This window comes from Carya illinoinensis, chromosome 2 (assembly GCF_018687715.1).
Source record: "Carya illinoinensis cultivar Pawnee chromosome 2, C.illinoinensisPawnee_v1, whole genome shotgun sequence".
In the NCBI taxonomy this organism is placed as follows: Eukaryota; Viridiplantae; Streptophyta; class Magnoliopsida; order Fagales; family Juglandaceae; genus Carya; species Carya illinoinensis.
In genome coordinates this window covers 29,951,690-30,195,091 of record NC_056753.1, presented here as the reverse complement: position 1 = coordinate 30,195,091, position 243,402 = coordinate 29,951,690, and the positions used below count along the sequence as shown (strand labels likewise).

At 35.0% G+C, this 243,402-nt stretch overlaps 25 protein-coding genes and 1 non-coding gene across 43 annotated transcripts; 18 read left to right on the top strand and 8 right to left on the bottom strand.

Moving 5' to 3' along the window:
* Window positions 1-11,538: 11,538 nt before the first annotated feature.
* Window positions 11,539-12,500, bottom strand: LOC122300807. Its single transcript, XM_043111704.1, has one exon. It carries the CDS (start codon window positions 12,403-12,405, stop codon window positions 12,070-12,072), a length of 336 nt encoding a protein of 111 aa, XP_042967638.1. The 5' UTR covers window positions 12,406-12,500; the 3' UTR covers window positions 11,539-12,069.
* A 3,027-nt stretch (window positions 12,501-15,527) lies between these two features.
* Window positions 15,528-17,534, bottom strand: LOC122301880. The gene has a single exon (XM_043113242.1). The coding sequence runs from the start codon at window positions 17,532-17,534 to the stop codon at window positions 15,528-15,530; it is 2,007 nt and encodes a 668-aa protein (XP_042969176.1).
* A 1,574-nt stretch (window positions 17,535-19,108) lies between these two features.
* On the top strand, window positions 19,109-24,865 carry LOC122300806 (probable uridine nucleosidase 2). 2 transcript variants are annotated; one of them, XM_043111703.1, is made up of 9 exons: window positions 19,128-19,287; window positions 20,485-20,600; window positions 20,773-20,832; window positions 21,406-21,591; window positions 21,670-21,774; window positions 22,278-22,374; window positions 23,702-23,809; window positions 23,904-24,039; window positions 24,533-24,865. In XM_043111703.1, exons 1-9 carry the CDS (start codon window positions 19,239-19,241, stop codon window positions 24,639-24,641), a joined length of 966 nt encoding a protein of 321 aa, XP_042967637.1. In that variant the 5' UTR covers window positions 19,128-19,238; the 3' UTR covers window positions 24,642-24,865. The 2 variants fall into 2 exon arrangements, with proteins under 2 accessions (XP_042967635.1, XP_042967637.1); XM_043111701.1 differs by lacking the exons at window positions 23,904-24,039; window positions 24,533-24,865 and having other exon boundaries at window positions 19,109-19,287; window positions 22,957-23,748.
* Window positions 24,866-25,860: 995 nt separating this feature from the next.
* LOC122300802 (inositol 1,3,4-trisphosphate 5/6-kinase 4) lies at window positions 25,861-37,870 on the top strand. Of its 5 annotated transcripts, XM_043111695.1 has the most exons (14): window positions 25,865-26,183; window positions 26,358-26,433; window positions 26,777-26,812; window positions 27,265-27,463; window positions 28,072-28,098; window positions 28,347-28,441; window positions 29,069-29,137; window positions 29,583-29,785; window positions 30,391-30,544; window positions 31,726-31,839; window positions 34,580-34,642; window positions 35,322-35,467; window positions 35,700-35,856; window positions 37,409-37,870. In XM_043111695.1, exons 1-14 carry the CDS (start codon window positions 26,113-26,115, stop codon window positions 37,544-37,546), a joined length of 1,548 nt encoding a protein of 515 aa, XP_042967629.1. In that variant the 5' UTR covers window positions 25,865-26,112; the 3' UTR covers window positions 37,547-37,870. The 5 variants fall into 5 exon arrangements, with proteins under 5 accessions (XP_042967633.1, XP_042967629.1, XP_042967632.1 ...); XM_043111699.1 differs by lacking the exon at window positions 37,409-37,870 and having other exon boundaries at window positions 25,861-26,183; window positions 35,322-35,596; window positions 35,700-35,831; XM_043111698.1 differs by lacking the exon at window positions 26,358-26,433 and having other exon boundaries at window positions 25,865-26,178.
* A 571-nt stretch (window positions 37,871-38,441) lies between these two features.
* Window positions 38,442-48,667, top strand: LOC122300805 (la-related protein 6B-like). The gene is made up of 10 exons (XM_043111700.1): window positions 38,442-39,090; window positions 44,179-44,260; window positions 44,518-44,612; window positions 44,711-44,782; window positions 45,036-45,115; window positions 45,227-45,326; window positions 46,144-46,191; window positions 46,267-46,335; window positions 47,316-47,465; window positions 48,150-48,667. Exons 1-10 carry the CDS (start codon window positions 38,626-38,628, stop codon window positions 48,405-48,407), a joined length of 1,419 nt encoding a protein of 472 aa, XP_042967634.1. The 5' UTR covers window positions 38,442-38,625; the 3' UTR covers window positions 48,408-48,667.
* A 921-nt stretch (window positions 48,668-49,588) lies between these two features.
* TRNAI-AAU lies at window positions 49,589-49,662 on the top strand. Its single transcript has one exon. It is a non-coding gene; the product is annotated as a tRNA-Ile (tRNA).
* Window positions 49,663-49,729: 67 nt separating this feature from the next.
* LOC122300800 (outer envelope pore protein 37, chloroplastic-like) lies at window positions 49,730-53,803 on the top strand. The gene is made up of 6 exons (XM_043111692.1): window positions 49,730-50,287; window positions 50,871-50,960; window positions 51,059-51,229; window positions 51,420-51,514; window positions 52,053-52,173; window positions 53,487-53,803. Exons 1-6 carry the CDS (start codon window positions 49,919-49,921, stop codon window positions 53,616-53,618), a joined length of 978 nt encoding a protein of 325 aa, XP_042967626.1. The 5' UTR covers window positions 49,730-49,918; the 3' UTR covers window positions 53,619-53,803.
* Window positions 53,804-55,180: 1,377 nt separating this feature from the next.
* Window positions 55,181-59,680, top strand: LOC122300801. Of its 2 annotated transcripts, none has more exons than XM_043111693.1 (6): window positions 55,181-55,562; window positions 56,798-56,992; window positions 57,876-57,992; window positions 58,134-58,283; window positions 58,892-58,950; window positions 59,266-59,680. In XM_043111693.1, the coding sequence occupies exons 1-6, from the start codon at window positions 55,338-55,340 to the stop codon at window positions 59,399-59,401; spliced, it is 882 nt and encodes a 293-aa protein (XP_042967627.1). In that variant the 5' UTR covers window positions 55,181-55,337; the 3' UTR covers window positions 59,402-59,680. The 2 variants fall into 2 exon arrangements, with proteins under 2 accessions (XP_042967627.1, XP_042967628.1); XM_043111694.1 differs by having other exon boundaries at window positions 55,429-55,562; window positions 56,772-56,992.
* Window positions 59,681-60,510: 830 nt separating this feature from the next.
* On the top strand, window positions 60,511-67,292 carry LOC122300798 (type I inositol polyphosphate 5-phosphatase 12-like). The gene is made up of 11 exons (XM_043111687.1): window positions 60,511-61,672; window positions 62,208-62,460; window positions 62,745-63,558; window positions 63,652-63,776; window positions 63,957-64,041; window positions 64,362-64,527; window positions 64,629-64,666; window positions 64,761-65,028; window positions 65,270-65,393; window positions 65,462-65,822; window positions 66,639-67,292. The coding sequence occupies exons 1-11, from the start codon at window positions 60,844-60,846 to the stop codon at window positions 66,975-66,977; spliced, it is 3,402 nt and encodes a 1,133-aa protein (XP_042967621.1). The 5' UTR covers window positions 60,511-60,843; the 3' UTR covers window positions 66,978-67,292.
* A 212-nt stretch (window positions 67,293-67,504) lies between these two features.
* LOC122300799 (ankyrin repeat-containing protein At5g02620-like) lies at window positions 67,505-72,827 on the bottom strand. 3 transcript variants are annotated; one of them, XM_043111688.1, is made up of 4 exons: window positions 71,751-72,827; window positions 70,111-70,520; window positions 67,926-68,823; window positions 67,505-67,838 (listed from the first exon to the last, which is right to left on the bottom strand). In XM_043111688.1, the coding sequence occupies exons 1-3, from the start codon at window positions 72,268-72,270 to the stop codon at window positions 67,969-67,971; spliced, it is 1,785 nt and encodes a 594-aa protein (XP_042967622.1). In that variant the 5' UTR covers window positions 72,271-72,827; the 3' UTR covers window positions 67,505-67,838; window positions 67,926-67,968. The 3 variants fall into 3 exon arrangements, with proteins under 3 accessions (XP_042967622.1, XP_042967625.1, XP_042967624.1); XM_043111691.1 differs by having other exon boundaries at window positions 67,968-68,823; XM_043111690.1 differs by having other exon boundaries at window positions 67,505-68,823; window positions 71,751-72,518; window positions 72,598-72,827.
* A 27,097-nt stretch (window positions 72,828-99,924) lies between these two features.
* On the top strand, window positions 99,925-102,929 carry LOC122295179 (polygalacturonase-like). Its single transcript, XM_043104270.1, has 4 exons — window positions 99,925-100,512; window positions 101,715-102,004; window positions 102,135-102,363; window positions 102,494-102,929. The coding sequence occupies exons 1-4, from the start codon at window positions 100,057-100,059 to the stop codon at window positions 102,710-102,712; spliced, it is 1,194 nt and encodes a 397-aa protein (XP_042960204.1). The 5' UTR covers window positions 99,925-100,056; the 3' UTR covers window positions 102,713-102,929.
* A 1,244-nt stretch (window positions 102,930-104,173) lies between these two features.
* On the top strand, window positions 104,174-106,141 carry LOC122300797 (2-alkenal reductase (NADP(+)-dependent)-like). The gene is made up of 5 exons (XM_043111686.1): window positions 104,174-104,501; window positions 104,645-104,822; window positions 105,038-105,204; window positions 105,348-105,430; window positions 105,544-106,141. Exons 1-5 carry the CDS (start codon window positions 104,262-104,264, stop codon window positions 105,929-105,931), a joined length of 1,056 nt encoding a protein of 351 aa, XP_042967620.1. The 5' UTR covers window positions 104,174-104,261; the 3' UTR covers window positions 105,932-106,141.
* A 4,632-nt stretch (window positions 106,142-110,773) lies between these two features.
* On the top strand, window positions 110,774-113,679 carry LOC122300794 (2-alkenal reductase (NADP(+)-dependent)-like). 2 transcript variants are annotated; one of them, XM_043111684.1, is made up of 5 exons: window positions 110,774-111,096; window positions 111,219-111,422; window positions 111,582-111,748; window positions 111,886-111,968; window positions 112,082-113,365. In XM_043111684.1, the coding sequence occupies exons 1-5, from the start codon at window positions 110,862-110,864 to the stop codon at window positions 112,458-112,460; spliced, it is 1,068 nt and encodes a 355-aa protein (XP_042967618.1). In that variant the 5' UTR covers window positions 110,774-110,861; the 3' UTR covers window positions 112,461-113,365. The 2 variants fall into 2 exon arrangements, with proteins under 2 accessions (XP_042967618.1, XP_042967617.1); XM_043111683.1 differs by having other exon boundaries at window positions 110,777-111,101; window positions 111,245-111,422; window positions 112,082-113,679.
* On the top strand, window positions 113,649-115,800 carry LOC122300795 (chitinase-like protein 1). The gene is made up of 3 exons (XM_043111685.1): window positions 113,649-114,042; window positions 114,396-114,555; window positions 115,056-115,800. The coding sequence occupies exons 1-3, from the start codon at window positions 113,655-113,657 to the stop codon at window positions 115,471-115,473; spliced, it is 966 nt and encodes a 321-aa protein (XP_042967619.1). The 5' UTR covers window positions 113,649-113,654; the 3' UTR covers window positions 115,474-115,800.
* Window positions 115,801-123,061: 7,261 nt separating this feature from the next.
* On the top strand, window positions 123,062-126,503 carry LOC122300793 (2-alkenal reductase (NADP(+)-dependent)-like). The gene is made up of 5 exons (XM_043111682.1): window positions 123,062-123,450; window positions 123,989-124,166; window positions 124,970-125,136; window positions 125,573-125,655; window positions 125,897-126,503. Exons 1-5 carry the CDS (start codon window positions 123,202-123,204, stop codon window positions 126,273-126,275), a joined length of 1,056 nt encoding a protein of 351 aa, XP_042967616.1. The 5' UTR covers window positions 123,062-123,201; the 3' UTR covers window positions 126,276-126,503.
* Window positions 126,504-128,529: 2,026 nt separating this feature from the next.
* Window positions 128,530-144,638, top strand: LOC122295158 (2-alkenal reductase (NADP(+)-dependent)-like). Of its 4 annotated transcripts, XM_043104234.1 has the most exons (6): window positions 128,530-129,088; window positions 142,576-142,612; window positions 143,470-143,653; window positions 143,846-144,007; window positions 144,134-144,230; window positions 144,269-144,638. In XM_043104234.1, exons 1-6 carry the CDS (start codon window positions 128,847-128,849, stop codon window positions 144,636-144,638), a joined length of 1,092 nt encoding a protein of 363 aa, XP_042960168.1. In that variant the 5' UTR covers window positions 128,530-128,846. The 4 variants fall into 4 exon arrangements, with proteins under 4 accessions (XP_042960168.1, XP_042960192.1, XP_042960176.1 ...); XM_043104258.1 differs by lacking the exon at window positions 142,576-142,612 and having other exon boundaries at window positions 128,530-129,116; window positions 144,134-144,221; window positions 144,260-144,638; XM_043104242.1 differs by lacking the exon at window positions 142,576-142,612 and having other exon boundaries at window positions 128,530-129,116.
* Window positions 144,639-148,792: 4,154 nt separating this feature from the next.
* Window positions 148,793-155,032, top strand: LOC122300792 (integrin-linked protein kinase 1-like). Its single transcript, XM_043111681.1, has 12 exons — window positions 148,793-149,519; window positions 149,691-149,765; window positions 149,850-149,957; window positions 151,700-151,785; window positions 152,456-152,576; window positions 152,691-152,770; window positions 152,918-152,980; window positions 153,092-153,207; window positions 153,612-153,697; window positions 153,903-154,027; window positions 154,104-154,235; window positions 154,620-155,032. The coding sequence occupies exons 1-12, from the start codon at window positions 149,091-149,093 to the stop codon at window positions 154,624-154,626; spliced, it is 1,428 nt and encodes a 475-aa protein (XP_042967615.1). The 5' UTR covers window positions 148,793-149,090; the 3' UTR covers window positions 154,627-155,032.
* An 8,419-nt stretch (window positions 155,033-163,451) lies between these two features.
* LOC122300790 (BTB/POZ and TAZ domain-containing protein 3-like) lies at window positions 163,452-168,409 on the top strand. Of its 2 annotated transcripts, XM_043111675.1 has the most exons (7): window positions 163,452-163,666; window positions 164,004-164,079; window positions 164,881-165,267; window positions 165,563-165,693; window positions 165,802-166,108; window positions 167,118-167,431; window positions 168,084-168,409. In XM_043111675.1, the coding sequence occupies exons 3-7, from the start codon at window positions 164,926-164,928 to the stop codon at window positions 168,226-168,228; spliced, it is 1,239 nt and encodes a 412-aa protein (XP_042967609.1). In that variant the 5' UTR covers window positions 163,452-163,666; window positions 164,004-164,079; window positions 164,881-164,925; the 3' UTR covers window positions 168,229-168,409. The 2 variants fall into 2 exon arrangements, with proteins under 2 accessions (XP_042967609.1, XP_042967610.1); XM_043111676.1 differs by lacking the exons at window positions 163,452-163,666; window positions 164,004-164,079 and adding an exon at window positions 164,454-164,611.
* Window positions 168,410-169,036: 627 nt separating this feature from the next.
* On the bottom strand, window positions 169,037-171,576 carry LOC122300791 (sm-like protein LSM36B). Of its 3 annotated transcripts, XM_043111680.1 has the most exons (5): window positions 171,421-171,565; window positions 170,908-171,011; window positions 170,542-170,686; window positions 169,414-169,527; window positions 169,037-169,281 (listed from the first exon to the last, which is right to left on the bottom strand). In XM_043111680.1, exons 3-5 carry the CDS (start codon window positions 170,654-170,656, stop codon window positions 169,235-169,237), a joined length of 276 nt encoding a protein of 91 aa, XP_042967614.1. In that variant the 5' UTR covers window positions 170,657-170,686; window positions 170,908-171,011; window positions 171,421-171,565; the 3' UTR covers window positions 169,037-169,234. The 3 variants fall into 3 exon arrangements, with proteins under 3 accessions (XP_042967614.1, XP_042967612.1, XP_042967613.1); XM_043111678.1 differs by lacking the exon at window positions 170,908-171,011 and having other exon boundaries at window positions 171,421-171,576; XM_043111679.1 differs by having other exon boundaries at window positions 170,542-171,011.
* A 2,738-nt stretch (window positions 171,577-174,314) lies between these two features.
* Window positions 174,315-180,855, bottom strand: LOC122300789 (formin-like protein 2). Its single transcript, XM_043111674.1, has 4 exons — window positions 178,434-180,855; window positions 177,954-178,162; window positions 176,746-176,990; window positions 174,315-175,406 (listed from the first exon to the last, which is right to left on the bottom strand). The coding sequence occupies exons 1-4, from the start codon at window positions 179,945-179,947 to the stop codon at window positions 174,582-174,584; spliced, it is 2,793 nt and encodes a 930-aa protein (XP_042967608.1). The 5' UTR covers window positions 179,948-180,855; the 3' UTR covers window positions 174,315-174,581.
* Window positions 180,856-192,604: 11,749 nt separating this feature from the next.
* On the top strand, window positions 192,605-198,012 carry LOC122300787 (protein FAM133-like). 2 transcript variants are annotated; one of them, XM_043111672.1, is made up of 5 exons: window positions 192,605-193,019; window positions 193,886-193,987; window positions 196,524-196,665; window positions 196,744-196,790; window positions 197,549-198,012. In XM_043111672.1, exons 1-5 carry the CDS (start codon window positions 192,933-192,935, stop codon window positions 197,771-197,773), a joined length of 603 nt encoding a protein of 200 aa, XP_042967606.1. In that variant the 5' UTR covers window positions 192,605-192,932; the 3' UTR covers window positions 197,774-198,012. The 2 variants fall into 2 exon arrangements, with proteins under 2 accessions (XP_042967606.1, XP_042967607.1); XM_043111673.1 differs by having other exon boundaries at window positions 192,607-193,019; window positions 197,552-198,012.
* A 244-nt stretch (window positions 198,013-198,256) lies between these two features.
* Window positions 198,257-204,633, bottom strand: LOC122300786 (mitogen-activated protein kinase homolog MMK1-like). Its single transcript, XM_043111671.1, has 6 exons — window positions 204,134-204,633; window positions 203,859-203,988; window positions 202,430-202,567; window positions 201,203-201,535; window positions 200,678-200,858; window positions 198,257-198,803 (listed from the first exon to the last, which is right to left on the bottom strand). The coding sequence occupies exons 1-6, from the start codon at window positions 204,349-204,351 to the stop codon at window positions 198,628-198,630; spliced, it is 1,176 nt and encodes a 391-aa protein (XP_042967605.1). The 5' UTR covers window positions 204,352-204,633; the 3' UTR covers window positions 198,257-198,627.
* Window positions 204,634-221,826: 17,193 nt separating this feature from the next.
* On the top strand, window positions 221,827-227,160 carry LOC122300784 (stearoyl-[acyl-carrier-protein] 9-desaturase, chloroplastic). The gene is made up of 3 exons (XM_043111669.1): window positions 221,827-222,041; window positions 225,340-225,844; window positions 226,260-227,160. Exons 1-3 carry the CDS (start codon window positions 221,917-221,919, stop codon window positions 226,818-226,820), a joined length of 1,191 nt encoding a protein of 396 aa, XP_042967603.1. The 5' UTR covers window positions 221,827-221,916; the 3' UTR covers window positions 226,821-227,160.
* Window positions 227,161-227,312: 152 nt separating this feature from the next.
* LOC122300785 (non-specific lipid transfer protein GPI-anchored 20) lies at window positions 227,313-229,552 on the top strand. Its single transcript, XM_043111670.1, has 4 exons — window positions 227,313-228,693; window positions 228,804-228,830; window positions 228,991-229,050; window positions 229,155-229,552. The coding sequence occupies exons 1-4, from the start codon at window positions 228,357-228,359 to the stop codon at window positions 229,355-229,357; spliced, it is 627 nt and encodes a 208-aa protein (XP_042967604.1). The 5' UTR covers window positions 227,313-228,356; the 3' UTR covers window positions 229,358-229,552.
* Window positions 229,553-230,414: 862 nt separating this feature from the next.
* Window positions 230,415-232,923, bottom strand: LOC122300783 (proteasome subunit beta type-2-A). The gene is made up of 3 exons (XM_043111668.1): window positions 232,625-232,923; window positions 232,401-232,524; window positions 230,415-230,937 (listed from the first exon to the last, which is right to left on the bottom strand). The coding sequence occupies exons 1-3, from the start codon at window positions 232,780-232,782 to the stop codon at window positions 230,605-230,607; spliced, it is 615 nt and encodes a 204-aa protein (XP_042967602.1). The 5' UTR covers window positions 232,783-232,923; the 3' UTR covers window positions 230,415-230,604.
* Window positions 232,924-237,748: 4,825 nt separating this feature from the next.
* On the bottom strand, window positions 237,749-243,062 carry LOC122300782 (type IV inositol polyphosphate 5-phosphatase 7-like). Of its 2 annotated transcripts, none has more exons than XM_043111667.1 (13): window positions 242,468-243,062; window positions 242,253-242,340; window positions 241,663-241,731; window positions 241,474-241,558; window positions 241,274-241,378; window positions 240,469-241,174; window positions 240,167-240,360; window positions 239,786-239,894; window positions 239,513-239,661; window positions 239,004-239,268; window positions 238,405-238,482; window positions 238,138-238,311; window positions 237,749-238,047 (listed from the first exon to the last, which is right to left on the bottom strand). In XM_043111667.1, the coding sequence occupies exons 1-10, from the start codon at window positions 242,495-242,497 to the stop codon at window positions 239,046-239,048; spliced, it is 1,758 nt and encodes a 585-aa protein (XP_042967601.1). In that variant the 5' UTR covers window positions 242,498-243,062; the 3' UTR covers window positions 237,749-238,047; window positions 238,138-238,311; window positions 238,405-238,482; window positions 239,004-239,045. The 2 variants fall into 2 exon arrangements, with proteins under 2 accessions (XP_042967601.1, XP_042967600.1); XM_043111666.1 differs by having other exon boundaries at window positions 238,138-238,308.
* Between the last annotated feature and the right edge of the window lie 340 nt (window positions 243,063-243,402).

Below are 243,402 nucleotides of genomic sequence, written 5' to 3'. Positions count from 1 at the left end.
GTGGTAGAAAGTTTGATAGTGATGGTATGGGCAGCGGAGGCAGTGAGATTGGGATTGGGAGGAGGAAGTTTTGTCATGATGGATTGAAAAAGAAAGAAAGAAAGGGGACGGAGGTCCTAAGGGCTCTAATACCATGATGAAGTAATGAAAAACAGAGCTTTACACCTATTCGAAGAAATGCTTCAACGAAAGTAAAGTCTGTGTAAAACTCATCATTGTATTACTATTGCTTTTCCAAATACAACCACAACAGTACAGTATTTATAGGCATATTTATTATATATTTCAGACTCATTTACATAACCAAATATCATGTTAAGAATAGCTAGGATTTCGAAATATAGTTTTGAACCACTCTTTAACTTTAAGATAAAGAATGATATTAGTCCAAGAACTGTACCTACATCAATTCACATTTCTTAGGATTTAATTCAATTAAGAACTTTTCAGAAAAAGATTTTCCTGGTGGTTCAATAAGGTCATGAAAAAATTTCAATTTATTTGTGTCTTTACATATAATGGATTTGCCCTCATTTACATAAAGAAAATAATAATAAAAGTTCTGTATTTGATTACAAATATATTCAGGAATCTTCTACTTTACTCTAGCATGTCTATTGTGCAATTCTGTTGAGAGTTTGTTGCAGAAGCTTCTTTGGATGCTGAGTCACTATGTGCTCTATTAGATTTCATATTCTTAACATAACCCCATAAACGTATTTAACTACATAAAAGGATGTTAAAGAAGGCCTTAGGAAAGAAAAACATTGATAGGCTCTATATCCAAATGAACTTCATTGTCGATGACGGAGGTAGACACAGTAACTGAGAGGAATTGAACTTCTTGCAGCATGCAAAAACTTCAAAGATTTGATTTGGGTATGGAAAGCCGTTCAGAAATTGAGAAAAGCCCGGAGCATGAACTCTTACTTGATGGAGGAAAAAAAAAATTCTTTTTTGTGAGGTTGTCATTGTCAAATGGGTTGAGATTATGAAAGAATTATTTCGCTAGTTGAGTTCGATCACCAATTTTAACGGTATAAACTCCATCCACCTCCTCAGCCAGTGGCAAATCAGAAAAGAGTTTATTTCTCTTCCTGATCACTTCTCTTCTTACGGCTCCTTAGAGCTTGTTAGTTCCGCTATCTCGCCTACATGCCAACCGTTAGACAGACTCTTTGAAGGATTGATTTTTGAGTGTCACCCCCAAGCATCCCATCGCAGGAATGAAAGTTCTCTTGATTCCCTTATTACAACAAAGCCTAAGTTCCCGATGAATCCTTCATAGTGTTGGGTTTTGTGCTCTCCTTGTGCAATGCATATCGTTTGGACTAGATCGTGCACCCTTGATGCGGGGAGAGAGAGAGAGAGAGAGAGAGAGAGAGAGAGAGAGAGAGAGAGAGAGAGAGAGAGAGAGAGAGAGAGAGAGAGAGAGAGAGAGAGAGAGTGTGTGTGTGTGTGTGTGTAACAGCCCGCTAGAAATTTAATTGTGAAATTTCTATTAACTTTAGGAACCTCGTGAAAACCCTATAAGTTTTCACGAATCCATTAATCGTATAGGTTTTTGTCTAACTACATAGTTAGTGTTATTATTTACTATAGTATCAGAAGTGTGTTTTTGATTATTGGAGATAGTTAGAAGTGTCAAAATGTATTATGGTTTGTGCCATTAGACTCGGAGGGTTATTTAAAGTCTTATGGCGCAATAACATTTTTTCATATTTTCGGACAAAACGTCTGTTCAAAACTGTAGATATTATTGGATAAAAAGAAATATCTTGAGGTAATTTTCATGAATATTATTGGGTAAAAATATTTTGAATTGATTTTTATAGATATTATTAGATAAAAATATCTTAAGTTGATTTTTTGTAGATACTATTGGATAGAATATTATGAAATAATCTTTTATAGATATTTTGGGTAGGAGAAAACTACACTCAACTCTCAACTCCAGCCTCATCTCTTCCATATCTCATCCATAAGTATCTCCAGCCACCTCTCCCTACGAAATTATCTTCATTTACACTTTCCATTGAAAGAATATCAAACACTCTCTCTCGGACAGCTTTTAGGAGGTCTTTTGCACACCCATTTCGAAGCTTTTGTAAGTGTTTTATCATGAAGTCTCCTTCATATAAGTTGTTCATTTTTTAGTCTAGTTTACATGGATATCTTATTTGTCCCATTTTAAGATCATTTGGTCAGTCAAATATTGTGTAAACTATAGAAAGGTCATTCTGGGAGATAAACTGGAGAATATGTTATAGTTTGGAGTTTTTGACCAAGCTAATGGATAGATATTGGTCCGAAATTTTTATGGAGTATTGTTAACATGTATATATGATTATTGGTTGAGTATTTTTGCATGATTAAAGGTTTTGATGAAAGATTTTCTTAGATTTAGAAACTTAGAAACTGGAAGAGGAAAAACAGTTTCTGTTTTGAGAAAGTTTAACTCTTTGGTGATCTAAACCTATTCCAATGACTTTGATAATTTTATTGGAGGATCCTAAGCATCTTATATACATGTTATATTATTATTTTAAAAATATTTGATGTTAGTTTTAAAGATATGAAATTTTATGCAAAAAGATATTCAGATAAGCCAAAGTGTGGATATTCTTGGCTAAATTTATGTTTTGATTAATTTCTAACCATGTGATCTTGAATTAGAAGCTTATATATATTTTAGGACATCTTTTTAAACTATGTGATGGTTTGGTTTGAAGATCATATATTTATAAGTCATAGATCAAGAGATTTATCAAAACTAGTTGAGGAAAAAGTTTCTGTTTTTGGACTAAGTGTAAAACCAAAAACTCCAAATGTTATTATTTTATTTTGGTGACTTTAGTTTGATGATCTAAAGCATGGTTGATGTTAGGATGATATTATGAATATGTTAGAAGTAAGATTTGATTTTTTGAAATTCTTGGAGATGTTTTGATTTAAAGTCAAAACTTGTGATTCAAGTGCTTGGATCCTTTTACAAAAAAGTTTGGTGTTGATTATTAGCTTTTTCTAAATGGATGTTTTAAGTATGGTTTTGAACTTAGGATTGCAAGATGTTTGTTGCAAAATTTTGGTTTAAGCATGAGTTTTGAAGTTGGAAAGAATTGCAACAAAAATCAAGGAAATGGCCTATGGATGTTTTGGCTATAGTGTGTTTTCCATAGTTGTGTTTTGTTTTAAATTTTTCTGAGTTGATATTTAAGTTTAGGATAAAATTTACATGAGAAATGTAAATTTTGGAAACTTTTGGAGTTAGTATGGAAAATCCTTAAGTTATGGCTAAAACGGTTATTTTCCCACATGTAGAGAGTAAAATGAAAATTTTACTCTTTAAGTTAGTATTTTCCATATTTCAAATTATTAGTGATTTAGTTCTAACTTTTAGAATCACTAATTACAGTTCCTCGTGGTCGCACTTGAAGTTTTATAAGAAATGCGGAGATCGAGATAAGTTAGCTTTTAACTTACTAGCAGTCTATTGTGTATGTGTGCTAAGTAAAGGAACTACAGTGTATGTATGTATGTTATCATATATGTCATGCCATGCTAAGTTATCACGTAATTGTCTATTATACAGAATTTATTCTGTCATCAATTTTTATCGGTTACATAATATATTCTGTCATGTATTACTGTACATTACAAGTATGTCATGTTAAATATGTTGTCTATTATATGTTATGTCATGTTACGAAATGTTTCTATCTCAAGTTGGTCATGTATTTCAAGTTATGTTCAAGTCACATTATATTACGTCAGGGTTTCAGTCATTTCGTATTCCAGTCACGTTTCATCTTGATTACTTATGTATGAGGTCACAGCAATTATGGCGCATACACTACGTGAGACATAGCAATTGTGACACGTAGAATACATGGGGCCACAACAACTGTGGAGTATGTATTTAAGCAGTTAAAGAATAAGTTTCCGTAGAATACATGAGGCCACAACAACTGTGGAGTATGTATTTACACATAGAATACATGGGGCCACAACAACTGTGGAGTATGTATTTTTCATGTTAAGTCATGTTTGTGTAGAATACATGGAGCTACAACAACTGTGGAGTATGTATTTTTCATGTTAAGTCAAGTTTGTGTAAAATACATGGGGCCACAACAACTGTGGAGTATGTATTTACACGTAGAATACATGGAGCCACAACACCTGTGGAGTATATATTTTTCATGTTAAGTCAAGTTTCAGAACAAGTTCATGATAAGTTAAGTTTCAGATCAAGTTCATGTCAAGTCAAGTTCAGTTCATGTTTCAATTTAAATTATGTCAATTATGTTATGTTGTATGCCAAGTTATGCTTTAATTATTTATGAATTTGATTATGCATTTATGTTTTTACTGTCATCCATGCATCATTAGCTTGTGTGGAAGTTTTTTGTTAACTTATTGAGATTTGTAATCAAATCTCACTTTGGTAGTCTCAACTACCATTTCCCCCGAATGGTAGATCTTGTCACAAGACATGAAGGAGAATCAGAAACTGATCAACTAGACACAGTTGACTAAGCGACGGTGCGACATCAATGTTAATATAGTAATTAACATAAATTACTACTTGTACGATTGAGTTGCATCTCTAGTACTTTTTGGATCATAACCATTTTGGACTAGTGTTGTGATCTTAGTTGTTCAATGAGTTTTTATGTATGAAGTATGTTTTAAACATTTGGGATATTTTCAATTTGGTGCATAGTATTGCTAAAGAAAAAAAAATTTATCCGCCGTGAATATTGCATATTGTTAGATGCATGTTAGGAACATTGCATCTTATATGTCATGAACGGGGGCAGGTAACCTTGTGTTGCATGTCTCGATGCTTCAAATGTCCGTCCAATCCCAAACGGAATTTGGGGGCGTCACAGGGTTGTATCAGAGCAATACGTCTCTGGGCAGTAAATCCACATGTTCTTAGGAAATGCACCAAACATTAGGCTTGAAATTTTAGTCGTCAGTAGGCTTGAATTTCTTAAAGTATGAAAGGTAGTATGTGGTTTTAATACATATACTCGTGTGTTTCAATAAGGGACACATGACTCGTGATAGAATACCTCGGAATCCTAAGGGAGATAACAATCAAGAGGATCATAATTTTCCGATGGATGAAAGATTAGTTGAGGTAAACATAGTTAATGTTGATCTGATTGCAATTGATGGTAGTATTGCATTATTGTTATTTTGGAGTAGTTCAAGTCATTGGGGTTGGTAAATTGTACATTGTTTGATTCAAACGAGTCATTGTTTCTATTAATTGTGGTAGTGCTTGGGAATTTAGCTTGGAAGCTGAATTGTTACCCTAGTGGTAAGAGTAACAATTTTCATTAGAAGCGTTATTGTTCATACCAGTATAGATATAGAATACCTTTTAGTAATATGGGAAAAGATATGTAGAATTGATAAATGGTATTCCACATATTTGAAAAAAATTGTTTTGATTCTGAGAATACGATGGAAATTGTGTTTGGAAGAGTAATTTGATTAGGAGAAGCTTTAGCCTTAGTATGATTCATTTATGATAATAGTATTACCACGTTACCAGTAAATGATTTCTGGCAAAGCATTATCTTTATGGATACATAGATCGATTTTCTTTTGGAGACTATGATATAGGAAGTAAAATCTTGGTCTTGAGGATTTATGTGAACATTAGGAACAAATCATTTAGAGTTAGAATAAGTGATAGCTCATGATGGATAGAAGAGTTATGAGAATCATAAGAGAGAAAGTCTCAAGTTTAAGTTATTAACTGGTCAGTTATCGAAGTACCACCTAGGAAGAGGACTGATTATTGCGATTATAAAGGAGTGAGTTAGTCCTAGACCAGTAGAACTCCTTGAGATTTTTATTAACTTGAAGATTACTGAGAGTTTGGATATGCATGATTAAATGCATATTTATATGAGTCATTGGATCATGTCATATATATGAAAATCCCTGAAAGAAATAAAATGGAGCACATAAAACATCTACCAGAAGATAGAAACACAAATATGAATATTTGTGAAGTATTATTTTATTATCATAAAGCAAAATTACAGAAATTTGAGGCTCTTTACCTCAATATTTAAACGCTCTTGCTCTTCAAAAATCTGCATGCCTTTCCTATCTAAAGGAGTAGCCACTCGAAAAGAAGAGTTAAGCAAAGATTTTAAATCTCTGTTCTCTCGCTTTACTGCTTCTATCTTCATGTTGGATTCCATAAGAAGCCTCTGAAGGATAGAAATTTTCTCGTGGAGTTTGTCAACCCCATCAGTCCTGGATTGCAATCGCTGAGAATATGCGACGATGGCTGATGAGTATCGAGTACCGAGACTCACAAGCTCGTAGATAAGTTCATTATCTGACTTATTAGTCAGATTATTATTGGATTGCATTATAGCACCTACAGAAGAAGCATAAACAACTGGTGAACGAGGTGCAGAATACCTCATGTTTTGGTAATGAGAAGATTGCTGAGCCATTGCAAAGTGAGTAAGCAGAAAGAGATTGCAGAGTAAGAATGCAGACTAATTTCAGAAAAGTTAAGAAGATGAGATGAGAAAGAAGATGAATTGAATAATTTTTTTATAGAGAAAATTATGACGAATCATCTCTCGTGAATCATTTCTCTACAAGAGACAAGAGCAATGTAGTATCATAGCTGTGGTGCCCAACAATTACAGAAGAACAAAGTAGTGTCATAGCTATGCGGCGCCTGACAAATACAGAAGACCTATAAAAATCATGCGCATCAAAGTTGTCTGATCTAAAACAGAGGGCCACCGATTTAAAAAAAAAAACAGAGAGAGAGAGAGAGGATAACGGCTTAATTTTGATGAATTCTCTACTAACTTTGGTATTTACAAGAACACTTAAAGTATATCGCCTATGTTTTTCTAAAAAAGAGTTTCGGAAGATTATTTACTTGAAGTTTTAGGTTTGGAGAGTGTGTCGATACAACTTGGCCAACCTTGTAGAAAGAAGTATAACATAATTGTTGATTAGAATAAGAGAGTTAAGGAATGACATAATCTCAAAGGCAAATATATACGGGATAGACACCAAGTTGGTAAGCAACACATATTCCTTAACTTGTTATTTCTTACTTACTTCGATTTCGAGGACGAAATCTTTTTTTTAGGAGGGGAGATTGTAACAGCCCGCTAGAAATTCAATTGTGAAATTTCTATTAACTTTAGGAATCTCATGAAAACCCCATAAGTTTTCACGAATCCATTAATCGTATATGTTTTTGTCTAACTACATAGTTAGTGTTATTATTTACTATGGTATCAGAAGTGTGTTTTTGATTATTGGAGCTAGTTAGAAGTGTCAAAATGTATTATGGTTTGTGCCATTAGACTCGGAGGGTTATTTAAAGTCTTATGGCGCAATAACATTTTTTCATATTTTCGGACAAAACGTCTGTTCAAAACTGTAGATATTATTGGATAAAAAGAAATATCTTGAGGTAATTTTCATGAATATTATTGGGTAAAAATATTTTGAATTGATTTTTATAGATATTATTAGATAAAAATATCTTAAGTTGATTTTTTGTAGATACTATTGGATAGAATATTATGAGATAATCTTTTATAAATATTTTGGGTAGGAGAAAACTACACTCAACTCTCAACTCCAGCCTCATCTCTTCCATATCTCATCCATAAGTATCTCCAGCCACCTCTCCCCATGAAATTATCTTCATTTACACTTTCCATTGAAAGAATATCAAACACTCTCTCTCGGACAGCTTTTAGGAGGTCTTTTGCACACCCATTTCGAAGCTTTTGTAAGTGTTTTATCATGAAATCTCCTTCATATAAGTTGTTCCTTTTTGAGTCTAGTTTACATGGATATCTTATTTTCCCCATTTGAAGATCATTTGGTCAGTCAAATATTATGTAAACTATAGAAAAGTCATTCTGAGAGATAAACTGGAGAATATGTTATAGTTTGGAGTTTTTGACCAAACTAATAGATAGATATTGGTCCAAAATTTTTATGGAGTATTGTTAACATGTGTATATGATTATTGGTTGAGGAGTTTTGCATGATTAAAGGTTTTGATGAAATATTTTCTTAGATTTAGAAACTTAGAAACTGGAAGAGGAAAAACAGTTTCTGTTTTGAGAAAGTTTAACTCTTTGATGGTCTAAACCTATTCCAATGACTTTGATAATTTTATTGGAGGATCCTAAGCATCTTATATACATGTTATATTATTATTTTGAAGATATTTGATGTTAGTTTTAAAGATATGAAATTTTATGCAAAGAGATATTCAGATAAGCCAAAGTGTGGATATTATTGGCTAAATTTATGTTTTGATTAATTTCTAACCCTGTGATCTTGAATTAGAAGCTTATATATATTTTAGGACATCTTTTTAAACTATGTGATGGTTTGGTTTGAAGATCATATATTTATAAGTCATAGATCAAGAGATTTATCAAAACTAGTTGAGGAAAAAGTTTCTGTTTTTGGACTAAGTGTAAAACCAAAAACTCCAAATGTTATTTTGTGATTTTGGTGACTTTAGTTTGATGATCTAAAGCATGGTTGATGTTAGGATGATATTATGAATATGTTAGAAGTAAGATTTGATTTTTTGAAATTCTTGGAGATGTTTTGATTTAAAGTCAAAACTTGTGATTCAAGTGCTTGGCTCTTTTTACAAAAAAGTTTGGTGTTGATTATTAGCTTTTTCTAAATGGATGTTTTAAGTATGGTTTTGAACTTAGGATTGGAAGATGTTTGTTGCAAAATTTTGGTTTAAGCATGAGTTTTGAAGTCGGAAGGAATTGCAACAAAAATCAAGGGAAATGACCTATGGATGTTTTGGCCTTAGTGTGTTTTCCATAGTTGTGTTTTGTTTTAAATTTTTCTGAATTGATATTTAAGTTTAGGACAAAATTTACATGAGAAACGTAAATTTTGGAAACTTTTGGAGTTAGTATGGAAAATCCTTAAGTTATGGGTAAAACGGTCATTTTCCTACATGTAGAGAGTAAAATGAAAATTTTACTCTTTAAGTTAGTATTTTCCATATTTCAAATTATTAGTGATTTAGTTCTAACTTTTAGAATCACTAATTACAGTTCCTCGTGGTCGCACTTGAAGTTTTATAAGAAATGCGGACATCGAGATAAGTTAGCTTTTAACTTATTAGCAGTCTACTGTGTATGTGTGCTAAGTAAAGGAACTACAGTGTATGTATGTATGTTATCATATATGTCATGCCATGCCAAGTTATCACGTAATTGTCTATTATACAGAATTTATTCTGTCATCAATTTTTATCTGTTACATAATATATTCTGTCATGTATTACTGTACATTACAAGTATGTCATGTTAAATATGTTGTCTATTATATGTTATGTCATGTTACGAAATGTTTCTATCTCAAGTTGGTCATGTATTTCAAGTTATGTTTAAGTCACATTATATTACGTCAGGGGTTCAGTCATTTTGTATTCCATTTACGTTTCATCTTGATTACTTATGTATGGGGTCACAGCAATTGTGACGCATACACTACGTGAGACACAGCAATTGTGACACGTAGAATACATGGGGCCACAACAACTGTGGAGTATGTATTTTTCATGTTAAGTCAAGTTTGTGTAGAATACATGGGGCCACAACAACTGTGGAGTATGTATTTTTCATGTTAAGTCAAGTTTGTGTAAAATACATGGGGCCACAACAACTGTGGAGTATGTATTTACACGTAGAATACATGGGGCCACAACAACTGTGGAGTATATATTTTTCATGTTAAGTCAAGTTTCAGAACAAGTTCATGATAAGTCAAGTTTCAGATCAAGTTCATGTCAAGTTAAGTTCAGTTCATGTTTCAATTTTAGTTATGTCAATTATGCTATGTTGTATGCCAAGTTATGCTTTACTTATTTATGAATTTGATTATGCATTTATGCTTTTACTGTCATCCATGCATCATTAGCTTGTGTGGAAGTTTTTTGTTAACTTACTGAGATTTGTAATCAAATCTTACTTTGGTAGTCCCAACTACCATTCCCCCCGAATGGTAGATCTTGTCACAGGACATGAAAGAGAATCAGAAGCTGATCAACTAGACACAGTTGACTAAGCGACGGTGCGACATCAATGTTAATATAGTAATTAACGTAAATTACTATTTGTACGATTGAGTTGCATCTCTAGTACTTTTTGGATCATAACCATTTTGGGCTAGTGTTGTGATCTTAGTTGTTCAATGGGTTTTTATGTATGAAGTATGTTTTAAACATTTGTGATATTTTTAATTTGGTGCATAGTATTGCTAAAGAAAAAAAAATTTATCCGCTGCGAATATTGCATATTGTTAGATGCATGTTAGGAACATTGCATCTTATATGTCATGAACGGGGGCAGGTAATCTTGTGTTGCATGTCTCGACGCTTCAAATGTCTGTCCAATCTCAAACAGAATTTGAGGGCGTCACAGAAAGAGTTAAACGTGACACTTCCCATTCACTTGAGTCGATCTCAGGTTAGAAGTTGGAAGATCGAGTTGAATTTGACATGTCATAGCTTTTTAAGGTCATTGGCAATGACTTATGCATCTTCATATTCATCTTCATATTGCATAATATCCCTCTAAATTGATTTACATTGGATTATGCATATTCAAAATTTTGCATAGCTATGACTAGTGTTTCTTCAAGTTTGAAGAAGCATAATTCATTATTCAAATATTATTTTATTATTTTTTTTCTCTTCTACCCATTAAAATCAATTTTGTAAAATTTGTATTAAGATAATTTTGATATGTTAAATTTATATTAAGTTGATGATACAAAGTATTTTTTTAGTATATATCAATATTTATTGATAAAAGTGATCATTTTGATATATAAATTTGGTAATGTTTAGATATATAGAATTGGTATTTTTGAGCACATTGTACTAATTGTAAAATATATAAAAATAATAATTTTAAGAAAATAATAATAAAAATAATAATATTTTATTATTATTTGGTTCAAAAATATATAATCCAACGTAAGAGTTTTTCTTTATATGTAAAATTAATCTTTAAAAAATGTAATTTTAAAAATATATATAGAAAAATCAATACCAGTGCCATGTGGAACTTTGAAGAGGTCTTAGACCCATTTGGTAAAGGACGTTGCTACATATACAGAAGATTTCTACAGAAATCTTCTACCGATCAGTGCATTTTTCTTTCTTTTTTTTTTCAATTTTTCTTTTAACATTTTTGAAAACTATTTAAATATTTTTTAAAATAAAAAAAATCACATATTCATTTAAAAACACTTACTTAATCACTAAGTAAAAAAAAAAAAATTCAAAAAAAAATTCAAAACAGTTTTCGGTAAAAAATTTCGGTAATCCCTTTCTGTGGATTAGTGTTTTCCTTTGGTAAATTACGTGATGCAATATTTTTTTTACGTTTGTTTTATAGTGCTTGGCTGAGTAGTACAGAGGATTTGGGCCTGCAGATCTGGCATCGTTTTGCCGTTCAAACCAACAGCTTATGCATCGAAAACAATTGATTCATATTGTCAGATAATAAAACTTTTAAGACCTACACGCACGTGTAAAGCATATCATACAGACCACAGCCATCTGCAGCAATACACAACTGATCAATTTCCAAACTAAATTACACATCTAGATCTGCTTGTGCTTGGATCCCAAAGTTTTAAGTACGCGAATCCGAGTCCGAGAGAACCAAGGCTGGCCACTCGGCTTGAAAGACGACACCTTCACACGACTTATTTACATCGAATATAGCTCACAGACAACCTTGTTAGGCTCGGAACAGTACTTGGTTGGACTCAATATTGGCTCAGGTTGGCTGGACATTGAACCTTGAGCTGGACTCGGACATGATAAAGGTGCATATTATTATATGCACTACTTGCAGCAAGACTAACTTGTTCTAGCTGTCTCAACCTCCCCCTAATTGCAGGGAATTGAATCGAACAAATCTATATAACAGTAACCAAAAGGAAAAATGACAGATCAGTTCAACATGATTTGGTACAATGACTGAGGATGCCTTTCTAGATGCCACCAGTAACACATGAGAACAATCTATGGCTCCTAAACCGCACAAGTCCCTTTGGAGCAGGTGCAGATTCCATTCTCTTACCTTCAGGCGGCGAGAATCCAACTCCATAGTCTCCGACAGAACTGTGTCGCCGGTGACCATTTCTCTCAATATGCAAACCGCCACCAATCTTCTGGGTTGAAGGAAGCGTATATACATGACTCTGATCATTGATGTAGAAGTCGGCTATGTTGTAACTTTGAGCATCCCCAGAGGAGAGACAGCGGTATTTTCGGCGAACTCTGTTTCTCTTGATTGCCTTGTAAACCATAGGGATCAGACCCTCCATCTATGACCTGTTCTTTCTTTATTGGAATAAAATTAGAAGGAAGACAACGAAGGAGTTCATGAAATGTTAGAACTTTAGGCTTATTGGGTTAGCTGGTGCTTGATATATACCCCCACACGATTTCTTAATTCTAAGGAGCATCGAAGTCTTCCACGCATCATTTTGTTGTTTGACTTTGAAACGAAGAATATTAGGTACTATTTGGATATTGACTATTTGAGATGAGATGAGTTGAGATGAAAGTTAAAAATTAAATAAAATACTATTAATCATTATGTAATAATGAAATGAGATGATATAAAATACTTTTACTATCCAAACAGAGCCTTAGTTCTTGTATATATATCTATTTTTAAGTGGTGAACAAATATATAAAATTTTAAATTTAAATAAAAGAAATTTCCCAGTTAGCTGTAAAATGGATTATATATCGTTGTTGTAGTAATATCATTATTTCTAGTCATTTGCCCACCAAATTCTCTTCAAATTCTGGTGGCAATCAAATCTTGGAAAGTTGGTATACACTGTAACTGTTGGAGATGCCAATGTCATTAACTTCCAGTAATTCGTCAAGGAAAATGTGGCCTGACATAGGCATTTCTTCCATGAAAAAAAAAAGAAAAACGTTAGGCAATTTAGAAGGCTTTGTTTAAGATAAATCAAATTAATAATCATCATTGTTTCTGTCATCGCCATCCTAATCGTGAAGTCATAGTGACATATAGAAGTTGGACACGCCAAATAAAGTCTAAGAGTTTAAGTTAAATTACATCCGGAAGCTATATATATAAATATATATATATATATATATATTATATAAAGCAAGCTTATCTTCTTCGAAGTTGATTGGGTCTGGCTCCTTATGTCATCCATTTGCCAGGTCAGAGAAGAATCTACTTAGCCCTGTCCTTCAATGCTGTGTGCTAAAGGGGGTGGAGAGGACCGGAGCCAAGTGGGTACATTCGGCCAAACTAGGCATGCTGATTGGCATTGCTGACCCAGATCTTGAACCTGAAGTCTATCTTCTCCGAACTTTCACCTGCTCTGTATATGACCAATCATCACGTTTTTCTCCTTTATACAATATCTTTCTGAATGATAATATGAATATCAGACATATTATTACGTGTTTCTTTCATTTTTTGGTATTAATCCACAAGTTGACTGAACCTGACATACTTGTGGTTGTTGTACACTGTGGCCTGTACAGAATAGCGGCCATTCTTGTCCGCTGTTGGTCTGTACCAAACACAGTCGACCTAGTTTGCTAATTCTTCACCACTACATTTGTGTTGAAGGACAATATATTTCTCTATTTTAAGTGAAACGGTGTCTATTTACTGTAAAATATACGGTATTTTAACTATTTATGTTTAACGACAAGATATTTCTTTATTTCAGCTGAAACAGTTTTTACTGTAAAAATACAGGAATCATAAGAATAGATAGAAGTCCATATATACACGAGCATCACCTGTTCAATGATACAAGAAATTAATGGAATCTTATTCCATACAAATCAATTACAACCGACTAATAAAGTATTGAAAAGTAATTTTCTAAGCTCTTCCATTCATCACTTTCGATCTTTGAAGCTTTAGTCATTCTTTTTCTTCCAAATGTACCATCTTAAGTATATTGGAACCATCTTCCATATTGTTACAATATGTGTTATCTTGAAAACCTATTCAAGAAGCTAGAAGATCCATCACACTTCTAGGCATCATCCAAATTAGTCACACCCGAGTGAAGAAATCATTCCATGAGGTTGTGGTAATCTCGCAATGAAGTAATAAATAATCAATGAATTATTTATTCTTTTTGCATATGCAACAACGCTTTATGATAAATTGATAATGAATCGATTTTTTCTTAAATTGTCAGTGTGAGATTTTTTTTTTTTAAGGAAGTTGTCTATAAAATAAAGAGTATTTATTAAGAGTGCCTTTGTCTTCCAAATACAGGATATTTTAATCATTCCACTTGTTGAAATGATCAAAGCACCCCTATTCCACATGTTGAACGCGGATGCTGGCTAGCATGGGGTGGGTCGAATTTTTAATAGAAATCGTGTATTGCTAAGCTTTCTTGCTTACCTAATACATGCATATGTATTCAGGATGTGTGTGTATGTTAAATTTATGTTGATTAGTCTTCTTACTTTTAAAAAAATATTATGTTAATACGTATACTATATGGTTGATGTATGACCCACGAGAGGTTTATCGATTTAAAGATTCTCGATGACATGGCAAAAACTCTTTAAGACTCTAGATAAGCTTGAGACGTGAGCTCATAAATTTCTTCATTTGGAGACATACAAGGTTTGGAGAATCTCGAGTTTTAAGCACACAAAGTCATTCAGTGCTATCCAATCTTCTATATTTCTCGAAGAAAAACATACATCATACCACCCACCTCCCCTATAAGTCTTTTATCGGTAAATAAATTTTTATAGACCAAAAGAGTAGGTAAAAACCCAAGTTAACGGGACATATACAAAAGCAACACCTACGCGTGCACCTCTCCTATAAGTAAATGACTCATCCGGTTATAACACTCCTCCCTACCACGTCATCCAGCACTATCCTACTAGGGATCACTTCAGAATTTTCTCTTTCTGGACCACTTTTTACCAAATTCTGTCTTCATCAAATCTTCCTCAATTTCACTTTCTATCCCACAATACAATAATTTATCCCATCGAGAGGGAACTCAGACGAATAAATCGATGGTCTTGAACACGAATTTCGCCATCAGGGGAGGAGTGCCATTTTGAGTTGGAGCTCTGTGATTTCTGTCCCTTATTTGTCAAATTTTCCTCAAGATACCAGCAAATAGATAATGCAATTCCTAAAGCTTCCAGGGACCTTTTTATTCACTATGATCTGACAAATATACAATGCATTCCAATACTATATTGAAGAGTACAGATTTGACTGAAGAAAACTAAAGTAAAATGCAATAATCAGAACACTAAAGAATAGAATAATAAAGTGGTCCTTAAGTTTCCAAGTTACCAACAAGAAAGATGATCTTTGAACTCAGGTTAGTCAGACTTATAAAAGGATTAGAAGTATTTAAGAGAAGGTAATAGATTATTCTTCAAACAAGCGGTTCTTCTAGCATAGAGTCCAATCTGAATCCCTCGAAGCAACAAGGCCACCTCCATCAGTGCTTATGGATTCTGCACAAGAACATGATATCTGAGGACAAAACTGTCCTTTACATTTCCCGTAAGTTCTGGAATCGTTATCCACAAATTCAGCAGTCCTAGAGTTGTTAGTTAAGATCTGATCACTTGCTACATCAACACAGGCCACAGGATTATGATGGGGTTTTAACCTGTCATTACTGCAGTTATTGGCATCTGCCTCCTCATCTGACAAGCATCGGCAACAGTCGGAATCATCGATCTCATAAATCTGGCTAGCTAATCCTTCCCTCCACGATATTCTCATCTGGGATTGTGACACTTTATCCAAAGTAGAACTAGAAATCCAAGAAGCTTGATCGTCCAAATTTTTTGGAAATTGGGTAAAATTGATGGAGTTGGAAGAAGTAGTTAGATAATCAAACTTGAAACTTGAGTCAACAGGATCCCCAATAGATATTTGGCTCTTGGGAGACAATGTTGTAATTCGAAGAACTTCAGCTGCCGAATTGAGTTCAGATTCAAAGTGACGTTTCTTGTAACTCTCTTCATTCAACCATGATAGGCAAAGTCTACCTGAGCTTGAGTCTGATTGTGGGGTTTGCATAACATTTCCACTACACAAAGAGCTCATGGAGAATGGAGAATTCTCAGATTCAAGATCACAACGATTTTCTCTACCTTCTTTTAAGGTGATAGCCCCCAAACTAGCTGTTGCATGGGGAGAAGACATGACGGCTAATCCATCAAATTCAGGAAGTCGATTTGGAGAAATTAAAGTGCTTCTTCTTCTGTTACTATCAGTAGAAGTAGCAGTATTACGATCGCTACATAGATCTGAAGAAAACTCATGAACAGCGGCAGGTGAGAAAGGGGAATGGACTATGGCAGACCCTCCTAACCTCTGCAATCTACACGACCCATTTTCAGAATTCTCCTTTTGATCCTCGTCCTCCTCGTTACATGGAGATAAAACCCAATGCATTGAAGCCTCGGCTGGTTCAGGGATCACAGTTGAATCATTACCAATCCCAACAACGTCTTCCAAATCATCAAAACTATCAAAAGGCTTAACGCTACCAAACCCAGAATCATTTTCTCCTACAGTCAGAATCCCTCTGGGCCTACATTTCCTTTTGTCGGTGACCCCAGAAACAATGTGACCAGCACCATAACAACCGGGAGTTATCGTGGTCGAGACCACGGATGATCCGCACTGTATCTCAGGCGACACAGAGGCCAGAACAGGAGGTGTCTTGCTATTGCTCCTTTTTGAGTTCTCCTCCACCACCTTACCAATTTCACAATCCAAACCCGGCCCACTTGCTATCTTAGTCAAAGGAGTACAAGTTGCATGAGCACCCAATTGTTTGAGCTCAGTGACCTCACCTACGTCACCGACCACCCTCGCCAGTTCTTCTCCTTCAGACTTGTTCACAGGATCGCCACCATTGTTCAGAACCGAAGAAGCTTTTGACTTTTGGGCGGTTCTAGAACCGGCTTTTTTTCCAGATTGCTGCTGATACGGACAAGGAGGGTTATTATTCAATTTCTGCCCTCTTTTTGGTATGGGTCGTTCTGAATTTTCTTGGGTAAATGATTTTGACAGAGTGTTCTCTTTTGAGGGCTTGGATTTGGACAACTTTGAGACCCTTACATTTGGGGCTGATTTAGGAGTTTTAGAAAGAGTTTTGGGCCTTCGAAAAGGGGTTTTCGACTTTGAATTAGAAGAAGAACTTGAGGACGAAGGGTGGTGAGAGAGAGAGAACCTGAGACAGCATCTATGACCTTCCATAGACACGGAAGAAGCTTCACTGCAATTGCTACTGCTGCAGCTGGAAATGGCATTGAGATCCTGCAATGGATTTCGCGAGGGACTCCGCTTCTTCTTCCTTCGATTGCTCTCTTCGTTCTTCACCGCTGCCAGTGCCAGAGAGGGTTTCTTCGGGATCCTAGCCGAGAAAGTCCGGTTCATAGTGCAACGACACTGAGAGCGAGAGATCTAGCGCCAGATCTACAACTGTACTGCACTGGGTGCTGCCCCGGCCATGGTGAAACTATTTGAAAATGAATCGGAGGGGACGGCAAGCAAAGTTTCGGCTGGGCTAATTTACCCCCGCCTTTATACCACATTTGCTGCAAAACCTTCATGTATTGGGCTGATTAATGGGCGCAGAAGGGTAATTTAGCACGAGCACTCAGCTCACATTTAGCCCAACCCAAAGTACTTGTCCATTTGGCACAAGGTATTAATTAATCTATCCTTTTGACACGTTTTTAAAGTTGGAAAAATAATCCATCGCCAAAAGATATTTAAAATTTATTAAATTGATATATTATATCTTATAATTAACTTATAATTATTTATGAGAAGTGTTACGGTTATAAATTTTTTTTATAAAAATAATTTCATATGATATGATAGATATATTTTATAATAAAAATAATTTTATAATCTAATGTATTATATCAAATTAAGTCAGTTTATAAATTTATTTTTATAATATTTTTTTATGACTAAATTGCTGGTTGTAATGTACTTTTTATACTAAATTGTACTTAGGACAGATGAAATGGATCTAACTATGACTAGATGACTCTAAAATGGTCATGGATGTATCCTTTACTTATTTTTTAATAAAGGATAAAAGAGAATAATCGAAAGTTGTCTCTTTATTTTGACGTGATTATAGTAAAACTCTGCCGAGATGCGATAGTCATGAAGTCATGAATGTGTTGTAAATATTTATTTAAATAAATTATATATATACAATTATTTGTACAATTCTTTATATAATTATATTTTAGAAGAAGAGTATTTTTATGAAATAAATATATATAAAAACAACAATATATTACATAAATATTATCAATTTAAAATATAATTATATAAAAAACAAGTTTACATGTATCATTATTTATTTATTAAAAAATTGTTTAGATAGTAAAATGAGATGAGATAATTTTAGATAAAATTTGAATAAAATATTATTAAAATGTTATTTTTTAATATTATTATTATTTTAAAATTTAAAAAAATTATAATAATAACACGGTAAAAAGGAAGATAGGTTGAGAGTGTTCACAAATGGAGCACGTGTAACTTTACATGGCTGAAAATTCTCTTTCTTTCACGCTGGCTGTACTCAACTGGAGTAGTTTTTAGGTATTTTCTCTTTGTATTCAGCTATTAATTTAGTGAACTCGGCTAGCATGCGCATATATATAAGTATATATGTGTATATATTATATGCACGCGAGCACTGCTATACAGCAGCTCTATATCCAACACATCAGTATAAAATAATAGAGGATAAAATAATAAATTTATTTTTTTTATAATGTAAAAAAATGTGAAATTACTGTATAGATTTATTCATATGCACGCAGATACAGATTTATTGCGAAGGAAATGACTAAACTAATCCCTGGATGAGTATAACAGCACAAGGAGGGTGAGCCGATGTTTTGAGTGAGAATGGGTTCAGTAGTTCCTCGCTCCTGCCACTTAACATTTTATCGTTTATTGTGTATTTTATGTCAATTTATATTTTTTATAGGCTGTCACTCACTACCACTAGTCGTCCACCCACCTCACTTTTTCCCATGTATAATAACTCTCTGTCACCCATCATTCCTTTCAATCAATACAATTGCTTCCTAATTCATATCAGACGCCATGGCTGCCCAACCAAAGAAGATCATCATCGACACCGACCCTGGCATTGGTAAGCCACCTTTTCTTTTCCCATTGAAGCCCGTTTTATCGGAATATTTGCTGGACAGTAGAAACATTATCTGGGTGTCCAAGGTTTCTACTTGTCCTGGATTGTTCTGCATATTCAGACCATCTGTAATATCAAGATTGAGTTTAAGAAGGCGGTGAATGGGATAGAGAAGAGTTTTTACACTTTATAAAGATTTAAAAAAACTGTAATCATTTACTATTATTATTTTTTTTTAGTGTGACCCGTTTCTGGGAGTTGTTACAAGACAGTCAATAAATGTTACTTTCGTGAATAATTTGATATTATTTGTTGGGAGTTTGATATTCAAACTATTTTGAGTTAAGAGTAAGTACGTTATGAACCATTTTGATGTCTTGTGAATCAGTTTAAGAGATTAACAATGTATATTGAGAAGTATTAACACAAACATAAGCTTTGATTAGGTGGTCCAGGTTCCTCGTGCAGCCGTAGCATTCCTGGAGTTATCCTACCGTAATTTATTATTCTTCTTATTTGATTTCAACCTTATTACCATTAACAGACCAAAGAAGTCATGATGCGTGTTCTGTCTGGTTTCTTAGAGAACCCAGCAACAGGAAAAAGAATTTGAAATCTAAATAAATCTTGAACTTTTCATTGTATGGGGCCCCAGAGAATCTAATAGCTCCATTTAAGTTTATACGTTTTTAAATTAGTTTTGTCTTCTTGGTTACCCATTAGAGGGTTCTGCTTTCTTGTAACCGTACTATTCAGGCCAGTGTTATCTAGTATTCCAATAAATCTTGGAGTTCAATTGATGTAAAATGTATAGAAAATTGTATTGAAAACAGAGAAATCAAAGAAGAAAATGAGTACTTCTTATTATAGTATGATACTGAATTACATTGCTATACAATCAAAGTCATTTAAATAGACACAAGGACTATTTACAACTTGCCATCTGGACCACTAATATTCATGATTGAATAACTAACTTAACTACCAATTACATGCAAGCTTTTTGTTTCTGTTTAGCTTCTTGAGACTTTAATTCCAAAGCTTCTATATGATTCTGCAAGCTCCAACAATTGATAAGGTGCCTCATGAAACAAATCAGCTTCACCCAGATTTGCAATGGGCTCCATGCATTCAAAATTTTATATTTATCTTATATTTTCATCATCTTCCCAACATAATGGAAGTGCTTGATGCATGCAGATGATGCCATGGCGATTTTTCTGGCATTACGATCACCAGAGGTGGAGCTGATTGGACTCACAACTGTATTTGGGAATGTTTATACGACCCTGGCCACGAGAAATGCCCTGCATTTGGTATAGTCGATTAGGTTCTTTTCATTTGTGGCATTTTGACTCTGCACGTGTTAATTCTTGGTACCATTTCATTTGCTGAATTGGATTTGTTTCAAGTGTGCCCTTAGAATTAGCATTCTTTGTGTCTTTTAAGGTCAACTGTGTTAACTATTTTCTTGTGTTTATGATGTAGCTAGAAGTTGCAGGGAGAACTGATATCCCTGTTGCTGAGGGATCTCATGTCACTATTAATGTAAGTAGAGACTGAAAGGCACGATCTTATGGAAGGACCTGCAATTTTGTACTTGAATGAGAAAAACATATAGGGAAATCTGTTGGGAATGCATGTGTATCCTATCATATTTTCATTTGTAGGCGTTGTGATGAATGAAATCATCTATTTGTCTTGCTAATACTGCTTCAACATGTGATTAGTGTCTTGAGATTATTTTAGTTGACACTAAGAATGGAAGGACAACCTGAGATTTCCCTTTGTTATTTTAACATTGATAATATGAAAAGAAATTTAAAGGAAGCTTTGTTCTTTTTTTCTTTTTTCTTTTTTTTTTGTTCTGTTTTTGGAAGGATTTGTTTCAGCTTCATTTGTTGCAATAAAAATCATTTTCCACTGTAAACCTCATTTTGAGCTGGTTGCCTCATTGGAGAAATCCGACTTCAAGTTTACATGATATCAGCCAAATTTGATCCTGTGGAACTTCTACTGTGGATTATATATGTTCCCTTGCATAATTTCAACTTAGAATCGCACACACTCTGCCATACATTTTCTGGTTCACCAGTTCATTGAATCTTTGTTCATTTCCAGAAAGATACAAAACCTCGAGTTGCTGATTTTGTCCATGGTGCTGATGGACTTGGCAACCAAAATTTTCCTCCACCAAAAGGAAAGGCAATTGAGCAGTCAGCAGCAGCCTTTCTCATTGAGCAAGCAAACCTCTATCCTGGAAAAGTCACAGTGGTGGCACTAGGCGCACTTACAAATATTGCCCTGGTTAAATATCCTCATCAATAGTGTGGTTTTAGTGTAGAATATCATTTATATTTTGAAGTATATTATACATTGCTGTAGGCCATCCAACAAGATCCTGCATTTTCTAAGAACATTGGGCAGATTATTCTTCTTGGTGGTGCTTTTGCAATAAATGGGAATGTGAATCCAGCAGCAGAGGCCAATGTAAGTTCTATGCTTTCAGATTCCAATTACCAACTCATAAACCGATAATGTAATTATGTATGTTGCTCAGCGATTTATCCAACCTGCAAGCCTGTCAAATCCTCAAATGAGGTTATGGTCATGGTACTCTTACACAGCTCAAAGTTCATTCAATCAAATGTAGTAAGAGGCATGGAAGGAGAGTGGACTCTTTGTCAAAATCCTAGAAACTTTGTTCTGATAAGTTACTCTCTTTTTGAACTTATCATCTCAGAAGAAGCTTTGTAAGTGAAGTGTATGGAGCAAATTTTCACTATAGAACTTTCTAGTCCTCAGACTGTTGGAAATCCTGTTCTGATAACTTACTCTCTTCTTGAACATATTATCTAAGATGAAGTTTGGAAGTAATGTTTATGGAGCAATCTGTATAATTTTTAGCAGAGTAGATCTTTTACTGATCATCTTGACTGTCATCTCCTTCTTTCACTCACACTCATGCCCACCCACTTGGATTGGATGATCAGATTTTTGGTGATCCAGACGCTGCAGATATTGTCTTCACAAGTGGAGCAGATGTTTTGGCTGTGGGCTTAAATGTTACTCATCAAGTCATATTGACAGGTACACCTAGACAAATTTGTGGAACTCATTCTTGATGATTTTTTTATGAATTGTAATATTTATTAACCATTTTGTATGATTAGTATCATATCAGTGCCTTCTAAGTCATGTACATATAGTTCTGGTCAATGATAGGAATTCTGTTCTGCTTTACTTTAGAGTCATGTCTTCAATGACAATTGTCCCTCCAATCGTAACAGTTTTCTCCTTTTGCTCTTAAAGAAATTGCTTTTATTGAAAACAGCTTTCATTTTTTTCCAAAACCTACTTATTTTATTTTATTTGATTAATTATCATTCAGGGTTCCTTTTGTGGATCCACTAAATGCTTGTTATTCTAATTCATTATCCTTGAAGGTAAAGAATTTTTCATTAACCCTATCAAATAAATTATCTCAAATGAATTCACTTTCAGAAACCAAATACCCATCACTTGGTGCTGCTTTAGATTGTATAAAGACATTAAGAAATATGGCATATCCCTTGTGTAAGATACTACCTATTGCATTGCAAACCAATGATATAATCTTTTATCATCTTTCTGTTGGTAATATAACTTTTCCCTGGAAATGTATTTGGAAAGCTAAAGTGCCCAGTAAAGTTGCGTTTTTTGGCTGGTTGGTGTCGCTTGAGAAAGTTTTAACTACCGATAATTTGAGGAAAAGGGGCTTTTATGTGATGGACTGGTGCACCATGTGTAAAAATGATGGTGAATCTGTCAACCATTTGTTTCTTCATTGTGAAATGGCAACGGCTTTGTGGAATGAGTTATTCGTCAAACTAGGCATCGTTTGGGTCATGCCTTTTCAAGTGGTGGATTTTTTGGTTTGCTGGCAAGGAGCAGCTGGAAGTAGGCGAAATATAGAGGAGTGGAGAATGATCCCACTGTGCTTATTCTGGTGTCTATGGCTCGAGAGAAATGGGAGGTGTTTTGAAGATCGAGAACGCACAAGGATGGAACTTAGGGACTTTTTCTTCAACACTTTAAACTTTTGGGCGAATAATCTTTTAAGGGATATCAACTTTTGTAATGTTTTTCTTTAGTTCTGTTTCTGTTTTAGATTGTATTTAGGTTTATTCTCTTGTATACTACCCGTGTACTTGGGCATTGCCTATTTACTATGAATAAAATCCATATTATCTATCAAAAAAAAAAAAAATCATCTTTCTGTTCTCCAATGCCACAGTGAAGAATATTTAGATTCTCTCAGTAGAATTATCCACCAGAATTATTGAATCCCTTCAAAATTGTAATACTTGCATGATTCTATTTGTATATTTTTTTCTCTCACCGTAATCTTTCTTTCATCACTTTTGACACATCATAGATGATGATAGACAGAAGCTGGCAAGGTCAGATGGGAAATTTGCTCAGTACTTGTGCAAAATCTTAGGGGTGTACTTCTCTTATCATGATTATGCATACAACACAAAAGGTTTGTTCATTTTTTAATGAGTTGATGGAGCCTCAGGAGTTGGTAGTTAATCATTTAAGTCCCTTCCCTGATGCTAGCTTTCATCTTGGAGCAGGAGTTTTCCTTCATGATCCGACAACCCTTCTTGCAGCTGTTGATCCTTCACTTATGACATATGCTGAAGGTGTTGTTAGAGTCCAGACCAGTGGCATCACAAGGGGACTGACATTGCTACACAACACACAGAAAAGGTAGGTCTGTCTGTCCACTAAAAATCAGCAGCTTGATGGTCTGTGTCTTTTTGGACGAACTGTCTGAAATGATCTAGTCTCTTTTTTTAGAGAGGGGGGGTTGCATTCAATACCATTCTTGTTTCACACAATGGGGTTCTGACCATAATCATGAAATGAATGATCAAGTTCCATTTCCCATTATACAACCGTTTTGATGCTCTATCTCGTTTAACTATAGATCCAAAAGCTCTAGAACTGTTGAATACTACTAGCATGGTTAAATTTGTAACCATTAATTTGTAATGAACGACTCGATCCAAAAGTTCTAAGACTGTTGAATACTAGTTTTTATTAAATTTTTAATTATTAAGATCATAACAACTTTCTTTGCAATGAACGACTCGTTTGGTTAAATCTAGTTTGGTTAACAACTTTGGTTAAATACTAGTTTTGTCATATCTTTAACCACTGAGATGATAACAACTTCCTTTGCAATGAACCAACCAACCAGGTTTGGTGAAGTCACTGAATGGAGTGATAAACCCACCGTGAAGGTTGCTGTCACAGTTGATGCTCCTGCTATTCTCAACCTTGTCATGGAGAGGCTTATGGATTCCTGAAGAATTCAAGCTACTGAATGATAAATCAAATTCTAGGGAATTGAGCTCGTTCTCAACAGTCCTCTAGTCTTGGATGCAACTTCTTGTGGTTGATTTATTTAAGATATCCCACGTTACATTGGTTGAGTTCTTGATGATTTTTTTATCATCTTTTAATAAGGATGTCGTTAAACAGCAATTATATCTTAAGTCCAATGAAGATTTGCACCTAATTTTATCGGAAACCGAAATGATGTGTAGATAATTCGGGGTACGGAAATGCTTGGAGTTCAGTTTTATAGCTTAAATGCTTAAAATGAATGTGAGAGATAGTAAAATATATTTTACAATATTAAGACCTTGTTTGGATTAAGAAACACCCTCGATCCATCTTGTATTGTCTTATTTTATTATTATAATTTCTTAAATTTTTATATAAAATATAATAAACAATTCAATTTTTTTCAAATTCTAAAATAATAATAATATTAAAAAATAATATATTATTCAACTTTCATCTAAAATAATTTTGACTTTCATAAAATATCTCATATTATCTTACTTAATCATTACAACATTTTCAAATTCTCATGTAAAATAACATAAACAATTTAATTTTTTTAAATTTTAATACAAAAATAATATTAAAATAATATTTTATTATATTTTCAACTTTAATTTCAACTCATCTCATCTCATTTCTAAAAATAAATAAGGTTTAGTATTGTCTGTGTAAAATTTTTAGACAATACTAAATGTGAGATGAGAGTTGAATTTTCTAGAAAGTCAAAACAATTTTTAGATGGTAATTTGAGGTGATTAGTTTTTTTTTTTAAACAATTATAGGTGTAAAATAATTTTTATAATAAATAAATTTGACATATCATTTAACTTGCAATCAATTTATAAACTTAATTGGAAAATATTGAAAAATACCTAGAAATTATATAAAAATAAATTTATAAATTAATATAATATATTAGATTATAAAATTATTTTTATTATAAAAGAAAACTAATAAATTTTATAAAATTATCTCTATTTATAAATTTATTTTATATAATTTATTTACGTAGATGACAGTTCCCCATTTAGTTTTACTAAATTTATTGTACTTATAAAGCTAACGCTTTCTAATTAATTAAACAAAAATAATAACTGACTGTCACGTCAATCCGTAAGCAGTGATCATCCACTGTTCTCCGCATCCTATAATTACTGTCACACTGCTAGTGGACTGTGTTCATCTAGCGATAAGAACATTCGGAGTTGCAAACGAAACTTGCTGTCTGTCAAATAAAAAAAAAAAAGAAAAAAGAAAAGGAGAGGGAAGGGTAAAAGAAAGCAAAGAAACACAGTTTTGTGCAAAAGGTTTCAACCGACGCGACAGTGAGACACAGAGGAAGAGGAGAGGGAGAGATGGGTGTGGTGATTAAGGGAGTGATATTGGACGAGTCCGTACTATTAGCCCCTCAACGTGACGACGACCTTCATGCAAACGGATCGTTACAACCCGGTGCTGAGTCTCTCCTTCGTAAGCTCCGCCATTCTAAGTTCCGTACGGTACCTCTCTCTCTCTCTCTCTCTCTCTCTCTCTCCCCCCCCCCTAATTTCTTCGTTCTCTGCGCAATATATTGTTGATACCTTTTTGGCTTTTTGGGTGTTCTTTGATTTGTTTTCTTGTTCCTGTTTCTTCCTTTTTTCTACTTCTTGACAAGTGCGTGTTAATTAATATAGGATTTTGTACGTGCTCACGATTGCCTTCCTTTGTCGAATAATCTTATTATTTGGGATATTTCGACGATGCGATTCAGTTAGGTCGCCTCTTTTTTCTTTTTCTTTTTTTGTTTTCTCTCTTGTTTGCGCATTACGTGTAGAATTATTGTCAAGAAAATTTGATTCGTGTAGGTTGCAGATTAGTAAATCGGAAATTCCAAATCCAATAATTTTTTTTTTTTTTTTGGTTACTGCAACTTAAACTATGTTGTTTTCTACTAAGGTTTTGTCCTAAACCCTCTAGAAAATGTACTTTTAGATATGGATCTCTCATATGCTGTGCATCTCTACAACTGTCGTATTAAATCATTTTTTTATAGGCTAACTGATGTATTAAATCATATTGATCGGAGTGCTTTACCCTACCTTTTTATTTTCAGGGGATTACTTATGGAGTTGGTCTTTCAGATCATAAGGTGCTTCTTCTTGGGCTACCCATATACCAATCGAACCGTTTGAATAAATATCGATATTGCAAGATCACACAATTTTAGCATCATTCTCATTTTTTGATTGCATGCAAGAAGATCTGTAACATTCTCACATTTGAGTACCTCACTATCATTTTTCATCAACATGTTTCTTTTAAAAGTATTTGAACCACACATTTCACTTCTTTTTATTTATTTATTTATTTATTTTTATTATCAGAAAAAAGTAAAATATGTGACTTAAATTTTATTCTGTTCCAGATTTCATAACAATTGTTCTTTATTTTTGTGCAAAATTTAATTACTTTCTCTTATCATTCAGCATTAAACTGCTGTTTATGATTGGTTCAAGACACAACTGAAGTTCCTTGTGGTCCATATAGAATTTCTATACTTTTGATTACAAAGCTGTTAACTATTGTCTCTTCTTGTTGTAGGTGAGTCTTCTTAAAATGATGACAGCAACATACTCGTTCGATTCGTTTCTCTTGAATTCAGCTTCTATAGACGATGCTAAACATGAGATTATGCTTGCTTGGGGTGACATTGGAGGCATTATTTTGTACCTAGTTTCTAGTGAGAAAAAGGAAGTCTTCCCTAAACTAAGCAACTGTGGTTGGCTTATTGTTGCTCTAAGTGAGTATCACCCTATGCTTTCCCTCAGAGATGGAAGCCTTTTCTTTTGTTGTGGGATACATATACTGGGTCTTTTGGAGAGTATTAAGTGTCAACCACTTTAAGTTCTCATAAATGAATGTGGAGTTTAACACTTAGGCGCTGTTTGGATACAAGATACATTTCGTCTCATCTCATCATTACAACTTTTCCACATTCCCATATAAAATATAAAAAACAATGTAACTTTTTCAAATTTCAAAACAATAATAATATTAAAAAATAAGATTCTAATAATATTTTCTTCAACTTTTAACTTTTATGTCAACTCATCTCATCTCAACTCACTATCTAAATGGTACCTTAGTTTTTGTGTATCTCATTGGAACATAGTTATTTTGATTTAAAAGCAGCTTTTGGCTTTAAGTTAGGATGCATAAATTGGGCTGTAGCCTGCAATTGAACTAGTAAACTGCAAATGGCAGTTGTACAAGGAGTGCCCTACTCTGGGAATCAATTATCTGATTGGATGGCAGTGACTCTGTTTTTGGACCTTGTTAATCTGTTTCAATTGTTTGTTCAAGAAAGAAAACTGTAATAATCTAATTCTTTATTATTTTCTGTTACAGGATCACCTGGGCAAGAATCAGCTGACGGTGCGCATTTCCCCCTCCTGTATTGATTATGCATAGGATGCTTTTTTAAAGCACTATTATAAATTAATTCTTGCCAATATGCTACTTATTGAAAAAAAAAATTATTGCCAATATGCTCTCATTTTCTGTATTTCATATTTGGATATTTTCTTTTGTATTTGATTTTTATTTAGTGAAATTTGATGCTCTCTGTTGACGGGATAACCAATTAAAGAAATTAATTGCTAAATTTGCTGCCTTGCTTTCAGTTATTGAAGATGGTAGTGCATGTGAGGATTCAAGCATATTTTATATCAACCAGTTAGAAGAGTTGTCTTTGACTGTATGCCACTTAAATAGAAAGGTTGGAAGCTTATCCCTGATTCCCTGTATCGCTGCTTCAATTGTTGTGGGTGTGGGTGTGTGTGTGCATGAGAGAGAGAGAGAGAGAGAGAGAGAGAGAGAGAGAGAGAGAGAGAGAGAGAGAGAGAGAGAGAGAGAGAGAGAGAGAGAGAGAGAGAGAGAGAGAGAGAGAGAGAGATTATAGTTTTAATGTATGAAGACTTGGAGAGAAACAGTTTTGAAGAGTTAACTATCAGGTTTTATCTAGGATGCAAATATTTTAAGAATGGGTCTTACATTCAAATTCTATTAGAAAGATAGGAAACCCAAATCCTGCCATGGGATGGGCTTCTAAATCCATGATTATACATACTTGGTGAAAATTTGACTAAATGTTGTTGGTTGGTGGGTTCTCAAGAAAATAAATGTTCAGGTATGGGATTTGCTTTCAAGTGCATTTGGTTTGAACATTCTATAATTTTATCTCAAAAAGTAAACATTCATTAATCTATTGGGGATTATAGAGATGATAAGTGTACCAATAATTCATGTGCTGTATGCTACACAAGGCTGTCTGTTTTCTTGGTACATTCTTTTGATTGTGGTGCCGTTCATGACTTTTTTATTTTATTTTTTGCAATGGAAGCAGGCAATTGGCAGCAGTGTCGTGACTGTTGGATATATTATGAAACCTTCTCGTGAAGATGATTTTGCTAAGGTGAGCCCTCTAGGAAGAAACGAAGGTAAATATTGTTAGTAGGAAATTGAAATTAGAAAAAGAAGAAAGATCTATTGATGAGATGCTGACCACAAACATACATGAAGTCGACCCAAAAAGCAGGATGCTCCCAGGTTGATTTTCATGTTAAAGTGGTAATGGCAACTAACAGAATTATCTTATTCATTAAAGTGGTTACAACTTCTTTCCATTGATTTTTCCTGAAAGAATTGTAGCTGCAGTGGTTATAGGAAATTTGATGAATAATAATGCTGTAATTATCTGTTCAACTGGCGTTTGGCACAAGTGATGTTATTTGACTTAATTTGTGAATACTCTGCATGGTCTGTGTCTGCAGTTTTGATCACTATAAACTGTATTTATTTTATGTGTGCCTTTTGTAGTCATGCAATATAAGGCTCATAAGTTGTCCCGATTTTTGCAGAGGGGTGCATTCCCTATGTATCCTACTCAAAATGGATTGATGTTTTTTCCCCTCACGCTTGAGATGCCTTTATCACCTCAGTTACAAGAAGTTGACATTGTTCTCCATAAAGCAACTGATGAAATTATATCCATTGACTTGAGCAGTTCTACAACCTTCTCTAATAGAATTTCTTACACCAGAGGCATGCAGGAATTGCAAAGGTGACTTTTCAGGTCCATAGAACTATGTAATTGCACCATCTAGCATGTATAAGGCAATAGGGAGAAGAACCAATATGCCAATGCTAGTTATCAGTCCCAATGCACCTTCATTGAATTATAGTGTTTATAGCTGCCTTTTGTGATTATTTAACCACTAATGATTTATAAATGCATGGGTAACATTTTCGTATTTTTGGGAAGCTGCAATTTATATGTAGCCTAAACTCTTAGCTTCTTATCTTCCAATTAGACTTTAGCTTACTTGTTAAGTGATTGGAAAAAAAAAAGAGAAAAAAAGGGGATAAGCCTTGTTTGAGACTTCTGATACTAAATTCGTGAAATAGAGTTGAGAACTCCAATCTAATGCCATGTTTTTTTGTTGGGTAAGTAATGGTTTATTAGCTGAGGATTAGCCAAAACACATTGTCTTAAATTGTCTCATGACCTTGTAAAAACAGGAATCACAGAACAAGATATCTATGTACGTTTGAGGGTTTTTTGTGACTGTTTTCTATGTGTTCATCTTAGTACCAAACAGAAGGAGCATTGTATAATGCAGTTTGTATGTATTTTTTTTTTTTAACTAAACATTTGTTATTGCACAGATACATGGAGCATCATCCGGATTGCTGTGTGATTGACCCATTTAATAACATTTACCCTGTAGTGGATCGGCTGAAAATTCAAGAGATTCTACTTCAGTTGGAGGATCTCAATACTGAAGGCCGCTGTACAATCCGGGGCCCCCATTTTCTCAAGGTTTAACTTCTTGATGGTATTTTTGTTAATGCTTGTAACAACTGCTCTTGCAAATTAATAAAAATAACCTGGATGATGTGCTTGTTTGTACTTTATTAACTTTTTGTACTTTGCAACATATAGATATAGAGGTCTTCTATGGGTTTATTTGTTACCTATATAATTTCTGAAGCATATTCTTTATATCCCATTGAGCCACCTCAATAGAGGTTTCAATAGAGAGGAAAAAAAATCTTATAGCGGTTATTGATTTCTCAATACTTGTGTTTTTGGCTTTTCCACCCCTTAACTCAATCATTTTATTATTACTTTTTCGATAAAGAAAAAAGGACTATTCATCTTATTGTAGCCATTGAATTTTGTTATTTACCCCTTTTACTTCCTCACCTCTAAACTATTTTACTTCGAACTCTTTTTATTCTCACCAGTTAATTTTGATAATTTTTGAGATATAAAAATTGTCATTCCTTAACATTATAAGAATATTTTTGCATTTTAGATGCTTTGTAATAGGAATTTTAGACTATTAATGCATGATAGCCAAATAATCATTCCTGCACATCGCGTGGGTCGACGACTAATGTCTACTATTTTCAAACTATATATTTATTTGTTCGTTCTTAACCCGAAATCTCTCTGGACTCATACTTGCATCTTTGAATGGAGAATTATCACTAAACTACAATGCTTTTGGTTGCTGAAATCCCAATGGTTAAAAGTAGAATTATAACAGTTCTGCTTTGGTAATTATAAGGTACACAGACACAATACTCTCTTGGAATAGTTCTTTTGCAATTTTTATATTTTTGCTTACTCATAAGCACTGCATGCACCACCAAAGGCAACTACAAATTTCTCTGTGTTACTTATAAAAAAAAAAAAAATTCTCACTGTGGTGCATTAAAGTAGTAAGTGATGAGTTTTTTATTTTTTTTATTTTTTTATCAGTAAACAAAGTAGTTAGCGATGAGTTAAAAATAGTACATGGGATTTATCAAATGAAAAACGGAGGAAATCAGAAGAGGGCAACAGGGAAAAAAGCTGTGGGAATCATGCCATCAAAATGGTAATAATACCAACAACAACAATAATAGTGGTATTGCTGTTTCAATTAGTGCATCCTTTTAGATATTGATTGAATTTCCCCACAAATTTAGTGAGGCTGGATCTTTATTTTGCAGGTTAATAATTTTAATGAACTTGATCTAGTGCAAAGGCTTTCTGAAGCCAAATTATCTCTTCCGAGTATAGTGAAACCTCAAGTTGCCTGTGGTGTTGCAAGTGCTCACAATATGGTACGTAGTTTATCCAGTTTCATTCTGGATTCTGGTATTATAAATTCAAATTTCAAGTTCTTTGATGAAGCTTCCCTTTATTTATTCCAATTACCTCGGACTTCTATAGTGCTAGAACCTTTGGCTACTGACCAAAATAGATTCCATACTTTTGAATGAAGAGTAAAAGGCCTTTGATAATATTAGAAAACTTCTGCATTTACATATCATAAAACTAAAATCTCTTTGGAATTTTTTCTGGATTTGTTTAAACAAATTGGCATTTCTTAAAAACTTTATTTGGCTAGAGCCCAAATATGGTGGTTGTGTTTGATGCAGATATGGCATTATGATTTTTAACGTTTATTTTCCTTTCCAAGTTCGTTTTTGCCTTGGAATATGTGGCTGCAATGTGCATAGAAAATATTTGTAAAACGATGAGTTACAAGGATATCTATAATGACATCTATTTTGCCTTGAAGGAAAATTTATTATCAGGTCCTTTTGGTCCTTCATTCTTTAAGCAATAATTGGGATACTAGTTTAAATTAAAGACAACTACCAGCTTGCTGGTTATACTTGATTTCTTATCAACAGTATATTAGTTTGGGGGAGTTTTCGAAACATATTACCTTTAAGGTGGGGGAAGGGAAGAGGATTCTTTTTTGGCTTGATATTTGGTGTGGGGAATCAGCTCTCAAATCTGATTTTCCATCCCTTTTTAGGATTGCAAGGGATCAAAATGCTGCTGTGGCAGATTATTTCCAACATACGGATAATAATATTCTATGGAATGTTGACTTTATCAGAGAAGTTAATGACTGGGAAGTGAATGATGTTTCTGATTTTTTGGGAAGAATTTATAATTCAAGAGTGATGCAGGGAAGAGAGGTAAGTTTACTGTGGGACCATGCTGGAAAGTCTAGGTTTTCTGTTAGTTCTTTTTATCAGGTGCTGACTTGTCATTCTGGTTGTGCTTTCCCTTGGAAAACCATTTGGAGAGTGAAGGTTCCTACTAAGGTGGCGTTTTTCAGTTTGGTGGTTGCTTTAGGGAAAGTTTTGACCACTTATAAGCTTAGAAAACATTGTATGTGCATTGCTGATTGTTGTGTCATGTGCAAGAAGGATGGTGAATCTGAAAATCATCTCTTTCTTCATTGTGAGGTGGCAAAGTCTTCATGGTATGAGGTTTTGAGTCAGACAGGTTTATATTGGGTGATGCCAAAGGAAGTTGTAGATCTTCTTGCATGTTGGAGAGGTTTTGAGGGAAGGAAATGTGTAGCTGCCAGATGGAATATGATTCCTTTGTGTTTAATGTGGTGTATTTGGCTGGAGAGGAATGTGAGATGTTTTGAAGACAGAGCATTCTCTTGGAGATCTTTGGAACTTTTTCTTTTTTATGTTGTGTTTGTGGGCTAGGATTTTTGTATGAGATGATGATAATGTACTGGATCTGTTTTAGTCTTTTTCCTGCTTCTAGAGTGTAGTAGGTATTTCCTTTGTATACTTCTTGTGTACTTTGGCTGTGCCTATTCTTGGTAATAAATTCTCTTATTAATTATTAAAAAAAAATATGAAAAAAAGGTTTGTAGCCAAAAAAGATAAGAAGCTAATTCGCTGCTTAAACATAGTTTTATGAGTTTAAGTTTGTGATTGTCAATTTCAGCTTCAGGTTTTTCCCTTGTTATCCAAAACCTGGCTCCATTTGTTAAAAGATGTTTACACTTTTTACTTTGCTCGGATTGCATTTTGTATTCATTGCTTGCATAATCCTTCTGCAGTTTTAAACAGATGACAAACTTGTTGCCCTTATTTTTAATTTTGATTGCATACATCGTCTTTCAATTTTCAGGTTGTGTATGGTTCCTTTTTTATAATAAAAAAAGGTTCCTTTTTTATCCTGTAGCTGCATTCCTTTTTAGTGCCAGATCTTGCCTTAAACAATGATTCTCTATTTGTTTTGCTTGAATTCTAACTGACATGCATTATTGACACGTTATATCATATCATGCTTTTTGTTGGAGACTTAGGGGATGTTTGGTAATATATATATATATATATATATATATTTTTTGATAAGTAAGAGAAAAATATTATTGATATGAAAGAAATAGGCATAGCCCGCGTACACAAGAAGTATACATAGAACACACTAAATGTTTGGTAATAATTCTCATCCCATCTCATCTCATTTTCTTCCCAAACATCACTCAAACACAAACACAAACACTTTCAAACTAATCGTTACGAATTTCCCAAACTTTCAAATAAAAAATAAAAAACAATTGAGTTTTTTCAAATCCCTAAATAAAAATAAGATTAAAAAATTATATTCTAACTATATTTTAACTTTATAATATTTTTTATTCAACTTTTTCTCTCTCATTTTCTAAAATCCAAAAAATACGTAACTCAATCTATCTCACTACTATTCACAAACCATTTTACTATTCACAAAATTTTCGTCTTATCTCATTTCCCAAGCATCCCCTTAAGATGACTAATTTTCATTTCAAAAGAAATTAGCTTGCAGATTCTTGAATTCATGGTTTAAAATAGATAATTGGTTCTCATGATTTTCTTGCAAGCATCCATGCAACTAATTAGTTTATATTTGTTCTGCTTGCCAACTTGTAGACATTGATGTGACTATTCTATAGCATTTTTTTGGTATATAATCAGCAGGGTATAATGATCCATGCTCTCTCTCTCTCTCTCTAAATTTTATTTTAATTACCTCCTGTAATCTTTTATATAACAGGCAATTGTGTTCAAAATTGAAGATTTTAAGGACTTGAGTGTTCCTCTTCCAGCTGTTGTGCAGGTGAGCAAGAAACAACTTTCATAATGAAGACTTGAGGTTAATTCTTTTGCCGAATCATGTCTTGTCTTCTGAGCTATTTCAATATAGCAATGGGATAAACTCCAATAACATGTTGAACAGTTGTAGAAGAGGGTGTTAGGGCCAGGAACCTGTCAAAGTAGGGGGAGAGAGAGAGACTGAATTGGGGAAGAAGATATAATTTCGAAATGACGCCATTTGGTTTCAAATCAAATGGCATCGTTCCACCTTTTTTTTTTTTTCATATATTATGGATAAAATGACGCCGTTTGGTTTGGTGTTGTTTCAGTTGTGTTTAAAACGCGACTACAGGCATAAAATGATGCCGAGTTTAAGTGGAACGGCGTTGTTTTGAGTACAGTATATATAAAAAAATATACATTTTCTTTAATCAGCCAGTTCAGCGGTTTGAACCAGATTCAAACTGGAACAAATCGGCCAATATCGGTTTTCTCTATTTGCTACTGCACGCTGACTGGTTCTCCACTGGTTTTGGCTAGTTCCTGACTCCAGGGGCGGGTCTCTGTCGGTGTAGGTCGGTCCAGCTGGTTCCTGTACAGCCCTATGTCAAAGGCATCCTTGTTGTGGTTTCTATTTTGTAAAGCAGGTTCTGTTGACTGTTGATTATAATGGACTACTCCTTTTGAAATTGAAACTGCAGGAATATGTGGATCATTCATCCACTCTGTACAAATTTTATGTCATGGGTGAAAACGTTTTCCATGCAGTTAAAAAGTCTACACCAAATGCAAATATGTTAATGAAATTATCTGAAAGTAATGGACTCAAACCTCTAATCTTTGACAGGTATGTGTTTTTTCTTGCAACTGTTTTTTTTTTTTTCTTTCTTTTTTGCTTATGGTTTGATACCATATGGTTTCTCCTACTATAAATAAGGGTTGGTGTGCGAGGTGATGCATTCAATCCGATGTGCATGTGGGTTTTCATTTACGTATTAAATAAACTTCCCTCTTCTTTTGGTCTTTGCTTTGTTGATATATGTTCAAGAAAATAATATCGTACTGATTTCTCCCTGCAGCTTAAAATCTCTGCCCATTGCCAATGACGACAAACATGGTGGCTGTGGTAATTACTCCAAAGCCACTAATCATTCTATTGATCTTGAGCTGGTCACCGATGCTGCAAATTGGCTTATGAGAAAGCTTGATCTTACTATCTTTGGCTTTGATGTTGTTGTAAGTATCCAATTCAAAATTTCTTAGCTACATATTTTACAGGATTTTAAATCATTACTAAATTAACCTGTCAAAGGTCCATTTACCATTACGATGATTGTATAGCAGGGGGCCTTTGGACAAATATGTTACAATTGATTTTCTTTGTCACTGAACCATGTAGATTAGCAGACAAAAAATTGAAAAGAAATCTTTCAGAGTAATGAGGATCAATCCTCTACCATAAAACCCTGGAACAATCCTCTACCATAAAACCCTGGAATTTCTTTCTCCTCAAACTTGACTTTAGAAGCAGCTAATTTCATGGACGTTATTTCCATCATGACTTCCTGACCCTGGAATATTCAGGTATCCTATAGCCACCGTCCTATCCATTTTAAAATTTAGCATAGGGATTTGTCTTGTGTAACTTAAATGTTATCTATAACTAGTACATATACTTTCAGTAAAATTAAAGCCTCTTGAACTAGTTTTTGGACATCCTATTGGATCCCAAGCAGATCTGATAGAATTCTTGAAAATCTGTGCGGGAAACTCCTTGCCGAGTTTAGTCCGGACTTTGTTCCGGACACCGGTGGCAATAAAAAAATCTTTAAAATCAGGTCAAAGCAGCAGTGGTTGAAAAGGTAGTGACAGACTATGGAGAAGTCTGACATATGATTTTTAGGGATTTCTTGGCTCTTGAAGTTAGGGATTGACTTTCACGGTGTCATTAGAGTGTGGCAAACAAGAAAAGACCGCTACAAAATTGTTCCAGATATGTGAGATGGGCCCCTTGGGCTTAAGTGGTGTGTGCTTGGAAAAGGAGAGGGGGGAGGTGTCATGTAGTGTTGAAGTAGGCCTTAGGTTCAAATATTAGCCTTCAAAAGAAACAAGAGATGAAAGTAAGCCGGAGAATACTGCACCTAATTTCAACACAAAATTAGGTTCCTAACGAGGCTCATAAGAGGTGACATATAGCACAAAAACTCAAAATCACAGCTAAAGGGCTCAAAGTTTAACAGAAATATTTCTTTTGTTGTGAGCCTGAATCTGCTTTGGGTAGAGGATGATGGGGACATCTTTTAGGTTGGGGGAGGGGAACTCAAGGATGGTGTAGTCCATCTTTAGCTTTTGGCCACCATTGAAGAGTACATTGTTTCGGTGGAGTTGGTTTATGTTTGTAAACGTTTTTGTTAAAACACGTGGAATGGGCATTATTATTGATTATGTGAAAATCACTATTTCTTCACGTTCGGTGGGGCTGTGAGAGGTGCCCAGGGAGTAATGTTAATGGTGTTGGGTGAAAGAGATTTACTGGTGGGGTCTCTTTTTTTGTATTTCTGAATTAAACAAATTACAATTAAAAAAAATCTTCTTCTACCATATCAAGGAAGAGTGAATCTATGTTAAATAAAAGCATGCATGTGTTAGCCAATACTGTGTTATTTAGATATGCTCTAGGCATGTGGTTGATTTCATCCTGCTACTGGTGAAACAAACCGTGATTGATTGATATCTTGCTCAATTCCTCCCTTCTCTTCATAAACTGTCTGTTGTGCTGCAATTGCAGATTCAGGATGACACTGGTGATCATGTCATTGTGGATGTAAATTATCTCCCTTCATTTAAGGAAGTGCCTGATGATATTGCAATCCCTGCCTTTTGGAATGCCATTAAAAAGAAGTTCGAATCGAGAAAGTCAAATTAATGAAGCAAACAATAGCTCCTCTTTTTACCAAGATGAGCAGGTGTGAAGATCAACCATGATATTTTTATATCACTCTGGGAGGAAATGTGAGCAACCATGTGTTCATATCCAAATTATATACTGCTCTCTTATCTTTAAGCTCAATGTAATCTCTCTCTACAAGCAAGTTCTTTGGGCTGCACCCATGCCCAGAAATACTGCAAATTATCCACAGTTTATACTTCTGTTTCCTTACTTTGGTTTTATCCCTTTCTTTTGGGGGGTATTAAGTACTTGTGTCAAATGAGCAACTTGTTTGAAGTGAATATCTACCCTTCTTCAACCTGTCTCTTATGTTGAGACTCATAGGATGTGATTTTGTAGTTGGAACTTTGTGGCCAGAGATTGATGACATCGGTTGACAGAATTCAATCAATCCTGGGTTTACTTCCGGCCGAAATTGAATCGAATCCGGAATCTGTCTCGGGTTCTAAATGGAATTAGATTATTATATATATTTTTTTTCAATGATTTTAGGGTCAATTGATGTTGCACTATTTAATGTTGAGATTTGTACTTTTTTCACGGAAAAATATTTATATTTAGGATGATGAGATCTGCATATGTCTGGTGATTAAATCAGAAAATCATAAAATATTTTACCTTACATAAATTTCGGAAAAATTGAGGCCAAACAAATATTTTTTTTAAAAAAAAAAAAAGAAGAAGAAAAAGGAGAAGGAGAGAGATAAAAACGAGGTTTCAGTGGAGTTGGATCACCCGACAGAGAGAAAAATTGAGACGGAAGCAGAACTCAATGAGTAGGCGCGTACGTGATGATACAGAGAGTAACTGGGCCCCAGAGTAGGTCCCATCGGAAGTCAATCTGAATCCTCTATAAATTGTCGAGCATCGGGACTCCTTGGAGGCCTGAGAAAACCTCTCCACTGTCACTCCTCTCTACTCCTCGCCCTCTACGGGGGCTCTCCATTCTCGGTTCTCCACAGTTCCCACCCTCCCCCCAGATAAATTAAAAATAATAATAATAATAATAATAATAACAAAAACCCTAGATAGCAACGAGAAGAAGAACACGAAAAATGGCCCCAGAATCGGCGGCCTCAGAAGCCCTAGATTCTTTGGAGTCCTCTTCGTCTCACTCCTCCGATCCATCACTGTCTCGAAATGTTTCGTTCAGCCGGCTCAACGCCCAGGCCCCCGAGTTCGTCCCCACCGCCCGGCCTCCAGCCCAGCCCCCACGAATCCTCGTCCCTCCTCCACCTCCTCCCCCGCCGTTTCATGTCCCGATTCACGGTCACGTGCCTGTGTCGCCTGGTCACGTGATCCCTGTCCATCACCACCATTCCCCTCACCGCCTTCCGGTTCAGTACCATGCCCATCCCCACCCGCATCCGCATCATCAGTACTATGGCGGCGGCGGTTTCAGTGGAGAGCGTGAAGTGACGGTCCAACACCACCAAGCTCAGATTGAGTCCGATCAAGGTCCCACTTCTTCCTCAAAAAACAAGCTATCTGAGGAATCTACTCAGAAGATTTTGAATCAGGTGAATTCAAGATTTGGGATTTTAGTGACTGTTGCCTATATAAAGATTTCTGTTTTTGGGATGTAGTGACTGTAGCGTATATGAAGAGTTAAAGAGTGTGCTTCTTTAGCTAGTCAACACCGGTAAACATTGATCGTCTCTCAGGGTTAGATGGAATACACGACTTTAGGTACTTCAAACATATTTTCATAGGAAATGAACTTAGAATTACTCATGAATGTCATTTATAAAGTTCATGAACATAGTTAGTTATATGAAGTTCATGGTTAGGCAGAACAAAGGAATTCATGGATGAATTAATTATTTATGTTCTAAATGTATCTATTTTTTAGATACTCATGTATCTATTCATTTGAAGCAAATTTAGAATTATTGTACAAACTTATGTTTGTTTATGACTCAAGATTCCTTGAATTATCCTATTAAAGGTGGCCTCAGATTCCCCTAATTATCCTACCGCAATGTCATTTTTTGGACTCAGTACTCATTGCTAACAAATGTCAAGATAGTGGATTAAAATTTGGCAATTTGGGTCTTATGTGTAAGTTGGACATGGAGAAAGCTTATGATTATGTCAAGTGGGATTTCTTGTTGTACTTGTTTGGGGGATGTGGTTTTGGGGAGAGGTGGTGTACATGGATTAGGTGGTACATTTCGACGGAAGGGTCTCAGTTTTAGTGAATGGTTGCGTAGTTGGTTTTTTAGTAGCTCCCGAGGTCTAAGACAATGAGATCCATTGTCCACACTTCTCTTTGTCATAGTGATGGAGGCGTGTAGCAAAATGATTTCAACGCTGGTTAATAGGGGGTTCTTGGAGGGATTTTCAGTGGGTGATAGACATCGAGGTACTATTCACATCTCACACTTGTTGTTTGTAGATGACACTTTTATTTTTTGCGGGGTAGATCTAAATCAGATTAAGGTACTAAGGGCACTACTACTTTGCTTTGAGGCAGTATTGGGATTGAAAGGGAACTTATCCAAATCAGAGTTGGTTCCAGCTGGCAACGTTCGTAACATCTGAATGCTGGCTAATATCCTTTGTTGTAAGGTCTCCTCTCTCCCTATGAATTATCTTGGCCTTCCTTTAGGGGCCATTTCCAGGGCTAGATCTATTTGGGATACAGAAATTGAGAAGATAGAACAAAGATTGGTAGGTTGGAAGCGTTTGTACCTCTCGAAGGGTGAAATGATTACTTTAATCAAAAGTACTCTCTCTAATCTACCTACATATTTCTTATCATTGTTTCCTATTTCTGCAAGTGTGGCAACACATATTGAGAAACTGTAGCGTGATTTCTTGTGGAGTGGCCTTGGGGATGAATTCAAATTCCAGCTGGTCAAGTGAGATAAGGCATACTCCCCCATATCTTCTGGCGGTTTGGGAATTAGAAATTTGGGGGTTTTCAATAGGGCCCTACTCGGGAAATGGTTATGGCGTTATAACATGGAACATGAAGCTTTGTGTTTACTTATCAAAAAAAAAAAAAACATGGAACATTAAGCTTTTTGGAAGTTGGTAATCGACTATAAATATGGAGGATTTTTTTTTTTTTTTTGGGGGGTGGGGGGGTTTGGTGCTCTAGGGAGGTAAGTGGGGTCTATGGAGTGGGTATGTGGAAGCACAATAGTTAAATTGTGATGGGAGATGGCACAAGAATTAAATTCTGGCATGATATATGGTGTGGAGATAGTGCCCTCAAGCATTCATTCCTTATAGTGTTCCCACTCACGTGTGAGAAAGAAGCTTCAGTGTGTACCTCTTGGAGTTGGATAGTGACTTAATTCAGTGGAATGTGAATTTCACTTGGGGTGGCCCAAGATTGGGAAGTAAGTAATTTTGTAAGCTTATTCCAACTCCTATATTCCGTGAGACCGAGATTACAACGAGCTGATGCATTGTGGTGGTCACCTGCCAGAACAGGAATATTTTCAGTTTGTTTATTCTATAAGGCTCACACAACCACAAATATAATCATTTCCCATGGAGAAGAATTTGGAGAAACAAGGTCTGTCCTAAGGCGGCATTTTTTGCTTGGAAAACATTTTCAGGAAATATCTTGACGACGGATAATCTACGGAGATGTGGGGTGATAGTAGTGGAATGGTGCTGCATGTGCAAACAAAGTGGTGAGACAGTGGATCATCTTCCTCTACATTGTGAGATCGCTAGAGCGTTATGGATCGATGTATTTAAAAGGGTAGAATTAGCTTGGGTTATACCTATAAAAAAAAAAGGGTAGAATTAGCTTGGGTTATGCCTACAACAATGGTCGAACTTCTAGCATGTTGGCCTAGTATGGGCGGTGTTCCACAAATTTAAGCTGTGGAAGATGATTCCTTTATATATTCTTTGGTGCATTTGGTAGGAGCGCAATGATCGAGCCTTTGAAGACAGAGAGAGATCATTGGAGGAGATTAGATCATTGTTTGTTAATACTTTATTTCTTTGGGCCAAAGCCGTAGATTTTAATGGCCTAGACTTTCATGACTCTCTCTCTCTCTCTCTCTCTCTCTCTCTCTCTCTCTCTCCCTCGTAAATAGGGTTAACTCTTGTATACTCCCTATGTACTTGGGCTAAGCCTATTCTTATTAATAAAATATAAACGTTTACCTGAAAAAAAACTGTCCCTTGTAAAGAAGACATGTAACATTTGGCATAACCCTAGATCCTGCCATGAATAAACAGAGAGTTTCATGATTGGAAGGAAAGCTGGCTAGTTTTTCAAGTTTTGAGAGAAGCTAATTCTAAAATTTAGGATTTGAGGAAAATGGCTATGGTGGTATCATTAGGAAGGGGATGCCCTTTGGAGGAACATCATAGACATTAAATATGGGAGCTTGTGGGTGGCTGGTGCTCTAATGAGGTAAGAGGGGCTTATGGTGTGGGAGTTTGGAAATCCATTCGGAATGGATGGGAAGACTTACTTGGTAATTTCAGACTTGAGGTGGGAAGGGGCACACAAATAAGATTTTGGCATGATATTTGGTGTGGTGATGTTGCTTTGAATACCACTTTCCCCTCTCTTTTTAGAATTGTGGCAGATAAGAATGCCTTGGTGGCTGACAAAATGACCATTTCCACTAATTCTTTGCAATGGTCCTTGAGATTCACTAGAGTTGTACAGGATTGGGAAGTGGGTGACATTGCTGATTTTTATAGTGTACTTCATGCACTGAAAAACCAGGTAGGGGGGGAGGACAGACTACTTTGGACACCTGCAGGGAATAAGAAATTTTCAATCTGTTCTTATTACAAGGCATTAACGACTCACTCCTTCAATGCCTTCCCTTGGAAGTGCATTTGAAGTGCATTTGGAGGAGCAATGTTCCCCTCAAGGCTGCATTTTTCGGTTGGCTAGCTTCCCATAGGAAAATCCTGACTATTGACAAATTGAAAAAGCATGGCCTCTACATAACAGATTGGTGCTCTATGTGCAAACACGATAGCAAATTAGTAGATCACCTACTTCTTCATTGCAAAGTAGTCAAGGCTTTATGGAATGAAATCTTCACTAGGCTTGGTCTTGCATGGGTAATGCCTAGGAGGGTGATAGATTTATTGTCATGCTGGAAAAGGATACAGGGTAATCGTCACATTGCAACTGTTTGGAAGATGGTGCCTCTATGCTTAATGTGGTGGACATGGAATGAAAGAAATAGTCGCTGTTTCGACAACAGGGAACACTCCCCGGAGGGTTTTAGGAACTTTTTCTTTCATACATTGTTGCTTTGGGCTTCTTCCATTGTTTTGAATAGAACGAGTTTTAATGGCTTTTATGCTACTTTCCGTAGCACATAGTTTGTAATTAAGCTTTTTTTGTATACTCTCTGTGTACTCTGGCTTTGCCTAATTACGTGGATCAATAAAATCTTTCCTAGCTGTCAAAAAAAAAAAAGGATTTGAGGAATGCCTTTCAAGCAATGGCCACATGATTCAACCAAGTTATACCTTAGTATCAAGAGCCATCCGAGAGTTCGAACCAACGCAAAATAACAGGCACAATGACATCAGCAATGGGGAAGGCCATAGAACCAACACTGATGCAAACTTTGTAGTTGCAAAGATCGCAAAATTGCATTTCCCTTGTTACAGATGTAGAGAAACCGGTGAAAGAATTCCAAGATAATTGTTCTTATAGAAGCAATCATCATTTAAAAACAACATAAGGGCTTCCAATTGTACTGCATACCCACCTTGTGTCAATGTGGGGAAGCCAAAGAAATTTTAAACTAACTTGAAGGTTGTGTTATTCCCACAGCTAAGTTGAATTTGATGGCCTGCTAAATACCACATTAGGTGGGAGAATGATAAAGGTGGATTGAATGTCAAGCCTCACATCAGTTCCTTATTAGGTGGAGCTGGGCTTCAATAATTATTCCATGAAGCTCCATTTGAGTTACCGAAGGAAATCTCAAGCCACATATGAGTTTATACTTTAAAATAATTAGTCAAAGCTACAATTAGTGCTCTTTGGATCTGACATTTCAAGTAATCTAGCGGCCTTCTAGTGCAGAATTGAATCTATGATTTTTTTTGTAGCTCATCCGAAACCTGCCCTTGATCACTGGGTTGCACGATCACAGGTGTCTTTTAGTAACTGTTAATAGGGAACATTTCAATCTTAATGATAATGGTGATGCTCTTTTAATTTAAGGTTGTCTGAAGATGCCATATTGTTCTATCTGGAGACCAAATATTTTTTCTTCATAATTTTCCATTTTTGCTAAGTCTGTCTGGAGAGAAGACAGATGCAATAAATGGTATTCTTGGACTTTTGTTGGTGCCTTTAGAAAGTTAATGTAGACGGCCTTGTGTACAGCAGGTAACCTGTTTGGGATTTTTCTATAAGAGGGATTGAATGAGATGATTATTTTTTATAGATAATTTTAGTTGAAATCATAGTTTTGGACAATTAAATTGGCTTGATTTTATAAGATTCCTTATTGAGACAGTATTTCTGTTCTCTCAGTACTGTCCATTTGTTCTTTCAAATTACAAGTTTCATGCTATAAACGTCTAGAATCTAAACATTATTTTGACCCAGATCTTTCCTTTTGATCTCTGTATGACATCTCAATCTGCAGGTGGAGTATTATTTCAGTGATTTAAACCTGGCTACAACTGATCATTTGATGAGATTCATAAACAAAGATCCTGAAGGATTTGGTACCATTCTTGTTACTTTATACTTGATCTGCTTTCTACCGTAAGCTTTATTTCTACCATAATATTTGCTATGAAGTTTTGCATTTTCATGCACGGGCAAGCACACCAATACGCTCAAATGCTTACACACTTTTCTTCTATTTCTGGTGAAGCTGCTGTTACAGGGTGATAAATTATTTGAGTTTGCTTAGTGTGTTGTTTTGGAAGTTAATCAATCATTTTAAATTCCTTTTCTTTTTAATCTTGTCTTTATGTAGTGCCTATATCTGTTGTTGCATCTTTCAAGAAGATCAAGGCTCTCACTAGTAGTCATTCCCAGCTGGCAACTGTTTTGCGGAACTCTTCAAAACTTGTTAGTTCCTTCATACACTCACACCTCATAAACTAAACTTTTGTTTACACTATATATCAACTTATTTCTGTTTTTAATCTTTTCTTGATGCTCCGAAGGTAATTAGTGAGGATGGAAAGAAAGTTAGACGTCAGCATCCCTTGACTGAGTCAGATATGGAGGAGTTGCAAGTATGTTTTATTCACTGTGTTGTTTATTCTAATCTTACTTTTTGTCATCAGAGATGGTCGGCCTCCTTGTTCACAAAATTATTCTCTTCTTTTACTTTTTCAGTCGAGCAATTTTTGAATATGTATTTGCTGCAAAGTTTTCACTTTATCTTGCCAATTGCTTGCAAGTTTCATGCTTGATCATTGTTGATCAAAATGATGGTTCTTAAATTCCCAAAAAATGAGCTTTGTTGTTGTTTCTTTTGATCCTCAGTCTCGCATAGTTGTTGCTGAAAACTTGCCCGAGGATCATTGCCATCAAAACCTAATGAAGGTTTTCTCAACGGTGGGAAGGTACCAAGACCATCTACCAGAATTATTTTTAAACTCAGTACCTTGTTTGTTGAGAACTTTATTAGTAATAATCCTAGAATGTATATAGCATGTTGATTATTCCTTTGGCAGTGTGAAGACAATTCGTACCTGTCAACCACAAAACTCCAATGGCGGAGCTTCTTCAGCATCCAGATCAGGAAAATCTGATAGTATGCTTTTCACTAACAAGGTATGTGAGCAAGCATACTGCCTTGAAGCAAATTAGTTTTGGCAGTTCTTCTGTTAAGCTTCTAATATTTCTTCATTACCTTTTAGGTGGCGTCATTTTGTTATAAATGATATTGGTTTTTGACTTTGGCTATGCCATTTTTAATGAATAAAATATTACGAGGGTTATATCACAGTTCTCTAGTTATCATTATAACATGCCACATGGTGGACTGAAAGTAAATGGAACTACAATAATGTATGTCTCTATGTTCCTTTAAAAACGGGGTGACTTTAAGTGTATGTTACATCGGTTATGGTGACGTAACTATTAGTGATTCCATCCCATGGAAAGTTTTTTTCAGTGTTCTGCTCTGGTATCAGGAGGCCTGGTGAGGGGTGAGTGGTTGTGTTGTTTCTTATCACTTTATGGCTCCCATCTCATGGAGTTGGTTTCTGTTTTTGACTTAGCTGGTTTGAAGTATATTTTAATATTGAGGGACAAAACTTGTGGACTTTCCTTCATTAAAGATGTTCTTACAAATGATTCAGATTTTAGATTAGTTTTTTTATTTTCCAGTTCACTAGCAAATCTGGGCAGATGCTGCAATAATCTATTGGTTCACTGGGCTTTAAAAAAGCTTCTCCATGCACTATTCATTAGTTAGTACTTACTGTAGCACTACAGTATTTGTTGTGATGCCCCATTTATATGTCTGCTCTTGTCGTCCATGATTGACATTGCTGAATGGATCCAACTCTTCTTTTTATTTTTATTTTTAAATCAATATCATTTGGATGTAAAAGGCTAATATCCAAACTCTTTGTTTCTTATGTAGTGGCATGCGTTTGTGGAATATGAATCTGTTGAGCTGGCTGAGAAAGCAGTGAGTACTTTTATTTTTTGATACTGTAATTTTTCCCCCTGGCTCACTGTAGCTATATAAACTCTATTTTTGCAGGTTGTAGATCTGAATGATGAGGGAAACTGGAGGAGTGGCCTGAGGGTCCGCTTAATGCTTAGACGCACGGTATATGCCAAATACTGAATTATTTTCTTATTCATTCTCTATTTGCGGATCCAATTCAATGGTTTGCTTATTCAATTTTAATGATTGAATTTTGAAGTTCAACCAACCCATTTTCAAAGTCTCAAGCGGATGAATAAACATCCTCAGAAAGTCTTTCGTTTGGCTGTCATTGTAGACCAATTTCATCCATTTTGTCTATTGAATTTGAACCATAACTCTATTTACGACTTATTCTATCTTTTTGGCTTTTGTTTCTTTTTTCATATTTCAGTGTATCTAGCAATTTATGCATAGCCCGTAGAACAAAAATAATAATTAACAACTAAAAATAGCAGGCCAGTTCATTGACCAGAAATGATTTCCATATCAACCTAAATACTTTCTGGAATAAATTTATGATGTATGATGAAGTATTGCTGTAACGTCTCAATGGAAGGCCCAAACAACATGTTCTATACTCCAAAAGGATTAGTCAATGATACAATTGAAATCTTTTTGAAATATTATAAACAACAAGAATTTCTCATTCCTAAGCAATTTAGGATCTTATACATCACCTACCCTTATTACTTATTATATGGGGTATCACAATCTTTCTACCATAAATTCTTGACGTCGTCGTCGGGTCAATCCATTGTACGTGGCACGACTTTAGTTGGGATAGGCTCTTATACCATTTGTAACACCCCAATGGAAGGCCCAAACTACATGGGCTATACTCCAAAATGATTAGTCAATGATATAATTGGAGTCCTATTGAATCGCTATAAAGAGTAAGAACTTTTTATTCCCAAACAATGTGGGATCCTATATGCCACCTACCCTTATCACTTATCATGTGGGTATCACACTTGCACTTTTGCTCATTTTAATGAAATTTTATTCCTTATAGAAAAGGTATAATTTATTGCATTCAAAAGATGAATTACTTAATTCAGTTACTGGACTAGTCCATTGATTTTCAAACTTTATATTCCCAGTCAAAACCTTCTTCAGCGCGAGGAAAAAAGGGGCATGATGGGGAAGTAAACTTTGAGGAAGATGATACTTCCACGACTGATCAGCAACAAAATGATAGACAATTGGAGCCATCTTACCAACAATCTGATGCCCATCCGCATGAACATACAGTAAGTGTAAGGGTATTGGCTGAAATAGTTTTTAGTAATTATTTATCTATGAGAACTTTTTCAACAGAGATGTCTGGTTTCAAGCTTTTTAGGAATATATTTTTGAATGGAGCAGACTGTCTTTTATTTATTGCATTTTTGTATTTATTTAGTGCATTCATCACAAAGTTTTCTTTTCTCTTACTGAATTTCTTTCACAATAAAAAATGATGTGTTTTTTTAGTACCAAGTGCTTTAGATTGTAATTTGGTGACTAGTCACTAGAGAAGAACAGATACTGGGTTGTTTTTTATAAGTCTCAGCTGTACCTATAACAAAATGGGAGGGACTTGCTCTGTTTTTTCCCTATTCTGGCTGACTGTTGTTCATGACATGGCGTGCAATATTTGGATTATTAACATATACATACACCGACTTCATATGCATCATCTAACTTCTCTCTCACCTTCTTTCCGAGGCCTCTGAGATGCATTGTATAGAGTATTTCGAATAGTCAAGTGACATGTTTAAAATGTATTGGAACATATGGGGATGTACTTTTATATTCATGAACTGCTTCCCGACTCCCGAGGTTCCTTTTTCTTTTGCTGTCTATTTGTTGCCCAGCAAAAAGTACAATTGTTTTCCCGATAACGTTTTTTTTTTTTTTTTTTTTTTTTTTTTTTTTTAATTTCTTTGTTGAAGGGGGATGAGCATGTCAATGAGAAGGATGGTGGGCAGAGGAGAGGTCGTAGCCGGGGCAGGGGAAAGGGACGAGGGCGGGGTCAATACCACCACAATGTCAATAATCGTGCAAATCATGTTGGAACTCCCCCGTCAAATAATATAGTCAATATTGAGCCATCAACTGTAGCCAAGCAGCCTCCTGGACCTCGAATGCCAGACGGCACGAGAGGATTTGCTATGGGTCGGGGAAAGCCAGTCACTGTGAATATCGCTTGATTACGTGGCATTCTACATACTATAACAGGGTTTTCTTGTATCAGTGCCTGCAAGTGTATGCTGGGGGGGGAGGGAACGTCTTCTCGTGTGGTGTTGATGGCAGGGTTTTACAGGGGCTATCAATCCCATTGTAGAGGGTCGAGTTAGCAGCCTAAGTTGAATACTTCCTTTTATTCATGTAATCCGGTAAAGATGATGATTGATGAAGAGACCAAATAGTAAATCTGAGTGAAGAAGAGACAAAATGGTTTTTCTTCTCCTTTCTTGGTTTCTTTCTTTTCTTTTCTTTCCCTTTGTTTTTTTTTTTTTTTTTTAAAAAAACTTAGAAAAAGGGAAAACTAAAATAGTGGGGACTTACCAATACTTGTGGTTAAATGTGAGTGAAGAAATGACATTGCAAAATATAAGTACTGTTCATTACATATGTATGCCTTTTTATGCCTCTGACTACTCTCTCTTCCCTCACCTCTTGGAATCTGAAAACCAGTTCTCAAATCCCAAATGGTGTAAATCAACTGAACTAAGACTAATCAGAATAAGATTTTAGTTTGGTTGGGTATATCACAATCGTATCTCAATTTAAGAGAAATGATAGTTACGGTCGTGAGTATATAAGTGTTGTATAATCATTTTGAAAAAAAATGAATAAATGTAAGATTCATATGAAAATAAATTAATTTTTTAATAATAAATTTTAATCATTTTCTAAATAAATATACAGTATTTATGCACTTTATAATCATACGTAGCATCACTCTTCAATTTAATTATATTGGTGGGTGTCGTTAGGACTTGAGATGATAATTTGGGATAAAAAAGTGAAAAACAAAAACATGAGAAACAGGCAAATGAATATAACTCGTTTCTTTGCCTTGCTTAAACGTTCTCCCGTCTCTTCTGCATTGTTCACCACCTTTCTCTGTCGTTCTTAATTCCGATGCTTTTTAAGTAAAATTTGCTCTCTTACTTTGGGCGAAGAGCTCAAAGAGGTCTCCGTTAAAATAGGTGACGTGAGGGTAAGGTGGTCCAGAAGTAGAAGCCACCCCAATGGTGATTGTTAACGTTGATACAAACAAAGTTCAGTTTTTTCTTTTTCTTTCTTTTTTTTTATTGGGCTAGAATCTTAGGGAAATTAAAGTATATTTAATCTAAATATTTATTATCTATTTCTATGGATAAGTGGCCTATTAGCTCAGTTGGTTAGAGCGTCGTGCTAATAACGCGAAGGTCGCAGGTTCGAGACCTGCATGGGCCAGACCAAAATTGATATGTATTTTTTTTCCACTTTTTAATTTGTATTTTGCTGACCCCTTGAAATTTGAAAATGCGGTCTGAGCATTTGGTAATGAATCACAATAGAAACAATCAGCCATTCTCTATCTACTTTCTACTTTCCATTTCCGCCTCCAAAATCAGAACCCCACTAAATTTACATATTCTCTCTTCCCCACCGATTCGTTCAAATTCTAACGATTGGATTCATTCCAGAATTTCAAATTACAAACGAAGCAATGGCGGACTCAGCCACAGCCCCTCCCCCTCCGAGCCCCAACCACATCGTCCCACCAATTCTAGCACCACCATTACCCACCAAACCCGCATTCACCTTCCCTCGGAGGCCGCCCATAAGAGTAACCTCTGAGTTCGACAGTGACAGCTCTGTTTTCTTCCACAAAATCTCTTGCAAGTTCCACGAGAAGCTTGCTAAGCTCAAATTCTCCTTCCAGAACCACACCAATGGGGATATCGTCGAACCCCAAGTCAGCTTCATCTCCAAGCACCTCTCCATCCACTACGATGTGGAGGACCAGAATGCCCTTCTCAAGGCCTCCCTCGAGGTCGGCCCCAGGTTGCAGCTTAGAGCTGTCCACGATGTCAAGGTCCAAAACACTATCTTTTCTGTCTACAATTATGGTTTTTCGGTATATTAACTGATTTTGGGAGATGGGATTGTTTCTTTCTGAGCGCTTGATATGGAAGTCTTCTAGATTGATGCCTGGTTGGGTTTTATTTGACCCTGTTCATTCTTTAATGTGGTGGCAAAGTATTTAATGTGTGGTTTTGAGTTGTGGGATTTTTTTTTCAAGTATTTAAGATGCAATTCCTCACGGAATTGGAAATTGCAGTGAAGAAGGCATATGTTGGTTCATTTTTATTGTAAAATTGGAGATCTTTATTTCTTGCCCACGATTCTAACGTCCAAGGGATTAGGGATCGCCGATGTGGTTATGATTTGATTATCTTTATTGTTCATTTCAAGAGTTTCTTCGAATGTAAAACCAATGTGTTGTCCTTGGGCTTTAAAGTTTTAACCTTGATTTTTACCATATTGGAAACGTAGGTGATATATTTATTGCTGTTCCATGTAATGGCTGAATTTGTTTCATTTGGTAGGATACCCGTAATTTATCTAAACTATCTATGGTTTTTATACCATCTCTTGACGATGTCATTCACTTTTAGGCACAACAAGGAGAGCTTTCGATGGTTGCAAACCTTGCCGAACCTGGTTATGCATTAGAATTGTCATCTATGGTTCCATCTGTGGGCATGGTGAGTATTCCTTGGCAAAATTTGTGGCCTCTTCTCATTTGAGCCAAGTTTTGAAGTTTTGGCTTTAGGGGTGGTTGATGTCCTTCCTCATTCTGTAGCCAAGAGCAACCCTTAAATTCCCCCTCGGCGAAGTATCGGTTGAGGAAAGAGCAGAGGAGGAATTAAGGCCAATGTTGTCTATAAATGGGATTCTTAAAGGCCAAATTCTGAATGGAGTCTACACTGCTCAATTTATGGACGAAGATTTGAAATTAAGATACGCCTTCAAGGTATGCATTTCATTTGACTTCTTATTTCCTGATTCCATTTTATACAAGTGCCCAATGATTGGGAGTGTGATACTGTGCGGCTCCATTTTGACGCTGCAGTTGCTTGAATTTAACTCTTTGTTTATTTTTCCATCATTTTAATTGTTTCATTTTTTCAGAGTATGGTAATGAACTTTTGAACTTACTGCAGGATGATGAAATGTCATTCATCCCAAGCATTTCATTGCCTTCAAATGCATTGTCGTTTGCGTTCAAGCGTCGGTTTGGTCCTTCAGACAAATTGAGGTTAGACTCTCTGTCTCTCTCTCTCTCTCTCTGTCTTTCTGTCTGTCTATCTCTCTCTCTCTCTCTCTCTCTCTCTCTCTCCACATACCTATAAAAAAAAAAAATTCATTAGACTTTCCCAAACTACGAAGGATATCGGTGTAATTTATCCTATTTAGTATCTATATATCTGGCACAGAATTCATGGTCATAAATTAAATGGTGTTTTTTCCCCCTAAGTACGGGGTGGAGGGTGACATTATGAATTCTTATGGGCTTGATTTATATTTACTTATAAAATGAAATCATTTAAATAAACTAATGCTTAACAATTCATTTGTTTTGGTGGTTCTTACTTCTTAGGCTTTTGACCATAAAATTCATGTTAAAATTGCACCAGAAGTTAGGAATAGAAATTTTTAAATGGTATTGGGGAATGTTCTCAAATTCTTTATTGCACATTGTTCATTGAACATCAAGTTTTACTGGTTCTACTCCATCCAACGATTTCCATCTTGGTTACACAAATTTTGATCCACTCTGATAATTTAATGGCCAGCTACTTGTACAATTTTGATTCCAACTTCTGGAGTGCGGTGTACAAGCACACATATGGCAAGGACTTAAAGTTTAAGTCTGGTTATGATTCAGAGGTGCGCCTTGGTTGGGCTTCTCTTTGGGTAAGTGCTATTATTTGCTAGACTTCATTGCTTATCGTATTTGAAGATATCCTAATTCTTCTCTAATTTTGTTGGGTGGGATAAAGAACTCAAAGCTGATTATATTCTCACCATAGTCATGCTGGTTTTGAGCATCACTCAATTATTTGAGGTCACAAATAGTCTGTGCTGCTGCTCCAATGTCTTAATTATGTTTAGAATCACTTCTCAATGAGTTATGTTTAAAATAACTATGATGAGAATGCAGATATCAGGTCTTCACATCCTTCAGAAGAGCAATCTTACTTACTATGCTGTCTGATAATCAATGTCCATAGTGTTGCTACTAAGATGTGTAATAATGTGAGAAGGCTGTGCATTGCTGGTAGTTCACATGGCTTTTACTGAGTTCTGCCTTGCTTTTCTAATATTTTTTTCCTTTCTCCCCACACTCCGACAACAAAACAAAAAAAAAAAAAAACCTTGATTATGGTAGCGTTAATAGTTTTTTTTAAGTATTAATTAGTTCTGATTGTATGGATAGTTGATATATTTTGCACTTGGCACTCTTTGTTGATGGTTGAAGATGCTAGGTGGTATTGCGTATAATTTAAGAAGTACTCGCCTTTCTTTTTGATACATGGGGGAGGGGGGATTCGATCGTTGGTTCTCTTAGTGAGAAACGAAGGTGTTGCCAATTGATCCAAAGGACCTTGGTGCAAGTACTTGCCTTTCTTGATTGATTGATGCGTGTGTGCGTGTATATATATATATTTATATATATGATAGCCAGTTGATCATTACATTATAAATGTTAATAGCATATCTTAGTTGTTCTTATCTGAAGTAGATGGCCTAGTCTTGAATCATTTTAGATGGGATATGACCTTAGTGGTCACTTGTACACTATGTCAAGTATAAGGAATGGACAATATCCAGGATAGAGAAATGAGAGGATCCCTCCTTTTCTCTTTCCTTCCAAAATTGTGGATTTCACCGGTCCCTCAAGATAAACAGAGTTAGGAGTGTGGACTCTTCAATGGATAATTTTATGATATCTCTTGATCACTTGCTTATTTTTACGAGTACCCAAAGAAAAGAAAGCTTGATGGTTGGTGGAGATTGTTTTATTTAGATACTTCTTTTAAGGCACTAGCTTAAGCGGTAATTACAGCTCTGAACATTATTTTGCTGTACCCTTCTCTAATCTCCAAATGTTCTGAAAATTAAAGGGCTCATCAATTCTTCGGTTCAAGATTTTTTTTTTTTTTTTTCCCTTTTTTCTAGAACTTTTAGCTCAGTTTTTCTCTGGCCTCACAATGATCATGTTTCAGGTTGGGGATGAAGTTGGTAAAGCAAAGACAGCTCCAATGAAGATGAAAGTTCAATTAATGCTCCAAGTGCCGCAAGATGACATCAAGTCTTCGGCATTAATGTTCCGGGTCAAAAAGAGATGGGACATATGACTGTCTATTTCTGGATGGTCTCTTTTCCTTTCTTATACATTAGATGTTGGATCTATTTGGTAGAGGAGTTTTTGTTTCCTTTCTTATACAGAAGATGTTGGCTCTTTATGGTACTGCAGTTTTGGGAGATCTAGTCCTGTTGTAATGGTGCTTATTGCTATATAATGAACACAAATTGGTTCTCTTCCAAATTTATATTTTTAGCATCCATCATGAGACTGAAAGATCATAGATCTTCAAGTACAGAACACTTTCTCCTGCTGCAATCATCTTCATTGCCAATTTTGGCTACTCAATATGTTCTATTCGATCAATTCTCTCCAAAATATCTATTTGCAGCATATGTTATAACATGACGGTGTCCTTCAAATTCTCTATCATTTGAAAAGTGATAAAGAACATGTGGACACAACAATAACACTACTAACCGTTTAAAGGTTCAAGACAACATGATTCCGACTCGAACATTTAATGTTATATCTTTCTCTGTGGATCACCAATACAGGTAGAGAAATCTGAATTTCTACGGGTACACATGAGAGAGAAATCTCAATTTCCACAACCATCTAACGATGGTTATACTAGCAGTACCTAGAGGCTAGGATGACCTGGAAAAATGTCAGCCAACTGTAACGAATGAGAATCGGAGCTAAAACCTTGGACATTACAGCAAAGCAAATGGATACGAAATGCCCGAGCTGGTATCTCATCTATTTAAGAGCCTTTTGTTTTGAAGCTCTCAGGAGTTGGGTTCCTAATGATGTTTAAAAAAGAAAGAACTGCAACAATAAAATATCTTCTTGGTTTGAACCTCTTACTTTTTACTTTAGATTTGAACATGGAATTATCTCTCTAGAAAGAAAATTTCTAAACAGCACTTTGTCGGACTCGTTTACCCAAAGGAGGAGCAAAAAGCCAATAGCAAACGAAGACTTGACATCATTGCTGCAAAAAATCGTAAAGGGCATATGAACAGCAAATGAATGGTAAAAGGAGAGTTGGAGAACTGCCCTCTGGCATACGCTTTACATGCAACAAAAGGCTGCTTTTCATTCAACTATGATGAAATAATTGGCAACAATATTATAACTTTTTATAATTTTTTAAGCACAAACTTCATAAGTTGATTAAGTTTTGAAATATCCAGCTACTTTTGTTTTATTTTTACAAGTATTTTATTGATATGATTAATTAAAATATTTATTTTATGTTAAAAAAATGATACAGCCAATCATATTAATAAAATACATAAAAATAACTATACATAATATTTTTATTAATTTATTGTGCAGTAGCATCAACTCTGTTAAATATAATTTTGGGTTTCGGCTATAAATTATTAAATTGTAAGTTTGATGTTCAGTTATCATGTTGTGAGATTTCCTTTGTCCCTTTTCTTTTGGTATAAAATTTTGAAGGGTAATATTTACAAGTGAAACAATAAAGAACACAAAAAGCACATGTGAAAAGCGAAACTCATTTTTATCTTAAATTCCTCCGAAACCTTTCATATCTCGGACTATATATTATATCCAAATGTTCCAACACCAGGGACCAAAAAAAAAAAAAAAAAAAACGCCCTATTTTCTGTGTAGCTCTCTCGCTTTCTCTCTCTCTCTGCGACTATATTTTCCTTTGAGAAAAAGAAAAAGAAAAAGAAAAAGAAAAGGCTGACCAAAACAGTTTTGAGTTGGGAATAGAGAGCCTGAAACTGAAAGAATGACTCCACCTTCACCTTTGAGACTGTTGTCGCCTCTAACCACGACCGCCACTTCTTTATCTTCCCCTTCTTCACCGGATTTTTCGTGCAAACCCCTGAAAACCCTTTACTCTGCAAGCCCCAGTATCAGTCTCCACCCTCCCTCTTCTCCTTCATCCTTATCGTTTCTTGGTTCTCACCACAGATGTATTCGAAAACACGGACATTCTCTTTCCAGACCACCGGTATCTCTCTCTCAGAGTAGGCCAATTTAAGAGTTGGATATCGTAGTTATTTTGGACGCATAAGTTTGTAAATTTTGTAGCTTTGGCGAGTTTATTATCCTTAGCTATTGTCTTGATTGCATAGGCTGTAATGGGTCTATGTTCATTCATTGCATTCTGTTGTCTCTCTCTCTCTCTCTCTCTCTCTCTCTCTCTCTCTCTCTCTCTCTCTCTTCCATCTGAAATAAATTTTTTATCTGCTAATTTATAATGAGGATATGAAAAATTGGGTTTTGTTTTTCTGAGCGATTGAAGGTTCACGGTATTTAATGCGCACTGTCTTTAATATGTATGGAGTTACGATAATTAAACAGGTATTGGTTTTATATGTTCGACAGGCTGTTTATTGCGACTTGTTTAATCGTTCTTGGTTTGAAGTTAGGATATCCGTTGTTGTGTTCTTTTTGCATTTTACGTTCATATTGAGGAATTCCTATCTCGTAAAACTCAAATTGATAGTTTAAGTCATACACACGTTCTTGGACTTCTTCCCTTCAAAAAAAAATAAAAAATTAGCACTTATAGTTTTAGATGTGTTGTTGATTGTCCTAGAGTATGCCTCATTAAGAAAATTGAAATTTCGATACTTAGGTAGGAGAGAGAATCACAAAGATGAGAGTGGTGGGTTTGTTTACTCAAGGCATGATGGACTGAGTTATTAAAAAGATGATTTTTTGGGGGGTGGGGATGGGAGACGAGAAAAGCATTGTGCACTAAACTATTGTTCAGCAGATTATCATCATCATCATCATCATCATAATCATTATTATTGTCATCATGATCGTAACTTGTTCAATCAAGGACAACCCAAGATGGTAGATTTACTGTCCTGGTGAAGCTTACCAAGTCATGGGCCTTAATGTATCTGCATTTATGGCACAGTTGAGAATTCTCTACATCTGGAATGTTAATACCTATAAGTTTTCTTTCCATATATGAACTCTATCCAAACAGTTGGAGATGTAATTATGTCTTTATTACAATGCACAATAACTTACAGGGATGAATCAGGCTCCCCTTTAAACTTTCTTGGTCTGGAAATGATCAGTTTGATAAATGGCTGTAAGCCTATCACTCCACTATCAACGTGAATCAAAGCTCATGTTGGCTTTAACCTGTATGATTATCACTCTTATGGGCAGTAGGTTTTCACTAATCATTTACTATCAGGGACTCTGTTTTATGTACTGGTATAGTGGCTTTGTGGACAAGTGAGAAGAGATCAGGACATGGATAATTGGAAATGTGAAGATGAGAATGTGATCCGCATGTTTGGTTCAGATGAAGAGGCTGGCAATCAAATTCCAACACAAGCTCAATCTATTGTAGAAGGATCAGGGGCAGTTCTGCTATCAGAGTTTAAACCTGTTCCAGATGTAGACTATTTACAGGCATGTAATTATTGCGTTTGAAAATGTTTCTTCAGTTAACAAATTCTGTTATTTATTTTCAGTCAATGCCCCTGGGATTAGTTGGGATGCTGTTCCAGACACCCCATGCCAATCAAAAAGATAAATTCCAGTCAATTTTTTGGGGTAGGGGGTTATTCAAAATGATTAGATGACTTTGATGGTATGACTTTGAAATGATTACAAGTGGAGGCTTGCTTTTGCATGAATCTTTTTAAAAACTTTCAAATTGGCCTAGTTTATCACCCCATAATCTGGCACTGACATTTTCCTAGGTAAACAAGTATTTTGGCCGGTTTATGCACCATTTGAACAATTGATCATGATTCCCCCACCCCTACCCCCGTGGGGGTGCAATAAAGAAGGGGACACTTTAGATGGCGAATGAGATGGGTACAGGGGTAGGACCAGAATAGGTTCAGAATGAGTTAAAGGAAGTACCCAAGGCTTCCCTGCCCCAAATAGGGATGTAGATTGCCTCTTTTGTAGACACATGTGTGTTTGGTTTAGGGTTCCTTACCTGCTGGCTACTTCTCAACCTCATACACTATGCAGTTTATCCTCCAAACCAACTCTCTCTCTCTCTCTCTCTCTCTCTCTCTCTCTCTCTCTCTCTCTCTCTCTCTCTCTCACTCATGTGCATAATCAAATGGAAACTTTGAGTTTGACCTCATCTAGGTGACAGTGGTGAGAATGAGAATCCTAAAAATTCCAGCACTTATCCAACCATCCTGCCCCTACCCAATTATTTATTAAGTCACTAACCACACCTAGTTTTCTCCTTTGTGCTGATTTTACAGTACCTAGAATTTGTTCTCAAAATTTGAGTTCTTTGATCATTCTTTTTTTTCCCCAATTTGTGCAGGAGTTATTGGCCATTCAACAGCAAGGGCCAAGATTTATTGGCTTTTTTGGGACACGGAATATGGGGTTCATGCATCAAGAACTTATCGAGATTCTTAGCTATGCTATGGTTATAACTGTAAGATGCTGTAATTTAAAGCCAGTGTATCCTGTGTGTGGCTTTGTGGGTACCCACTGAGTACATCAGATATTTGTATACTGTATGTTACTTATTTGCTGCATCACTCATGCTATTTCTGATTTGCCGTATAACTTGCAGAAAAATCACATTTATACGTCTGGAGCATCTGGAACTAATTCAGCCGTCATCAGAGGTGCTTTAAGAGCCGAGAAACCAGAGCTACTTACGGTGATTTTGCCTCAAAGTTTGGAAAAGCAATCTCCTGAGAGCCAGGAATTATTGTCAAAAGTAAGGGTTTGGTTATATATATGCATCACGTTCATCCTTCATCTATTGCAAACAAATCGTTTAACCATTAGCTTTTTCATGGTTTCTAAACAAACCATCAGATAGACAAAATACAAATTGTCTCTTAATTACTTGGCATTGTTTCTTACCTGATGTGCTTGATCAATATTTTTCATAATTTCTTGAAGTAAATTTCTTCGATAATTTATATTTTTCCCGCAATACCTATGAAAAAATAATCAAATTCTAGATTTGTTGCATTATCAATACTAGCCTAAAAAATGTAGTACACCACAAAAACCTACACACTGAACATCCCTACTTGGACAATAAATACCGTAATATATAGTGACTGTTTGACTTGAAATTTTGTTAACAACTGCAGAAAAGTTTTGTCAATCAGGTACTATGGTCTTGACTTTTCTAAACAATTCTTAGATAGTTTAGTTAAACCTATCAAAAAAAAGATAGTTTAGTTAAAATTGAGAGGAAAAAATGGACACTGTTGGGATAACTTTTTGTGGCATTTGCTGTACTTGGGCTACGCCTATTTTCTTGTATCAATAAAATTTTGTTTTACCTATAAAAAAAAATGGTGATATTTGCAGGTGAAGAATGTGATAGAGAAGCCTCACAATGATCATCTACCTCTGATAGAAGCCAGCAGGTTTGTAATAGCTCTGTTCTTTCTTTCTTTTTTTGGCTCCCACTATTAATATTTCAATCAAGAAACAAATGAATGAATCTGAACTTATTGACGGCCTCTTATATTGGTTGGTGCTATTTTGCATTCTTCCCGTGTACTGTAACCTGCCAAAGTTGCATGTTGTAAGATATCAGTTGGGCAAAACCTGAGAGCTGGATTTCACATAAGTGGGCAAGCTCTGTGCAACATTGATCAAGCTCTGAGTTTCACAGGAATTTATAGCTTATATATATATATAAGTAGGAAATTATAGCTGTTTTTATGGTGAAACTGCAGGCTGTGCAATATGGATATCATTTCACGTGTACAACAAGTCATTTGCTTTGCATTCCATGATAGCAGGCTGCTTATGGAAACATGTCAAGAGGCTAAAAATATGCGGAAGATTGTGACTCTTTTCTACTTGGACTAAGAGCAAATTCATGCTCATTTTCTCTATTGTTTGTGCTAGAGAAGTAGGCTTCTTTATTATGGTTTGTAAAATTAGGAGATGGAATGAGACACAGATTTGTTTTCGTTGTAAATCACAACAATAAGGGGACAAAACCTCCCAGCTTTTCTTCTATGGAAAGAGGTTATTTCCTGTTGGTTCTATATATCATTAATAGGACACAAACTATTACAGATGTATCAATTCAAATGAATGCTAATAATGCATGCTGCGTACATGCAAATATATTTGATTTGTTCAGATTCTTGCATGGTCCGAATTGCCAATGCCATGCATACAGTTTGAATAAGCCTAGAACATTAAATTCTTATGGCAGCAAAAGAAAACACAAATATTATGGTATTGTACGTTGATCCATCCTTAGCATCATTATGAAATGATGAACATGTTTCTGGGTTGCAGTTGGGTAGTTGGACTTTGTACAAACAAGTTAGTTGATCACTTTAAGGGGACTTCATAGTTACTTCTCTTCATCTCTCTCTCTCTCTCTAGAATTATACATTTTTTTTCTAAAGAAAATAACTATTCATTAATACTCAAAAGTCATAGTACAAACAATCTAATATATTCATACAGATGAGATTGGTGGGTCCTTTTCACTGTGAAAATCTAATAAGCATGGTGGAATTTTGATTAAGGGTATGCTTTCAATTATATTGTTGGATGCTGCCGATTTCATAATTGCATGCGCACATCGATTTTGCGACCAATATATTTTTTCAACTTTTCAGGATTCAAAATTGTCCAACATTAGTCTTGTGTGTCTTTTAATGTCATTTGCTTTAAGAATTTAGAGGATATAAATTATTATAAGGTGGTATAATTTTTTTGTCCTTTATTAACTTTTATAAGAAAGGTAGAAGCTGAATTGGGAGTAGAAAGAAGATTAACTTGAATTGAATTGAATTGAGATTTATTTTATAATAAAAGAATTTTATAATTAATATATTATATTATATTAAGTTGGGTTAATTTAAAAATATATATAATCCTTTTTTATAAAATAATTATTTTTTCCTAAATTAAATATAAAGAAGTGTAGAGAAAAAAATGAGGGGGGTCTCGGGAGGCCAGGTACGTTCAAATAACGAACGGGGAAATGAAACGAAGTATGGACTGTGAGACGAAGCTGCCAACCGAAACATTCTGGAATGAAACGTTCCTGTCCGTAAAGCTCCCAGAACGCCTCGCCTTACTTCCCGCTCTTCTGTCCAACTCTCCCCTTCTCCCGGATCTCTCTTTAGACGCTTTCTCTCCCCATCTCTCTGTCTCCCTTTCTCTTCTGGTTTTGTTCCCACCTCTGCAACTCTCTCTCTCTCTCTCTCTCTCATTTTCTTTCTTTCTTTCTGGGTTATGGTGAAACCAATCTTCTTTTGATGATTGTGTTTTAAGATTGAGTAAATATGGATGATAAAGACAATAACAGACTTATTGAAGACGACGAGAGGGAGGCCTTGGCTGGGTTAAGCGCTGTCCCGCCGCCCCGAAAGATCCAGTCTCATAGCCAACAACTCCGTGCTACCTCTTCTCATAAACGTCACGCCCATGTCCGCAAGCACAGCCTCGAAGAAGTTCAAATCCCCAAAAGCGTAGAGCACCGCCAGGGCCCCAACTATGACTCTTCTGAAGAGGACTTCTTCATTTACTCCTCCTCATCCACCACCACCACCACTTCTCCTACTGGTGAGAGGCCAGACCAGAACCTCTGCATGGAGGCTGCTCCCGATGACTACCGGCAGTTGCAACCATTACCGGAGTTCATCGGGAGCGGCGGCGCAAGTGGAATATTTAAGGTCCCGACTCGTGCACCGGTCCATCCTGGCCGCCCGCCATGCCACGAGCCGAGGCCTCACCCGTTGAGAGAGACTCAGGTGGGCAAGTTCTTGAGAAACATCGCGTGCACGGAAACGCAGTTGTGGGCAGGGCAAGAGAGTGGAGTGAGAGTGTGGGAATTCGAGAACACGTATGATCCCGGGTGCGGGCTTGGTGGGTTTGGTGGGAGGGTGAGGAGGGGTGATGAGGATGCGGCACCGTTTCATGAGTCTGTGAACACGTCCCCTACGCTGTGTTTGATAGTTGATAGTGGGAATAGGTTGATTTGGAGTGGGCATAAGGACGGGAAGATTAGATCCTGGAAGATGGATCAGCCTTTGGACGATGCGCCATTCAAGGAAGGTCTTTCGTGGCAGGCGCATCGTGGTCCTGTTTTTTCAATGGTTTTGACATCTCACGGTGAGCTTCATTACCATCAGACGACATCTCTCTGTTTATTTATTTATTTTGTGTTGTGGTGTTTGGTGTTCCGGGGGGGGGGGGGGGGGGGGGGGGGGGGGGGGGGTGTTTGTGTGTGCAGTCAAAGTTTCCAGCCATGATATGAAGTGATGTACATTATGATTTGAACGAAGTGTTCTCTGTTTTTTCTATCTAGTAGAGACTAGAGAGGATCTATGAAGCATTGCCATTGGAGGCTATCTCCTCGCAAGACATTAATGTTTCTTACTATACTAGTAGGTTCACCTAGTTTTTTTGTTATTCACTTTGACCTGCTGTTTGCTGATAGTCTGCACCTTTCCTTTTTCGTGGACAATCATGATAAGTGATCTCTATATGACATTATCATGCTGATGCTCCATTGCTAGTAGAGATTATAATTTATTACTTGAGGTACCTTCATTAAAGAATGCTAAAATTCGAAGTGGTTATTGCGCTAATGCTTCTAATTATTCACCCTCGTTGTTTTTAATTATTTATGTTGCTTTTGATCCAGGTGATCTGTGGTCAGGTTCTGAAGGCGGTGTTATCAAGATCTGGCCATGGGAATCCCTTGAAAAATCTCTCTCTCTAAAACCAGAGGAAAAACATATGGCTGCTTTACTTACTGAGAGGTCATTTATTGACTTGAGAAGCCAAGTCACTGTTAATGGTGCCTGTAGTTTATCTTCTCAAGATGTAAAGTGTTTGGTATCCGATCATGTTAGAGCTAAAGTTTGGTGTGCTACTCTCCTATCCTTCTCGTTGTGGTATGTGCCTCTTTTACAGTAGCATGTTCATTGGATTCTTCATATCGCTATAATTTGGAAGTATAGAAATTTATACACGGTAATTTTGTGCTTCTTTAAACCCTGTAAAATTTTCAGTGGGGTGACTGCATGGGTAAAAAAATGAATGTGGAATTTCACTTTTTCAAAGTTTTGAATTCTTATGGGAAAAATATGTCAATTCAAATTTATTTATTACTTGTCAAGAAATTCTTATGATATCACAAATTACATCCCGAGCATATCAAGAGTTGGTGTTACCTCAGGGATGCTCGTACAAGGGAGCTTCTAAAAGTATTTAATGTGGATGGTCAGCTAGAGAATAGAGTTGACATGCCGTCAGTGCAGCAAGATCAAATAGTAGAAGATGAGATGAAAATCAAATTTGTTTCCCCGTCAAAAAAGGAGAAATCCCAGAGTAGTAGCTTTTTGCAACGGTCACGTAATGCTATAATGGGAGCTGCAGATGCTGTTCGTCGAGCTGCAAAGGGGACAGGGTCATTTGTAGAAGATGGTAAGAAAACGGAAGCACTAGTGCTAGCAGCTGATGGAATGATTTGGAGTGGGAGTACAAGTGGTTTACTTGTGCAGTGGGATGGGAATGGAAATCGACTGCAAGAATTTAATCACCTCCCTTGTTCTGTCCAATGTTTTTGTACTTCTGGGACACAAATTTATGTAGGCTATGTGACAGGTGTTGTCCAAGTATTGGATCTTGAGGGAAATCTAATTGCAGGATGGGTTGCTCACAATGGTCCTGTGATAGATTTGGCAGTTGGAACTGATTATGTTTTCAGCTTAGCTACTCATGGTGGTATACGTGGATGGAACGTGACATCTCCTGGGCCTCTTGACAACATAATACGAACAGAATTGGCAGCAAAGGAGCTGACATATACCAAACGAGATAATGTCAGAATCTTAGTTGGCACGTGGAATGTTGGTCAAGAGAGAGCCTCTCATGACTCACTTAAGTCATGGTTGGGTTCTGTTGTATCCGACGTAGGCATCGTAGTTATAGGGTTGCAAGAAGTAGAGATGGGTGCTGGTTTTCTTGCAATGTCTGCAGCAAAAGAAACCGTAAGATCCTCTTGACTTCATTGTGATTACTGTGTGTATAATGTATACCAGAGGTATATATTCATTTCCTTGCCGCTACTGTTTCAAATGTAGGTAGGACTGGAAGGGAGTTCTGTAGGGCAATGGTGGTTGGACACGATTGGTAAGGCCTTAGATGAAGCAACAACTTTTGAGCGAATGGGTTCTAGGCAGCTAGCAGGCTTGCTTATTTCTCTTTGGTAAGTAATTATGATGCGAACATTTTGGATATTTAGGATGTAATTTCATGAGATTAGATTTGTATTTTAACTTCCCTTTTCTTTGACGAGGCATCCTCCTACCCAGCCCCCTGAATGTCCTTGGGGTTCTGTCCTGTACTGATTCCTTTCCTATTTAATGACTTAATGCGGTTCACTTAGGGTGAAAAAGAATCTTAGACCATATGTCGGGGACGTTGATGTTGGAGCAGTTCCATGTGGCTTTGGTCGGGCAATTGGTAACAAGGTTTGTATGTATCTTTTTATAGTACTTATTTGCCATGCATAGAGCAAACAATCAGCAACTTCATGTGTACCATCCTATTCGGAATGAGGTCAAGGGTTTAGTTCGGAATGAGTTTGTGCGTTCTGTTTCAAAAAAGAAATGGTTGATTACATTTTTCTCCATGAATGACCATCCTATTCTTGCTTAGATTGATAAACTTTGACACGGTGCAACTTAGTTCCCATTTTTAAGTTTCAGTGTCAATTATCTCTTCTATAAAATAGCACTATTAATGTGCTTTCAATTTAATAACATTGGCTTGGCTGCTATTGTCCAAACAGGGAGGTGTTGGTGTGAGAATCAGAGTATATGACCGGATAATGTGCTTTGTAAACTGCCACTTGGCCGCACATCTGGAAGCCGTCAATCGTCGCAATGCTGATTTTGATCACATATATCGAAATATGGTCTTCAGCCGCTCATCTAATCTACTTAATAATGCATCCGGTATGCTTCCACACCTGTTTTTTAGTGCTCTCTTGTGTGCTCCATATATCTATTTTGGCAGCTTTATCCTTCTGGCTTACTGGTGGTTTTCACTGGTGCAGCTGGTGTTTCAACTGCTGCTCAGCCTCGGAATACAAATGTATGCCGGTCTTCTAATTGACATTCTCTTGCCTTTTTATCACTTTTATTTTTACCTTTATTGTCTAACAGTTAAAAGGCTTTTGCTTTCGTAGGCTGGGAGTGGCAACTCTGAAGAACCAAGGCCTGAGTTATCTCAAGCAGATATGGTTGTATTTCTAGGGGACTTCAATTACCGCCTTTTTGGTATATCTTATGATGAGGCAAGGGACTTTGTTTCGCAAAGATGCTTTGATTGGCTCAGAGAAAAGGATCAGCTGAGGGAAGAGATGAAAGCTGGGAGAGTTTTCCAGGGAATGCGAGAGGCACTCATAAGATTCCCTCCAACATACAAGTTTGAGAGGCACCAAGCAGGTTTAGCAGGTACGAAGTAGAATCAATTGTGTGAGTTTCTGCATCAACTATGCGTAGTACTTGGTTTGAGGATTGGATACATGAGCCTAGGCTTTTTTTTTTTTTTTCAGATACAAAATTTGAAATAGATCAGTTCTCTGTCTAGATATCATTGGAGTGGTGCTGATTGACATTGCTTTGAATGAGCTTTTCCGGTCTCCTTGGGTTTTCATGAAGTATTAATTTTTAACGGGTACTGTGTTCTTTACAGGATATGATTCTGGTGAGAAGAAACGCATTCCTGCCTGGTGTGACCGAGTAATATACCGTGACAATCGATCGGCTTCAGTGTCTGATTGCAGTTTAGAGTGCCCTGTGGTCTCATCAATTTTACAGTATGTTCTCTGGTTGGGTTGCTTGCTTTTGTCTTTTTGGTCTGTTTGTAAACTTGACTTTTTGGCAGGTATGAAGCATGCATGGATGTGACCGACAGTGATCACAAACCTGTCCGGTGTAAATTCAATGTTAGAATTGCTCATTCTGATAAATCTGTAAAGAGACAGGAGTTTGGGAGAATTTTCAGATCTAATGAGAAAATCAGGTCTATTCTTGAAGAATTAAGTTATGTTCCTGAAACCATTGTGAGCACCAACAGCATAGTCCTTCAACACCATGATTCCTCCATTTTGCGAATTACCAACAAATGTGTCAAGGATACGGCTACATACAAAATCATTTGTGAAGGCCAGACGAATTTCAAGGAGGATGGAAAAGAACCTGATTGTCACCCAAGAGGTGGCTTTGGCTTTCCCCGATGGCTTGAGGTATTGTGTTAATGCCTTTTGGCCGGATAGAAATTTCACTGCATTCCAGAAAATTTAGCTTCCGAGTTCAATAAAACCGCAGATTGTTAATCGTCAATGCCCTACAACAACTTAAGACCCCCCTCCCCCCAAACAACAACACACAAAACAAAACAAAAAAACAAACTTGTACTTTGCAGCTAAAAGTATGTTTTGGACTCCAGTCGTGATTGCATTCTTGATTTATAAATGGCATAGGAGACATTTATCAATGTATGACACGGCTGAAGAATTTCTACAAAGCCAAAATAACCCCATGCCAATAAGGTACTCTTATTCAGAAAGTTGTAAGATGACCAAAAGTGTCAAGGAGAATTAGGTGAAGGAGGCTTTGGTCCTGTATTTAAAGGAATGCTCCGAAGTGGCCAACTTGTAGCTGTAAAGATGTTAAAGTAAACCCAATGCTAATGGACAGGATTTTATCAACGATGTTGCAACAATTGAAAGGATTCACCATGTTAATGTAGTGTTTAGCTTCTATCTTCTTCCCAGATCCTGATGCTGTTATTGGATATTTATCTGCATGCATATACTCACTTGTGACACATTTTGTAAAATATGCATCAATGGAAGAATGATTACGATAAGATACATGTTTTCATATAATTACCCTTTAGATCATAAAAGGCTTGCATGTATTTTATATATCTGTTATTTCTTCTTGTACCCTCTTTAAGTAAATATGGCTTATACGATTTAACACCATTGATCATTGTCACAAGGTGGTTTTGTTCCTTCCCTCTGATTAGTGTTTGTTCTTGTATATGTTTGGAGTAGGTAACCTCAGCAGCTGGCGTAATTAGACCTGAAGAATTTGTGGAGGTCTCAGTAAATCACAGAGACGTCCTTACCCTAGAAGAGTTTGTTGATGGCATCCCACAAAACTGGTGGAGTGAAGACACCAGAGACAAGGAAGTGATCTTGGTCGTAAAAGTTCGTGGCGGTTGCTCAACCCAAACACATAGTCACCGAATCCTGGTTCGTCACTGCTACTCGGGTCAGACAATCCGTATTGACACGAAGTCCAACATTTCTAAAAAGAATCAAGTTCCAGTTCAACGGCCTGAATTCCGGCAACAATCAAGCACTTTCTCTAATGTGGTTGACGACTTTTAAAATTTTAAAAACCTATGAAGCAAAACAAAGAGAAATAGTATACTGCAGATACATATGCATCACCTGGGAGAGTGCTTGGACCAGAAAACTTGATGTAAATACTTCTTTGGGAGCCTGCTTGCCAGATACAATCATCTTAGAACAAGGTTCGATTGTTGACAATTATCCATTTTATTCAATTACTTGACCTCAAGCTTTTAAGCCAAAGCGCATGTAATTTTGGACAAATGATCCATTCGAAAATGTGTAAAGCAAAATGTACAAGCAACAATTCAGAGCTGTTTAGTTTCTTACAATTACTAATATGTTCTCCAAGCCTCCACTGGATGCCATGCCAATGCTCTTTGTAGAAACAGGTACAAAAAATACTTGGGAGCCATTGAGCCAAAGCCAATTAATTGTGTTACGTTTTCGCTAATGTACCGGATTAATAATCTTGCTATTTTCGTTCAGGAATAGTAGTCGATATTTTCCCAAGAAATCAGCCAAATTTGGAAGAGAGGAGCAAATAAACATCATAAGGCAGATGCACATAAATAGATTATGTATAAACTCAAAAGCAGATTGTTGAGTAGGCATTAGTTGTTTGCACCTCAGGCTGCTATTTAGCTTCTTACAAATTCTATCAGGATCTCTAAGATATACGTTGATTACATATCTAAAATCAAGGCACTGTCAATGCCGTAGAGGACCCATCAGGAGAGGAAATATGAAGTTTTCATGTGATCATGTGAAGATGCAAAGCAAGCACGAAATAACAAGTTGAACGGCCTCAATACCTTCTCCCCTGGGTTTGCTGATGCCAGGTACTTGTTTGGTTCCATATCTTCATATACGCTAAGGAACCCTCAGCTCGGGGTCCTACAATAATAAGATTCATATGATTGGTTACTATACCAGGAGGAACAATGATTGTGTTAAGATATAAATTGAGGAATATTAGCCCACCCAATCCTTCCAACTTCTGTGCTATATTTCTCCTCCACTGACCTCAGAGTGCGTACATCCTCTTATATTCACTGTTCAGAATCTCAGGTTCTGATGCCATAGAGAATGAACGAGATCGGCTCTCAGCTTTCCTTATGTTCCTCAATTTTTTCTCCTCCATTCTATGTAAGATAACACAATAGCACATTGAGCCAATGGTCGTGAGCATGATTGTACAACCTATTACTGTAGCACACACAGCAAGCCATCGGCCATCTGAGCCAACCACTACAAATGTCAGAGAAATGAAGGCAGCTGAAATGAAGAGACAAGCCAGCCACATTAGCTTGTTAATCACAAATACAAGCTGCCTCTTCGCCTTTGGTTCTATCACAACCACAGATGTCTGGACTACAACAACAGCCAGGGAGATAAATAATGCCAGGCTATCAAACACAAAGAAGACTAGGAAAGCCGCTTTTTTGGCTATATGGGCTTGTCCAAGTGAGGCATCCTTTGTTTTCTCCTCAATATACTGGCCAGGTACAGTAAAGATGGCTGCAAAAGCAACAGTAGCTATGAGAACAGCAACAATGGTTGCAGAGTTTATAGCATTGTTAAGACCGCTAATGTGAAGCTTTTTTAGCCTCTTTGCAATTTTTTGGACCCTGACGCCAGTTTGATGGGTCTGTTGAAGTTGTGACTGGACATCGTGCTTTATGTCACTGACAGTCTGCTTAAGTTGCTTTGCTGCACTTGGAGGTTTTCCTTGGTCCTTAGAATTGGTGGCTCCTGCTTCCCTTAAAATGGAGACAAGTTCTGCCGTTTTATATTTTTCAGCAATATCAAGTGGAGTCTCTCCAGCCTTGTTCATTGAATTGATATTAATACCCTCAACTGATAACAAACAACGTACATTCTGCAATGACATGAAGCCAAATTTCCGTACTGTGAAAAGCTGAATGAAGTTGGAACATAAAACTAAAAATTAAAAAGTTCAAGAAGAAGAAGAGGAGTGTAGGATATTCATCATCTGGTCAGACAGCTTTCCTTTAGTTAAAATCCTAGTCATAGGGGGGACCCCATATGTTTCTCCTTTGTCAATTTACTAGGATTTTGTAAGATTCTCCCATCCTCAATCATTTAAATTTTATGATCTGCTGATCAAAAAATTCTACTATTATAAAGCAACTCCCAAACATAGGAAATGCAATGTTCATGAACATGTTATGGACTTAACACATGCACACACCCGTGCAGTGGGTGTGAAGTACCAAAACACATATTGTCTTTGATTGAAAAAATTGCAGGTTTAATTACTTGTCATTACTAAAGACTCAACAAGTATCTCAATCAGAGTGATGATGAGTTTCAAATTGAACGACTTCATATTGTTGGCTGAAAAACCATATCAAAATATTGCTGGCTCAACTTGGAGCATTGGAACAGTCAACCAAAAATGTATATCCCAACTCCTGTGTCCTCCAGGAATTAGCTTTAAACCCCAATGCCAATCTAATTAATTTGACAACGAGCGTTCTAGATTTGAAAACAAAGTTTCCAATCCCTGAAATATGGATAATGCTACATTAAGCAATTGGTTTTAGCATCTAAGCCTGATATTGGTTGTTATATGCATAGCAAGTTGATAAATTTGCTTGAAACTATCAACTGGCTTGATGGTCTCCTTCTATAAATAGGGGATAGATCTGGTACTCCAATGCCAAAGAACCAGGAAAAAAGGTCTAGCATTTTACATAATTCTACTATCTTGCTTATGGATTGGAACATTTCCCAAAGCAATGGGACTCACTCACTCACATAGAAAGCCAAACCATAAATTATTTGCAAAAAGGAGAAAAATATAAAGGGAAAAGTATTAGCATGGATATTCAATGGAGACGGAAGCCAAATCTTATACTATTATCATCTACCTAAAATAACTTTTGGAAAAGAATTGAAGGACAAAGGCAAAGAAAATAAGGTTCCATCTTGTTCGCCAGAACATGTTTTGACTTCATTTGAGCTCAGATATCACAGGCACAAGAATTCTTCCCCTGGCAAGTGACACAAAACCAAGTTTTGCATTTGTGGAATTGTCAACCAATTGATATGATTATTTGTAAGTAACAGAGCATATTCACCATATGGAATTATATAAAATCAAAAAAGAAAACATTTGAAAGAGGGAGAAATGAAGAAGCACCTGAACACGGCCCTTATTTGTGGCAATATGCAACGCTGTGTTTCCCTTATTATCCTCCAAACTCAAAACTGATGGGTCAGGCTTTATCAATTCCAGCACAATCTCCTCATTTTGCCCTTTCACAGCCATGTGCAAGGCAGTTTGGCCTTTCTTATCAGTCCTAAAACCAGTACTTGGATCTTTGTTTAGTAGAGATTTCACAACCTCCAAGCGTCCCATCCTGGCTGCCGAATGAAGTACAGTCTTACCATTATTTTTAGCTATCTTAACAAGGTTGGCGTCAGTTTCCAAAAGAAGGTTGACTATCTCGATGTGCCCCTGAGTAGCAGCTGTGTGTAAGGCAGTTGAATTGGAGAGATCTGTAGTCATGGCCAAGTTGGGGAATATGTGCAGAAGTTCCTTCAACACATCTGAAAGATTTTATTTTTCCCTTGATCAGAATAGAGAGAGAAATTTTTCAAAGAAGTAATAGCCTATAACAATTGTCCATTTTCTAACGCAATATCCACTTATCTAGTTAAGTATTAAATATTGTAGTCTTATTGACTGCATGAATTATTAAATAAGGAAAGATGGCATTGCACATCCAAGCATGCAAACTTGCACACCATTATTCTACGAACACACACACACAGGCCTTTCACCAAGCTATATATCAATCCTAAGCCATATCAGATTCCAAAAATTCCAAAATGAGAAGGTACATAAATGAAGAATGTGTAGTTTAGTCCGTTTAGAACATGAGGATGATGAGACCTCAATTACTAGGTATGCCATATCATCCATTTTATATTTTCCAGCACCCTTTTTGCCTTAAGTGTACATGATAATGACTAAAGGAAGTCTCCGTGTTTTCATTGCATCAAAGATAAGCATACTAAAGACAATCAAGGGTATGTTTTTTCCCCTGAGAATGCAATCAATTAAGTGCTAAAAGAAATAAAAGGATTGACTACCCTTTAAAAGTCATGTAAATCAAGCAAATAAAGAAAACTTAAGAATGAGGAGGGAAGATCAACAAAGACTGTTTACTTTGGTGGAAAATGAATGTTCTGATGCTTTCGGTTCAGGCTAAGAAGAATTGGAATAACATGGAATTAATAAAATAAGAATAATCCATGGAAGATGGTCCCAACATGTCTATGGTGGTGCATTTGGAGGGAGAGGAATGCAAGAATTTTTGAAAATCAAGAACGATCAATGGATGAGCTTAGAAACTTGTTTTTTTCTACTTTACTACATTGGTCGATTGTAATTGATTTTCATGGCATGACCTTCCATGAATTCCTTGTATCACTAAACTAGCACACTTGGCACTGCTCTTGTACATGTCCCGTATAGTTTGGCTCGTGCCTACATTTTTTATCAATATATATTTGTTTACCAATCAAAAGCTAAATAAAATAAGAAGCATCAACAAAGTTCCAAAAAGATAATCGTGAGAAACCAGAAGAAAGCCAATTTCATTCACACATGAATGTAGAGTTGGAAAAGCATGTCAGTTGTACATGATTGATACCTCGCTGCCATAACGGTTAAGCCATTATGTAACAGCCATAACTTTATCTAAAGAGTTTTAGTCGCCAAATTCCTTACAACACTGAACGGATCAAAAACAGGCAATCGGATCATATTCTTACCAAGATGACCCAGCTTTGTGGCAACATGGAATGGATCATAGCCGTTCCTTGCAGTGATAGATGCAGTTTGCAGGTCCAAATGTGTCAACATCTCACCAGCAATTGAAGCATGCCCATTCTCTGCCGCAACATAAAGGGGAGTCTCCCCCTCCTGGTTCTGCTTTGCCAACAAATCCTTTGCCTCGTTACCATCACAATTCTGAAGAATCTCTCTCACTCTACCTAAGTTCCCCGCCCGAGCCGCCAAATGAAGGGGCGAATCGCCTCTTTTTCCCGGAGAGTCCCTGGTCTTCTTCCTCTCACCATTTATGAAACTCAGCTGCTTCTCCATCACTATCCGAAAGCTCTTCTGTTTCTCCATAAATCCCCGAAAGCTTTTCTGTTTCTCCATAACCCCTCTAAAACTCTGCTGTTTTTCCATTGCCCCCCGAGAATGAGCCTGCTTTTCATCTACCCCGCGAAAACTCAGTTGTTTCTCCATTTTAACGCCCTTAAAGCTGCTCTGCTTCTCCATGATCATCCGCAAATGTTCACTGAACTTACGGCAAATCCGACATAAATAAATATTCTTGTATGTGGCAACCTATTTCTCCAGGATCAGAAAAAAAGTACCACAGAAATCTCGATGTCTTAACACAACTTGACCAGATGCATCAACAAAAATGCTTCTTTTATAGTTGGAATTCCAGTTTTCATATTCAGGAAAGAAATACCTATCCAAACTGAACGTAGCCCGTGATAGAAATCAAAACCTATATTCTTCAGAAACTGAAAACAAAAGAAACAGAAACTCAGAAACTGGACTGCAGCTCCGACGGTCACAAAAACTAGAATCAATGTTCTGTACCTTGATTTTGAGCTCTACAACAAGATTTTTTATGTTCAAAAAAATCCCAGTTCACACTTCCACAGAATCTGCAAACCCAAGAACTGATTTCCACAAAGTGAGAACGCATTCAGCAGATCAGGAGCTCAGAACCTGAGATTTTCTGAGACAAAGTTAAACTGAGAGAACATCAGTATTAGACCAAGCCCATGTTAGATATCCGTGCTATTAGATACCTCGCCAACTTCGATCATTTGGCAATGGATTATTTATCTTTATTTTTATTTTTAAATTTAAAAAATATATTTTTAAAATAATTTATATTAATTTATTTATATTTATAATTATAAATAATTATATATAATTTTTATTTAAAAATAAAGACCTTATTTTCCTTCTTTAAATTATATTTTATTATTTTTTTCCTTCTAATTCTCTTTTTTTCTTTATTATTTTATTACTATTTAATAAAAAAATATATAATCTAATATAAAAAAAATTTTATATTTAAAATTAATTTTTAAAAGATATAATTTTATATATAAAGATAAAAAATCTATTATCAATACTCTTACAAATTTTCCGGCTAGTGCCTAGTGCTACAGCAGTGTGCCGAGAAAAAAAGAAAAAAGAAAAAATCCGCAAGAGTGTTGCATCTGTTTTAATAAAGCTACTTTATCAAAACTGGCTAAAGATTAAAAAAAAAAAAATTAATAAATAATAAAATAATAATAATTCATTTTCTTCATTTAATTTTATCGTACCATATCAACTTGAAATTTTAAAAGAGAATAAAACCAAAAACATTGAAATAAAAAAGGTGGTCTCCTATAAACTGTTAGGTTAAAACGTTGGGTTTCTCAAATGGGTTACCGCTATCACCACCGAGAACTGCGAGAAGTGTTTCGAGAGTTTGATATTTAAAATAAATTTATAAATTCATTAAAAATAAAATTATAAATTTATTAAAAAGTACTTATTTAACTATATTCAATAAGAGAAAAGATAATTAAATAAAAACAAATAAATCAATAAAAACTCTCAAAAAAAATTTTTTCTCAAATTTAACTCGTGTTTGTGAGTTCATTATAATTGAGAAACAATCTTATTTTATTTTATCTTATATTATCTCGTCATTATAATTTTTTAAATAATTTTAAGTCTTTAAATTTTAAAATAAAAATAAAATTAAAAAATAATATTTTAATAATATTTTATTTAACTTTTAACTTTTATCCTAAATTTATCTCATTTTAACTCACTTTCCAAATCACATTTAATTCTATAAAAGAAAATTATTAAATATACTTAAGAAAAATTTATAAAAATTTATTTCTCTACATGTTAATTATTGATATGTTAAAATTTATTAAATTAAAAATTAAAAAAAACTAATAAAATTAATCTTAAAAATAAAAATATAAATACACGTAAGATAACTATGCTATGAAAATATATTAGGTGAGATAAAATGGCAGGGCCTGGAGGAACGTATTAAAGTTTCTTTGCCGTATAAAAATAAAAGTTGTGGGTATGGGGTCAGGGTGGCATCTGAAATTATTCGGCCGCCATTGTCCTCTACTTCACAGCAGAGGCGAGTGGCTCCCACGCCACTCAAAGTGGGATGAGATATTATGGAATCACGATTCACGACAAATCTATCTCCACCGCCCATCCCCCGGCTTTCAGATGTCTTTTTTATTAATGATAATTAAATTAAAGATAAAAACAAAAACAAAATGTATTATACAATTAAAAATTCGCTATCTTATACCTAAAAAATAAATTATGTTTTTAATTTTTAATTTTTCAGTGATATAGGATTTATGTTATATTTTTTTTAATATTATTCTGATCATATGTAGATCAGACTCCCTTTTAATAAATAAATATAATACATAAAATATTTAATTAAATGATAAAATATAAAATGTTTTGTTATCATTTTACATGATTTATGTTGGAACTTATAAATATATAATCCACCAAGTTAACGAGAGAGTCAGAGATTATTGAGGCATAAATTCTTCTGCCTAAACAGAAGAAAAAATAAATAAAGATTTGAGACATTTTCCCATGTGAAAAGAATAAAAAAATAAGTAAAAAGATCAAGAATCAAAACCAATCATGAAATGGGAGTAAAATGGTCGATCTGGAGTTTGCTGAAGTACGTGATAAAGGTGCACGCTTATGAATAAGAAGAGAAGGCAAAATCTTCTCATCCACACATATGACGTGGCAATCGGATTTTATCAATTAAATATAAAAACATAAAAGTCGGCTCAAGATTCTCCGCTTTTGTTTCTTTGCGTGTAGTCTGTGTTGAAAATTTGATGATTGAAAAAGCAGTGGTTCTACACAACACTACACCTAGAGGGGGGTGAATAGGTGTAATCTAATTTTTATGGCCTTTTTGAAAATTAATCAAACAAGCAGATAATAAATGAAACAAATAACACAAATAATCAACACATGATTTTGTTCACGGAGTGGAAACTCATTTGAAGAACCTCTTCAAAATCTAAAACCACTCCGGGTGTAAGACACCACCTCAAATCCACTATAGAAACTTTAGTTTGTTACAACCAATTTAGAACACTCACAAAACCTTTGTAGTAGCTAAACTTGGCTTGCAACACCACGAGTGACCCACTCGATCTCTACACGCATGTAGTGTCGGAACTCCGACCTTCCTATAGCTTCCCACGAGAACCTCTCGATCTCTGCATCAACGGCAGCTCCGGACTCTTCCGGCCAACAGCAATGTCCACTTCAATGGACTCAAGTAAAAGCTGATTTTTGTGTATGTTGTGGTGGAGAAATGTTTTTCCAAGAAAGAATCAATCAAATGGGGGAGAGATTGCTTTAAGATGTTCTTGGAGGCCCTTAGGGTTTTTGCTCTGATTCTCCACACTTAGAACAGAAGCCATGCTGTTCTATTTATAGTTCCCATCAAATGAGGCGCTCAAAACCCTACATTGTGAGTGATCTGGAACATTGGCTCGAGCGAGGTGTCGAGCGAAGGTCGAGCGCCGAATTCTGCCTAAGTTCGCTCGAGCGCCATGTCGAGCGAGCATCGAGCGGTCGACTCTGCCTGAGTTCGCTCGAGCTCAGTGTCGAGCGATAGTCGAGCGAAACACTCTGCCTGGGTTCGCTCGAGCTGTATGTCGAGCGAGGGTCGAGCGGTTGAATCTGTCCGAGTTCGCTCGAGCTGCATGTCGAGCGAGGATCGAGCGGTGCAATCTGCCCAAGTTCGCTCGAGCGCTCTGTCGAGCGAGGGTCGAGCGAAGTTGCTTCTTTTGACCAATAATGAGCACACTTCAAGCTTTCCGCAACGACACTTATTACAACACTCTTTTACACAGGTTTTCACAAGAATATGCCAATACACTCATTTTTCCCTCAACAATCTCCCCCTTTGGCATTTCTGTGACAAAACCTCTAACCTATACATAGGACCTAATCCTAGCACACCCAACTAGATCCATATTCTTGAACATGTTGAAATATTTCTGCACACGCTTAGCAAACGGTTAAACATACCCATTCACATATGCACAAAAACGTATTTACAATTCTCAAATCATAATTCTCAAATCAAATCATAATTAGAAAAGAAATACTTCATTAAGCAACAAATCAGAAGTTCAAGAAACATTAGTCAAACAATCAGCAGCTAACAATAAATATAAACCAACAGAAATAACCAAAAGCTGCTGTTCCCCCAACACAAAAAGAGTTTGTACAAGTAACACTCCCCCTGAGTTAGTACTACCGTACTACTCCCCCTCAACAATCTCCCCAATATCTCCCCCTTTTTGTCACAAGAGGCCAAGGGTCTCAATCATCACCATCGACATCCTCATCATCCTCATTGAGCTGCCTCTCAATGTCGTTGAAGCGTTGAGTCACAAGTTGTTGCAGATTATCAACTTTCACCTCAAGGTTGTCGAACCGGGCGTCAAGGCGAGCCAGATACTCAAGTACCTGCTGAAGACTAGGCTCCGACGAACCGGGAGCCGAGGAAGATGGCTGAGAGCTGGATGGAGCCGAGGTCGACGGCTGAGAACTAGATGGTCGGGAGCTCGAAGGCTGAGAGGAGGGAGCGGGAGGGTGCTCAACACGGATAGGCTGTGGAGTTGTGTGAGCACGACTGAGCTGGACCGTCCTACGACCAATAGGAGCCTTAAGTGCAATTCTAGGCTCCTGAGGATGGAAAGCAACGGATTGGGAGAGAGCAATTCGGGTGATTAAACACGGTAAAGGCAAACCAGTCTGTGTTTTGGAGGACCGATACGCCTCAATAATAACCCGACATAAAAGACTTCCTAGATCAATGGAGGCACCATTGATCAAGGCATACAGCAGACGGGCACGGTCAAGACCCACATCACTATTATGACCAGTAGGATCTAAGTTCGTAAGAACAATCCTACTCAGAATGAGGTGATCGGGGGTAAAACGAGCAGTTGAAATAGGGGATGTCCCTTCCCAATTACTATCTCGACCACACAGACAACTGGCAATGACTTGTGGACTGGGAGAAGGTGTCCGTGAGTAAGGAAACTCAGGATAATGCTCACGAGGGACATTTAGCAGAGTCGCTATCATGCCCGGAGTGACTCTGAAAACGACATTCCGGAGACTGACTTCAAACGAGTCATCAACAGATATGTCATGAATATTGGAGTAAAACTCCCTAACCATCTCCACAGAAGGAGTGGGATGACCAGTGGTCAAAGCCTGCCACTGACGAGACTCGAAAATACGTGGAATGATAGTCTCGGTAAGCTCACCTAATGTCACTTCACGCTCGACTATCGGAGTACGATGCGAGAAGTTCTGAGAGTATAACTCTTGGGCTCGGGCACTATGGAATTGACCTTGAACGGGTGCAGGGGGGTTTTGGCGAGGACGAACACGTCGAGACATGGTGTCGGCTGTAGACAGAGTCAAAGACGTTAGACAAGGCTAAGGCAATGCAAAGACGTGATGAATGCATGCATGCTGACGCAACAATGCCAACTGACAATGCAAGACTCGGTGCATGCCCGATGTCACTCCTCATTTTTCAAAACAATATCAAATGCCTAAGTCAATGTGTCCCATATGCATGCTAATGCCTACTCATGTGAAAGACCAACATGCATGCTAATGCCAACCACATTCATGACACATATGCAATGACAACTCAAGCCATTTTCAAGCTAATGCCAACCCATTTTCAAGCGGAAGCCAAACCTCATGTATGACCCATGTGCATGCCAATCCTAAACCAAAATGCCTTCAAAACATAATGCAAACTTAGTGAAATGATGTCTCAAACCTAGGATAGACATGAAATAGGTATGGGAACAATGCTATGCCAATGCATGTTGAAAAACCAAAATCAAACTTCATTGAGGCATTTTGTCGAACACTTGGAGTGCATCCAAGTGTGAAACTCGGCCAAAACTCCATGGGAGTTTCAAAAAAACTCCTAAATACAACCAATCCCAACAATGGCTATACAATAGCCTCAATAAAACAAGATAAAAGACAAACAATCGAAGAAAGACTCTCAAACACCCAATCCGAAACCCAAATGCATAACAACACACGGAAAAACCCTAAAATAAAAGCAACAAATCACGAAAAACAAGAGAGAAAAGGATTTACCTTGGTTTGAGGATGATTTCGGGAGGAAAACACTTGTTTAAACGAAGAAATTTGAGAAAAGGAGGAGGAAAATCGCACGGGAGGGAGAAAGAGGCACTGTGCTCGAGCGGCTCGAGCGGCGCTGGGTTTTTATACCAGGCGTTCGCTCGAGCGAACTTAAAACCCTCGAGCGGTTGTCGAGCGGTTGTCGCTCGAGCGGGGTCGAGCGAGTGTCGAGCGAGACCTCCAGAAAAACACATTTTGCCCAGTTTTGAGGCACACAACACTCACATGACTTGGACAAATACTGGGAATGTCAATTTTCACACCAAGAGTACATATCAAATGTAGAGAAGCATCATATTCCCATACAACACGCAGTTTAAAACAAAGTATCACAAGTAATATAGACGTGCGTGTTTAAAACGGTCCTTGCTCAATCAAGAAATTTCAACCGTAAGGCGTGAGTGGGGTTGGGCTGAACATGAAACCATAGGTGCTTGGGAAGCTCATTCAATACACAGAAAGTCAAACCTAATGCTGCTAGGACCTGAATCTTTCTGTTTAAATACTGGTCTCAGTATGTTCAAGAAAACAGAAAACTTATTCTGTTTTTCACCCTTTTTTTTTTTTTTTTTTTTTAATTTCAACTTCACTTTTTCTTTTCCTTTTGAGATACATATTTTTGCACAAATGAACCATGATGAGGTCATCTAGCCCGTGGTCAATTCTGTATGAAGATAGAGCTTCCTACCACTTTTGATTGCCTCCCCAATAAACTCACAAGTGGTGAAATGTCAATTGACCGAGTTTGGAGTGAAGTGTGTGATGCCAGTCACAGATTACACGAGATACTCATGTTCCAAACCTTTGTAAAATATAGATATATGATACAAATCTCAAAAGACACATGCACTTAGATTTTAGAATTAACAACCCCACTATCATATAGCCCAATCATGAAGTGCATGTACGAACAGCAAACAACGACAAAGAAACTAGACAACAACAAACAAGAAAAATAAACAACAACAGAATAAAACAAAAATGCATGTAATGTATGTAATGCATGTAATGCATACCTGTCAGTCTACAGCACCAAAACCATGTGTGGCTCGCGTCTTTCCCTTTTGGATGATCCACCTTGGTATCCATTTCTTTGAGAAAGGCTTTTCAATTTTCTTGGTGTGCCTCTTAAGCTCAAAACAGTTTGGTCGGATGTGACCAATCTTACCACAATGATGACACACGGGGCTTGCTTTGTGAGCTCTTTGTCTCAAGAATGTTGAGACATTCTTAGAGTCATTCATGTAATTCTTACCCCTTCCAGAAGGATAAGCAGTTCTACTATTAACAAATGCAGGAGCATGCACAAAGTGACTCATTAATTTAAAACAGTTTGGTCTAATATGGCCTAGCTTCCCACAATGATGACATATGGGGCTCATGTTGCGAGCTCCTTGTCTTTTGGGAGGAGGAACAGACTTTTGCACTTGCACAGGCTCCTTACCCTTTTCAGATGGATGAGCCTTCCTTTTCTCAGTCATTTCAGGAACAAACACTGTGGTTCTCACATTTTTACCGAAGGCTTTTGAGCTTGAAGGAGCATCAGGATTTTCTTCAAAATAGCCTAAACCACTTTTATCACTAGAGGACTTTCCTAAACTTAGGAGTTTGTCAAGCTGGTTTGTCCCAATGGAGAATTTCTGCAACTTAGTATTTAACAAAGTTAGCTCATTTTCATGAGTTGTCACTTTATCTTCCAAAGTCACATTCCTCTTTTGCAACTCATCTGTTAGACCAATGGCTTCTCTCAGTTTGCCCTGAAGCCCTTCATTTTCTCTTTTGCATAAATCTATTTCCTCAGTATGTGCTTTATTGAGTTTCCTCAATTTCACACATTCCTTATACAGCTTCTCATAGATTTCCTGCAGGTCATCTTCATCCCCGGATTCATTTTCAGAGACACTCTCAATTTCAACCACAGATTCACTTCTATGACTTTTTCCTCCAACAGAGGAAGTGAAAGCCATGTAGTTGAAATTTTTCTTCCTGGGAGAACCCTCTTTTGAGTCACTTGACTCAGACTCACTGTCAGTCAAGGAAGCAACATTAGCTTTCTCTTTGGCCCTTTTGTAATTCGCACACTCAAGTCGAATGTGACCAAAACCATGACATTCATGGCACTGAATATTGTCATTGACAGCTCTAGTTTCTCGCTTATGCCTCCCTTCTCGATTTTCTGAACTAGAACCTTCATTGAAACCCTTGAACCTTCTTTTCTCCTGTCTTGGGTTTTTCTGGGCAAACAACTTCCTGAATTTTTTAGCATAAAATGCTATCTCCTTGTCACTCATGGCCAGTTCATCAGAAGATTCATCAGACTCTTCTCTAATAGCATTGAGGGCTATGGACTTGTTTTTCTTATCCATAGGAAGAGTATGTTCATAGGTTTGTAAGGAACCCACCAACTCTTCAATTCTCATGTTGTCCAAGTCTTTGCTTTCTTCTATTGCAGTGACTTTGGGACGAAACCTCTCAGGAAGAGATCTAAGGACTTTTCTCACAATTCTGTCCTCAGGAATTCTATCCCCTAAATTGAAACGAGAATTGACAATATCATTAAGTTTGCTATAGAAGCCATCAAACGTTTCATCATCCTTCATCCTAAGTTCTTCAAAGCTGGTGGTCAGCATTTGAAGTTTAGAATTCTTTACAGCCTTGGTACCTTCATGGGTAACCTCAAGAATGTCCCATGCCTCTTTGCAATTTTCACACATGGAGATTCTCTTGAACTCCTCCTGGGACACGGCCATGAACATTGCATTCAAGCCTTTGCTATTCCAACTACACTCATTGACTTCATCCCTAGAGTAATTTTCCACACTCTTGGGGGTTTGGACTCCTTCAATGACTACAACCGGTTGTTTCCAACCCTTTGCTACGGAAGCCCACACTCGTTCATCCACAGACTTAAGGAAAGCTCTCATTCGAACTTTCCAATACGCATAGTTACTTCCATCAAAAAATGGTGGAGATGTGAGTGATTGAGACCTATCCATTTAAACCACTAAAGCAGGATCACACTCAGGAACTAAATCCTAGCGGAGTGAACCCTCTCTGATACCAATTGAAAAAGCAGTGGTTCTACACAACACTACACCTAGAGGGGGGTGAATAGGTGTAATCTAATTTTTATGGCCTTTTTGAAAATTAATCAAACAAGCAGATAATAAATGAAACAAATAACACAAATAATCAACACATGATTTTGTTCACGGAGTGGAAACTCATTTGAAGAACCTCTTCAAAATCTAAAACCACTCCGGGTGTAAGACACCACCTCAAATCCACTATAGAAACTTTAGTTTGTTACAACCAATTTAGAACACTCACAAAACCTTTGTAGTAGCTAAACTTGGCTTGCAACACCACGAGTGACCCACTCGATCTCTACACGCATGTAGTGTCGGAACTCCGACCTTCCTATAGCTTCCCACGAGAACCTCTCGATCTCTGCATCAACGGCAGCTCCGGACTCTTCCGGCCAACAGCAATGTCCACTTCAATGGACTCAAGTAAAAGCTGATTTTTGTGTATGTTGTGGTGGAGAAATGTTTTTCCAAGAAAGAATCAATCAAATGGGGGAGAGATTGCTTTAAGATGTTCTTGGAGGCCCTTAGGGTTTTTGCTCTGATTCTCCACACTTAGAACAGAAGCCATGCTGTTCTATTTATAGTTCCCATCAAATGAGGCGCTCAAAACCCTACATTGTGAGTGATCTGGAACATTGGCTCGAGCGAGGTGTCGAGCGAAGGTCGAGCGCCGAATTCTGCCTAAGTTCGCTCGAGCGCCATGTCGAGCGAGCATCGAGCGGTCGACTCTGCCTGAGTTCGCTCGAGCTCAGTGTCGAGCGATAGTCGAGCGAAACACTCTGCCTGGGTTCGCTCGAGCTGTATGTCGAGCGAGGGTCGAGCGGTTGAATCTGTCCGAGTTCGCTCGAGCTGCATGTCGAGCGAGGATCGAGCGGTGCAATCTGCCCAAGTTCGCTCGAGCGCTCTGTCGAGCGAGGGTCGAGCGAAGTTGCTTCTTTTGACCAATAATGAGCACACTTCAAGCTTTCCGCAACGACACTTATTACAACACTCTTTTACACAGGTTTTCACAAGAATATGCCAATACACTCATTTTTCCCTCAACAATGATAAAACAAACTGAAAATCAAACCAATCAATTTTGAAGAGAAAGAGGGGCTGTGAGCATGTGAGAGAGAAAGCGAGGAGAGGGAGAGAATTCGTTGAGATAGAAGAAATTCGGTGAAAGAGAACTTGAGAGAGAGAGAGAGAGAGAGGTTGGTGAGAGAGATAAATAGAATTTGAGAAAGGACTGTGTGACAATATGTTATACGATTCGTTAATTTAATATGAACACGATACGATAATAGCGGGTTAGGATTTAGTCTTAATTGATTCGAGTCAAAACAGATTGACCCGTTAAAATACGATTGCTTAACGGATTGATAACGAGTTAACTCGTTATAACCCGCTATGACACGTTAAGAAAGTTAAAATTACAATTATGTCATTATATTTAAAAGTAAAATTGTTATAATTTTAATTTCAATATTTTTATTGTTTGGATTCTAATTTTAAATTTGTAGTTAATTTTATAATTTTTTTAAATATTATGATTTTAACATTTATATAAAATTATACTAAATTTAATCAGGTAAAATTGGTTAATTTCGAGCCTATTCAATCATTTTACATAAACATTTTGAAACAGATCATACGTGTCATGTTAACTTATTTCATTAATAGGTTAAAACGGGTTGACACAACATGACTTGTTATGTTAACGGGTCGTGTTAGAGTTTGAAATTTTGATACGATAAAGTTAATGGGTCGGATTATGATTGACCTACATAATATAATATGCATATTTTGACACGACATAAATACAATCTGTTAATATGATTTGACACTTCTATAAAAAGAGATTGAGGAGAAAGAGATTGAAATGAAATGAGAGACGTGGACGGTATTGTCCTTTGTTGCAAAACATTTTTAAATGGACGAATCATCTTGATTTTTAATACCAATAAAAGAATATAAACTTACAAAAATAAACAATTGCCAAAAGATCCCGAAATAATACTTCATGGGTAATGATTCCTTTAACACTCCATTACTACTTATCTAATATCCAGTTTTTTTTTTTTTTTTACCTTTCTTCTGCCTTATGCATTAGGAATGCTGTCTCAGACCCAAATTCCTCTCTTAAAGAACCCTTACATTTCTTCATTAGAAACCATTTCCCCAAGCAAAGGATCAACGGATCATTTTTCCAGCTAGCAAAACCATTTCTCCAACTACTCTCCCTCAAGCATTGAAGAAGAAAATGGATCAAAGGACCTCCTTATTGCTTCTTTATTGGAAATGTTAAAAAACCTGGGGGATGATTTTAAAAGCCTCCTCTCAACCCATACCTTTCTCTCACAACATACTCCCTAGAGTCCTCTCCTTCTATCACCATTGGAAAAATATCTATGTTTTTTTTTTTTTCCAATTAGTCACAAACCCCCTTCAGTTATGATGTTTCTTTAGCCAGTTTTACAATCAATTTTCTAGAATTTGTGACTTTTCAATAGCTTATTTTTTAGTTAGCGTATTTCTTTTCACAATTATTCAAGCTGTTTTTGAGCTTAGATGTTTGATGTTGAAGTTTAGATTTTGGACTGTTGTATTTTTTTCTTTCTTTTCTCTTTCCTTGACGCAAAGGAGGCTTTTGTGAAAAGAGATAGAGAGAGACAGAGAGAGTTATCGTTGATGAAAGTGACTGTCTCATTTCATTGCCGCTAACGGCAGCTTTCGAGTGCGGAGGAAATAGCTATGCAGAGGGCCAAATGGATCTTAGCGTTGTGAGTTTAATGTGTGATTTTGAATCTTGCTAGAAGTCAAAAGAACAAATAAAAGAAAGCCTCATGGGCTGAGTAGTAAATAAAACATAAACAAAATGTACGGATATCATTACCCATACTTTATGATATGTTTTTGCGGTTCCATGCAGCGCCGAACATCGCACATGGTATTGAAAAGGTCAATGAATTTGTCTTTGTGGGTAGCGCAATACTTTAACGTCTCGATTGTTTTTGCCACTAAAAGTTAAAATTTTGAAAAATTTTCAAAATTTTTGTATTGTTAGCAGTTTTATAAAAATAAATACATATTTGGATCTACCAGTTTTCATATCAAAATATCTCAAATTTCTTCTCAGATTTTCATCTCAAAAGATATCAAGTTTCTTTTCAAATTTTCATTTCAAAAGATCTCAAATTTTCATCTAAAAAAAATTACACTATTAGTAAATAAATAAATAAATAAAAGAAGTAGCCAAAAAAAAAGACAAAATGGTTAAAAAAAAAGAAGCAGAAAAAAAAATATCATTGGTAAATAAATAAACAAATGAAGCAGCAAAAAAAAAGACCAAATGGTTAAAAAAAAGGAAGCAGCAAAAAAAAAATCACCATTGGTAAATAAATAAACAAAATAAGCAAAAAAAAAAAACAAAAAAAATTGACCAAATGGTTAATAGAAAAGAAAGTAGCAAAAAAAAATGCATCATTGGTAAATAAATAAACAAATGAGTTTGGTTTCTCTCATTTAAAAATAAAAGGAATTAGTGGAAAAAATACACTATTGGTAAATAAATAAACAAATAAAGTAACCAAAAAAAAAAGACTAAATGGTTTCTCTCAGTTAAAAAAAAAAAAAAAAAGGAATCAGCGAAAAAAAATACACCATTGGTAAATAAATAAATAAAGGAAGCAGCAAAAAAAATAGAAAAATTAAAAAAAAAATTGCAGCATTGGTAAATAAATAAAATATTATAAAAAGTACTACAAATACTTGTGGGTCCTATCATATTACTAATTATAATAAAGTCAAACTAATCTCATCTCATCTCTAAAAACAAATACATATTTCATCTAATCTCATCTTATCTTATCTCATCTTAACATATCTCAAAAGATTTTATCTTATCTCATCTCATCTCTAAAAACAAAAGAGTCAAGATAAATATTTTAGGGGTGGCGCTAGAACTACGGTTGGTAGTTGTATTGTGTGCGTGTGTTTTTTTTAAATATTTTTTTACATGTATTTTTTAATACTTTTAAATATATATTTTTTTAAAATTTATAAAATTATTAAAAAAACACTTACTAAAAAAAAGGGCTAGCTTTAGCCCACAGCGGGCTCCCAAGTATTTTAGATATAAAATTATTTTATAATAATAAAATTTATAAATTGATATAATTTTACGTGTGATGTTATATTATAAAATAATTATTTTAATAAAAAAAATTAATATATTATATAAAATTATATTATTTTATGAATTTATTTCTATAAAATTATAAATTTTCTCAGTAATTGTTAAATTTATTTATTTTAAATATCTCATGCGGCATTCTGCATGTCTTTTCCCTTTTAAATGAAAAAAATAAATGTGTTATTAAAGAGAAAAAGAAATACATTACGAGGAAAAAAACAATTAATAATTGGCCTCGCTCTAAAGCAAGTTGTCATGGCGAAGTTGATTGATAAAGCAATTTATTAATCGGACTACTTTCTAATATTATAATGGAAGGATTTCGAAATGCATAAGAAAGTACGCGTTGAATTTGTTTGTGTCGAGTAATAGGAGAATTCAAAGTCATCAGAATTTAAAGCCACTAGCTTTTTAACTCTTAACACTTCACAATCATGTCAAAAATATGTATTAAAAACATAAAATACAAGTTAAAAAGTAAGGTTGTATATATATATATGATACGATCATAAACTTGACATAAATGTAATATAAAATAAATAAGTTTAAATTTGATATAAATGAATCATGGTCAGAACGGAATAACCCGATAAGATATTATTAATAAATGGATTAATTCTGATCAACCTGAACACGGATAATTATATTTAAAATTTTATAAATGTTTAGTTTTATATGTCATTTTTTGTTGTGGGGGTGGTACCATCGACCAAACCAAAAATGTATTGGCCACAAATATAGGGAATGACTCGAGCATTACAGAGAAGAAAGTTTCATGATTTAGCTTGTTGGTAAATAAGTGATGATATTAGTAAGAGTAGTGGAGAAGAGGAGTGTGGAGTGGTGGAGGTTTGTTGTTGAGTCTTAGTGGATAATGACGGAGGAAATGTGACTAGCCATAAGGAACAGAGGACGTGAGTCTATTGGCTTTGGATGCCAAGTTGGAATATAGAAATAAAAATGTACTGGACAATAACCCCTTGTATCTAGCTGGGTGTTTGCATCATATTGTATAGACAACAAAAACAGAGCTGTTATAGAGGATAAGAATGTGAAATTAATTATATCCAAGGATATGAGTAAGGCTATTTAAAATACAAGATTCTATTTAGGGGTGTACAAATAAGCCGGTTTTCTGACCCGGCCTATTCAACCGACCCGACCCGTACTAAAATGTCCGAACCATTTCAATATTTTTTTGGAAAGCATAAATGGCCGTACCCGTATTCGATTTAATCGGGAATTACCCGATATCCGTTTATCAAATGAATCCTTTATTTTGTGTACTTCTCCCATCTTCGATTTAATCGGCAAAATGAATCTCAAATGAAACTGAGCCGATCTTTGACCTCATCATGGCCGTGAAGTAATCGGGGAAGGTCATGTGACGCCCCCAAATTCCGTTTGGGATCGAATGAAAATTTGAAGCGTCGAGACATGCAACACAAGGTTACCTGCCCCCGTTCATGACCTATAAGATGCAATGTTCCTAACAGCATCTAATAATATGCAATATTCGCAGCAGATAATTTTTTTTTTCTTTAGCAATACTATGTACCAAATTGAAAATATCCCAAATGCTTAAAACATACTTCATACATAAAAACCTATTGAACAACTAAAATCACAACACTAGTCCAAAATAGTTATGATCCAAAAGTATTGGAGATGCAACTCCATCGTACAAGTAGTAATTTAACTACTATATTAACATTAACGACGCACCGTCGTTCAATCGACTGTGTCTAGTTGGTCAGCTTCTGATCTTCCTTCAGGTCCTGTAACAAGATCTACCATTCGGGAGGAATGGTAGTTGGGACTACCACAGTGAGATTTGATTTCAAATCTCAGCAAGTTAACAAAAAACTTCCACACATGCTAATGATGCATGGATGACAGTAAAAGCATAAATGTATAATCAAATTCATAAATAATTAAAGCATAACTTAGCGTACAACATAGCATAATTGACATAACTTAAATTGAAACATGAACTGAACTTGACTTGACATGAACTTGATCTGAAACTTGACTTAGTATTAACTTATTCTGAAACTTAAATTAACATGACAAATACATACTCCACAGTTATTGTGGCCCCGTGTATTCTACGTGTAAATACATACTCCACAGTTGTTGTGGCCCCATGCATTCTACACAAACTTGACTTAACATGAAAAATACATACTCCACAGTTGTTGTGGCCCAATGTATTCTACACATCACAATGCAGTTAAATACATACTCCACAGTTGTTGTGGCCCCATGTATTCTACACAAACTGAATGTACTCAAGATGAAACGTGACTGAAAAACGAAAGGACTGGAGCCCTGACGTAACATAACGTGATTTGAACATAACTTGAAATACATGACCAACTTAAGATAGAAATATTTCGTAACATGGCATAACATATAATAGACAACATATTTAACATGACATACTTGTAATGTACAGTAATACATGACAGAATATATTATGTAACAGATAAAAATTGATGATAGAATAAATTCTGTATAATAGATAATTACGTGATAACTTGGCATGGCATGACATATATGATAACATACATACATACACTGTAGTTCCTTTACTTAGCACACATACATAGTAGACTGCTAGTAAGTTAAAAGCTAACTTACTTCAGTCTCCGCGTTTCTTATAAAACTTCAAGTGCAATCACGAGGAACTGTAATTAGTGATTCTAAAAGTTAGAACTAAATCACTAATAATTTGAAATATGGAAAATACTAACTTAAAGAGTAAAATTTTCATTTTACTCTCTACATGTGGGGAAATGACCGTTTTACCCATAATTTAAGGATTTTGCATACTAACTCCAAAAGTTTCCAAAATTTACATTCCTCATGTAAATTTTGTCCTAAACTTAAATATCAACTCAAAAAAATTTAAAACAAAACACAACTATAGAAAACACACTATGGCCGAAACATCCATAGGCCATTTCCCTTGATTTTTTTGTTGCAATTCTTTTCAACTTCAAAACTCATGCTTAAATCAAAATTTTGCAACAAATATCTTCCAATCCTAAATTAAAAACCATACTTAAAACATCCATTTAGAAAAAGCTAATAATCAACACCAATCTTTTTTAAAAAAAAAAAGATCCAAGCACTTGAATCACAAGTTTTGACCTTAAATCAAAACATCTCCAAGAGTTTTAAAAATCAAATCTTACTTCTAACATATTCATAATATCATCCTAACATCAACCATGCTTTAAATCATCAAACCAAAGTCACCAAAATCACAAAATAACATTTGGAGTTTTTGGTTTTACACTTAGTCCAAAAACAGAAACTTTTTCCTCAACTAGTTTTGATAAATCGCTTGATCTATAACTTATAAATATATGATCTTCAAACCAAACCATGACATGGTTTAAAAAGATGTTCTAAAACATATATAAACTTCTAATTCAAGATCACATGGTTAGAAATTAACCAAAACATAAATTTAGCCAAGAATATCCACACTTTGGCTTATTTGAATATCTCTTTGCATAAAATTTCATATCTTTGAAACTAACATTAAATATCTTCAAAATAGTAATATAACATGTATATAAGATACTTAGGATCCTCCAATAAAATTATTAAAGTCATTAGAATAGGTTTAAACCACCAAAGAGTTAAACTTTCTCAAAACAGAAACTGTTTTTCTTCTTCCAGTTTCTAAGTTTCTAAATCTAAGAAAATCTTTCATCAAAATCTTTAATCATGCAAAAATCCTCAACCAATAGTCACATATACATGTTAACAATACTCCATAAAAATTTCGGACCAATATCTATCCATTAGCTTGGTCAAAAACTCCAAACTATAACATATTTTCCAGTTTATCTCCTAGAATGACCTTTCTATAGTTTACATAATATTTGATTGACCAAATGATCTTCAAATGGGACAAATAAGATATCCATGTAAACTAGACTAAAAAAGGAACAACTTATATGAAGGATATTTTATGATAAAACACTTACAACAGCTTCGAAATGGGCGTGCAAAAGAACTCCTAAAAACTGTCCGAGAGAGAGTGTTTGATAATCTTTTATTGGAAGGTGTAATTGAAGATAAGTTCATGGGTGCTGGCTGGACATATTTATGGACGAGATAAGGGAGGTGATAAGGCTGGAGTTGAGAGTTGAGTGTGGTTTTCTCCTATCCAAAATATCTATAAAAGATTATCTCATAATATTCTATCCAATAATATCTACAAAAAATCAACTTAAGATATTTTTATCTAATAATATCTATAAAAATCAACTCAAAATATTTTTACCCAATAATATTCACGAAAATTACCTCAAGATATTTCTTTTTATCCAATAATATCTACAGTTTTGAACAGACGTTTTGTCCGAAAATATGAAAAAAAATGTTATTACGCCATAAGACTTTAAATAACCCTCCGAGTCTAATGGCACAAATTATAATACATTTTGACACTTCTAACTATCTCCAATAATCAAAAACACACTTCTGATACCATAGTAAATAATAACGCTAACTATGTAGTTAGACAAAAACCTATACGATTAATGGATTCGTGAAAACTTATGGGGTTTTCACGAGATTCCTAAAGTTAATAGAAATTTCACAATTGAATTTCTAGCGGACTGTTACAGGTCAGCTCGAGGTCGACCTCGGGCATGTACAGCACGCCTCTGTCGTGCCGCATGAAGACGTAGTTGTGGCTGAGTGTGAAGAGGAATCCGGCGGCAGCAGCGTGGCTATTAATGGCGGCTATGGTGGGCATAGGGAGCGAGAGAAGCGCGGAGGCGACTGGTCTAAAGGACTCAACCATGTGGTGGAGCCGCTTACGGATGCCTGAGAAGGATCTGGTGGCTTAGGCCCAAGATAGGTCCAACCCATTGGAGAAGAACTTGTCGTGGGCGAAGAGGTTAGGTCGAACCCATTGGAGCCGCTGAAGCGGTGCTCGCTGTCGCCGATGAGTGTTAGGAAGAAGAGGTTGCCGCGTTAACCATACGTTAGCCTACTCTTCTTCTTCTTCTTCTTATATTTCTGAGTTTTTTTTTTTTTTTACCTCGTTGTCTTGCTTTCTCCTTCCTCAATCTCTGAGTTTTTTTTTTTTTTACCTCGTTGTGTTGCCTTCTTCTTCTATTTCTGAGTTGTTCCGATTAATCGGTTAACTTCCGAAAGTTTTCGATTCGGTTAATCGGTTAATCTCATCGGTTCGGAAGTCCCTCTCATCGGAAGGTTGCATTTTCAGGTCGGGTTGAAACAATGCATTTTCAGATCGGCCCGGGTCGGGTGAAGAGGCCTAGTTCTATTGAGTAACATCTCATCTATTTAAATTTTATTGCTAATGGATTGCGTTTGACTTGGATGAGAGTCCTTCTGCCATAGGACCTTTAACAACATATGTATTAAAAATATAAAATACAAGATAAAAAGAAGGGGTATATATATAGATGACCATCATGAACCTCACATGAATGCGCATTGAAATAAGTGAGTTTGAATTTGATATAAATGAATCTTAATCAAAATAGATTAGTTCAATAATATACAATTAATAAATGAATCAATTGCAGGTCAATCTGTATAACATAAATAAATTATTTTTTAAAATTTTATAAATGTTTGTCTTGTATGTCCTTTTTTGTTGTTAGGAATGTGTGATATTAATATTAATACATGGCTAAGTTATATCTCAAACTATTAAACTTTTTTTATGTTATTCATGTAATTTTGTTTTACGAAAATATTAGTTTTCTTATATATTATTATTTTGGATTTTGATAATAAAATATTTTATTATAAATCCAGTTATAATTGCAAATAATTTATATAGTAATTTTTGTATCATACATAAAATTATATTAACCGAATTAAAAAAAATAAATATATAAATAAACTTAACCCTTTATTTCAAACAAGTTGAAATAGATTAAACAAGTTATAAAATAGGTTGACTCTTATAATTTAAGGAAAAATTTAGTCGTAAATATAATTACGTATTAATAGGTATATCAATTTAATGTGATTAATTAAAAAGTAAATTTTATTAAAAAAGTACTAATTTATATATAAAAAATTTAATATTTATATTTAAATTAATATATAATTTTATTTATATATAGTAAAACTCATAATTTAATATCCGTGACTAGAATATCTGTGTTGATATCTACCAAAAATTTGTCCTAGGGGAGTACGTGTCATGTAACCATGCTAATCGGGGATAACATCTTTTATTTTTTGTAGGGAAGTGCATCCTTTGTTGACTGGCTGGCTGCAATTTCACAAATGCATTGAAGACAAAAGGGATAAGTGTCGCGTACGTACCACATCACAATATGCCCATGAAGCAGCCCCCCAACACCTTCCAAAAATTATAAAATAGAATAAAATAAATTTCTTCAAGTGCCTTTATAAGGTAAACTCAATAAAAATTAGTAAAGCTTTGTTAGAGAAGATATTAAAATCAAATCTGAACCATACAAAAATACTAAAAATCAAGACTATAATTTGTAAAATAAATCAGTATAGTACTTTAAATATTTAATTAATCAGATAAAGTTGTAGAGTCGGGATTTAAATAAAAGATATGATATTATATAAAATTAACATTTGTCTAAAAGAAAGATGTAAGCTTGTAGAAAGAGATTTAATTATTTTATCTCTCTCTTAACGTCGTTTAAAAGGCATGATTAATACGTGACGTCGTTGAAGAACTTAACAAGTCCTTGCAATAACATATTAGCATGTGGATGAAGTAAGAAAAGACGTTGAGGATCATAGCAACATCGTACTTTTAGTACACAAGTTGAATGTGTTATGTGTGGCGGTCAAAGGAAACTTCAGGTCTATACCGTTAGGGTCCATGCATCTGTACATGCAGTCAAAGTTGGACAGAGACCAAAGCCAGACTCATCATGATTTTGCTCTCTTAATTTATTAGTTCCAATGGGAACCCCAGATCCGTTTAATTGGTTTGTATATAGGGTCTGGTTTTTAAGTTCGGGGTTTATACGACTAAAGCTTGGTTTGCATATCAAGGATATTTTCGTAATATCCGTAAATATACAGTATAATAAAATAATTTATAAATAATGGGATATGGATGAAAATTACGGGAAATTGAAGTTTTTTTTTTTTTAAATTTGGAAAATACTAAATGTACTTAAGAAATACTTACAAAAAACTTATTTCTTCATACGTCACTAATTGATATGTTAAAAATCATAAAATTTAAATTTTAAAAGAAAACTAATAAAATGAGTATTATAAATAAAATTATAAGTACATGTACCATTACTATTTTTATTTTATTTAACGTTTAAGAGTGAGAATATGCTTTTTTTAAGAATCTATCGAAAAAGTTATTTTATTTTCAACCCGGTATGCAGAGTACAGTATATCATCCACAATAATATTTAAATTAGAATATTTTATTTGTAACATTTAATTTTAAATACTTTTTCAAATTAAATTAAATTATATAAGCATTTATTAAGTGGGTTATTCACACGAACTTATAAATAAAAATTTTCAAATAATAATGAACCGGGCACTCCCCGAAATGTTACGTAATGATTAAAAGATTACATGCTGTTAATTACTTAATATTATATTTAAAAAAATTAAAAATATTTTCCAAATGTAAAAACCTCCAACCTGGGCTTTTAAAAAAAAGAAAAAAGAAAAAAAAGAACTAAAACTATTCTACGTACGTACGCTAGCAACTTTAAAAGGCAATGAAGCTGAAGACCAGGTTTGATTTGAACCGGGCCGGCCCAGCTTTGATTTGAATCGCTAGCTAGAACTTAAAAGTTAATTTTAATATCGTAATTAACACATGACCTGTTCCAGGGCTGGGTACTGAACCCGGCCCAACCCGTTTATATGTTATAGGATATTAGGATCAGCTCCATTTTTTCCCAAAAATGCTATATTATGAGGCAACTGTTTCAGCATTGCTAGTCACTTGTGATCGGTTGCGTAACAACTTTAGGAAATAGTAGTAGTTGTGTTTAGAAAGTCAAATTAATTTTTTAAAGAAATGTTTTGACCATTAAAATTATAAAATTAAAATTTTAAATTAACGTGATTTGATTTTATATGTCAAATTATATATAAAATTAATTTAATTATAAAATAAATCTTCCGTATCATAATAAATCATATTAATTTATAAATTTATTTTTTTATAATTTTTTCATAACCATAACATTTCCCATCTATATATATACTAGGTGGGAGTAACGTGCAAAACACGTTTGTCTAATTTTATGAAATGATTATTTGTAAAAAATAATATATATTTTATAAAAATTATTTATGTCACTTAATAATTTAAGGCATATTAGAGAAAATAAAAAAATTAGTTCAAAATATCATATAATCCAATACATGTTTATAACATCTATAATTTTAGCAAAGATGTATGCGAAAAATTTAATAAAAGTCTAACACAAACGTTAGTTCAAAATATGTGTCGTTTGATGTTTGTATTATAATTTATCAATTTATATCATCCTGTAGACAATCAATAGAGATAACATTGAAATTCTTATTTTGCTGTTGGTTGGGTCGATCAGGGACAACATAAAGTTAAAACATAATCTTTTTATAAAATTTGTGGTATAATATTTTCTATATATAGCATATATATAAATCATAAAATATATTTTGAAATTGTTGGCCGAATTTACTCTTTCTTGATTAGCTCAAGGATCACGGCTTTTGTCACGTGCCTATCATAGCAAGCCCACGTATGAAATATGACTTACCGGAAGCTACGTCCTACTACTATGGGGAAAAAAAAATACTTTGATTAAACACACTTGTATTATATATTATATGAGATTTTTAAATTTAGAATACTCAATAATCTGAGTTAATGAAACGTATAATATACGTATATTATACTTAGGGATTCACGTCTTATGCACCTAATACACGTGTATATATTAAGGAGAAAGAGAAAAATATAATAACTAATTTTTAATTACTTATTATTATATAAACTATTAAGTATTATAATTATTGAGATTAATAAATCATATAACAACATTGAATGCTATCTTTCTCAACATTTATGTCTTTATTTTATGTCCCAAACCGTTAAAACAAACGGTGTTAATTTTAACAAAAAAATAAAAAAAAAATTATTAAAATAAATTTTTTTATTTTATACACACTTTTTATATATAGAATATTTATATATGACCTGTCCTTTAATTTCATGACGTGGCAATTTATCAAATACCACGGGCCAGTTCATGAAAAGCAAGTTTGGTCCCTAGTCAAGCGAAATTATTAGCACCAGCTTTTGTTGAATAAAAATTACTAGAGTTGACTTGTGTGTAATTGAGATAACCACGTACGTACGTCGTCGTCGACCTTTAATTTCCCCGGCCCAATTAAGTTATGTTCCTACGTACGTGTACCTAAGGAACAGTACTACGTACTTGACTAATGATCAAACATTAAAGTCAGAGCTAGCATGCATGCATGCATTTACAGTCATGTTTCAATGGCGGCACGCCACGCCGCACGTAGTTGTAACTCGACCTGCTTTTCCGGCCAAGTGCAGGGTATTAGGAAAACTTACGGGGCCGGGGGCTTAGGAAAGGATCAGGAGTCGTAGCTAGCTAATTCTGATATGTTTGTTCATGAAAGATCTCTACTTTGACAATCTGATCTATTCTCTAGATAATTAAGTAGATAGCTACCTAGCAAGACATGACAATTAATGTATCTTCTATGACAAATGAATCCAGGACCTCATGATCTTTTGGAAGATATTGTGTGCAATTTCATATATAAATATATATATATATATATTTGAAATAATCGAATTTCGAAGATCACGGCACCTGATTAATTAAATATCCCATGATCATATACGGTGTCAGTGCATGGGCGTAAATGTCAACACACCCCACATGGCTGGCTACCTCAGCAAACTAACAATTAAGATTGCATGCAACAGGCCGGAAACCGCGCAACAAGGCCAAAAACAGTGAGACTGGCTTGTGTTTTGTTGAACCATGCATGCACATGATCATTAGTGTGAAATGTCCTAAAAGCTTAAGATGATAGAGGCCAATATCGATCCTTATCTATTCATGAATGTAATCCGATTCATATCCTTGTGGACGTGCAAGTTTGTCCTTGGTTGAGCATGCATGCATGTGAACTAGCCAGCCAGGTAACGATCGTGATTGCAGTAGCTGCTGTGGAAAAAACCCAAAAAAAAAAAAAAAAAAATCCGTATCACCATTTCCACTCATCTTTCGAGGATTTCAATCATTGATATATATTAATTAATTTGAAAATATAACACCTGTGGGCAATCTAATCCAATTAATATCTGCCACGGGATACCGTAATCGAGGAGGAACCGTACATGCATGCATATACATCGTTGAAATTTTCCTAACAAATATATATAATTAATGAGATCGATCCCTAGCCTTGATCATCAAATTCCTCCTGATCACATGCAGTTCCGTACGTACCGTCATGATCAGCAAATCTTCACATGATGGGAATATTGTATATAATCAGGATTAGGATAAACTATTGGCTAATTATAACTAAAGGAGTTTAATTATCACATGATGCAGGTTATTAGCCAATTATTTCTTATTTGTTTCTATATAATATATATATATTCAATCTAGGCAAACTGTTGGCGAAATTAACGCTTATGCATGACCTATATATATAACATAGTATTAATATTAGAAAATGATCTTTTTCCAAGGGGTGCACGTCAATCTAATACGGCTGTGGAATTTATAAATTATAAAGATTATCATAATAGTTGATCAAGCCCCTAAACTGTACAACCTCTAATGATCGATCATCTTGTTCACGCAACACCTAGCTAGCTAGCTCGCTGCGCTTTGATCGCGTTGAATATCAGTACTATTATCCGGCTATATATTGGCGAACATAACTATTATTGTCCCTGTTATTATAGCTTCTGTACTTTAGAAATGCCAATGTGATAGAAGATGGTTTGGGAATTTCACTTGGCATTTCATATTAAATTTGTCTTATTACATATTATATCTATATATATATATTACTACAAAAAAAATAGGTATTTGTGATTAATTTTTTGTAACAAAAATGACTATTTACGATAAAAATAAACTCATTTTATCTAAAAATACTCATTTAATTGAAAAAAATTAGTTGCAAATAAACATTTTCCTTGTAATGCATGTGTATGTTTCATGCACTACACATTGATCACATGCATGCCTTTCTGATCTGATTGCTTAATTAGCGCGCATTCCATGCATATATGAAACCCACAAATGGAGTTATGCCACCTGCAGCTAGGAAGCTTAAAATGTCTCCCAAAATCTGCCCAGAAATCATGGAAACTAGCAAGCAAGCATATGACAAGGAAAATTATTCTCAATATATAAAGAATGTACATATGTATAATTTGTCATCTTGCTGAATTAGGTATATATATATATACCTAGCTAGCTATCTTGCTAGCTATATATATTAGCTAGCTATCTTGCTGAATTAGGTATATATATAGATATATACATATTTCCCCCCGGCCTTAATATTAGGAACAATACCTCTCATTCTGGAATCACAACGCATGGAGGGCCCAGATCTATGGTACGCTCTATATATAGTGCTAGCTTTTCAAATTATAGCTAGGCACATATATTTATGAAAGCCATACAATTAAATTATAAGATTGGAGAAAAAACCGAAAGACAAGTACTAGCTATCTATTTTAGGTGAGTTAATTAATTTAGGTACGTACGTACAATTAATTAAGATTATATATATAGTGCCTCGATTAGATATTAATTAATCTCGAGAATCTTTTGGAATTTGTACGAAACTCTAACTGAAATCTTCAATAGTAGACGTACATCCACGGGTTAATTAATAAACTCATGATCATCTACATGTAAAATCACGAGATGAATATATGAAGTGTTCATTTAGTGGGAAATTTAGAAAAACCCTACCTCATTTAGTGGGAAATTTAGAAAAACCCTACCTCTCTCCCCTTTCTCTACAATCTACTATTTTTGAAAACCCAACGACCACCACATTGCCTACCGTAGGATTCTCAGGCTGTCAATCCTTTAGACGATTAAAGATTTTCATAAAACGGAGTGGCGCATGAGTCACATATGAGGGTTAAAGCGGGGGTGAGATCCACATGCCACCGCATAGGGAAGCTCCTATTGCCGCCACGAGCAATGTTTCTAGGGTCAGGAACCTTGGTTTCTTCAAATTCGATTGTTCTCCACAATCTAGTAGATCTAAGTTCTAATTCTTCATTTTCACATGATCTATCTTTATGTTTATTGTTATCTTCTTTTGTTTAGGTAAAAATAAAAAAGAAATAGTTTCTCGAACTTTTTGTCCATAGAGTGAAAATCCTCTCCTAATACTCTGGAGGGTGGGGTATGAAATCTCTGTTTTAGGTAGAGCGTTATCTCTTATACGGTTTTTTTGTAGAGAGTTATAAAAATTAAGACTATACCAGTCACAAAAAAATTTGCGTACTAGTGGAGCTCCAAACGTGAATAGTTGGCTTATAATCTGAAGAATTTTCCTATATGTATTATGTCAAAACTGTAACTTCGCTTTAAAAAATGAATGAAATCTATTTACCATTAAAAAAATAATACTGAATGAAATCTATTTACCATTAAAAAAATAATACTCACGAGATGAAATGTATTTCGATATTTTTTTTTAGTTAAACTAACCAATAACATGAGCTAAACGAAAACATAACAGATTTCTTATAATTTTTTTATCCATCCAAATAAGTTTTATACTTCAAATATATATATATATAGGAAATTTAATGCCGTGTGCGATTATATATGCATGTCTCGTTCTAGATCTTTTCAAATTTTACGTAAAAAAAGTGATTACATTAGGAAATTAGTTAATTGTAAATTAATAATGTTAATCCAAGGAAAGCAACTACGTTTGGAAGACAGAAAAGAAGATATATATATATATATATATTGCTTGATATATGGGCAAGCATTTAAAGATGATCTTTGTGATAGTTAGAGTACTCTACGTAGGGGATCACTGAATTATCAAAAATTTTATCTGTAGTTACTTTTGCATATGATTTCACTAATGTGATTGGCTGCATCATTTTTTTTAATTAACATAACTGTTTTGACTAATCACATCAATAAAATATGTAAAAGTAGTTATATGCAGTAGAATTCTTGAATTATATATGGGGAGATGATCATGCATGCACGCACTTAATCGTGTGCTTTAAGCAAAGATAGGTGCAGAACATAGCACCCGGAAACAAGAATATTATTTGCGGGCGGTGCATGGTGATCACTTAATTCATGGGGGGCGGGCCAGTGGGGATGTATATATGTTTTGGCATCCATATTGTCACGTACGTACGTTGACGGTCGTCGCTGCTTTTCATTCCCTTCTTGCCTAAGTTAGTGCACCAGAAACCAGCTTTGAAATTCTCCTACATCTCACCCAACCCACGTCCTACGTGCATGCATTCCTCCTTAATCATTGCTTTGAGCTCGGGGGGCGCGTGATTTACTGAAAACCCTAGCTACCTATCAATTTTTCCCTTCCCGCCGTTCCCGGCCTTTACTCCAATCTGTAAGAATATTAACCATCTATATGCATGCTTCATTTGCTCCTGATCACACTGCAGTAAGAATTCTCTAGCTAGATTTTTGCACAATATATATAAAAACATACATACACACACACATATATATATATATAAATAATATATATAGATATATATGGGGCGGGCTATGAGTCATAGAATATAAAAGAAAAATTTTGTTATCAAGCCGGCATGTAAAACACACTTATTAAAATATTTACATAGTATAATCTGATTTGAAATATATATTTTAAAATTTAAATCTTTGGAATCAAATATTATTATTTAAATGATATAGATATGTACTCTAAACATGAACTTGATAATTGAATAATTCAATATAAAAACATATATAACATTTACATAGGCATTTGATGTATATAGGTAGAAATTCGTATGGTTTCTCCATTTATAACTCATTTGGATATATACACCCTATAATTAATTATATATTAAACTATTATATACAGTCCCAGCCAAAAACCATGAATATTGCAAGCTATGTCATCACGTACTCAAGAAGTGATTAAAGGAAAATAAATAAATAATAAAAGTCTAACGTAATTAACGTTTAATTAGATCCTTTCAAAGTTGAAAGTTCGGCGCAGCTTTGCGTGCCCTTTCTGATGTTTTACATGGAAACTAATTAACCTGCATTTCAAATCCTATAAATACACCTCAAACCGCTCAACTCCCCCACCACTATATACAATCCTTAACTCCTTATTCAACTCCCTAACTCTGTCTCTCTCTCTCTCTCTCTCTCTCTCTCTCTCTCTCTCTCTCTCTCTCTCTCTCAGATCAGACAGGAACACAAACAAGCACATTTTCATCCCAAAACCAAAATGGCAAAGTACCATATGAGAAGCTGCCCTCTCGTTCTTTCACTTCTCTCTATCTTATTCTATTCCTCCATCGTCTTGGCCGCTCCCGTGACTACTTACAATGTGGTCAGTTTGGGAGCCAAAGCAGATGGCGGGACGGACTCAACCCAGGCCTTCATTTCTGCATGGACAAAAACTTGTGCCTCGGCAAATCCGGCCATCATTTACGTGCCGGCCGGGAGATTTGATCTTGGCAAGGTGGTTTTCAACGGGCCATGCATGAACAGTGCCATCGGGATACACATCGATGGCACGCTCGTGGCGCCATCGGACTACAGCGTTCTGGGAAATGACGGAAACTGGCTGTTGTTCGAGCACGTTGACGGGGTTACGATATCTGGAGGGATTCTTGATGGGCAAGGCGCCGGCTTGTGGGACTGCAAGTCCTCAGGCAAGAGTTGCCCCAGCGGAGCAACGGTACGTCGTTGAATGTCAATGTTGCCCCAGTACCCTTTGTTTTATTTGCAGTTTAATTTTCGTGAGCTAGCTACAGGTAGCAGTGAATGCCATACTCATGATTTGAGTTGCAAACTTCGGGGTTAAAATTATGGTTGACAAAGCTAGGGCTATATATGTCTTTTCACTACAAAGACTGTGGCATCCTGCGTCAGTTTCCATTGATGCTGACAAGTGTCAAAGTGGCCATTAGATAATTATATAGGAGTTATGTTATATACAGTCATAAAATATGTAAATATCTCGTAATTATTTTGAAAGAATAGAATACACGATTAAAAAGTTAATTTTTTTATTTTATTTAAATCCCATATTAATTAATTTTTTTCAAATAGACTACACAATACTTACATAATTATGACTGTAAATATCATTTCTTATTATATATACATATTATATACGTACGTATACATGATTATCATGTATATATGCACCATGTGAAATAATTAATGTGGTTAATTAAAAAGAAAGAGCAAAAACAAAAGAGAATCTTCATTTTCCCTGCTGCTTTGCCAAAGCATATATTCTTTCTCCTCATTGTTAGTGGGTTGATGATTTTTTTTTAAGTTCTCACCTTAATTAATTAACACGGTTTATTTTCTAAGCATGCAGCAAATTGCATGGGTGGATTCACCAGTGAAAAGTACTGTTTTTTTAATATATATATTAAAAATTTTATATACAATCAATTTTACGAATTAAATATATTTTATTAACATAATTGATTATACATATTTTTAATATAAATAACAAATGAAATATTCCTTGATCGACTGATGCAATGCACGACAAGCCAAGGTCACGGACAAGGACATGATCGTAGAGACAGGCGATACTTGGGAATAATCTCATGTCCTCGAGTAATTATTTATTTTCTTGTATATATATATATATATATAATCTATTCCTCGATTTTTGCAACATCAGCAAAGCATGCGCATAGTGCTAATTACCGGAATGCCAACAGCTAGCACATGCTTAGGCCTTTTATTGCCTGCATCAACGGTCCACATTTTTAATATTTTAATTAACAGTCCTCCTGAGAACCTGAACGCCAACGGCCCATGTTTCTTTCGTGTTTTTTTTTAACGGATAATGCTTTTCCTCGATTTTCATAATCATGGATTAATAATTGCATCTTTTTGTTATGTGTATACAAGCAGACACTGGAATTTACGAACTCAAAAAACATCGTGGTCAGTAGTTTGACCTCTCTAAACAGCCAGATGTTCCACATCGTCGTCAATGGGTGCCAGAAAGTGAAAATGCAAGGTGTCACAGTCGCCGCCTCCGGTGACAGCCCAAACACTGACGGCATTCACGTTCAGTTATCATCAGACGTCACCATCCTCAGCTCCAAAATCCGGACCGGTGATGATTGCATCTCAATTGGCCCCGGTGCCACCAACTTGTGGATTGAGAATGTTGCATGTGGACCTGGCCATGGAATCAGGTATTTATTATTATTATTATTTTATCTAAGATTAGATATGGTATTCACATTCTCTTGGTATTTAATGCATTATTATATACGGGTATGATGCTAAAGTGGGCGTGGGATTTTTTTATTCAAACTGATGCAGCATTGGGAGTCTGGGCAAGGACCTGCAAGAGGTTGGTGTGGAGAACGTGACAGTTAAAACAGTTACTTTTACCGGCACTCAGAATGGGGTGAGGATTAAGACTTGGGGAAGGCCCAGCAATGGGTTTGCCAGGAACATCCTCTTCCAACATGCCATTATGGTGGATGTCCAGAATCCCATTCTAATCGATCAAAATTACTGCCCAGGCAACGAAGGTTGCCCTGGCCAGGTAACATATTGAAATCCTTGCTGCCTAACCTAATCAAGACAGGCCAATTAGTTCCTTTTGAAGATCCCAAAATCATCATGTTCAAAGTTTGGCTCCATTTCTGAACATCTTAGCTTGATTTTTTCAACAGGTTTCTGGTGTAAAAATTAGTGACGTGACATACCAGGACATCCATGGAACATCGGCCACAGAAGTTGCTGTGAAATTTGATTGTAGTTCAGAGAATCCATGCTCCGGAATAAGATTGGAGGATGTGAAGCTAACTTACAAGAATCAAGCTGCTCAGGCTTCATGCACCTATGCTGCAGGAACATCTTCTGGTGCAGTCCAGCCCTCAGGTTGCTTGTAGCCGGGGAAGACACAAACCCAGTTAGAATAAATATAGCATAGAAAAGATCGATTGATGTTTTGTCCTTGAATTTTACAGCGTGGTGTACGGTCAGGTCATTGAATAATGTAAGTTTGTCGTTGCTTGAGCCTGCGGCGTTGCTAGCCCATTGGGCTTCCTTGTAGCCTGGCCTTGCAGTACTTATCAGCAATTAATATAATTCTAAAAAAAATATAATTACAAGTATAATATTAATCTATACACTAATATAATATTGATCAAAAAATAAATTTTATTAAAAATAATATTAATTTAAATTTTAAATATAAATAAATCAAAATTAATATATAAATTAATACGCAATTAAATTTATATATAGTAAAACTCTAATCCAAAAAGTTCAAAACCCATTCTCTGGATGTTTGTATGATGATTGATTATGAATAGCTGTAACCTGTAAAGCTACCGCTATCGATCGAGTAGGCATCTAAATTTAAATCTCGATAAGTGTATTTAAATTTTTTTTTTATAGATATTTTTTTAACATTTTAAAATATTTTTTAAAAATAAAAATTCACAACATCACTAAAAAGAAAAAATTGCATCGAGACACACTATCAAGACTCAACTTCGGTCGATTTAACATTTATGTTTTGTTAAATAGATTGGTCTGAGATTTTGTGGGAATATGAAAGCAATTGAGATTAATGTAATACAGTCAAACTTTTATTGTAATATGGAGATAAAACGCAGCAACAGATCATTGAATTGGATGGCGGCAAATACTGTACTCTTTAACGAAATCTGGTCAATGGTCGCCACCGACTGTAGGTTTTTATTTTGATAAATAATATTTACAAATATGATTGTGCAAGCGACATATAATCGTTTTAAAAAAAATAAATTAATATGAGATTCACATAAAAAAAATTAACTTTTTAATCGTGGACTCTACTCTTTTTTAAAGCGATTACATAGTATTTGTAATTTTATAATTGTATGTAACATTACTCTTTTATTTTTTTATTTAATAATTAAGTAAATTTTTTTAATATATATTTATGATTTTTATTTTTTTAAAATATTTATTAAAAAAAGAATGAAAAAGATAGAAAAAAAAGTTGTCTATTCGCGGTGAGTGCCCTGTGGGAGAGTAAGCACCGTCCGAAGGCAAATAATAAGACAAGTACCAAATTCCATCGGTGACGTTACTATGACGTATACTATGACGCTAGTTTCATGTTAATACGTAAGCACTTACCCAAATCCTAGGCGATCTTATCTTGCATTTGTGCAACAACGTATCTGTAATCCACATTGTCAGCCTTACCAACACGACCCATGCATAGTTACCACGTTGCACGCTGAAATACAAGATCAGGAAAAATATGTTCTTTTAGGCGGCACGTAACGTTGTTGTTTATCAAAAATGAATTCGAAGAAACAAGTACTTTCAGGTATCTATAAATAGGACCTCGTGGTCCACTACAGGTATCAATTCCTACACACTGATCAAGCGAACAATTAAGGAGGCTAGAGAGATTTTAATTCATCAAAATATATAGCAATAATGGCGGCGAGAGTTGGAGATGAAGTGAGCAACAAGCAGGTTATATTCAGGGACTATGTCACTGGCCATCCCAAGGAATCGGACATGTATCTGACCACTGGTACCATAAAGTTGAAGGTTCCTCAAGGTTCAGACGCAGTTTTGGTGAAGAACATTTGCTTATCCTGCGATCCTCTCATGCAGTTCTTTATGAGGAAAGCCGTAGGTCTAACCGGATACGATAGATACACCCCTGGCCGTGTAAGACAATATTCATTTTACTTATTTTTGGGTTAAAATGCTCATTTATTTTGGTTCCTTTCATCTGATGTGTATTTGTACATTAAGGCTTGAGCGCCCTATATACCTGGCTACAAGTGTTTGTTTTCCATGAAAATTTGCAGCCAATCTTCGGGTATGGTGTGGCTAAAGTTCTGGATTCCGGGAATCCAAAATTCAAAGCAGGTGACCTGGTATGGGGGACTACCGGATGGGAAGAGTACAGCCTGATAACGAAAACTGAGAGCCTAATTAAAATCCAGCACACTGATTTACCTCTTTCCTACTACACTGGAATTCTTGGTGAGCCCCGTTAGGAATATTAAACAAAATGTTCACGAATGGACCATGCATTAGTTAATGTTGTTTAATTCCTTGGAACTCCTTTTCTTTTGTAATGTTTTGATGTTAGATTTTATGAGCCATGTTGCTTAACTAACTAAATAATAATTAAATTTAATGCTGATCCCTATCAACGCCCTGTGCATTTATATATTTCTTAAATTCACCCACAATAGGCATGCCTGGGATGACCGCGTACGCTGGGTTCTATGAGGTTGGTGCCCCAAAGAAAGGAGAATATGTGTTTGTTTCAGCAGCATCGGGCGCAGTGGGCCAGATTCTTGGACAATTTGCGAAACTGGAGGGTTGTTATGTTGTTGGAAGTGCTGGAAGTAGAGAAAAGGTATTCTCATATATATATATATAGATCAAGGTGCAATTATTTTGTTTCCTTTCTATTTAACTATTGTGAAATTTGAAGAGCCCTGCATCCTTAAAATTAATGAAGACTGAGATGATCTTCTGCATGCATTACTCATAAATCAGGTTGATCTCTTGAAGAATAAACTTGGGTTCGATGACGCTTTCAATTACAAGGAGGAGCATGACTTGAACGCAGCTTTGAAAAGGTCAGCAATATGTATCCAACATAGTTAATTTGTATATACATATAAAACATGATCAAGTTGAGGTTATAATTAATTAATTGTCACCGACTCACCGCAATACTGCATGCCTGCAGGTGTTTCCCTGAAGGCATTGACGTATACTTTGAGCATGTTGGGGGCGAAATGCTTGATGCAGTGCTGCTAAACATGAGGCACTTTGGTCGCATTGCAGTGTGCGGAATGATCTCACAATACAACCTTGATGAGCCTCAAGGCATTAAAAACTTAATGCACATTGGGTTCAAGTGGGTCCACATGCAAGGATACACTCACCGCAACTACTATCACCTATATCCCAAGTTCCTGGACACTGTACTGCCTTTCATCAGAGAAAAGAAGATCGTGTATGTGGAAGACGTAGTAGAAGGCCTTGAGAATGCTCCAGCTGCCCTTGTTGGCCTTTTCAGTGGTCGTAACTTTGGAAAACAAGTAGTTGCAGTTGCTCGAGAGAATGATATATAAATATAAATAAATATATATATATTTATTATATATGCATGCAGATATTGTCTGTGTCTTCTATATATGTGGCTTTCTCAGTCTAATTAGTTGTGGTTGGGTTCCCAGTTTGAGGGTCAAGATCATAAGGTCGACTGATATAAGTTTTGTTCTGATCAGTTGTATGATATTACCATTAATGACCATGTCATAATTCTCAATTAGCATACTTAATTATATATAGTCCAAATTTAAGCACCAAAACTCAAAATATAAGCAGTCGGCTCCAGTGGATATATATATAGTTATGCCCTCAGAAAAAGCTATATATAGAGCAACTGATCATCAATGTTAATAGAAAAATGACGTCTCTCAAGGCGCAATCGGCCGGGACAAGAATAATGTTGATGTCTCGATCAAGCCAAAGTTCCAGCCTTGCTTGCATGGTTTAGAGGCTTGACTGTCATGCATGATTGCATGCTGTAAAGAAATAATTAAAACAAGAAAAAAGATCTTTACTTTATCTTTTGGATTACATTTATTACTGAAAAAATTCACAATATTTAAATCCTCTTCATTCTGTTTCCTACAACTTTAATTCTGTTTCCCGATCTATGAGCTAAAACTAGTAGATGACCAATATGTATACTTATAAAGGAAACTATCATGTCAAGAAATCGCAAAAAACATATATAAATCAAGTCCGTAAATACCAACCATAACCATGTCAAATATATCATTGGAAAACATCTTACCTTATATCCAAACAATAAAACAATTCTTGTATTTATGAATAGTTGTAAGATGAGTTTAAGATTAGGCTGTAAGATGTTTGGTGAATAGTAAAAACAAACAATCTTTTTAATATAATAAATCATATTCAATTATTTAAAATATGTACATATATATGTTTAAAATATAAAAGAAAATTATATTACAAATTATTTTATATTTATGAAAATGTGAGTAAGATTTGTATGTTTGGATACGGCTAGCTAGTATCAATTTTGACTGAAAAATATTTTAAGAAATTTCTGTCGACAAATTCCAACAAGTGTAGTTAAAAATTGAAATTATTGTCAAGTTTACTGGTTGAGTTTTATTACATATAAATAAAATCGTGCACTAATCTATATATCAATACTAATTTATTCATATTTAAAATTTAAATTAATACTATTTTTAATCAAATTTACTTATTAATTAATTATATTAAATTAATACATAATTATACTTATAATTAAATTTTCTCTTCTTAATTTGGATTCACCTTTTACCACGAAAAAGAATCGGTGGCAAGAGGCCGAAAATGTTGTTGACGTGTAGTACCGACGTAAATCATGACGCGAGTCTCATGTTAATTGGTACCTTGCTACGTACGTAAGCACTAATTAGACATGCCACATTATTCGCACAGCACAGAAAGGTCAGTGAATCGGAAAAGTATGACATTCTTGTACGCGGCACCCGACTAATACAAACAAAAATGAATTTGAAGATTTCATGTATCTATTTAGACCATCAACATTACCCACTAGTCAAATACAAATTATGATAAATGTATCTAAAATATAGTTACATTGGATTAGTTAAATGTATCTATGAGAAGTTTTAAACTATAATAAATATTAGTCTTTTTTTTAAATTTGAAGAGTTACTATTTATCTATTAGCCGTGTATTTTATTCTAATTTAATATTCAACGGTTTTTTTTTTTTCTTTTTCTTTTCCTCTCCACATGTTTTCTTTTTCCATTTTCCTCTTTTTCGTTCTTTACAGTGTAATAAAACCTTTGATTCTGATTCTTTATACAAAAATCAGAATCAAAGTAGAATAATGGTTTCTCAAAATCAAAATTTTGTGCAAACTTCTTCTCCGAAAACATCCCACGTGTTTTCTCTCCTCATTTCTCTCTTTCTCACGTTTTCAAGCCTTAAAAGTCTTGTTATCAGTATTATTTATCAAAATTGAAGGGAAAAATAAATCCTTATTTGCTAAATTCAAACTTGAATCCTTACATTATAGATGGGCCTAACCAAACTAGCCCGGCCCAAGTTAAAACTTGAACTTGTTTTCTCTTTGAATTTTTGTCGGTGGAATATTGGTTTGTGGGTCCTAGAAGCTATTTGTCAGCCCGACAAATCCAGCTAGTTCTCTTACTTAAACTCCGAACACCTTCTTCCCAGATCTACCGTCCAACCCTCGGATTTGCTCGCTCTTTAATTACTATGCGGGTCCACTCTTCTTCCCTACCAAGAATCTGTTCTGCAGACGAGAAGAGAAAAAAACTGCCGATCCGACACCGCAAGACCTTCCCTCTTTTCTTCTCCTCCATTCTTTCTTTCAGTCTCTCCATTGCTTTGCAACCAAAGAATACAACCCGACTGATATTTCTATTCTGTAAGTTAATTTCTACGGATAATTTACAGAAAAGGGATGATGAGGGAATTGTCCAAAAAAGGGTAGACAAGGGAATTGCCTAAGACATGGAAAAAATTTTAAATAATATGGATTAATAGTAAAATTTAAAAATTATTTTAGGAAACTCACAAGCCAGATCTAAATATTTGTGAAATTTAAAATAATAATTTTAAAAAAAATCTAAATTATTATATAAGAAATTAATACATAAATAAATATAAATCCTATAAACAATTTGATCAAAATTAAAATTAAAATCACTTCCAAACTTAAAATTAAATATTTACTAATAAGATAAAAATGAACATAAATGTATGATTTGGAAAAAAAATAATTGATATCGTAAATATATGATTTGGAAGAAAATAATTGATATTATTTTGAATGATTTGAGAGAAAATAACTGATATTATTTAGAATGATTTTGGAAAAAATAACTGATATTACATATCAATTTGGATCTATATAATTCTCACCAAGTTGGAGAGAATTCGCCATTGAATTTTAAACTTTCTTTCCTCAATCTTTTGGATGTCCAATCTCTCTTTCCTTTTGTTGTATCACTCCGATAATTATGGAAAAATTAAAATTGACTTTACTGGCCCAAAATAAAATGATATTGAACATCTTATATTTCAAAATTAAGTTTTTTTCCCATATCTCAAATTCAAAAAATATATATATATATTTTGCATAGGAAAATTTGAAAAAAAAAATCATCAACTCCAAGAAAATCAACATAATTAATTGTCTCAAAAGTTTGTTCATAATCTTCAAACTTCCAAAGTTCACCATCATTTTCTTTTTTCAAAATTTTTTATGATTTCAATAAAAATAGTTACCTAATCTACTAGGTTATCTTCATCGAGATAAGTATCATAGATTGGTATGGAGTTCCATCCCATGGAAAAATGTCTATCCTCAAACTCTTATTCCTCGGATTAGTAAATTCACTCAATCTTGTGCAAAAAATCAACGAAACCTTTAGCATGAAGAGTACTAAGAAATTATGGTAAATCAACTCTAAAACTGAGGTTCCCATGACGCTCCTCCCAACTACGGTGCTCTTATAATATAACACAATTGTGATACGAGTTCTCATAATTGGAATCGGAATCGTGATCTTCCATTTCATGATCACCAATATCCTGGGCTATTAGACGCCGGGTTAACTCTACAACTTGCCTTTGCAAATTCTCAATCATCACATTCTAAAAGCTACGATCATGATGCGGGAATTCCTCATTCGGAACTTGACCACCACCACCACTAGTCATGGAAACTGATGAGATATCACCTTAAGAAAGATATTGAAGCTCTTATGCCAATTCATGTGGGGTAGAATTTAGATTAATTCTTAAGGTTAGTTTTAATAGATACTTCACAAGGAATGAAGATAAGAAAATCGCCCAAAATACAGAGAAACTTTTGAATAATATTGATTAATAGTAAAATTCAAAAATTATTTTATGAATCCCACAAGCCATACTTAAATAGCTACAAAATTTGAAATTATAAAGATTTCTGAAAAATTATAAATTATTGTATGAGACTTTAATACATAAATAAATAAGAATCATACTAAAAATTGGTCAAAATAACTAATATATGATTTAAAAGAAAATAACTAATATTATTCTGAATGATTTGGGAAAAAATAACTTATACCCCATATTTATTTGGATATAAACTGTCGACCCAATACAACAAGCTGATGCGGAGTCACGCAGTGAAGATGAAGGCCGGAATGGACATTGTGGCAATTCTGGGATTGATGCTGGTGGCAGCTGTGGTAGCGAAGATGATTGATCATGAATAGCTGTAACTTGTAAGAGATATGTGGGATGATTTTATTAAATGGCTTGGTTTCAGATTTGTGAAAATTTGAAAGCAATTGGGATTAATGAGATTCAAAAACGAGTAATTGTAATGAATTATTTGCAACAAAAATATATTTCTTTTAACAAAAAACAATCATTTGTCCAATAAATAATTGGCCATATATAAGCAATTTTATCGTAATATTGCAATGATATTAATACAATCAAACTTCACATTTGTCTTCTGGATTCTTTGGTGTTAAAGCGCAGCAACATATTAAATTGGATGGCGGCAAATACTGTATTCTTTAAGGAAATTAAAAGCAAATAACAAGATGAATACCAAATTCCAGCGGTGACGTATACTATGACGCTAGTTTCATGTTAAGACGTAAGCACTTGACCCAAATCCTAGGTGATCTTATATTTGTGCAACAACATGTCAACATATCTCTACTCCACATTATCAGCCTCACCAACACGACCCATAGTTACCACTTCGCACGCTGAAAAACAAGATCAGGAAAAGTATGTTCTTTTAGGCGGCACGTAACGTTGTTGTTTATAAAAAATGAATTCGAAGAAGCAAGCTGTTTTAGGTATCTATAAATAGGACCTCGTGATCCACTACAGGTATCAATTCCTACACTCTGATCAAGTGAACGATTAAGGAAGCTAGAGAGACTTTAATTCATCTAAATATATATAGCAATAATGGCGCCGAGAGTTGGAGATGACGTGAGCAACAAACAGGTGATGTTCAGGGACTATGTCACTGGCTATCCCAAGGAATCGGACATGTTTCTGACCACTGGCATCATAAGGTTGAAGGTTCCTCAAGGTTCAGACGCAGTTTTGGTGAAGAACATTTACATATCCTGCGATCCTCGCATGCAGTTCTTTATGAGGAAAGCCGTAGGTCTAACCGGATATGATAGATTCACCCCTGGCTGTGTAAGACAATATTCATTTTTCTTATTTTTGGGTTAAAATGCTCATTTATTTTGGTTCCTTTCATCTGATGTGTAAATGTATATTGAGGCTTGAGCGCCCTATATACCTGGCTACAAGTGTTTGTTTTCCATGAAAATTTGCAGCCAATGTTCGGGTATGGTGTGGCTAAAGTTCTGGATTCCGGGAATCCAAAATTCAAAGCAGGTGACCTGGTATGGGGGATTACCGGATGGGAAGAGTACAGCCTAATAACGAAAACTGAAAGCCTAATTAAAATCCAGCACACTGATGTACCTCTTTCCTACTACACTGGAATTCTTGGTGAGCCCCATTAGGAAGTACTCCTTTTCTTTTGTAATGGTTTGATGTTAGATTTTATGAGCCATGTTGCTTAACTAACTAAATAATAATTAAATTTAATGCTGATCCCTATCAACGACCTGTGTGCATGTATATATTTCTTAAATTTACCCACAATAGGCATGCCTGGGATGACCGCGTACGCTGGGTTCTATGAGGTTGGTGCCCCAAAGAAAGGAGAATATGTATTTGTTTCAGCAGCATCTGGCGCAGTTGGCCAGCTTATTGGACAATTCGCAAAACTGGAGGGTTGTTATGTTGTTGGAAGTGCTGGAAGTAAAGAAAAGGTATTTATATATATATAGATCAAGGTGCAATTATTTTGTTTCCTTTTTATTCAACTATTGTGAAATCTGAAGAGCCCTGCTTCCTTAAAATTAATGAAGACTGAGATGATCTTCTGCATGCATTACTCATAAATCAGGTTGATCTCTTGAAGAATAAACTTGGGTTCGATGACGCTTTCAATTACAAGGAGGAGCATGACTTGAACGCAGCTTTGAAAAGGTCAGCAATATGTATCCAACATAGTTAATTTGTATATACATATAAAACATGATCAAGTTGAGGTTATAATTAATTAATTGTCACCGACTCACCGCAGTACTGCATGCCTGCAGGTATTTCCCTGAAGGCATTGACGTATACTTTGAGCATGTTGGGGGCGAAATGCTTGATGCAGTGCTGCTAAACATGAGGCACTTTGGTCGCATTGCAGTGTGCGGAATGATCTCACAATACAACCTTGATGAGCATCAAGGCATTAAAAACTTAATGCACATTGGGTTCAAGTGGATCCACATGCAAGGGTACGCGCATCGCAACTACTATCACCTATATCCCAAGTTCTTAGATACTGTGCTGCCTTTCATCAGAGAAAAGAAGATCGTGTATGTGGAAGACGCAGTAGAAGGCCTTGAGAATGCTCCAGCTGCTCTTGTTGGCCTCTTCAGTGGCCGCAACTTTGGAAAACAAGTAGTTGCAGTCGCTCCAGAATGATATCATGCAGCGCATTATTATTCATTGTCTATGCATGATTATGTGGGTCACGGCGGTTGGGCAAAATAAGGATAAAATTTAGTTTGATTACTATCCTTATAATTATATTCTAGAGATTTGGCTTTGTTTTTATCATAAGATCATTATCTTAATAATGAGTACTTAATTATTATATGTTCAGCTTTGTATTTGATTTATTTATGAGGAAAAGTATGTGCTTTAGTTTGATGCACACGTATGACCTCCAATTATTACCTGCAAACCGTATTCCAGCTCTCGAAATTCAACTTCCAGTTTCTGGGTGTCCAGAATAGGCTGGGGGTGGGTCAGACCATCTGCATTTTTAACAATTTTACAAGGCAAGGCCTAAGGTATTGGTTTTAACACATTTGAAAGAGAGCTTTTGATCCCTTTGCTGGGGACACAGTTCTTACAAAGATTCTAATAGAACATGTTTGAATACCTTTTAGCCAAAAACTTTTTAATTGTGTGAATTTGAATTCTAAGTCGAAAGAATCTTACGCTATTATTTGGATAATTAATTATTTATATTCATACTCACATTCGCACGTGTATATTTCAATATTTTTATATTTATATATTTTAGTATTCATATTTATATGTGTATATTTTTATATTTCAAATTATTTCCAATGGGGCCTACCACTTAATTCCTCGAGACGACCTTAAAGTCTTGTTATTAGGATTATTTATCAAAATTGAAGGGAAAAATGAACCCTTATTTGTCAAATTCAATTCCTATAGTTTCTTTTCATCCAAGAAAAAAAAAACTTGAATCTTGTACATCATTGATGGGCCTAACCAAATTAGCCCGGCCCAAGTTAAAGCTTGAACTTGTTCTCTTTGAATTTTTGTCGGTGGAATAGTTTGTGGGTCCCCGGAGCTATTAGTAATCCAGCCTGTGTAGTTCTCTTACTTAAACTCCGAACACCTTCTTCCCAGATCTACCGTCCAACCATCGGACTTGCTCGCTCTTTAATTACTACGCGGGTCCACTCTTCTTCTCATTAAAGAATCTGTTCTGCGGGCAAAGGAGAAAAAGACTGCCGATCTGACACTGCAAGACCTTCCCTTTTTCTTCACCTTCATTCCTTCCTTCGGTCTCTCCATTGCTTTGCAACCCGAGAATACAACCCGACCCAATACAGCAAGACGCGGAGTCACGCAGTGAAGATGAAGGGAAGGGACATTGTGGCAGTTCTGGGATTGATGCTGGTGGTGGCGGTGGTGGTGAATGTCGCGGAAGGAGATCCGGACACGGTAACGAAGGTGAAGATGGTGAACGGTAAGAAGATGTGTGACAAAGGGTGGGAGTGCAAGGGGTGGTCCATTTTCTGTTGCAACGAGACCATCACCGACTATTTCCAGACCTACCAATTCGAGCAACTCTTCTCGAAGCGGAACTCTCCCGTTGCTCACGCCGTCGGCTTCTGGGACTACCAGTCATTCATCACAGCCGCCGCCCTCTTCGAACACCTTGGCTTCGGTACCACCGGTCTTAAGACCTTGAAGATGAAGGAGATCGCAGCCTTCCTCGCCCACGTCGGTAGCAAGACTTCTTGTAAGTACAGTAACTAGATTCTCTCTCTTTTTCTTCTAGTATACAATGGATTTTGAGGGGATTCCGTTATCTGGGTGGATGTTTGATTCGGTTATCAGGGTTTTCTGGTTTTCTAAGCTAGCTTTCCAGGGTGGGATGCTGCCAATTATTCTAATGCAGTGGTTCAGATCTTGCTGCTCAGTAAAGAACTGAATGAGATACAATCAATTAAGGAAAATAGACCATATAAGAAACTACTAGCTGGAAGAATTTTCCTTTTACTGATAGAAAATGGTGTTAAGTTTCTCGGGCAATTTTTGTTTGTTCGTATAGTTTGATTGGTACTAAAATTGTAAATGGGGTTCTACCTCCAGGCGGTTATGGAGTGGCGACAGGAGGACCCTTAGCCTGGGGGCTTTGCTTCAACAGGGAAATGAGTCCCAGCCAGTCATACTGCGACGACTCCTACAAATACACCTACCCTTGTGCTCCTGGAGCCGAATACTATGGCCGAGGTGCCTTGCCTATCTACTGGTCTGTTAACTTTCTATATCTCATAACCAAACCTTATGTATTTCTTCTCTTTTCTCTTGATTTTCTCCGTTGTTTCATTTGTTTTTCGCCTCAAGCTTTCAGTTTTTACTCAGTTTTTTGCAGTTATAAAGGATTATTGTCATGTGAAGAAGCGATGTAAAGCTATTCAGTATTACTTCATGATGAGTCCTTGTCTTTTACATAAATTTTAGAATTATCATGAATGATTGAAGCATCTTTTGCTAGTTAAATGACTTATACAATTGGTAGGATCATTTTACAGGTCAAACATTATGCTTGATTTTCACTCTTTGCCGCTACCCCCCCCCCCCCCCAAAAAAAACCAAAAAAAAACCCAACCTGGATTTCATAGATATATGTGCTAACTTAGAAAAACTAATGATAATTGGTTCTGTTATTAACACTTGCAAATATTATGCTTATACTTGATAAAATATATATATATGCTTATAGCGTTTTTGGTGGTACTGTTATCATAGGAACTACAACTACGGTGCAACTGGGGAGGCTTTGAAAGAAGACCTGCTGAACCACCCAGAATATATTGAGCAGAATGCTACACTTGCTTTCGAGGCTGCAATTTGGCGGTGGATGACCCCAATCAAAAAGTCACAGCCATCAGCCCATGATGCCTTTGTTGGCAACTGGAAGCCGACCAAGAACGATACTCTGGCTAAGCGCGGTCCTGGTTTTGGCACCACAATGAACATTCTTTACGGGGACTTTCTTTGTGGGAAGGGTGATATTGATTCCATGAACGTCATTATTTCCCATTACCTGTATTACCTTGACCTTATGGGTGTTGGCCGAGAGGAGGCAGGGCCGAATGAGGTTCTCTCTTGTGCTGAGCAGGTCGCATTTAACCCTTCAACCTCTCCCAGTGCTGCGTCTTCTTGAGCTCTATATGATGGCTAGGTAACCCATTTGATTGTTGGATCGATCCTCTCCAAAGGGGGACCAGAAATAAAAAGAGTTGGCAAAGATGGATGCTATACCCATGTCAGTTGTAATGTGTGAAATGATTTCTCAACGCACTTCGTTATTGCTGTGTAGATTTTGAGACCCATTTGTTTTTATGTAGCATAATATATATTGTGCAATCTATGTACTTGTGAACCATCTTCTTGTTACGTTTTTTTTTTTCCCAATTACAAAAGTTGTAAAGTGAAGATATGTTTTATTGAGACATGCTCTCTTGTCCCAGTCAGTGATTTCTTTGGTAAATCTCTTTGTTGTGTTTAGGACATTGATCTTGGTTTAGTACTGCCAGTGTTGTCCTGAGAACTGATACCTTCTACATGCATTCATTTTAGATGGTAATACATAATTAATGAATGTCGGCAGCTGAGATAATTTTGTTTGAAGGAGGTAATATGATTTTCTTGGTTGCAAAGAGTGCCCATTGATAGGTTCAATAGAACTCTACTGCACTGAAACTCTTCATTCAGCAACAAAGTCCTGGCCTCCCTCAAATGGGTCAAAATATGCTTCAGATTCAAATCTGTTTTATTTTACAGAGGACATTAGAAAATAAGTTTCCACTGTTGTAAAATAACATTGTAAAATTGTATGACCACCTTGAGCTAGCCGTCAAATGCACAGTGCATAGTGCCAGCATAGTACTGCATAGTAACTGGCATAGTAAATGACCGACATCGCACAGTGTGCATAGTACCAGCATAGTACTACATAGTAACTGGCATAGTAAATGGCCGACATTGTACAGTGCATAGTGCCAGCATAGTACTGCATAGTACATATGCACAGTACCAGCATAGTATTGCATAGTAACTTGTATAGTTCCCTTTGTACGCCTATATATATCGTTGAATTTTTTAAGAAATTCATAAGTTTCATAACTTCTCTGAGTTCTATCTCTCTCTCTCTCTCTCTCTCTCTCTCTCTCTCGATAGTATTATAACACGTTATCAGCACGAGAGTTCTGACGATCTTGAAGCTAATAGTCCTCTACTTCAAGTAAGTCTTTCAATATATTTTTTTATAGTTTTCAAAATGAATATGAAATATTAAACATACTTATGTTCCTGATTTATATATGTAGAAAATGTCAAATCTTACAAAATTGGAATTCGTTGCTCTTGACATTTCTGAGAAAAATTATTTATCTTGGATCCTTGATGCTGAGATCCATCTGGATGCAATGAACCTGGGAGATACAATTAAAGAAGGAAATCAAGGGTCCCTGCAGGACCGTGCTAAGGCAATGATTTTCCTTCGGCACCATCTTCATGAAGAATTAAAAACTGAGTATCTAACGGTGAAAGATCCACTTATTTTGTGGAATGATTTAAGGGAGAGATATGAACACCAGAAAACTGTAATCCTCCCAAAAGCTCGTCATGATTGGATGCACCTGAGGTTGCAAGACTTCAAGAGTGTTAGTGAGTATAACTCTGCACTCTTTAAAATTAGCTCGCTATTGAAATTATGTGGTGAAAAAGTCACTAATGATGACTTGTTAGAGAAGACATATACTACTTTTTATGCCTCGAATGTGCTCCTGCAGCAGCAGTATCGAGAGCGAAAGTTCAAGAAATATTCTGAACTTATATCTTGTCTTCTATTAGCTGAGCAAAATAATGAGCTTTTATTAAGAAATCACCAGTCACGTCCTACTGGTTCTATATCATTCCCTGAAGTGAATGGTACTAGATTTACATCATTCCCAGAAGCGAATGGTGCATCTTTTCAAAGAAAAAGAGGGCGTGGACGTGGTAAGAAAAACTATAGAAGTGGAGGTCCTAGAAGTGACCACACTAAAAGGAAAAATAATAGATATACACCGTACCACCAGAAGTGGTTCAACTCAGAAAAGGGCAAAGGTCCTCAAAATAAATTTGTAAAGAAATATGAAGATGAATGCCATAGATGTGGTATGACTGGACATTGGTCTCGTACCTGTCGTACAGCTAAACACTTGGTTGACTTATACCAATCTTCCATAAAAGAAAAAACAAAGAAATTTGAAACAAATTTTGCTGAATCATCATATGCTTTAAATTCTATAGATGGAGAAGATATTACAAGTCTTGATGTTTCTGATTTCTTTGAGGATTCTAGTGGTAGAGTTGATCATGGAAGTGTTCATTTTTAATTAATGTATTTCCTTTATATTATTGTAAAATATTTTTATTCTGTAATGTTTTTTTAGTAATGAAAGTTTTATATATTTTGTAGAATCATGAGTCTTATTGATGAACTTTCTATCTCCGAGATGAATAATAAAGATGTATGTCTGGCTGACAGTGCTACAACTCACACAATTCTTAAGGATAAAAAATATTTTCAAAATCTAACATTGAGTAAAGCCTATGTTCATACCATCTCCGGTTCATCGAATCTAATTGAAGGCTCCGGAAGAGCTTATATTGTGTTGCCTAATGGCACCAAATTTTGCATTGATGATGCTCTATTTTCTTCACAATCCAGAATAAATTTATTAAGTTTTAAAGATATACGTCGTAATGGTTGTCATATTGAAACCATTAACGAAGACGATAAAGAGCATCTTCTCATTACTAAAATAATTTCGAGCCAGAAGCTCGTATTAGAAAAACTGTCTGCCCTCTCATCTGGATTGTATTATACAAAAATGAGAACAATTGAATCACATGTTGTAATGCACCAGAAGTGCATTGATCCCAAAATATTTATAACTTGGCATGATCGCCTTGGACATCCGGGATCAATAATGATGAGACGAATAATTGATAATTCGTATGGGCATCCCCTAAAGAATCAGAAGATTATCTTACCCAATGAATATCCATGCTCTGCATGTTCTCAAGGTAAATTGATTATCAAACCATCTATCTCAAAGGTTGGTTTTGAATCTCCATCTTTTTTACAAAGGATTCATGGAGATATATGTGGGCCTATTCAACCATCAAGTGGACCGTTCAGATATTTTATGGTTATAATTGATGCATCAAGTCGATGGTCACATGTTTGTTTACTTTCCACTAGAAATGCTGCATTTGCTAAACTTCTTGCACAAATAATTAAGCTACGAGCACAATTCCCTGACTATCCAATTAAAACTATTCGATTGGATAATGCAGGAGAATTTACATCTCAGGCTTTTGATAATTATTGCATGTCAATAGGAATAGATGTTGAACATCCAGTTGCCCATACACATACTCAAAATGGTTTAGCTGAATCATTGATTAAAAGGCTTCAGCTAATCGCTAGACCTTTACTCATGAAATCAAATCTTCCTATTTCTGCTTGGGGACATGCTATAATTCATGCAGCATCATTAATTCGAGTTAGACCATCAGCATATCACAAATATTCACCATTACAGCTTGCATTTGGTCAGCAACCAAATATTTCTCATCTTCGTACTTTTGGATGTACTGTATATGTTCCAATTGCACCTCCACAACGTACAAAGATGGGCCCTCAACGTAGACTTGGGATATATGTTGGGTTTGATTCTTCATTTATTATCAGATACCTTGAGCCTCTTACAGGGGATATGTTTAAGGCACGTTTTGAGGATTGTCATTTTGACGAATCCATTTTTCCAACAATGGGTAATGAGAAGTCGGTGCCTGAAGCACGACAAACATTGTGTAATGAGAAGTCGGTGCCTGAAGCACGACAAGAAATTACTTGGGAAAATAAAGCTCTTTCCCAATTCGATCCTCGTACAAAAGAATGTAATCTAGAGGTTCAAAAGATTATTCATTTGCAAAGTGTTGCAAACCAATTACCGGATACATTTACTGACACTAAAGGTGTGGTAAAATCATATATTCCTGCTGTTAATGTTCCAGCAAGGATTGCAGTCCCTGAAGGACAAGTTGCCAAAATAGCAATAGGCGGGTCTAAGATACGCCTGAAGCGTGGACGACCTATTGGTGCTAAGGACAAAATTCCTCGGAAGAGGAAAATACAAAATGAATTTGGTACTCCTGAAGAGTCCATACCAACACAGGCCATAAGAGTAATTGATGCTCATGAAGAGAATAAATCTCCTGAGAAAGAACCTCCTGAAGAGGTATTTCATGAAATGTCTTCCCTTGAAGAGGGACAGGTACCTGAAAATAACGAGATCTCGATACATTTCATGAATACAGGAGAAATTTTGAATAGAAATAAAACTGTTGTCGGCAACATATTTTCATATAAAATGGCTCTTGACATTACCAGAAGTAATGAAGAAATTGAGCCAAGAACTGTCGAAGAATGTCGACGTAGAGATGACTGGCCAAAATGGAAATCAGCTATTGAAGCTGAATTAAACTCGCTAGCAAAGCGAGAGGTCTTTGGACCAATTATACAAACACCAAAGGGTGTAATGCCCGTTGGATATAAATGGGTATTTATACGTAAACGTAATGAAAGTAATGAAATTGTGCGATATAAAGCACGACTTGTTGCACAAGGTTTCCTGCAGAAACCGGGGATTGATTATGAGGAAACATACTCTCCTGTTATGGATGCAATCACATTCAGATATTTGATTAGTTTGGCAGTTATAAAAAGATTGGATATGCAGTTGATGGATGTGGTCACCGCATATTTATATGGATCATTAGATCATGACATATATATGAAAATCCCTGAAGGATATAAAATGCCTGAAGCTTCTAATCTAAGTACATCCAGAAGTATGTATTCTATTAAGCTTCAAAGATCTTTATATGGGTTAAAACAATCCAGACGCATGTGGTATAAACGCCTTAGCGAATATCTATTGAAAGAAGGATTTGAGAATAATCCAATATGCCCATGTGTTTTTATCAGACTCCGGATTTGTTATTATTGCGGTTTATGTTGATGATCTAAATCTTGTTGGAACTCCTGAAGAGATCAGAAGAACTGCTACATATTTAAAGAATGAATTTGAAATGAAAGATCTTGGCAAAACGAAATTTTGTCTCGGCCTGCAGCTCGAGCATTTGCCAAATGGAATTCTCATTCATCAGTCAAATTATACAGAGAAAGTCTTGAAACACTTTTACATGGACAAAGCTCATCCACTAAGTACTCCAATGGTTGTTCGATCACTTGATGTGCAGAAGGATCCATTTCGTCCTTGTGAAGACAATGAAGAAATTCTTGGTTCTGAAATACCTTATCTCAGTGCAATTGGAGCCCTGATGTATCTTGCAAATTGCACTCGGCCTGATATTGCATTTTCAGTTAATTTACTTGCAAGATATAGTTCTGCACCAACTCGAAGACATTGGAATGGCATTAAACATATCCTTCGATACCTTCGAGGTACGGTTGATATGGGATTATTTTATCAATATGGTTCAAGTCCACAATTAGTTGGATATGCAGATGCAGGTTATCTTTCAGATCCACACAGAGGTAGATCTCAGACTGGATATGTATTTACTTATGGAAATTCTGCTATATCATGGAGATCTGTCAAACAAACACTATCTGCTACATCTTCAAATCACTCAGAGATCATTGCAATTCATGAAACAAGTCGAGAATGCATTTGGCTAAGATCAATGATCCAACATATTCAAGAAAAGTGTGGTCTTCCAGTGATTAATGATAGTCCAACAACTTTATACGAAGATAATGCTGCTTGTATTGCTCAAATTAGAGGAGGATATATCAAAGGTGATAGAACCAAACATATTTCACCTAAATTCTTTTATACTCATGAACTTCAAGAAAAAGGTGAAATTAAAGTCAAGCAGATACGATCAAGTGATAATCTGGCAGATTTATTCACAAAAGCATTACCAACTGCAACATTTAAGAAGATTGTGCAGAACATTGGAATGCGGAGACTTGAAGACCTTTTATCATGCACTTTTCAGGGGGAGTAACGTCTTGAAGACTTATGCTGATTGTACTCTTTTTCCTTCGCTAAGGTTTTATCCCACTGGGTTTTCCTTCGCAAGGTTTTAATGAGGCAATCTTAAAGCATTTTACGGTACACATGAATATTGTACTCTTTTTCCTTCGCCATTGGTTTTTTTTCCCACAGGGTTTTTCCTTGGCAAGGTTTTAACGAGGCATATTCATTATATGTGGTCATCCAAAGGGGGAGTGTTGTAAAATAACATTGTAAAATTGTATGACCACCTTGAGCTAGCCGTCAAATGCACAGTGCATAGTGCCAGCATAGTACTGCATAGTAACTGGCATAGTAAATGGCCGACATCGCACAGTGTGTATAGTGCCAGCATAGTACTGCATAGTAACTGGCATAGTAAATGGCCGACATTACACAGTGCATAGTGCCAGCATAGTACTGCTTAGTACATATGCACAGTACCAGCATAGTACTGCATAGTAACTTGCATAGTTCCCTTTGTACGCCTATATATATCGTTGAATTCTTTAAGAAATTCATAAGTTTCATAACTTCTCTGAGTTCTATCTCTCTCTCTCCTTTCGATAGTATTATAACATCCACAACTTTTGCAATGTTTTACTCTCAAATGATTATTGAGAAGAGACGATTCCCACTGGGAACCTAACGCAAAGGTGATTGGACCTATGTCCAATTGGCTGCCGGTTGGTGGTCAATTATTTACAAAGATTCCCACAGCAAGATCAGATGAGATGCATGGAAACATAGAGAACCATAATAAACAAATCCTAATTCAGACAAAAAAGGTCTTAATGTTACATAAAACATCTCGGTTTTTGGTCGTAAGCGTTATTATTTTCATGACCTGTTAAGCAAACTTACGTTGTGTGGTGGTACGCTACCCAAACCGACGTGGTGTAGATATCTCTTATTTTTCCTATACGCTGACCACTGATGATTGAATAGATATTTCCTTTTTTTCTTATACGCTGGCCATTGAACTCATTTGGAACACTCTGGCAAGAACCAGCAGTAGAAACGTGGATTTCTACATTATTTATGTTAAGGAGAGAGCGTAGATCGAATAAAAATGGAATAACCATTAAGAGAGCAACTCAAATATAAGGAAAGCAAATAAAAGAAAAAGGTTTTGAACAACATATGTAATTAAAGAGAGAAAAATGCATAACAACGTAAATTTATATCTACCCATCCAAGTCTTTGCTGCTGGTTCTTCTCCGTGCAAGCAAGTGGTTTATCAAAGAAAAAAAAAAACTGATTTCTAGTGTTCCAAACGAACTCGGGGCCAGCTTATAAGAAAAATAGTAAATATATTTATTCAGTGACGAGCGTATCCAAGATTCCAAAAATGAAATATCTACGCGACAGTTATTCAATTATGACTCACGAGCACAAGTAGCATGTTTCTCTCCACAATGTGTAAAGCATTCATTCATCAGGGTCCCACGTAAATAGACCCTACAAAAGATCATGGGAATTCAGGCATTAAAAAAAAAAAAGAGAGAGAGAGAGAGAGAGATGGGAGTGGGACATGACATTCACGTCTATTGATAGTAAAAGCTATCGAGAAAATAAAAAGATGACTAAAAAATACTACACCACAATTGCAAACTTTAATTTGCATTTTCTACGTCTTTCTAGAGAAATATTTTCTTGACCATGTGGTTATGACCCTCTTGGATGGCAATACGTGACATATTTATTGGTTTCTCCGCTTTAAGTCCACACACAGCCATCAGTATCTAATATGGTGTTTGGACTTGCAGAGAGAGAAAGAGAGTTCAGCAATGGCAAGTGGCGGTGTTGGTGAGGAAGTACTGAGAAACAAGCAGGTGATGTTGAGGGACTATGTCATTAATGGTTTTCCCAAGGAGTCGGACATGTACGTGACCGCCAATACCGTAAAGCTGAAGGTTCCTGAAGGTTCAAATGGCGTTCTAGTGAAAAACCTCTACTTGTCCTGCGATCCCTACATGCGTGGCCGCATGAAGCCCCCCACTTATGCCAGTTACTTGGACTCCTTCACACCCGGTTCGGTCAGTAGTATCTCCCATCCATCCGTTTGGATACTCTCAATATCTCGATATATCTTTGGAAACAGATTGAATTGAAATACTAAGAGAAGAGAGACAAAAGGACCTTTAATCTCTCTCTATTTTTCTCTGTGAGAGTTTTCGATTCGTTCAAGAAATTCTTTGTTTCCTATTTTCAGGTGCATACAGAACTGGCTTGGGGAATGAACCAAAGTTCTTCCTGTGTTGTTTGAATATGAAAAAACCAATAACCAGAAAAAAGTCTCTAAATTCTGAAGTAAAGGGCAATTCTGTTTTAAAAAAATAGTCTTTAACACAATTATGATTAAAAGAATACTTCTTTTAGTATTTTTGAGCCCACGATTATAAGATGCTGTGATTGAATTAAATATAATATTTCTAATGATAATTGTGTATGAGTGGTAACGGTATCATTGTTTTTCTGTCTTTACCTGTCAACTAGAAGCTTTATGCCATGTCAACTCACTATTTGTGTAGTACTTGGATGATTTAAAACCTCCACCACGTTGATCCTCTGCAGCCCATTAGCGGACTTGGAGTGGCTAAAGTTTTGGATTCTGGGCATCCAAACTTCAAGAGAGGGGACTTGATTTGGGGGTTAACCGGATGGGAAGAATATAGTCTCATCACAGCAACTGAGTCCCTGTTTAAAATTCACAACACCGATGTGCCTCTTTCATACTATACTGGAATTCTCGGTAAGCTTAATGGTTTCAGGTTCCCACTTCTAACTTATAGTTATGGTGCTGTACATGTAGGAATAGCTGATATTTTATGAATTTGATATCATAACCCCTAAAACATGTGGCCTGTGGGGGCTCTGAGACATGGGAACCAGTAGAAGAGAAGTTGAAAACATTCAAATGGACATTTCATAATCCTGATTGTGAATGTTAATATTGTGGTCACAATGCATGGTCTGAAAACCAGTATATTATTGCTATATTTAACTGTTTAGGTGAGCAATAGTTGGCTTTCACAACACCTATTAATCTCATTCACCTCAAGATTTCGATATAGTTTGCTGATAAGAATCCCATGCGCCTCTCTTTTTTGAGCATGCAATACAATAGTCAAGTATTTTTCTAAAACATATGTAACAACCCAGAGAAAATGCTAATTAACCACATCTAAACTATAATTTCAAACAGTCCAGTCGATTTGAACCATCCTTAAAATCACTTATAACGCCCATAAGTTGTTCATATTCCCAATGTCGAACTGGGGTGTTACAACATTACTTGTTTGCAGTTGAATTTTTTGGTAAGTATAGGTATAAAACTGATCCATTGCATTTTGGAATTTTTTACACATACATATACCTTGTTAGATGTCGGGCATCGTGGCTGACCGACCAGAAGTTATTCTGAAGACTCTAGCCATTCTTTGGTATTTAGTACCATAATAGATAGCTTATAGCAAGTAATTTTGATGGGCATTTTTTAGTATGCTATACATTTCTTGGTGCTGAAAGCTCGTCTAACATATACATTAAATGTAGGAATGCCTGGTATGACTGCTTATGTTGGATTTTATGAGGTTTGCTCTCCCAAGAAAGGAGAGTATGTCTTCATTTCAGCAGCTTCTGGTGCAGTTGGTCAGCTGGTTGGGCAGTTTGCAAAGCTTTTGGGCTGCTATGTTGTTGGTAGTGCCGGAAGCAAAGAAAAGGTGAGGATGCTCATGACAAGTGCTCAATACATCAATTTAATTAGTGTAAATACTTCAGTTTTCTCTACATTGCAATGTGCTTCATCTAGTTATTGGTATTAATCAACTGATCATCTATTACTACTAAGAAGTATGTTTAATGATGAAATGGCTTTTGTCATGTTTAATAATTCTCCTTTATTTACCGGATATAAGTTCAGAGCTACAAAGGTGTTATGCATTCCCATTATTTTAAAAATAATCTCATGAACCAGTATGTTTTAAGATGATTAATGCTTCTGAATTTTATATGGGAGTGGTTGCATCAGATACATAATCTTCATGTCAAAATTGACTTTGTATCCATTTCCACTAGTCATCAAATAACTGAAAACCGATTAACATTGCTTTTTATTTGATTTTGTTGCTTTCCTCGATCCTCTGATCTGCACATAAGGTCGATTTGCTGAAGAACACGTTCGGATTTGATGAGGCTTTCAACTACAAAGAAGAGCCTGACCTGAGTGCAGCTCTAAAACGGTTAGTGATAATCTGCTTGTAAATCGGAATATAAAGATATCATTTTAAGTTGATAGAGAAGTAAGCTTTTGATGGAGATCACTGCATGGAGAAAGAGGATGTACTTTTATATTTCATAGTTTCAAGTTTATTCAAGGAAACACGGTTTGAATAGCTGCTTACTTGGATTTTTCAAGGCCATAAACTACTGCCCTTTATTAGAAACAGCAGGATGCTCAAATCTTCCCCCCCTTCCTTCCAGGTATTTCCCAGAAGGTATTGATATTTATTTTGAGAATGTTGGGGGAAAGATGCTTGATGCGGTGCTAGTCAACATGAGGATCAATTGCCGCATTGCTGTGTGTGGGATGATCTCACAGTACAGCCTTGAGCAGCCCGAAGGTGTGCACAATTTAATGAATTTGATTCTGAAACAGGCCAGAATGGAAGGATTTATGGTTCCCAATTACTATCATAAGTATCCTGAATTTCTGAACTTGGTGCTACCTTACATCAAAGAAGGGAAGATAGTATACGTGGAAGACATAGCTGAAGGCCTCGAGAGTGGCCTGGCGGCTCTGGCAGGACTCTTCACTGGCCGGAATGTTGGAAAACAGGTAGTGGTTGTTGCTCGTGAATGAATGACTTGCAGTGCTTCAACTTCATATATATAATATATATATATATATATATGAGACCAATTATATTCATAAAATGAGTAAAAATATTGGTACTTTTTTATATGTAAGTTGATGTAAATCTAACGTGTCATATAAAATCACGTTAGTTTGTGTATTTATCTTAATCTGATCTATTTGTCACCGTAGCACTTGTCTTTGTTTAAAGACATAAAACATTTTATAATGTAAGAAATCCCATTCCAGCCTTTTTTTTTTTTTTGAAAGGAAAAACATTTCATTAACTCAAAATCTCAGTACATTGTTTATCAAATAAAATAGCTGACAAAACCTCAAAAGGGCCATCTTCAATCCACACAACCTCACTTTCTAAATACATGCCTATCTTTGATGCACTGTGAGCAGCCTTATTCCCAATCCTTTTGACAAAGTGCAGCCAATCTTTGTGCCCCGACAAAAGATATTTCATATCATCCAGTAACTGTCCTTGCCAAGAACAATTAGAGTTATTACCTGTAACGCCATCTATGACTATCTTAGCATCACCCTCGAAGATCACCTGCTGCAGACCCAGTTCTTGACACAGATGCAGACTCCTTAACAGAACATAACATTCTGCAGAAAACACAGAATTAACATGATTTTTCGGTGCTGAAACTACAATCATCACCTTGCTCCTACTATCCCTAACCATAATGCCAATCCCCATCATTCTCTTTTCAGAGTCATAGGCTGCATCAAAGTTTAGTTTAAAGGATCACACGGAGGCCCCCACTGCACAACAGAATTCTGCAATGAAATATTCTCTGTTCTACCAGATACTCTCAAATGTATTTCTTTATGGACATCAATATCATCTATTGCTGTTTGAATTAAAACCATAGGACTAAGAAATTTATTGTGAAACACAAAGCTGTTCCTTCTAGCCCAGAGCTTATAAAGTATGGCAGCCACTTGGTCTATTAACTTAGTCTCCAATCTGGTAATCAGATCCTCCCATAGTAAATTGAAATCTGGGTAATTAGAACTCCATTTCTTGAGAGGACTTACTTTTTACCCCCAGACATCCATGGAAGTAGGACAACTCCATAGTACATGAATAATACTCTTCCCCCCTCTGACAAACAGGACACAACTCATCATTAATAACCTGTTTTTTCTTCAGAAGCTGCTTAGTTGGTAGAATATTATTAAGTGCCTTCCAAATAAAATGCTTAGTCTTCCCTGGTATCTTTAACTGCCATAGTTTCCTCCAAAGCACATCACCCCTTCCTTCATTCGAAGCTTCTGCAATCACCTGTTTATTTAAAGAGCAGTCCAGAAAATACGCGCTCTTGACTGAAAAAATACCCTTGTCACTTTTGGCCCAAATCAACTTATCACTAGCATCCCTCAAACTAATAGGAATGCTACAAAAAAGATGAGCCTCCTCAATACAAAAAATATCTTTTATTAGATCAGTATTCCACTTGCCACTACCTACATCAATTAGAGCTGCAACTTTTGAATCAGGCTCCAATCTGTTGATAGGAGTTTGTACCTTAAAAGATGAAAGTTGTGGAAGCCATTTGTCAATCCATACTCTGATTCTCTTACCATTCCCCACCCTCCAAACTGCACCTTCTTTAACCAACTGTATTCCTTATAACCAACTTTTGCCCATTCCGGCCTTTTGTTATAGTAAATTGGCTCATCAAATCTTCTATATTGAAGATATATAGATCTTAAACCTCGTAAACACATTTTTTTTTCTTTTAGTGTCATCTATATATTAAGAAAAATTCTATACATCAGTAACACCACCACTATATAAGATGTAGTATATTTATTACTATTGAATGATCTTTTATTTGATGATTATTTATTATTCAATAATAATAAATATGTTACATCTTATATAATAGAATGAGAATATAGTGTATAATATTACTCATATATTAATTATAATTCATCGCGTATCATTATTGTGTGTTCTCCTGTATCTGATCACCATCTGACCATTCAAAATGTCATCGCCATATCCAAAAAATGATGTGTAGACTATACCTTGTGAAGACTTGTATCCATGCACTCTATCCACCAAACATAATTCAGGTTACATGTTTTGTATTGTTGTGGTCGGGCGGCATATTATGTCTTGAAAGTTTCTACTCATCATTTTAATATTATACACTAAACATAATTTTTAATTTTTTAATTTTTTTTTCTTACTAAACGTTTGGTGTGTGGTGTATAAATGATAAGTAGAAGAATTCAATTAATTTAAGAAAAATAAAATATAAATAAATTTAAAAATTTAAATATAAATATGGTACGTAAAAATGATGAGTAGGAAATTCATGTGCCATAGTCCTACATATTCGTTGTCGCCCACAATGCCTAATAGATAGTTTCCTCTGGCGGCTTTGAGATCCATTGAACATTGGACACTAATTTCATCTATCGGTTTCATCGTTCCCAACCCCATGGGCATACCAGCTGTCTCCTGTCCACGCTCTTCCCTCCCCATTAATATATATAACACACGCATATTACAGGGAGGATAAGAAGGATCAGAGATCACAGTTAAGAAAAATGGCGATTGTGGGTGGATCAGAGGAAGCAACAGTTGTAGTGAGGAACAAGCAGGTGATATTGAGAGAGTACGTGCCGGCGTCTGGCTTTCCAAAAGAATCGGACATGTGCGTGACCACCATCGGCACCATAAAGCTGATGCTTCCTGATCAAGTTGGTTCCGACGGCGTTTTAGTGAAGAACCTCTACTTGTCATGCGATCCCTCCCAGCGAAGCCGCATGACTAAGTACGAACCTTCCACCCATTTCGTCTCCTTCCAGCCCGGTTTGGTGAGTCTCTACGTATCAATAATTCTACCTCACATGATCAGGACACCTCAGCAAAGAGTATGACAAGGCAGAATATTCAAGAATAATTTTATGTTATACACATGTAATGTCCTCATTTGTAGAAATGAAATCTGTTACAAAAAGGAATATCCAGTTATGTGTATAAATAGCACTCTGTACCGAATACAATACATGAAGGAAAAGTTATAAAGTTTCTGTGTGTGTTCTAGCCTATACCTTGTTTCTAATATGGTAATCAGAACTTTTTAGGACTCACGTCCGTCTTTTTTTTTTATTTTTTTTCAAGCCTCAAGCCTTCCATGCTTGATTTCATGGCAAATACCTAAAGCATCCCCTATCGCACCAATGGCTCAACCATCCAATACTCCTCCTCCTCCTCCTCATTCATCTACTAACTTGATTACTGTCAAGTTAAACAACGATAACTATCTTTTGTGGAAGGCACAAATCATGCCTTACCTCAAAGGACAGAATTTATACGAGTATGTTGATGGGACTATTATTCCTCCCCCCCACCCCCCCCCCAACCGCTTGATGAAAGTTCCAGACCATTGTTTCTAGCTTGATAGCAACATGATCAAGCCATCATGAGTATTCTTATTTCATCTCTCTCTGAACCTTTAATTGCACATGTTCTCGGGGCATCCACATCTCTTGAAATATGGGATCTCCTTGATGAACTCTTTGCTACAAAATCTCAGGCTCGTATAATGCAAGTTCAACTTCAACTTTCCACCCTTAAAAAGGGTTCAGATTCTATTACTGAATATTACAGGCATGCTAGGCTCCTTCGAGACACTCTAGCTATGGCTGGTAAAGTCTTACCATCCTTTGATTTTATCCCGTATCTCTTGGTAGGATTAGGCACTGACTATGACTCGATAGTCACTTCCATTACAACCCATGCAGACCCTCTCACCCCAACTCAAGTTTATAGTCACCTTCTCACACATGAGTCCCGATTAAATCATAAAATCACTGTCCTCACAGTATCTCCTGAGTTCTTTGTCAACTCTACTCAGAAATATGCAAGAAACAATTTATCTCGAGGTCGTGGTTTCTCTAATGGCAGGGGAGGTGGTGGTCATGACAGATATGGTGGCCGCAGTTTTACTACTTCTACAACCTTTCCCACACCTAATCGACCCACATGCCAAGTATGTCACAAGCACGGTTACACAACTGACATCTGTTATCACAAATTTGACTTTAGTTTTCAAACCCCCCCCCCCCCCCCCCCCACCATCCTCTCTTTCGGCACATTATACTTCAAGCCCACACTACACTCCACCAACTTTCACTCCCATCAATCCTAATTGGTATACTGATTCTGCCGCCACACACCACTTCACACATGATTTTTCTAACCTCTCTCTTAATCCATCTAAGTACAAGGGTGATGAACAAGTTCGTATAGGTGACGACACCTCTCTTCCAATTCAGCGTGTTGGCAGCTCTTCTGTTTCCTCAGCTCAAGGCAATCTTCTTCTATCAAAATTATATGTTGAACCCAAGGTTTCAAGATTTGTGTAATTATATATCTATACATGGATTTTGATGATAATAAATGAATTCAAAGAACAAAGAAGTCTCAAGTTCAAGTTGTCTACACAATGGAGTCAAGCACATCAAGAAAACAAGTATGAGCAAGAAGGGAACAAGTTCACATTAAAGTCATAGAGTAATATTGTAAATCTCTTAAAAATTTGAAATTAGGATTAAGGTTCAAAATTAATATTTTATTATAAGCATTAAAATACATTTTCCACATGTGCATGAATATTTTGAAAATTAAATTTGAAAATTTTGAAAGATAATTGATTGTCATTTTTCACATATGCATGCTTTGATTAAAGGTTTGAACTTTAAAAATATTAAAGATGATTGATTGTCATATTTCACATGTGTATGTTTTATTTGAATATTTTCAAAAATGATTGATACTTTTTTTGACTTATGCAAAAGGTAAATGTTTTTGTTTGAAAATTTTGGAAAGTAAAGTATACTCCTTTTGTCATATGCAAAAAGTAAAAAGATTAGGTTTGAATTTTTTAAAAAGTAAAGTGTGCTCCTTTTGTCATATACAAAAAGTAAAAGATTAGGTTTAAATTTTTTGAAAAGTAAAGTGTGCTCATTTTATCATATGTCAAAAGTAAAACATTTGCTTTGAAGTATTTCAAAAATGAATAATGTTGTCTCTTGACAATTGAAAAAGAATAACCTTTTATTTGAATTTTTTGAAAAAGTGAATGATGTTGTCTTTGACATGTGAATCTTTTTAAATTTGAATATGAAGTCTTATATGCCTATAAATAGATCATTTGAGAGTTTCACATTCACAACATTCAGAGCATACAACATTCATTCAAAACTTTCATTCTCTCTTCTCTAAGCATTGAGCCTTAATCCTTGTTCATTTTGAGAGAAATATAGTTTGAGCTGTATTGTTTTTATTTCACTCATTGAGGAGTGTTTTCTGATAACCTACCCACTATCAACTCTTGTATCAGTAAAAAAGTGTGAATAAACCTTGTGTGTGTAGAAAGTGTTCTACACTGGGAATAATTGAATCACCACGTGTAGGTGATTGCAAGTGTAGAGGGTGTTCTACACGTATCCTTTGTAACAGTGTTGTTCAAAGGTATAATAGGTTTCTATCTCCACCTGAAGGAGGTTGAATAGTGAATTTGGAAATCCTCAAGGGGTAGCTTGAGGCGAGAACGTAGGTAGTGGGGCTAAACCTCGTTAACATACTGAGTTTACTTCTTTCTTACCCTTACTTTTTATATTTATTGTTATATCGTATTTTGTTTATATTTTATATTGTATATTTGATTTATAATTGTTATTTTTTTATAATACAACTCAATTCACTTCCCCTCTTGTGTTAGTCATCTGGACAACAATTGGTATCAGGGCAAGAGCTCTGTTATAAGATTAACTATCTTTTGAGTTAAGATCTTATGGCTAACATTATAACTTTATTTGGTGAAGGTCAATCTAGCAGTCGGCCTCCACTCTTTTGTGGAGACAATTATTCATTTTGAAAAATTAGAATGAGAATATTCATTCAAGCTCAAGGTCGAGAAATCTGGAAATGCATTGTAAATGGAATTTATATTCCAACAAAAGTGGTTGATGGAGTAAATGTCAAAAAGGAAGAAGAATAGTTTGATCGTGAAGACGATAGATTTTATATTTTGAATTTAATTATTATGAATTTATTATATAATGCTTTTAATGGAAATGAATTTAATAGAATAATGAATTGCGCTACGGCAAATGAAATTTGGGATAACTTGTAAATTACTTATGAAAGAACTTTGCAAGTCAAATAATCAAAAATTTATATTCTTACTCATGAATATGAAATGTTTAAGATGAATGATGATGAATCTATTTCTAGTATGCACACTCGTTTTACTAACATAATAAGCAGTTTGACAGCTCTTGGCAAAGTTTATTCCAATGTAGAGATAGTAAGAAAAATTCTCAACTCTTTACCAAAACGTTGGGAATCAAAACTTACAGCGATTCTTGAAGCTGGAGACCTCAAGAAGCTCGAAGTCAATGAACTCATCGAATCACTTATCACCCATGAGTACACATTGAAAATAGGAGAAGAAGAAGGAAGGCTCAAGAAGAGTTTAGCACTTAAAGTCGTTTCTCATGAAAGTAAAAGTGATGAAGATCAGGAAAATGATGACAAAGATGAAGAAGTTGCGATATAACAAGAAGAATTCAAAGGTTCTTGAAGAAAAATAAAACTCCTTCGAGGAAATCGTTCAAAAAGTTTTTCAAGAAAGATTCAAGTAAAAATGACACTTTAATTTGTTATAAATGCAATAAGCCTGGTCATATCAAACCAGATTGTCTTCTGTTAAAGAAAGATCGAAACAAGGGCAAGAAAGCAATGAAAACTACATGGGATGATGATTCAAGTAGTTTAGATAATGAAGCAAGCAATGGAGAATCAGGCCAAAGATGACATTGAGGTAACAAATTTTGATAATATTGAAGATCTTTCATATGAAGAATTGTAAAATGTTTTAAAAGATGTATATGAGGAACTTGAAAAATTGGGTATCAAGTATACTGCTTTAAAAAGGAAAAAATATTCTTTAACAAATGAAATTGATATTTTAAGAAAATAAAATATCGTTTTAAAAAATGAAAATTTTGAGTTGAAGAAGAAGAAAACTGATTTAGAAAATATTATTGAAAACTTTACGAATGGAAAAAGAAATTTTGAAAAACTTCTTGGTAGTTAAATATGTGTTTTTGACAAGATAAGCTTGGGATATTTACCAAAACAAAAATACAAATCTTATAAAAACTTCTTTGATAATCCTTCTACATCAAAGTCCAATATTCAAAATTCTTTTCATAAAAATAATTTTGTCAAAAAAGGATACTATTATAATTACTCAAGTTCTTCATATATGCCACATGTTATTTACAATTTTTGTAATAGAAAAAGTCATAATTATCATGCTTGTCCTATTAGAAGAAAATATACAATGACTATTAGGGTCATATGAGTATCTAAAAATCTTATTTCTTCTAATACTAATAAATAAAGGATCCAAAGAACTTGGGTACCAAGAAAAATCATTTTAATTATTTTTATAGATATGCATGAAGTCTTCTACAAGCAAAAATAAATGGTTTTTAGATAGTAAATGTTCAAGACACATGACGGGATATAAGACTAAATTCTTTGATTTTAGATCTAAAGAAGAAGGACACGTGACATTTAGAGACAACTCGAAAGGGAAGATCGTGGGAATAGGTAAAATTGGTAATGAATCTTCTCTCATAATTGAAGATGTTCTACTTATTGAAGGTCTAAAACATAATCTTTTGAACATAAGTCAATTATGTGATAAAAGATTTACAGTTACTTTCAAAATGGATAAGTGAATTATTTTGAATGATTATAATTGTAATATTTGTTTTATTGCTTTTAGAAACAATAATATTTATACAATTGATTTTGAAGAAATTACCTCATAAGATGCTATTTGTTTTTCAACTCAAAATGAAACTAGTTGGCTATGGCATAGAAGACTAGGTCATGCCAACATGGAACTTATTTCCAAACTTTCAAAAAATGATCTTATGAGAGGTTTACCAAAAGTAAATTTTCTTGAAGACAAAATTTGTGATGTATGCCAATTTGGTAAATAAACAAAAACTTCTTTTAAAATCAAGAAACATATTTCTACTACTAGACTATTGCAACTGATACACATGGATCTTTTTGGGCCAAATAGAGTTGCAAGTTTAGGAGGAAAATATTATGCATTTTTTATTGTTGATGATTTCTCTAGATATACTTGGGTTATCTTTCTTACTCATAAAGATGAGACATATAATGCATTTACCAAATTATGCAAGAGAATTCAAAATGAAAAGGGTTATACCATTTCAAGTATCCAAAATGATAGGGGAAAATAGTTTGTTAATAAAAATATTGAAACATTTTGTGATGAAAATAGTTTTGTGCATAATTTTTCTTCTCCTCGAAATCCTCAACAAAATGGGGTAGTAGAGAGGAAAAATAGATATATTCAAAAGATGACAAGACCAATGTTTAATGAGAACAACTTGCCTAGTTATTTTTGGGCCGAAGCGGTAAGTACTACATGTTATGTTATAAATAGAGTTATGTTAAGGTCTAAATTAGATAAAACCCCCTATGAGCTTTGGAATGAGAAAAAGTCCAATATTGGTTACTTTCATGTATTTGGATGCAAATATTTTATTTTGAATGACAAGGATAATTTAGACAAGTTTGATACAAAATCTGATGAATGTATCTTTTTCGGGTATTCTACTAATAGTAAAACTTATAGAGTATTCAATAAAAAGACTTTGACTGTACAAGAATCTATGTATGTAGTATTTAATTAATTTAATTCTCTACTCTCCAATAAATCTATTGATGAAGAAACATGAGGTATAAATAACATAGAAAGTCTTAATCTCAACAAAGAAGACACAATAGAGGAAGTTCAACATGGAAACATCAGGAAAGATCATCAAAATTTAATACAAGATGCAACCAAATAGTGAAAATTTGTGAAAGATCATCCAGTGGACCAAATTCTAGGAGAACCTTCACGAGGTGTAAGTATTCGATCATCTCTTAGAAATATTTGCAATCATACTGCTTTTCTATCTCAGATTAAACCCAAACAAGATGAGACATATAATGCATTTACCAAGTTATGCAAGAGAATTCAAAATGAAAAGGGTTATACCATTTCAAGTATCCAAAATGATAGGGAAAAATAGTTTGTTAATAAAAATATTGAAACATTTTGTGATGAAAATAGTTTTGTGCATAATTTTTCTTCTCCTCGAAATCCTTAACAAAATGGGGTAGTAGAGAGGAAAAATAGATATCTTCAAAAGATGACAAGACCAATGTTTAATGAGAACAACTTGCCTAGTTATTTTTGGGCCGAAGCAGTAAGTACTACATGTTATGTTATAAATAGAGTTATGTTAAGGTCTAAATTAGATAAAACCCCCTATGAGCTTTGGAATGAGAAAAAGTCCAATATTGGTTACTTTCATGTATTTGGATGCAAATATTTTATTTTGAATGACAAGGATAATTTAGACAAGTTTGATGCAAAATCTGATGAATGTATCTTTTTCGGGTATTATACTAATAGTAAAACTTATAGAGTATTCAATAAAAAGACTTTGACTGTACAAGAATCTATGTATGTAGTATTTAATTAATTTAATTAATTTAATTCTCTACTCTCCAATAAATCTATTGATGAAGAAACATGAGGTATAAATAATATAGAAAGTCTTAATCTCAACAAAGAAGACACAATAGAGGAAGTTCAACATGGAAACATCAGGAAAGATCATCAAAATTTAATACAAGATGCAACCAAATAGTGAAAATTTGTGAAAGATCATCCAGTGGACCAAATTCTAGGAGAACCTTCACGAGGTGTAAGTATTCGATCATCTCTTAGAAATATTTGCAATCATACTGCTTTTCTATCTCAGATTAAACCCAAAAATATTGATGAAGCACTTCTTAATGAATCTTGGATTCTAATTATGTAAGAAGAGTTAAATCAATTTGAAAGAAATGATGTTTGGACACTTGTTCCTAGACCCAAAAATCATACTATTATTGGAACAAAATGGGTTTTTAAAAACAAGAAAGATAAGTCTGGAGTCATTACTAGAAATAAGGCTCGACTTGTAGCCCAAGGTTTTAATCAAAAAGAATGAATCGATTATGATGAGACATATGCACAAGTCGCAAGATTAAAAACTATTCAAATTCTACTTGCATATGCTTGTTATAAAGATTTCAAACTCTTTCAAATGGATGTTAAAAGTGTTTTCTTAAATGGTTTTATAAATGAAGAGGTATATGTTGAGCAACTTCCAGGTTTTGAAAATCATATTTTCCCAAATCATGTTTTTAAAGTCACAGAAGCACTATATGGACTCAAACAAGCTCCTAAATATTGGTACGAGAGAATCGGTGGTTTCTTAATTGAAAAAAGTTTTTCAAGATGAAAAATTGACACAACTCTTTTCATTAAATATGAAAATGATGATATTTTTTTTATTCAGATTTATGTTGATGATATAATATTCAATGTTACTAATGAAAATATGTGTCAAGTTTTTGTTAAAACTATGCAGGAATAATTTGAAATGAGCATGATGGGAGAACTTACATTCTTTTTCGGATTGCAAATTAAGCAAGTAAAAAGTGAGACATTCATCAATCAATCAAAATATATTAAGGAATTATTAAAGAAGTTTGGGATGGAATGTGCTAAGGAAATTGGAACATCAATGAGCCCATCAACTAAACTTGATAAAGATGAAATCGGTAAGCCAGTTGACTCGAAAGTATATCGAGGTATGATTGGTAGCTTATTATATTTAACAGCCAGTAGACCAGATATTATGTTTAGTGTGTGTTTATGTGCACGCTTTTAATCATCTCCAAAAGAATCTCATTTAATTGTCGTTAAACGCATTTTTAGATATCTTAGTGGTACAATTAACCTAGGGTTATGGTACCCTAAACACACAGCTTTCGATCTAATCAGCTACACATGCTGATTATGCTGGTTGTAAAATAGATCGGAAAAGTACTAGTGGAGCATGTCATTTCTTAGGTCATGCACTAGTTTCCTAGTTTAATAAAATATAAGATTCTGTTACATTATCTACTACTGAAACAAAATATATTGCTGCGGGTAGTTGTTGTGCTCAAGTTCTTTACATGAAACAACAACTTGAAGATTTTAAACTCATGTATAATCACATTCCAATCAAATGTGATAATACAAGTATTATAAATCTTTCAAAGAACCTAATACAACATTCTAAAACTAAGCATATTGAAATAAGATATCATTTTCTTCGAAATCATGTGCAGAAAGGTGATATAGTACTAGAGTTCACAAACACACACGATCAGTTAGCAGATATTTTCACAAAACCTTTACCAGAGGATAGATTATGTATAATAAGAAGAGAAACAGATATGATGCATGCCATGAATATCTCTTAAAAGATAGACTAGAGTCAATAAAAATAGAGAGCTTTTTTTAAAATACTTTTACATAAACTTGAGGTTCTTAGCCTCATGTTTGAGACGCTCATTCTCTTCATATAATATCATGTCATCCCTATCCATGGGAACTGGCAAGCGGAATGAAGAATCCAATAGAGATTTCAACTGTTTATTTTTCTGCCGAAAGATTCCTTCCCTTGTGTGAGACTCTTGAACAATTCGCTGAAGTACAACAATTTGTTCTTTAAGTTTTTCAAACTCATGGTTTCTGATTTGTAACCGCTGGGAAAAAACAACTATAGAGGAGGAGTAGCGAGTTCCGAAACTCACCAAATCGTAGATAGCATCGGAGTCTGAATTATTAGTCAAATTATTATTTTCTTGCTGCAACATGGCATCAATGGTAGCTGCAAAAAGGACAGAAGGTTGAGGTGTAGAATACCTCATGAATGAATCCAGAGGAATGTTAGAAGAATGAGCCATTAAGAAAATAATTGAAAACTTAAAGCAAGAATGTTGAAGGAATGCAGATGAGTTATAGAAATGAGAAGAAAATTTGACGCGGATTGGATGAACTTTAAGACTGGTTTTATAGAGATAGCATAAAGAACAAGACAAGCTATCATCCAAGTCAAAGAGCAATGTGATTTTTTAACCGATCAGTGAAAATGACATTTTTTTAGAAATTCGAAGCTCTCAATCTCATTTGTTAACAACATCAGGGGATTTTTTTCAAATTTCCAGCCACGCTTGTCGAGTCATCACAGACGGATCCATTTTTTCAACTATCTACAGTGTCTACTAACACACCGTTTTCTTCCGTCCATTTACTTGCTACGGATCCTTTTTAATGATGCCAAAATGGGGAGAAGTGTTAGACTAGAACATTAACATTGTTTGAATTGCTAATTATTTGAATTGCTAAACTTGTTATATATGTTTGGAATTATATTTATACTTTTACTTGAAAAACTAACGCACATTCTCAAGAGGAGCTTAAGTATTAATACAAATTTCAGGTTCTATCAAGTATTTGTCATCATAAAAAATGGGGAGATTGTTGAACTCAAGGTTTCAAGATTTGTATAATTATATATCTACACATGGATTTTGATGATAACAAATGAATTCAAAGAACAAATGAGTCTGAATCTCAAGTTGTTTACACAATGGAGTCAAGCACATCAAGCATAAGCAAGAAGAAAACAAGTTCACATTAAAGTAATAGAATAATATTGTAAATCTCTTAAAAATTCGAAATTAGGATTAATGGTCAAAATTAATATTTTATCATAAAGCATTAAAATACATTTTCTACATGTACATGAATATTTTGAAAATTTTGAAAAATGATTGATTGTCATCTTTCACATGTGCATGCATTGATTAAAGGTTTGAATTTTGAAAATATTAAAGATAATTGATTGTCATCTTTCACATGTACATGTTTTATTTGAATATTTTTAAAAGTGATTGATACTTTTGTTAAGTTATGCAAAAAGTAGATGTTTTTGTTTGAAAAATTTGAAAAGTAAAATATGCTCCTTTTGTCATATGCAAAAAGTAAAAAGATTAAGTTTGAATGTTTTAAAAAGTAAAGTGTGCTCCTTTTGTCATATGCAAAAAGTAAAAGATTAGGTTTGAATTTTTTGAAAAGTAAAGTGTGCTCATTTTTTTATATGCTAAAAGTAAAAAATTAGATTTGAAGTATTTGAAAAATGAATAATGTTGTCTATTGACAATTGAAAAAGAAGAATTTTTTATTTGAATTTTTTGAAAAAGTGAATGATGTTGTCTTTGACATGTAAATCTTTTTAAATTTGAATATGAAGTCTTATATGTCTATAAATAGATCATTTGAGAGTTTCACATTTACAACATTCAGAACATACAACATTCATTCAAAACTTTCGTTCTCTCTTCTCTAAGTATTGAACCTTAATCTTTGTTCATTTTGAAAGATATATAGTTTGCGCTGTATTGTTTTTATTTCACTCATTGAAGAGTGTTTTCTGATAACCTACCCACTATCAGCTCTTGTATCAGTAAAATGGTGTGTATAACCCTTGTGTGTGTAAAAAGTGTTCTATACAAGGAATAGTTGAATCACCACGTGTAAGGTAATTGCAAGTGTAAAGGTTGTTATAAACGGATCCTTTGTAGCGGTATTGTTCAAATGTATAATAGGTTTCTATCTCCACCTGAAGGAGGTCAAATAGTGAATTTGGGGATCCTCAAGGGGTAGCTTGAGGCGAGGACGTAGGTAGTGGGATTGAACCTTGTTAACATACTGAGTTTGCTTCTTTATTACCCTTACTCTTTATATTTATTGTTATTTCGTATTTTGTTTATATTTTATATTGTATATTTGATTTATAATTGTTATTTTTTTTAATACAACTCAATTCACTCCCCCTCTTATGTTAATCATCTGGGCAACATTATATCATGTTCCTTCAATTTCCAAAAACTTAATTTCTGTCAGACAATTGTGTGAAGATAATTGTATATATTTTGAATTTCACTCTTCTTTCTTTTGTGTAAAGGATTCTCGAACCCATCAAGTTCTTCTTCAAGGCCTCACTAGGATGGAATGTATGTGTTTCCTCAAACAATTCCATCTCCTCAAGCTCATGTTGGTGAACATGTTTCCTCTTTCCAATGGCATGTTCAGCTAGGTCATCCATCCATGCACTTAGTTGACAGAATAATTTCACAAGTTTCCCTTCCCATAAAGTCGTCTTCCTCCAAGGGATTATGCTCTTCCTGTTGCAAGGCCAAACTTCATCAACTCCCATATGGTCAAGCCTCTTTTCGATCACCAGCTCCTCTCCACCTTCTTTTAACTGATGTGTGGAGTTCTGCGCCAATGCTATCTCATGGTGGTTTTCGATATTACCTATCCTTTGTTGATGACTACAGTAGGTTTATTTGGATTTTTCCATTAAAATGTAAATTCGATGTAGTCACAGTCTTTTTATCTTTCAAGCGTAATGTAGAAACTATCTTTAATACAAAAATTCGTGCATTACAATTGGATTGGGGTGGCGAATTTAGATCTCTTAAACGTGTGTTACAATCTTTTGGTATCTCTCATCACCTTTCTTGTCCTTATGCTCACTCTCAAAACAGGCCAGTAGAATGAAAACACAGACATATAGTGGAAACAGGTCTTGCACTCCTTAATCATTCTTCTCTCCCTCATTCTTATTGGTCTGATGCTTTTGTCACTGCTGTCTTCCTCATCAACAGACTCCCCACTCCCATTTTAAATAATAAATCACCTTTTGAAGTTTTATTTAATCAAAAACCAGATTATATGTTTTTAAAGACTTTCAGCTGCCAATGCTGGCCTAATCTTAGGCCATACAACAAACACAAACTCCATTTCATATCTCTCCCATGTGTGTTTCTTGGATACAGTTCTTCTCATCATGGTTACATGTGTTTTCACGTTCCCACGGCAAAAATGTATATCTCAAGAGATGTCTTATTTGATGAAAATAATTTTCCCTTCTCTATGTCCACATCCGAATCTGCACTCAAACCCAACGACACTCACACTCAGTTACCCTTATTCTCTCCCCTTCAATCTCTTGGGCCTTCCTTTTCTCATGGGCCTTCTTCTAATCAACACATAACAAGGCCTGTAACCCCATCGTCCACTACCCATGCACATTCTAGCCCATTAAGTTCTCCTCTAGACCCAACCTCATCAATGGCACCACTCGATCCCTTATGTCCTGATACTTCTCCACCTCTCTCATCATCTTCTTCCCCTGAAATTCCCCCCACCATTACATCGGTTCATCCCATGCAAACTAGATCCAAGGCTAATATAACTTGCCCCAAAGTAAGAACTGACAGCACCACTCTGTGGCCTCCACCGCACGCCCATGTTACCTCCACTGAAATTCCACAGGAACCAACTTAAGTTACTCAAGCTTCCAAGTATCCCGAATGGAGGAGTGCAATGCAGTTGGAACTTGATGCCCTCATGACCACAAACACTTGGTCGCTGGTCCCGCCTGCTCCAAATCATAATATTGTTGGCTGCCGTTGGATTTTCAAAACAAAGCACCTGTCAAATGGATCTGTTGAACGAAGAAAAGCAAGACTGGTAGCTACAGTCAACTTGAAGGCTTGGACTACAATGAAACATTTAGCCTTGTGATCAAGCCAACTTTGATCCGGTTAGTACTTTCTATTGCAATCTCCTCTGGTTGGAAGATTCACCAGTTAGATGTCCAAAATGCGTTTTTGCATGGGACCATTGATGAAAATGTATTCATGACTCAACCACCTAGGTTTACACATCCTCAATTTCCTCATTATGTTTGCAAAATGAATCAAGCTCTGTATGGCCTAAAACAGGCTCCACGCACTTGGTACGCGCGACTTAATTCTCAGTTATTGGAGTTGGGATTTGTTATTTCTAAATCTGACACCTCTCTGTTTATTTATCGGCATCAGAATGTGGTTATCTACTTCTTAGTTTATGTTGACGACATTGTGCTTATTGGTTCTAGTCCGAGTGTTATTGCTCAACTTATTACTACTTTAAGCACTGATTTTCCTCTTAAGGATCTTGGGGATTTACATTATTTCTTGGGACTTGAATGTCAACGAAATGCTACTGGACTTTTTATCTCTCAGAAAAAGTATATTTTGGATTTGCTCAAAAAGATGAATATGCTAAACTGTAAGTCAATTAGCAGTCCCATGTCCCCCTCCACTAAGTTGTCTGCTTTTGATTCATCATCCGTAGAAGATCCTACGTTATATAGAAGTGTAGTGGGTAGCTTGCAGTACTTGCTCTTCACCAGACCAGATCTTGCTTTCTCTGTCAACCGCGTTTGTCAATATATGCATGCCCCATGCATTTACCATTGGCAAAGTGTCAAGCGTATTCTACGCTACTTGAAACATACCCTTCAATAGTTTGGTTTACTTATTCAACCATCTTCTACTTCATCTTTGGCTGCATATATTGACGCGGATTGGGTAGGGTGCCCTGATGACAGAAAATCAATTGGGGGTTATTGTGTCTTCTACAGCAAAAACTTGGTGTCATGGAGCTCAAAGAAACAGTCTACGATAGTTCAATCAAGCACAGAAGCCGAATACAAGTCTCTTGCACATGGCACGTGTGAATTACTATGGATACAATCTCTCTTGTCTAAGTTAGGATTCAAGGACTAAACATGTAGACATTAATTATCATTTTGTAAGGGATAGAATTCAAGTTAAAGCTCTTCAAGTCTATTTTCTTTCAAGCAAAGACCAGCTTGCTGATATTTTTACAAAGCCCTTATCCACTTCCAGATTTTCCACTCTAAGATCGAGCCTCACTGTACTTCCAAACATGCTTGGCTCGCAAGGGCATATCAGTAATTCTACCTCACATGATCAAGACACCTCGGCAAAGAGTATGACAAGCCATAATGTTCAAGAATAATTTTCTGTTATACACATGTAATGTCCTCATTTGTAGAAATGAAATCTGTTACAAAAGGAATATCCAGTTATACAGTACAATATAATACATGAAGGGAAAGTTAGAAAGTTTCTCTCTGTGTTCTAGTCTATACCTTGTTTCTAATACTACGTACTCACAATCCCATTCACCCTTTCTGTCTTTTTGAAGTTCTCGTTTGGAATGTCACCGATAAGAAATGAAAAATGAAATCAACATTGTTGAATGCGTGTCGATGTGATCAAAATTGTTTGACATTGAAGCTGGCATGCATGCAGCCAATCAGAGGATACGGAGTGGCTGAAATTTTGGTTTGTGGGCACCCAAACTTTGAGAAAGGCGACTTGGTCTGGGGAATAACCGGGTGGGAAGAATATAGCGTCCTTACCAAACCAGCAGCAGACACATTGACTAAAATCCAACACACTGATGTTCCTCTTTCCTACTATACTGGAATCCTTGGTAATTAAGCTTCTTCTCCATTTATTTTGCTGATAGATGCTGGAAAAGGAATATGGATATTACGATATTCTATATTTTGGTTTGCAAAATCCAATGTATCCCGACCATTCTATATTATTTTCTAAGATTAATATGATGTCTAAGTTGATTCCCAGAGCTCTAGAATTCAATAATATGATCTGTGATGTGTAGGTATGCCTGGTATGACTGCTTATATTGGATTTTATGAGATTTGCTCTCCAAAGAAAGGACAGTACGTGTTCATTTCAGCGGCTTCAGGAGCAGTTGGTCAGCTTGTTGGTCAGTCTGCAAAGTTGCAGGGTTGCTATGTTGTTGGGAGCGCTGGTAGCAAGGAAAAGGGGTGCATAATAATGTTAAATAGATAGTTGATTGAGTTAACAGAGGGAGCAACCTCATTAACTCCAGCTTCTTCTTAATTTGTTCTGTCTTGTTTTTCCTCTCATCGATCATTTGTGCAACAAAAGGTGGATCTACTGAAAAACAAGTTTGGGTTTGACGACGGTTTCAATTACAAAGAAGAGCCTGACTTGAATGCAGCTTTGAAAAGGTCAGTAGCAGTACACTTCTTTCCTAATTGTGTCGGAAAACATGGTTTGATGGTTTGTCGGAAAACTGGGAGAATGTTGGGGGAAAGATGCTGGATGCAGTGCTTCTAAACATGAGGATTGGCGACCGCATTGCCATGTGCGGGATGATCTCACGGTACAACCTCGGCCAAGCCGAAGGTGTTCACAATCTAATCTATCTGGTTGCGAAACGTGTCCGCATGGAAGGCTTCCTGGTTCCGGATTACTACCATCTTTATCTCAAGTTTTTGGAGTTGGTTCTGCCTTACATCAATGAAGGAAAGATTGTAGACGTTGAAGACAAAGCACAAGGCCTTGAGAGTGGGCCGGCGGCTCTAGTTGAACTCTTTACAGGCCGCAATGTTGGAAAACAAGTCGTGGTGGTTGCTCTAGAGTGACTTAATAATTTCTTCATGTTCCTCGTAATTAACTTTGAGGCTAGCTGGGGATAAACTAAAAGCCCACGGCCATGGATGAACAAAATCAAGCCCCGTTAAACGGATGCTCTTTCTTTTTTCTTTTTTTTTTAAATGATAAAATTGTTCAAAAAATCAAAGGTGCAAATGCAATCGGTACTATAATTGAGTAGTAGCTAGATGTGTGATCTCAAAATTATATTTGTATTTTTAAGATATGCAAGTCGTATGCATTTTTCTTAAAAAAAAGTGAATAAATCTCAAATTCGTATGAAAAAATATTTATTTAATAATACTAAATATTCGATACTTATACACTCTAAAATTATATATAACATTATCGATTTCAAAAAAATAAGTAAAAGAAATTCACATCACACAACAGTTGTAAGATTAAATAATTTTGTAATTCAAAATTTATCCCCATTTGTTTACGAAAAACCACTTGGTTGGCCTCCAAGTATGACTAACTAAAAATAATAATAGTTCATACTGTTTTATTTTAAGGTATATAAATCACGTCCACTACTTTTAAGAAAATAAATATTCTTATATAAAGGGTAGCGTTATGGCTACCGTTATAATGTGTGTTTTTGTTTTTGGTCTTTTTTTAAATATTTAAAAAAAAATTATAATATTATTAAAAAATACGTACGTACTTAAAACAATAAGAAAAAAAAAATACCAGTGAGAGCTAACAGAGCCTAAGCATTTTACTTATATAAAACAAATTATTTTGAAATGTATGATGAGAAATCATTTGAAAGTACAATTTGACGTGGATTTCGTTCGATTTGGTTTGGAAGTCCAATCACATAGTCCTTCCTTGGTTGAGTCAACTCGCCAGTAAAGACGCAAAAAGCGCGGATGAAGGCGATTGGCCATTTATGATGCATTATTCGGTTTGTAACGTCTTTTGGACGGACACTGATCTTTAGTGGGAGACACATGTTAAAACACACGGGACGTTCCAGAACTTGACCTTCTTAGCTCACCGCCTTGAGCTTTTTAGAGATACGCTCTCACTTTTACATCCTCACGCCACATTAGCTTTAGAGTACCTTAATGCTAAAGTACGTAAGAACGAGTGAGGATGATTTTTGATCGGAGAAAGCATTGAATACCTAAAACGGCCACATGTTTTCCTCTGGGTTTTCAAACTGCTCTCCTCCTTTTTTATGTTAAAGTTATGTCCTCGGATCCATTCTTGGCATCTTTTTTCTTTTATTAGAGATAAATGTTTCAGAAAATAAAAAATTCAGTACATTTCTTAATGTTAAAAAAAGAGTTTTGTAATACATAAATTCACATATCACATATTACATTTTTGTTTTAAATTTTTTTAAGTTTATTCTTCTTAAATTAATTAAATTTATTTATTTATTATCTATATATCAAACATTTGATAAAATAAAATAAAAAATTTAAAAGATATTATGTGCGGTGTGTGAACTTATTTTTTTTAAAAATATGCACTAATCGATGTATTCTATCGGTGGAACCATTGTCCTTTGATAAAAGTAATGTTAGATTTTTTTTTTTGTAAAAATTATATGCACCCTTTTAAAAAAAAAATAATTTAAAATTTTATTTTTTTTACAAGACTCTCATTTTTATTTTTATTTTTTACTTTTTAAAAGATAATAAACAAAACTTGCCTACTCTAAAATTATATAAATTATTTTTTTATAGATAAATCAAGTTAACTTTAAATTGAGAATGACATGAATCAAAAGAATTTCGTATTTTTTGGTATTTTGTGTGGCATCTTATTCAATGTTGTAAATTTAGTTTAGATAATTATTTCAATTTAAGAATTAGAATAAAATATTTTAATATCAATACATTTTAATTTAATTTTTCAAGATTAGTGTATATATTTATATATACGATTCTAGCCTTTCGACTCTGAATGGAATCAAATTCAAAATTATGATCATAATGTTGTTAAGAATTCGACCTGTTGACATAGAGTCTAATTTTTCAAATAAAAAATATGAATTCAAAACTCTACCCGTTATATTTAAAATAAATAAATAAAATTAAAAAAAAAAAACAACAACTTTACATAAACCGAAATCTGTAGAATAAAATGTTACCAAATATGTATTGATTAAGAGCATTGGCAATTGACTATGCATTTTTATATTCATCTTCATATTTACATAATATCCTTCTAAATTAGTCTATATTGGATTATGTATTTTTAAAATTTTGAAGAATTATGAATAGTATTTATTCAAGTTTGAAGAACTACAATTCACTCTTCAAACATTATTTTACTATTTTTTTTCTCTCATACCCATTAAAATTAATTTTGTAAAATTTTTATTAAGATGATTTTAATATATTAAATTTATATTAAATTGATGATATAAAGTATTTTTTAATATATATTAATATTTACTAATAAAAGTGGTCATATATAAAATTGATAATATTTAAATATATAAAATTTGTATTTTTTAACACGTTATATTAATGGTAAAATATATAAAAATAATAATTTAAAAAATAAAAATAAATAAAATTTTATTATTATTTAGTTCAAAAATACATAATTTAATATAAAAAAATTTTCTTTATATATAAAATTAATCTTTAAAAATTATAATTTTAAAGATACGTATGGAAAAATCAATACTAGTTCTGTAAGGTCGCTGCCGACATAAATTTCCTCACCTGCCTTTTTGGGGACTCTTTCAATTGGTGATTGAAGTTGAACTCTGAAGTCTCCATAAATACGGGCCCCGCATTAATTTGCAGAAAATGCTTCATACCGCTTCCAGCGCTCACTGCTGCTTAAAACCAACCAACAAAGAAAAAAAATTATTATTTTTTATTTCATGATTAAAAAAATATTTTTAAATGATGTTATCAATTATTTTTAAAAATATATATTTTATAATATTAAAAAAATACATATAAGCAGAAAAAGCAAAAAAAATAAAATTATTTTTACACTAATCGTATCTCCCAACCACCGCTGGGAGCGGTTTTTCTTTTTTGGTTTTATATAATTTAGTCCAAAAAAATTATTTTAAAATAAAATATGATTTGACGTAATACAAATTTATTTTTATCAAAACAATAAATATTACATGAATTTATATTATTTTATGAATTTGTAACACTTTTTAAAAATAAATATTTTTTAATTTTTTAATATAAAATAATTGATAAATAAATAAAATATAATAAATAATTTTTTAATAACTTAATTTCTCTCATAAAATAATGTAAAAGGACAAAATTAATAATTAACCATCACTATCACCATGTGGTGTCACGTAAGAAGAGCATAAAAGTTGCCTGTTTCGTACGCTGGCATTGACCTCCACCATCAATACATATTTGGCAAAATTTTATTTTACAGATTTCGGTTTATGTAAAGTTGTCGTTGTTTCTTTTTCTTTTTTTTTTTTAATTTTATTTATTTATTTTAAATATAACGGGTAGAGTTTTGAATTGATATTTTTTATTTGAAAAATTAGACTCTATGTCAACAGATCAAGTTCTTAACAACAATATGATCATAATTTTGAATTTGATTCCATTCAGAGTCGAAAGGCTAGAATCATATATATAAATATATACAATAATCTTGAAAAATTAAATTAAAATGTATTGATATTAAAATATTTTATTCTAATTCTTAAATTGAAATAATTATCTAAACTAAATTAAAATGTATTGATATTAAAAGTTTTCTGTTTCGTACGCTGGCATTAATAAAAGATTTCTTTTATTAATTTGTGTGGTAGGATCTATTTTTTTAAAAAGAATTTATAAGGCTTGTAAATCTAGAAATAATTTTCTTTAAATTATATAAATCATTTTTCTTAAATCATATAAATTAACATGTTTAATATAAAGACATTCTAAAATGCATTATTTTAATTTATGATGTGATATTTAATATGGAAACATTTTATATATAATCATAATGTAAACTTTTTTAATAAATAAATAATGAAAGTTTCCTTTAAAAAAATAAAATCACAGATGAGTTGGCATCGTTGATTTTGTAATCTGTATATTTCTTTTTTTAATAACTAGTGCAGAGAACGAATTGTAAGATGAAAAACCGGAGGGGGTCGTTGCCGCGGTTTTTACGACGGAGTCCATGCGTACAGAAGTTATCAACGGCTTTTATTTCGCTCCATTGTGTGGAAGACAAAAGCTGATTCTCTCGCATCCCTCTCTCTTTCTCTCTCTCTCAAGCGACTCTTTCGGATCTTAATTTGATATTCACAAGCACACACTCGCAGAGAGGCCTCCTTCCATAGCTCGGCATCGAGAGCTCCCAAATCTGTCCTTGAGCTCTCGATCCCACCCAATTCAATTTCAACTACATGTAGCCGTCGTCTCCTCCTTCTCCTGTAATTATCGCATTTCAAAGAGAGAAGCTCTGACCATCGATTGGGGAGTAAAATGGAGAACCTAGCGAAGCAACTAAGACGGGGGATATCGCGGCAGTTGTCGACGGGGTCGATAAAAAGGACGCTGAGCCGGCAGTTCACGCGGCAGTCGTCGATGGACCCGAGGAGGAACAACCAGAGGTTCAGCTTCGGGAGACAGTCTTCGCTTGACCCTATTCGCCGGAGCCCCGGACAAGACTCCGCTATCGATCTGACGGTTCCGGAGAATCTCGACGCCACCATGCAGCTGCTGTTCATGGCGTGTAGAGGGGACGTCAAGGGTGTGGAGGATCTCCTCAACGAGGGGATCGACGTCAACAGCATCGACTTGGACGGGCGGACCGCGCTTCACATCACCGCCTGCGAAGGCCATGTCGAGGTCGCCAAGCTATTGCTCAGCAGGAAGGCCAACATCGATGCTCGTGATCGCTGGGGGAGTACGGTACGGCAATTCCCTTTCTTTCTTTCTTTTTTTAAATGAATTCTTCAACATATTGCTCCGCTTAGCGGTCCAATCGAGTGCCCAATTGAGAAAGATATTGCAATTAATGTCTACTTGGCTCTCTTTCCCTTCGAAATGGCGTTTACATGTAGTTCTCTTTTATCTGGTCAGGCAGCTGCCGACGCTAAGTACTACGGAAATACGGAAGTCTACAATATTCTAAAAGCCCGCGGAGCCAAAGCACCGGTAAGATATGAACGATTTCTCGTTTCTAGGTGAGGATTTATGCCTTTAAACATACTTATTAATTATTATTCTGTATACTTTTAGAAATCCACTAGGAAGACGCCAATGGCTGTTGCAAATCCTCGAGAAGTTCCAGAGTACGAGCTTAACCCACTAGAGCTTCAGATTCGGAAGAGTGATGGAATCTCGAAGGCACGGTTCTGTTCCCTTTACTAGCAGCTCAGTAGATCAATGTTATTTTGGAAAGGAAAAATATAGTTATATTTATGTACTAATATGTCCATTAATATGATGTGATTGGTTAAAAAGTAAATTTTATTAAAAATAGTATTAATTTAAATTTTAAGTATGAATAAATCAGAATCGGTATACAAATTAATACGCGACTGCACTTATATATAGCAAAACTCTTTTGAAAAATCATGCATAATAAACTCTAATTCATTCGAAAATTTATTGGAAGTTAATGTCCAAGTCTCTTATTTTGGAACTGGTTTCCCGTAATCGGAGATGCTTTGTACGAAACGCATATATGGTGAATCAATGGTGCATTTAGGCAACTCAAGTCTGGAGTGTTTGTTCTTACTTTTCACACTTTGGTGCGATCTCGGTAGAAAGCCGTGCATCATTGGTGTTATCTGTTGATGACTCATTAGCGTTTTTTGTCATTATATATTTGGACTCTTTGCACAAGTTTTTTTCTCCCTACTTTTTTTGTTTTTTTTGCTAACTTGTCAAGTGATTAAAGTATTGCCTAATGTGTTAGTTGTTGAGATGTCATATATTAAATCGAAGCTTGAGATACCCTATTTCTTTTGTCCGAGCCGTCTTATGTTTCACATGCCAGTGCTGATCTGTATTTTTTTCCTTTTTTTTTTTAATGATAATCGCAATGACCTGTCTTTCCGGTCAAAATAAATGATCATTATTGTTTGCTTTTTAATCAAGTAGGTTCTAGTTTTTTCGCAAGAAAAATATTCTTAAGAAATAACAGTAGACTTTAATATATCCTTATTTTTTTAAAAAAAAAATTAATATATCCTTATTTATACTTTATTTTCTTATTTGTTTACGATGAAATAAGGTGAAATAAAATATTTCGTGAAAAATTAAATATAATAATATTATTTTTTAACGATAAAATAAGATGAAATATTTTTTTGCAACAAAAATATTCTTAAGAAATAACAGTCAACTTTAATATATCCTTATTTATACTTTATTTTCTTATTTGGTTACAATGAAATAAGGTGAGATTAGATGTTTTGTTGAAAGTTAAATAAAATATAATTATAATATTATTTTTTAATATTATTTTTATTTTAAATTTTAAAAAAATTGAATTATTTATTATATTTTATGTGAGAGTTTAAGAAAATTATAATAATTATATGAGAGGAGATGAGATAGTTTGATTTTATATAACCAAACCAACTACACTGCATTTGTTGTTTCTTTGAAGACCACTAGACCAGTGATGGAGTGTGGACTTTTTAGTTTGATCCATAATGTATAACTTATTTCAGAGAAATCCTGCTTGAATATGTTTTTCAGAGTGACCTTTTGTATACTGCCGACTGCTGTGATGTAATTACTTGCTTATTCAAGATTATCATCAGTTATTCTCTCCGTGGATTGAAAATTTCTTTGTTATCGCTAATAACCCTTTTGCTAGTTTTATGATTATTATCTATGTTACCTTAAATTGAGAGATGAAACTGTTGACATGATTTTGCATCTGCAAATATGATTGTTTAGAGCTCAGTGAACTCCCTCCTCCGTTTTATCTCCCTAAATCTTTTATTATATGTTGTTTTACTTTTCAATCTCTTCCTTTTTATTAAGTGGTTTAGAAAGAACTGAGCTAACTATTTAATGCTTTGTCAAATATATTGTTAATTTATAGATGTCTTTGTTCGTCTAACCCTTTACAGGGAACATATCAAGTGGCTAAATGGAACGGTACTAAGGTTTCTGTAAAGATACTTGACAAGGACAGCTATTCGGACCCTGATAGCATGTATGTGTTCATCCAAAATTGAAGATTTTTTTATCCGTTTCTCTTCCTCCCCTTCTCCAAATGAATATAAAAATGCTTTTAGGACAATAATCTGAAGAAGGGGAATTGTACAGAGCCTTCACTTTTGGGCTATGGAACCGGTAGTTCTTTTATGTCTTCTTGGCATATAACAAAGTGCAAATATTGCCACATAATGTTCTTTCAGGAGTCATTTTTGGAGTTGAATTGATGTTTCGTTTCCCTTGTTCTCTTGCTCGGCATTGTTTGAGACATTCCAAGGAAGTTTTCCTCTTCTAACATCTTTTTGGTTGCTGGGATTTTCATTGATTTAATAACAACTTAGAGAACACTGTAGATTAATAAATCTCCTGATCTAACTGATTTTCACAATCTTCCACTTGGACTGATGGAATGTGTATTTTAAATCTCTGTACATATTACCGTTTTTAATTCTGTCACTAGTGCTTTAACCATCCAGTGTTACCGTATGTTGCTGGGTGAAGACAAAAATGGAGTAGACATTTTTGTTGTGTCAAACTATTGCAGTGTGGTTATTTATTTGGGTTTTGGTTCAGTAGCATTGTTGAATTTGTTGGTTCATAGATTTTTTTATTTAGTTATCCCATTAACACCTATTTTCATAATCAACCCAATTTATTTCTTTTAACAGAAATGCTTTCAAGCACGAGCTAACATTATTAGAAAAGGTCCGCCATCCTAACGTGCTTCAGTTTGTTGGAGCCGTTACGCAAAATATACCCATGATGATTGTTTCGGAGTATCATTCAAAAGTAAACAACTCTCTCTCTCTCTCTCTCTCTCTCTCTCTCTCTCTCTCTCTCTCTCTCTCTCTCTCTCTCTTCGAATTGAAATTGTCACTGCTAATATTGGAGGTGATATTTCAGGGCGACTTGGGAAATTATATTCAAAAGAAGGGGCGTCTGTCTCCATCCAAAGCTCTAAGATTTGCTCTTGATATCGCTAGGCATGTCTATCTTGCTGGAATTATATTTGAAAGATTTGTGGACATTGTCTTTTTCATTAGAAGAGTGACCCCCTGCTTCTTGCACACATCATAAACATATACATACTAACTAATGTTCTGGTATCTTGCTGAACTTCGCTTTACCAGGGGCATGAATTATCTTCATGAGTGTAAACCAGACCCAATTATCCACTGTGACTTAAAGCCAAAGTAAGGCAACCAAATTTCAAAAGTTGATCTGACGTACAGCAATTACCGACAGATTTTGATTTTTATTGTTTGAGATGTACTTTAATATTTTAAATTTTGGTAAGGTGCCAGAAATATTTTTCTGGATAATGGAGGTCAATTGAAAGTAGCCGGATTTGGTTTGATAAGATTGTCCAAAATTCAACCAGGCAAAGCAAAACTCGCGCAGCCTGGGGCTGACCGTTCAAGTAAGTTCTTGTATACACCGTATATCTTAACTCTTGAGTTTGATCTTTAATATATTCCAGTGAACATTACATGAACACAAGTAGAAAATTATATTTTATATTGACTCCTTTCAACTCTCACCTCCGTGTGACACCATGAATTTTTAGTGTGCAAAAAGAAGTGTAATTGCTATCTGTTGGATTTGGGAAGTTGTAACCAAAAATATATTTTCAAGTACTAAAAATCCTTGTAGCCTCATAGAGTAAATATTTTTGGGGTTCCAAAATTGACTATATTCATCTGTAGTCTTGTAAATTGAAGTGGTTTGATATTGCACATAGGATAATAACAATTAATTCCTTGTGAAACACAATGGATTACATTTACTATGTGCTCTAATAAGTTTTTTACTATATGATTGTAGACTTATGTATGGCACCTGAGGTTTACAAAGATGATTTGTTCGACAGAAGTGTGGATGTCTATTCTTTCAGTCTCATTTTATATGAGGTACTTTTTCACAGATTCTTGTATGCTAGCATGATTATTCTGTCATCACGTTAAGTAATTATAATTCGTTTCAAGTTGTTGAGATAACCTCCACTGTTATGGTTTTCTAATATCATAATAGTAGAGAATATAATTGGTTTGCATGTATCTTTATCGGCGGGATGCTCAATCTTGATCACTTATTCATGGATTTTTTTTTTCCCAGATGTTTGAGGGTATACAAGCTTTCCATCCCAAGTCTCCAGAAGAAGCTGCAAAAATAATGTGTTTGGATGGAAAAAGACCGCCTTTCAAGATCAAAGCAAGAAGTTATCCACCTGATCTAAAAGAGTAAGTTCGTTTTTGAGAAAACAAATGAAATTAATTTACTTCTTTTTTTGTTTTGCTTGATATTATGGATATGCAGGTTGATTGAGCAATGTTGGGATCAAGAAGCAGTTGCTAGGCCAACTTTTTCTGAGATAATTGTTCGGCTAGACAAAGTGGTAGCAAATTGCACAAAACAAGGATGGTTGAAAGACACTTTTAAGCTTCCTTGGTATGTTTCTTTTACCAATTTTCTATAGGAGGTAGTTTATTGTATCTGGTTGAAGAAATAGCCCGATAGGTAGAACTAACTTTCCACACCTATCAAAAAGTGAAGAAATCTTGGACATCTTAATGAATATTCATGTCTCCTTTGTCAATTTCCTGGTCATTTTCTGTCCTTGCACTTAGTGACATAGAATTTGAGCTTTTGAGACAGAAAAATACAGATATAACCGTATGGTTTGAGTGTGGTAGCATCATTCAGTTACTTTCATGAAAGTTGTAAACTCTAGTAGAATTTTAATGCACATTATTAGCTCACTTGTTATTCAAATTGCAAGGTTCTTTTCCCTTTGATTTCCCTGCTAAGATGAAATCATACAATTATATGCAGGATATAAGAGCGGGTCTCTCAGCAAATAATCAAAAACAAAAGGGAAAAAAGAGAGAGAGAGAGAAGGACAGATGACAAGGCACTCAGTTCGGCTGAAACGGGGAAAAAATCTATGGAGATTGAGGTGCTTCTCTTCGACTAGAAGTTTTGGAGTTTCGTGTTGTAACCTGTAACATTAGTATTTGTATACCTTTCAGAGTAGGAGATTGAGAGAGAGAGGTGGGGAAAAAAAAAACAATAAAGAAGAAGATGTTTTATCTCTTGTTCTTTGTCCTCTAAGGTGCGGGCAGAGTCCGTTTCCTTGTGTAATGTGTGAAAGACGTTTGCTTTAATTAGCACATCAATTCATGGGTGATTGAAGAATTGTTCGAAGATCATATATATACACCATTTTTTAGGAAGTACCTATGAAACGACTGAGTTTTATAGATTTGCTCCAAACAATTGATTTATCAGAGTTGGGGTCTGCGAAATTTGCATCAAGATTGCAGAAAACAACTCTAGGATTGATTCAAATTATGGGAACATAAAAGATATATATAACTTGAAATATGCAATGAATTAAAGAAGAATTAAACATCTTTGACTTCTTTGAGAAAATTTCTCAAGTACTCTTGGGATATAGATGATGTGATTATCAAAAAAATCTAATACCATTAAAATTGATTATATGAATGTTATTTCTAATGATACGACATCTTGTGATAGGAAAAGAATATTATGTGGTATAAGATAATTACTCTGCGTTACACTCAAGTTGAGATCCAAAATTCAAATAGTGTTGCTATGTTGGCACTTATTAGCATTTACTGTACATCTACGAGACTTGCATGCTTTAAGTCTATATTTATTTTTTTACAATGGATTTCATATTCTTTTTTAAAACCTCTAAAGATTTGCCCCGTGTTAGCACACTCTAATTCTAAGGCCTCATTTGGATGTTGATATGAGTTGATAAAATTGTGAATGATAATGAAATGGTTTGAGTTAAAATGTTTTATTGGATTTTGAGAAATGATCAAAAACAAGTTAAATAAAAATATTATAAAGTTAAAATATTGTTATAATATTATTTTTTAATATTATTTTTGTTTTAAATTTTAAAAAATTAATTTTTTTAATGTTTTGTTTGTAAGTTTGTGAAAATTGTAATGATTAGATAAAAAAATTAAATATTTAAAATTAAAAAATATTTATATTTAAGAGATGGCTATCCAAATAAGGCAAAAAGTCTAAAATTAGCCTATAAAAAATAATAGGACAAAGGCATCTATGCACCCTCCTACCTATAAAAGTCTAATTGATGCTCGTGTGAATAGGATTTGCAAAGTCTAATATATATATATATATATATGCATGTATGTATATATTAACGTAAGTTAAAAAACTCTCCCTTCTCTCTAGAAACAAGCTTAAGGAAACCGTTAGAGGGACCTCCCCTCTCTCTTTTCCATTTAGCCCTAGGGTGGTTTTTTTCAGGATTGTTTTGCTTTTCAGTTTGTTAATAAAAGTTGTTGGTCGTAATTCTGATGGGATGAATGGCCATTACCAAGCCTGGTTCCTGAGTCCTTAACCACTATTAATCACGCAGTTGGGTGGTGAGAATTTACACGACAGCAGTGGAGGACCTCGGTTTCGTATGGCCATGGTTTTGGGTGGTTTGATAACCCATGACCCAGTCTAGTGTCCCTGACCATTTTTGCTGGGAGGCATTAGCTCTCAGACGTATAAAATGAAGACATGAATGCTTGAGAGGTGCATGTGGGGATGAGCTGATGGTTTGGAGTTAGTTGCAAAAAGAATGGTCTGCTGAGGGGACGGTTTTGGAGGATTTACGATGTGACGCCCTCAATTCTCACGTATGGACACATGGAAATCGAAGCGTCGGGATGATGACAACACAGGTCACCATCCTATCGCCAAGTACCAAGTGTGTGGACATGCAACAAGTGTACAATAAAAACACGCAACGAATAATAAAAGTCTTATAACTAAGTACCAGAATTTTTTTGTTTAATACAAATCCGTTTAAACCACACATAATAAAATCTTACAAGTCCCAAATATCATTTCAAAACCAAACTACAAGGCATAAAAACTCCAAATTAAAACTCTGGCGGAGCCACCTCCTCCTTCTCCTTGACATTTGTATTAAAATCTACGATACCAAAATGGTGCCGCAGGTAAGTAACATTCCAAACGTCACAAGATAAAAATATATTAAACTCAACAATATGCATGAAAGAATGACAAATGCACATATCCTATAAATCCACATTTTTCCACGCCCGCCAAAAATCTCATTTAGCCCTAAAAACGTATTACCTTCCAACTCACGGCAAAAGTCTCATTTGGCCCAAATCCAAATTCAATTTAATATCCAATTATCCGAATGCACCATGACCTCCCCTAGGGGTCATCTGCACACCCTGGCTCCCATCGTCACACCACGAGTAACGACCATGCGTGTGACTTCGTAACGATTGATGTCCAGTTTCACGCCCCACGTGTATGTAGCCAAACATCCTCTACCTTTCGCCAGCAAAGGGCCACGGAGTCGGTACGAGAGCATTACCATCCCACCTGCTCTCGTTGTCGCCCCTAGCTTTTCTCAATTTCATACATGCACATGAATACACCATGCAATGCACACCTCAAGACACAATTTATCCAACAAAACTCAACATCAACAATAAACAAACAACTCCGTCCTCAATCCATCTGACCCCCGATTCCTCAGACTCAGTTCAGAAAAATCAACCAATCAATGAATTTATTGTAAAAGTAATAATATATTTAAATCTAAAGTAGAATTTGAAAAATATTTACAGCGCTATATGATAATTTTCGAATGATCAAAGAGCTGCAAACGGCAGAAAAAAAACAACGTAACAGTATAAAATACACTGTAGCCGTGGGTTGTAAAATACTCACTTTTGAACGGGGACAAACCAAGACTTGGGATTGATAGGGAATGGTCTAAAGGTGTTTATGGAACTAATGGAAGTGACAGTTGGCCGTGGGTGGCAGTGGAAGTGAAAAACAGCAAAAACAAGGATGAGCTCGTAGGAGCTGCTCCGACAACGGATCGGAGCTAGAAATGGGTGGTTTAGGACGGCAAGAGGTAGGTGATGAAGTGGTGAAAAGATGAAAAGATGGTGGAATGACGGCGGCGGAAAAGCACAAAAATCGTGCGACTTGGAGGAGCTCGTGGCGGCTAACGGTGGCTCAGATGGAGGTGAAATTTGGTGGGGAGGTGCGCCGGCCGGAGGGAAAGATTTTTGGGTGGGTGGTGTTGACCACGTCGCCGATGAGCGGCTATGCTGGGTGGCAGAAGGCAAACAGCGATAGAGAGAGAGAGAGAGAGAGAGAGAGAGAGAGAGAGAGAGAGAGAGAGAGAGAGAGAGAGAGAGAGAGAGAGAGAGAGAGAGAGAGAGAGAGAGAGAGAGAGAGAGAGAGAGAGAGAGAGAGAGAGAGGAGAAACGGAAAGGAGAAGAAAGAAAAGAAAGAAGGAAGAAAAGAAAGAAAAGAGAAAAAAAAATATGGGGAAAAGAAATGAGATCCAATCCTCACCTCTAGAGTCCAGAAACTGATCTGACGAAAACAATTTTAAAAACTATAAAATGATTAAATTAATTTAAATATCACATCAAGCTAAAATATAATAAATAATTAGTAACAACTAACAACTAAATTTTAAATCAAAAAATAAACTAAAATAAATTACACATCAATTTAAATTCAAAACGATAATAATATTAAGAAAGCTCTATAAAACAAATATTACAACTAAATAAATCTAATTAAAATACAATAATTTAAAATAAAAGAACTAATATTTTAATTAAATTAAAGTACTCTTTCAATGAAAATACACGTAAAAACGGGGTATCACATACGACAGGAGCGGGGTCAGCGCGGCTTGCTATCGGAGGCGAAGATTTGCATGTGGGTTTGGGATGAATTTCGGTGAGGATAAGGGACTTTGTTTCATCCATGGAAAACAGAGGAGGTTTTCGGTTTGCATGCCATCGTGCATGGGGGGATAAGGCTATTTTCAGGGGTGGAGCTTGGCTGTGGCTCATGGTGGATTTTCTCTTGGATGGTGGTTGGGGAAGGGGTGATGGTGACAGTGCATTCAACTTCTTTTGGTTTCAGTTTCCTGTCTCGTTCTTTTTTAGTCTAGACCTAGTTATGTTGTGGGGTAGTTTTTTTTTCTGTTTGGTTTCTTCCAAGTTGTAATAATGGTGTGGTTACGGTGAGGCCGTCCAACTTGGTATGGTTAGTTTTTTGGTCTCTATTTTTCGGTGTTTAACTTGGTCTGCTTAATTTTGGGTGTTTCAGTTTAGGCTGGAAATAAGGGCCACCGATGGCTGTGTTATAGAGTTGAGTTTTTCGGTGGCAAGTTGGTTTTCGGTGGCAGTAGTTCTTTCTTGAGACATCCTTCCGCTTTGTCATGTATGCCGCATGCTTGTTGTTTCGAGTTAGCTGCAAGTCGAGGCAGAAGGTAGAGCGGGTTGGGGCAATATGGATAGCAGGAATGGTGGAGGACAAAGTGGGGAGCTGCCAGTACAAGTGGACTTAAACGTGTTCTCGTGGTGAGAGAAAGTGAATGGTATAGTGGATGAAATGTGCAGTCAGTGGATGTGCCGGTGGAGAGCATAGTATTTTTTCTTTTATTTTTATCTTTTGTTATGAAAATAAATTGAAATAGGCAATTCCATTTTTTCTTTGGAGGAGAATGGTAGTGAGTCTCTATCATTCTTTGAAAGATGAGGGTGGAAAATCCCCCTCCTCCTTTAGATAGTGGGGGTGAAATATTTTGTTTTCTCATAAACAAGTCAAGATGGACATTTCTATTTTTACAGAGTCTCGCATCTCAGAAAGACTGTCATTAGAGAGTTTTAGAAATTTTTAGACAATGTCCAACACAATGAAAGTTGTGTGCAAGGGGAGCTTATAACCGCAGTTGGCTTGTAATCGAGATTTGTACTCAGATTTATTAATCACAGTTTTAATTTTTTTCATTCATTCATGAATTAAAGTCTATTTAAAAAAGAAAAAAAAAAACTTAAACTAGAATCCAAAGCCAATATTTGAAAAAAAAAATGCTTAGTCGTCCTCCAAATGTATCCCCAAAGTAGTTCATGTGCATTTTGTCTTTTTATATATTTTTTTATTTTTTTAATTGTTTATAAAAATTACACTAAAAAGTTGTGTTTATTTCTTGTAACATTTACGATTAGAATAATAAGATAGTTTTAGATGAAAGTTAAATAAAATATTTTTAAAATATAATTTTTTTAATATTTAAAAATTTTAAATTTTTTATTATATTTTATATGAAAATTTAAAAAAATTATAATAATAAGATGATATTAAATAAAATAAAATTAAATAAAATAAAACACTTTTACCCTTAAAGATGCTTTAAAAACAAAAACAAAATACACCGCATGACAATTTTGGGTACACATTCCAAAGACGAATCACCCTATCCTAAATACGGATCTCCCCATAGCCATTAAAAGTGAAAACCCAACCACTAAAACACTCAATTTTAAAAGGGTAGCACTATAGTTATAGAGAATTTTTTAAATATAAAAAATTTATAACATTATTAAAAGATATTTTTAATTATTAAATAAAAAAAATGTCGAGATATACTTATCAAATATTTATATTTTATTTGATTACATAGTTTAGATAAAATATTTTAATAAAATTTGAATAAAATATTATTTTAATATTAATTTTATTTTAAAATTTAAAAAAATTATTTATTATAATTTTTTATAAAAATTTAAAATAATTATAATAATTATGTATAATTTTACGTAATCAAAATAGTATTTGTTATTTTCTATTTTAAAAAATAAAGATTCTCCTAATGATTAATCTCACGGAAAATTTATGAATATTCTTTGAACCGTGTTTCAGGGCCCCACCACCTGAGTCACGTGGGATCCACCTCCACGTCAGATCATTCCCATGCCACCGTCACTTTATGTCTTTTCGTCGCCGACCCATGCACTCTCTCTCACATCAGTCTATCAACAACTCCACGTGTCTATCAGCAGTTTGTTGTCAGATTTTTGCGAACTTCTATATCTCGTGTCGCCGTACAGTCGCCGTCACAAGTCGCAAAAACCGCTTTTTATAGTATGTATCATCTCTTCAGTCTTCTCATTTGCTTTATCTAATCAAATCGTCTCGTGATTGAACTTCACAAATATCGGATGATGGACAATAAACTATGGTTAATTATTAAGCTCTAGGATCAATAAAAAAAACTTAAAAATCTTATTTATTATTGGTTTAACTATTATGGAATAATTATTTTCTTGTTGTCCAGATGACTAACACAAGAGAGGGGGTGAATTGAGTTGTATAAAAAAAACAACAATTATAAATCAAATATATAATATAAAATATAAACAAAATATAAAATAACAATAAATATAAAGAGTAAGGGTAAGAGAGAAGCAAACTCAGTATGTTAACGAGGTTCGGCCCCACTGCCTACGTCCTCGCCTCAAGCTACCCCTTGAGGATTCCCAAATTCACTATTCAACCTCCTTCAGGTGGAGATAGAAACCTATTACACCTTTGAACAATACCACTACAAAGGATCCGTGTAGAACACCCTCTACACTTGCAATCACCTTACACGTGGTGATTCAACTATTCCCCGTGTAGAATACTTTCTACACACACAAGGGTTATACACACCCTTTTTCTGATACAAGAGCTGATAGTGGGTAGGTTATCAGAAAACACTCCTCAATGAGTGAAATAAGAACAATACAGCGCAAACTATATCTCTCAAAATGAACAAGGATTAAGGCTCAATGCTTAGAGAAGAGAGAATGAAAGCTTTAAATGAATGTTGTATGCTCTTGATGTTGTGAATGTGAAACTCTCAAATGATCTATTTATAGGCATATGAGACTTCATATTCAAATTTAAAAAGATTCACATGTCAAAGACAACATCATTCACTTTTTCAAAAAATTCAAATAAAAGGTTCTTCTTTTTCAATTGTCAAAGACAACATCATTCACTTTTTCAAAAAAATCAAACCTAATCTTTTACTTTTGGCATATGACAAAATGAGCACACTTTCATTTTCAAAAAAAAATTCAAACCTAATCTTTTACTTTTTGCATATGACAAAATGAGCACACCTTCCTTTTCAAAAATTTCAAATCTAATCTTTTACTTTTTGTATAAGTCTAAAAAAGCATCAATCACTTTTAAAAATATTCAAATAAAACATGCACATGTGAAAAATGTATTTTAATGCTTTATGATAAAATATTAATTTTGAGCATTAATCCTAATTTTGAATTTTGAAGAGATTTACAATATTACTCTATAATTTTAATGTGAACTTGTTCCCTTCTTGTTCATGTTTGTTTCCTTGATGTGCTTGACTCCATTGTGTAGACAACTTGATCTTCAGACTTCTTCATTCTTTGAATTCATTTGTTATCATCAAAATCCATGTGTAAATATATAATTACACAAAACTTAAAATCTTGAGTTCAACATTTCTAAAGCGTCATCACATAATTAAAAAATAAAATTAATAATTCATTTAATATCACATTAAAAAGATAAAAATAATAATGATTAAAATTGTGAAATTAAATAATAAATAATACTTCTCCACCAAATAAAATGTGAACACATGACTAAATAGTCTTGTTTGATTTTTGGAAGGTTCTGTTTAGATGTTAAAAGTATTTCAAATTATTTATAAATAATAGTAAAATAGTTTATGAATAATTATAAAATAATAATGAATAGTTTATAAATAATAGTGATCTGTTTGTAAATATTAATAAATTATTTATAAATAATAGTGAAATAATTTAAAAATATTTATATTTCTAAAAACAACCTTAAATTACGACAGTTTATACAGGTGGGTTCAATTATGTGCAAACCATTAATGAGATAAGTAATTCTACATATAATTGTAAAGTGTATAAGTATCGTGTAATCATTTTTAAAAAAAGTGTGACCCACTGTTATGAAATTAATTTTTTCATGTGGATCTCATATTTACTCACTTTTTTATAAAGAGATTGCGAAGCAGTTGCATATTCTATAACTATAAACATCATTTCTTACTTTTTATTAATTTTAACTGTAAAACTAATTTTAAATATCATATTTAACTTTAAATTCGTTTGAAATCTAGATTGCAAGTAGGTAACATAAGATCTTATCAATAATCAATTTATTTGTTTTTATAGATAAAAGGGATATGAGGAAATAATTGGAGATGATCTTTTTTATCTAAACGTGACTGCGAATACTAATAATTTAAAATAAATTTATCTAGACAACTTTTGTCAAGTTCTTTTGTAAAAAATATATATATACTGAAAAAGTGTATAAAAATCTCTTTTTTTAGTGAGATCTAATTTTTAATAGTGATACTGACATGAAAGGTTTATATAAAAATAATCTTATAAATTAATATAGATTTATGCGATTTATTAGATTTATTTTATAATAAAAATTTATATTAAATTATATTAATTTATAAAATTATTTTTATATTATACCTTTATAATTAGAATATTATTTTTTTTATAAAGAATCCACACAAAATTATCAATTTGAAAGTTGTAATTAAGATTAATTATAGTAAAATTGGTGCATGTCAAATCATTTTGAAGTAAGAAAAAATTATTAAGTCATAATTAATTTTTTTAATAATTTATTTATTTATTTATTAAATAGTTGAATATATCGTGAGAAAGCTGAAAGCCTATTTTTTTCCCTCGGCCACCCCCAATAACTAACGAACACAGTACTAAACGTTCCCTCCTGTTTTAGACGCACGTCTTTTCCCCTGTCCCTCTACCTGTCTCCGTTTGTCTCTCTCTACATATCATCTGCTTGCTCCCGTCTGAACTCTTTAGAGAAAGAAGTTCATATTCTTACGGCCAACCCTTTTTCATACATTTCCCAAAGGAGTTTTGATCCGACAAAAAGGCTTCCGACAATCACTTAGCCGCTTTTTGACTAAGGTAAGGTACCTCCAGCTGATACAACTTCGTTTCCTTTCTTCTTTCTGATTTTTTAAAACCCAAAGTACTCTATCATTTTGAAGCAATTTTAATGGATGTTTCCACTTTCCAGGTTTCTCTCTCTCTCTCTCTAAAGAATATATTCCATTTTTTCAATTATTCTAGCGAAGGATGCCCAAGAAGAAAGAAGAAAAAGATAGTTTCTCCAAAAAAGGATTTTTTCCCCTCTTTTTTTTTTTTTTCTTTGTTTTGGAAATGGAATATTTGTCGTTATTTGGGGAACGGGATTGTGTTACTCTAATATTATTCTTATAGTTATTCTTAATTTATTTTTCAGGTTCTTTAGCTCTACACGATAGAAGTTCGAGAAAAACCGCGCAAATCTCGATTTTTTCCTGTGAAGATTTGCGAAGGTAACTCTCTCTCTCACTAGATGTTTGATTGCTGCGAAACCGTTTGAAAGCAAACTTGTGTGTAGGTGACCGACTTTTTTTTTTATCTCTGTTCTTATTTATTCATTTATGTTTCTGTAATATTTTATTTTCCACCACGTATCCTTTTGCTTGGTGCGCGTGCGGACTTTGGCTTCAATTTGGGATTTTATAGTTTTTTTTTTTTGTGGAGGGGTATGCTTTCACGAATAATTTTTAACACGTTTAGTCTATGACTGTACTGGATACATTTCGGAATTAGTGCCCATTCCAATGTCAAGATCTGCGTGAAGACATTCATTAAACGTATTTATTGTAGTTTTCGGTAATGTATCCAGTTTGGTTTGGGTAGCAGCTTGGAGATGTCCAGGCTGATGGGTTTATGTTTTCTTGGTATTGGTTTTTGTGGGCATGGAAGAAAGAAATCTATAACCCCAAAGCAAAGCAACTTTGTGAATATTGGGCAAGTCACAAAGGAAAGGAGGACTTGTTCAGTCGATTCTTTTCCTGTTTGGTAATATAGGGGTTTCTGTTTTGTTTAGTACTTGTATTTATTTCATATTCCTTCTCAAGAAGAAGTTTGACGTTATGGTGCAACCCGGAGATACCCTATAGGCAATGATCTATATATGTAGATTAGTTTGAGAGATATTTCGTATTGCATTAATTATCACCGTTCATAAGTCTTCTTTATTTGGTGAATTTTCTTTTAATACCATTTTTTACTGTAGCTCTCTTACTGTTAATTAGAGGTCCCTCAGTCTCTTTTTGTTTTGTTTGCAGATCTTTGATCTAAATTTGATTGTACCAAAAATACTATATTAGTTTATGGCTTCAGCCAATCATGACTCTCCCTGGCCGTCTTCGAGTGGTGAATCCTTCTGTGGATCTTTTAATATACACCTAGAGGAAGATAATCCAGCTGATATTTTACCTGTGTTGGAAGTTCCATCCACTTCTGTATCCTCTAAATGTCATATTCCAAAACCACCACCTTTTCCTGTCAAATCCTGTACTAGAATCAAACTTTCCAATAGGATTTCAGACTGTAGCTCTATCCCAAAGGAAACAAAAGATACATGGGACAAACTTTTCAAGGAAGGATATGGCTCAGATGTGTTTGTTATTACAGAGGACAAATCACATATTCAGGCTCATTCCTGTGTCCTGGTGAGTTAACGGAACTGCACTTTCCTTCTGACTAAATTGGAGTTGGCCAATTTCAATTGTAGACCTTCGTCTTTTGAAGTTCTCACTTGAAAATATTATCGAAACAAACAAAAAAAAAAGATCTGCCTTTTCAATTTCTAAAATAGGCATTATGACACAGGCAATGGGACTATTGAAAATTGGAAAATATAATTTAATCACTTTTGAGTTCCTGGAAATATTTATTTGGCTGCTGATCAGGGTAATTGAAGAGGGATGGACCTAAGGCTAATTAATTGTATTTTTCATTTTGCAGAGTGCAGTATCCCCAGTGCTGGCGAATATTCTGCAGCAAGCAAAAGTTAAGAATGGTATGAGATACATAAAGGTTCTTGGGGTGCCTCACCAAGCTGTCTATGCTTTCATTCGTTTTCTCTACTCATCCTGGTATGTTGGATATGTCCTCTTCCATCTGTCTGCATTCCCATTTCACTCCCAGGTAAATTCTGGCTGAAGTTCTTAGAACGGTTTCTTCTTACAATATCCTAATGCCAGCTATGAAGAGGAAGCGGTGAAGCAGCATGTTCTCCATTTGTTGGCTTTGTCACACTCCTATTCAATTCCATCGCTGAAAAGAGTTTGTATATATGTTCTGGAGCAGGGCTGGCTGACCAAAGAAAACGTTATAGACGTGCTTCAATTGGCAAGGAACTGTGATGCACCTCGGCTCTCCTTCATTTGCGTTCGTACTATTATTGGGGACTTCAAAACTATAGCTTCAACTGAAGGCTGGAAAGTAATGAAGCGTGCTAATCCTGCACTCGAACAAGAACTTCTTGAGTGCGTTGTTGAGGCAGATTGTGTAAGTCAGTTCCTATTCTCTTTTCAAACCTAGTTATTTTATTTCTGTACTCATGAAAAGAAGATGTGCGAAAGTTGTATGAAATCTGCATCTATCATGAAGAAGGCATAGAAACATTATGAAAATCTTATATGCACTTAATTTTTCTATAATTTTGTCTGATTTAATAATTTTTCTATAATTTTGTCTGATTTAATTATCTATTAAAATTCAAACCAGCAAAGGCAACATGGAAAGCTTTTGCGCTGAGTATGTGGTAGATGCCCGCTCAAATAGGCTTGGCAACATGGTAACTTCTTGGCTAATTATCTATATAGCTTTGGGTTGGGGAAAAAACCCCCTCTTTAGTATCCAATAGTTGGAATCTGCCAAAGATATCCCTGCAGTGGAATATCTACAGTCCTAGTGAGACAAAATATTGCTTATAATTATGCCTTTAAACCTATATCTTAGAGTTTTATGTTAGATTAATACTATACAAAAACATACCTTTTTTCGCCCTGAATACGCTACTACTCTGAATACAATCTGAGGCTCTTTTATTTTAATTTATGTGATTTTAATCGGATTTGGTGACTCCTGTTGTTGTGATCTTATTGACTTTTTCTTGAAAAATGTATAAATCTCATTGCAGAGCTGTGTTTCATCACATTGTAATATGGAAGGTTATTTCAATCATTTCGCTTTCCCTGGAAACCCTTTACCTTTCTGTTTTTTGAATGCTGAAAATGCTATGATCCTGGCAATCATGTTCTAGACTTTTCTTTCCCACAAATCTTTCTCTTTGGCTAGCCAGTGTAATAGCTGCTGTAATTCCTGACAGCATTTTATTGTGTTCTTGTGTTCTAGCCTCAGGTTAATACAAGTGCACATGAAAAGTAGGAATTAATTAATAGGTTTTTGACCAAAGATTCGATCGGGTGATGTTTTTATCAATTTATTCTATGTTCAGTCCTTTAGATTTACCTCCAAAATTAGGATCTTAGTTTCAATAGTTTTTTTTTTTCAGAGAAAGCAAGAGCGGTTGAAGAAAATTGAAGAGAAAAAGGTATACTTGCAACTGAATGAGGCGATGGAAGCCCTCCTTCACATATGCAAGGATGGGTGTAGAACAATAGGGCCTCGTGACAAGGTGCTGAAAGGAAGCCAGGTTGCTTGTCGTTTCCCAGCTTGCAAAGGGCTTGAGATGTTAGTCCGTCATTTTTCTAGTTGTAAGACACGGATTCCGGGTGGCTGTGCTCACTGTAAACGTATGTGGCAGCTGCTTGAATTGCATTCTCGCATGTGCAATGAGCCTGATTATTGCAAGGTCGCTCTTTGTAGGTAAGCATGAAACTTTCATCCCTAGCTCTATACCCTTCACCGTTTGGGGAAATAAATTAGAATGTATTAATTGAAAGGATATAAATTAGCTTAAGTCAATTTCTAAGCTATTGATATTATAACAATGTTTTTCCAATCTAAGCTGGTGAATGCTAGTTCAGTGAGTTAGGTGATGCTTAGTTGGCATTAACTTGATGGCTTGGCAACTAGTTGACACTTTTTGCCTTCACTTGCTCCTATGAAAAATATCAAAGGTCCCGATCTATGAATCTAAGCTGGAAATGTGAATTCAGTTTGGTAGGTGATGTTTAGATGGCATTAAATTGATGACTTGATTACTTACCAAATTCTTACTAGCACAGTATCTAGGCAGTAAAATTTGCTCTGATTCAAACATAATTTGAAATGATACACCCCACGAGTTGAACAAATCTCCCCCCGGGGGGGGGGGGGGGGGGGGGGGGTGGGTTCAGTCTGTATTTTAGAGTCCTACTTTGAATTTGGAACGCAGCATAGTACCAACACTCGGCAGAATTCTAATCTTAGTTCTGTTAATCTTGAGTGAACGATGTGAGCTAAGGGATGTTGTTTTAGTAACATATTCTCTCTCTCTCTCTCTCTCTCTCTCTCTCTCTCTCTCTCTTCCTTCTAGGCATTTCAAGGAAAAAATGCAGCAGCAGACCAAGAAAGATGAAGCTAGATGGAAACTGTTGGTGAGTAGAGTGATAGCAGCAAAGAAGTCACTGCTATCATCTCAGGTTAGTGCTCAGGTTCATTGTGACCCCCCTCCTTGCTGAATACACCTTGTATACTCACAGGAATGTGAGGGTTATAATTTCATTACCTCTGTGCTTTATTTGAGGAAAATAATTGATGTGACTGAGCTCATGCTCCCTGCCTTTATAAGAAATGGTAAGAATCTGTGAGCCATTCAGACAGATTAGTGAAATTCTTTGAATGGAGTGTCTGGTTTGATTACATGTCTGTTCAATAATGTTAAATTTTATGGAATATGATGCATACCCACTGGCCATTTCTCCAAGTACATCATGTTTGCCAAGATGTACATTCGAGCAGGATTTAATAAATTAATCCAGAATAGTTGGGAAAAATTCGCTTCTTTGATGAAGTTAAAAATTTAAAAACTTCCTTTAACGTTGATGCAATTTAATAACAAGATAAATGATTTGTCTACACACAACTCAGAAGTCTTATACAAGAATACAAGAAAGTTTACAAATTGAAGTGAGATGTAATATGATTCAGCAAATTGTAAAATTACTTTTGTTGTAAAGTAAATCTAGAATATTACACTTTGCATAGAATTTTTCTTCTTTTTTTTTTAAAAAAAAAAAATAGCCTATTGATTTCCCTCCAAACAGAAAAATGTTTATTAATTCTCTAAATAATTGGAAGAAGATGGGAGACGAGCTCAATTCACCCCAAAAAGGAATATACTACTTAACATCTCCTCCTTTGTCATTTTGGGAGTTTCTTATTGGATACTTGAGCATCCAACTTCAATAAATGGCCACCAAAAGGAAAGGATGCCTAAAAGAAATTTTGTGCAACAAGCTTCATGACCATGATGATCGTTCATCAAAATAACAATAACGCATCAATCTTCAATTTAGATATTTGATACTTATCCCATTAGAAAGATAACAAAGTTGCATATGTCCAAGTTAGAGCAGCACTGTCTAATTCTCATTTCCAAATCAATATCATCATCTTACATCAGAAATACAAACATTGAAAGCCTGACTGCAGATGAACCACATGGCTTGATATATAGTCCAATACTCAAGCTCCATCTGCTAGTGTCCTCTTTGATGTACTAATGTAGAGAACTGCAAAATTCAATAAATAAATAAAAGGGGAAAAATCAACCAGTACCAGACCGGTCAAAATAACAGTATGGGGTATTAAAGAAAGTTGGGAAATAACAGTAAAAAAAAAAAAAAGGTAATTCTATAAAGTACCATTGTTTCCGCGAATGAAAGCATCGCCATATTTATTTTTCAGCTGCCCATTCACATATTCTTCTGTTTGCTCCATTGCTATGTTCATATACCCATCCAGACATGCGAGAATACCTGCACACAAAGACTTATCTATGAATGAATGTTTCCAGAGTCCATATCAGCTAAACAAATTGGAGTGTACCCAACCATCAGTCAGATGTCTATCAACAACTAGTAAAGATCAAATTCCTCACAAGCATTTATTTATAGATTATGCTAGATACAGTTATGGATTATGCTAGCCTCGTGCAATTCTTTTGAAAAAGAGCAGAGCTCACAATTAAGAAATTAATTAATTTTTTTTTTTATATGGGTGTCATATTTATTCCTTTTTTTTTTCAAAAGAAATATGTGACGCTTGCACACTCTATGATTGCAAATATCACTTTTCTATTTATATCCGTTTGGTATTTCTCTACCTTTCGTAAATGGATGTTGATACTAGCCATTACTGGCATAGGGTATATAAAGATTCTTCAACCCAAGAAAAGTAAATTAATAAAAAGAAAAAATCAATTACTTATCACAAGGATGTGAGCCTCACATCCACTCTTCCCCCCCCCCTCCTTTCTCCTAAGTACCCAATTTCATTTTTCCCTCTCACAGATTTGAAAGATGAAGGTATATATCATAAATGACTGCCACGAGATTCGGTTTCACGCCATTTGCCTAAATTTAAGGGAGAAAAAGGGAGGGGCAAATGTCCCAAGCATGAGATGCTAACCCATCATAAAACCTTTCTTGAATGACAATTTAAATAGTGACCAAATGTAATAAACAAATAAAAATGGTATATTCTTTCCCGTTTTATAACATGTACATATTTCTTATGTTTTATCAGCGTTGGGGATTTTTTTTCCAAATATTACAAAACCCTTACCTTCTCAAGTAATAGAATGCAAAACCTTAACTGGCCAGTGGGATTGGAATTATCTGAAATCCCTCAATGGCAAGAATGTCTGCTACAGACCAGATTACATTTCCAACAAAGCCTAGCAAGAATCGGCAGCGGATTTCATCTTCTTGAACCATTTACCGTACCCATGCAAAATTAGGTAAGAAAAATGAGAAATAAGAGTAACTGACCTCGATAATCAACTCCAGAATTCAGTTTAACAACAACAGGTCGCCCACGAATTGATTTGAGAAAATCTCCGGGTGTCTTTGTGGCTGCTGAACCCTTCTCTCCTCCTCCACTCATTTCGTTTCTTTAGAATCCGAACTTCTCTTCCTGATGATATAATAAAGAGAAGGAATGCATCCGCTTAACCAATATGGCATAACTAGCATGTGGCGGAGAGGATTGATAGCTGATATGTTAAAGGAAATTACAAAACAAGCATGACAGGATTTTCATCCATGATTTCTTTCTATGTTGGTTACTTGATTTTAAAACCTAGATGACATAGAACGTAGTGCTCAATATGCCAACCCCCTAGACTCTGGTCATACCAAGGAACCCCAGTGTCCTCTAAAACCGTTATTCCATACTACATGTGCGCCAAAAGGATCCTCAGAAATCATCCCCTTGATGAGCAACGATAATCTATTTAAATCTGCATCCAAGCACCATCGCAAGTCAACAAAACAAGAAAAACCCTAAGAGCTTAAAGAAAACAAGAAAAGAATAGAAAACACCCATTAAGTTGGGAGAATTTACACAACATGTGAAAGTGCGTGAAACGAGGATTTTGAAGACTTCTACGCAAACCAAAGAATCAACAGAGAAAAGTACTTTATTTATTTAACAAAATCCCCATTGATGGCATCACGCACAATAAAGACCGCACTCATAACAAAATTATGATACACGGGTTTCAATTCACTCAACTTTCAACCCTAACGGAACAGTCCTGAAACCAGATCCCTATTTCATGAGTAACCATACAAACAAAAAGAGCTCAATTTGTACTCAAAAACTAAAAGCACAAGAACATTGAACGAGATAAAGGATCAACAACGCACCCGTTCGATTATCTGAGCGAGAGCGAGAGTTTTCTCAGTGCGCTGCAATAAGCCCCAACGTCGCTAATATGGTGAAAAAGCCAATACAGCGACGAGCAAACGACGACGAAGACTTGTTCCTCTCTTCCCCTCGGCTGGGCCTTTTATGTTTTTGGGCCTCCCAGATTGTTTTTTAGGCCTTGTTATTGGGTTTCAGTGAGGCCCTATTGCTAATTAGCTCTTCTAGAATTATGATAACAGTCCCGCTTCTAAGCGTCCATCCGTTTATTAGAAAAAACCAGCCCTCCTATCATCATCAGTCACGTCAAAAATCACACAAAAAAGTCTATGGGTGCAGCCACACATGATTAGAAAGTTAGTCACACACTCTAGCTATTCGAATCACACAGTCGTTGCTTTCTGAATCTCAACCCACCGAGACCCAGCCATCTCTTCCGTTCGTTTGCACCACCACCCAAGATTTTGCACCACATTAATTCTCACCATCGTCGCACCATTGTCGCCCACATGGTTGGTCATGGCTAATAATATTAAGAGAAAAATCGTCCCCTCGATTGGTCTAATTTAGACACACTCAAAACCAAACTTTTTCCCATAGACAAATTCTGACCTCCTAATATGGTGTCAGTTGGAAAATCAAAAGTTTCCCAAATAATGGATGAATCATTCTTATAGAACACAAAATTACCGAAATCAAGCATAGCAGCTAAAGCTGCAGGTTCAGACGCATCAAAAATTATCTCATTGAATAAATTAAATGAGTTTATTCTCATGAGACTTGTCATTAAATGTATTTCTCATACATTTCTTTTTGAAGTTATATTCTAATTCTAAGGTGGTTGCGCAAATATGTAAGATGAAGGGGTTGTGTTGCAATTCTGAAGGGTTTGCGAGCTGTTGTGAAGGGGAGGGGGGGCGCTGTGAGCTACTGCAAAGGGTCTACGAGATGCTTTTGAAGAGTTACTGAACGATTTTGCGCAGGAGAAAAGGAGAAGAGGGGTTCTGTTTCACGCAGGGAAAGGGAAATGGTGGGTTCTATTTCGAGCATGGGATATCGAGAAGGATGATTCCATGTAGTGTGTAGTTCACAATAATTATGGTGGAAAGCTGACGTGTTTAAAATCTAATGGCAGACAGTTATAAGGAGAAAATCAGCCAGACCAACTATAAGGTATTCTCTTATGATAATTCTAATAATTATCTTCATTATTTTTAGTTGAATTATTTATGTTTTGTCCTCTAACTTAATCAGAGACAATAAAATAAAATAAAAAATATGGTAGATAAAATTTTATGATAATAACGATAATTATGCTAAGAAATTGATAAATGATACTTGTGATTATGAATGTAATAATTATTTTGAAAAAATGAATAAATAAATATGATATTCATATAAAAAATTAATTTTTAAATAGTAAACTTCACTCTTTTTTAAAATAATTTCATGTTGTTGGTATCATTTCTATAAAAAATAATAAAAATTTCTGATGGGAATGTTACAAACTTTTCTTGATATGAAAAGTTGTTTTTCCCTTTTTTTTTATTTGAAAAAAACTAGTTACAAGCATAATTACACACTAATATGTGCATTAATTTAATGTGAATAGTTAAAAAGTATATTTTATTGAAAACAGTACTAATTTAAATTTTGAATATAAAAAAATCAGTATTAATACGCAGATTAGTACGTGACTTTACTTGTACGTAGCAAAACTCATTTTATTTTGGGCGGGGTCCCTCAGCTGAATGCGTAAAATTGAAACCGAATGGAAATTTTGATTTTTGTGGAAGCAAATGTCACTTTCTTAAGTGCACAAGCACATCAACTCTCTCTCCTACTCCCAACTTGAAATACTTCAATCAATACAAGACAGATGATTTGGAATTGTCTTTGTGATTGTAGCAAGAAAAATACTTTATGCAATTGGGGGGGCGCCGGGGGGGGGGGGGGGGGGGCGGGGGGGGAGTCGGCGCACAATCGTGGCCCACGTGGATTTGTTTTATTTTCTTGACATGTATAAATCACACTGTTTTGACAAGAACGGTCCCTTCTTCCTTCTGTTCTCCTTCATCACAAACCCCGCTTCTTCCCTTCACAATACCTTAGATTGTGAAGCAACATCAAGCACTCTTAAGTTCCATTTCAAAGTGAAGTGCCCCAGCTCACACAAATACGTGCAAATCTTTCACAAATCTTGCTATAATCAGTTTGATACCTTAATTTTTCGCCTGGGTCTCCGAGAGAGAGAGGAAAAGAAAAGATTGGCTTGTGCTACACAAAACTGAGTTTCAAAAATGTATGTGTTTCAGATAAGGGAGATAGATTAAGAAAAATATAGTTACAAGCATAATTGTGTACTAATCTGTGCACCAATATGATGTGAGGTCAAAAAATAAATTTTATTGAAAACAATATTGATTTAAATTTTAAGTATGAATAAATCAGTATTAATATACAGATTAGTGTGTGATTGGACTTGTATGTAATAAAACTCGATAGATTAATGGTAATAAAAAACCATGAAGAGAGAGAGAGAGAGAGAGAGAGAGGGTGCTTTGGGGGGGGGGGGGGGGGGGGGGGGGGGGGGGGGGTGGTTTGTGGCTGGAGGGACAAAAGGGGAAGTTGAAAGTCAAGACTTCACAGGCTTTACTTCAAATCCTATCTTTTCTTGATTTTTGTATGCTTCTTTCGATTTTATTTCATTTTCCTTCGTTTATTTTTCATTCGGCAGATTGCATGGCGACTGCAATCTGCCGAATGCCTGTAGAAGAGAATTGTTGCAGCAAACATCCTATTTCACATTGCTCGGGGCCTTTTGCAAGTACAGGTGGTTAACCCGAGGAGTGCCCTCCATTGTCAGGGAAACAAAGATCAATTACACAAACACGAGTGAAAGAATGTTACGCAGAGCTAATCGCTTGTCACGAACAACTCTCACTGAGCAACTTCAAATATTCAACAGATTTACAAAATAAAATCTGGCTAAGTATGGCAATCCCTTCTATATTACAACTAGGATAAGCAGTCCCAAAATCCTATTGAGTATATCCAAGTACAAAACAAGAGCAGATGATATACTTGACTTTCAGGAAGGATCTCCCCAGAAGCTCCCTCTGCAAATGCCAAAAGGGGTAGAAAGTGACATTGATATCAAGTGCTATGATGAGGATGAATTCTCATCATCCGAGGTATCATAATGCTGCCTTCCATTAAACCCAGAAAATGCCTGTGGAAGGGATGGATTCAAAGGTGCAGGAAATTGACGGGCTGAGCCGACGATAGTTCTCTCATTAACCTTGCCAACTTCCTTGCATACCCCGTCAAGAACTGAAAGAAAATCTCTCACCACCGTGAAGATCCGGAATGGATGAGCTTCTTCTTTAACTGAGTTCCCATGGAAATATTCAGTTATTTCCTTCACAAGAGAGAGAGCAACTTTCTCTTTGGCTTGGATCCTTAGAATCTCTTCCTCAGCCTTCTTCAAGAACCCATTCATTGACTCTGAAAATTTCCGGCTAGTCTGCTTCAATGAAGTTTCTTCATTTAATTTCAGGACTTCAGATATTTTCATGATTCCTCCAGCGAGCTTTGCAACTTCGCTGCTGAGCACATATGAATCCATTGTAGCAGCTTTCTTCACATTGGTGAGCTCTCCACTCAAACCCGAAACAACTTGCAAGCCAAGCTTCCTAAATTCAACATCATCCCGGAAGGCAGATTGCTGATTTTTCTTAGTCAGTTCACTTTGAATGGTACTGGAAAGTCTAGAACCTTCAGCCCTAATGATTTCCTGTACAACAAAATGCAGTAGAGTGGTTTTCCCGTCAGTACCCTTAACATCGACAAGCTTGAGAAGAGTGTCCAGCTTGAACGCATGGGCATCACCACGGTTGGTGCCAACATTCATGCGGTTCCCAGTTTTGAGCACAGCTTCAAGAAGCTTCAGGAACATTCTGCTGTTTCTCAATTCTTCACAACCTACCTGTGAGAAATGTAAGTAGTGAACAACTGCTGGTACATGTATGCCTTCACAATTACACTAGAATTGCAAGAACTAAGAAGCTATATAAGTGCAGGAGGGAAAGGAGTTCAGCAACTAGATTCATCAATAAAAAAGGGTAATTTTCTAGCAACTGTACATAACGTCACATTTTTCCTACACTGTCTTGTGCACCAGCACCCAGAAACTAGAAAAGAAAAAATGAAGCACGTTAATTTGGCGGGTGCAAGAGTAAGGACAATCCTGCACTGGCCCAAAGATGCGGCTCTATACTAGGCTAAAGGAGAAAATTCAAAATATAGCCGCTCAAATAGTTGGAATAAAGCCTTGTTGAGATGGCTTTGCCTTTTCCACCATATTACTCATTTACCAAAGCATTGGGACTTGAATGGTCACTGCTATTCTGGGCACTATCAATTTTTAAGAGGAGAATAGTGATTTCAATATCAATCCAGTCATTGCATTCTGCAAAAAGATTTAAATTTATAAGTAGTTCTAAGCTTCGTTATTCCATTTTTACTTTTTGATCTGCTCAATAGAAAATGCTGTTCTTGCCCTAACATCCAACCTTTCAATGCTAAATGCAGAAAGCCGCATTAATTACTAGGAGTCATGTCCAACTTTCTTTACACAATTATGAAGCTATACCTGTGTCCTAAATGCTGTGCAACTTTGATCACTGATATTTCCTTTCTTTTTTTTCCTCGCGACTAAAAATTGGAGTAATCATAATTCAGGTAAAAAGTCATGTAAAAATTATTCATATTCAGAAAGGCAGTGGCAGGAGATGGAGGATAAAAAATTTTGTGGATACCATTTGAGAGATTCTTTAATAAAAGTACATGGCAAGATGCTCGTGAGCATTTGGCTAAGCGTTGTGCTTGATGTCAATTATTATATTGGTTGCATCATCATATTGTAGGTCAGGAATTCATTTGAATACCATAAATGCAGGGGAAAATAGACTCTGGAATAATGGAGGAATCACTGGACTATCTCATAAGCTTTCTTTGTCGAAATGGATTGACTTTAAAAACGTTTTACACACACACACACACACACAGCCTCAAAATATTCCTTTTCTTAATGTTCAACTCTGATCTTGTAAAGTGAGCTCCTACCTTGTGCTCACCACTCATGTGAGAGAGGTATATGTATTTTGGGATAAGAAAGGAATAAGGTTAAGGACAGCTTCGAGGACCATTTATGGAATATATACACACATACACACAAAAGGCTTCCACTTCAAAGGTTCCTACCAAATGTAAAGCAAGATTGCATGACCTAGTTAGATATACATATACCAGAACATAAGATTTACCTCTAGAGTTTCAAAGGACCTTAGAAGGTACTCAACTTCTGAATCAAAATTGGTAATGTAGAGCATTGCATCCACCCTTTTGAATGCAAATGGTATATCAAGCACCTTCTTGAGAAATTTCTCGGCTGGGCCTAGCTTAAATGGTGATTCATCTTTGAACTCTTTTAGTTTACGCTCTTCTTCTTTTGTAGGAGCCATCTTTAATAAACTTTCAAGAAGTTCGGAACCCAACGTATCAGAGTTACCTGCTTGCGGGTAGAGAGGTTCAAAATATTCATGGTTGCGACTGTTAGGGTGACTAATGGTTATACAATTACAAATGCATAGCAGTGGAGAGAGAGAGAGAGAGAGAGAGAGAGAGAGAGAGAGAGAGAGAATAAGCAGATCAAAGGGAGTGGTCGTCTAATGATATTGAGCCAGGCAGACAAACAGAGAAAGAGTCTCTTTTGTAGCCTTCTCTCGAGTTCAATGACATGACCAACTGCACAAAATACATGATATATGGTGGAAAAAGATGTACTATGAGTATGACATTATGAACAAATAAAAGGATTCTAACAAAAAAAGCATCGACACGATAATAATCTGGTTTTACCGTCTCAAAAAAAACTATGCTACTAGCATTGACTACCTAGTAAAATAGATAAAGCACAGCATTTCAATTCATCCATGCATTCCGTTGCAATTGTTACAGGCAAAACAAGATTTTGGGCGTTCTTAAAGGGTCTACGAAATTATATACGCCAAGGCCAATGCAGTAATAAAAAGACCAAAGTTACTGTTTTCTTAGAGGCAGGGCACATATCGAAATGTACCAGCTCAAACCAAAACCATCGACCTTAGATATGAAAAAAGAGTGGGTCGCAACATTAAGAATATCTACAGTCATTAAGCTTGAAATGGTTTTTGAAATTGCCTAAAGATAACAAGGGCAGCCAAACATGCCTCACATTATATTTTTTTATAGGTAAACGATTATATTATATTAATACAAATAGGCAAAGCCCGAGTAAAACATACCTCATATTATAAGATCACGCAGTAGTTGGACACAAATTACAGTCAGTATGGCAACAAAAGCTTTAAATCACGAATGACTTCCAGTTTTTCTTTTTGTTATTTGTAATAACAAGAACAGGAACTCTTTATTTTGGCAATGCACGTCATAGTTACTACGATGAATTCACACAATAAATTGGATCAGTTACCTTCCAAAAGGGCTTCACAGACTTCCTCAATGGTCACATCTAGTGCCCTCAACAGAATCGCAATATTCTGAGACTTCTTTGGATCAAGCACCCGATTCTCCAGGTTTGGCGAAGGGAGAATCACACGCCTCCCACCATCTTTCAGGGTCATATTTGTATTATTGCTATTATTGATCATAAAAAGTGTCTCAATCATTTCTTCATTCAGTCTGCAACCACAACAAGATTCTACAAACTTTAGAAAACGACATAATAGCTTCCTCGAATAAGCAAAAGAGCACAGTATTAATGGTGGGACAGTCGAGGGGGCTGGGAAAATCTGGAACATCTAGTAGCAACAGTTTTAAGAAATCCACAAGGTTACCTTAGAAAAAATAGAGTACTCTGATTATCCAAATGATACAACAACAAAAAAACTAATCAACGAAAGGGCTTTTGAACACTAATAAAAAGGAAAAATTCAGGAAGTCATTATCTTACTGGAAAGAGCTAGATTTCAGCTGATCCCACACCATAGCTCGATCCGAGCTCGCTCTAACCTTATCCCAATGTAAAGGTTTCAACTTCGGCCTCGGAGTGTCCTCATTTCTCTGCGCTTTTCCGTTGCTCTGCAATTGTTCAGTTGCGACATTCTGCAACAGAACTGGCCCAGTAGGTGTTACAAGAATTGGCGGCCCTGGGTCCGGGTCCCGGGTCTGCTTCTGAGAGGCCGGAGCCTCCCAAAACCTCGGAGGTGGGGGTGGAGGCGGCGGCGGAGGCAGTTTTATCGGCACACTATCAGTTCTAGATGGGCATCGCTCACTCTGCTCTGAAACATCTGAATTTCTTGTTGGCGAATTCTGAGTATTCCATGAACCTCTCTCGGATGATGATGAAGACGTAGATGAAGAAAGAGACGACATTGATGTAATTATTGGCCGAGCCGGAACCGGAGCTGGGAAACCGACCATGAAGTCCGGGGACTTCGATTTCAAGCTTGTGGTACTCAAGTTCAATGCTGGGGACGCAGAATTAAAAAAAGAATTCGTTGGGGAAGCTGAATCCGAACACGGGTACGATGCAGTTCTTGAATTGAAGCTTCTACTTCCGAAATTTTCAGCGTTAAACAATCTTTGGGGGCTCGACACAATACGAACGGGACTATCTTTTCGGCCGGAAGACCCTCTTGGAGAAAAGAATTCTTCTTCTTCCTCCCCTTCTTCGTCATTTTCCCGATTCTCAGAGGAGCCCAATTCAGAACTTCCACATCTCTGCTTGAAGCTGTGCCTTGGAAGCGGCGGAAGCGGCTTGAGCTCCGGTGAACCAAGTTTTAGGTACTGGGTCGTGGCCGAGACGCCGACATTGCTTGAATTCGCTGTATCTTCGTCGTAGATTCCATGGGAATTAGCTAAGGTACCAATGTAGAGAAATTCGGAGCTGGTGTTGGATGAACCGGAGTGAGGATGCTTGTAGCTCCCATCAGAGGTGGCGATGTTGGGCGGGTACAAGCGGAGGTTGTCGGAGTGAGGGGCCTTATCCGCGACGTTGGTGGTAGTGGTGAAGAATGCCTGTTTGCGGCAGTAGAAGAAAGCGGAAATGGCGGAGAAGAGAGCGACGATAAGGAGAGAGACGGAGACGAAGATGGCGATGAGGTGGCGGTGGGAGATAGAGGAGGGGGAGGGGTGAGGTAGGAGGAGCTCGGAGATGTTAGCTGGGAAGGTGGCAAGGCTAGTTTGGGAGGGAGGAGGCGGTGGAGAGGGGTAGGATGGGAAGAAAGGTTTTGGGGGGGTCGAGGAGGAAGAGAAAGGGAGCTTTGGTTGTTGTAGTTGTGGCTGCGGATAGGGAGAGGAGGAAGGGGGTTGGGTTGGAGGGAAGGAGTCCAGAGGAGGGAAAAAGGGCTGGTGAAGGAGATGGCGGTGGTGTCTCCTCCGAGACAAGTTGGAAGGCGTTGTAGCACTGGCGGTGGAGAAGAGGGTGAGGAGGAGGACGGCGACGCCGACGCCGGCGGTTGGCATTTTACTCACTTGCAGAGTTAGAGAAGCAAAGAATGTAGCGTTGTTGGTGGGACTGCCTTGACTAGGCGAGCGAGACAGCGAGAAGGAAGGAGTAGAATAACTGTGCTTTGATGGATTATGTAGCCGGAGATGGAGGGAAAGAAAAGACTGTTCCGGAAGGCAGTTCAGATAGAAAAGCTTGATTCTTGATGTGTGCACACCCACAGATTATCTGGCCTCTTGATTGCTAAGGCTAAGTAAGAGAGACGAAGGTATTTCTTGATTGAAGGTATTGCAGAGAGAGGGAAACATTGATGCATGTGACAAAAACGTGGTTGGGCAGTTCGGAGCCCAGACTCGAATGGATAGTTCAAGAAAGCACGCAGACCGAACCCCTAAAAAAGAGTGCAAAGGGGATTAGAAGCAAGAGAATGTTTTATTTCACGGAGAGAGATAGAGAAAGAGGGGGTGTACAATCTTAAAATGGTGGTTGAGGATGAGGGTGAGGGTGAATTAGGAAGGATGGAACAGTATGAGCAAAGTGGATGGTGGTTCAGACTTCACAGCAGCAACCCATAACCCCACTACAGTAAGTCCTCCTTTCCTTTTAACCTCTCAACAGAACAGAGATGGACGTTTGTTATCTCTGAAGAAGATGAAACCAAAAATGGAAAGCAAGAGATCTTAAGAAATACGTACAATGGAGGTCAAAAAGTAATAAGTTCTCTGAAAGATCATACACAGAGAGTCGTTCATTAGGATGTGTTCTAGCCACGATTATGTCGCGCTGGTGTAGTTGATGGAGCTGTTTATACACTGTGGAGTGTGGACCGTTGAAAGTGAGAGTGAAAGTGAGAGTGGAATCGCAGGCTAACTTTCTTTCATGCCCTTACGTGTTTGAAAAGTGGGCACTTTTTCGTTTGTGTTGGCTCCTACGGGTCATCTGCAGGGAAACGAGGCCTCTATTTAGGGAGCAGTGGCGCACGCGCTTAGAGGAAAGCATTGGGGGTTGTTGCTCAAACTCAATGCACAGTGAAAGTAGATTTTTGACCTTTGGCTGTGTTAGAATTCACCGACATATTTTATTTTTATTTTTTATTTTTTATTATTATTTTTTATTTATTTTTATTACTATTTATAATATAACTCTACACTTCTTAATCACCGTTTCTCAATTTTGTCGGGCAATGTTAATGGAAGTTTTAGAAAGAAAAATTAGAATTTTAAATTTAAGATGGGAGTTTAAAATATTATTTTTAATATTATTATTATTTTAAAATTTTAAAAAATTATATTAAAATTTGAAATAGTTGAATTGTTTATTATATTTTATATAGAAATTTGAAAAAATTATAATGATGAGATAAAAATTTTAAATTTGAGATAAGATTTTTTTGCCCCCAAACCTAAATGTTGAGATAAATTATAATTTGAGTTAAATTATAAATAATAGTATTTTATAAATTTTTTTTAGATTTTTTTTAGACGGTATATATTTAATCTTTTAAGTTGAAATAGATTTAATTTTTTTATAAAATAATTAAAAAAATACTAAATGTTACCGATAATTGATTTGAAATTACTTAAGTTTGGTTTAACAACTTAACATAACGTTATGTATAAGAAAAATACTACTTATCATCTTCACGTCATATATTAACATGTAATTTATTATTTTTATCTTTTATTTAAATATACGTATTTTTACATTAATATATATTTAAATAAAATGATAAAAATGATAAATTACATTTAGTATATAGTGTAAGGGATAAAAATTAGTACTTTTCTAAATATAATTTTTTTTGTACAAATTTTTTATAAAAAATTAAATTTCACTAATAAAAGATCATTTTTTTATAATTTTTAAAATTTATAGAAATCATTTTTCTCGTATTTATTTGGCTCCGCAGGTGTGGTAATAATTCTCATGCGGGCATTGAAACGATATTTGGAAATCAATGTGTTGATCTATTGTTTCGAGATTGTTGCTCCAAGAGATCACCATAGTATCATAAACGGTTATGTAAAAAAGAATAATGTTATTCATTATCTTAATTTTTATTATTATCTTATTTTCGTATGATATGATATTAAATAATTATATATTATTTATTATATTTTACTTATAAATTTATCATTTAATGTCATATAATAAAATAATAATAAAATAATAAAAAATAAACGAGAAATAGATTTTTTCTGTAAAGAAATGAAGTGTACTGTTATAATAAATTATTTTTACCTGTGAGAGATCAAGAATAGAAAAGTTATTTGAACTCTAATTTTGAAAAAATCTAATTTTAAATATAATTGCATATTAATATAATATATAAATTAATATGTAAATTTATATAGTAATAATCATTCGGAATTGTATCTGACAGTGACACTATTCACAACAGAAATTATATATGATAAATATTCTTTGATAATACATGACGATACTTGTCGTATATCTTCCTGTGACACATGAAACATCATCCAAAAAGTAGTTGGGAGTTGGAGGACGAGGAGACTGTCGAATTTAATGGCAATTAGTCTTCATCATCCATAACTCATGCATGATATATATTTGCATTAGCGGAACAACACTCAAATGGCAATTACGGGAAGTTAAATGTTATTTTCCTTCTACAAGTTCTCTCGAAAAGAAATTAATATTTTAATAATATATTTTTTTTTTTAAATAACTACTGCAATTATTATTTGTGATTGACACTAAATGGCTTCTTGGTCATAAAGCATTGACCAGAGAGAGATTTTTCCTCGTGATAAGTATCAATCTTATGGCAAACAAAACATTTCTCCTTACTTCTTACTAAATAAATTATAAGACATAAAAAAATTAAGAGTTTTGTTATATATAAGTAAAGTTACGTACTAATCTGTGTACCAATATTGATTCTTCTATACTTAAAAGTTAAATTAACACTGTTTTCAATAAAATCTACTTTTTGACTAATCACAATAAATTGGTACACATATTAGTGCACAAGTATGCTTGCAACTAGACTTTTTCAAAAACTAATAGAGATATTTTTTGACATAAATAACTCCAAATTAAAATCCCGACGGAGCTGCCTCTTCGGACTCAGCCTCCTCCTCCTCCTCCTCCTCAACATTTACATCAAAATCTACGGTATAAAAATAGTACCGCAGCCATACAATGCACACCTCAAGATAATTTATCCAACAAATCACAACATTCACAATAAACAAATAACTTCGTCCTCAAATCCATCCGACCTCCAACTCCTCGGATTCAGCCAGGAATAACCAACCAGTCAATGAATTTATTGTAAAAGCAATAAGATATTTAAATCTAAAATAGAGTTTGAAAGATACTTATAGCGCTATATAATAATTTTTGAATGATCAATGAGCTGCAAACGGTGAAAAAAAAGTAACGTAACAGTGCAAAACACTGTGGTCGTGGATTGTAAAATGCCCACTTTTGAATGGGAACAAACCAAGACTTGAAATTGATAAGGAATAGCCTAGAGATGTTTATGAAACTAGTGAAACTGAGAATGGGCGGGGGGTGGCAAAGGAAATGGCGATGGAAGCGAAAAAACGACAAAAATGAAGATGAGCTCGTGGGAGCTGCTCTGGCAACGGATCGGAGCTGGAAATATGTGGTTTAGGACGGCAAGAGGTAGGTGATGATGTGGTGAAGAGGTGGTGGCCAGAGGTGGAACAACGACGGCGAAATGGGAGAAAAACCATGCGAAATGGTAAGGCTCGCAGTGGCTAACGACGGCACGGGAGGGACTGAGATTTGGTGGGGAGGTGCGCCGGCCGAAGGGGAGTCGACCGGTGGGGACAGTGCAGGTGACGGCAGCTGGATGGCGACAATTTGGGCGATGGAAGAAACAGACGGAAATAGAGAGAGAGAGAGAGAGAGAGAGAGAGAGAGAGAGAGAGAGAGAGAGAGAGAGAGAGAGTGTGTGTGTGTGTGTGTGTGACGCAAGGGAGGAAAATCGGGGAGAAAAAGAAATAAAAAATAAAGAAAAGAGAAAGAAAAATAAAAGAGAAAAAGAAAAAATAAGGAAATGAAATGAGATCCAATCCTTACCTCTGGAATCTAGAACAGACGGAAATAGAGAGAGAGAGAGAGAGAGAGAGAGTGTGTGTGTGTGTGTGTGTGTGTGTGTGTGTGTGACGCAAGGGAGGAAAATCGGGGAGAAAAAGAAATAAAAAATAAAGAAAAGAGAAAGAAAAATAAAAGAGAAAAAGAAAAAATAAGAAAATGAAATGAGATCCAATCCTTACCTCTGGAATCTAGAAACTGATCCGACGAAAACAATTTTAAAAGCTATAAAACGACTAAATTAATTTAAACATCACATCAAGCTAAAATATAATAAATAAGTAGTGAAAATTAACAACTAAATTTTAAATCAAAAAACAAATTAAAATAAATTACACAGCAATATAAACTCAAAACAATAATTAATATTAAGAAAACTCTACAAAACAAATATCACAACTAAATAAATCTAATTAAAATATAATAATTTAAAATAAAAGAATTAATATTTTAATTAAATTAAAATACTCGTTCAGTGAAAATACACATAAAAATGAATTATCACACAATATTTTTTATTAATTAAATATAACAATTTTATAAATTTTAAAATAAAAATAATATTATAAAATTACATTAAAATAATTTTTTAATTTTATCTATTCACATTCACAAATTACATATATGCTTATTTTAAAATATATTTTTATTTTTTAAAATTAAATAAAATATATTCAATTAAATTATTTCACTATTATCCATAAAATTTTAAAATACTTGAGACATTCAAACGTTCCATCGTCCTAAGGCAACACGGGCGATAATACCACTTGCGGGCATGTATCCACAAAATATGTATTTACTGTCCAAATAACTCTCTTATGTAAATTACTTTAATTAAAAAATATAAAATCAAATAATAAAAAAAAGTGAAAAATGACGTGGATAGGTAAGTTTTTATATACTATTTAAAGAAATTCTACTTATATTTTTTACATAACTTATTAATACATGATTTTTTTATTTAAATATATACATGTATTTATATAAATAAAATAAAATAAAAATAAAAATAAATTATAATTAATATGTGATTTGAAATTATAATTAATATATGATATGAAATAATAAGTAATATTTCTCGTTTGTTTAGAAGTACATCTATAAGTTTCGTAAAACACAATAATAGTAATCAAAGGATCAAGATGGCATACGACGTCGTAATAGCGTCGGTGGTGATTGACCCGAGAAGGTTAAGAAGACAAGAAAGGACGAAAATGCCAGTATACCCGTGAGTGGGAGCATTGGCATAAGAGAAGCAAGCCCCGGAGAAAAACGAGACGTGTCAGTTTATAGGAACTCGTGCCAATTGCTTCTGCAGTCTGTGACACTGTCATTCTCAGTCGGAATAAATACAGAACAGTAGTTCTTACCTTGCTGGAATTTACACTTTTGCACTCACATAAATCCTTTCCATACTCGCCCTCTACTGGACTTGTCTGCACTCGCCCACGCAATTTTTATAATGAGCATTGTTATATTTAAAAAAAAAAATTACATTAACTTATAAAATTAATTTTATTTAGTTCTTTTATAATTAGAATATTTCCCTCTTTTGATAACTATAACATAATATTGATTAGTGAAAATAGATTTGTCCCCTATTAGTGTTTTTTTATTATTTAGAAAATAACCAGTAATTAACTTATATATTTGTGAAAAAAATTATAATTACACTAATAATAATTTTAAAAAGACAAAATCAGGAAGCCAACAGCACTACCGTTATTATATTAAATCTAATAATGTTATATGTAATTGTAAAATATTGTACAGTCATTTTAAATAAAAAGTAAAATATATTATTAAAGAATTAATTTCTTTTTATATAGATCATGTATTTATTTATTGAGTTTTGCTATATACAAACACAATCGCGTAATAATTTTTGTACTAATACTGATTCATTTATATTTAAAATTTAAATTAATATTGTTTTCAATAAAATCTATTTTTTGATCAATCATATCACATTAATTTACAGATTAATACACAATTATACTTACAATTATATTTTTTCTATCAAAAACAAATAACTACATGTTCAACCGAAAAGATGAAGCTATCATTTCCAAAAAGAATAACAAAAGATGAAGCCAAAAATTAAAAAATTAGTGATTTTGTCCTTTTTTTTTTTTTTTTTTTTTATGAAAAGTAAATCTACAAAGGTAACGCTTTTATTGGGTGCTTTTTTTGGGGTACCACTCCACTCCGAGGAATCCCATGGGAGAATCCTATAAGTGCAATCTGCCTCTTTTTTTTATATATATTTTAAAAGAAAATTTCACAATATTATTAAAAAAATATTTTATTTATCATTAAATTAAAAAAAAAAATGGATCAGGACCCATCGCATTTTCCTTTTTTAATTTTTTAACATGAAGTGAATGAATTTGTTGACCAAATTTATCTTTAGGACGGTTCACTTTCGGATTGGAATACTCGATTGAGTATCATTAATTATATGTTTTAAATAGATAAATTTTGTATAGGTTTTTAGAAAAAAAAAAAAAAGTGAATCATATTAAAAAATAATAATTTTCTTTTTACACTTTTTTAAAATGAGATTCATTTTTTTAGAAAGACTTACATAAAATTTATCTATTTAAAATTTGGGTCATGCTATGGAGACCGATTGTGATTATTTTATTTTTTAAAAAATATTAAGAAATATTCTTTTAATATTTAAGAAAAATATAAAAAATAAAAATAAAAATCAATTCAATACATTTCTTAACATTTTAAAAAACTAAAAAAAATACAAACGAATAAAAAAACAGAAAATAAAAATGCACCTATCGGTGCAAATGCTCGGTAGATCGATACCTAGCATTTTTCGTAAAACTTATACATTACACTTAAGAGTGTTTATGGATAAGTTAGTTTCTTCAAATGTCATATCGGCCGATTACAAGTAATCCCGGTACTCACATTAAATAGTCACATCCACATGATCGAGTACGAGTGGGTACGTAATTGGAATATTCACATACCTAAAATTCGGAAGAACTCGCATTTCTTAATTTCCAAACGGCACTCCTGATTAGATTTGACAAGTGGGTGCAAATTCTCCGCAAATATATAAACTAAAACAATATTTATTTTTCATGAATTATTTAAACAAAAATTTTATATATAATTATTTTTATGTATTTTTTTATATATTTTATTAATGTGATTGAATATATATTAAAAAAAATTAATTCAATCAATCATATCAATAAACTACACAAATAATATATAAAAATAATTATATATAATAATCATCTTATTTAAAATATATCCTATCAAAATATGACGTGAGGTCTATATGAAAAGCTCATAAGAGAATAATATTTTTCTATTTCTAATAAAATTATTGTCAATAACAACATAATTTCTAACACGTCACCTTCTTTTTTAAGCTTTCTATATTTAAAAAAAATTTAATGAATTAATGAATTGTCAATAATATATGTTGCACCAAGAAGTTGTGCTTGTGCGTGACGCTATGAATTGTTGGTTGTGGAATATTATGGCCACGTTCAACCAAATAAAAGGCATAGTCATTTGAAAAGGAAAGCATTAGGTCAATGGTTTAATTCGATCTCACTCTACACACAAGTGGGTAGTAACTCTGTTAATATGTCTTTTTCACATGCATGTTAATCATCTTCACTGTCTATTTCTGTAGAAATTATGAAGCCAATGGTCAAACACGTACCCCCATTCAAAAGAGGTACATAATGTTTCCATTCACTCGTGCAATATAGGTATGAACTGAAATGGGTTTACTTATATTTAGTTATTTATTGTTAAAATGAATATATTATCGTCACAAATAACTCGACATAAATATTTATTTATCTTGAAATTATACTATGCTGGTCATGGGATTTACGAACATTATATTTCAAAGAGACACACGTAACGTTTCTTTATATATTTATGCATAAAAAAGAAAAAATTCCATGAATGATGATGATTTGAGAAGTCAAGAATGTTTGTTACCCTCCTCTCACACGTTAGGCTCAATGGATATCCCTTAATAACTAAACAGGTAGATAGGACGCCGACGCACCACCAATCTTTTTAGTTCTGCCGCTTGATGCTTAATCTGTTACTCAGAACCAACACCACCATCTGCATGGGAGAGATTAGAAAGATAATTTTATGTAAAATAAATAATATTTATAGTTATAGAATGGGTTGTATATTTTTTTTAATAATAATAAATATTAAATTTATATAAAAATTAATTTTTTTAATAATAAATTTTATTATTTTTCAATGAGTGTCTCGCTTGCACCAATATCTTGATGGAATTGATGGAGGAGATGGCTGTTGTGGCCCAATGCGTTGGCAATTGAAATTCTGCAGGCACTGCCGGAGTGCAAAGACAAAGCTTGAGGTTTTCCCGAAGTTCCATACGAAAAAAAATGATAAAGAATTTCAACATGTCCCATTGTGGGCGATAATCTTTGTCCAATAGCGCCAAAAGAAACAGACAACATGCCCCATTGTTTGTCGATAAATCGTGCACATTCTTTATGGAAGAAGATTCTTAAATATTTTATCGAGATTGGACAAAGCAGGCATGATTTTATGTGATAAAGTACCAAGTGACCAAGCTAAATGTATACATTTTTTTTTTTAATAGACCACAAAGGAATCATTTAATTTATAAACAAAAAATGGTACCTGACTTCATCGTACGTGTTTGAATTGCGTATATGCTTATTTATATTTTTTAAAATTTTGAAGACTATATGGATCTTGCAGTAGTTGGGAACTTTGGAATGCTTATGAATTTTTGTAAAATAATGAATGGGGTAATCCCAATGAGATTTTGCGGTAGGGAGTCTCTTCAAATCCAAGTCACTCTATGTCTCATAGAAGATCGAGAGATTCGTGCATTCATGGTGTGTCATACTCATGGGCAGGGTGACAGCCTGCCTTAGCCACGTGTTGTCATTATATCTAATAATATTGTGAAGAGAAATTTTATTTACAGTACGAAGATTACATGTACACTTTTTATTAAATAAAAAAATTATTTTAAAATAAATATTTTAATAATTTTAAAAAATTTTAAAAATAAAATTATGTATATCTGTATTACAGTCTTTAAATAAAGACTATACATAATATTATTCTATTGTAAAATCATCTTTATCTTACAAATTTAAGGTAATAAAAAGAGGTACATAAATTTAACATGTTCTATTTATTTAACATTCTCTCTTGATTCTTAATAAATGAATTTAACATAAGAAATATTTAATTAAATATAATAGATTTATTTTTGATATCATATGAAATTATAATTTTTGTCAAAATCTTAACCTTTTAAGAAAATGACGATTTCACAAATAATATATTAATTAACTCATAGTACAAAATAATAACAATAATCATATTAGGTGGAGTTTTTTTGTTGTCTTCCTGAGTTGAGAAATAGCCGCTGGCTTGTGTGAAGAGACACCATACTTATATAATATTCAATTCTTCAACTTCATTACATCTCAGATAGTACAAGATTTTTTTTTAAATGAATAAAACCATACAAATAATAGTAAAATTATAAAATAAAAATTATATATACAGTCACTTTTGAATATCATTTTACGTATTTTATAAATGTGATTGATTATATATTAAAAAAAAATTGATACAATCAATCACATTAATAGAATATATAGAAAAGAGTAATGCTACATACAGTCATTTTTGTGCACTTCCTGCGCACTCTACTGATATGATTGGCTGGATTAATTTTTTTTTAATACACAACCAATCATATCACTGAAGTGCACAAAAGAGTCCGTAAAAATGACTGTACATAAAATTTTCCTATAAGAAAATATATAAAAATAACTATACACAACATTACTCGTTACAAAAACAGCACAAGAATTCATTACTTGTGATACAAAGACAGCTATATGATTGTTGTATCCTTGGAGGGACATATTTCTGTATAATCTATATGATTGTTGGTTTATGGTTTGGTTAATTTACGTGACAATACAAAACGTGTGGAAAGCATTTTATGGTGTTTGGTTAATCATTGATGAACCTTTGTCTTTGAGGTACCCAAAGCAGCCAGAAGGATCCGACAATTATTAGTTGGTTGGATGATTTTAAGACTTTATTTATGAAGGAGACGTATATTCCTGTAAGAAAAGATTACATAAAATAAAATAGAGTTTTACTATTCCTCATTTTTATTTCTTGTACATAATTTTTTCTTTTTTATTGCTTTTGTTTTTTATAAATTAATTGAATTTTTATACTCATTATCCATACGTTACACATTTAATAAGAAAAAAATAAAATAAAAGATTACGTATTATGTGAAGATAATAAGTAAAAATTTTTAATAAAATATGCACAAGTTTTACGTGGTTCGATTTTAAAGACTTACATCCATATAATCAGAAAAATAATTCACTATTAAGAAGTGGAAAATATAGTTTATCAGTCTTCAATTTTATTTATTTATTACTAGACTAAAAAATAAGAGAGAAATAAATAATATAATGAATTATAGTGAAATTACTGAACACATGAGCGTTCTTTCACACACATCTATATCAAATAGAAAAATTATATTCATAAGTTAGTGTAAATAATATAATTAATAAAATACCTATATGATATAACTTAATTTATAAAAAAAAATTAAAATTAAAATTTTATAAATTAAATTTTATTATTTAAATAATATGGATTGTATTTCATACACACGCTTATAAACAAACATCTGAACTCGTCATTTTCAATGTTTTGTTGGTGTGAATTACGTGTCATTCCCCATCCTTTTCACACCACTCGCGTGGGGCCATTACCAAATTGTGTACCTCACAAGAGAAGTCTTTAATTTGTTAAGCCACGAGGATCGACCATGAAATGGATGTCTTATCTTTTCATTTGGTGCGTTTCGTTTGTCGTTTATTGTTTTTTCTTAATTTAGTAAAAATTGTATTTGGACCGTTAAACGGAGAAGACCAATCAATGTTGGAATTGAGATCCTTGTTGTCATTTGTTTTGTTTTTTGTTTTTTGAAAATAGGTATTTATTTGAGGGAACTCATCCTCATAGGGTATTTTTATTTGAGTAAGGATATAAGATCGTATATTCTTTTTGAAAAATAATGAATTTTTATTGAAAATTTAATTTTTTGTAATTGTAAATATTAATTTTCTTTTAATTTTTCTTTAAATTATGTTTTAAAACATAGAAATAATGAAAAAAAAACATTATTTTCATATTTAGTATTTGTTATTACCACTTTAACCACAGCGCACACACATTAAACTTAGAAAACATCAAGGTGGGTCCTAAAATTCAAATAAATATTCAGGACAAAGATAATCTTCAATTATTTAGACAATTGTAGGTGTCATTGCGTTTACGAGCAGTTGGGCCACACACTGCTCTAAGGATTGAACATATTCTCACAATAGAGCTGCACTAACCTTAAGCCCACTCATTTCTACGGGCCGAGCCTTATTAGAGCCTGGGCTAGGCTAACCCATCAAAATGTCAACGTTCATACTTTAATTTTTAAGTTTGGGCTTAATCAAGCTTAAATCATATTTACAAATTCATCCTGTTTAATGTTTTATTTTTAATCGGAAGTGTTATTATGGTCATGCTAAGATATATAAATCACGAGTTATATTATATACAATTATTTTTATATATTTTTTATATATTTTATTAATATGATTAGATAAAATAATTATTTTATATTAAAAAAATAACACAACCAATCACATTATTGAATTGTGTAAAAATTAACGACATATAGAATTTTTTTATTCTGAAAGATATATGCTTATTAGATATTCTAAATACGGCTCCTCCGATCTAATTTGAAGGAAAACTATTACAAACGATACAAAAATATATGCTTATTTTCTTTCCATTTCGAGTTAGAAATACATCAAAAAATTTAAAACAAAAATTATATATGCAGTCACTTTTATATGCTTCTTATGCACTTCATTAATACAATTGATTGCGTCATTCTTTTAATATAAAATAACTATTTTGACCAATCATATAAGTAAAATATATAAAAAATATATAAAAATAACTGCATGTAACATAAGTCAATTCAAAATTTCACATTGATTCATGGGATCAAATGACACCTATCTATTTATTACAAATTTGTCACTTACATCTACCTATCAAAAATAAAAAAATTGTCACTTACATATGATGGGAAGGGATGGGAGGAGATGTACATTAATTACAATTTACAACTATATTTTTATTTAAAAATAAAGTAAAATCCTCCATAATTTTTTAGAGAAACGATGCATATACATCCTTTAATTGTTATCCTTTTAGTATTTTTTATGTGGTATTAAATATTAAAAACTAATATTTATTAGTTTTTCTAATTATCTATTAGTTAATATTGAATATTTGAAAATGATAATAGTTAAAAGGTTTATATATTTTTTTTCTGAATTTTACCATATAAATACTTTAATACGTTTAATTTTATAGAAGTGTGTGACGAGAAAAAAAAAAAAAAAAAAAATTATAGAAGGGTGCAGACGATATAATCCTCGGCCATGACCTGTCTACTCTCAACAAGTGTAACCCTGAGGTGTCATGGACGATTGAACCCACTTGCTCCCAACCCAACAATCCCCTGCGTCACAGCCTCACCTTTGTTCCTCTTAGCCCTTTTGAAAAACCTTCCCAACCCCAAACCCAACCTCTCTCTCTCTCTCTCTTATAATTCCCCCCACATCCTATATTTCTACTTCCTCTGCCTTGCTTCCCGGTCGTTAATGCTTTAATTAATACTTTCCCCATATATTTATCTGATTTTTGTTTCTTTCTGTGCATCTCTCTTTGTTGGATTTTGTTGCTTGGTTTCTCATCTGATTTTTATCTGGGTCTCTTGAAATGGGCAAAAATCAAGCTTACAAAGCTATGCAGAAAGCCAGGCTGGGCTCCAGCTCTGCTGGGCCTGAGGATATTGAAGATGGCATGGTTTGTACCCTTTCATACTACCATTCCTTATTGAATCTCTCATCCTTAAATTTCGTTCCTTTCGTTGTTTTTCATGATAGTTTTTTTATTTATGCTATTGTGTTAAATAATTGAATGTTACGTTTGGGATCAATTGGTAAGTGTTCATTGAAAAAATCCGTGGTTTTAACGGGCAGGCTTATTTTCATGAAATTGTAGAGTATTGAATTTGGTGTATAAAAATTTCCTTTAAAAGATATGGCTTTTAAGTTTTTTATTTGGATTTTGACGAGCTGACGAGCTATTCATGGTTCAAAGTCTTATTTGGTAAGAGTGAATGTGAGAAGTATTGAACCCTGAATTACCATGCCTGGCTTTTCGTAAGCATTTAAGAAAGCAGCAAATCCAGGGCTGGGGCTTTGGGATGGCTCTAAATTGCAATACCAAAAGGTTCGAGAGGGAAGGAGGGGAAACAGAATCCTATCCTATATGTAATATAGCTCCTGGAGGTAGGAAGGCCTATTGCGTCCTTGGTTGCATCCTAGTGACATCTTGCAGTGATCATAATTTTAATTTATAAAGTCCACAACCAAACAAAAAATGTGGATGTGAATTGCCTCGACAATAGTAATGGTCTTTCTTTCTCAAGCGTCTAGATTTGTGGAAATTGATTATCATCCATAACAACCTAAAAATGATTTTCTTATAGGACACCGCCACTGAATCTAAGCTCTCCAAAACACTAGTGGCACACCGCTAGTAGTTTTTGTTGGGTATTTTTAGTGAGATCTTAGCTGTAGATCTGAAAATGCCATCCAATAGTCAGTATAGTAGTTTTTGTTGGGTGTTTTTGTTTTGTGGATGGCAACTGATGAGAACAGTCGCAGGTGGATGGTTCATTTCATTCACCAGAATGGCATGCTGCTCGTTTGGCCAGTCTTAAAACCTCTCACACTATCACCTGGGAAGAGTTCAAGAGGAAGCAAAAGGTAATCTGCTGAACATAGCTAATTTGCTTTTCTTCATGTAAGTGTGCAGGAATTTTATTCATCCTATTCCTCATCATGATTTATTGTGTCCCACTTTTAAACTCATTTTAGTCTCATTAACATACTTCTTTGCTAAATAATCCATGACATTAACGAATTGAGTATATAAGAGCAAATGTCCCTGTATATATATTCATCACATCATGGTAACAAGAGCTCAAGAAACCTGAAATGCTATGTAACTGGTATTATTTCCAATGAGATTACCTAGTTGGGAATTTGAAACCTACTTTGGTTCAATTGTGCATTCTTGAGGAAGTGGATATAGAGCTTTCAAGGAAGCCTTCCTGGATATGTTCAGTGTTTTTGGTGCTAAAGATGCTTCTATAGCGGACCATTGAGAGATATCTAGTGATTTCCCTTTTGTGGAATGTAGACTTTGTCAAAGAGGCTTTTGTTTGGGAAGGAGTTGTATTTATTGCAACCATTAATCTACTGTATCCGTTAATTGAAAATGAGGAGGTAAAGGCAAATATTTTTCCCACAGATTTGGTCTCCTTCCATTCTTTTAATTGAAAGTTGCATAATGGCATGATCACATCATTCATAGATGGCTAAAAATGGGTTTGAGCTACTAGGTGTGTGATGAGACCAATATTTATGATGTGCATAGAAAGGCATGAAGTAAGAGTAGATAGTGATGACTATGAATGTTTTCTTTTAGTTGCTTAAGAATTGTTGAATTGCGAGCTTAAGTAAGTATGGTAAGTAGCATGATTATTTCATTTTCATTCAAATTAAAATGTTACATTTCCAAATATATATTTATGTATATATATATCCAAAATCCCTAGGGGTTGGCTCAAGTGGTAAAGGCTTGGTCTTGGTGGTATGCTCCCTTCAGGCCTAAGGTTCGAATCCTCTTGGGTGCAAATAATTTCTAGGGGCCATCTAGGGAGAACTTTCCCTTGAATTACTCGAAGTGCACTTGTGGGAAACTCCTTGTCGAGGGAGGGTTTGCATCCTAGGATTAGTTGAGACTTTGTTCTCAAACGCGGTGCCAATAAAATATATCTATATATGTATCCAAGTTATATGATATGTTATGAAAGTAAAGTTTACAATTGTTTTAATATGTGTCTACGATATGAAATGTATATGCTTATGAAATGAATATACCAATGCTATGATTATTCTTACAATATGAAAGTCATGAGAAAGGAAAGATAGGAAGACGATGGTTGAATGCATAGTTCTCAAAGCATTGTCTCTTGGCCATATGATGATAATGCGAAGTTATCAAAGAAAATAGGTGGATGTGCAAGGCACGTTAAATGAGGTGGAGAAGGTGTGATTCACTATAAAGTTAAACATGTTTTAAAGATGATTTTACTATTTATGAATTATTTACTGAGTATTCGTCTCATTTTAGTTTTTATGTTTTAAAACTATTGAGGTAGCAATGAAGACATGTTTGGGCCAAGGCAATAGAGGAGATTTGACCTAGTGAAAGATGGAATAAGCGTTGATCACATGAGATGTTAAGGTGTCATTAAGAAAAGTTTCTGATATTATCATTCCACCTGGTTCTATATTATACCGAATTGCTTTAATTAGGGTTCTGTCCTATAATAATTGATGTGCTGTATTTTATATTCTTAAAGTTTATGGAACTGTTTTTACCCCATGCTTCAAAATGGAATGGGGTAACATTCTTAACCTTATCAGGAAGGTGGTGTTACAAACAAAGAGAAGTACTGGTTTTCTTATTCCGGTTATGAATGAAACATTCCGCTTCCTCCCGTTCAAATTATCTGATAAAAAAGCAGCATTCTATGTCAAACCTGCTTTAACAAAAGAGTTTGCATAAACTAAAATCAATCAATAAAATCTTGTGCTTAGAATCAATGAGTTGAAGCCATAAGCATCAAAAGTAAAGTGGCTTGAGCAGGGATGTATAAGAAGATACCTTTTTTTATTGGTAATTGTGAGAGGAGAAGGAATGATTTTGTCCTGAGATTGAGGTAATGGATGATGAGATCAATGAAGAGGTTACAACTTAGTTTTGGTCCCCTCAGGGAGACTGACTTAGTGTGATGCCATAGATTATCCAGTTTTTAGAGTTCATATTTTAACCTTTTTTTTAGAGTCCATATTTAACTTGAGAGGTTGGTTTGGAGGTTGAATGCTCTTTACTTGGTCACATGGCTTATTTCCTGAGTACTTTAAATGCTGTATAGTTTGGTTACTCTCAAAACACGTGCATACACACAAGATTTGGTCAACTTCCTTGAGTTACAACATCTGTTGGATATAATGCTTATCTTCATGTTCATGTGGTGTTTTACTCTCTGCCTGCATGCCTCCTACATATGTACTGACTTTTCTACTCTCGAGTTCTGTATGCTGTGTTTTTTCATAACAAAGCATAGTTTCGTTCTTCACAATGGAGATTGGTAAAAAAATGTGTTTCTGATGGAAAATAAACATTCTGAATTTTGTGTTTATTTCATTTGGTATGTACTTGATGTACTAGGAGGATGAGATGAAAAAGGGGGAACTGGAAGCAGATAAAGATAGAATGATGAGAGAGTACAGAGCTCAACTGGATGCTGAAAGGGCACACAAGCTTGGCCATGGAAAAAGCCGCTCCAGAAGTAAATCTAATGACAGAAAAGGTACGTGCAATAAATTATAGAAAGAAGAATTGTGAGCGTCCTGTGTTCTCTTCAGTATCTTTCTTCTTCTTCTAACAGATAAGAAGGACAAAGATTTAAAGAAACGCAGCAGCAGAAAGCGAAAGGTGCCTACAATTCCTTAAATTGTCATTACTCAGATTTAACACTTTCACAATCTAGAATAGAAATTCGAGTGAGTGCTCGCTCTTATTATGGGCCCCCTGGGTGCCTTCCTATGTTGGAACTCCTGCCAAGCGTTTGCTTGCGTGACATGAGAAAGGTGATGCTAAATTCAATGCTACTTTACCATTCGTCTCATGAAAATGTAGATATGTAGGGAAACCACTTTATCTGCACATGGTGGTCTACAGTACCAAAAACACTCCCAAAACATCAAAACACTTGAAAATGCTTACCAAACAGTACCGATGTTTTAAAATCTATGTGTTGACTTGGTGGAACCCAAAAAAGCTGTGAAAATTTATACGACTGCTCAAATAGATGCCCGTCTCTAAATTACCTAATCATTGTATGGAAAATGGCCCCTATTTGTATTCTTTAGTGTATATGGAGTGAACGTAATGAGAGACTTTTTGACGATCATGAACATTCCTTGAAAGTGTTTAGGAGCTTTTTTTGGAAGACTTTGTTTTTGTGGGCTATTGCGTTAGATCTAAATGGTCTTAGCTTCCATGATTTCCTTGCAATGGTGTATGCTTTTGTATGCCTCTAGTGTACTTGGGCTATGTCTATTTTTATATCAATGAAATATCTTATTACTTATAAAAAATAAAAAATAAAATTACCTAATCATAGTCATGCAGTTCAATCATCACAGATATTTGAAACTCTGAATAGCTGAACCCATCCTCATTTGTTATAGCAGCATTCGAGAAGGAGATCTTCTGAGTCTAGCACCTCAAGTTCATCCTCAGATTCTTACAGGAGCGAAGAAGATGAGAGAGAATCAAGACGTGCTAAATCTAGGTCTAAGAGAACAAAGAAGGAGAAGAAGCACAAGTCAAGAACCAAGCACTCTAGTAGTGATGACGAAGAGGCTGATGGTCCTGTGCCACTTTCAAGATTCTTTGAGAGCGTCAAGAGCTGAACCACATTGTTGAAGATACTGTTGTACTCATAAAAATTCTGTTTCTACTATAGCAGATGAGTTCGAATTCGTTCTTTCTCGATTAGCGCTTAGCAAATGTGGATTGCATTGTTTCTTGCCTCTCTAGATTGATGAGCTCTGTGATGATATCGAGTTTGCCTTTCCTTTTTACAAAGTTCAGTTTCACGTACTGGTATGTTAGGGAATTTATCCTATTCGGTATAATGAACTTCATGATATACGAGTTCATTCATGAAAGGTAGGCTTACGATCCCGTTGCAGACCTTTTCAGTGTCAAATGGACCTTCGGATTCTCTTTTCTCTGATTTCATAAATAAAAGATTAAATTATATAGATTTAAGCAAAAGGGGTGATATATTCATCGGTACAAAGGACGCATACATGGAATTCACCTAACAGTGAAAAGGAAACAATTAAGGCTTGGAAATCCTGAAAGTTAGAACTAGAGATGGCAACACCATGTTGGGCCTATTGAGAGCTACAATACAAAAGCAATACAAAAAGACAGATCCGGTACCAATTTCTTACAATACTAAAAAAATGAGCTGATCTCTCTCTCCATAGACAGTAGAATATTAAAAAGAGAAGAAAAACAAAGATAGAGCAAGAGAGATATACATCTGTTAAATAATAGAACAACAAACGGGAAGGTAAACCGCCATGCAAAGATTTGTAACAGTCTCTGAATTCTGTTCTTCCCACTAAGTAAATTAACTCCAGAACTACCCATTTTGAAATGCAACATATATACACGAGGAAATCAATCACCGAATGTATAAAGCAGAGAGACTACACTGATCAAATCCACGATGAGTGAATAAAAGCACGACTCCTTATGGGTGCTGATACTCGAGGTTAAATGCAAGAGCCTCTTGATAGATCAGCTCCTTCATCTGCTCCTCACTCAGTGCATGCTGCTCAAAGTCAAAGCTGAAGGGAGTCATGCAGACAGGCTCATCACTGATGTCATGCAGAGATGTTAAATAGGGATGCGCCAAAGCGTCTTCAACTGTTGGAAATAGAAAATTATAAGTCAGTGTTTTAAATGTGCTAATAATACAAATACGTTAACAACAACACAGTTGCAGCAGTAAGAACATAATTTGATGGATTAAGGCACTTCAACAATTGAATCGTTGGAAAAATTTAATGTCAGATCACGTTGGCAAGGTTCTCATGGGAGATTTATCTAGAAAACCTTTTCAAGAGAGAGAAAAAGAAAAAAGAAAAAAGAAAAAAAAAAAGAGAGTCCCCGAGGATATCGACTATAACATTTTGAATGGCAAGATTACAGCAAAGATTGTTGGAAACTAAGGTTGAACTTGGATTGAAATTGAAATCCACTGGGGTGGGGGCGGGGGGTGTTCTTTTCAAGTGGGTTCATTATCAGAGATCCTAACGTCTTTCTTTCTCATAGACGACAGTCTTTCAGTAGGTTATTAACACCCAGGGATCCTCCAAGCGGTTTGTCGCCTGATGTTCAGATTGAGATAGCTCAATCATTTTGGTAGCTGCCTTCACTTGTTAATCCCCAAGTCCTACTAGTTAAATGAGATTATTTGACGTTTACTATCGTGCCTTGGTAAGGGAAAGTGCAATATCAATGATATGCAGCATCCAATAGCTCGATAGCCACCACAGCATAACAGGTCATAGGAGACAGATGAAAATGATTGTTAAACAGGTACTTCCTGAGATAACAAGTCCTTCGGGAAAGCTGAAAATAGAAAGGCATGCTTGTTGATCATGTTTTTAACTCACATCCTTGGTCTTGATTTTTCCAGTTTCAGTATCACTGGTCAAAAGGTAAGTCTATCTATCTATCTATCCATCTATATCTATATCTATATCTATATATATATATGCTTCTTGTCCACACTACGTCAATTACCAACACGTCAAGTGCACAACAGAATGTCATATTCGTGGAATATGTAAAAAAATACTATTATTATACTTTTCTATAAGTGAAAAACACCATGAAGATACACACCCACACAAAAAGAAAGATACACAATATTTTCAACTGAAAATTTACACGTTATAAAAAATCATATAATTTTTTTTTTACTCGGTATTTCCTTTGTAAGAAGAAAATGCACATATATAACAGCATAGGTTGCCTTCTACAATGACTACAGCATTTTAATGAGCTGAAAAAAGATTCAGACTTTTCTTTCCCACACACAAAAATCTTTAGTTGAAGTTAAAAAAAAAAAAAAAAACTGAAGATATTGGCAGGATAAAAAAATCATATAAAATTATGATAGGAGATGGAGAACTAGAATAAATTCTCAGCCTGATAAAGGAAAGGAGTAAGATTGGAGCAATACCCACAAAACATTTAAGAAATTAGTTTGATTCTATCTATATGTGCACTAAAAAGGGATCCATCCCAAAGAATTTAAAAAACAGCAGTCCCATAATAGGATGTTTAAAAAAATGTTGTAAAAAAATGTTGTATAACTAAAACAATGTTTTTTTCTGCTCTTATGTAACTTCAACTAAAGATCAAAATATAACAGAATCAACTTCACTTTTTACAGAAATTGTATGGCCATTGTTAGAACCTTTTTGATCAAATTAGTGATACAAAAGGTTCTCAATGGCTCACACATTTTTTTTCCCGTTCAATAAAATGCTAGCAATGACAAAAAAAACTAAGGAATCAAAGAAAAATGTCAAGTAATGCCAGACCAATAAAGCATATTAAAACAAGGAATCATGTGGTATGAAGATCACAATTATACTAGTATTCTGATGCAAGGCTTAATAGAGACCAACATGTTTTTTTCAGAAGTAAAAATACTTTAATGGAGATTAATTAAGACTTAGTTGAGACTAGTATTGTTATGCACACACATCAGAAGACAATTAACTCACCAGTAATCCTCTGTCTGGGATCAAATGTTAACATCCTTTCAACAAGATCAATAGCTGCAGGATGGACATGTGGAAATTTTTCAGTGAAGGATTGCCGATGGTAAAAAGGACGTTGCCGGATGTATCTCTTAGCATTTTCATTCAGGAACCCAAAGTCAGCCTCTGATGGGGTGCCAATCAACTGCATGATAAAGATGAAAATGCGCATTACTTATTCATGAGTACATGCAATTATGGAAGCATATAGTTCAATTAAGGTGAGATGGAAGAATTCCATTTAAGGGAATATTATTGAATAATCCTAAATCAGACCTCAAAGTCATCTGCTAATATATTCAGTGCCAAATTTAGCATAAAACTTCTATGACCTTTTCATTTCTTAAGATAAGGTGAAGTGCAGAAAATAGGTAGCTCTTAAATAAAAAGCAACAAATATTAAGAGAAAGTGAAATTGGACTTAATTTCAAATGATCATTTTTTCCCAGAAACCAGTTATAACAGTTTAAATATGGAAAATAAAATTACCTCCATAAGCAAACTTAGTTGATGCGCATAATCTCTGCCAGGAAATAAGGGCTTCTGATTCATTAATTCCATGAAAATACAGCCAACTGACCACACATCAATAGCTGCGGTATAATCAGAAGAGTTCAATAAAAGCTCTGGTGCACGGTACCATCTTGTAACGACATATTCTGTCATAAAATCGGTTTCGGAGGTGACACGAGCTAGTCCAAAATCACATATTTTTAGGTCACAATTGGCATTTAAAAGAAGATTGCTGGGCTTCAAGTCCCTGTGCAGAACATTTGCAGAATGTATATATTTCAATCCACGGAGGATCTGATACAGGAAATACTGCATAAAACATGGAAAAGTAGTATAGTTATTTTTATCCCTCCGTGGCAGATTGATATGGTGAATTTTGAAAACTATAATAAGAATAGGAACAGAAAGAAGAAATTGTTGAGTGTGGAGCCTGGTTTACACTTGAGCAGAGGCAACCTGAGAGTTCCCTCATCGCTCGCTTGATATATCGCTTGAGCGAAGTTCAACCAGAGAGTTCACTCGACAGGCGCTCGACAGGGAATCCCAGACAGAGAATTTGCTCAACAGGTACTCGGCATTGGGCTCAAGCGAAGCTCAACCCGAGAGTTCGCTCGAATCACGCTCAACACCTCACTCAAGTGAATAAGCGGAAAATTCACCGCCTTAGGGTTTTCACTGCGCCACACACACACACACACACACGTGTATGTTAAAACTTCAGAACGCCATAGAGTGAAACAGAACGGAATGGCATTTTTTAGCAGTGAGAGAGAGAGTTAGCCGATAGAGATTGGGAGAGCTTGTGTTGAGTGAAAATCTTGTAATTTTCATAGTGTACTTCAACATTCCTGTTAATAAAAATCTCTTGCAGCTCTATGGACATGGACAAATTGCCGAACCATGTAAATATTGTGTTGTGTGATTGTTTCTCTATTTTTCTTTACTATTCTCACATTATCGTTCCCCAACAGAAATAAACTTAGAAAGTTGCAGAATTCAAAGGTCATTGCATTTCTAAGTCTTAGGCATGCCGCATGCGTCAATTTGCATTTCCCAAGTTGATTTACCTCTATATTATGCTATTCAACTACCTTTATCATAGGCAAAGGAAGATTTATGGCTCCGCGGTTTTCTAAACAACTCTTACCTGTAAGATAATGCCCAACTACTTTGATTGGTAGAGTACCTAAATGCTTAGAATACCTGGCAATGCTCCTCTGACAATGTTTGATTTGAACGAATAATTTGGTGCAGGTCAGTGTCCATTAGCTCATAAGCGATATATACATCGTTAAATGTCTCTCTCTGTGGGGGTGGTATTATATCCCTGATTGCAACAATCTGCATCACAAATGTTAAGTGATATTAATTGGGTTAAAAAAAAAAAGAGAACCAAATTCATACGTCTCTTATAAGTTCAACACACCCCCCCCCCCCCCTTCTCTCCCTCCCCTCTCCTCCTTTCCTCTTCTTTGATGGGTTCGGGGGTTACAAGAAAATGAAGAAATATAAAAAGCATGACCAAATAAAAAACTAAACAGAATGTCTACTGACCCCTGCAAACGTGTAATAATAAATCACATAAGTAAGATGAGTAAGTATTTTTATTGGTAAGTTACACACTCTGGTGGATTCTGAATCACAACCTTATCCTCTCCACCTATACCTACAGGGAAGGAGGCGACATTTGAGCTAGAGCTCATTGACATAGGCGAAGACAAGAGACCATAGTGGGAAAAATGATTAGGATATGCTAACTAATAATTACAGTGGTAAAAAATGATTAGGATATGCTAACTAATAATTATTTTTATCTTACTAATAATTACTAATAAAAGCAAGTATAGTACACCACATTCACATTTTATATGTTACACTCTCCCGGGAAAATTCTGTCAATTAATTTGCAATGAAATTGGTTGTAAACATGCCTACGAAAATGGAGATGGTTTCAGAAGTCCCAGCAGCCAACAAATTAAATGAGCTCCATCTACACGTAATAATGAGATCTGTTCAGCTAAGGAAAATTGAAAAAAAAAAAAAAAAAACTAATGCTTAAAATCGATTTTTTGTTCATAATTTTAATTCTACATAATCCTATTGAACAAAAAAATAATGACAACACTGCGTTATACATTAAGATAGTCTAGATTGGCGACACTGATCGTGGTATCGAACTGGAGCACAAGAAGCTTCCTACAATGCAATGTGACAGCATAAGTAATCCTAACAAGTAACAACTTGTCACATCAGCAATCAATGCCAACGAGTAATGGCTCACACTAACGACCAGGGGTATACAAAACACTGTGGTTCGTACTTCTTAATACCCTTTACGCAGTTCTACTCCGATGAGTCATCGGAGTTAAGGATAGGTAAACGGGTGATATTCTCTGCGTTTCCAGCATTAGCTAACATGACTAGCAAAACTACTAAACATTACGGGTACTTAACCCTGATCATTATTCCACAAATATCGCATACATAATTGAACTTTTCCTGGGTAAAAGAAAACGATAAATTCAGTGATTAAACATTCCTATTTAAAAATAATAAGAAACTACCAGAAAACGACTAATCTACGCAGTTCTAAATTGGAAATGAAGAAAAATTATTGAAACCACTCACTGACGTTTTCATGATCCATGTGGCGAAGAAGCTTGATCTCGCGGAGAGTTCTCTTGGCGTCGATCTTGTTGTCGAACGCACTCGCAATCTTCTTGATGGCCACGTGCTCGTTCGTCTCCGAATTCAAAGCCGAGCTACGGAAATTCATAATCCAAATATAAAAAAAAAATGATAAAAATAAAAATAAAACCACAGAATCCATCTCTTAAGATTCACAAAGGAGAGAGAGAGAGAGAGAGAGAGAGAGAGAGAGAGAGAGTATTTAGGGACCAAAGTTACCAAACGATGCCGCAAGCGCCCTTGCCGATAGGCATGATGGGTGGCTTGTACTTGGCGGTGACTTCGAAGATGTTGCCGAATATGTTGTACTGAATGAATCTCCCTCCGTGGCTAAGCGTCGCCGATATGTTATCCATCCCCAAAACCGGTTGCTGCTGCGGGTCCGGCTGCGCCTCCATCATCACAGCGTCGGCCGGCGGAGCTTCTGCAGCGTCCATTTCCTAATTCCTTCTCGTGTTTTACTTTCTTCCCTGTAACTGTAAAAGTTGTTGTAACAATAAAAGCCCTAACGAATGATTGGGTGCCACTGCTTTTGGCGAAACCCACCTATTCACTTCTGCACATCTCTATGAAATTTCTCTTTTTGTTGAAAAAACAGTATCTTATTACTTTCCGTTCTGTTTTCTTCGATTATTACTTTCCGTTCACTTGCTTCTTCTTTTTTTTTTTATTTTCTTTCCGTTCACTTTCCGTTCTATTCCTTTTTTCCATTTTCCTGTTTTGGTTGGACTGTTGGAGGATAGAGGGCCTTGCCTCTTAACCCAACCAACAAAAGTTTAAAAAATAAAAATAAAAAATAAAAAAAAAAGGGAGAGAAATCTTATTCCCATCATCGATTTAATGATTAGTCTAATCATTTTGTATCCTCGTTTCTGTTTTCTTTTACTATTTTCCTAAAAATATTAAGAAAATAATTTTTTAGAGAGATTTTAAGCTTTAGATGATATATAAAATTCTTATTTAATTTCATTTTATCTTGTTTTCAAACTAATTATTAAATTTTTTTTAAAATTAATCATTATAATTTTTCTAAATTTTTAAATAAAAAATAAAAAATAATTCTAACTTTTTCAAATACTCAAACAAAAATAATATTTTAGAACTATATTCTAATAACATTTTAATTTTATAATTTTTTTATTCAAAATTTTTTCTCTCATTTTCTAAAACCCAAAAAAGGCTCAATTCAAACTATTTCACTACTATTTACAAACTATCTTACTATTATTTAAAATTTTTTTATCTCGTCTTGCTCCTCAAACCAACCCTTATTCTTTTTTCCCCCTCTTTCTATTCATTAAAAGTAATTTTTTATTGTTAAATTATAAGGTATTTTGTATAATGAGAAATGATAGTTTCAGTTTTAGAGTGTGCAGTTCCCATGTAATTCATTTAAAAAAAATAAGCAAATCTCAAACTCACATGAAAATATTATTTTTTAATAATAATTTTCATTTTTTTTAAATAGAGTACGCAAAAAACATTACTCTTATATCATGCATCTCAAGTTATTATTATTATTATTATTTTAAATGATCTCAAGTTATTAAAACTAGAGCATCTCATAAATTAATTATAGTTGATTGCAAAATATCATCATCCTTAGAGCATTGGCAATGGTTTCTTTATCTTCATATGTAAAATTACATGTTTTGAAAATTGATTTTGAATATGAAGAAAAATTCCTACATTGGATTATGTATTTTTTGATCAAATAATAATAAAATAATAAAGAGAGATAAGAGAAAAAAGAAAAGAGAGAAAAAGAGAGAAAAGAGAGAGTTGGGAGGAGAGAGAAAAAACAATAAAATAATGTTTGAAGAAGGAAAAGGACATCTTCAAACATGAATAACAACTGTTCATAGTTATTTAAAATTATGAAAATAAATAAACCAATGTAGATGAAATTGTGGCAAGTTTATTCAAATTTGACTTTAAAAATGAAGATGAATAAACCATTGCTAGTGCTCTTAGCATTGTATTATATCACTTATTTCTATCTATTTTAATGGTTAGATTTGATATAATGATATTATTTATCAGTTCCTTTATTTGAATGTGTAATATTTGAATTTTGATAGTCCCTATAAGGATGTCACTCCAAATGTAAGTGGACTTAAAGAAATAGAAAATGTTGTACAATATAATTACACGGGAGAAATTCTATTTATTGTTTTAAGTGGGGGACTGCATGTGCAGTCTCATTGATGAATTGGGGTAAAAGTGAAAAAAAAAATTCATTTTAAAAAAGATATTATTGTAATTTATTTTTTTAAAATATAACTGTATTTGCTTGCATGAGCATTTTTTATTTGAAAATTGTATATAGACTGTAGAATTATCTTATAAAAAGTGTTTTTCCTAATCTTATTGAATGTACACCGAGGTGTATATATATACATTACTGATAACAGAAAGCCTGCGGTTAGACTCTCATCAAGTATTCAAAAGTTTAACATTTGTTTACATGAGATAAAATATCTAAAGTTTAACTACTTGATCACAGGATCCCATATCCGACTCCTACATGATAAGAATAACTTTAGCAAGGCTTGAGTCTGGTAAGAGTTCTTCAATACGCCCCCTCTATTGCAGGGGAAGATCTCGGACGCTAAGATTGAAACTTAACAACTTAAACCGAGAAACTGCTAGTGGTTTGGTGAGGAGGTCAGCGAGCTAATCTTGGCTGCAGATAAGTCGAACTTGAAGCTTGTTGCTTGCGACAAGATTACGCATGAAGTGAAAGTCTATTTCAATGTGATTGGTTCGTGCGTGAAACACAAGGTTGGCACTCAGATAAGTTGCGCCAATGTTATCACACCATAGCATGGGTGGACTGTCTAAATGAAGACCAAGTTCTTGTATAAGAGATTGCAGCCATTGGAGTTCAACAACAGAATCGGCGAGGGCTTTGTACTCTGTCTCAGTGCTGCTTCGGGCCACTGTACTTTGCTGCTTACATCACCACGACACTAAATTGTTTCCGAGAAAGATGTAGTAAGATCCCACAGACCGTCGATTATCATGATCACCTGCCCAGTCGGCATTTGAAAAGGCTTGAAACTAAGGTGAAGAGTTACGTGAAATAAAAAGTCCATGTGAAACCGTGTGTTTTAAAAATCTGAGAATTCTCTTTACATGTTACCAATGTGTTATTTTCAGTTGATGCATAAATTTGCTGACAAGATGAACTGAATAAGCAATATTAGGATGCGTGAATGACAAATACTGTAACCCTCCAATGATGCTTCTATACAGAAATGGATCTTCAAAGTCATCTTCATCAATGATTGAGAGATGCGAGGTAGTTGAAATAGGTGTGACACACGGTTTGCATTTGTCCATTTTTGACCGTTTTAGGAGCTCGACTATATATTTACGCTGAGTTAAGTAAATACCATCAGCAGAGGATAATGCCTCGATGCCCAGAAAGAATGATAAATTGCCTAGATCTTTTACTGCGAATTCCTTGTGTAAAGCAGTGATTACGTTGTTGACTAACTGAGTATCGGATCCTGTAATAATTATGTCATCTACGTAAATGAGAAAAAACATAATTTGGTAGTGAGATCAATAGATGAATAAGGAAGAATCAGCTTTACCATCAACAAAACCAAGCTTGAATAGAGCATTTGCTAGTCAAGAAAACAATTGCTGAGGAGCTTGACATAGGCCATACAAGGATTTTTTAAGCCAACACAAATAATTTGGGTACTGCAGGTGTTGAAAGCCTGGAGGTTGAACCATAAAAACCTCTTTGTGAATGGAATCATGTAAAAATGCATTTTGAATGTCGATCTTCCAAAGACACCAACCTCTAGAAACAACAATGGAGAGGACAAGAAAAACAGTTGCAGGTTTAATTATAGGACTGTACGTCTCATGAAAATCAACCCCATGTTGCTGACGATAGCCCTTGGCCATGAGTCGCACTTTATAGCGTTCAACAGTGCCATCGACACATCGTTTGATTTTAAAAATCCACCGGCAACCCACGACATTTGCATGCGGATTAGGAGGGACTAACTCTCACGTTTGATTTTTAAGCAAGGCATCAAACTCTAAATTCATAGCATCACGCCAATGGCTATATTTTGCGGCTTCAGTGTAGCAAGATGGTTCAGTACTGTCGTGTGTGATTGCAGCAAGAAGCGCTCTTGGAAGGGGGTGAACGACACTGCCATCTGGTAGATGTTCAGGCTTCCAAATGTTGTTTTTGGATCTAGTAGTCATGGCATGGGTATTGGTGGATTCGGTTGTGACTGCACGTGGAGACTGGCTGGTAATTAGCTGGTTTGCAGGAAGAGGAACGAGAGGTGCCTCATCATGGGGAGGATCCAATGTGGATGGTGCTGCACAAATTGTAATAGGCGTTGTTGCATTTTGCAAAGTACCTGCAGGTGGCAAAACAGGGGAGGGAGTAGTAATGAAGGTTGGCAAAGCAACCGTATTAGACGTGGGCATGGACTCGATGATCGGTGGTTTGACAAATGGAAAGGAGTGTTCATAAAAAATAACGTGACGGGAGACATATATTTTTCCACTTGCAAGATCCAGACACTTGTAACCATGATGGTTGAGACTATAACCGATGAATATACAAGTTTTTGAGCGGAATTTGATTTTGTGTTTGTTAAAGGGGCGTAAGTAAGGCCAACACGCACAACCGAAGACTTTAAGAAAGTGATAGTCAGGTGGAGTGTGATAAACAAGTTGATAGGGAGATTTATTTTGTAAGATAGGCATAAGTAGCCTATTTATCAAATAAACAGCAATGAGAAATGCATCTTCCCAGAAACGTTGGGGTAAATTTGAATGGGAGAAGAGTGATAAACCAACCTCAACAATTTGTCTATGGCATCGTTCAATCGCACCCATTTGTTAATGAGTATGTGGACAAGCGATGAGATGTTGAATACCAGAGGTTTTGAAATGAGTTGTTAATTTGCGAAACTCACCGCCTCAATCGGATTGAAACATTTTGATTTTACGCTCAAAAAGGTGTTCAACATAAGATTGAAATTGAAGGAAAATAGTCTCTACATCAGATTTTAACTTAAATTGAAAGAGCCACAGAAATTTTGTGCAATCATCTAAAAATGAGACATAATAACGACAACCAGAATTGGAAATAACAGATGTTGGCCCCCATACATCACTATAAATTAAATCAAGAGGAAACTGTGATGAATGATGATGCAAACGAAAAGGAAGAGCACTGCTTTTAGCATATTGGCAATCCGAGCATACTGAAATTTCTTTATTGGAGAGTGGAAGAGTGAAAGTAGAGACAACTTGTTTGACGATGGGAGTAGACGCATGACCGAGACATTGATGCCACAATTTATACGGAGCACGAACTGCCGAGAAACAATAAGGATAAATGGAGTGCGCAGAGTTGGAAAAAGAATATAAGCCATCTTTAAACAGCCCGCGATGAAGGAGGCTCCCCGAGTAATCCTTGACATCAAAAAATCATGATGAAACTCAAAATAAACGTTATTGTCCTTACAGAACTGTTGGACAGAAACAAGATTTTTTTGAATGTCAGGAACAAGGAGAACTTGATTTAATATGAAAGGTGTGGTAGAAGTAGAAATGGAAGAAGAACCAATTTTTGAAATTTGCAAACCTGCACCATTGCCTACATGAATTTGATCAGTACCATCATAATCTTCACTCCTTAGATTGAGGTTGGTGATGTCGTTGGTGAGGTGATGGGTGGCACCTATGTCAGGGTGCTAAGCAGGTTCAGATGGGAAAGAGCTAGAGGCAATCAAAGCCGGGGATTTTGTTGATCATAGTCAGCAAAGTATGTAATGTCAAACCTGTGAAAGCCCTTTTTTGTTATGTGTCTCGATTTACCACATACTTAACAAACAACAGCATCGCGAGGGGATGATCCACAACCAGAAGAAGGATATCGCTGGGCACTCCCTTACATGTGACGAAATCGTCACCTATCTCCTTGTTGGTCTCGGTCATGATTATGACCCCTTCGTTATTACTATTTCAGCTCGCAAAGACCCTGTTATGCTGGGTCATGGAAGAAAGGAATGAGTTGAGCTTTCCAGACATGGTAATTGTCACGGGATAGTTTGGTGACATTAATGGTTGGGGGGTGATAAGACAGGGAGCAACAGAGGAAGAGTGATTGAACATAGTTGAAGAAGGAGAGGATATGGAAGGACGTTGGTCAAATGGCTCAATCTGATACCATGTAGAATTCTATGATAAAGATTGTAAATAAAAAGTGTTTTTCCTAATCTTATTGAATGTATACCGATGTGTATATATATACATTACTGATAACAGAAAACTTGCGGTTAGGCTCTCATCAAATATTCAAAAGTTAAACATTTGTTTACATGAGATAAAATATCTGAAGTTTAACTACTTGATCACAAGATCCCATATCCAACTCCTACGTGATAGGAATGACTTTAGCAAGGCTTGAGTCTGGCAAGAGTTCTTCAATATAGACTAACTCTTATAGGAGAGTCCAACCATATTTGGTATCGAAATGAGTACCGAATAGTGTATTCTATTTTTTTAATGCACATGTGTATGTATTTTGTCTTTAAATACTTTAAAAAAAAAACACACACAAACAAATGCTTACAAAAACACATTTTAGTACACATATTCGGTAGACAATATCGGTGAGTCATTTTCTATAATTATATAAAACATATATCTATTTGGTATAATTACAAAAGTAGCCTATTTGGTATAATAAATGTATTTGAATCTCTTGTAATTTTTAATCGAGTTCTAAGGACTTAGAGGAATATATATATGAATTAAGTTATACAACATTTATAATTGCCCTAATAATTTTTTTGAACAATATTAAACAAATGTTCAATAAATAAAACGCGGCAGAGATGGTATGTATATGTAGAGAAAGTTATTATTATTTTCAAATTTTATATTAAAGTATTCTCATATATTCTTTTTCAAACATCATCACTCGAATACAAAATATCTTTAAATTTTAATTTTTAACATTTTATAGAATCATTATAATTTTTCTAAATTCTCAAATAAAATACAAAAAATATTACTTTTTCAAATTTAAAAACAAATATAATATTAAAAATTTTAAATCAAACAATTTTTTAACTTTATATTTATTCAACTTTTTATCACTTATTTTCTAAAGTTTTATAAAATATTTTAACTTAAACTATTTTACTATTATTACAGATATTCTGAAATGAAAATTTTACTCATAATCTATACACCACACATGATTTTTTAATTTTTAATTTTTTTTCTTAACAAATGTGTGATGTATAGATAATAAATAAAAAAAATTAATTATTTTAAGGTGAATTAAAATAAAAATAATTAAAAATAAGTATAATATATGAGATGATGATTAGTAAAATTCGAAATAAAAAATTCCAGAGTATTCAAACGGAATCTAAGGCCTTGTTTGGTTAACCAAAACCAAAAATCTCATCTCATCTCATCTCAACTCATCATTACAATTTTTTCAAATCTCAATACAAAATATAATAAACAATCTAACTTTTTCAAATTTCAATACAAAATTAATATTCAAAAATTATATTATAATAATATTTTATTTATTATTATTTAAAACATCTTATTTCATCTGTATAATCAAACGGGACCTAAATGACTTGTCCATACAACGGGTACATCAATCACAACTAACCAGGGTCACTGGGTTAGGGAGAGGCTAAGAAGCCCAATACCTCTTATTTTTAATGAACTCGGCCCATTATAAGGTATATTTTAGCTCACTTGAGATCATTTCCTTTTTATTTTATTTTTCTAGAATCTAAATATTTGAAGGTAAACTTTAAGTTCATAAAAGAAAAGCTTTTATAATTATTAATTATTGTGATGTAACAGACAACGTTTTTGTATTTGAAGTCAATCTAAAAATCACTTCGATGCAAAACGTATAGGAAACGAGCAAACAAAACAAATGAAGCAAAAAGACTCAAATGGAGATGCTTTCAAGACGACCAGACCTTTGCAACAATATTTACTTATCTTAAACTATATGCCATTGACTGAAGGTTGTACACTACAAACTACGTTGAAATCTTACGAGATGGAAATTCAAGCAAGTGAGATTCAGTTGTGAAGAAGTTGATTGGACTTCCAGTGAAGAAGTAGACACTGTACAAAAGGTGGGCACTTTGCCTAAGGACTAAATAGAATTGCAGCAGGATGAGAAATCAGTCGCCTAAGTCAGAGAACGAGGCCTAAGTTATTGGTTCTTTGATATGTGTTAGGGGCTATACAAGACGAGATATTTATAATGCAGTGGAAGTTGAGAGTTGCTTTGTAGATGTGTTGACTAAAGGTGTTACACATGAGCAACTTCAATTCATCTTCTGGCTTGAAGAAATGGGCAATGAGTTACAGAGGTGGATGATTTCAGTTGTAAAGGCAAATGGTGATGTGTTGGCTATACTATTATGCTTATAGTGGCCCAATTTGATAACCTATGCTTATAGTGGCCCAATTTGATAACCTGATCTGACAATGATTCATCACGATTTTTTTTGTGGAGTTTCAATGAGGCTTGGGTCATGGAGCAAAAACTTGGGCTAATAAGTCCAAGCCCAAGCCAAACGCCAGATCACTCAAGCAAAAGCTCAGGCAAACATAAATACCAAACATAAAATTTGCTCAACGTTCGCATGACAAGTTGCTCAAACGAAGCTCAGACATAGAATTTGCTCGACATGTCGCTCGAGTGAACGTCATACAGAGAGTTCACTCGACACTTTACTTGAGGGAATAATCCAGTAACTATGAAATTAGGATTTTCTCCAAATAACCATATATATATATATGTTTATTATGAACAATATGACCGTTTTGAGTATTGTAATTTCACCTCACATTGTACTTTGACATTTCTCAAGAGAATAAAATCCTCTACAATTTCTTAGACATAAACAAATTACTAAACCACGCATGCATCGTATGATTGATTTTTTGTTTTATTTTTACTTTTATTTCGTCCTTTTTTACTACAAGATGGTCTAAATTAAGAGCACAAATCCATTATAAAATATGAAAGATTATATGCGTTGCTTTCAAGATTCGTCTAAAGTGAAGGTTTTTCCCTGTATAGTATATACTCCTCGTACTACAGCTTCTCTCTTTTTTTTTTTATTGCAAATAAAAATTCTACATACCATATTATCATCTCACTTACATTCTATTGAGTAAGATGTGACACATTTACCATCATTGAATGATCATTTATTACATATTTTCTTATCATCAAATGGTGATAAAACATCACATCATATATAATAGGATACAAATGAGATGGTAGTATGGTGTATAACATTACTCATTTCAATTAATTTACGATGATTTCAAGAAAAAATAAAATAAAGTAAAAAATACTTATTTACAGCAAACTCTACGTCGCCGTATAAATGTTTTATCAACCATAAAATACGGTTTTTATTGTTGTTTGCATGGATTACGCGATTGCCAAACCATAGTCTAATACATTGAATTCTTTCGATTCAAATAAAACAGACCTTAGTTGCTTGTAGGTTCTTATATATAAATTGGTTTTCTTGGATTCATAGAAAAAAAAAATATAAACACACATAACTGTTCACAACATTTTATACAACAATATTTTAAAATGAGGGGTATTTTTGTAAACTATATTATAAAAGTAATATCATTTTATCAAAATATCATTATTTTATATAATGTGTTGTGAAATATATTGTGTAAGTCTCATTACTCATAAAAAAGGATGCATTAATTTGTTCCAGCAACATTAAAGTGATATGTTATGTTTGACCTAATTCAGAAATAAACCGACTATTTTCAACATTTTTGGGGCCAGCTAGGGCATAAAAGTCAAGCAACAACTCATGTTTGACCTAATTCAAAAAATTAACTACTGCTTAAATAAAAAGCACGTTGGAATTCTTTTTGAGTAGTCATACTTTCGGCCTTTTGTGTGTACGTGACAACCTGCGTTAAAGTTGCTAGTTGATCTCGTTTAAGAGTATATCCTAAATTGATTAGTTAAAGTTAAACGATATTCTTTATGAATATGAAATAAATTTAATTTTTAGCTATTTTATTAACACAAGTTCCTGTATTAGAATAGTTATTTTTTCTTTATATAATAATAAAATAATATAAGATGAATTTATTTTTGATTATTCACATAAAATTTTCACATTAGATTATCTATTTATTCATTATATAATAATGAGTAATTAATAATTAAAAAATATTTAATTTTTTAAATTATTAATTTATTTAATTTTATCATATTTTACCATTCTACTTAGTATATGTTAATTTGTAATCATATGTTAATTGGTTAATAGACATGTACTGCATAATTCATCAAAATATAGGCACTTGATGCAAAATAACGTGCACAAATCAACCCAGAAGATTTGGTGCATAGTTTAATGGAGATACTCAGAAGAGAGAGAGTTATGATATAAATAATAAAATAAAGTTTTGATGGTGCTACTGTATATATTAAATTTGGTTTTAGTTTTATAATTACTGTAGTTAAAAGCTACTATAGCTACACTTTACCTAATCTAATGTGGACAATTTTGTTGTCCTAATAGCTAAAAAATACAATTTGTTTACATTTAAATAATTCGGCAAGAGTGCTTTAAGAGCATTCTTATTGGATTATCCAAATGTAAATATAAAATTTGCATAATATGACATGATTTTACATTTAACTATTCCACTCAAAACTTATTTTTACATTGGATTATCCATCTATTAGTCAAAATAATAATAAAATATTATAAATTTAATAATATTTTTTTAAACAAATTTTTTTCTATTAATATTTTTTTAAAATTAAGAACTTACATGGAAATACATTATTATTTTTTATTAAATAATATAGAGAAATAATGCAAGAAGAATGCGAATGGGGAGGGAGAATTGAGGGTGAGAGAGTGTGCATAAAGATATATATATTTTTTTATTTGTATGTGAAATAATAACAATCAAATTTAGTTACAAACCTTAACTTTATTGTAACTAAAAGTTAAAAATTTTGAAGTTAGATAACCTAACGTAGAGTATTTTCAAGTTTTATTAGCTAAATTTCTTATTAGATTTGCATTTATACAATTCAATGAGGATGCTCTGTGGGCCTAATTTTTATAATAAGCTGGGATTGGTTTACTTTTATTTAGCCCATAAATTCTATTTTACAGAAACCTTAATTTCCTATGGAAAATAATTAATAAATTTAAGCTATATTACGTATTGTTAATTTTACAATTAGATTTTAATAGTAAATAGTAAGTTTTTAATCTCTTATTTTAAACACTTTACATTAATTGTATGAAATGAATCTTTAATGTTTATTATAATAGATTTTGATATATTTATTATATTAAGTTGTAAATTTAAAATAAAAAAATATGTTAAGAATATTTAAACGTGTTAGTATTTATTAGATTTCTTGTAAGATTGAATACTTGTGCTAATTATAAGAAAATAAACTTATTTTATAATTGGGATTTTCACTACTTATTTTAATAAAATTGAATATAGCTGAGTATTCTACAAAATTATAGTTTGAAGGCAAAAATATGTTATCAGTATTTAAATAATCTAAGATATAATATTTATTGATTTTGGCGTTAAACATAATATTTGTTTGATTATTTTATACCGTATGAATTTAATTAAGTATAATTTTAGGACACACTTTCTTAGATAGATTTAGTGGCATTTAATACTTTGTATGGATAATGAGTTACGAAGTAAAATTTAAAAAGTAACACAATAAAATACGTAATTTAATCACAAATTATGATCATCACATGTTAGTTTAGATAAATTATTATAAAAGTCAATTCTTGATAGCCTATTTTACATACCATGTATGCCACATTTTATGCAAACATGTTATCCAGCATAGCACATGATCAAATCATTCCACATCATGTTCAGAATCATAAATTATAATTATGTACGTATTATGTCATGTATCTTATGTGCATAAAATACATAAGTTTTTTTTATGATCAAGTTACTTAAACTTTCTTATAACCAAATGTAAGATAAAATAAATTTTATATAATAGCCATTTAGATGTATGGTACAAATGCGATTTTATGAGTGGATGTGCAAGCCATGAACTTAAGTGTAGTCCATCATAGTATGTTAAAAAATTATTAGTGATTCCCTTTATGGCCACAACATGTGGGGGCAGTTAGGGGTGGGCTCCGACTCCGACGGAGTCGGAATGCCCACATCCGACCTCCGACTCCGACTTGAGTCGGATGTCAAAACCACCTCCGATCGGAGTCGAAGTTCGACTCCGATCGGAGTTCTCGGAATAGGAGTTGAGATGTCGGAGTTCGACGGAGTCGGAATGCCCACATCCGATTTCACGGTTCGCCGGTGGCTGTGGATCTTGAGTCATTTAACCGGTGGGTTTCACGATCACGAGCTGGGTCCAATACCAAAGAAACGCGTTCCCAATCCCTTCCTTCAGAAGCCAAAAAGCGTACAAATCGAAAAGCAAGTAAAAGAGAATATCACTGGTCCTCGAGCTAGTCCCGCTCCAGCACCTCCCCGTGTCATTTATCCAGGCGATCGGCATATTCGTCTGCGGCAACACCTCCCTTCACAGTCATATTCGCCTTTCTCATCACGTGCAAGAAGGAGTCCGGCGAGGTCTACCTCGCCCTCGTTCCCGTTGTCTTGGGGATCGTCTTGGCGAGCAACAGCAAGCCCTTGTTACTTCCACCTGTTCAGAAATGGGTCGAGGAGCTGGTGGGGGAGGCGCTGGAGGGGGAACTAGGAAGAGAGGAGCATAACTGTGTAGGGTTAGCCGGTTAGAGATGAACTTATATCCTATTAAAAACGGCGTCGTTTAAGGTTTTCCTAAAAAAAATAATTGCAAAATGTGTAATGGTGCATGAGGGGATTCGAACACAAGATCCGGAGAAACAAAACCGAGCCTCAACCATTGAGCTACTTGACTACGTAATATTGATAATACAATATATAATATATAAGGTATAAATAGTCGGAGTTCGGAGTCGGAATCCGGAGTCAACAAGGCCTCCGGACTCCGACTCCGAATTTCGAGAACTCCGACTCCGTCGGAGTCGAATTCGGAGCGGAGTCGGAAATCTCGGAAATTTGCACAGGCCTAGGGGCAGTGCATAACCTCGCACATAGGGTTAAGTGTGTTGGCCAATAAAATAAGTATGATATGTCAGATAATTTAAGATAAGTCATGCATAACATAAACATATGTATGATTATGATTTTAAGTTTTTAGCATAAAAATTTTATGAAAAATCCTACGTTTATTATGTTTACGTTGTGATGGATTTTTTACTGAGTCTTTAACTTATTTTAGTTTTATTTCATATTTTTAACTACCTAAGTGAGGATGATCAATACGAATAGGCCAGCCATGCGTAGATGGAGCAATTGAATTTAGTCCCAAGCTTTAATTATTTATTTAGTCTGATTTAATTAAATTATGATATCTCTTACTGGGATATATTTTATGGTAAGCACGTGACATCCCTAACCATAGGGAAATGGGTGTCACATTATGAGAAATGATAAGTGTCTACACTTTTTTTTTTTTTTAAAGTGATTAAATATGATATTTATATAAAAATAATAATTTTTTAATGGTGAATCTCACTCTTTTTCAAATAAAGTATATAGTATTTACACAATCCATAACCGTATCTAATATTACTCTTTTACTATTTAAGTGAGGTGGCATCCAATAATCAATAGTACGCTGACTAGATATGTATATTTTATTCAAATTACATAAAAACACTATTGCATTGAATTAGTCAAATGTTGGCTAAATTTAATTTTTACAACACCACTCAAACAAATATACGAGATATTGTACCTTTGGCTAAAAAATATTTTTATTGATTTTTTGTTATATTCTAAATAAAATTATATGAGATATATTAATTGCCCAAGTTTTATTATATTTTAAATTACACCATGATTTGAGTTAGATAAAACTAAGATAAAAATTACTATTAGATACACTATTTAGATAAAAAAGATGGTTAAATTAAATTTACTTTTTGATGCATAATGATCGATAGATAAATAAGATGGTTAGATTTGTAATAACTTTTAACTTAAAAGATATATAGTTAGATAAAAATAATTGTTAGATAAAAAATATAAATAATTAAATCAAATTTAAACTTTTGAAATAAATAGTGATTTTACATGATATCATATCAGAGATTTTGAGTTCGAACTCTTACTCTATACTTCACCAATTTAATTAAATATTCCATTTTTTTAATGGGGGAGGGGGGATTCAATCATTAGTTCTCTTAGTGAGAAACTAATGTGTTGTCAATTGATCCAAAAAATCTTAACAAATATTTCACTTGTTAAACTTATTTATTGAAGAGGAGTCTAGTTCACACGTGAATAAGAGTGTCAAAATAAAATATAAATAAATAACTATACATATTTTTATAAATTTATATTTTTGAGAGAAGTGATGATCTTACCGTCATTACATAAAAAGATGTTTAGATAAATTAAGAAATATGGCCATTGAATAAAAATATATATATTAAAAAACATCATTTTAACAATTTAGCCAAACTTATAAATAACTTTGTGTGGTGTATAGAAAGTGTGTCATATAAAATAACTTTGTTAGTTTTCTTTTAAAATTCAAATTTGAATTTCAAATTTTATGATTTGCAACATATCAATAACTATCTTGTGGAAAAATAAGTTTTTATGAATTTTTCTTAAATACATTTAGCATTTTTCTTACTTGAAAATTTGAAATAAATTAAGAATGAAGATTGACAACTTATATACATGGATAAAACCGTATGAAATAGACTGGTAAAGGGAGAGAAAACTAGCGATGTTGGTTTTGACATAATCGATCATTGGCATCCCTTCAGTGTCATAATGAGACGGAAGTCGATTGTTTCGGCATCTCAAATGCTTTGAAACTCATAGATGGTTCAGGAGAGAGAGAGAGAGAGAGAGAGAGAGAGAGAGAGAGAGAGAGAGAGAGAGAGAGAGAGAGAGAGAGAGAGAGAGAGAGAGAGAGAGAGAGAGAGAGAGAGAGAGAGAGAGAGAGATGTGCTAGTGAGATGCTGCATGAGAAAGGAGAGAGTGTGAGAATTGGGAGAATAAGAAGAAAGAGGTATTAAAGCATTCTAATTTTTTTCCTAAATAATAAGTGTAAAACGATGCGTTTTCACTTAAGTGAAAAGACGTCATTTTACCTAAGATATAGATATAATATATATATATATAATCGGCCGGTTTGGTTAAACTGAACCTGATGTTGGTTTCAACTTAATTTTACTAGGGTTGTACACTGATGGGTTTAGAATTGGTTTCGGTGCTAAACCGAGTCACCACCAATGTCTGCCATGAGTATATTAAACCGGCCGAAACCTAGAGTTTGGAGAAAGAAAATCGATCATATTGGTCTTGATATGCGTTGGTGCAGTCTTCGATCTATTGTCGGCGTCTTATGTGAAGGAAGAGGAATTGAAGAAGAAGGAAGAAGTGTCGTACTATCGTTTGCTATGGAGAAGAAAAAAGTTGCAGAGACTGAGAGCCAAGAGGAAAAAGATGAAGAGGGGAAGAAGAGGATGGGGGGTTATTACCTCATTTTGAAAAAGACAAACGATGCCATTCTATTATATTTTCTTTTAACATCCAGGCCCTAAACAATGCCGTTTTATTTATTTAAGTGAAACGATACAGTTTTATATACATATATTTAAAAAAAAAATATAAATAGACTGGATCGGTTGGTTCAGCAATTTTCTAAGGGTTCAAACCGGCGCTGAACCACTGATATAGATTTTCCTTTGATTCCTCTTGCCTACCGATCAGTTCTTTATCGGTTCCTAAAATAGATTATACTTACCATTCGCATGGATAGCTTAAAATCCTCTTTGTCCAAAACTTCTTCTATATTTGAAGAAAAGTAGGATATAAAATTCTCAACATTTAATAGTTGTGATTAAAGAGAAGATAAAATAGAACTTGAATGATTGGATGAATATTATATCTATACTAATATATATACATGAAGAAAAGTCAACTTATAAGTCTTATTTTATGCACACCTACCATGTGGAAGCTTTCTACATTAACTATGCTAAGAAATAATTAGTATTTTAATTTTTTAAAAATTATAATAATCCCACTAATCAAATTAATTGATCTAATTTTTAAAAAGGTAAATAACTCGTACAATTAAAAAGGAAAATAAGTTGTCATATCTTAAAATATATAAATATTCAGCACTCATTTAAAAGAAAAAATTCATAATTCATATGAAAAAATTTCTTTTTTAACTGTAGATTTTTTTGTTTAAAAAAAAAAAAAAAAAAAAACGAAATCTTCATATTATAGAATTGTATATAACATTAGTAATTTAAAAAATATACCTAAACTTTACATAAATTAATAAGAAATGTGTAGACTTTTTAAACAATATGGTTATCAAGTGAGTAATGAATGCCGTGTCTCCCTATATCGAATCAAGGGAAAGAGGGAGAATTGATATTTTCTGCCCACCCAACCAAGACTTTTGGCACCTGTCCACCGAACCAGACGGAAAGCGAGTGAAACAGAGACAACAAACCAACCTATGCAACTGAGTATTGAACAGAGCTTTCCTAGTGGAAACCATGCAAACAAGAAAGCTTGCCAGGTGGGATACTCTCTCGCTCTCTCTCTCTCTCTCTCTCTCTCTCATTATTCCGGCTTCGTTCGTCTCAATATAATCACGAGAAACGAAAATTATTCTCCGTTACATTATTTCCTCTTTTACTGTTTTGCCCTGCTCCTGCATGCGTACTTTCTTTCATATATACATATATGTGCTATTTTCCCTTCGTTAGTTGGATATGCATGTGATGGCATCATCATGTGTCTGTTGTACCATTAATATTCAACTGCAGACCTAATTTATCTGCGACATCATTGTTCCTCGATTCTCAGATCCTACGAAATAAAGCAAATTAATGTGGTTTCTTAATTTCATCGATCTTTATATGCGATATATGCCAACCAACGCTTCGACAGAGACGAGGCAATATTGAAAATCAAATTTTGAATTATCTTTAAAATGTTAAATAATAATTTAAATATTACAAATGTCACTCTCTATACAATAAGATGAAAATAAGACGAAATAATATGATATATAACATTATCATTAAAATCAAAACTATTTGATTCTAATGCAAGTGAATGAATAGTCGATGTGGTCTTCAGTCAAAAATGAATTTTAGGAAGAGTAGGTATATTTTAAACGAGTATTGTTACGTATAAGTAAAGTCGCGTATTAATTTATATATCAATATTAATTTATTTATATTTAAAATTTAAATTAGTATTATTTTTAATAAAATTTATTTTTTGATCAATTATATTAAATTAATACATATATTAATATATAATTATACTTATAATTAAATTTTTTTATTTCAAGCTGCCAAGTTTACACATTCATCAATTTATCAGACATAAAAAAGATATTTAATTAAAAATATATTCTCTAATAAAATAGAATTTAGTTCTAAAGATAGGAAATGAAATGTGATGCACTGAAGCCACGTGATACGATCATCACATGGATAGAGTAGGTCTTTTTTTTTTTATAGGAAATGAAAATAAATAGAGTAGGTCTTGATAGTGGTAGTAGATCCTGGGAAAATGATACAACATAGACTTTAGGTGTAATAAATTGAGAAGGGTGATCTTGTAGTTCCATGAAAAAGCAATGGCATTTTTCCTAAATTTTATTTTTTTATTATTATTCTTTTTTTGGTAACATTTATTCCATGTACGCAGCCACTGTTCACTAGGAGTGGCTCTCTTTCACTTCCCTTGCTTATAAATTGTCGCATTTCTCTCTGGGTTCTGTGGAGGAAGAGTATCGAAAGGAAGTTGCTGAGAGAAACCAGAGACAGAAAATGGCTCTCAAACTCGGTATTTTCACTTCTCAACCTCCAAAGCTGCCTTCTTTTGCTGTCCCACGCAAGTCTGGCCTCAGATCTCCAAAGTTTTTCATGGCCTCCACCCTTCGCTCTGGCTCCAAGTGAGTGCTTATTCGTTCAGTTTCTGGTCCTGTGCAAAGATTTTCACGCGTTCATTCCATTGGGATAATCGATGGATCTTTGTGTATTATTTTTTTTAAAGATATTTATGGATCTGGGTATTCGTTTTTTTCCTTTTACCCCATGATTTTGGCTTAAGCTTGCATATCAAATTTTATGATCTTATTGTTGGCTTGACAGTGAAAGGAGTTTTTTATTTAATTTATTTAAATGTTTTTCTGCCTTTTTTCTATTTTAAATTACCCTACACGGGTTTTTGTTTCCCCTCAAACGATTCTCGGTGATCTTCAAGATGGTCCTTTATCTTTGCCTGATGTTTATCGTCTTCCAAATGCTGCTTTTTCATCTGATCTTTCCGCTCTATTCGAATTCAATACGATGAATTTAATCTTCTCTCAGTTCCTTGTGGTGATTTTCTAGGTGGTTTACATATTTGATTTGTGTCCCATAGTCTACTCCAATTTCAATAATCAATTATGAAATGTATCCAATCTTTCTTTATCTGTGGAAGAAATGTTTCTTATGTGTGCTGAATGTACCAATTTTTCAATGGTTTCTGCTATTATCTATGGAGATGGTTGTTCTGTTGTTTCTGCCTATTCTTCTAGTGTAGTTAATAATTCCGTATTTATTTGTGCATGATCCTGAATCTTCTTCTTATTTTGTGATCGGTATGGTCTCCAAAAGCCAAGAAAAGAGGAGAAAACTGAAAATGAGGCAGAATAAACATTTTATTTTGCACTTTTTAATTTTTAATTTAATTTAATTTAATTTTTTAAGTCTTCTCTGACGTTGCACCTCTCTAGAAGACTTAAAAATTTGTTTTACCTCATATTTTGCTATATTCTTATCTAAGAAATGATTGTACTGACAGCGAGACCTTATCAAATATTTTCCTGTTGCTTTCATTTTTTTTTTTTTGAAAATTGTTTAAATTTTTCAAGACGATCTGTGTAATGGTCTTTAACTTTCATTGTGTGTTTTTTGGTGGTTAGATTATACTTTTGTAGTACCTGGTTTTCTATGTGATTTGTGATTTTGATGTCTACTTAGTTATCTTGTCGTCCTTTCAATTAGTTGGATGGAGGTAATTAAGATATAATATTATTAATTTATTTCTTGGTGGAATGCCTCTTTCCATTTGTTTAGAGTTTTTTGTCTTCTTGTCTTTAGGTTTTTTTTTCCCCCTTTTTGGTTTGTTTGTGTTGGTGGAAATAGTTTTTAAGTCATTAGTTTTTAGTATATCGTATTAATGCATGTTTAGGTTTTTGATGTCTTATTTATCTTTGGTGGAAAACGTTCTGGAAAATTATCTTTGCAAAAATAATTTGTGTCTATGTTTCAAAATTTCCCCCATGAGTGGATTTATTTTTGAAGGACCATATCATTAGTTTTTTTCAATTTATATTTATTTTTTTAATTGAATGGATGCATGAAAGCCCAGCTGTTGTTTTTTCATGTTTTTGGCAGCGTTGTGGTTGTCTTTGGCTGGAAGCTTTCTTGATGCATGTCTATACCCGCGTAGGATAGTGGCCCACTGTTGGACTTTGAGCGTTTTTTTCCTACTAACGTGTTTCTGTAGGCCTTTTTTGGTTCTAGCCCATTGTCTATCCCCCCCCCCCCCCCCCCCAACCAAAAAAAAAATCTTTCTCCTTATCACTTTTAAAATGAAGCCTGTTGAGATGATTACTTACAATCAGCTGAATTTCTTATGTGTTTTTCTTTCTGGTTTGATCCTATATAACAATGTTTTAATTTTCACTCAATTTGAGCATTCAAGTTGGTAGGCCTGTATATTGTATACTGCTTCCTGTTTTGTAGCCCGACTTGCCCCCTTTCTTTTTCTTTCCTTGTAGGTCAATTCTAGGTCTATTTGTGGGTATTAGTTCCACTTTTATATAGGTGCATATTTGTGCGCATGTCCACATAAGGAGTTCGTTGGTGTTGTCTTATTGAATCAACATTTGTGCGTGTGCATGTGCATGTAATAGGTAAAGGAGGGTTCTTCTATTTCTAGCTTTCAGGAATTTCCTGATCTTTTTTCCTTTTCTAGTTTGCTGTTCTCTTGTATACTCGTGTACTTGGTAACACATTTTTCTTTTGATGAAGATTTTGCATTACCAATTACAAAAAAATATATTCACTGACATTGTGCTGTTACTTGGGGGTTAAAATTTTCCTACCAGATCCGGTTTTCAATTTTGTTGATGGTTAAAATGACATATAGTGCGTTTTCATCTAGTTTTTTTACAATGTGTTTTGTTGTCTTAATCTATGGAGGCTTGCCGACGACACTTTTTTAGATTAGAATTTAAGTATCTGAACCTAGTTCTGATCCTTTTTAAAATAGATTCTTGGTATGCTGGTTTTTTTTTCCCCCCCTTTCTTTTTCCTCATTTTGGAGCGGAGTACTTTTATTCTCCCTTTTCTTGGTTTTAATTAACTTATTCATCTAGATTTTGTAAGGGTGTAAATGAGTTGAGTTTGAGTGAGTAGTAAGTAGTCAAGTTCTGCTTGGGAAGAATCTGTGAGATCTTGAAGAGTGTACAACTAGCACATTATCTATTCAAAATTATTTATGGGCAGTCCTTTGATGGATCTTACGCGATGAACCATGCTGGAATGAAGCTTTTAGGGGTCTAATTAATTTCTTGTTGGTATGATTTTCTTTGAGGGGAAAAAAATGAATCTGTATGATTTGGAACAGTATACAACTATCACATTATACGACTCAGTTCGATAATCAGGACCTTCCCTTTCCTTTATTTGGTTATCCATTAAAAAAAAAAATTCTTTGCATTTGCAATTAAACAAATTCTTTTATTCATTACTTCTCCACAGTTGAAAATTTGAAGTTTTACATCCTTTTCTGAAACTCAACCCATTTCCTTAACAGATCTGATATCTCAATTTCCTTAGTTCCTATAATGCCATGTGCCAATCTACGGTACCATGTTCTCAGCACCAAATTAGTTTTTAAACGCACTTGCCTTAGTTGGACGAATGTCTCAAATGTGGTTGGACTAGTGATAGGATCTTGCGCACCATATGCATCTCAATTAATCTGAGTTGTACTACATAAATAAGGTTCCAACACATCAGTTTTTGTGTACTGGATGTAATGTCTCATGGATGAACTACAAATAATGAAATGCACGTCCTCTTCTCTTGGGTCATTGTGAACCGGTGCACAATCTTTGTGGCAGGTATCACCTGATTTTTTTTTTTTCCATCGGTTGCTAGGACAATCTAATACCAAATTCTTCCATTTAATGCCAGGGAGGTTGAGAATCCGAAGAAACTTTTTATGCCTCCTCGGGAAGTGCATGTTCAAGTCACCCATTCCATGTCGCCACAAAAGATTGAGATCTTTAAATCCATGGAGGATTGGGCTGAACAAAACATTTTGGTTCACCTGAAGCCAATCGAGAAGTGTTGGCAACCACAGGATTTTCTGCCAGACCCTGCCTGTGATGGATTTCATGATCAAGTCAAGGAATTAAGGGAGAGGGCGAAGGAGATTCCGGATGATTACTTCATTGTTTTGATTGGGGATATGATTACAGAAGAAGCCCTTCCAACTTATCAAACAATGCTTAATACCTTAGATGGAGTTCGGGATGAAACAGGTGCAAGTCCTACTTCTTGGGCAATTTGGACAAGGGCATGGACTGCGGAGGAGAACAGGCATGGGGACCTACTCAACAAATATCTCTACCTTAGCGGACGAGTAGACATGAGGCAAATTGAGAAGACAATTCAATATTTGATTGGGTCAGGAATGGTGAGATCCTTGCCAAATATACTCAGTCTTGTCTTGAATCCTTGCATCACTTTCTTTGTTTTGATAGTAGAAATCATTGAATCACTTACAGTTGGTGTGGGTCCTTTGCAATTCATGCAAGGATTTCGTGTTCAGTGTCTGTAGGTTAAGTACATTGAATCTCTTCATGGCCGATTACCTTTAGTGGTTTATTGCTCCATATTTTTCAGATTGAAGGGTACTTAGAACTGCATTTAATTCATGCTATTGTCCCCTACTTTGTCTTCTGATATAATGGTTGAGGAATATACATATCCTTATGGGAAAAAAAAAAAAAAACAATTTACTTGATGAGTATTTAGATCTCCTTTTGTTATGTCTATCACTGTCCCTGCTTGATCCTTGACTTTGATTTTCTTAATATCTTTTCCTGTAGGATCCTCGGACAGAAAATAGTCCCTACCTCGGATTCATCTATACCTCTTTCCAAGAAAGGGCAACTTTTATCTCCCATGGGAACACTGCCAGGCTTGCCAAGGAGCATGGGGACCTAAATTTGGCACAAATATGTGGCACAATTGCCTCGGATGAGAAACGTCATGAAACTGCCTACACCAAGATAGTTGAAAAGCTACTTGAGATTGATCCTGATGGAACTGTCTTGGCATTTGCTGACATGATGAGGAAGAAAATCTCCATGCCAGCCCACTTGATGTACGATGGCCGTGATGATAACCTTTTTGAGCACTTTTCAGCTGTTGCACAGCGACTAGGGGTCTACACTGCCAAGGACTATGCTGATATATTGGAGTTTTTGGTGGGAAGATGGAAAGTGGAGAACCTAACTGGACTTTCGGCTGAGGGGCAAAAAGCACAGGATTATGTTTGTGGGTTAGCCCCAAGAATTAGAAGGTTAGAGGAAAGAGCTCATGGAAGGGCCAAGCAAGCACCCACCATTCCGTTCAGTTGGATTTTTGATAGAGAAGTGAAGCTCTAGTGCAGTACGGAAGGAAAAGGTCTTCTCTCCTGCATGTCCCTTTCCTTGAATCCTAAATGGAGTTGGAAGTTTTCGAGCTGCATTTTGTTTCTGATTCCATTATGATGTTCCACAAGTATGCACACTGCAGAGAATTTGTTGGGAAGGAATTGGTTGTAGATACGGTTTTTTCCCGTTTGATGTCATAAGATATGCATTTAGGGACAGCTGTAGTTTTGATGTTGTGTTCCTTCTAGTAGTACTTTACATCAGTTTCTGTTCCTACACAGTTTATCAGTGTGAGAAAAACGTTTTTTATTTGTTGGAAATTTTAATTCTGATGGCAATCTAAGATAATCCACATTGATGTGTCACCCCTACTCCCCGCGGTCAAGAATTCAGCAAGGACCCCCGGTAAATTATAATTATCTGCCACCTTGTGACCTCAGTCGGATTGAAAGAGTTTGTAATGATTGTGACCCTGGCCATCTTTTAGTTGAATTTCTGAACTGGAGGATTGTTGAATGTTGATTGTTATTTACTTAATAATAAAAAAAAAAGGATTGTTGAATGTTGATTGAAACTTATTTTACTCCAACCATGGACTCGTAATATCGTTTTGTGTTTTAGGACGGGGAAATCGTAGGTGGTTTTTCTATCTAAGCATGGTCATAGTAGCACATCATTTTGGAAACCGGATAAGAGTGACCTAGATGGTTTAAGCCATAACAGAGGCTCTAACTATCTCCATGTAGAAGCTCAATAAATCCTTTGAACTATGATATTTGTCCACAGGGCTAACATGGAGCATATAGTTTAAAAATCATCAGAATGTGGTCAATGTACATGGGATTCTACTTGCTGTAGCTCAGCAGGTGGTGCTGTTGGTTCCGCAGGTGGCGTTGTATCTCCGCAGGTGTTGTTCCACTTTAGGTCAAGGGGAGGTGGTCTTATGGCTTAGAAGGTGGGAAGCTTCCTTTAAAACCTCAGGAGATGGCACATCGAGCTAATTCGTTCCCAAGGGAGTTGTACTTGAGGTTTTGACGTTTCATACCATCGTTGTTCGATGAAAATGAAAGTAAAAAAGATGCATAAGATTTAGATGCTCTGGCAATTTTTTTTTTCAATGAGCTAGTAAAATTCAGCTAACGTATTCGCTCGGGACAATTAAGAGCTTTTGATCTACAAGAAAGTTCAACAAAAAAGGAATTTCTGACTTCAGCAATTGGCTTAGAACTGACACGAATTGTAAGTTTGAAATGCTAGTCAAGATAGGCTACACGCCTACACAGATGGCACAACAAGCCGTCATTTCCATCTACTTCAAGCTACATTATTTCATAAAGATTCGTTAGAGTAGTTGAACTCCAAAACCAACTTCAAGTTCACCTAATTTCCCTCACTTCTGTTACTTGGCCTCCTCTATCTATAAATTCCCAAATCCTTCTCTCCCACAAACATCAAAGTCCCAGAACCCAAGTTTTTTTGTTCTTTCTCAACACCTTAATTGTCTCGTTTCTCTAACTCCTACCCTCAAACTCAAGTTAGAAACTTCATATGGAGCTCCTTTTGCCCTGTTCACGCATTGTTTTGATAATGGCCATGGTGGTGGTCTTGATTATTCCCGTTTATGGCCAGATTAGTACCCCATGCAACGCTTCCATCATTTCTAGCTTCACCCCTTGCATGAACTTATTAACAAATAGCACTGCAAATGGTACCTCACCAAGTGCAGACTGCTGCAATTCCCTCAAGTCCCTTACAAGTGGTGGCCTGGACTGTCTGTGCCTCATTGTAACTGGAAGCGTTCCCTTCCAAATACCCATCAATCGGTCCTTGGCCATCTCTCTCCCTCGTGCTTGTAATATGCCAGGCGTTCCCGTCCAATGCAAAGGTAGAACATTTGAAGAAAATATCATCAGGAATTTAATTAGGTGGATTTTATGCTATTCTTTCGACGAAACCTTGTGAGACACTAATGCAAGCTTTTTGTACCATTTGCAGCCTCTGCAGCACCTATTCCTGCTCCAGGTACTTATCTACTTCCAACTATCACTTCAGAGGCCATAGCTAGTCACTATAGCACTTCACTGAATGTTGATTCTCTAATATAGCACTTCACTGAATGTTGATTCTCTTCTTATTTTCTAGTTTTACTTCCGGCACTAACATGTTTCAAAATGATTGGCAGGTCCCTTCTCGCCGGGGCCAACCCTGTCCCCTGGCCTCTCTCCAACTCCTAGTCCTAAAGGTACTTATCGAAATTATCAGTCACAGTTGCACATACACTATTCCTTTTAGCTTTGGTGCCAATGATGCTGAAGTTAATGTCGCATAATTTGTTTTCTTGGGCAGCTTCTTCTGTCCCGGAACCCATATCACCTACTCAGGCACCAGAATCCGACACAACACCTCTCACTCCACCAGCTCCAACAGTGGATTCCAAAGCTCCAACTGCAACTATGGGAAGCCGCCCAGTTCTTACCCCGTCAGCTGCCATTCCCTCTTACAGTCTCTCACCATCCTTCCTTCTACTTGTACTAGGAGTATTTATTTGAGCAACTGTTTTAGCCGGTTGTCTTTCCAGTCTGTATGTATGCTTTCGATTTGGCATTGTTGATCAGTATTCTTTCGAGGCCATGACTATTATTTGGGCCTTCAGATCATTGAGAGCCACATAGGATGATTATATTTTATGGGAGAATGAATTCTTTGTAAAAACGCATGCATCAGTGGAAATAAAGATTTTATCATTCTACTTCAGAAAACATGTCTTCATTTTTTACTGATAGGAGTTCGATGGCTGATATGGGAATATAAGACAGAAGTTGCTGAGATTTTCTTTATTGTAGGACGAGTCTCAGAAACCATATGAACTGTTTCAATTGGTTCCAATTCATCCCTGCAGCCCAATCCAGGCATGCTTCTGATGCAAAACTTAATATTTAAAAATTAAAATACCGCATCCTATTGACGATATAAAACATGCATACTGCGAGATTATTAATTTAAAACAATGGCTACTGAACCGATGTTGTGATTCTTTTCCACCATGATTCCTAGAGAAACATGACCAGATGAGAAGAACATAGAAAAAGGCAATATGGAAATGATAAGAATTTTCGGTGCCCCCAAAAAAAAAAAAAAAAAAAAAAAAATCACTTTCTTTGGACTCGGAGTCATCTTAGTGCTCCCTTCCCATATTTGTTTTAACGAATGGTGAACTTGAATATTTTTCATGAAAATGAAGCTTTAACAAATCGATTCATCTAATATCATCAGACTTGTTCAGTTGAATTCTTTCAAGGATGCTGCTTGCACCCCCGAAAACTTGAAACTTGAACACTGAATTGCTTTATTAAAGCTTGTTGGTTAGTCAGCATGAAGAAATGGGAAGCCAGGGAAAAAAAAAAGACGTGAAAATAAGAGGAGAGCAAACATAAGATCTCTTGTTTTGAAAAAAATGGAAGAATGAGGGATAAATTTGTCCATCATTATCATCATCATCATGAATGAGAAAACAAGGTGTAACGCGTATGCCTCGGACAGTTCTTTTCTTTGCTGGCTCATACTGAACGTAAAGCTATAAAACAAATCACACTTCATGACTCTAAATTGTGGAAAGTACCATGAGAACTGAATAATGGCATTGCAAAATGTCTCGCTTAAAGAAAGAGATCGACAAAAGAGTTGCATTAATTATCCAGCCGCAATACCACTATCAAACACTACGCATCCAAGTTTATGGAGAAATATAAAACACCCAACGAAAAAAGGAGGAAAAATTAAAGACCAAGGAAAGGATTCAAGCTGCAGCCACATCAGCATCCTTGACGGTTTCACGCCAGGCATACTCCCTTGCTCCATCCTTGTCAACAATTTTGATAACAAAATTCGGTGGTGCCACGACCAGCCTGGATCTTATCTCGATAATGCACTTATCAACCAAGTCGATTGCTTCTTCTACTGACATGCGGCTGTGGTAGTGTCTGTCCATTGTGGAGAGTGAAAAATAGGACCCATAACCAAATGCACCCTTGTCGACTTTGTGTAGTGTAGCAATATAATCAATGTAGTAAAGAGACGGGCCTGTCTCCTTATCGTACCCAGCCAGAAGGATATTCACAGAGTATGGGTTCTGAAAAAACAAATTTCACAAGTATATCGTAATTTAGAATCTCAACCACCTAATGATGCTCATGAGATGCGTATACGACTGCATGTGCAACAGAAGCATCTCGGATTAAAATAATGAAAATAAGTTCTTCCATCCTAAGCATGGATTTAGCAACGAGTAGGGCTATGTTTACCCAGAAGTCATAGCCCTTTTTAAAAATCAGTTCAATCTTCATATGAAACGTGTTACCTAGGAGGAAACAAAGAGAAAATCTTCACTAGAGTAGCCAAATATAGAGGAAATTCAAAGCAAGGCCTAAGTGCCCTTAGACAGCAGCTGCCAAAGCCTGTTCTCATGAGAGGGTAAACTTTAAACCTCTACTAACATTCTTGCCCAGCCCCTAGTTACCACAAATCAAACCTTACATACTGGCAAAATTAAAAAACTACTAAAAACAATACTGGAATCCCAATTTGAACTAATGTTGCTCCTACCACCAACATATTTTCCATATACAGTATTATAAGCATTAAGTTCCTTATGGAAAGGAACGACTGGAACTTTGAAGACCTCAATTCAGAACTCTTAATCGAGCTGATGGCAGTACCGCTCTCTAGACGATCTTAAAAGTTCCTCTTTCAATACCTTATTTCTCCAGGTTAGAGTAATAGACTTCTTCAATGAGCTTATTATCATTACTTCCTTGTATCTATCTCCTAGTTCCTAATCAAGTGCATTCTCTCATATATGTCCTGTGTACTAGGCTATGCCTATTTTTTATATTAATAAAAAAATACCTATAAAAGAAAAGTTCCTAATGCAAACTCCAACTCATAATCTCAAACAGGGCAGTTCAGCACCTGATTATCTTCACCATAAAACTGGATCCCAAATGTCTTACCCTAAACTATCAAACGAGTGCTCCGTAAAAGAAAATGGCAATAATCTTCCTGATAGAGGCAATTCTCCGCATTATAAATCATAATTAGCCTAACCTCCCTTAAGAATAGCGAAATGAGAAGGAAAAAAAAAATAAAAATCAGATAACACAAGGGGTTTGATCCTGGGTCAAATTTTAAAAATTATAATGAGCGCGATTTTTTTGATAAGTACTAGTTAGGCAAAATTGATATTCAAGACCTCTATTCATAGAAGAATCCTCAATTTGACTTTAATTTCGTTATGATCATCCAATGTAAAACACCACATGAGAGACATAACACAAGAAACGAGTTAGATTTTGCACAAATATCTAAGCACGAACAACCAGGTTCACAACTCACCTAGAAAGTAAATATTTTCTTGCATAAAAATTTTACTTTTGCCTCAAACCCTTATCAATTATACCTTCCAATAAACCAAGAACCGACTTGAATCCCAACCCTAGGCAAGATTGAACCCCCAAACACATTTATATCATTTGACATAAACTAAGACAACCTAAGAATTAAGCGAAAACTAAATAAAAGAAACAAAGCATATACCTTGCGCAAGGCAGTGGCGAGCTCGCCTCGGGTGAAGTTAGCTGCAGCGGCGGTGGTCAAAGGAATCCCATTTCGGAACTGATACAGAGCCACGTTCTTCTGTATGTACTCCGTGAATTGAACTCTGAAAGAAGAGTCCAGAAAATAAAACAAAAAAGTTGAAACAAAAAACGAAATTATCTTAATTATTTATCGATCAGATATTGCAGAAATGGAAGCGAGACCTGTCGCCGGGCTCGCCGCTGGCGGCGATGAGTTTATGAGAGTCAAGGACCATGATCTTATCCTCGTTGGACTTGTGCACCAGTATACTGTGCACCGCCGACGTGTCTGCAGCTACGACGGCGAAACCTTCGCCCACCATTCCGAACACGCACTCCATTCTTCTTAATTCTTATCGATCCGGATCTACCCTCTTCCAATCTATTTCTCACTTCCTTTCCTCAGTTTCTGTCTCCGACTCTCTCGCTCTCTTTCCCTAGCTTTGGTATACAGAAGCACCTTGAGGAACAAGTTTTGGAGGGGATTGTTGGGATTTCGTTGGATGATAAGGGTACTTTAGTAACTGATGATAATGCGCTGGCGGTTTGGGTTATTTGGGCTGGTAGAATGGGCCTCGACTGTTGAGCCTCACTTACTAATGGTCCTATTAAATCTCCGCCTAGAATCTTTTTATTTTGCAGGTTTAGATTATGTGGGCTTGTAGGATGGGCCTCAACTGTTGAGCCTCACTAATGGTCGTATATCTCGGCCCGATTCTTTTTATTTTCTTGGCGGCCTAGATCATGATAATTTCTCTCTGCTCATAAAAATTAAAATTATTGTAAAGGTTCTAAAAATGTGATAGGTGATATATGGGATCTTATTTTATTTAAAAAGAAGAAATTCTTGCTATTTATAATAGTTTCGATCATGCTCTAATTATATAATAATCATATAGGCCCGATATGGCTTGAGCTTCCCTTAATGCGTTATAACAAAGATGTTTTCTAATTAGAATGGATGCTAAATCGGGAAGTTTGGAAGGGTTGATATTCAAAGTGCAGAATTTTGCTGTCTGCAATGTTAATGTCTTAAGTTTTCTGAGGTTTGAGAGAATTGGTTGTGACTCTGTTTTGATTTAACAGCTTGGTATTCATAATGGCAATGGTATCCTCTCCATTCCACTTGAAATGAACTGTATTCAGCTAATGTAAAGCATTCTAAAATAGTTTTGTCATTTCGCTGTGTTCCTTGAAGGCACTCAGTAGTAGATAGCAAAGACCTCAGTTGGGATAGACAAAGCTGAACATGGATGGGAGTTTTCTATGTCAAATTATGGGTGGGTCACTAACACAGAGCTGAGGTAAAGGTTGTCCTTGATGATTTGAATCCAGGCATTAGCTTAAACTGGTATTGTGTGGGTGCTTGAGTCTGATTCTCATTTGGTTGTGAATTGGTTTAAATGATTTTGGTGGTGTTCATTGAGAAGTGCTTGGGGTATGGAATGATATTCTTGCCAAGTGTTCAGAACTTAATGTCCGGTTCTGCCATGTATGTAGGGAGGGGAATGAAATTGCTGATTGTTTGGTTTAAAATACACTGCAAGGCCCTAAAATTTCTGAAGATTAAATGACCTTGGACTAGGTTAGTTTTTGTAGGAAAAGTAAAGAAAAGAAAACCAGGATCCTAAAAAAAATATTCATTTCCCCCAAAAAATAGCAGCATATTCATAAAGTGCAATGATAAGCAACTGAGGAGGCAGAGAGTAGCAGGATCAGTCCCTCGCCATGGTCTGCACTGCATGGACAAAGCTGATGTGCTTTTACCTTGTTTAAAGAATATGTAGCCCACGTTGCCTGCTCTTTCCACTAACCTAAAGCTACTACCACAGAAATTCAATCTCTATAATATTGAAAGCTATGCTATGCATCCATTTAGGCCCCATTAAGCTTAGAGAATATAGGATATGATGAGTTCTAATGCTCATAATTTAGTTCCATAGACATGAGTTACTGAGTGTCATCATATTGAATCTGTAAGATAATATATATAGAGGGGAACACCAATCTGTGCAAAAGGAAAAGCCTCTAAATTATGACTTTTCAATTTAACTGTCAGAACTGTAAGAGGCCTGTTCTGCTTTTAAGTTTGTTAATCGAGCTCACTGGAAAAAGTAGGATAAGAAAACTACTCTTTTCAGTTAAATCATTAGCTGAAAAAATGGAAAGCTTCAAGCCTCCATCATAAACTCCAAACTTATGTCATTGATTACTTCAGTGCTGAATACTTATTATCAAATTCCTACCTCCTCTTCTTTTGGATTGAAACATAAAGAAGCTGGACTCAAATGATTGTGTTTACCTGCATTTGGTCTTCCTTTCAGTCCATTGCATTTGTTTTCTCCTTTTTACTTATTTATTTTACTTCTGCACACACACATAAGGAAACATACATCTTACAAAGGAAACCTCATCTACCCATTTGAAGCTGCTTGATTAGAGCGTTCATCCTTGCAAATATGGAGGGAGATATTTTCATATTTAAATATTGAGAGATTACTAAAAAACTAGTTGCCTCACCAATTAAAACAGGAACATTACACAGCCATTAATCATTATGCAGAACTGCAAATGTTTGGGCATGCCTTTCTTTTCTTTTGCCTTTGAGCACTAGTAGTGGACTCAACAAAGCTTTAGCCAAAGTTTAGCTAAGGTGCATAATAAGTTATTGTAATAGACTCAACAAATGAACAGTGATTATAGCCCAAGGCTATTTCACTGGCCAAATCTGGGTCTGGCTAAATATTATTCTCAGAATAAAATAATTCATTTTCCTACTACTTTAGTCTCAACGCAAGGAGAAAATGTCTGATTCTAATACTCTGTGAAGCTTTAATCGAGTTGGTGGCCAAACAAAATCAAAATGAAATTGGGTTTGAATATGTTGTGTAAATTGCGATTTGAAAAAGTTCAAAAAATTTTGTGATTAAAATAAGACGTTGATTTGGAAAAAATTGAAAAAAGTTAGAAAATTAATGTGTATTTTTTTAATAATGAATAAATATTTAAATTACAATTAAAATTAAAATAAATGAAAAGATCAAAATCAATATTTTAATAGAATAATGATGAATTTGTTGAGTCTATTATTTGGTATTATGAAAAGTGGCTAGTTAAAATTTATAAAAGTGAATTTTCTAGTTAAATTTTGCCCAAAGTTCATTAAGGCCACTACTAGTGCTCTATGATGCCATAAAGCACTTCTTCTTCTTTTCCAACTTTGTTATCACTCAAACTTGTATTCTACAGGCATGTTAGGATAATTTACATTAAGACAGATTCTGTGAAAGCGATGTCATCCAAAGTTCATGAATCATATAGGGGCTGTTCTTTCCCGGTTTGTGCACACGCTTCAGGGGGTGACCCTGCAAAATGGTTCCTGTCTGCAAGGCTGCAAAGCTAGAGAAATGCACAAATGCCATTCTCTACCAACTGCTAAGCATTTTCTTCATTGAGAAAGTGAAACTGCTGAAACCTGTTTTTGAGAAGTGCAGTGCTAGGTTCACAGAGAGAATTTACAGAAGTAAGTTTCCAAACTTACGTAGCTAGATATGACACGTTAGATATACTTCATAGTAAAAAGAGCTTCACAATTTGATATACCACATCAAGCCATTGTCCTCTTATAAATCGTTTGAACGACCCTTTCAAATTGCTTCCCAGTTCTTTTGTTGCCGACTTAGTATGTCTTTTTTTCTCCCCTTTCTCTAATGTAAAAGACAATAAAAATGACATTTGCATCCTTTTATTCTTCCACTACCTCAAGACATCAATGGAGGATCTTACATGTACAAGTTCTGCTGCAGGGCACAAGACACCTGACACCTTGACATATCAAAGCAGGGCTTCACGTTTATAGCTGTCATCACACTAAATTCGTACTACACTCCAGTATCTCTACAACTTCGCCAGCACTAAACATATAGGATCTTTGACATTCATCATAGATATTACAACAAAAAGCAGTACGATGACCATAGCTTTGCATTGCAGGAATGGTACCTGGATAGTGCCCATTTAGGTGGTGCCTGTCTTTCCCTATCCCAGATATGAAGTAGAATTTACTCAAATATCTCGAAAGAATCAGCAAATGACATTTGAGGTAGGGAAAGCTACGAAATTGAAAAGAAAATAATTGGGATCAGATCAGAACCCTTTTCAGTCCATGATTATGATTCTATACTATCATCAACGCCCACGCCATGCGTGTAGAATCCTCAATGATGAACAAGAATAAAAGTAAAAACAAGCTTTTGTATCTTCAGAAGTAACAAACCTCGCCTACACAAAAAGTATAAAACCTAGGAAAAAATATATCGAAGGAATCTCCAGCATTCATCATACTATTGTCAGGATACCGATTGGCTAGAGCTTTCTTTTTCCATATGGGATTTAATCCAAATTATATATGAGGACAGTTCCAAGTATAGACTTGCAGCTGATTCTAAATACTAGGTAGCAGAGTTAATTAACTAAAAAATTTTCGTTCTTTGAAGCTCTCATATCCATGCTAGTAAGATGAGAAGAAATGTTTTTAGATGAAAGTTAAAAATTTAATAAAATATTATTAGAATATTATTTTTTAATATTATTATTATTTTAGAATTTGAAAACGTTCAATTGAGATTTGAAAAAATTGAATTGTTTATTATATTTTATGTAAGAATTTGAAAAAATTATAATAATAAGATATGAGTGTTTTTCAATCAAAGGGCTTGAGAAGTAGCTATGGAGAAATTCATAGGTTTAGGATTCTTTGAAAGGATGATATCCTCGAGATTCACCAGCGTCCAAATCAACAATAAGTTAATCACCACGTCTGCAGCAGACCCAATGGCGGAAAAAATATAGTAAAGTTAAAGCGAGGTGAGAAAACTTGGAATCCACAAATGCCAAAATGCATAAAATGCATCCCATGCTCCTCTGTGCTGACATGCAGGGAGAGGCCAGAGGCAGTGCGCATGCATTAACATATAGAGCAAGTACTGCGGCACGTCCCTACATACTACAGTTTTTGAGGGTATAAACTAGTCCTGTTTCCAGTTATATTGCGCTCTTGTTTGAAGAAAATATCGACCATATTGTATTTACTGCTACGCTGTTTTGTGGGTATCTTAATTAATTCGGAGTCTAATTTGGATCCAACTGCTAAAGATGTTGTGGGGTTTAGACAGCTTTCTCAAAGAGCATTCTCCAAAACCATATGGTTTCCGATACAGCCAAAGCTGTGAGTCCGTCTTGTACTTTTCTGGTTTGTCATTGGCCTCAGAGTGAAAAGAAAAGCAAACAGCAGTGGAGAAGGGAGAGTATCAAGAACAAGATCTTTTTTCAGTAAAATCATTAACAATACAGACAGAAAGAGGCTTCAGATTTCTATAACCAACTTCTTCCTTTTCTTTTCTTTACATTTTTCACACTACTTTCGCAATGAGTATCCACCATATCTTTCTTTACTTTTCTTGGCGTTTAAAGTTAGTACACAGGATTATTTTGACTATCTTTCACCTCCATTCAGTCATCTATATTTCCTGAACAAATTAAAAAATCACGAATAGAAAAAAAATTGTCATCTCCCACATGGCACTTCTGTATAGGTTGAGTTCATCCTGCAAAGCCAAAAAGTTTCGACCATAAGAACATGCACAACATGTTTTAGTTCAAGTATAGAAGCAGGCAGCAGTTAACACATATAGTACCTGATCATTGTATAGGATTATACCCGTGCCTGACTCTGAGATGCCTGAAGGAGGGTGCTTCTTAATCAGGAAGCAGAAACAATGCATCATACTGATACTGTTAAGTTGTTAGTTAACGTTTATGATGTTTGAAGGTATATTGTGTTGGTGACAAAATTACAGAATCAACTCCTGCTAAGAGAAAGTAGAGGTAAAATTAGACAAAGAAACTGTGTACTTCAGCAAAACCAAGAAAAGTGAGAGAGAAAAAAGGAGGGGGAGACCAACCTCTTTTGGTACGTGGGCAACGGAATGTCTCCATCACCCTTCAAGGATGAATTTCTTCAAAGTTATTCCCGCCTGCAACTGGGGACCAAATGTTAAATCAGAATGGGAACAACCAAGAGATCTACTACTAAACAAAATTTTTAAAAAGACAAGGGAAAGAGAATGTAAATATCAAACCCTTTCAGATTATGCAAAGTGCATATTCTGGGAAATAGGCATGATTCAGCTCCAGGTGGGATATTGTACAAAGTATATCCTCCAAGGCCTATTATAGAATGGCTTGCAGGAGGCTGGGAGCTATTAATAAGACTTGCTTACTGAGCCATTTTAGTACTTCCAGCTACCCAGGATGCACTAAGGGGAAATATAAATGAGAGACACAGAGAGAGAGAGAGAACTGAAAGAGGGATATCCACCTGAGTTCTCAGGATGCATCGTAAGTGATATGCAGAAAAAATTGTAATTCTTTAAATGGTTATTGACCATGGTAGTCTCTCAGTCATGGGCAGCTTACATAATGTAAAAAAATAGACCAGGTAAATTCCAACGACTTATGTCTAGTTTAAAAACATTTAGAATAGTGCAGAGAGAGAGCATACTCAAGTGCGGACTAATGCGGATCACAATTATTCTTCCTTCGTTTAGAAAAAGTTGAGTTCAGTATATCCATGCGAATAAGGCAGAAGCTCCTCCACTTCAATCTTGGAACTGGAACAACTCATGCTTTTCCTCAAACGGCTATGGCTTGATTCAACCTCAGCCCAAAATAGGCCATAAACGGGTCTATGATCTGAAAATTTAGATTCGCCCCGGACATAGGATGATTGCTGGAGACCTTCTCCATACCACAAAATTCTATCACACCTTCATACAAAAAATTATTAAAATCAGCACCACATCCAGAACAAATAAAAATACCACCACAAGTTTTTGAATTAACGAATGTCTCAACATGAAGGGCTGAGTACCCACATCCTATTACAATCTACAATTCATAGATGAAAGATTTTATTTTTTTTTAATTTATTCTTCATATCTCCCCTCCAGATTGCTTTGGGCTATCATTTCACATACTTATTTTCCCATAAGGTTGAAGAAGTCATCTTACCAAGCAGGCGTTCTGCGTTTCTCCTTTGGATGCATATCGTCCCCTGCATATCTGTCTGAATTAGTTGAATACTTGTAAGTTGGTGGAAAATAAATCCTCCCCTCGTTCCACCCCACAAAAACACGACCATGTCTCTGCTCTCTACGTAACTGCCAAGAGAACCGTCAACAATTTAGATTGGATTCTTCTTCATATAAGCAAAAACAATAAAACAAAAAGTCATTTTGGAACTGAGAATGAAACGGACAGAAGCACTCTGGAAGAGAAACATGCCTGGTCATTCTCTAACAATGCCCTCCAGTTTTGCATCTCAACAAGCGCTTTGGCAGAGCGGTAAGAGAGAGCAATACGATAATTCAAATCCCCAAGCCAAATAATTCGACTGGATAAGGAGAAAAGAAGAAGAAGATACATAATTATAATACTGAAGACAAAACGTAGTTGAGCTATGATAATTATAAAAGATTGTGAGCCACATAGAAACAGAGACTTTTGTGCCCGAGTACAAGTCCGCATAGTTTGAGGGACGAGATCACCTAATAATTCCATATTGCTTTCCCTACTAGTCTGCATTTTCTCTTAACCCTCAAGAATTTCCGTTCACAACAAGTTAATAGCCCTATTTAATCGATGATTGATAAGCAAGCGTCTTACTCGTGCTCTAGGATAGTTTCGGGGGATTTCTCATCTCCAGAGCCACGAACCCGGGGAAACCTTGTCTTCCTAAGGATTTCCATGACATCAGAGTTCCTTCTTAGCTCATCACCCTCCTTCTGCCCTGAGGTCAAATGGCTACAGACGAAGCAAAATGTTGTTTGGTGTAAAGACATGCTGACTGAAATTGATCCCTGCAAATACAACAATAATGCGTGTCATCTTCAGTTAATAGTATCCACAAAAACTCAAAAGAACAAGCAGATGCATATGGTAACTGCCACGATTAGCTAATGCTATACCTTATTTCCGAGGTAACCCATCAATCCTCGGCCAACGCAAGAAACTTTCATGTTCCGAACGGAATCCCTCAATCCACTTCTTACCCATATTGTGAGAAATATGCCAACCATCTGTTTGCTTGCAACCAAACAATACCTCGAATGCCCTGGCATTCTATATCCATCTTCGCAAGATTGAAATCCGCCATAGGCCATTGGTGAATACAACACAGTACTTGGGGAGTCCCCTGGCCCATTGTCATCATCAGATGAACCCCATCTGGAATAGTCACTTGGCCTGGAATAGTCGCTCGGTCTGGAATAGTCACTTGGCCGGGAATAGTCACTCGGCCGGTGACCCCATCTGAAATTGGGATCAAAGTCACTTTGCCGGTGGCCAAATATTACTCTATCACAAACACTAAATCGACGATCAAGTCTTGGTTGTGGGATTGAAGGTTCACTGTCCATTCTCCAGCTGTGGGTCGTCTGGAAGGATCGACGATGGAAGAAAGATGAGTTCTTCTGCCTAGTAGACCCCTCAAAATCTGCATTTATTTCTACCATTGGCTCTGGAATGGGTGATGGTGTATAGCATCCACCAACCCCACTGGTCCCAGGAAGATTGTTCAGAGTCTTTCGAACGAGAGCCAGCCATTTTTTGGCAGGACCGTTGTCTTCTGCACCCAGAACATTACCGGCATTTAATGGAACAATTTCTTGAAATCTGAGAGGCAAGGAATAGAATGGGCATCCATTAGTAATGGGTTGATTTCAGACTGTTCATAAAGCAAAATTATGGAAATATAAGCTACCCGAAGCATACCCAAGAACATAAATGTCGGCAGGTGCCGAGGCATGAAGCCAGTCATCCAGATTCAAATTACTCGGTGGGGATCTTCCAGCCACATTCCATGTAGCAACGAATATGCTGCCCCAAGTTAAAAAGATAAAAGCTCTCATAAACAGTACAATAACATCCAATACGATCGAAAAGAAGAAGACGAAAATGAAGGAAAACAATACCTATAGTTCTGCACGTCTATGATTCGGGGGTGGTCAAGATTCATTCTTCCTCGCCGGCCCTGCTCCGTGTTCCGACAAAATTTTTCTGCGCACCGGAGAGAGGGGAAAAAAGAGAGATAAGTAAAAATAACATCATGCGATATATTCTTAGCAAATGAAGTCTCAAATTGTGTTCTAATTATACTCAACCAGTTTTGCTTTTTTTGATTGTGCATGGCTCCCTCTCTGAGAAGCTAGTCCTGTATTCCGTATCACCTCCTGAAACAGGAATCATTGTTAATGCATCAGCGATCCCACTTCAAAAGAAATTGGATACGAGAGAGTTAATGCTTTGTTAATGCATCATTGTTAATTCGGTATTGATGCTGCAAAAACAAACTCGATCAAGGGAGTTGATTCTTTGTTTGGTTGCCGAGAAAACTTGGGAGACAAGATTAGAGAATTTGGAACTTTGAAATCTTTGATTACTTGTGATGCGGGAGACAGAAGCCCCTACCCAATCGAGACTAGTTTGAATATTTGGCTAGTAGGTTCTCGAGATCATAGAATTCTGAAAACCACGACAACATTGACAAAGATAAAACTCAAGGTACATATATATTAATATGTTCCTTTCTTCAGCTTTCTTGGCAACCAACCAGCAGGCGATAAATTAGGTAATAGATTCTTTATTGGGGGAGGACAAAGCATATTCTTTCCTAGCATTGAGGCTAAGAGTAACTCCCAAAGTCCTAAAAGTTGACATCAAGAAAGAACCCAGAGAGAACAAAGACACCCACCACCGCAATTAACATCATCTGCCAGAAAATCCTCCGTCTTGCTCTTGAAATTGAACCACTTCCTGACCATTTTCTTTGACCATGAGAGCTTTACCAAACAAGAAACAAAACATGGGTAAACATCATCCAATAGTAATAATAAAAGGAAACCAGAAACAAAATCTTATAATTCTTCCACAAACGAATGTCTTTTCTAGTAGAAGAAAGTGAAAAACCTTGCTTTTCTTGGGATTTTCATCTCTCATTGTTTCACTACCACTTCATACAGCTCTCCTGGTATTCTCAGATAATTCTGGATATCTGGGTTTTAGCAGAGACTTTCCTTACCCAGCTCCCGGGTTTTCAATATATCGAGCTTTGGAACAAGAACAAGCTCAGTTCGACCTCAGTAGTCTGTGCAACTCCCACAACTATCAAAATAAGCTCGGTAGCTTAAACAAAGAAGACCAAGCAACAAATGGGTTTTATGGATTCCTTCTTCTGACACTATTAAATGCACTATATGAAAGCGTTAAGGGGCAAAGAAGCAAAAGCAGAAGAAATACGAAACCGTAACGACTGGAAAGAGAGAGAACAAGGGACGATGCTTTAATGCGTGGAAGTGAGATGAGATTCCGAAGCAGAACAAGACAATGCGGCAGGGAGAGAGAGAGAAAGAAAGTGTAAGAGAGAGAAGGCAAGACTGAGCTTCTCTTCCCCTCTCTCCTTGAACAAAGGGCCTCGGTCTCAGTAACAACAGCAAAGTAACGAATTTGAACGGAATAAAGTGCAGGGGAGAGACAGAGAGAGAGAGAGAGAGAGAGAGAGAGAGAGATCAGTCTCAAGAATTTTTTTTATTTTCGAATTATTTTTGTTTAGTATGTTAATTTTACTCCAAAGCACAAGACATGCCAAAGCATGAAAGGGGGCAACGGGCAGTTGTTTAGTCTTTCAACTCCCGTACATAAAATGACTCGGGCAGCCGGACAAAGGCTGCCCTTGGTCAGCAAAGTGGAGGTAAGGATGGGATCTGTAGCAGACCCTATTGCTTTGTGCCTGTCCTTCCCGTTGTTAGTCTTCCTTTCAAAGTAAAAAAGCAGTTTAAAGAAGGGGAAAAAAGATAAAGGGAATGTATGTATGCGCTGTAGTAGCAATATTGTACTGCTTCTTC

What these genes read in the sequence shown, in the direction of transcription:
- LOC122301880 (XM_043113242.1), bottom strand. Translation starts at nt 17,534, where the DNA reads ATGAACCGGACTTTCTCGGCTAGGATCCCGAAGAAACCCTCTCTGGCA.
- LOC122295158 (XM_043104234.1), top strand. Translation starts at nt 128,847, where the DNA reads ATGGCGATTGTGGGTGGATCAGAGGAAGCAACAGTTGTAGTGAGGAAC. An exon ending in ACTAAGTACGAACCTTCCAC is followed by an intron (nt 129,089 to 142,575) that starts CCATTTCGTCTC and finishes AACCGCGTTTGT; the next exon opens with CAATATATGCATGCCCCATG. An exon ending in CTACTATACTGGAATCCTTG is followed by an intron (nt 143,654 to 143,845) that starts GTAATTAAGCTT and finishes TGTGATGTGTAG; the next exon opens with GTATGCCTGGTATGACTGCT.
- LOC122300784 (XM_043111669.1), top strand. Translation starts at nt 221,917, where the DNA reads ATGGCTCTCAAACTCGGTATTTTCACTTCTCAACCTCCAAAGCTGCCT. An exon ending in ACCCTTCGCTCTGGCTCCAA is followed by an intron (nt 222,042 to 225,339) that starts GTGAGTGCTTAT and finishes ATTTAATGCCAG; the next exon opens with GGAGGTTGAGAATCCGAAGA. An exon ending in ATTTGATTGGGTCAGGAATG is followed by an intron (nt 225,845 to 226,259) that starts GTGAGATCCTTG and finishes CTTTTCCTGTAG; the next exon opens with GATCCTCGGACAGAAAATAG.
- LOC122300789 (XM_043111674.1), bottom strand. Translation starts at nt 179,947, where the DNA reads ATGCCAACCGCCGGCGTCGGCGTCGCCGTCCTCCTCCTCACCCTCTTC. An exon ending in CTGTGAAGCCCTTTTGGAAG is followed by an intron (nt 176,991 to 177,953) that starts GTAACTGATCCA and finishes ACCCGCAAGCAG; the next exon opens with GTAACTCTGATACGTTGGGT. An exon ending in GGTCCTTTGAAACTCTAGAG is followed by an intron (nt 175,407 to 176,745) that starts GTAAATCTTATG and finishes CATTTCTCACAG; the next exon opens with GTAGGTTGTGAAGAATTGAG.
- LOC122300805 (XM_043111700.1), top strand. Translation starts at nt 38,626, where the DNA reads ATGGCCCCAGAATCGGCGGCCTCAGAAGCCCTAGATTCTTTGGAGTCC. An exon ending in CAAAGATCCTGAAGGATTTG is followed by an intron (nt 44,261 to 44,517) that starts GTACCATTCTTG and finishes GTCTTTATGTAG; the next exon opens with TGCCTATATCTGTTGTTGCA. An exon ending in GCTTAATGCTTAGACGCACG is followed by an intron (nt 46,336 to 47,315) that starts GTATATGCCAAA and finishes TTATATTCCCAG; the next exon opens with TCAAAACCTTCTTCAGCGCG.
- LOC122300802 (XM_043111695.1), top strand. Translation starts at nt 26,113, where the DNA reads ATGCAAACGGATCGTTACAACCCGGTGCTGAGTCTCTCCTTCGTAAGC. An exon ending in GCCATTCTAAGTTCCGTACG is followed by an intron (nt 26,184 to 26,357) that starts GTACCTCTCTCT and finishes TAATTAATATAG; the next exon opens with GATTTTGTACGTGCTCACGA. An exon ending in AAACCTCTAATCTTTGACAG is followed by an intron (nt 35,468 to 35,699) that starts GTATGTGTTTTT and finishes TTCTCCCTGCAG; the next exon opens with CTTAAAATCTCTGCCCATTG.
- LOC122300785 (XM_043111670.1), top strand. Translation starts at nt 228,357, where the DNA reads ATGGAGCTCCTTTTGCCCTGTTCACGCATTGTTTTGATAATGGCCATG. An exon ending in AGCACCTATTCCTGCTCCAG is followed by an intron (nt 228,831 to 228,990) that starts GTACTTATCTAC and finishes AATGATTGGCAG; the next exon opens with GTCCCTTCTCGCCGGGGCCA. An exon ending in TCCAACTCCTAGTCCTAAAG is followed by an intron (nt 229,051 to 229,154) that starts GTACTTATCGAA and finishes TTTCTTGGGCAG; the next exon opens with CTTCTTCTGTCCCGGAACCC.
- LOC122300793 (XM_043111682.1), top strand. Translation starts at nt 123,202, where the DNA reads ATGGCAAGTGGCGGTGTTGGTGAGGAAGTACTGAGAAACAAGCAGGTG. An exon ending in ACTCCTTCACACCCGGTTCG is followed by an intron (nt 123,451 to 123,988) that starts GTCAGTAGTATC and finishes GATCCTCTGCAG; the next exon opens with CCCATTAGCGGACTTGGAGT. An exon ending in ATACTATACTGGAATTCTCG is followed by an intron (nt 124,167 to 124,969) that starts GTAAGCTTAATG and finishes CATTAAATGTAG; the next exon opens with GAATGCCTGGTATGACTGCT.
- LOC122300795 (XM_043111685.1), top strand. Translation starts at nt 113,655, where the DNA reads ATGAAGGGAAGGGACATTGTGGCAGTTCTGGGATTGATGCTGGTGGTG. An exon ending in CGTCGGTAGCAAGACTTCTT is followed by an intron (nt 114,043 to 114,395) that starts GTAAGTACAGTA and finishes TTCTACCTCCAG; the next exon opens with GCGGTTATGGAGTGGCGACA. An exon ending in GGTGCCTTGCCTATCTACTG is followed by an intron (nt 114,556 to 115,055) that starts GTCTGTTAACTT and finishes CTGTTATCATAG; the next exon opens with GAACTACAACTACGGTGCAA.
- LOC122300799 (XM_043111688.1), bottom strand. Translation starts at nt 72,270, where the DNA reads ATGATCATGGAGAAGCAGAGCAGCTTTAAGGGCGTTAAAATGGAGAAA. An exon ending in CACAAAGCTGGGTCATCTTG is followed by an intron (nt 70,521 to 71,750) that starts GTAAGAATATGA and finishes AAAATCTTTCAG; the next exon opens with ATGTGTTGAAGGAACTTCTG. An exon ending in CAAATAAGGGCCGTGTTCAG is followed by an intron (nt 68,824 to 70,110) that starts GTGCTTCTTCAT and finishes ATGTCATTGCAG; the next exon opens with AATGTACGTTGTTTGTTATC.
- LOC122300783 (XM_043111668.1), bottom strand. Translation starts at nt 232,782, where the DNA reads ATGGAGTGCGTGTTCGGAATGGTGGGCGAAGGTTTCGCCGTCGTAGCT. An exon ending in AGCGGCGAGCCCGGCGACAG is followed by an intron (nt 232,525 to 232,624) that starts GTCTCGCTTCCA and finishes CTCTTCTTTCAG; the next exon opens with AGTTCAATTCACGGAGTACA. An exon ending in TCGCCACTGCCTTGCGCAAG is followed by an intron (nt 230,938 to 232,400) that starts GTATATGCTTTG and finishes TTGTTTTTTCAG; the next exon opens with AACCCATACTCTGTGAATAT.
- LOC122300790 (XM_043111675.1), top strand. Translation starts at nt 164,926, where the DNA reads ATGGCTTCAGCCAATCATGACTCTCCCTGGCCGTCTTCGAGTGGTGAA. An exon ending in AGGCTCATTCCTGTGTCCTG is followed by an intron (nt 165,268 to 165,562) that starts GTGAGTTAACGG and finishes TTCATTTTGCAG; the next exon opens with AGTGCAGTATCCCCAGTGCT. An exon ending in GCGTTGTTGAGGCAGATTGT is followed by an intron (nt 166,109 to 167,117) that starts GTAAGTCAGTTC and finishes TTTTTTTTTCAG; the next exon opens with AGAAAGCAAGAGCGGTTGAA.
- LOC122300787 (XM_043111672.1), top strand. Translation starts at nt 192,933, where the DNA reads ATGGGCAAAAATCAAGCTTACAAAGCTATGCAGAAAGCCAGGCTGGGC. An exon ending in AGGATATTGAAGATGGCATG is followed by an intron (nt 193,020 to 193,885) that starts GTTTGTACCCTT and finishes GAACAGTCGCAG; the next exon opens with GTGGATGGTTCATTTCATTC. An exon ending in GCAGCAGCAGAAAGCGAAAG is followed by an intron (nt 196,791 to 197,548) that starts GTGCCTACAATT and finishes CATTTGTTATAG; the next exon opens with CAGCATTCGAGAAGGAGATC.
- LOC122300792 (XM_043111681.1), top strand. Translation starts at nt 149,091, where the DNA reads ATGGAGAACCTAGCGAAGCAACTAAGACGGGGGATATCGCGGCAGTTG. An exon ending in AGAGTGATGGAATCTCGAAG is followed by an intron (nt 149,958 to 151,699) that starts GCACGGTTCTGT and finishes AACCCTTTACAG; the next exon opens with GGAACATATCAAGTGGCTAA. An exon ending in GCCTGGGGCTGACCGTTCAA is followed by an intron (nt 153,208 to 153,611) that starts GTAAGTTCTTGT and finishes ATATGATTGTAG; the next exon opens with ACTTATGTATGGCACCTGAG.
- LOC122300786 (XM_043111671.1), bottom strand. Translation starts at nt 204,351, where the DNA reads ATGGACGCTGCAGAAGCTCCGCCGGCCGACGCTGTGATGATGGAGGCG. An exon ending in GCCACATGGATCATGAAAAC is followed by an intron (nt 202,568 to 203,858) that starts GTCAGTGAGTGG and finishes TTTGTGATGCAG; the next exon opens with ATTGTTGCAATCAGGGATAT. An exon ending in TCCCAGACAGAGGATTACTG is followed by an intron (nt 198,804 to 200,677) that starts GTGAGTTAATTG and finishes TATTTCCAACAG; the next exon opens with TTGAAGACGCTTTGGCGCAT.
- LOC122300797 (XM_043111686.1), top strand. Translation starts at nt 104,262, where the DNA reads ATGGCGGCGAGAGTTGGAGATGAAGTGAGCAACAAGCAGGTTATATTC. An exon ending in ATAGATACACCCCTGGCCGT is followed by an intron (nt 104,502 to 104,644) that starts GTAAGACAATAT and finishes GAAAATTTGCAG; the next exon opens with CCAATCTTCGGGTATGGTGT. An exon ending in TTGAACGCAGCTTTGAAAAG is followed by an intron (nt 105,431 to 105,543) that starts GTCAGCAATATG and finishes GCATGCCTGCAG; the next exon opens with GTGTTTCCCTGAAGGCATTG.
- LOC122300794 (XM_043111684.1), top strand. Translation starts at nt 110,862, where the DNA reads ATGGCGCCGAGAGTTGGAGATGACGTGAGCAACAAACAGGTGATGTTC. An exon ending in ATATGATAGATTCACCCCTG is followed by an intron (nt 111,097 to 111,218) that starts GCTGTGTAAGAC and finishes CCTGGCTACAAG; the next exon opens with TGTTTGTTTTCCATGAAAAT. An exon ending in TTGAACGCAGCTTTGAAAAG is followed by an intron (nt 111,969 to 112,081) that starts GTCAGCAATATG and finishes GCATGCCTGCAG; the next exon opens with GTATTTCCCTGAAGGCATTG.
- LOC122300800 (XM_043111692.1), top strand. Translation starts at nt 49,919, where the DNA reads ATGGCGGACTCAGCCACAGCCCCTCCCCCTCCGAGCCCCAACCACATC. An exon ending in TGGTTCCATCTGTGGGCATG is followed by an intron (nt 50,961 to 51,058) that starts GTGAGTATTCCT and finishes CTCATTCTGTAG; the next exon opens with CCAAGAGCAACCCTTAAATT. An exon ending in TTGGTTGGGCTTCTCTTTGG is followed by an intron (nt 52,174 to 53,486) that starts GTAAGTGCTATT and finishes ATCATGTTTCAG; the next exon opens with GTTGGGGATGAAGTTGGTAA.
- LOC122300807 (XM_043111704.1), bottom strand. Translation starts at nt 12,405, where the DNA reads ATGGAGGGTCTGATCCCTATGGTTTACAAGGCAATCAAGAGAAACAGA.
- LOC122300806 (XM_043111701.1), top strand. Translation starts at nt 19,239, where the DNA reads ATGGCTGCCCAACCAAAGAAGATCATCATCGACACCGACCCTGGCATT. An exon ending in CACTTACAAATATTGCCCTG is followed by an intron (nt 21,592 to 21,669) that starts GTTAAATATCCT and finishes ACATTGCTGTAG; the next exon opens with GCCATCCAACAAGATCCTGC. An exon ending in TCATCAAGTCATATTGACAG is followed by an intron (nt 22,375 to 22,956) that starts GTACACCTAGAC and finishes GTATTTGGAAAG; the next exon opens with CTAAAGTGCCCAGTAAAGTT.
- LOC122300801 (XM_043111693.1), top strand. Translation starts at nt 55,338, where the DNA reads ATGACTCCACCTTCACCTTTGAGACTGTTGTCGCCTCTAACCACGACC. An exon ending in CAGATGTAGACTATTTACAG is followed by an intron (nt 56,993 to 57,875) that starts GCATGTAATTAT and finishes CAATTTGTGCAG; the next exon opens with GAGTTATTGGCCATTCAACA. An exon ending in GCCAGGAATTATTGTCAAAA is followed by an intron (nt 58,284 to 58,891) that starts GTAAGGGTTTGG and finishes TGATATTTGCAG; the next exon opens with GTGAAGAATGTGATAGAGAA.
- LOC122300791 (XM_043111678.1), bottom strand. Translation starts at nt 170,656, where the DNA reads ATGAGTGGAGGAGGAGAGAAGGGTTCAGCAGCCACAAAGACACCCGGA. An exon ending in TTCTGGAGTTGATTATCGAG is followed by an intron (nt 169,528 to 170,541) that starts GTCAGTTACTCT and finishes CTTTGTGTGCAG; the next exon opens with GTATTCTCGCATGTCTGGAT. An exon ending in TTTCATTCGCGGAAACAATG is followed by an intron (nt 169,282 to 169,413) that starts GTACTTTATAGA and finishes TGAATTTTGCAG; the next exon opens with TTCTCTACATTAGTACATCA.
- LOC122300782 (XM_043111667.1), bottom strand. Translation starts at nt 242,497, where the DNA reads ATGAGAGATGAAAATCCCAAGAAAAGCAAG. An exon ending in GAAACTATCCTAGAGCACGA is followed by an intron (nt 239,895 to 240,166) that starts GTAAGACGCTTG and finishes CTCCTTATCCAG; the next exon opens with TCGAATTATTTGGCTTGGGG. An exon ending in CATTGTTAGAGAATGACCAG is followed by an intron (nt 239,662 to 239,785) that starts GCATGTTTCTCT and finishes TTCTCTTGGCAG; the next exon opens with TTACGTAGAGAGCAGAGACA.
- LOC122300798 (XM_043111687.1), top strand. Translation starts at nt 60,844, where the DNA reads ATGGATGATAAAGACAATAACAGACTTATTGAAGACGACGAGAGGGAG. An exon ending in TGTCTGCAGCAAAAGAAACC is followed by an intron (nt 63,559 to 63,651) that starts GTAAGATCCTCT and finishes TTTCAAATGTAG; the next exon opens with GTAGGACTGGAAGGGAGTTC. An exon ending in TCTACTTAATAATGCATCCG is followed by an intron (nt 64,528 to 64,628) that starts GTATGCTTCCAC and finishes TCACTGGTGCAG; the next exon opens with CTGGTGTTTCAACTGCTGCT.
- LOC122295179 (XM_043104270.1), top strand. Translation starts at nt 100,057, where the DNA reads ATGGCAAAGTACCATATGAGAAGCTGCCCTCTCGTTCTTTCACTTCTC. An exon ending in GTTGCCCCAGCGGAGCAACG is followed by an intron (nt 100,513 to 101,714) that starts GTACGTCGTTGA and finishes GTATACAAGCAG; the next exon opens with ACACTGGAATTTACGAACTC. An exon ending in ACGAAGGTTGCCCTGGCCAG is followed by an intron (nt 102,364 to 102,493) that starts GTAACATATTGA and finishes TTTTTTCAACAG; the next exon opens with GTTTCTGGTGTAAAAATTAG.